At 46.2% G+C, this 288,358-nt stretch overlaps 1 protein-coding gene across 1 annotated transcript; it reads left to right on the top strand.

The window, feature by feature from the left end:
* Nucleotides 1-163,059: 163,059 nt before the first annotated feature.
* LOC138287482 (aldo-keto reductase family 1 member B1-like) lies at nucleotides 163,060-274,491 on the top strand. The gene is made up of 10 exons (XM_069227929.1): nucleotides 163,060-163,204; nucleotides 167,540-167,707; nucleotides 210,539-210,655; nucleotides 211,081-211,158; nucleotides 211,843-211,965; nucleotides 228,993-229,099; nucleotides 240,773-240,854; nucleotides 251,571-251,654; nucleotides 260,468-260,550; nucleotides 274,268-274,491. The coding sequence occupies exons 1-10, from the start codon at nucleotides 163,139-163,141 to the stop codon at nucleotides 274,308-274,310; spliced, it is 951 nt and encodes a 316-aa protein (XP_069084030.1). The 5' UTR covers nucleotides 163,060-163,138; the 3' UTR covers nucleotides 274,311-274,491.
* The last annotated feature ends 13,867 nt before the right edge of the window (nucleotides 274,492-288,358 follow it).

Raw genomic sequence — 288,358 nt, 5'->3', positions numbered from 1 at the left:
TGATCTTGTCAACAATTTGTTGTCATATTGCCTCTCTCCTACTAATTTGCAACTTTGAGGTGACAAACAGTTGGTGCTGGTGTTCCGTCACCTCTTCCACCAGAATTTCCTGCTCCTCTGCACTGAAGCGACACTTTCTTTTCTTCTTCTCTCTGTCCTGGGTCTTCTCTGGGTCCTCCTGGTTAGTTCCTGGTCTGTTGTCATCTTCCTGGGGTCTGTGCAAGCATCTGGGATCCATTTTGGCTCTCCTTAGCACATTTTGCTGTGTTTGTGCCGCTTTTTGACGCAGTTGCATCAAAAAACGGCGCATATCCGGTTTGCGACGTCTTAAACGGGCTCACAGTCATTTTCGCCGCGTTAACGTAGTTTTTCTTTACGACGTGATGCATTGGTTTGAGTAAAAAGAAATTAGTCACACCTGTGATGTGCGCCGCCGTGCATCAAAATATAAATTTGGCGCCCGCACGGCGCAAGGAAAGGGCGTTAGCCGGCGGTAAAAATATTGACGCAAAACTGCGTTGGTGCAGTTTTGCGTCAAAAAGTATAAATATAGCCCTCAGTGCATTACGCTGAGAAAACAAAATGGATGCTTGAACGTTCCAGAAGCGATGTTCTACTCATGCCCACAAGGCCAAGCAGCGATATCAGCTGAGGCAAATCGACACTAAACAAAGTTGATTGTCATCCAAATCTTCGTCAAAGAGTTCTTCAGCATCATTGTTAAGCGACCTCAGAGAAACGTGCGCATGTCAAAGTGGTCACATGCAAGGAAGAAGACAAGTCAAAGAGAAGTCAACAAGTGAAATCACACAAGTCATTCACACACTGTCCTAAAATGACACTGAATGACAATAAACATTATGCCTGAGGAGAAGTACCACAAACTGTCTCCAATGCCCCGTCTCACACCGTCAAAGACTAAAGCGTATACATGAGCTGCATCAACATCATTGAAAAGTCAAGTGTCATGGGGTCCTTTCCTCTGGATCTGCACGTTGCTGAACAAAAGGTCTACCTCCCGGCGTCACCAACTCAGAAAGCTATTATAGCACAGAGTTATGGTGAAGCCAGTCGGGGGAAGGGAATTTAGGGAAGGGAACAGCAGGGATAGAGATCCGAAAAGGAAAGGTTAGAACAATATGCATTTACTCATTCATAGAAAAACGTAAATCGTTTATAGACTCTCGACTAAATGTGTCTCCGAGATATCAGGTGGAGACCTGTTCTAAAATGGGGGCGAAGCCCCTTGTGAAAACACGACCTCAGATTCAAGAGATGGCAAGAACGTTGAACTATGATTTTACACTGAATATCAATCCTATAACATTTATGTATTCACATCATAAACCTTTGATCATGACTTAGAAAATCTCAAAGACTTAAATGTTTTTTCATATCTTAAGTTATTCAAAGATCAATGAAAACTTTGATTAGTTTTATCTCCAAAATACTTTCACATAATAATAACTGACAAAAGGTTTTACTAATCAAAACCTAAAGCGCCTTACTTAATAACACCAGGAAGCGCTTTATATCTAGGAACTGAAACACCTTGAATTACTTGTGCACATAACACGTTTTCTCTGTGAACTGAAACGCTTTGAATTACTAAGCCAAAAGAGCATTTTACATCTGTGAACAGAAAGCACCATGAATTACATGTGCACTAAGCACGTTATCTTTGTGAACTGAAACGCTTTGAATCACTGAGCCAAAAAAACGCTTTACACCTGTGAACGGAAGCACCATGAATTACATGTGCACTAAGTGCATTATCTCTGTGAACTGAATCGCTTTGAATCACTGAGCCAAAAGAGCGCTTTACATCTGTGAATGGAAACACCATGAATTACATGTTTACTATGCGCGTTATCTCTGTGAACTGAAACGCTTTGAATTCACTGAGCCAAAAGAGCGCTTTACATCTATGAATGGAAAAACCATGAATCACGTGCGCACAAAGCGCATTATCTCTTGGAAGTATTAACTTCCTCCAAACTTGGATTCAGCAAGGCCTTACCGCTACGAGTACGACCTACTCGTTTTGGATGCACCATGGACTCTGGTTAGACGATACTCTGCCATTCAAGAAACTCTGGACTTTTCCAGAGAAACCTCCACGAGGTCTGGCTGCATCAAAGTCTTCAAAATAGTGAGCAACATGCTTGGGTGTGGCTGGGCTTTATAGGCCTGCCACACCCCAAGATGGCCGCTGCCTCTAAAAAGATGGATAATGTAGTCCTTTCATAGGATAACACTGATAAGTGCATCTTGACCACCAATGCCCTGAACCTGCAGCTACGTGAGCTTTACCACAGGGCAGACAACGCTGATGGCCATTCTTGGAACAAGCGGGGATGACCAGTGGTGCGCATAAAGCGCCGCAGAGTTGCGCAGCGGAATTCTGGGCGAGACCTGGACCGCGCCTGGCCTTATTCCTGACATCAAGGTACATTCTTAGAAACCATGAAACACAAAAAGACAAAAGTACAAGCACACATTCATGTCCTTCAAGATACTGGGCCAAGTGCCTGTTCACTCAGCTTCAGTACTGCTGCTTAAATGGGACTGATATCTGTAAATTATAACATAAATACTCATCACAAAATAGTGAGTCAGTTTCCACTGTTGTTTCATGGATTAGGAAAACTTAAGACTATGAAAGTACAACTGCATATTAATGAGGACGTTCATCCTGTTGCTCAAAGACATTGTCAAATTGCATTTCATTTAAAGGAAGCTGTTGATGAAGAACTTGAGAACTTACTAAAGCATGATATCATTGAGCGATCAACCGGTCTGACAAATGGGTTTCAACCATAGTTGTAGTGCCCAAAAATGACTGTGTAGGAGATGTTTGCATCTGTGTCGACATGCATCAATTTAACAATTTAACAAGGCAATTGAAAGATAACGACTTCCAGGTCCACACATTGTTGACAAGATCACATAGCTAAATGGTGCCAAAGTATTCTCTTGCCTTGATCTGAACAAAAGGTATCATAAATTGGAACTTGAAGACAATTGCAAGTACCTAACTACCTTTTCTACATTGGTTTGTTCAGATATAAAACAATAGGTTTCAGTGTGTCATCAGCTATAGAACTTTTTCAAGATCTCATTCGATGTATAATACAGCTTGTCACAAATGCTTTCAATTACAGTGATGACATATTGGTCTTTGGGACTACACGAAAAGAACATGATAAAGGCTGTATACAATTTTGTCAATTTCTTGCTAATGCAGGTTTAACCTTGAATGCAGAGAAGTGTGTGTTCCACAAAACAAAACTCAAATTATTTGGCCCTATTTCCTCTGATGGGGGATGACTCCAGATCCAGCTAAAAAACAGGCATTGTCAGCCACCTGTCCCCCAGAAGATGTCACCATATTATGTTCATTTCTTGGCATGGCCAGTTACTTTTCTAGGTACATATGTGACTTTGCCACAATAAGTGCTCCCTTAAGAAACTTAACAAAACTAAATGCTTCACTTCACTGGTCATATGAGTGTGAACAAAGCTTCAAGAAAATCAAACATACAATAGAGAATGCCACTAAAATGGCCTACTTTGATCCAAAGCTTCATACAACGGTTACTGTTGATGCGAGCCCAGTCGGGGGCAGGTGCAATTCTTGCCCAACACAGTGGACACCCAAATGCTCAAAGGTATATTGTGGCATATGCTAGCAGAAGTTTGTCACTAACTGAACGTGCCTATTCACAACCTGAAAAAGAAAGTTTAGCAGTGAAATGGGCTTGTGAACATTTCCATGTAGTTTTTAGACTTTCACTCTTGTCACAGATTATCAAGCACTGCTTACCATCTTTGCCAATCATAAAGCAAAGATGCCTCCTCGCATTGAACTTTAGGGTTTGTGATTACAGGAATATGACTACACTATTGTGCACTGACCAGGGAAAAATCAAAACCCTGCTGATTATTTTTCATGAGTGTTAGTACAGCGACATTAGTATTGCTTCCAAAGCAGCTGAAGCATACATAAATTTTCATAGTAAAGTCCAGGATGCCTGCTGCTATTTTGTTGGAACAAATCATTACTGCCATGAATACATACAGTGACATGTTGATACTTAAAGATATTATTCTGCATCAATCCTGGAAACAGCACACTCGACCTCTTACAATTGACAGTGAATACCAGACATTCAAAAATTTGAAATCTGAACTGTCCTTTACTCGGGAAGGTATTGTCTTAAGAGGTTTGAGAATTGTCATACCGGAGGGTCTGCAACAACAGGTATTTGAAGTGGCACTCGAAGGACATCCTTGAATTGTCGCCATTAAACAAGCTTTCTGAGATCGAGTCTTCTTTCCTCATCTTGATGAAAGAGTTGAAAGAGAATTAAAGGCCTGTCATTTGTGCTATTGCTTGATTGCCACAACAACCCAGCATCTGTTGAACATGTCTGATCTGCCAAAGCATGTATGGTAGAGAATAACTGTTGACTTCTTTGGACACCTTGACATTAGACATTACCTGATTTTGGTCATTGATGAATACTTTCACTTTCCTTTGGTAGAAAACCTCTCATCGATCACTCAGGAAAAAGTAATTGAGAGGTGAGATGGAATTGTTGCAACATGGGGTGTTCTTCAATTCTATAGTCTGACAATGGTCACCCTTTCAACAGTCGAGAATTCAGAGACTTTCTTAATCATCTCAATGTTAAGCATTAAAAAAGCGCACCATTCTCGCCACAAGCTAATTACATTGTTGAGCGTTTTATGAGCACATTCAAGAAGAGAGTTCAGCAAGCTGCACTGGAGAAGCTTGATCTCAAAACAGCTGTTTATTCTACTCTTCATGTCTATCAGTCGACTCCTCATTCAATGACAGATGTAAGTCCTGCCACCCTGATGTTTAGGAGAGCCATGACAAACAAGTTGCCAAAATGGACCAATGAAAAATCAACAAACTATGATAAATAAACTTCATCATATTTAACAAGGGGGGGGAGTGAGTTAGAGATGATGGGACCTTTTTGGTTCCTGACAGACTCTGTAGAACTGTGTATAATAAGGTGTGGATAATAAAATTCAGGATTTAGAATGTTGAGTTTGCGGTTACATGCTGAGAAATAAAGGTGTGTAATAGCAAGCTCAGTGTTTGGCGTAATCATTTATAAGTACCAAGGCTGGGGAGGACACTACAATTTCTATTTTATTTTAAAACACCACTGATCCAGCTGAAGTGCGAGGGCGGGGCCATTCCAGCAGATTGACAGTAGGGATGATTCTCCTAAAGCTTAAAGTGAGCATGTCAGCTTGGCAGGCTGTCTTGCGACAGCCAAACATGCTCACTTCAGAATGCACCAATCCAAGCAGTTTTTAACAGCCGGGTGGACTGCAGACACAGACCACCAGTCTCAAAAGAAGCACTTGGCTAGCCTACTCCAACCAATCCTGGTGCTTCTCTCATGCTTCTCTCATGCTCATTACAATTATAAACAGCATGAGAGCAGCTCCAGGATTGGCTTGGTTAGTTGGATGTTGTAAGGAAAGTCAGCCCCATTCCCCGCCATTGGAATTGGATCAGGCTCTTGGCTGCGCTCAGAACACATGATCAAAATGTGACACTGGACTGGACAGCAGTATCAGTAACAAAATATGTAACAAAGTAAGAATTGCACAAGGGATCCTCTTTAGCAAAGAATGGTTATGTGGAAAAAGGGAGGACATTCCAGTGTTCCTTGTGCTGCTGTTATGCCTTAAGCTCTGATGCCACTCCCCCCCCCCAATTTCTAACATTACATTCCCATGCTGGATAAGCAGTGCTCTCACCCTTGGAAATTTAACCTCAGGCCTGAATTTACACTTCAGTCCATGAGGTTTCGATTCCTCACTGTGAGGAGGATGTGGTGTAACATCCACTCTTGAGCTGATGACTGTAGACCTGGGGAACCAGGTTAGAAGTTTGTTGTCCGCTAAACATCCTGGGCAAATCACATAATCTTCCCATGCATAAAAAACAAAAATGTGACCTTGAGTAATGTAACTGGTGCTCACGTAAAGCGCTTCAATAGTATGGCAAGATTAAAAGTGAAATGTGGCATAAAGCCACCTTATAGAGTCAGTTCACTCAAGATCACCGGCCACAACGCACCCGAGCAGTTTTTCATTCCTGATCACCCATAATTTGACCCAAGTCATGCCAGCAACACTACATGCTTATGCTGCAACTGAGAGCTCTAGAGCTGAGGCGGAAGGCACTGTGATTTTATCTCAGTGCCTGCCAGTCAGTCAAAAACATGTTCAGAATAGAGAGCCATCCAATCCTTGGCCTCTCTGCAGAGAGCACAAGGCAGCGGTCGCGTATTCCTGTTGCAATTGTGATTCTGTGCAAATGGGTGCAATGGGTCCCCATCACGTGGATATACAGGTCCATATTTATACTTTTTTAGCGCCGCATTTGCGTCGTTTTTGATGCAAAATCGGCGCAAACTTACAAAATTCAGTTGTATTTTGTAAGTTTGCGCCTATTTTGCGTCAAAAACGACGCACATGCGGCACTAAAAAAGAATAAATATGGGCCACAGTTTTCAAAATAATGACAAGGCGAAAGTAAAATAAAATACTGCGATCGCTACTTAAAAGTTATCAGTAACTTTGACGCCCCACTATGGGAAGCCGTTCATGTCAAAATTACAGCTCCCCATATTGGACACCTCCTGAAATGCATAGCGTGCTGCAAAATGAATATGACACACACCAGAATGAATGTACTATGTGTCAAAATAGTTATGATACCTGACAGAGTGAATCTGAACTGAACCAAAACAAATATGAAACCTGGCAGAATGAATATGCTACTTAGTGATTAATATGAATAACACACACACACCAAATTGAATAAGAAATATACTGAAATATATGGCCCTCACTGTAAACAATAAAGCAATCACTGAAACAAATACAATTCATAGAAAGGAACATGACACATGTTAAGATGAATATGAGCCACTTTGATATGACACCTGATGAAATCAATATGGCCCACATCAAAAGTTATATGACATTCTGTAACATTAATATCACACTTTTTTAAATGAAAATGAAACTGTGAGATAAATGTAACATGCCTTGAAATGAATTAGGCAAATATTGAAATCAACACAAGCCATGTTTAAATGAATATGACTGCTGTTTAAATGAATATGGCTTGCTCTGTACTTATGTGGATTTGCTTTAAAATTAATATTACATATTGGCAGTCAGACCACAGTAGGGAAAGGCTGCCGCAGTCCCGCCAGCACCACCAGGCAGCGCAGACCACCGCGGTGACGAGGCAGGCCAAAAAGGCCGACACAGCTGGTGTTTCAGATGGAAACATTATGATGTTGCCTACCGCCTGCGTGACTGTGGCAGTCCAACCACCACATCCCAGCAGGTGGAAAAGGAAAGATTAAAGGAAGCAACTCACCTGCAGGCAGTGTTACATGACCTTTGCCGCCATGGAGCCCATCACACACACGTCCTGCCGCAGGTGGTGCTCATTGATGGACCCACACAGCACCCACATTGCAACACAATGGAAGGTCAATGGGATGCACAATAGGTTGTGAAAGGAATATCCAAAGCTCACAATGCAAACAATACCTGCATAATAGTGATGGCAACATCAGGAGCATTCATGGACACATTTCACTTTGCACATGCCCCTAAAACAACATTTGCATAGGAACTGACCCTTCATGTATCTCAGGAACAAACAATATTTGAGCCAAGTAATATGCCCAGCTGCCAAATGTGTAAGTGCAAGTCAAGAAAGCACATACAACGGCAACAGCATGGTCCAGACATCTAGATGATATAGCCGTAAGGTACACATATCAAAGTGGACACATGGTCAGTCAAATCCAAAGGAAGCTACCACGATTTAACACCCTCCATGTGTGTGTAGGAAAGTACCATCTTGCCTGGCATGTTACCCCCATATTTCACTGTATATTTGTTGTTTTAGTCTATGTGTTTAAATTCGGCGCATGCATGTTGGCGTCAGAGGGGTGCTATGGGGCGCAAGAAAAGCGGTGCTGCACTGTGTGCAGCAACACATTTTTTAAATATGCCCTGTGTTGTCTTTCAACAATAATAATTCATGTGGAATTCGGTGCCTAAGCAACCCGTTGCACCCACTGTAGGAAAGGCATGGTAAGACTGGCTACATGGACAGGGTACACATTATTAAAATACCACATATGCAGATAGCACTTATAATTGCAGATTTAATTTCAGATATTCATAACCACAAATCAATCAGCTTCATAAATGGCATTCTTGCTGCGACTGTGAAACACCAAGCACTGCACTGTGGATTTTCAACATTCCATAAGATTAAAATCTGATAAGAGTTAATTCAGTTTCCCTATCTTGTCCCTCCTCTCCCCTTTCTAGGTATTCACTTCTTTTGTTAAGACGGTGACCTCCCGATCTACAGAGTAGGGAAATGAGTGAGCAGGGGACAGGAGGATGGCAGGGAGGTAAAGAGAGCAGTGTAGCCAGTGGCGGCTAGTGACATTTGAGAGTGGTGGGGTATGGGAAGCCGTTCATGTCAAAATTACAGCTCCCCATATTGGACACCTCCTGAAATGCATAGCGTGCTGCAAAATGAATATGACACACACCAGAATGAATGTACTATGTGTCAAAATAGTTATGTTACCTGACAGAGTGAATCTGAACTGAACCAAAACCAATATGAAACCTGGCAGAATGAATATGCTACTTAGTGATTATTATGAATAACACACACACCAAATTGAATAAGAAATATACTGAAATATATATTAATCATACTGAAATTAATATGGCCTTCACTGTAAACAATAAAGCAGTCACTGAAACAAATACAATATTCACCAAAAAGAATGGGGCATTTCTTGAAATGATTGACTTATGCCAAGAGAAATATGACATACATTGAAATTAATATGGCAGATTGAAAATAATTTAAAGTATTAAAACGAATATATTATATTCTGAAAAGAAAACAATGCACATTGAAACTAACACAATGTACATTGAAATAAACATTAAACATGTTGTAATGAATTTGAATTGTGTTGAAATAATTATTACCGAGATGGCAATGAATATGAGACACACAGAAATTAATAGGAGATGATTGAAAATGAATATGGCTTGTACTGAAATGAATGCAACCCCATTGAATTGAAGTTGACATGTCTTCAAATGAGTATGACTACAGCTGAAATTCACATGAGATTTGTTCAAATGAATATGGCATGCCTTGAAATTAAAATGACACATATTCAAACTAATATGATACATATTCAAATTAAGATGACATATGTTAAAATTGATAAGTTGCATCTTAAAATTAACATGACAAGTGTTAATATGAATATGACATCCATTGAAATTAACTTAACATTGATTGAAAAGAATATAACACATGTTAAAATGAATATGACCTACGTTGAAATGAATATGACCTTCATTGAAATGAATTTGATATGTTTTAAAATGAATACGAGTAACGTTAAAATGATCATGACATTTATCACAATGAATATGGCTTGCATTGAAAGTGATATGATACACATTGAGATGATTACAATATATGTTGCAATGGATATGATTCATGTTAAAATTAAGATGTGTTAATATGAATGAAGCATCCATTGAAAGAAATATGACACATGCTAAGATGAATATGACATGCATTGAAACAAATATGAGCTCCACCGAACTGAATTCAACATGTCTTAAACTGAATATGACCAATGCTGAAATTAAAATGAAACTTGTCAAAACGAATATGTTGTGCTTTGAAATTGATATGATACATAGCAAAGTAAATACTGCATATATTGAAATTAATATGACCTATGTTGAAATGGATATGACCTGTGTTAAAATTAATATGACAGGTGTTAAGGTGAATATGACAACCATTGAAATGAAGGACATTCGTAGAAAGGAACATGACACATGTTAAGATGAATATGAGCCACTTTGAAATGAATATGACACCTGATGAAATTAATATGGCCCACATCAAAAGTTATATGACATTCTGTAACATGAAAATCACACTTTTTGAAATGAAAATGAAACAGTGAGATAAATGTAACATGCTTTGAAATGAATTAGGCAAATATTGAAATGAACACAAGCCATGTTTAAATGAATATGACTGCTGTTTAAATGAAAATGGCTTGCTCTGTACTTATGTGGATTTGCTTTAAAATTAATATTACATATTGGCAGTCAGACCACAGTATTACAATGCTGGCAGTCCCATAGGGAAAGTCTGCTGCAGTCCCGCCAGCACCACCAGGCAGCGCAGACCACTGCGGTGGCGAGGCACGCAAAAAAGGCCGACAGAGCCGGTGTTTCAGATGGAAACATTATGATGTTGCCTACCGCCAGCGTGACCGTGGCAGTCCAACCACCACATCCTAACAGGTGGAAACGGAAAGCATAAAGGAAGCAACTCACCTGCAGGCAGTGTTCCCTGACCGGTGCCGCCATGGAGCCCATCACACACACGTCCTGCCGCTGGTGCTGCTCATCGATGGACCCACACAGCACCCACATTGCAACACAATGGAAGGTCAATGGGATGCACAATAGGTTGTGAAAGGAATATCCAAAGCTCACAATGCAAACAATACCTGCATAATAGTGATGGCGACATCAGGAGCATTCATGGACACATTTCACTTTGCACATGCCCCTAAAACAGCATTTGCATAGGAACTGACCCTTCATGTATCTCAAGGACAAACAATATTTGAGCCAAGTGATATGCCTAGCTGCCAAATGTGTAAGTGCAAGTCTAGAAAGCACATACAACGGCAACAGCATGGTCCAGACATCTAGATGATATAGCCGTAAGGTACACATATCAAAGTGGACACATGGTCAGTCAAATCCAAAGGAAGCTACCACGATTTAACACCCTCCATGTGTGTGTAGGAAAGTACCATCTTGCCTGGCATGTTACCCCCATATTTCACTGTATATTTGTTGTTTTAGTCTATGTGTCACTGGGTCCCTGCCAGGCAGGGCCCCAGTGCTCATAAGTATGTACCCTGTATGTGTTCCCTGTATGATGCCTAACTGTCTCACTGAGGCTCTGCTAACCAGAACCTCAGTGGTTATTCTCTCTCTGCTTTCCAAATTTGTCGCTAACAGGCTAGTGACTAAATTTACCAATTCACATTGGCATACTGGTACACCCATATAATTCCCTAGTATATGGTACTGAGGTACCCAGGGTATTGGGGTTCCAGGAGATCCCTATGGGCTGCAGCATTTCTTTTGCCACCCATAGGGAGCTCTGACAATTCTTACACAGGCCTGCCAGTGCAGCCTGTGTGAAATAACGTCCACGTTTTTTCACAGCCATTTACCACTGCACTTAAGTAACTTATAAGTCACCTATATGTCTTACCTTCACCTGGTGAAGGTTGGGTGCAAAGTTACTTAGTGTGTGGGCACCCTGGCACTAGCCAAGGTGCCCCAACATCGTTCAGGGCAAATTCCACGGACTTTGTGAGTGCGGGGACACCATTACACACGTGCACTGTACATAGGTCACTACCTATGTACAGCGTCACAATGGTAACTCCGAACATGGCCATGTAACATGTCTAAGATCATGGAATTGTTACCCCAATGCCATTCTGGCATTGGGGGGACAATTCCATGATCCCTCGGGTCTCTAGCATAGTACCCGGGTACTGCCAAACTGCCTTTCCGGGGTATCCACTGCAGCTGCTGCTGCTGCCAACCCCTCAGACAGGTTTCTGCCCTCCTGGGGTCCAGGCAGCCCTGGCCCAGGAAGGCAGAACAAAGGATTTCCTCTGAGAGAGGGTGTTACACCCTCTCCTTTTGGAAATAGGTGTCAGGGATGGGGAGGAGTAGCCTCTCCCAGCCTCTGGAAATGCTTTGATGGGCACAGATGGTGCCCATCTCTGCATAAGCCAGTCTACACCGGTTTAGGGATCCCCCAGCCCTGCTCTGGCGCGAAACTGGACAAAGGAAAGGGGAGTGACCACTCCCCTGACCTGCACCTCCCAGGGGAGGTGCCCAGAGCTCCTCCAGTGTGTCCCAGACCTCTGCCATCTTGGAAACAGAGGTGTTTGTGGCACACTGGACTGCTCAGAATGGCCAGTGCCAGCAGGTGACGTCAGAGGCTCCTTCTGATAGGCTCTTACCTCTCTTGGTAGCCAATCCTCCTTCCTTGGTAGCCAAACCTCCTTTTCTGGCTACTTAGGGTCTCTGCTTTGGGGAATTCTTCAGATAACGAATGCAAGAGCTCACCAGAGTTCCTCTGCATCTCCCTCTTCACCTTCTACCAAAGGATCAACCGCTGACTGCTCAGGACGCCTGCAAAACCGCAACAAAGTAGCAAGACGACTACTAGCAACCTTGTATCGCCTCATCCTGCCGGCTTCCTCGACTGTTTCCAGGTGGTGCATGCTCTGGGGGTAGCCTGCCTCCTCTCTGCACCAGGAGCTCTGAAGAAATCTCCCGTGGGTCGACGGAATCTTCCCCCTGCAACCGCAGGCACCAAAAGACTGCATCACAGGTCCCCTGGGTCCCCTCTCAGCACGACGAGCGTGGTCCCTGGAACTCAGCAACTCTGTCAAAGTGACTCCCACAGTCCAGTGACTCTTCAGTCCAAGTTTGGTGGAGGTAAGTCCTTGCCTCCCCACGCTAGACTGCATTGCTGGGTACCGCGTGATTTGCAGCTGCTCTGGCTCCTGTGCACTCTTCCAGGATTTCCATCGTGCACAGTCAAGCCTGGGTTCCCGACACTCCTTCCTGCAGTGCACAACCTTCTGAGTTGTCCTCTGGCGTCGTGGGACTCCCTTTTGTGACTTCAGGTGGACTGCGGTTCACTTTTCTTCCAAGTGCCTGTTCAGGTACTTCTGCAGGAGCTGCCTGCTTCCGTGAGGGCTCCCTGACTTGCTGAGCGCCCCCTCTGTTTCCTCCTCCAAGTGGCAACATCCTGGTCCCTCCTGGGCCACAGCAGCACCCAAACACCTGTACTGCAAACCTTGCAGCTAGCAAGGCTTGTTTGTGGTCTTTCTACGTGGGAATACCTCTGCAAGCTTCATCGCGATGTGGGACATCCATCCTCCAAAGGAGAAGTTCCTAGCTCTCTTCTTTCTTGCAGAACTCTAAGCTTCTTCCAACAGGTGGCAGCTTCCTTGCACCCTCAGCTGGCATTTCCTGGGCTCCTGCCCACTCTCGACACTGTCGCGACTATTGGACTTGGTCCCCTTGTCTTACAGGTACTCAGGTCCGGAAATCCACTGTTGTTGCATTGCTGGTGTTTGTTCTTCCTGCAGAATCCCTCTATCACGACTTCTGTGCTCTCTGGGGGTAGTAGGTGCAATTTACACCTACCTTTCAGGGTCTTGGGTTGGGCTATTTTTCTAACCCTCACTGTTTTCTTACAGTCCCAGCGACCCTCTATAAACTCACATAGGTTTGGGGTCCATTTGTGGTTCGCATTCCACTTTTGGAGTATATGGTTTGTGTTGCCCTTATACCTATGTGCTCCTATTGCAATCTATTTTAATTTTACACTGCTTGCATTACTTTTCTTGCTATTGCTTGCATAATTTTGGTTTGTGTACATATATCTTGTGTATATATCTTATCCTCAAACTGAGGGTACTCACTGAGATACTTTTGGCATATTCTCATAAAAATAAAGTACCTTTATTTTTAGTACTTCTGTGTATTGTGTTTTCTTATGATATTGTGCATATGACACCAGTGGTATGGTAGGACCTTTACATGTCTCCTAGTTCAGCCTAAGCTGCTTTGCCATAGCTACCTTCTATCAGCCTAAGCTGCTAGAAACACCTCTTCTACACTAATAAGGGATAACTGGACCTGGCACAAGGTGTAAGTACCTCTGGTACCCACTACAAGCCAGGCCAGCCTCCTACATTGGTTGTGCAGCGGTGGGATAAGTACTTGTAACTACTTACCACTTTGTCATTGTGTACTTTTCATCAGAGAATAGTATACAAAACAGTTCAGTGTATGTACACCTAACCAAAAAGTTTTGCTTTTCTCCTCTTAAACTTTTTACAAAGTGCTGAAAAGTATTCTAAAACTTTTAAAAGTTTGAAAACGTTTTTTTCTCTGTTCTTTAAAAAGTTCTAAACCTTTTTCTTCCTTCTCACTATTTCTAAACCTTTTGCTATCATGTCCGTGGTAGATTCTACTCTTAAAATGGTCAATACTACTTATGACAATTTGAATTATAAGAGCCTAAGGAGTCTCTGCTTAGATAGAGGTTTAGTGATAGGAAAGAACCCTACAAAAGAGTTTCTATATAACTTGCTTATTGTGAATGATGAGTCCCAAGCAGGCACATCAAATGAGAGGTTAATAGAAGGTTCCCATTCTGACTCAGGGGCTCTCCTTGAGGGAGGTGGGGAGGGTTCTGTACCAGATCTGCCCCCTAGCAGGACACCTAGCAATGTTGGTAGTAATGGAGGTTCCCATCACAGTAGGGGAGTCTTTATTCCTGGAGGCCAAGTTGCTAGGGTTCAGTCAGTTAGGGACAGATCCCCCTCTGTTGTTTCCAATTACTCTTCTGTGTCCAAGCATTCCCAACCCACCCACCCTGAAGACAACATGTTAGAAAGGGAACTCAAAAGGTTGAGGGTTGAAGAGACCAGACTGAAGCTTAAACAGCAACAGCTGGCCTTAGATAGGGAATCCCTATACCTGGAGGGAGAAGGAAAGACAGAGATTGGGGTTAGGACCCCATGGTGGCAGCAGCATTATTACTGATAGTAATCCTGTTAGAGAGCATGATTCCAGGAATCTGCACAAGATAGTCCCCCCTTACCGTGAGGGGGATGACATCAACAAGTGGTTTGCTGCACTTGAGAGGGCCTGTATGGTACAGGGGGTCCCTCAAAGGCAGTGGGCTGCTATATTGTGGCTATCTGTCAGGGAAAGGGTACAAATAGGCTCCTTACTGTTAGAGAAAGTGATGCTAATAATTTTACAGTTTTGAAGGATGCACTCTTGGATGGATTTGGCTTAACCACTGAACGATACAGGATTAAGTTCAGAGAAACCAGAAAAGAGTCCTCACAAGACTGGATAGACTTTGTTGACTATTCAGTGAAGGCCTTGGAAGGGTGGTTACATGGCAGTAACGTTTCTGATTATAAAAGCCTGTATAATCTTATTCTGAGAGAGCATATTCTGAATAACTGTGTGTCTGACTTGTTACACCAATATCTAGTGGACTCAGATCTGACCTCTCCCCAAGAATTGGGAAGGAAGGCAGACAAATGGGCCAGAACAAGAGTGAACAGAAAAGTTCATACAGGGGGTGACAAGGATGGCAAGAAGAAGGATGGTAAGTCTTCTGACAAGGGTGGGGACAAAAGTAAAACTGAGTCTTCATCAGGCCCACAAAAATCCTCTGGTGGGGGTGGTGGGTCCAAATCCTCTTTCAATAATCAACCTAAAAAGCCTTGGTGTTATTTGTGTAAAGTCAAAGGCCATTGGACAACTGATGCCAGTTGTCCAAAGAAAAACACCAAACCTCCCACTACCACAACCCCTACTGCAAATTCTAGTGTCCCTAGTAATAGCAGTGGTGGTGGGAGCAAACCTACTAATAGCCAATCCAAGGGAGTAGATGGGCTCACTTTTGGTAACTTAGTTGGGGTTGGTCTTGTTAGGGAGACCACAGAGGCTGTATTAGTCTCTGAAGGTGCCGATGATTTGGCCACCTTAGTTGCTTGTCCCCTTAATATGGATAAGTACAAGCAACTTCCCCTAATAAATGGTGTTGAGGTTCAGGCCTACAGGGACACAGGTGCCAGTGTTACCATGGTGATAGAGAAACTGGTGTACCCTGAACAACACCTACTTGGTCAGCAGTACCAAGTGACAGACGCTCATAACAACACTCTTAGCCACCCCATGGCTGTTGTGAATCTCAACTGGGGGGGTTACTGGTCCAAAGAAAGTTGTGGTTGCCTCAGATTTACCTGTAGACTGTCTACTACGGAACGATTTAGAGACATCAGCTTGGGAAGAAGTGGAGTTGGAGGCTCATGCAGCAATGCTGGACATTCCTGGGCATATTTATGCTTTGACAAGGGCTCAGGCCAAAAAGCAAAAATGACAGGGTAACTTGGATCCTGGAACAATGGACCAAATGCTCCCTAAAGCTAGGGGTAGCAAGGGTAAATCCCTACCCACTATCCCTCCCTCTACAGATGATTCTCCTTCTGAGGAAGAAGAATTTCCTCCCTGTGCAGAACCTTCACCAAATGAGCTGGAAGCAGACACTGCTGAGCTTATGGGTGGAGGGGGGCCTGCAAGGTGAGAGCTGAGTGTGGCACAGCAAACCTGTCCCACATTAGAGGGTCTCAGACAGCAAGCTGTCAAACAGCAAATTGGGGATGTCAGTGACTCACATAGAGTTTACTGGGAGGACAACCTCTTGTACACAGAGGCAAGGGACCTAAAACCTGGAGCAGCCAGGAGAATGGTCATTCCCCTGCAGTACAGAGAGTTCCTCCAAACTCTTGCACATGACATTCCTTTGGCTGGGCAGTTGGGTCAGATCAAAACATGGGAAAGGCTTGTCCCCCTGTTTCACTGGCCTAGGATGTCAGAGGACACTAAATATTTTTGCAAGTCTTGTGTGACCTGCTAAGCCAGTGGCAAGATTGGTGGCACTCCAAAGGCTCCCCTTATTCCACTACCTGTGGTTGGGGTCCCCTTTGAAAGGGTAGGGGTTGACATAGTTGGCCCCCTTGACTCTCCTACTGCTTCAGGCAATAGGTTTATCTTGGTGGTTGTGGACCATGCCACAAGATATCCTGAAGCAATTCCTCTAAGGACCACTACAGCTCCTGCAGTGGCAAAGGCCCTCCTGTGAATCTTTTCCAGGGTGGGTTTCCCTAAAGAGGTTGTATCAGACAGGGGTAGCAACTTTATGTCTGCATACTTGAAAGCTATGTGGAAGGAATGTGGTGTAACCTACAAATTCACCACTCCTTATCATCCACAGACTAATGGACTGGTAGAGAGGTTTAATAAAACTCTCAAAGGTATGATAATGGGACTCCCTGAAAAACTCAGAAGGAGATGGGATGTCATGTTACCTTGCCTCCTTTTTGCTTACAGGGAGGTACCCCAGAAAGGAGTGGGCTTCAGCCCCTCTGAACCCCTATTTGGACACCATGTAAGAGGTCCACTAACAATTGTGAAGGAGGGTTGGGAACAACCTTTAAAAGCTCCCAAACAGGACATAGTGGACTATGTACTTGGCCTAAGATCCAGAATGGCTGAGTACATGAAAAAGGCCAGTGAAAACCTTCAGGCCGGCCAAGAGCTCCAGAAGCAATGGCATGACCAGAAGGCTGTTCTGATCCACTACCAACCAGGACAGAAGGTGTGGGTATTGGAGCCTGTGGCCCCAAGAGCACTCCAGGACAAATGGAGTGGACCCCATCTGATTGTTGAGAAAAAGGGCGAAGTCACCTATTTGGTAGACCTGGGCACTGCCAGGAGTCCCCTTGGGTGATTCATGTCAACCGCCTAAAACCCTACTATGACAGGGCTGATCTCACCCTACTCATGGCAACAGATGAGGGACAGGAAGAAGAGAGTGACCCTCTCCCTGATCTCTTTTCCACCTCTGAAAATGATGCTTTAGTGGAGGGAGTAGTTTTGGCAGATTGTCTGACTGCAGAACAGAAAGACAACTGCATAAATCTCCTTGGAAAGTTTTCTGAACTCTTTTCAACTGTGCCAGGCACCACATCTTGGTGTGAACACACAATTGATACTGGAGACAGCTTGCCTGTCAAAAGTAAAATCTATAGGCAGCCTGACCATGTCAGGGACTGCATAAAACAAGAGGTTCAGAAAATGCTTGATCTAGGTGTGGTTGAACCTTCTGAAAGCCCATGGGCGAGTCCTGTGGTGCTTGTACCAAAGCCTCACTCAAAAGATGGAAAAAGGGAGATGAGGTTTTGTGTAGACTACAGAGGTCTCAATCAGCTAACAAAAACTGATGCTCACCCTATACCCAGGGCAGATGAGCTCATAGATACACTGGCATCTGCCAGGTATCTAAGCACCTTTGATTAGACTGCAGGGTATTGGCAGATCAAATTGGCTGAGGATGCTAAACCTAAAACTACATTTTCAACTATAGGAGGGCACTGCCAATTTACAGTGATGCCCTTTGGTTTGAAAAATGCACCTGCCACTTTTCAGAGGTTGGTGAACACAGTCCTGCAAGGGTTGGAGGCTTTTAGTGCAGCATATCTAGATGATATAGCTGTCTTTAGCTCCACCTGGGATGAGCACCTGGTCCACCTTTGGAAAGTTTTGGAGGCCCTGCAAAAGGCAGGCCTCACTATCAAGGCCTCAAAGTGCCAGATAAGGCAGGGAAAGGTGGTTTATCTGGGACACCTGGTAGGTGGAGAACAGATTGCACCACTGCAGGGGAAAATCCAGACAATCATGGATTGGATTCCCCCTACAACTCAGACCCAGGTGAGAGCCTTCCTAGGCCTCACTGGGTATTAAAGGAGAGTCATTAAAAACTATGGCTCCATAGCAGCCCCTCTTAATGATCTCACTAGTAAGAAGATGCCTAAAAAGGTATTATGGACAGCCAGCTGTCAGAAAGCTTTTGAGGAGCTCAAACAGGCCATGTGCTCTGCACCTGTCCTAAAAAGCCCATGTTACTCCAAGAAATGCATTGTTCAAACTGATGCATCTGAATTAGGGGTAGGGTCAGTCTTATCACAACTGAATTCTGAGGGCCAGGATCAACCAGTTGCTTTTATCAGCAGAAGGTTGACCCCTAGAGAAAAGAGTTGGTCTGCCATAGAGAGGGAGGCCTTTGCTGTGGTCTGGGCACTGAAAAAGTTGAGGCCATACCTGTTTGGCACTCACTTTATTGTTCAGACAGAGTACAAACCTCTACGTTGGCTAAAACAAATGAAAGGTGAAAATCCTAAATTGTTGCGGTGGTCCATAGCTCTACAGGGAATGGACTATACAGTGGAACATATACCTGGGAGTACCCACTCCAATGCAGATGGACTCTCCAGATATTTCCACTTAGACAATGAAGACTCATCAGGTCATGGTTAGTCTTATTGTCCTTCGTTTGGGGGGGTTGTGTAGGAAAGTACCATCTTGCCTGGCATGTTATCCCCATATTTCACTGTATATATGTTGTTTTAGTCTATGTGTCACTGAGACCCTCCCAGGCAGGGCCCCAGTGCTCATAAGTATGTGCCCTGTATGTGTTCCCTGTGTGATGCCTAACTGTCTCACTGAGGCTCTGCTAACCAGAACCTCAGTGGTTATGCTTTCTCTGCTTTCCAAATTTGTCACTAACAGGCTAGTGACTAAATTTAACAATTCACATTGGCATACTGGTACACCCATAAAATTCCCTAGTCTTTGGTACTGAGGTACCCAGGGTATTGGGGTTCCAGGAGATCGCTATGGGCTGCCGCATTTATTTTGCCACCCATAGGGAGCTCTGACAATTCTTACACAGGCCTGCCAGTGCAGCCTGCGTGAAATAACGTCCACGTTATTTCACAGCCATTTAAAACTGCACTTAAGTAACTTATAAGTCACCTATATGTCTAACCTTCACCTGGTGAAGGTTGGGTGCAAAGTTACTTAGTGTGTGGGCACCCTGGCACTAGCCAAGGTGCCCCCACATCTTTCAGGGCAAATTCCCCGGACTTTGTGAGTGCAGGGACACCATTACACGCGTGCACTATACATATGTATAGCGTCACAATGGTAACTCTGAACATGGCCATGTAACATGTCTAAGATCATGGAATTGTCACCCCAATGCCATTCTGGCATTGGGGTGACAATTCCATGATCCCCCGGGTCTCTAGCATAGTACCCGGGTACTGCCAAACTGCCTTTCCGGGGTCTCCACTGCAGCTGCTGCTGCTGCCAACCCCTCAGACAGGTTTCTGCCCTCCTGGAGTCCCGGCAGCCCTGGCCCAGGAAAGCAGAACAAAGGATTTCCTCTGAGAGAGGGTATTACACCCTCTCCCTTTGGAAATAGGTGTGATGGCTGGGGAGGAGTAGCCTCCCCCAGCCTCTGGAAATGCTTTGATGGGCACAGATGGTGCCCATCTCTGCAAAAGCCAGTCTACACCGGTTTAGGGATCCCCCAGCCCTGCTCTGGCGCGAAACTGGACAAAGGAAAGGGGAGTGACCACTCCCCTGACCTGCACCTCCCAGGGAAGGTACCCAGAGCTCCTCCAGTGTGTCCCAGACCTCTGCCATCTTGGAAACAGAGGTGTTTGTGGCACACTGGACTGCTCTGACTGGCCAGTGCCAGCAGGTGACGTCAGAGGCTCCTTCTGATAGGCTCTTACCTCTCTTGGTAGCCAATCCTCCATCCTTGGTAGCCAAACCTCCTTTTCTGGCTATTTAGGGTCTCTGCTGTGGGGAATTCTTCAGATAACGAATGCAAGAGCTCACCAGAGTTCCTCTGCATCTCCCTCTTCACCTTCTACAAAAGGATCGACCGCTGACTGCTCAGGACGCCTGCAAAACCGCAACAAAGTAGCAAGACGACTACTAGCAACCTTGCATCGCCTCATCCTGCCGGCTTTCTCGACTGTTTCCAGGTGGTGCATGCTCTGGGGGTAGCCTGCCTCCTCTCTGCACCAGGAGCTCTGAAGAAATCTCCTGTGGGTCGACGTAATCTTCCCCCTGCAACCACAGGCACCAAAAGACTGCATCACTGGTCCTCTGGGTCCCCTCTCAGCATGACAAGCGTGGTCCCTGGAACTCAGCAACTCTGTCCAAGTGACTCCCACAGTCCAGTGACTCTTCAGTCCAAGTTTGGTGGAGGTAAGTCCTTGCCTCCCCACGCTAGACTGCATTGCTGGGTACCACATTATTTGCAGCTGCTCCGGCTCCTGTGCACTCTTCCAGGATTTCCTTCGTGCACAGCCAAGCCTGGGTTCCTGACACTCCTTCTTGCAGTGCACAACCTTCTGAGTTGTCCTCCGGCATCGTGGGACTCCCTTTTATGACTTCGGGTGGACTCCAGTTCACTTTTCTTCCAAGTGCCTATTCAGGTACTTCTGCGGGTGCTGCCTGCTTCTGTGAGGGCTCCCTGACTTGCTGAGCGCCCCCTCTGTCTCCTCCTCCAAGTGGCGACATCCTGGTCCCTCCTGGGCCACAGCAGCACCCAAAAACCTCTACCGTGACCCTTGCAGCTAGCAAGGCTTATTTGCGGTCTTTCTGCGTGGGAACACCTCTGCAAGCTTCATTGCGACGTGGGAAATCCATCCTCCAAAGGAGAAGCTCCTAGCTCTCTTCTTTCTTGCAGAACTCAAAGCTTCTTCCAACAGGTGGCAGCTTCCTTGCAAACTCAGCTGGCATTTCCTGGGCTCCTGCCCACTCTCGACACTGTTGCGACTATTGGACTTGGTCCCCTTGTCTTACAGGTACTCAGGTCTGGAAATCCACTGTTGTTGGATTGCTGGTGTTTGTTCTTCCTGCAGAATCCCCCTATCACGACTTCTGTGCTCTCTGGGGGTAGTAGGTGCACTTTACACCTACCTTTCAGGGTCTTGGGTTGGGCTATTTTTCTAACCCTCACTGTTTTCTTACAGTCCCAGCGACCCTCTATAAGCCCACATTGGTTTGGGGTCCATTCGTGGTTCGCATTCCACTTTTGGAGTTTTGCACTATACCTATGTGCTCCTATTGCAATCTATTGTAATTTTACACTGCTTGCATTACTTTTCTTGCTATTACTTGCATAATTTTGGTTTGTGTACATATATCTTGTGTATATATCTTATCCTCATACTGAGGGTACTCACTGAGATACTTTTGGCATATTGTCATAATAATAAAGTACCTTTATTTTTAGTACTTCTGTGTATTGTGTTTTCTTATGATATTGTGCATATGCCACCGGTGGTATAGTAGGAGCTTTACATGTCTCCTAGTTCAGCCTAAGCTGCTTTGCCATAGCTACCTTATATCAGCTTAAGCTGCTAGAAACACCTCTTCTACAGTAATAAGGGATAACTGGACCTGGCACAAGGTGTAAGTACCTCTGGTACCCACTACAAGCCAGGCCAGCCTCCTACAGTGTGGACAAACAAAACTCTAGCTCCCGCACATGAAACAAAAGTACAATCTATATCAGGGGACAAAACTACACCATACATGCTGACATTGGCCAACACAAGATTAAATACTTACCCTAGCAAGCATAACACAATGCAATGACACCCCAATTGGATCAACACCCACATATCCATACAATGAACATCTACCCTTGTCTTGGTTGACCAACACTTCCCACAAAGTCAGATATAAAAAACAACAGCAAATGTGGTGGATGTGTCTGTGGGTGTTGTGGTGGTGTCTGGGGGTATGGTGACTGAGGTGTGAGGGGCTGTGGGTTGTGAGCTGTTGTAGTAGGCTGGCCTGGCTTGTAGTGGGTACCTTGGGTACTTACACCTTATACCAGGTCCAGTTATCCCTTATTAGTGAAATGTAGTAGTGTTCTAGCAGCTTAGGCTGATAGAGGTAGCTGTAGCAGAGCAGCTTAGCTGAACTAGGAGGCATGCAAAGCTCCTGCAATACCACTTATAGTTACACAGTACTTATACACAATAAAAGGCAATACTCTTATTTTAGTGACACAAGACCAAAATTATCTTAAAGGCAATACTCCTTCTGGAGGTAAGTATTATACACAATATATACACTAGGCACCAAAATCAGGTAAGCAAATAGTCATAGGATAGTGCAAACAATAGAAAATACCATAGAATGCAATAGGAAGAAATAGGCCTTGGGGCAACACAAACCATGTACTAAGAAAGTGGAATGCGAATCACGAATTCCCTCCTAGGCAAGTGTACTGTGTAGAGGGGCACTGGGAGTGTAAGAAAACCACAAAGGTTGGTAAAATACCCCACCTCAGAGCCCAGGAAAGTAGGAGTAAAGTACTGCAGGTTTCCTTAAGACACACTAAAAGTCGTGAATAGAGTTATTGCAAGAACCAAGCAAGACTGCAAGCAACAAATGGTGGATTCCTGGACCTGAAGACCTGTAAAGACAGGAGACCAAGTCCAGAAGTCGCAGAAGATTCCAGGAAGGACAGGAGCCCCTGCCAACCTAGAAGATGGTGCAAAAGAGGATTCTCCGGTTGGAAGAAGTCTGCAGAAGAGCATCACAGAAGATGGCTGTGGGTTCCTGCATGATGCAAAGTATGTCCCACATGGAGATGTTGGATGCAGGCCAGTTGTAACGCTGGATTAGTCCAACAAGCCTTGGTTCAAGCAATGTCGCGGATTGTGTCAAAATGGCGCTGCCTGGACCCAGGAGGGACCTGGGGGCTCCAACTCAGACTGAGGAGGCAGAGGGGGCTCCCAACACTGGAGGGAACCCACAGATGACCAGGCAGCACCCATAGAGGTTCCAGGACACGGGGACCAAGAAGGTGCAAATTCTGGTTGCTGCAGCACTACAAAAGAAGGTCCCACGCCGCTGGAGAACAACTCAGCGAGTTGAGCATAACAGGATAGAGTGCTGGGGAGCTGGTCCAGGCTGTGCATGAAGGATTCTTACAAATAGTGAACAGAGGCCTCAGGAGGTGAAGATGACGTGGTGCACAGGGGTACTGTCGCAAACTGGGAAGGCAAGCTCTTACCTCCTCTAAATTTGGACTGCTGGACCTTAGGACAGTCTGTGTCAAAGGGGTCCACCACCTGTGTTCCAAGGAGCACGCTCGTCATCAGGAGAGGAGTCCCAGAGAACCTGTCGTCGTCTTAGAAGGTGCCTGCTGGAGCAGGAAAGTGACTCTGTCACTCCAGAGGAGATTTCTTTGGTCCTTCTGGTGCAGGGTGAAGACAGGGAGTCCCCAGAGTGTGCACACCATGGAAACTGTTGCAGTTGCTGGCTGGAGCTGAAGTTGTAGAGTCGCAGTAGCCTTTCTGTATACTTTGTTGCAGTTACAGCGGTTTCTGGAGCAGTCTGTGGTTGATCCGAGGTCAGAGGATGAAGCAGGATTTGCACAGGATTCCTGGTGGAAACTTGCAAGCCACATCTGAAGAGGAACCCACAGGAGAGACCCTAAGTAGCCCTGAGAGGGGGATAGGCTACCTAACCAGGTATGCAATCATCAGGAGTGGTCTCTGACGGCACCTGTTGGCACTGGCCACTCAGAGATTTCCAGAGTGTCCCCACACCTTGGTAAACAAGATGGCTAATGCAAGGGACACAATGCAGGAGCTCTGGGCACCACCCCTGGAGTGGTGATTGACAGAGGAGTGGTCACTCCCCTTCCCATTGTCCAGTTTTGTGCCAGAGCAGGGACAGGGGGTCCCTGAACCGGTGTAGACTGGCTTATGCAAGGAGGGCACCATCTGTGCCCTGTAAAGCATTTCCAGAGGCTCTGGAAGGCTACCCCTCCCAAGCCTGTAACACCTATTTCCAAAGGAAGAGGGCGTAACACCCTCCTCCCAAGGGAAATGCTCTGTTCTGCCTTCCTGGGACTGGGCTTCTCAGACCCCAGGAGGGCAGAACCCTGTCTGTGAGGTGGCAGCAGATGTAGCTGAAGTGCAAGCCTGAGAGAGCTGGTTTGGCAGTACTAGGGGTCCATGGTGGAGCCCACAGGATGCATGGGATTGGCCCCCCAATACCAGATTTGGAATGGGGGGACAATTCCATGATCCTAGACACCTTACATGGCCATATTCGGAGTTACCATTGTGAAACTACATATAGGTATTGACCTATATGTAGTGCACATGTGTAATGGTGGCCCCACACTCACAAAGTCTGGGTATTTGGCCCTGGGCTGTGTGGGGGCACCTTTGCTAGTGCAAGGGTGCCCTCAGACTTAGTAACTTTACACCTAGCCTTCAGTAAATGAAGGTTAGACATATAGGTGACTTATAAGTTACTTAAGTGCAGTGAAAATGGCTGTGAAATAGTGTGTGCACTATTTCATTCAGGCTGCAGTGGCAGTCCTGTGCATTGGTTTGTCTGAGCTCCTTATGGGTGCCAAAAGAAATGCTGATGCCCATAAGGATTTCCTGGAACCCCAATGCCCTGGGGACCTAGGTACCATATACTAGGGACTTATAAGGGGGGGGGGGTCCAGTGTGCCAATTGGAATTGGCATATGAAGTCACTAAACTATAGTGACTAATTTGGAAGCAGAGAGAGCATAAGCACTGAAGTTCTGGTTAGCAGAACTTCAGTGACACAGTTAAGCACTACTGAAAACACACACAGTAGGCCACAAACTATGGGCACTGGGGTCCTGGATAGCAGGATCCCAGTGAGACAGTAAAAACACACTGACATACACTCACAAGCCAAAAGTGGGGGTAACCATGCTACAAAGAGGCTACTTTCTCACAGGTGTTGCCTGGGTGTATGGTGGGTGTGATGGATGTGTCACTGGGTGTTGTGGTGGTGTCTGGGGAATGGTGGAAGTGGTGTGTGGGTCAGTGGGAGTGTCTGTTGAAATGGTGGCTGATGTGGTGTCTGTGGATGAATGTTGAGTGCCTGCATGCTGGCGTGCCTGGTAGAGTTTGTGTTGCTGTGTGCTGCTTGTGTGTGTTGAGGTTGGTGCATGAAGATGTGTCTTTATGCTTAGGACAAGTAGGGGAATAGGGAATTTGGATAGGGAAGAGAGGGGATGTGGGAGGGAGGATTGGGGATAGATTGCTGTCATCATTGAGGAGGCCAGAGCCTGAAAAGATTTCTTTAGGCCAGACACCATCGAAATCATGAACATCATCCACTCTGGCTCTCCATATGACCCCTGCACTCACCACATCCTCAACAAAGCAAGATCCGTCATTGTACCCCAACTACGGAAGATCATCAACAGCTCCTTCAAATCTGCCACCTTCCCAGAGAGCTGGAAACACGCCGAGATCCACACCCTCCTCAAAAAATCCAGGGCGGACCGAAAAGACCTCAAGAACTTCCGGCCTATCGCCCTGCTCCCCTTCCCTGCAAAATTCATAGAGAAGGCTGTCTACACACAACTAAACCACTTCCTCGAGGAAAACTGCATTCTGGACCCTTCCCAATCCAGATTCCGCAGCAACCACAGTACCGAAATCGCCCTCATTGCCGCCACCGACGACATCAGAACCATACTGGACAAAGGCGATGCCGCGGCCCTCATCCTCCTGGACCTCTCGGCTGCGTTCAACACCATCTGCCACCACACCCTACGCTCACGCATCAGCAATGCAGGAATCCGCGACAGAGCCCTGGACCGGGTCACCGCCTTTCTCACCAGCAGAACCCAGACAGTCCGCCTCCCCCATTCCGCTCGGATGCCACCAAAATCATCTGCGCCGTACCCCAGGGTTCGTCCCTCAGCCCGACCCTCTTCACCGTCTACATGGCCCTTCTTGCTAACATCACCTGATCCCACAACCTCAACATCATCTCATACGCCAACGACACCCAGCTGATCCTATCCCTCACCAAGGACTCCACCAAGACCAACCTCCACGAAGGAATGAAGGCCATCGCCGAATGGATGCCTCAAACTCAATTCCGACAAGACGGAAGTCCTCATCTTTGGCTCCACCCCCTCTGCATGGGATGACTCCTGGCGCCCTGCCACACTCGGAGCCGCTCCGACTCCCACCAACAATGCACGCAACCCAGGATTCATCTTGGACTCCCCATTATCCATGACCCAACAAGTCAACGCCATCTCCTGTTTCAACACCCTCCGCATGCCCCGAAAGATCTACAAATGGATACCCACTGAAACCAGAAGAACAGCCACCCAAGCCGTTGTAAGCATCAAACTGGACTATGGCAATGCCCTCTACGCAGGAACCACGGCCAAACTCCAGAAGAGGCTGCACTGCATCCAGAACGCCTCTGCACGCCTCATCTTGGACATCCCCCACCACTGCCACATCACAGACCACCTGAAAAACCTGCACTGGCTCCCAGTCAACAAAAGAATCACCTTCAAACTCCTCACCCACGCTCACAAAGCACTGCACAACACCGGACCAGAATACCTCAACAGACGGCTCTACTTCTACACCCCGACCCCGCATCTCCGCTCCGCTCCACTGACCTCACCCTCACAAGCGTCCCACGCGTCCGGAGAACTACAACCAGCGGTAGATCATTCTCTCACCTCGCCACCAAAACGTGGAACACTCTTCCAACCCACCTGCGCCAGACCAAAGACCTCCTTACTTTCAGGAAACTTCTAAAGACCTGGCTGTTTGAGCAGTAGGAACACTCCCCCTTTCTCCCCCTCTCCTCAGCGCCTTGAGACCCTCATGGGTGAGTAGTGCGCTTTACAAATTCCTGATTGATTGATTGATTGACATGTCACTATGAATGTCTTCCAGGAAAGCATTTGTCTGAAGTTGGCTTACCAACCCCTGGATGGTATTCACAATGGCAGTCTGCCCCACAGAAGGCTATTGACCTCCTGATACTCCTCAGGAGGTCAATAGCCTTCTCACTCAGGGCAGCAGGATAACAGGGGCCGGCACTGAGGTACCTAGGGCAAAGGAGACGCCCACCCTTTTAGGCGAGTGGGCATGGCCAATTGGGTGGGGAGCAAAGAGGAAGGGTGGTGCTAGTACTGGGGGTGGCGGACAAGGATGGTACAGGAACAGGTCCTGATGGGTCCCCCACCACTAGGGAGTGGCCACTGGAGGTAGAATCTAAAGATGACGAGGTTGATCCTGTGTCCTTGGTGGCACTCCCCTCACCTTCCGGGTCACTGGGTCCCTCCGTGTCGGTGGTGTCATGAGTGGATGTACTGTGGCCAGATGCTTCCCCACTTGGTTTCGTCCTGTCTCCTTCACTTGCCTGGGATTATGCTCCAAATACAAAAGGGAAAGGGGTCTCCACATGTTCCTGATCACACCTGAACAAAAGCTGTGATTTACAAACAGAACCATGACGTCAAGTAGGCCCCAGCAACAAACTACTTCAAGGTGACTCCTACATGAATCATACATATGCATGTATGCCATATGAACTGTCAACAGTTGCCCACAGAAAAATCAGGTCTCAGATCTTCAATTGCACGGGTGAAGTTGTGCAATCATAATAACCATTGAACAAGTAGACCATATCACCTTCAATGCTTTGCCTCATGGACCATACCTGTTGTAATACAATAGAAGGCCAACGCCAAGTTCATTCCAACAGATCCCACAAGGTCATGCAGACATCTATTTGTCGCATACTCAATAACACAACAAGAAATAATGCTCCAAATCCTGCCATGTTGCTGACAGCAGTACAGTATCCTGAAGAAGGTGACATGGAAACATGTCAACAATGCACACTTCACCATGTGTAAATTGTCCTAATTGAGTCATGGAGGTAGTACTAATGTTGCTCAGATATACTATACTACATATTTGGCAAGGAAATGTACACTGTAGTCAAAATGTGCAAATTGACAGGGAGATATGTTGCTGAAATACATAACACAATGAAACAGCTAGGCCCCTGAAAATCACCACTACTATATGGCACCCCTTACAATGATTGCATCAGTAGAAGCCATTAGTTCTTTGTATATTGTAGAGGCCCGTGGATTTACAAGAACTTGTAGAAGGCCTTGGACATGTTGCCCAATGGGAAGCTACATCACTGTCTCCATTTTGGTCCTGCAAACCCAGATGTCCGTGGATGAATGGTTCTACCCAACCTCATGTGATTCCAACAAAACTGGAAGTCACTCCATGATGTGTGCCAACAGTCCGGCAACAAATCTTCCCATTTAACATGTGCAGTGCACTTTGCCACTTGATGCCACATCAATGGCATGGAAATGGACATTGTGTGTAAAAACTCTAGTCCTACATGTCATATCTCTCATTGCTACTGAAGTTGTACATACCAAATGACATGTAATGACGGGTGAAAGTATGTGTGAGCCAACAATCAATGGTGACACAATCCTGTCTGTGGCACCACATAAAATGTAGCCCCATTGCATATGTCCAATTCCAAAGACAGGTTGGCATGCAACTATATGTGAGGGAATACAGAAATATTCCTGTGAACACAGGTAGACGAAACATGAAACAGCACATTTTGTTAAAAGAGAATGGGACAAATGCTAACATGTCAGCACAAGGAATTTTGGCAACAGTGAAACAGGGACATAAATCATGTCAATGGGCATTCACCAATTACCAAGGGAAAGTTTTGATCTGTAGCTGCACCCAAAGAACAATGTATGCTCTGTCACATGTGTGATGCCACATTCACATGTCAGACAGTAGTGAGGCACCAGCACTCATCACACACTGAAAATAAGTGGCCTCTTGGAAGCAGATGCCAATTTACTCACTTAACCAGACACATGGCTGAGGACAATGATCCATCACTTCTTTTTCTTTGGACTGTAACACTGAGAAGTAGGGGTCTATTGCGTAGAATTTAGACCCACTACAACAACAAACCTTCCTTGATTGATCACTGTACAAAGCAATGTGTTGTCCTCTGAGAGCAATTGTTTTGTGGATTGTACTCAGTTGTGATCTAGGTCCCGGGGCTAAAAGGCAAAGCACATCAATATGCACCAAAATACATATCTGCACAAACAGTTACTCATCTTGTGTGTCGCACATGGTCCATCCCCAGTCATCAGGAGGAGATGTCAGAACCTAACACATTAACATGGCTGTGTGACAGGCAGTAATATGTTCTGTACTCATTGTGGCTGCTGTGCTCCCTGCAAATGCCCATCAAGGTCCGGGTATGCTACTGCCAGAATGCGGGCCCTTTTGGGGGGTCATGCTTCCAGGTGTGCCCGCCCACATTGGGAGGAAAGCCCTATCTGAATCTCTGAGATCTTCTGGCCCAGCACCTCAGGTCCTTCCACCTCTTGCAACAGTGGGCACTTTGCCGGCTATGGTACCCCAGGGTCTGCACCTCCTGGGTGATGGCTCTCCAAATCTCCTTCTTTTGATGGGTGTTTACCTATATGGATGCAGGAGACAAATCAAGCGATTACAAACACAAGTTTTTGCTGAAATGGTTGTGTCACACACGTCAGAAACACCAAGCATAAAATGGGCACTTTGTCAACACACCACAAGTGTGAAGCACATGCCAATAAGTACAGGGACATGACTACACACTTCTGGATTCATTTGCAGACTAACCCACTACACTGCTCAAGGCCTACTATGACTAAGCAAGCCTAATGACATCAGGTATTCGATGCTCCAGCAACATGTACTGTGATGTGAGCCACAATGAAACACCACACAGCAAAAGGGTAAACTTGTTAGGCCTGACTGGACAAACACATTTACACTCTGCAACACTGACTCAATGCATACATTCCCTACAGGCAACTATCATAGTACAGATTTCACCCTTACACTTGAGTGGCAATGAAAGGGCTGTCATGGTGGGCACGGAAAGAATCTTCCCTGTGCATGTGTGGACATGTGGCCTAGCAAATGCAGACTAATGTCACTTCAGAGTAGGTTTCAGTGGTATGTACCTGTACCACAAAACACTCCTTTAAACATATGTTTCTAACCTACAAACAGAACAACTCAGCAAGTTGAGCGTCACAGGATGGAGTGCTGGGGACCTGGGCCAGTCTGTGCACAAAGGAATTCTGCAAATAGTGCACAGAGGCCTCAGGAAGTGAAGAAGACGCAGTACACAGGGGTACCGTCACTGTTAGGGAAGGCAAGGTCCTACCTCCTCCAAATTGCGTCAGCAGGACCTCAGGATAGCCTATGTCGATGGGGTCCTCCATCTGTGTCCTTAGGAGCACGCTCGTCGCTGTGAGAGGAGTCCAAGGGTACCGGTCGTCGTCTTGGAAGGTGCCTGCGTGAGCAGGGAAGTGACTCTGTCATCCCATAGGAGATTTCTTTGGTACTTCTGGTGCAGGATGAAGACAGGAAGTCCCCAGAGCGTGCACACCGTGGAAACTGTTGCAGTTGCTGGCTGGAACTGAAGTTGCAGAAGAAAAGTATCCCTTGTGGATACTTTGTTGCTGTTACAGTGGTTCCAGGAGCAGGCTGCAGTTGATCCGAGGTCAGAGGGTGAAGTAGTAGTTGCATAGGATTGCTGAAGAAAACTTGCAAGCAGAATCTGAAGAGAACCCACAGGAGAGACCATAAATAGCCCTGAGAGGGGGATTGGCTACCTCATCAGGTAAGGACCTATCAGGAGGGGTCTCTGATGTCACCTGCTGGCACTGGATACTCAGAGCCCTCCAGAGTGCCCTCACACCTTGCAAAGCAAGATGGCTGAAGTCTGGGACACACTGGAGGAGCTCTGGGCACCACCCCTGGGCTGGTGATGGACAGGGGAGTGGTCACTCCCCTTTCCTTTGTCCAGTTTTGCGCCAGAGCAGGGCACAAAGGGTCCCTGATCCGGTGTAGACTGGTTTATGCAACGAGGGCACCATATGTGCCCTTCAAAGCATTTTCAAAGCCTGGGGGAGGCTACCCTCCCCAGCCTGTAACACCTATTTCCAAAGGGAGAGGGTGTAACACCATGCTGTCAGAGGAAATGCTTTGTTCTGTCTTCCTGGGACTGAGCTGCTCAGACTCCAGGAGGGCAGAACTCTGCCTGTGAGGTGGCAGCAGCTGTAGCTGCAGTGCAAGCCTCAGAGAGCTGGTTTGGCAGTACTGGGGGTCCATGCTGGAATCCCCAGGATGCATGGAATTGGCTCCCCAATACCAGATTTCGCAGTCGCAGTGCAATGCCAGATTGCTTTGTGACCGGGAACGCAGTCACAAAGCAATCGCAGTTTGCACCCATTTGAAATGGGTGGTAACGAATTTGCAAAAGGGAAGGGGTCCCCATAGGGCCCCTTCCCCTTTGTGAATGGAACTGCAAACATTTTTTCAGAGCAGGCAGTGGTCCTGTGGACCACTGCCTGCTCTGAAAAAATTAAACAAAAACGTTTCATTTTTTAGTTTTGTAATGCATCTCGTTTTCCTTTAATGAAACCAGGCTGCATTACAAAGAAAAAAAAACTGCTTTAATTAAAAGCAGTCACAGACATGGTGGACTGCTGTCTCCAGCAGGCCACCATCCCTGTGAGTGCCGCGAGTCTCAAGGGGGTCATGTTTCAGACCTGCTACTGCAGTGTCTGTGTCTGCAGTTTTAAACTGCCATTTCAACCTGGCAAGTGCACCCACTTGCCAGGCCCAAACCTTCCCTTTTTACTACATGTAAGGTACCCTTAAGGTAGGCCCAAGGCAGCCCTATGGGTAGGGTGCAGTATATTTAAAAGGTAGGACATATACTGGGGTATTTTACATGTTTACATGATAATGAAATACTGCTGTAGGAAAGTACCAAGGGCCAGATGTACGTATATTCCAATTTGCGCTTGCAAATTGCCAGTCGGAGCGACTCGCAATTTGCGAGTCGCAAAATTGGACTGTAGGATGGTGTCCCTGACACCATCTGCGACTCACAAGGGGGTCGCAAAGGCCCACCTCATTAATATTAATGAGGTGGGTCGCAATTTGCAACCCCCTTGAGACTTGCAGCACTCACAGGGGTGGTGGCCTGCTGGAGACAGCAGACCACCTTGGGGGTAATTGCAACATTGGCGGTAAAAGACGATTACCGCCGTGCAGAAGACCGCCAACACACCGCCGCGGCCGCGGAATTCCGCCACAGCTATTATGACCCACATCTCTGAATCCGCCAAAATTCAGACACCCACACAAGTCCGCCACACCAAAGGTCAGTGATAAACTGGCGATAACAAATCCTCCACCGTCACGCCAACAGAAATACGCCCACACTATCACGACACACGAATCCATGCGGCGGTCTTTCAACCCCGGTATTCCATTGGCGGTACATACAGCTGCGCTCAAAATACACACACTTCTACAAAACGTCCCCACATTGGACATTTCAAAATACACACACCTGAGACACATACACACACCACTCCCACACACCCATTACAATATAAAACACACACCCACATCACCCACAAACCCCCACGACAAAAAATTCAGAAAGAAGGCCAGAGAGAGACACCACCAGCAAGTACAACAGCATCCACAGGCACATAACACCATCACCCACACAGCTTCCACGCACCTCACACAACACACCACTACATATCACCACACTTATCACCACACACTCCACCCCACACATCACCTACACCACCGCATGGCACGGCAAAGCCACCCCAGGTTCTCGGAGGAGGAGCTCAGGGTCATGGTTGAGGAAATCGTCCTGGTAGAGCCACAGCTATTCGGAGCACAGGTGCAGCACACCTCAATTGCAAGGAAGATGGAGCTATGGCGAAGAATAGTGGACAGGGTCAACGCAGTGGGACAACACCCAAGAAATTGGGAGGACATCAGGAAAAGTTGGAACGACCTACGGGGGAAGGTGCGTTCCGTGGTCTCAAGACACCACCTGGCGGTTCAGCGGACTGGCGGCGGACCCCCACCTCCTCCCCCACAACTAACAACATGGGAGGAGCAGGTCTTGGCGATTCTGCATCCTGAGGGCCTCACAGGAGTAGGTGGAGGAATGGACTCTGGTAAGTTACATCTTAACTATTACATCCCCCACCCTACCTGCATGCCATCACATACCCCCACCCTCACCCTCACCCCCAGCACCCCAACTCCTCACAAATGTCCCAACATCACAAACCACACATCCCAACACCAAGCCCTGCATGCAACTACAAAGCATGGACACCCATCACCAAAGCATGCCCACTGCACATAGCCATACACCCCCCTAAACCACCATCACACAAGTTCCCACACAGGAATGCTAGCACTGGGGTACACGGTCACCCACCCATTGCACACCATTACACACACAGATTTAACAAACATCCTTTTATACCCCTGCAGGACCCCTACCCAACGTCACCGGACAGGAGGGTCCACACATGTCCACACCACCAACAGAAGAGGCCCACAGTGATGACAGCACCTCTGTCCAACTGGATCTAGATGACCAGCCCGGGCCATCGGGGACCTCTGGACAGTCGGTTCCCCTCACACAGGCACAGGCCACCACAGACCTTCCCCCCTCTGGAAACACCAGCACAGCACCCACCCAGCGGGCCCATACCTCCGTCCCCAGGACACGTTAATCAGGTGTGTGTCCACCACTACAGGGAACCCAGGATAACCCACCACCCCAACAACAACAGGGACCTGGGGGCAGTGGCAGTGGGCACACGGTCCAGGGGACGGAGGCCCAGGAACACAGGGGAACTGGGAGGGCTGCCGTGCGACAGGGGGCGGACAGGCCAAGGGAACCCACTCTCCACGAGGCCCTCTCCTCCATCATGGGAGCATACCACCACTCCCAGGAGACGATGGCAACGGTACTGGCCAAGTTTCAGGAGACCCAGCGCATGCAGGAGGAACAGTATATGGGCTTCAGGGAGGAACTCAGAACCATCAGCTCCACCCTGGGCACCATTGTAAGGGTGCTGAAGGAAGTACTCAGCACCAGGAGGGGCACTACAAGGGGCCCCTGACACTAGCATGGACGATGAACTGCCCACCACCTCCGCCGGTGCTAGTGGACAGGACGCCCCGCCACAGGACCACCACACCAGCACCCCACCCCCTGCAGAGGGAGAACCACCCCGCAAACGGTCCCTGAGATCCAGGAACAAGACAGAGAACGATGCCAAGACCCCTCCAAGAAATGAGACCACCCTGATTGTCATCCTACTGTCCCACTTTGTCACCCTGTCCATAATTAAACAGACCCAGCTCCACTTCCTATGCCCATATGGGCAATGCACCTGTGAGACTAATAGACTGGACTCTCCCATGGACACTCCTCCGCCATCACCCCTCACCATTTAACTTCTCCCTCCAATATTGTGCATTTAAATAAACACATCTAAAGCACAAAATGATCTGGAGTCTGTCTGTGATTTCGAAATAGTGTATTTGCAATTACAGTGACAAAATGTTTTTGAAATAGTAATGTCAACATACCTATGTCACACAGCTCTAGTCCATGAGGAATTTAAGCAGATGTCACACAGTGGGACCCACATCTGTGAAACCGTAAGGGAAAGTGACAACTCAGTGACCATACACTGGGTGAAAACGACAGACAGGAGAGAGGTAGTAGTGTAAAAGTACATGTAGTAGTCAGGATTGTATTCTTACCTGTGTTTCACTGGAAATATTGCTGGATCACTGAGTCCCTGTTCTGCATGTCTTCTTCCTCTGCTTCATCCTCATCACTGTCCACAGGCTCCACAGCTGCCACAACACCGCCATCTGGACCATCCTCCTGCAGAAACGGCAAGTTTTGAAGCATACAGCAGGCCACGATGATCTGGCACACCTTCTTTGGTGAGTAGAATAGGGATCCACCTGTCATGTGGAGGCACCTGAACCTGGCCTTCAGGAGGCCGAAGGTCCGCTCAATCACTCTCCTAGTTCACCCATGGGCCTCATTGTAGCGTTCCTCTGCCCTGGTCCTGGGATTCCTCACTGGGGTCAGTAGCCATGACAGGTTGGGGTAACCAGAGTCACCTGCAAATGGTGAGGGGCAACTGTTAGACACATACTAACCTGTAGGGATAACCCCAGACCCAGACAACCATTCCCACTGACTTGCTTCCAGGTGCTCACCTAATAGCCAGACACGGTGCCTCTGGAGTTGACCCATCACATAAGGGATGCTGCTATTCCGCAGGATGTAGGCGTCATGCACTGAGCCAGGGAACATGGCATTCACATGGGAGATGTACTGGTCTGCCAAACATATCATCTGTACATTCATAGAATGATAACTCTTCCGGTTTCTGTACACCTGTTCACTGTGGGGGGGGACCAAAGTCACATGGGTCCCATCAATGGCACCTATGATGTTGGGGATATGTCCCAGGGCATAGAAATCACCTTTCACTGTAGGCAAATCCTCCACCTGAGGGAAAACGATGAAGCTCTGCATGTGTTTCAGAAGGGCAGACAACACTCTGGACAATACGTTGGAAAACATAGGCTGGGACATCCCTGATGCCATGGCCACAGTTGTTTGAAAAGACCCACTTGGAAGGAAATGGAGCATTGACAGCACCTGCACTTGAGGGGGGATTCCTGTGGGATGGCGGATTGCTGACATGAGGACTGGCTCCAACTGGTTACACAGTTCCTGGATTGTGGCACGGTCAAAACTGTAGGTGCATATCAAATCTCGCTCCTCCATTGTCGACAGGTCCACCAACGGTTGGTACACCGGAGTATGCCGCCATCTCCTCATATGTCCCAGCGGACGGTGCCTATGAAGGACAACAGCGAGCACAGAGTCAAACAACTCAGAGGTACGTACCCACAGTTTACACAGAACACCAATCATACACAAAAGGTGGCCTTGTATGTGTGTTGAGACTAGGCCTAGGTATGTGTGACGCAGTTGAAAATGAAGCCATGTGGTCCCCTGAAATGGCGGCTGCCTGACCTGTAAAGTGGGACAATGGGATGTGAGGTAACTGCGCTGGCGTTGTACACCATCGCGGTAGGCGGTCGGAGACCGCGGCGCAATGCTGTATTGGTTAACATTGGACCCTATGGGTCCCAAGGAGCCAATGACGATGTACGCCGGCGGTGATGGTACGCACCGCCGCGGACGTGACCGCCATTTTCTATCTGTTCAATAACTCGATACCTTATCTTCGACAGGAGAGGACCTACACTGCAAGTGCTGCTGTGACCTCGGTCTGGAAGAGACAATGGCTCGTGCGTCTGGGGAAAGGTCCCCTGCCTTCACATCAGAGGAGTTGGAGAAGCTCGTAGATGGGGTCCTCCCCCAGTACACGCTACTCTACGGTCCTCCAGACAAACAGGTAAGTACACAGGGAGCATGTTGTATGGGCTATGCCTGTGTGGAGAGGGCTGGATGTAAGAAGGAAGGGGGCAGAGTGCTGCATGCATGAAAGATAGTGAATACATGTGCCACATGGCAAGGGTAGGGATGGGGGCCAATCACTTTGACGGTGCAGTTAGTAATGACTTCTCTTCTTCCCCTGTACATTTCATGTAGGTCAGCGCCCACCAGAAGAAAGGTATATGGCGTGCCATCGCCAAGGACGTCCGGACCCTTGGGGTCTACCACAGACGGAGCACCCACTGCCGGAAAAGATGGGAGGACATTCGCCGCTGGAGCAAGAAGACGGCAGAGGCTCAGCTGGGGATGGCCTCCCAACGTGGGAGGGGTGCCCATCGCACCATGACCCCCCTGATGTTCAGGATCCTGGCGGTGGCCTACCCGGAGTTGGATGGGCGCTTGAGGGCATCACAGCAGACACAAGGGGGTGAGTACACTCTCATTCTGCTGACTTTGCACGCAGTGGTGTTGTCTGGTTGGGGGAGGAGGGCTGTGGGTTTCCCTAGGCCAGGGCAAGTTCCGTAGGCAAGGCCCCTCCGTAAGGCAGGCCATGTGGCACCCCAGCCCACCTCTGTAGACTGCCAAGTACAGCTATTCATGCCCCTGTGTCATCTATGTGTGCAGATGTTGTCCATAGGCTTGTAGGCCATTTCCCAGTAATTGAACAGTGGAGCCCAAGAGCGCAGCGTAGTGCAGTGGGCTTCTGTGTCTATCTTGTCCGCCAACGGTAGCGGTAATCCATGCACTCAACATGTCTTTCTTCTCGTCCCCCCCCTTTTTGTGTTCTCCCTGTTCTTGTGTGCATTAGCATCATCGGGCGGAGGAGCAGTGGCACTGGAGCACGAGGGAGCTGCATGGCCCTGGAGGGAGAGACTACGGACTCGGAATTGACCAGTGGGACGGAGGGCGAGGGGAGCTTCACGGCGGGGTACAGGAGCTGACACCAGCGACACGGACACGTCCTCTGATGGGAGCTCCCTTGTGATGGTGGCAACATCTGTGCCCCCCGCATCTACAGGTACAGCCGCTATCCCCCTACCAGCACCGCCCTCCCAGCAGCCCCTCTGCCTTCGCCCTGTGCCCGCTCTCCCAGGAGGGTGGGCATCACCTTCACCCCAGGCACCTCAGCCCCTGCCCCAGTCACCTCTGCTGCCCTCAGTGAGGAGGCCATTGACCTCCTCAGGTCCCCCACTGTTGGGCAGTCTACCATTTTGAATGCCATCCAGGGTGTAGAAAGGCAGTTGCAACAAACTAATGCATTCCTGGAGTGCATTCATTCTGGTCAGGCGGCCCTTCACCGAGCTTTTCAAACTCTGGCATCAGCACTGATGGCAGCCATTGTCCCCGTCTCTAGCCTCCCCCCTCCAACTTCCTCCACCCAGACCCAATCACCTGTACCTCTGCCTATCCCAAGCACACCATCAGACCAGCCTGCACACACCTCACCACACAAGGGAAGCTCAGGCAAACATAAGCACCACACATCCCACAGGCACTCACGCAAGCAACACACACATGCAGACACACCAACATCCACTGCCTCCACTGTGTCCCCCTCCTCGTCGTCTCCCTCCTCCCTCCCAGTCTCGTCTACACTCACACCTGCATGCACTACCTCTACAGCCACTACGTCCCTCACCAGCACACCCACCAGCACACACCGCTCACGTGCAGTCACCACCCCCACTACCATTCACACGTCCCCTGTGTCCTCTCCCAGTGTGTCTGTGACGCCCCCTCCCAAGATACACAAACGCAGCCACACACCCACCCAACAGCCATCCACCTCACGACAGCCTCCAGCGCATGCACCTGCACCCAAAGTCACCAAACGTACACCTCCTACTACCACCACCTCTTCCTCCACTCCCAAACCCCCTCCAGCTACCTGTCCCAGTGTGTCCAAGAAACTTTTCCTGTCCACCCTTGACCTCTATCCCACACCTCCCCCACCCCATCCATCTCATAGGTCCCGAAGTAGCACCTCAGCCACAACATCTCTGGGACCAGTGGTGCCTGTAGTCACCGGTATGTGGAGTGCACCGGCCACCAGGACAGCCAGTGTGGCACGGAGCCACAGCACAGCCAGTCCCCCACCTGTGAAGCATCAGAAGTTGGCCAGTGCCCGGCGGGAGAGGGGGAAGACTCCAGCCACCAAAGCCGCTCCCAGGGGTCCCGGTGGGAGTGTGGAGTCAGCTGTGATACCTCCCAAGGTGGGGAAGGGCACAAGAAACCCGGCAAGTCTGTGAAGAGCTGCATGGCGGAGAAGACCGCCATCATCCCCGCTGTCCAGGAGGCCACCACCAGCCCCAGCCCCGCTGCCCAGGAGGCCACCGCCAGCCCAGCTGCCCAGGAGGCCACCGCCAGCCCCAGCCCAGCTGCCCAGGAGGCCACCGCCAGCCCCAGCCCAGCTGCCCAGGAGGCCACCGCCAGCCCCAGCCCAGCTGCCCAGGAGGCCACCGCCAGCCCCAGCCCAGCTGATCCGTGAAGGACCGCCAGCACAAGCCCCGTTGGGCCATGAAGGACCGCCAGCACAAGCCCCGCTGGGCCATGAAGGACCACCAACTCAAGCACCGCTGGGCCATGAAGGACCGCCAGCACAAGACCACTGAACAGGGCACCGCCAGCACAAGCCCCGCTGGGCCATGAAGGACCGCCAGCACAAGCCCCGCTGGGCCATGAAGGACCGCCAGCACAAGCACCGCTGGGCCATGAAGGACCGCCAGCACATGCACCGATGGGCCATGAAGGACCGCCAACTCAAGCACCGCTGTACAGGTCACCGCCAGCACAGGCACCGCTGGGCCATGAAGGACTGCCAACTCAAGCACCGCTGGGCCATGAAAGACCGCCAGCACAAGCCCCGCTGGGCCATGAAGGACCACCAGCACAAGCACCGCTGGGCCGTGAAGAACCGCCTGCACAAGCACCGCTGGGCCATGAAGGACCGCCAGCACAAGCCCCGCTGGGCCATGAAGGACCGCCAGCACAAGCACCGCTGGGCCATGAAGGACCGCCAGCACAAGCACCGCTGAACAGGGCACCGGCAAAACAAGCCCCGCGGAATAGGGCACCGCCAGCACAAGCACCGCTGGGCCATGAAGGACCGCCAACTCAAGCACCGCTAGCCCATGAGCGGCAGGGGCACTGACGCAACTTGGTCCGTCACAGGGTGAGTGATGCACTCTGGGCACCAGTCCCCCTCCAGAACTAGTGGAGAGATCCATCCACTACCTCTGTCCTTCAAAGGATGAAGCACTCTGGGCACCAGTCCCCCTCCAGAACCAGTAGAGACATCCATCCACTACCTCTGTCCTTCACAGGATGAAGCACTCTGGGCACCAGTCCCCCTCCAGAACCAGTGGAAACATCCATCCACTACCTCTGTCCTTCACAGGATCAAGCACTCTGGTCACCAGTCCCCCTCCAGAACCAGTGGAGACTGTTATCCACTTGAGAGACTGTGGCTTTGCACTCCCCAGGATTGAACAGTGGGCAAACCACCCACTGTAGAGACTTGAGAGACTGTGGCTTTGCACTCCCCAGGATTGAACAGTGGGCAACCCACCCACTGTAGAGACTTGAGAGACTGTGGCTTTGCACTCCCCAGGATTGAACAGTGGGCAAACCACCCACTGTAGAGACTTGAGAGACTGTGGCTTTGCACTCCCCAGGATACATCAGTGGGCATTGAGCCCCCTTGTGGATCTGGCGTCGTACACTAATCCGGCTGAGGTGCCCCCCCTTCCCTTCCCCCTGAGGTGCCTGTTGTATTTCTATCTGATGCCCCTGCAGTGTTCTCTCTGTTTTGATTGGGTATTGAGTGTGGGCCTCGCCCATGCATTTTGGGCCCAGTGGTCCACGGACTATAAATGGTGCAATACCTGGACTTGTATTATTGGTGTATATATTTGTTTATGGTGTATATATATTTTGGAGTACTGGATTTTAATAGATTACAATCGTTACAATCATTTCCTTTTGTCTTTGCATTCTTCCAGGGGGCTTGGGGGGTGTAACTGTAATGTATCAACATGTATTAGTGTGTGTTTTGTAGTGGGTGGGGGTGGGGATGTTGCGTGTCTGTGTCCCTGTTTTTTGCCTCCCCCCTCCCCTGTGTCGTAGGTGCAGTAGTCACTGTGGTCTTCACCGCGGGCGTTCGTGCTCCTGGTAGAGGAGCAGGAAGACTATCGCGGGTAGAATTTGGAGTTCCGGTTCCATGGTGTCCTCGTTCCTCGTGGGGTATGTAGAGGTGAGCGTTTTTCCTTCGGGATTCCTGTTTCCGTTGTGTTTTTATCCGCGGTGAATCCGCCCCGGAAAAGGTGGCGGATTGGCCTGTCATAATAGTGTGGGCGGTACATTGTCTCCGCCTGTCTGTTGGCGGTGACCGCCGCGTTGTTTGTTTGTACCGCCGTGGCGGTCTGAGTGTTAAAGTGGCTGTCTTTGTTGGCGGTTTCTGCCACAGTCGTAATTGCTATTTTTTTTACCACCGGCCTGTTGGTCGCTTTAACACCGTCCGCCAGGGTTGTAATGACCACCCATGTCTGTGACTGCTTTTAATTAAAGCAGTTTTTTTTTTGTTGTAATGCAGCCCGTTTTCCTTAAAGGAAAACGAGATGCATTACAAAACTAAAAAATGAAACGTTTTTGTTTAATTTTTTAAGAGCAGGCAGTGGTCCAGAGGTCCAAATGTTTGCAGTTCCATTCACAAAGGGGAAGGGGTCCTATGGGGACCCCTTCCCTTTTGCAAATTCGTTACCACCCATTTGAAATGGGTGCAAACTGCGATTGCTTTGTGACTGCGTTCCCGGTCACAAAGCAATCTGGCATTACACTGCCACTGCGAAATCTGGTATTGGGGAGCCAATTCCATGCATCCTGGGGATTCCAGCATGGACCCCCAATACTGCCAAACCAGCTCTTTGAAGCTTGCACTGCAGCTGCAGCTGCTGCCACCTCACAGGCAGGGTTCTGCCCTCCTGGAGTCTGAGCAGCTCAGTCCCAGGAAGGCAGAACAAAGCATTTCCTCTGAGAGCATGGTGTTACACCCTCTCCCTTTGGAAATAGGTGTTACAGGCTGGGGAGGGGTAGCCTCCCCGAGGCTCTGAAAATGCTTTGAAGGGCACATACGGTGCCCTTGTTGCATAAACCAGTGTACACCTGATCAGGGACCCCTTGTCCCCTGCTCTGGCGCAAAACTGGACAAAGGAAAGGGGAGTGACCACTCCCCTGTTCATCACCACCCCAGGGGTGGTGCCCAGAGCTCCTCCAGTGTGTCCCAGACTTCAGCCATCTTGCTTTGCAAGGTGTGAAGGCACTCTGGAGGGCTCTGAGTATCCAGTGCCAGCAGGTGACGTCAGAGACCCCTCCTGATAGGTCCTTACCTGATGATGTAGCCAATCCCCCTCTCAGGGCTATTTATGGTCTCTCCTGTGGGTTCTCTTCAGATTCTGCTTGCAAGTTTTCTTCAGCAATCCTATGCAACTACTACTTCACCCTCTGACCTCGGATCAACTGCAGCCTGCTCCCGGAACTGCTGCAACAGCAACAAAGTATCCACAAGGGATACTTTTCTTCTGCAACTTCAGCTCCAGCCAGCAACTGCAACAGTTTCCACTGTGTGCACGCTCTGAGGACTTCCTGTCTTCATCCTGCACCAGAAGTACCAAAGAAATCTCCTGTGGGATGACAGAGTCACTCCCCTGCTCACGCAGGCACCTTCCAAGACGATGACCGGTACCCTTGGACTCCTCTCACAGCGACGAGCGTGCTCCTAAGGACACAGAGGGTGGACCCCATCGACATAGGCTATCCTGAGGTCCTGCTGACGCAATTTGGAGGAGGTAGGACCTTGCCATCCCTGAGAGTGACGGTACCCCTGTGTACTGCGTCTTCTTCACCTCCTGAGGCCTCTGTGCACTATTTGCAGAATTCCTTCGTGCACAGACTGGCCCAGATCCCCAGCACTCCATCTTGTGACGCTCAACTTGCAGGTTAGAAACATATGTTTAAAGGAGTGTTTTGTGGTACAGGTACATACCACCGAAACCTACTCTGAAGTGACATTAGTCTGCATTTGCTAGACCACATGTCCACACATGCACAGGGAAGATACTTTCCGTGCCCACCATGACAGCCCTTTCATTGTCACTCAAGTGTAAGGGTGAAATCTGTACTATGATAGTTGCCTGTAGGGGCTGTATGCATTGAGTCCGTGTTGCAGAGTGTAAATGTGTTTGTCCAGTCAGGCCTAACAAGTTTACCCTTTTGCTGTGTGGTGTTTCATTGTGGCTCACATCACAGTACATGTTGCTGGAGCATCGAATACCTGATATCATTAGGCTTGCTTCGTCATTGTAGGCCTTGAGCAGGGTAGTGGGTTAGTCTGCAAATGAATCCAGAAGTGTGTAGTCATGTCCCTGTACTTATTGGCATGTGCTTCACACTTGTGGTGTGTTGACAAAGTGCCCATTTTATGCTTGGTGTTTCTGACGTGTGTGACACAACCATTTGAGCAAAAACTTGTGTTTGTAATCGCTTGATTTGGTAAACACCCATCAAAAGAAGGAGATTTGGAGAGCCATCACCCAGGAGGTGCAGACCCTGGGGTTCCATAGCCGGCAAAGTGCCCACTGTTGCAAGAGGTGGAAGGACCTGAGGTGCTGGGCTAGAAGATCTCAGAGATTCAGATAGGGCTTTCCTCCCAAAGTGGGCGGGCACACCTCGAAGCACGACCCCCCTAAGGGCCCGCATTCTGGCAGTAGCATACCCGGACCTTGATGGGCATTTGCAGGGAGCACAGCAGCCACGAGTACATGACATATTACTGCCTGTCACACAGCCATGTGACATCTCCTCCTGATGACTGGGGATGGACCATGTGCGACACATAAGATGAGTAACTGTTTGTGCAGATATGTAATTTGGTGCATATTGATGTGCCTTGCCTAGTAGCCCCGGGACCTGGATCACAACTGAGTACAATCCACAAAACAATTGCTCTCAGAGGACAACACATTGCTTTGTACAGTGATCAATCAAGGAAGGTTTGTTGTTGTAGTGGGTCTAAATTCTACGCAATAGACCACTACTTCTCAGTGTTACAGTCCAAAGAAAAAGAAGTGATGGATCATTGTCCTCAGCCATGTGTCTGGTTAAGTGAGTAAATTGGCATCTGCTCCCAAGAGGCCACTTATTTTCAGAGTGTGATGAGTGCTGGTGCCTCACTACTGTCTGACATGTGAAGGTGGCATCACACATGTGACAGAGCATACATTGTTCTTTGGGTGCAGCTACAGATCAAAACTTTCCCTTGGTAAGTGGTGAATGCCCATTGACATGATTTATGTCCCTGTTTCACTGTTGCCAAAATTCCTTGTGCTGACATGTTAGCATTTGTCCCATTCTCTTTTAACAAAATGTGCTGTTTCATGTTTCGTCTACCTGTGTTCACAGGAATATTTCTGTATTCCCTCACATATAGTTGCATGCCAACCTGTCTTTGGAATTGGACATAAGCAATGGGGCTACATTTTATGTGGTGCCACAGACAGGATTGTGTCACCATTGATTGTTGGCTCACACATACTTTCACCCGTCATTGCATGTCATTTGGCATGTACAACTTCAGTAGCAATGAGAGATATGACATGTAGGACTAGAGTTTTTACACACAATGTCCATTTCCATGCCATTGATGTGGCATCAAGTGGCAAAGTGCAATGCACATGTTAAATGGGGAAGATTTGTTGCCGGACTGTTGGCACACATCATGGAGTGACTTGCAGTTTTGTTGGAATCACATGAGGTTGGGTAGAACCATTCATCCACGGACATCTGGGTTTGCAGGACCAAAATGGAGACAGTGATGTAGCTTCCCATTGGGCAACATGTCCAGGGCCTTCTACAAGTTCTTGTAAATCCATGGGCCTCTACAATATACAAAGAGCTAATGGCTTCTACTGATGCAATCATTGTAAGGGGTGCCATATAGTAGTGGTGATTTTCAGGGGTCTAGCTGTTTCATTGTGTTATGTATTTCAGCAACATATCTCCCTGTCAATTTGCACATTTTGACTACAGTGTACATTTCCTTGCCAAATGTGTATCTGAGCAACATTAGTACTACCTCCATGACTCAATTAGGACAATTTACACATGGTGAAGTGTTTATTGTTGACATGTTTCCATGTCACCTTCTTCAGGATACTGTACTGCTGTCAGCAACATAGCAGGATTTGGAGCATTATTTCTTATTGTTGTGTTATTGAGTATGCGACAAATAGATGTCTGCATGACCTTGTGGGATCTGTTGGAATGAACTTGGCGTTGGTCTTCTATTGTATTACAACAGGTAACAGGTATGGTCCATGAGGCAAAGCATTGAAGGTGATATGGTCTTCTACTTGTTCAATAGTTATTATGATTGCACAACTTCACCCATGCAATTGGAAATCTGAGACCTGATTTTTCTGTGGGCAACTGTTTACAGTTCATATGACATACATGCAAATGTATGATTCATGTCGGAGTCACCTTGAAGTAGTTTGTTGCTGGGGCCTACTTGACGTCATGGTTCTGTTTGTAAATCACAGCTTTTGTTCAGGTGTGATCAGGAACATGTGGAGACCCTTTTCCCTTTTGTATTTGGAGCATAATCCCAGGCAAGTGAAGGAGACAGGACGAAACCAAGTGGGGAAGCATCTGGCCACAGTACATCCAGTCATGACACCACCGACACGGAGGGACCATGTGGCCCGGAAGGTAAGGGGAGTGCCACCAAGGACACAGGATCAACCTCGTCATCTTTAGATTCTACCTCCAGTGGCCACTCCCTAGTGGTGGGGGACCCATCAGGACCTGTTCCTGTACCATCCTTGTCCGCCACCCCCAGTACTAGCACCACCCTTCCTCTTTGCTCCCCACCCAATTGGCCATGCCCACTCACCTAAAAGGGTGGGCGTCTCCTTTGCCCTAGGTACCTCTGTGCCAGCCCCTGTTATCCTGCTGCCCTGAGTGAGAAGGCTATTGACCTCCTGAGGAGTATCAGGAGGTCAATAGCCTTCTGTGGGGCAGACTGCCATTGAGAATACCATCCAGGGTTTGGTAAGCCAACTTCAGACAAATGCTTTCCTGGAAGACATTTATAGTGATATGTCAATCAATCAATCAATCGGGAATTTGTAAAGCGCACTACTCACCCATGAGGGTCTCAAGGCGCTGAGGAGAGGGGGAGTAACGGGGATTGTTCCTACTGCTCAAACAGCCAGGTCTCTAGAAGTTTCCTGAAGGTAAGGAGGTCTTTGGTCTGGCGCATGTGGGTTGGAAGAGTGTTCCACGTTTTGGTGGCGAGGTGAGAGAATGATCTACCGCTGGTTGTAGTTCTGTGGAGGCGTGGGACGCTTGTGAGGGTGAGGTCAGTGGAGCGGAGCGAAGATGCCGGGTCGGGGTGTAGAAGGAGAGCCGTCTGTTGAGGTATTCTGGTCTGGTGTTGTGCAGTGCTTTTTGAGCGTGGGTGAGGAATTTCAAGGTGATTCTTTTGTTGACTGGGAGCCAGTGCAGGTTTTTCAGGTAGTCTGTGATGTGGCAGTGGTGGGGGATGTCCAAGATGAGGCGTGCAGAGGCGTTCTTAATGCAGTGCAGCCTCGTCTGGAGTTTGGCCGTGGTTCCTGCGTAGAGGGCATTGCGGTAGTCCAGTTTGCTGCTTACGAGGGCTTGGGTGGCTGTTCTTCTGGTTTCGGTGGGTATCCATTTGTAGATCTTTCAGAGCATGCAGAGGGTGTTGAAACAGGAGATGGCGTTGACTTGTTGGGTCATGGATAATGGGGAGTCCAAGATGAATCCTGGGTTGTGTGCGTTGTCGGTGGGAGTTGGAGCGGCTCCGAGAGTGGCAGGGCACCAGGAGTCATCCCATGCAGAGCAGGTGGAGCTGAAGATGAGGACTTCCGTCTTGTCGAAATTGAGTTTGAGGCATCCATTCGGTGATGGCCTTCATTCCTTCGTGGAGGTTGGTCTTGGTGGAGTCCTTGTTAAGGGATAGGATCAGCTGGGTGTCGTCGGCGTATGAGATGATGTTGAGGTTGTGGGATCAGGTGATGTTAGCAAGCAGGGCCGTGTAGACGTTGAAGAGGGTCGGGCTGAGGGACTAACCCTGGGGTACGGCGCAGATGATTTTGGTGACCTCCGAGCGTAATGGGGGAGGCGGACTGTCTGGGTTCTGCCGGTGAGAAAGGAGGTGACCCAGTCCAGGGCTCTGTCGCGGATTCCTGCATTGCTGAGGTGTGAGCGTAAGGTGTGGTGGCAGATGGTGTCGAACGCTGCTGAGACGTCCAGGAGGATGAGAGCCGCGGTTTCGCCTTTGTCCAGTATGGTTCTGATGTCGTCGGTGGCGGCAATGAGGGCAATTTCGGTACTGGGGTTGCTGCGGAATCCGGATTGGGAAGGGTCCAGAGTGCAGTTTTCCTCGAGGAAATGGTTTAGTTGTGTGTAGACAGCCTTCTCTATGAATTTTGCCGGGAAGGGGAGCAGGGCGATAGGCCGGGAGTTCTTGAGGTCTTTTCGGTCCGCCTTGGATTTTTTGAGGAGGGTGTTGACCTCAGCGTGTTTCCAGCTCTCTGGGAAGGTGGCAGATTCGAAGGAGCTGTTGATGATTTTCCGTAGTTGGGGTGCGATGACGGATCTTGCTTTGTTGAGGATGTGGTGAGTGCAGGGGTCATATGGAGAGCCGGAGTGGATGATGTTCATGATTTCGAATGGTGTCTGGCCTAAAGAAATCTTTTCAGGCTCTGGCCTCCTCAATGATGACAGCAATCTATCCCCAATCCTCCCTCCCACATCCTCTCTCTTCCCTATCCAAATTCCCTATTCCCCTACTTGTCCTAAGAATACAGACACATCTGCATGCACCAACCTCAACACACACAAGCAGCACACAGCAACACAAACTCTCCCAGGCACGCCGGCATGCAGGCACTCAACATTCATCCACAGTCACCACATCAGCCATCATTTCAACAGACACTCCCACTGACCTACACCCCACATCTACCATTCCCACAGACACCACCACAACACCCAGTGACACATCCATCACACCCACCATACACCCAGGCAACACCTGTGAGAACGTAGCCTCTTTGTAGCATGGTTACCCCCACTTTTGGCTTGTGAGTGTATGTCAGTGTGTTTTTACTGTCTCACTGGGATCCTGCTATCCAGGACCCCAGTGCCCATAGTTTGTGGCCTACTGTGTGTGTTTTCAGTAGTGCTTAACTGTGTCACTGAAATTCTGCTAACCAGAACTTCAGTGCTTATGCTCTCTCTGCTTCCAAATTAGTCACTATAGTTTAGTGACTTCATATGCCAATTCCAATTGGCACACTGGACCACCCCCTTATAAGACCCTAGTATATGGTACCTAGGTCCCCAGGGCATTGGGGTTCCAGGAGATCCTTATGGGCAGCAGACAAACCATTTCACAGGACTGCCACTGCAGCCTGAATGAAATAGTGCACACACTATTTCATAGCCATTTTCACTGCACTTAAGTAACTTATAAGTCACCTATACATCTAACCTTCATTTACTGAAGGCTAGGTGTAAAGTTACTAAGTGTGAGGGCACCCTTGCACTAGCAAAGGTGCCCCCACACAGCCCAGGGCCAAATACCCAGACTTCGTGAGTGCGGGGCCACCATTACACACGTGCACTACATATAGGTCAATACCTATATGTAGTTTCACAATGGTAACTCCGAATATGGCCATGTAAGGTGTCTAGGATCATGGAATTGTCCCCCCCATTCCAAATCTGGTATTGGGGGCCAATCCCATGAATCCTGTGGGCTCCACCATGGACCCCTAGTACTGCCAAACCAGCTCTCTGAGGCTTGCACTACAGCTACACCTGCTGCCACCTCACAGACAGGGTTCTGCCCTCCTGGGGTCTGAGAAGCCCAGTCCCAGGAAGGCAGAACAGAGCATTTCCCTTGGGAGGAGGGTGTTACGCCCTCTTCCTTTGGAAATAGGTGTTACAGGCTTGGGAGGGGTAGCCTTCCAGAGGCTCTGGAAATGCTTTACAGGGCACAGATGGTGCCCTCCTTGCATAAGCCAGTCTACACTGGTTCAGGGACCCCCTGTCCCTGCTCTGGCACAAAACTGGACAATGGGAAGGGGAGTGACCACTTCTCTGTCAATCACCACTCCAGGGGTGGTACCCAGAGCTCCTGCATTGTGTCCCTTGCGTTAGCCATCTTGTTTTCCAAGGTGTGGGGACACTCTGGAAATCTCTGAGTGGCCAGTGCCAACAGGTGCCGTCTGAGACCCCTACTGATAGGTGCATACCTGGGTAGGTAGCCTATCCCCCTCTCAGGGCTACTTAGGGTCTCTCCTGTGGGCTCCTCTTCAGATTTGGCTTGCAAGTTTCCACCAGGAATCCGCTGCAACTCCTGCTTCATCCTCTGACCTCGGATCAACCACAGACTGCTCCAGAAACTGCTGTAACTGCAACAAAGTATCCAGAAAGGCTACTGCGACTCTACAACTTCAGCTCCAGCCAGCAACTGCAACAGTTTCCATGGTGTGCACACTCTGGGGACTCCCTGTCTTCACCCTGCACCAGAAGGACCAAAGAAATCTCCAGTGGAATGACAGAGTCACTGCCCTGCTCCAGCAGGCACCTTCCAAGACGACGACAGGTTCTCTGGGACTCCTCTCCTGATGACGAATGTGCTCCTTGGAACACAGGTGGTGGACCCCTTTGACACAGACTGTCCTAAGGTCCAGCTGTCCAAATTTAGAGGAGGTAAGAGCTTGCCTTCCCAGTTTGCGACAGTACCCCTGTGCACCACGTCATCTTCACCTCCTGAGGCCTCTGTGCACTATTTGTAAGAATCCTTCATGCACAGCCTGGCCCAGCTCCCCAGCACTCTATCCTGTGACGCTCAACTTGCTGAGTTGTTCTCCAGCGGTGTGGGACATTCTTTTGTAGTGCTGCAGCAACCGGAATTTGCACCTTCTTTGTCCCCGTGTCCTGGAACCTCTGTGGGTGCTGCCTGGTTATCTGTGGGTTCCCTCCAGTGTTGGGAGCCCCCTCTGCCTCCTCAGTCTGAGTTGGAGCCCCCAGGTCCCTCCTGGGTCCAGGCAGCGCCATTTTGACACAATCCGCGACATTGCCAGAACTAAGGCTTGTTGGACTAATCCAGCTTTACAACTGGCCTACATCCAACATCTCCATGTGGGACATACTTTGCATCATGCAGGAACCCACAGCCATCTTCTTTTGATGCTCTTCTGCAGACTTCTTCCAACCGGAGAATCCTCTTTTGCACCATCTTCTAGGTTGGCAGGGGCTCCTGTCCTTCCTGGAATCTTCTGCGACTTCTGGACTTGGTCTCCTGTCTTTACAGGTCTTCAGGTCCAGGAATCCACCATTTGTTGCTTGCAGTCTTGCTTGGTTCTTGCAATAACTCTATTCACGACTTTTAGTGTGTCTTAAGGAAACCTGCAGTACTTTACTCCTACTTTCCTGGGCTCCTGAGGTGGGGTATTTTACCAACCTTTGTGGTTTTCTTACACTCCCAGTGCCCCTCTACACAGTACACTTGCCTAGGAGGGAATTTGTGATTCGCATTCCACTTTCTTAGTACATGGTTTGTGTTGCCCCAAGGCCTATTTCTTTCTATTGCATTCTATGGTATTTTCTATTGTTTGCACTATCCTATGACTATTTACTTACCTGATTTTGGTGCCTAGTGTATATATTGTGTATAATACTTACCTCCAGAAGGAGTATTACCTCTAAGATAATTTTGTTCTTGTGTCACTAAAATAAAGTACCTTTATTTTTGGTAACACTGAGTATTGTCTTTTATTGTGTATAAGTACTGTGTAACTATAAGTGGTATTGCAGGAGCTTTGCATGTCTCCTAGTTCAGCCTAAGCTGCTCTGCTACAGCTACCTCTATCAGCCTAAGCTGCTAGAACACTACTACATTTCACTAATAAGGGATAACTGGACCTGATATAAGGTGTAAGTACCCAAGGTACCCAATACAAGCCAGGCCAGCCTCCTACAACAGCTCACAACCCACAGCCCCACACACCTCAGTCACCATACCCCCAGACACCACCACAACACCCACAGACACATCCACCACATTTGCTGTTGTTTTTTATATCTGACTTTGTGGGAAGTGTTGGTCAACCAAGACAAGGGTAGATGTTCATTGTATGGATATGTGGGTGTTGATCCAATTGGGGTGTCAATGCATTGTGTTATGCTTGCTAGGGTAAGTATTTAATCTTGTGTTGGCCAATGTCAGCATGTATGGTGTAGATTTGTCCACTGATATAGGTTGTACTTTCGTTTCATGTGCAGGAGCTAGAGTTTTGTTTTTCCACACATGGAGGGTGTTAAATTGTGGTAGCTTCCTTTGGATTTGACAGACCATGTGTCCACTTTGATATGTGTACCTTACGGCTATATCATCTAGATGTCTGGACCATGCTGTTGCCGTTGTATGTGCTTTCTTGACTTGCACTTACACATTTGGCAGCTGGGCATATTACTTGGCTCAAATATTGTTTGTTCCTGAAATACATGAAGGGTCAGTTCCTATGCAAATGTTGTTTTAGGGGCATGTGCAAAGTGAAATGTGTCCATGAATGCTCCTGATGTTGCCATCACTATTATGCAGGTATTGTTTGCATTGTGAGCTTTGGATATTCCTTTCACAACCTATTGTGCATCCCATTGACCTTCCATTGTGTTGCAATGTGGGTGCTGTGTGGGTCCATCAATGAGCACCACCTGCGGCAGGACGTGTGTGTGATGGGCTCCATGGCGGCAAAGGTCATGTAACACTGCCTGCAGGTGAGTTGCTTCCTTTAATCTTTCCTTTTCCACCTGCTGGGATGTGGTGGTTGGACTGCCACAGTCACGCAGGCGGTAGGCAACATCATAATGTTTCCATCTGAAACACCAGCTGTGTCGGCCTTTTTGGCCTGCCTCGTCACCGCGGTGGTCTGCGCTGCCTGGTGGTGCTGGCGGGACTGCGGCAGCCTTTCCCTACTGTGGTCTGACTGCCAATATGTAATATTAATTTTAAAGCAAATCCACATAAGTACAGAGCAAGCCATATTCATTTAAACAGCAGTCATATTCATTTAAACATGGCTTGTGTTGATTTCAATATTTGCCTAATTCATTTCAAGGCATGTTACATTTATCTCACAGTTTCATTTTCATTTAAAAAAGTGTGATATTAATGTTACAGAATGTCATATAACTTTTGATGTGGGCCATATTGATTTCATCAGGTGTCATATCAAAGTGGCTCATATTCATCTTAACATGTGTCATGTTCCTTTCTATGAATGTCATTCATTTCAATGGATGTCATATTCACCTTAACACCTGTCATAATAATTTTAACACAGGTCATATCCATTTCAACATAGGTCATATTAATTTCAATATATGCAGTATTTACTTTGCTATGTATCATATCAATTTCAAGGCACAACATATTCGTTTTGACAAGTTTAATTTTAATTTCAGCATTGGTCATATTCAGTTTAAGACATGTTGAATTCAGTTCGGTGGAGCTCATATTTGTTTCAATGCATGTCATATTCATCTTAGCATGTGTCATATTTCTTTCAATGGATGCTTCATTCATATTAACACATCTTAATTTTAACATGAATCATATCCATTGCAACATATATTGTAATCATCTCAATGTGTATCATATCACTTTCAATGCAAGCCATATTCATTGTGATAAATGTCATGATCATTTTAACGTTACTCGTATTCATTTTAAAACATATCAAATTCATTTCAATGAAGGTCATATTCATTTCAACGTAGGTCATATTCATTTTAACATGTGTTATATTCTTTTCAATCAATGTTAAGTTAATTTCAATGGATGTCATATTCATATTAACACTTGTCATGTTAATTTTAAGATGCAACTTATCAATTTTAACATATGTCATCTTAATTTGAATATGTATCATATTAGTTTGAATATGTGTCATTTTAATTTCAAGGCATGCCATATTCATTTGAACAAATCTCATGTGAATTTCAGCTGTAGTCATACTCATTTGAAGACATGTCAACTTCAATTCAATGGGGTTGCATTCATTTCAGTACAAGCCATATTCATTTTCAATCATCTCCTATTAATTTCTGTGTGTCTCATATTCATTGCCATCTCGGTAATAATTATTTCAACACAATTCAAATTCATTACAACATGTTTAATGTTTATTTCAATGTACATTGTGTTAGTTTCAATGTGCATTGTTTTCTTTTCAGAATATAATATATTCGTTTTAATACTTTAAATTATTTTCAATCTGCCATATTAATTTCAATGTATGTCATATTTCTCTTGGCATAAGTCAATCATTTCAAGAAATGCCCCATTCTTTTTGGTGAATATTGTATTTGTTTCAGTGACTGCTTTATTGTTTACAGTGAAGGCCATATTAATTTCAGTATGATTTATATATATTTCAGTATATTTCTTATTCAATTTGGTGTGTGTGTTATTCATAATAATCACTAAGTAGCATATTCATTCTGCCAGGTTTCATATTGGTTTTGGTTCAGTTCAGATTCACTCTGTCAGGTAACATAACTATTTTGACACATAGTACATTCATTCTGGTGTGTGTCATATTCATTTTGCAGCACGCTATGCATTTCAGGAGGTGTCCAATATGGGGAGCTGTAATTTTGACATGAACGGCTTCCCATACCCCACCACTCTCAAATGTCACTAGCCGCCACTGGCTACACTGCTCTCTTTACCTCCCTGCCATCCTCCTGTCCCCTGCTCACTCATTTCCCTACTCTGTAGATCGGGAGGTCACCGTCTTAACAAAAGAAGTGAATACCTAGAAAGGGGAGAGGAGGGACAAGATAGGGAAACTGAATTAACTCTTATCAGATTTTAATCTTATGGAATGTTGAAAATCCACAGTGCAGTGCTTGGTGTTTCACAGTCGCAGCAAGAATGCCATTTATGAAGCTGATTGATTTGTGGTTATGAATATCTGAAATTAAATCTGCAATTATAAGTGCTATCTGCATATGTGGTATTTTAATAATGTGTACCCTGTCCATGTAGCCAGTCTTACCATGCCTTTCCTACAGTGGGTGCAACGGGTTGCTTAGGCACCGAATTCCACATGAATTATTATTGTTGAAAGACAACACAGGGCATATTTAAAAAATGTGTTGCTGCACACAGTGCAGCACCGCTTTTCTTGCGCCCCATAGCACCCCTCTGACGCCAACATGCATGCGCCGAATTTAAATATGGGTTATGGGACTAGCATCAGAATTTTTGAAGCAAGTCTGGAGCTTTGCAGGATTAGCGTGAAAAATGTTGACACTAATCCTTCAAAGCCCATTGAGGCCCATTGTAATCAATGGTGTGCCTCCTTTTAATGCCTGCTCTGAGCACGTGTTAAAAGTGCTGAAACAAATGACGCAAAAAAATCTTTTAGATTTCTTTGCGCCATTTTTTTGGCCCACTTAATGGGGGAATGCCCCCTTTGCATACATTATGGTTGGCGCAGGCATAACGTAGGGGAAAGGTTTACAAAGTGGCACAATGCATGCATTGTATCACTTTGTAAATATGGCGCAACAATTTTGTCCTCGTTGGGCCACATTAGCGTAAAAAAATGACACTAATGTGGCGCAAGGAGGTTCTAGGGGCTCTTAAATATGCCACCAAATCTGTAGTCAAGCACAGAAAATATATTGCTTTACAACTTGTTCAAGCTTTCTTTTGATATTTTGGGCTGTTAGAAGCCAGGTAGTGTGAGCTTTTTTGCCTCTGATTTAAGCTTATTTCAATTTTGTTTGGTATCATTTATGCTGAAATTAGCTTAAATGGGTAATAAATGAACAGTGGTTCTGAACCCCAGAAATCCTTAAGATGGCAATGTGTGAACATGTTCCCCTCCTATTGATGATTTTGCTCAACAGCTGCCTACCCCTTTACACTCCTAGGTGTGCTCTGCACCTTGAGATCAAGTTTTTTTTGTTGTTGTTAATTTGCTCTATCTCCTTTTCATACTTTTTCCAACAGCAATAGCCAGTCACACACACTCACTGCTGCACTCACTTTTTTGTGCTAGCATTATTGCTTTAGTCTCTCACTCACTGTTGCATGCACCCTTTCATGCAGACATTTGCTTACTAGTCAGTTCATTCATTAATCTATAATCACGTATGCATTGATGGCGCGTCCAGTCTTTATAAATTACCTGTACTTGGACACGCCGGAGGTCGGTGAACCTTTTAACCGAGTTGGGTTCTCCTCATCCAAGAATAGTCGGATCACTCAAATCAATAATCAATAACCATTTTAATCAGTATCCAATACTTAATCAATAGATCACGCGACACAACTGAAATCAATAACAATCAGTATTTTGACACACCATGACCTTTCAGTCATGAATAACCACACCAGTTTATTTGAAGTTAATGAATTTATTTCTCCATATTAACAAAGCTAGCATGATATAAGTGAATCTCAAAATCAAATGATGTATGTATACGAACATTACTAGCTGTCCATGGCGGCGGAAGAAACGCAGTCTACGCAAAATATGAATTATAATACACTCGGTTATAGCAATGTAAATCACTAATATAAGTAACTGAATTTGACTAATTGCATACATCGGTCAGCATTACAAGATTTCAATTTAGCATGGTGCATCAGATGAATACCTCGGCTAGCCTCTAATTAGCATTGGCATGTGGGGCTTCATGCAAAACGAATTTAGTCAACACAAATGTAGAAAACTTCTAGCTTGGGCCCTATCAAAATAAGCAGTTGGTACCTAGGAAGGAAAACACAATGCATTACACAATTATCCTTTCATATTTACCAAATACAATCAGCATACAAGGAAAAGTCTTCGTCCTTCAGGTACCGGTTCGATCGGCATGGGGCAGATTTCAAAGGGGGCAAAGTTTAGGGCAAGTTTCCTTGCGGCAGCAAGGAGAATGGGGCAAGAGTTACTGCATGGGCAATACGGGGCAAAGTTAAAGTTAAAGTCTCTAGGGTGAGAATTCTTTAAAGTCTCTTTCTCTGCGGCAGAGAAAAGGCATCAAGAGATAGCTCTAAAATGGCTTCTTGAATCTTGCTTCAAAATGGCATCGTAGAAAATGGCTGACTTCTCTTTGTCCGGTGGGTTTAAGTAAGAAACATTCCAAATTCTTCAGGGTCTTCCATTGGAGGGTTCATAAGGTGGCTTCAAATTGACCAATGAATAGTGTCTTTCTCCTAGTACCCATTTATGCATACATTGTCCTTGGAGCCTTGGAACACAAGTTGCAACAAAGTTTGCCAATTATTTCGGTATCAGTGCTTTTATTGTCCGCACCTGCAGGAGCTGACCTTGCATCAAAAGGGATGAAACCATCCTAGCACGAAACCTTGAGATAAGTGTATTAGTCATCTCTACTGGAAAAATACAGCAGTATAATAAAATAGTATGTCCTTGTTAAAGCAAGTGAAAACCACACAGTTAAATTTGAGACCAGGCAACTAGGCCAAAGCCTCTCCTAAATTTAAGCTAAGCATAAAACTGTTTCAACAAAAAATCATAGAACACATTTGCAATTATTACGGATTACTACATTTGCTGATTCTTCATGATTAATTTAAGCTCTTTTATAATGATGGCGAACTACCCTGTGGGCACAATTTCCCACGTACATTATTTTCTTTTGCTAAAATCACACTACCTTATACAATTTTGATTATATGACATATGAATATTTGCGAGACCTTCTTTTCTGCGTCATCAGCATTCATATAGTTCTCTACTCACTCATTTGTTGCGGCAGTCACTCACTTCTTTACATTCATGCCTCCAGTCCTGCATTCACTTCTACATTTGTTAACTCATTCACTTATCCATTCATTCACTCCTGGACAATCACACATGCATTGCTCTCTTCACTCAATCACTAATACATTCATTGAGTCCTTTACTCATGCATCCTTGCCGGTAATCACTCATTCACTGCCGCACTATTCACTGTGACCACTGAAGCATTAATTCCTGATCCTAGCGCCGCATTCAATAATTGTTACACACACTCACCTATATTCACATACTCATTCCTTCCTTCACTCATTCACTAACACCCATCCATACACACACTAAAATCACCAGTCAATGCAGAAGCACACAGAAAAATAAAAAGGCAGCTCCTATTGGGTTTGCCAATGCTTGTAATAAATGCACTTTTGTGAACCTTTACATTTTTTTTATTAAGCACCCCTAGAACTGCAAATTAAACAACACAAAATGGCTACTGCATGATGACACACGTGAATGGTGACGCATGCGTCATCAGGCTGGGGCGCTGTGGCATTATGACACATGCGTAAACAAAAAATGGGTTTTCTGCCAGTGCTGGACAGTAGTGGCAATAGCCATTTTTTTCCTTTATGGCAATGCTAACCAGCATCAGCAAAATCAGTGGCAAAGTCAATAGGTCTGTAATGGCAAGGCCAAAAGGCAAGAGCAAGGGCCTTTGCCAATGTTTCTTAAAGGAGCCTGTATTTTCTCAGAGGCATTTCGACATGCAACCTCTCTCGAAGTGAGCGATCAGCCAATTGAACGATATCGAAGAGGACCCAAAAAACACCTGAAATTGTTTGGTCACTGTTAACTCACTACTTTTAACTACAAACGCTGGTTAGAAATTGGAAGGAAATGACCCAGATCAGACGTATCAAATTATGTTTTTGATAGCTGTTACTATCATTGTTTCCCATGCTCTAGTTGTAAAGCAGGTATTAACGAGGAATCTTTGGTGCTGTGACAGCGCAAACATCTGTTTTGGCGTAGGTCACCTTCCCTATGCCAGCAGTGGACATACAGAGCTGTTGAATGAACTAAGGGCCAGATTTACAAGAAAGTGGTGCAGCACTGTGTTTCCCCTCGCACTGGTGCTAAATTTAGCTGCCTAGTGCCAACTCAGGCACCTTTGCACCATAGTGCAAGGGCGCCTGCGTTGCAGGGAATGATTGTTTATGTGCACATAAACAATCAGTAATGGTGATTTGTTACTTCTATGTGTGCTGCAGAATGGCGCGAGGGGCTTGTAAATATGCCCCTAACATTGGTAGATGCTATATGATGGAATAATGCAAAACCCGCTAGAGTAACTATCAGCATGGGCCACCACTATGCATGCTACAGTGAGAAGTGTCTTTCCCCTGAGCATCATTCATCATCCATTATTCACTGAATTTGCAGCCTATGAACAACAATAGGCTAGGTTTAATATTCCAATAAATAATACTGGTAATATGAATGAATCAAGGAGCAGTAAACTCCGCCACGCAGTGGATGGTGGAGTTTTTGCCGAACTCCATGCTCCAAGCAGAGTGCGTAGTGAGCAAAACTCTGTGAACTACGCCTATGGAGCAGAGCTTACTGCCCACCCCTAATTTATATATATATTTAGACACCAAGACCATTGATATTGGTCAAGTACTTTACACGTTATTAATTTTTGCAGGAGAAACAGTAAAAACTGTAAAAATAGCAAGCTGTCAGAAATGTGGCATGAGCCTCGAACGAGGTAATGTTATCTTATGATAGAAATATATACTGCATAGGTATACTTGCAAACAGTTGTAGAGGGTATCCTTTAGGACTTAAGGTTCTGGGCGGCAAGGTCCCAAGTAGCACCAGCAATTTGGGTTTACCTATCTTGGTGTGTCCAGGTGCAGAGGTGATGGTCACGTTGGTAGCCTCAAGTGCTACAGCCGTGAAAGTTTAAAGGGACCTGTTGATACAACAATCTGCCAGGGGGGACTTGGGAACAAGTCTGGCAGAACTCAATGTGGCACTCAGCTTGTGGGGACTCCTAGGCAAAGGGGATGCAGGCAGAATTCAGGTACCTGGGCTGGGGGGCTCGGGTGCAGAGGTGCTGGTTGGCTGGCCACTTGGTTCTCCATCAACCTGCAGAGGAGAGACAAACAAAACAGCACAGCCACTCTGGATGTGGGCTTACCTGCACTGAAGTCTCTTGATGTGCAGGTGTGTTTTGGCGGTGGTGGTGCCCAGGCTGGACACAACAAGCCTTGGTGGGGATAAGTGCCCTGGTAGTCTGGGTATTGGTGCAGAGGAGCTCCTGAAGGGTCTAACATCTCGAAACTCGGTAGAGAGACGGGGCTGACCTCCTGAAGACTCAAAAACCTACATGATGCTCCCTTGGTGTGCCCAATGGCCAGCAAAATGTTATATCAAACAGAGGCGGTCGGTGTCTGCAGATGTAGTGGGATGGCTCCTCCATCCCAAGGAAGATGCTGCCTGGTTGTTGAAGTGTTGGACCGTCCTCTATGGCTTTGGGAGGATGCACAGCTTTTGGACACGTCAAGTTGGTGCATTTGTTGAGGTCCTAGCAGCTGGACAATGTTTGGCGACAAGTGTTGGTTAAGTCCTCTGTTGTCATGGTGACTGCTCTTCTGTTGTCCCGCTTCGGTTCCCAGGAGACAAATCGGATATCCTGGTGTCAAAGTAACCCTAAATGCTGAACTTAGAGGAGTTTAGAGGAGTGTAGGGTTGTAGCCAATGGGCTACTTATCCCTGAGGTGACTAAACCTCCTTTATATGACCACTTCCTGTAGGGAGTGGGCATATTCCTGACCCAGAGTTCCTAGTTTCACCAAAAACAAGATGGTGGAACCCTTCCTCAAGTGTCCACTTAGGTGTGTGACTAGCCTAAAAGTGAAACACGTCTTCTAAATAACTAATTTTACGCCTGCTCTAGTGCCAAATGGGCTGCAGGGCAGGGGTGCCATTCTCTAGGACTCAGGGAAGCCAAGGTCACATATCAAAGGCGGCAGAGGTTTTGGGGCCCATGGCTTTGATATGCTAAAATGCTAGCCATCCTGCTGGAGGAGGTGTGATCACCTTCCTCCAGAGCAAGCCTTGTTTCTTGCCTCTGAGAGCACGGGTTCTCACCTGCAGGGGGTCTGAAAGTTATCTGCAGTTGCAGGCTGGTCAATACCAGTCAGGCAGCACACTAAGAGTCAAGTAGGCTTTCAGGGGGCACCTCTAAGGTGCCCTCTGGGTGCATGTCATAATAAATGTGATACTGGCATCAGTACAAATCTATTAAAATTAGCTGGTGGTTGGTACCAAACCCATTAGTTTCTGAGGAGTCATCATGTAGCTGGGTAACTCGTAGTGACCACTGACCAGTACATGTCCTTACGATGGCTGACTGATCACTTGCAACATCTAGCAATGGAACTAGTCATCACCGGGGTGCTACTACTCATGCAGATGTGCCCTCACATGTAATATAATGCACCGTGCATAAGGGCTCTAAGGACTGCTGTAGGGGTGACACATATGTTATATGCAGCGGGTATGGGTATTGCACACTGGGTGTATAGAATGTCATGTTTTCAAAATGGTCTGCAGCCCTTAGGGACCCTCCTTAGTATCCATGCCCTAGATACCAGTGGTATCATTTACTAGGGACTTACGGGGTGCTAAAGTCATTGTCAATTGGGTACAATTAGACATTTAATTGGGTACAATTAGACATTTACCTTTGTTATAAGGTAAAGAGCCCTGGCACTGGGGGCCTGGTTAGCAGGGACCCACTTCACTTTCAGTCAAAAAGCATCAGCACTAGGGCAAAAAGTGGGGGTGACCATCTAAAAAATGGCTCTTTCTGTCACTATACAGACCTGCTTTCTTTTTGTTCCTACCCTTATGCTCCTGGCTGATTAGATTAGGTTTGCGAAGGTCAGTCTCAGATGCACCAAATCACAAGCCACTAGAAACAGCTATGACTAATCAATGGCCATGCTTCGTTTAACATTTAATCAGAATGACAGGATAGAAATCTAGGGGTCAGCTGACTTTACTGGCCTGTTGAGAGCGGTTCATATACATGAAAATCAACTAACGCCATCTCCAGGAACATTGAGAACAGAGCGTTGATTCTGGGGCAGTGAAGAGTGTTGTTCATCTTCTCAATTTCACCAAACAGGAAGAAGATAGAGTCAAATGAGGCTACAGGGCTGTACTCTAATGGGCCATCCGGTGAAAGGTGGCACAGTAGATCTCAAAACCCAAGCTGACATCATTAAACAAAGCAACATTCTAGAATGCCTATTGGTGGTGATGTTTAGAGATACATGAGTGGTAGAAGATTTTTCCTGAATACTTAAGGATACAATCCATCCATGGTCAGTTCTGGAACAAAGCAGCGATAGGCAACTGGCTATTGTGCAGTGTGTATGGGGATTCCTGGCAGTAAACTCTGCCCCACTTACAGTACTTGTGCCACAAAATGTAACTTTGCCCAAGGCCGTACAAATCCTTACACCTCCATGGCTCCACCAGTTCATTGTGAGCATTTTATGTGGATGGCTAAAGGTGAGCAAATCATCACATCGAAAGATGTCTAAAGTTAAAGTAGGTTTCACAGGGCCAGTTTACAATCTGTAACTGGCCCCTCCTTGAAACAATTCAGTAACGTCCCTGGCTCCCTGCAGGGGCGCCAGAGTCACATAAGACCGTCCGCTAGCATTTTTCAATGTGTCTCCATCACAGTTATGCAAAAAATAAGAGTCCTTCACCTCACAGTAAAGGAACGCTCGATACTTAAGTCTTACAGAACACATTGTTGTGACATTTGTACATTGATAACCCATGATTGTTTTGCAAAAATGCAGCAACAAGAGGGAATCAGACATAGCCAAGACACGCCAAATCTCTTCAAGGCACGGCTCGCATCCTTTCATGAAACAAGATGTAGCATATTGATGTTATGCGGTCTAGGACCCTCATGGTTCTGGGCGGACTCTGAAGCGAAAACACGTAATGTGCAGGGAGGTGTTACGGTGTGGTTAACGTCAAGTATGATGTAATGCTCAGTGTGTGAGTGGATGCGGACAAATAAAGTAATGCTTCATAGCAGCTCCTGTGTGGCATAATTCATTGCATGCTCCTCAGCTGGGGAGAATGATACTGGAGCAAGTAGGGGATACATGCCTGAGAGGATGAGACTGCTCTCCCTGACAGTTTGTGATTTTACCGCAAAGTGCTTGTGCATGCCACGTGTGCCTAGAATCAATGCAGGGTGGTCTGCGACCGGCACATGTGGAGTCAAAGCCCTGCTCCAGCTCATACATGGCTGCAGAAGAAATCGAAGGCCCTACAGAGAAGCACATTCAAAACGCTTGCCAAAACCACCAATGAGGTGGTTGAGAGAGACGCTGCTCCATGCCCCAAATACAGAACAAATATTCAGACAAAGCAAGAAATAATGATCACGTAAGCAAGGAATGACAAACAGAGAACTTACTCACTGTTAAGGGAGATTGAAGCACACGGCGGCACATACACTGTTAGTGACCTCTTTTTTGCAGGAGTTTTTGGTGCCACCCTGCACAGCGAAAGCTGTCTGAACAGCATGTGCTCTCAATGGCGACAGAAGGGAATGCAAAACTACACTGCAGCTGTGTTCCTCAAGCAACCAAAGTCTTTCAACACTTCAAATAAACAGAACATTGGTACCACATGGGCTGCGTGGATCGAAACCTTCGATGACTTCATAGATGGACTAGAGAATGAAGAAGACAAGAAGGTCATCAAATATTTGAAAAACCTTGTGATGAAGTGAAAGAAGTGCTAAAGAAAGGTTCACAGACTGATGAAACATCGTATGGAAAAGTAAAAGAAGCACTCAAAGCCAAGTTCAATCCAATGCCGAATGTCGATTATGAAAGGTATATGTTCAAACAAGCACGACAACAGATTGGTGAAACTATGGACGAGTTTGTTGAAAGAGTTGATGCACTCACTAAACATTGCAAGTTCAGTGACTTCACCAATGAAGAAACCAGGCCCTTAAGAGTCATTGATGGCTGCCTTTAAGATTCATTTAGAAGGCACATGCTGAAAGAAACACACAGTCTAGAAAAAATGCTGCTGGAACGAGCAGATCGACAAGCTGTTGACATGGAAGCAAGAACAGCACACAATGAATCAGCACTGATTGTGAAAAGCAAGCACAAACAATGTTCACGTAAGTTGACGTCTTCAAGGAAAACAAAGCTATGCTTCCCATGTGAATTTTCGTTTCCCCATGAAGGTAAACGTCTGGTGATAGGACAAGTCTGCAAAGGTTGTAGGAAAGAGAACCATTTCATAATTATGTGCAGAGCAAAGGAAAAATCAAGTGTGTCACAATGGCAAGAAAAGATGGACGTGAGAATGTTCCAGAAGCATTCTTGCCATGCCCCTAAAAGCGAAAAGCAACATCAGCTATGACAAGCAGAAACCAGGCAAAATCAATCATCATCAAGCTCATCGCACAAAGGCTCTTTGACGCCTCTATTGAATGCCAGTGAAGAAAATGGGTGTGAGCTGATGATATCTACCAAAGAACGGCGTGCACAGGTGGGGTTATCTGCCTGTAAAGTAAATCACAGTTCAAAAACAGCTCATCAAATAAAGGGACAAACTTAATTTTGACACTGTCCCAAATTAACATTGAAAGTGAATGATCACCCAATAACTTTCATCATAGACAGTGGCACGTCGATTACCATCATGCCAGTAGAAAGGTTTAACAGCCTACCCCTGTGCATTGCCTCACTTTGTCAGACATGAAGGTGTATAACTGGGCTGCGTCTGAGCCAATACAAAGTCAATGGTCATTCACAGCGACAATGAGACACAAAAGACATTGGTGTGAGCCACCGTTCATGTTCTACAAGGAATTTTCTTGAGTAACTGTTTGCTCAGTTTGCCACCACTGCTGACATGAGGTTGATATCCCTCAACTACAAACTCTGTGCTCAGTCTGAAATCACGAGCTGATTCCCATCATTGTTCAATGACCTGGGAAAGCTCAAGAAAATGAAACTACAGCTTCATATCAATAAATACATTCACCCTGTTGCTCAGCCACACCGTGGAATTGCTTTTCATCTACAGGAAGCTGTAGAGAAAGAGTTAGAAGCACTCTGTAAGAACATGGGTATAATGGGAGCGTGTCCAAGCGAGCCATCATGGTGGTCGCAATCTGAGGGAGCTCCCGCTCCTCCTCAGCATTAAACGATCCTACCTGACAGAGGATCATCCCCACCAGGATCTAGGGGTGGGGGCGAACCCAGGGCGAATGTGAGGGGTCCGCTGGGGCCAGTGGCGGGCCGGAGTGGCGGCAGGGGCGCGCTCCTGGAGACGAGCACGGAGCGGGCCTGATGGGCCTTGATTGGAGGAGTGTGCGTCCCGGCCCTGAGGGCGGGCCTGTCCGACACGTGAGGCCGGCCGGCGGACTGGAGGTCCGGCCGGATGGGCGGTGGCGGGGCCTGAGTTGTGCGGTGGCCCGGTTCCGGCTGGTGTCCGTGCCCGAAGCCCAAAGGAAGACTCTTGAGGGGTGGGGCGCCGTCGCCGGACGAGTACAGGAGGAGGTGGCGTGCGGCCTGGTGGTGGCAGTTGGAGGCCCGGGCCGTCGCTGTTGGGTGCCACCTCGGTGGCACCTCCACCCCACCCCTTGCTGCGTGATCCTGAGTCTGGCCCGCCCTGGTGGGCCCCGTGCTGGATTTGGGGCGCGGCACGGTAGAGGTGAGTTGGCCATCCCCGGGACGCCTGTGGGGGGCCTGGACCCCGGTGGCCCGGAGGTGGCGATTGAGGTGAACTGCATGGGGGCCTAGGGGAGGACCTCGTCTCTGAGCGGCCCCACCTGCTGGCGACATCGCAGTGCGGAGGGCCGCTCACTGCCAAGGAGATGTTTGGGACACGGCCTTTGATGGGCCCGAAAGGAGGTGCTGGCTGAGTGGCTTCTGTTCTGGCTGGCCGCCGGGAGCTGTGTGGGGGCCAGAGAGCTGCCACCCACCACCTAACTCTTGCTGGGGACCTGGAGTGTATCATCGGATGCCCCGGGGTGGCGGTCTCTCCTCCTCTCCCCTCCCCCAGTGGATGTGAGCTGCTATGATACTGTCTGGGGTGACTGGACTGGGCGCGCTGCGTGGCCTAACTGGTGGTCTGGGGCCCCGAGGTTGGACTTGTCTCACGGCCCCGGCCTGCCTCGGAGTGGGGCCGCCTCTGCTCAGGGGGTGCTGCCGCAAGACTCGGGCTGCGGCCGGATTGGTCCTTGTAACGGGAGCGCGCAGCCCGGGTGCCTGCTACGGCCTGAAATACACCAATTCTGGGGTGAGACGGATCTGTTTGGTGCCCTCGGATCAGGGGGACATGTGCTGCGGACTGATGTGAGAGGGCTGCCGAATTGAGTGCTGACCCGGCCCTTTGCCTTCTGGTCCCTGGCCCTGGTTCTGTGAGATACTGACCACTTGGGGAGTGAGAGAAGGATCCTGGAAATGGGCCGAGACAAACTCCCCCAGACTAAGGTGGCCCAAACTAAAATGGATCAGTACACAGTGTCCAAGGACTCTAGCACTGGCTGGGTGCCGAGTGTGGCCAGGGAGACGGACGTAACCTGGGCTCCCCCCCCACGAGACATGGCCACGCTTCTGAAGGCAATTCAGGACTCCAGGGAGGCAGTGGAGTCCAAGGTGGACGGGGTCCTCTCCCTGGTGCGGCAAGATTTGGAGCGAGTGGCCGAGAAGGTGACTGAGGCTGAGACTAGAATTTCGACAGTGGAGGACATAGTCGCCGCTCTTCAGACACGGGTTACTCAGCTCACCTCGAAGGTGGCCGGTCTATAAGAGAGGGCCGAGGACGCAGGAAATAGGTCACGGAGGAACAATCTTTGCCTGGTGGGGTTGCCGGAGGAGCTAACCGAATGCAGACTGGAGGATCTCATGGAGACCTGGTTTCGGTCATGGGTCTCCGAGGGCGAGCTCTTGAGTTGCTTCGTAGTGGAGCGGGTGCATCGGGCGCTTGCCAAGCGGCCTCCACCAGGTGCCCCTCCCCGGCCGGTGGTGGTCCGGCTCCTCAACTACGGAGACCATGATACTATTCTGTGGGAGGCTCGCTCCCAAGGGGAGATACGCTATTCTAATTTCAAAATTTTGATATTCCCAGACTATACTCGTGCTGTGCAACAATGCAGGCGATCATATGAGGATGTTAAGCAGAAACGAAGGGCCCTGAACATACGCTATATGCTTCTCCTTCCGGCTAACTTGAAGGTGATCTACGGCAATTCCTCCCTGTTCTTTGATATGCCGCAGTAGGCATGGGAGTGGGCGATGGTGCAGCGGGAGCTGCATCCTAGGAGTGGTTTGGTAGCGGACCTCACAAACAGGGCAGAGGGTCGGCCGACGAGGCCTGGTGTCGAGGCGCACGCGCGGCGGCGGTGGTCCAAGCGGAGGCACCCCCGGCGTGGTGCCGGAAGAGACGCCTCGGCGAGCCTTGGCCCGGGAACAGATCAGCGGCGGGAGGAGATCTGTGACTCGTCTCTGTCTGACACTCCGGCTATCTTCAAGTCCAGTGGGGGTCCTCCTTGATGAGGATGGGACCCGGCCTCGAGCTGGGGCGCTTTGACTGTCAATGGCACCAGTACTGTGGTATGTTTGGATGGGTGTACTGTGGTCTTGAGCCATCCCCACCATGAGAGGGTTGAGGGATAAGTTTATGTTTCTGTTCAAGAGTGGGGCTTTAGGCACGGAGTAATTCCTCTCACTGAATGTTTAGTACTAACGTATTTAAGCTATCAGGCGGATTATTCGTACATGAGCATCCAGGGGTATCCAGATGTAGATCGCCAAACTTCTCCACGAGTTACCTTAGGTTAAGATGTTCGGGGCGACAGATGCTTCTTGGATGGAATGGTGGGGGGGGAGGGTATTGTTTTTGTTCTTGCAGTAGTTCAGATTACATGCTGTTTTCAAGTTTACAAGCAGGTTTTGTGCACCACAGCTGTTCCACACATTTACACTTTCCGACACAGTCACAGACTGGGCGACAAAGTATTAGTGTCTGGCTGCGTGGTCCACCACCCCCGCATGCTGTCCTTTGCCTGTCATGCTCCCCGATGGGTCAGATATCTATATTCTTATGCACAAGCTGATTTCGGTCATTTCATGGAACATTAATGGGCTCCTAAACTGCATTAAACGAACCGCGGTACTTAAATACCTCAAGAGACATGCCCCGGGGGTTGTCCTACTGCAGGAGACACACCTACTGGGAACTCGCTGCTCCTTTTTGGAGTGCTTCGGATACAATAGGGTCTACCACTCTGGGTTTATGCGAGGGCCCCCGGGAGTAGCCCTGCTGCTTCATAAGTCGCTACCATTGACCGTTACTAAGGTTCACGAGGACCCAGTGGGGAGATACATTGGAGTAGAGGGTCAGATGGAGGCCAAGCAATATAAATTGATATCCTGCTATATTTCCCTGCATCTATTGCAGGATACCTGTGCAGCGATTGGATCAATTTTTGCGTTGCTTCCGGACGGCTTTAAACTGCTAGGGGGTGACTTTAATGCGGTTCCGGATCCACTCTGGGATGTCTCTGCGGAGCCTACCCAATTGACGAGCCTTAAGACATGGGCGGATTCGTAGGGGCTTTCTGATGTTTGGAGGGTGTGGCACCAGCGCGCACGTGCCTACACCCATCGGTCCGCCGCCCATCACACTGAGGTCCGTATTGATCTTGTATAGGTTCCGGCCATGGATGTATTGAATTTGAGGTCAATCCGCATCCTTCCTAGGGGCATATCTGACCATGCCCCTCTGTTTGCGGATTGGGGTGTCAAGCATCAGACACATAGACCAACCTGGAGGCTCAATGCGTGACATCTGAAGTCCCCATTGGCAGGCGTCGACTAGGAGAGTATACGAGATGGGCGATAAGTCAGGTAAACGGCTCTATTGGTTTGCGACACATGGGCGGCAACTAGATTAGTGCCTGGCATACGCAATAGGAAGGCAAACACCCAAGTGTAATTGGAAGAGATTGCCCAGGCTTTTGCGTCCTATTATCAGGATTTGTATGCTGAAGACCCCCTCCCGCACCTGGTGGAGGAGGGTTCCCTGGTTTGGGACCTCCATGTCCCAGCTATCCCGCTCACTGTCGCCTAGGACTTAGACCAGCCGCTAACAGCGGAGGAGGTGCATGCCGCCATTTCGGAGCTTAGTGGAGGTTTAACTGCCAGACCGGACAGATATCCAACAGAGTACTACAACAGTTCCGCTCACTATTGGTACCTCATCTCTTGAATCTTTATGGTGAGGCCCTGTCGACTGGGACTTTTCCCCCTGAACTTGATTGTGCCACCATTGTGGTCCTGCCCAGGGGGGGGCAGGCTCCAGCCCAATGTGCATCATATCGGCCAATCTCCCTCATCAATGCTGATATCAAAATATACGCCAAAGTACTGTTGTTACGTCTCACGCGTACGCTGACCCACCTCATTCATCTGGATCGATGCGGCTTTATGTCCGTCAGAAGCATGCAACATTGTATCCAATGAGTTTAGGTGGCCCTATCTCATGGCGCTGGCTCCAATGGTCCCCTGGCCCTTCTCCTCATAGATTTTTGTAAGGCATTCAACACGATTTCATGGGAGTACATGGAAGTAATCCTGGCACGTATGGGGCTGGGGCCATTGCTCCGCCGAATGATCCGTCTCCTTCATCAACATCCCACTGCACAGTTTTGAGTAAATGGGGTGCTCTCCCAGACGTTTCCAATCCAACGGGGAACACGGCAGGGGTGCCCCCTATCCCCGCTGCTCTTCACCCTGGTGATTGAGCCTCTGGCATGCTTGTTGCGGAGCGATCCTCTGATGTGGGGCTGGAGGTGGGGGGATGGGGTGGAAGATAGAGTGGCGCTGTATGCAGATGACGTCTTGGTATTTCTTAGTGATCCGCCCGCGTCAGCGCCCAGATGCGTAGAACTACTGGAGCGGTTTGGGGAGGTGTCCAAAAGTCTACACTGGTGAAAGTCAGGGGGGATGCGGAGGGTCGACAGTGGTGTCCCCAGGTCCCAGTGAAGAGGAATGTGTTTAAATACTTGGGAGTCCACGTTTCCCTTCTGCCTGACTTAGCGTGGGTACTAAATTTTGGAGATTTGTCGGCGCGTCTGGACAGGGACCTGCAATGTAGGAGGGATCTCCCCCTAAAACCCTTTGGGCGCACTGCCCTCATCAAAATGATGAGGCTCCCCCGATACCTGTACGTCCTCACAAACTACCCGTCCCAAATACCAAGGGCGTGGTTCCGTACTCTCACTTCAAAATTTACTGCCTTCATTTGGAATGGAGGGCGGCACAAAGTGGCTTTTAATACCGCGTGTAAATCCCTGTATGAGGAGGGCATGTGAGTCCCAGATCTATATATTTACTATTTAGCCACCCAGGTGGTGCCCATAAATGACTGGTTTGCAGGAGGCTGGGACGACCTGGCATACATGATCCATGAAGCGGGCTTTGGAGGCCTACTGGGTATGCTCTATGGTAGCAGGATTCCTGTCCAGACTGCCTCTTGCACCCGGGTGGCGTAGGTTTCTGGAGGGCAGCCCTAAAACTCATAAAATGGGACTGGCGCCTTACTCGAATAACTCCACTGTGGCATAGAGACTGGCTGCACCAGCTCGCTACCTTAAAGGGCTTTCAACACTGGGACTTAACAGGGATGACCTACTTGGGGGACGTGTACAAAGGGGACAACCTTATGTCATTCCAGGACATGAGAGAGCACTATGGGCTACACCAGACACTATTCTTCCAATACCTGCAACTGCGCCAAGCCCTGGGTGCACACGTTTCAGTGAACACTCAGTTCCCCCAGTACAGCCCGCTCGAGGCGAAACTGTTAACTGGGAGCCTGGGGAAGAAAGCAGTGTCCAATGTTTATAAATCTCTACTCACGAACGCCCCAGATGGGTTTGACCGTCTGCGACAGAGGTGGACGCAATGGGTAGGGGAGCTGGATGATGTAGATTGGCGGGAGGCACTGTTGGCCCCCCAGGGTTTAGCCATCTCAGCTAGGCTGCGGATAGTGCAGTTCAACTACCTCCACATACTTAACCCCTGCAATAATGTCAAAGATGTCCGGCGGAGCGGGGTCCGCCTGTGCCAGTTGTGGCCTCCTGGGAGGGGACTTCCTCCACGTGACTTGGAGCTGTCCCCAAATATGACCCTTTTGGGAGGGAATTGGCAAGGAAATAGCGAAGGTCCTGGGGCGTCCTATAGCCTTAGGCACTAAGGTTGGGTTACTGTGGCTATTGGAGGAGCTGGGGGGGCCCTGTGCTGAACGGGCATTTGTGGGAGTTGCATGCCTTGTCACTAAGAGAGGTATTGCTTGGGGGTGGAGGCTTCTCGGGGCTCCTTCGTTGGCAGGATGGAGGGCGGGGTCGATTGGTGTGCACATTATGAAAAGCTGATCTATGCAGCGCGAGGGCGCCCTGAAAAACATGATAAAATATGGGGGAAATGGTGGGCCTTTCATGATGTTTTATTGCAATGTACTATTGAACACTGATTACCCAGCATTGGATCATGTCTTATGCTCCGTGCCTGTATTATTGATGTTGTCGGAACTCACTGTGTGTGTACTGTTCTTTAACTCAATGAAAACAAAACTAATAAATTTGGTTCTAAACAAAAAGAAAAGAAAATGGGTATACTACATGGTAAGGTTGGGGCATTATTGTGCAGTACACTCACATTTGTCTTCTTGGGTCCAGTCAGAGTTATTTACTTAGCCTTCAGCTCAACCCTTTGGTAGCTATGGCACAGATCAGCAAGGCTTAGTAGTGGAACAATGTGTAAAGCATTTAACAGCACCAAACAACAAAATACAAAAGTCACCAAACAAGAAAGAGACACAACATCAATTTATAAAACTAGAGCATAATGTTATGAATTTTTAGAGTCTTTGATTACTAAAATCCGCTGGAGGGTTCCGGGGATATGAATATGGATATGCCCTCCAGAAACCTACGCCACCCGGGTGCAAGAGGCAGTCTGGACAGGAATCCTGCTACCATAGAGCATACCCAGTAGGCCTCCAAAGCCCGCTTCATGGATCATGTATGCCAGGTCGTCCCAGCCTCCTGCAAACCAGTCATTTATGGGCACCACCTGGGTGGCTAAATAGTAAATATATAGATCTGGGACTCCCATGCCCTCCTCATACAGGGATTTACACGCGGTATTAAAAGCCACTTTGTGCCGCCCTCCATTCCAAATGAAGGCAGTAAATTTTGAAGTGAGAGTACGGAACCACGCCCTTGGTATTTGGGACGGGTAGTTTGTGAGGACGTACAGGTATCGGGGGAGCCTCATCATTTTGATGAGGGCAGTGCGCCCAAAGGGTTTTAGGGGGAGATCCCTCCTACATTGCAGGTCCCTGTCCAGACGCGCCGACAAATCTCCAAAATTTAGTACCCACGCTAAGTCAGGCAGAAGGGAAACGTGGACTCCCAAGTATTTAAACACATTCCTCTTCACTGGGACCTGGGGACACCACTGTCGACCCTCCGCATCCCCCCTGACTTTCACCAGTGTAGACTTTTGGACACCTCCCCAAACCGCTCCAGTAGTTCTACGCATCTGGGCGGTGACGCGGGCGGATCACTAAGAAATACCAAGACGTCATCTGCATACAGCGCCACTCTATCTTCCACCCCATCCCCCCACCTCCAGCCCCACATCAGAGGATCGCTCCGCAACAAGCATGCCAGAGGCTCAATCACCAGGGTGAAGAGCAGCGGGGATAGGGGGCACCCCTGCCGTGTTCCCCGTTGGATTGGAAACGTCTGGGAGAGCACCCCATTTACTCAAAACTGTGCAGTGGGATGTTGATGAAGGAGACGGATCATTCGGCGGAGCAATGGCCCCAGCCCCATACGTGCCAGGATTACTTCCATGTACTCCCATGAAATCGTGTTGAATGCCTTACAAAAATCTATGAGGAGAAGGGCCAGGGGACCATTGGAGCCAGCGCCATGAGATAGGGCCACCTAAACTCATTGGATACAATGTTGCATGCTTCTGACGGGCATAAAGCCGCATCGATCCAGATGAATGAGGTGGGTCAGCGTACGCGTGAGACGTAACAACAGTACTTTGGCGTATATTTTGATATCAGCATTGATGAGGGAGATTGGCCGATATGATGCACATTGGGCTGGAGCCTGCCCCCCCCTGGGCAGGACCACAATGGTGGCACAATCAAGTTCAGGGGGAAAAGTCCCAGTCGACAGGGCCTCACCATAAAGATTCAAGAGATGAGGTACCAATAGTGAGCGGAACTGTTGTAGTACTCTGTTGGATATCTGTCCGGTCTGGCAGTTAAACCTCCACTAAGCTCCGAAATGGCGGCATGCACCTCCTCCGCTGTTAGCGGCTGGTCTAAGTCCTAGGCGACAGTGAGCGGGATAGCTGGGACATGGAGGTCCCAAACCAGGGAACCCTCCTCCACCAGGTGCGGGAGGGGGTCTTCAGCATACAAATCCTGATAATAGGATGCAAAAGCCTGGGCAATCTCTTCCAATTCCACTTGGGTGTTTGCCTTCCTATTGCGTATGGCAGGCACTAATCTAGTTGCCGCCCATGTGTCGCAAACCAATAGAGCCGTTTACCTGACTTATCGCCCATCTCGTATACTCTCCTAGTCGACGCCTGCCAATGGGGACTTCAGATGTCACGCATTGAGCCTCCAGGTTGGTCTATGTGTCTGATGCTTGACACCCCAATCCGCAAACAGAGGGGCATGGTCAGATATGCCCCTAGGAAGGATGCGGATTGACCTCAAATTCAATACATCCATGGCCGGAACCTATACAAGATCAATACGGACCTCAGTGTGATGGGCGGCGGACCGATGGGTGTAGGCACGTGCGCGCTGGCGCCACACCCTCCAAACATCAGAAAGCCCCTACGAATCCGCCCATGTCTTAAGGCTCGTCAATTGGGTAGGCTCCGCAGAGACATCCCAGAGTGGATCCGGAACCGCATTAAAGTCACCCCCTAGCAGTTTAAAGCCGGCCGGAAGCAACGCAAAAATTGATCCAATCGCTGCACAGGTATCCTGCAATAGATGCAGGGAAATATAGCAGGATATCAATTTATATTGCTTGGCCTCCATCTGACCCTCTACTCCAATATATCTCCCCACTGGGTCCTCGTGAACCTTAGTAACGGTCAATGGTAGCGACTTATGAAGCACCATTTCTTTGTTAACATGTAGTCCAGCCCTTCTTTCTCAGCAGGCCTTAAGCACATAGGCCAGATTTAAGGAAAAATTATGGTGCGCGTCGCTGCGCCAAATATGGCAGCGTCATGTACCGTTATTTTCACAACACAGGGATGCACTGTATGTAATAGCATACAGCTGACCCCTGTTTTGCCCCCTACGCCAGAGCTGAATTTTCTTCAGTGTGCCAACGCAGCAACCCTTGCACCATTGTGCAAGGATGGCTGCATTGAAGGGGAGATTGTTTTTGTGCAGGAAGGAACACCTTCCTTCACAAAAACAATCATGAATGGCGATTTGCTCTTTCTATGTGTAATGCAGAATGTAGCACACATAGAAAGAGCAAAAATGAGGAGAAATGAAAGCATTTCTCCTCGTTGCACCCTGCTAACGCCACCCCTGGGGTGGTGTTAGATTTTGGCGCTGCCTCAGGTTTACGCAAACTTGTAAATCTGGGGCAGCGTCAAAATGCAATGGGTGTTGCTGTGGCACAGCAACACCCATTGCACGCCACTTCCATGCAAAGTGCTGCGTGTGAAGGGACCTTATTTACAAGGTGCTGTTAAGCCACAAAAAGTGTAAATATGTAAATATGGTGCAGTGCACAGCGCCACCAGAGTGTCACTAAAAGTGACTGTCCTGTGGCACTAGGGGCTCTTAAACATGCCACATAGTTTGTCAAATCCCTCTTGAAGTTCCCACAAATATCCTCCGGATGGACCCATAAATTCCTAACTATGTGTTCCAGGCCATGTAACTGTCACCTGATAAAACTTAGCCATGGAATTTTGTGGACACCGTCAATGCCAAAACAGTCCTTAATGATCAGTCTAATAAAATAGTCCACACCGATCTACACAATAAAAGGGATTTACTAGCTAAGATATCAGAAATAAAACTTAAACCCAGTTCCCAGTGAACAATAGCATCCAGGGTCGAGTGGGGTATAGCCAGCAGTCGCCTAAGAAATCTATTCTGCTGTAATTGTAGGACCCTATTATCACCCATGCCCCAAATCCCTGTGCCGTATGTGATTTCTGGTAAGGTTTTGGTATTATATAGGGTTAATAGTTCCCAAATTGGTTTCTTGCCTAGTCACACAAATTTCTTTATGGTGCTTCCACTCCAGATTTGAAGTCACCTGAATCCCCAGATAACTTAAACTTTTAATGATCTGTAACTTTTCCCCTTCATATAAAAGGAATTAGGGGTTCTCTTAGCCTGACCACAGCACATAGTGTATGTTTTAGCTATATAAATCTTTATGTCCCTCTTATCCATGAAGCCCAAGAAGGAGTTAATTAGCCCCGGTCGACTTTTGGGGGTAAGTGCTATTACCGCCACGCCATCAGCGTATAGTAAGATTGGAATTTTCCTCTGACAGACCCTTGGGGTCCGCCTGAACCGCCTGGAGTATTTAGTCCACTCTGTTGATTTACAACGAAAAAAGGAAAAGCGCCAACACACAACCCTCTCTAACTCCTCCTCCTATAGTAAATTGCATGGTTAGTCCACCCCGTGAACCATAGCAGACCCTAGCTGTCAAATTACTATATAAATGAGCCAGAAATGAGATGATTTCCTTGGGGGCTCCCATTTTATCCATACACTCCCACAGTTTAGCATGATTAACAAACTCAAAGGTACAGCTTGAGTCCACAAAGCATATGTATAGTGACCCTCACTTCGACTGTGTGCACTTCCCCATAAGCAAGTTCAAATTAAGTGATTGTTCCATGGTCCCCAGCCCTTTCCTAACCCTAAACTGTATGTCTGACAGGATCTTTCTATCTTCTGCCCTTCCTGTAGTCTTTCTAACAGGCCTCAACCCAACAATGTAGCGCAGGAGTCAAGTAGGGAGATGGAGCGATAGCATTTAGGGTAGTTCCAGGAGCCCTTTTAAAAATTGGTATTATAAGTGAGGAACACCAGCCTTTCATGCAGGGCTTTAACTGTTACCTCCCTCACTTCTTCTATTGTGAAGGTCATTGGGGTTACAATTTCCCCCATCGGGGGCCTACATATATCATTTGAAAAGGGGGAAAGAACACCGTCACTTAATTAGAAACAAGCAGCGAATAGTCCAAAATGGGGCAAAAAGATGGGGGGGAATCTGCAAAAAGCCTGTTTTCTTACACATACTCAAAACATGACATCATCAAGCGTTCCATAGCCATGCGTTTTTAAAATAGTCGTAGTACCAATAAAAGACAGTAGTGGAGCAGTGCACACTTCTGCTGATATGTGCCAAGCAAACAAAGCTATTGAGAGGGAGAGACACCCTGGTCCACACATAGTGGACATGATCGTGCAATTGAACGGAGCCAAAGTGTTTTCCCGTCTTGAATTGAACAAAGGATACCATCAACTCAAGCTGGAGGAGAACTGCAGGTACAGTATTACCTTTTCAACTAATGTTGGCTTGTTCAGATATAAGAGACACAGGGGGTTATTTACAAGACCCTTGCCGTTGCGTCACTTTTTATATGGGAAAAAGTGATGAACCGACAGCGCAAGGGGCTTGTAAATAAGCCCCTCAGTTTTGGAGTATCTACAGCTGCTGAGATATTTCAGGATGTTATTCAACAAGTAATCCAACCTGTTACTCATGCTTTCAATTACAGTGATAACATACTGATATTTGGAGAACACAAAAAGAACACAACAAAGCCCTTATCTAAGTATACCAGTTACACGCTGATGCAGGTCTCACTCTGAATGCTGCAAAGTGTGAGTTTCAGAAAACCAAACAAGTTTTTTGGGCACATATTCTCTGGTGGGGGAATGACTCTAGACTCAGACAAGATGTAAGCACTGTCATCCACTCACCCCCCAAGACATGTTTGTGGGTTTAGTCCATCATCAGTAGAGAGCAGAAGTAGTGGAGAGCAGGGAAAAGTCATCTGGGGTTGCTGAAATGCTGCCCAAGTCTTAACAGGTCACAGTACCACATCCCAGGTACACAGGTGCATCCCAGGTGAGCTGGTCAGCTTGTTGGCTCAAGGGAACCTTGTAAACGCAAGGGAGGAGGGAACACACTGCCTCTCATCCCAGCACAATTCACCGCACTGCATTCTGGTAAATGCTGTACGCTCACTTCAAAGTTACTGTAGTTTTTTACCGCTGTTGGTGCAGGTAGTGCTGTTATCTCTAGACATGTGTTTCTGGGTTTAGCCCTTCATCTGTAGAGAGCAGAAGTAGTAGAGAGCAGAGAAAAGACATTGGGGTTGCTGAAATGCTGCCCACGTCTTCACAGGTCACAGTACCACTCCACACCACTTCCACTGGGGAAGCTCTGGCAGTGAAAGTGTGCTGCGGAACGACCCACTGAGGGTTGTTGAGTAAACTGGAGCCAGTTGATTGAATGATAAAACTGCTGTCAGTGTTTGCGTGCTCAGGATGATGAAAAACTGGTTACTACAAATGGGTGGCACAAAAGAGTTCTTTACAAACTTCAAGAGCCTGTAGTTTGAAACTGGTAAGCCATGTTAAATATTATTTTTAGTGGCTCCCAGCGACCCAAGGGCACTTCTTGATGAGATGAACCTGATTGGGAGCAAGGGCGTCATAATTTAGAACTAGGGTGACAACAGGACATTCCTAATGTGTTATCTCTGGGACTGTAATTCATCGAGTGATGGCTCAACCAGTCCAGAATTCTGTTCCACTAGACTCTTTAAACCATGAAACACACCACAGGGTTCTGGTGCAAAAGATAAACTCTAGTGCTAGTTTCTGGTTCAGAAATGGTTAGTACTGGTGCCCTGGGAAATCAAGGGGAGTTCTCTCATTATCTGGGGATTGTTCCTGAATCACACACTCAGCAGATCCTGGTTCCTAGGCACAGCACTCTCCATCAGCCTCTATCAGCCTCAGAGCAGGGTGGTGGCTGAGGACCTGTGTGATGGAAGAAGAAGGTGGACAGACTCAGCAACATCCACTGTTTTTTCTGAAATTGTAGTCACGAGTTTTAACCAGTGTCTAATCCGCAGGAGTGTTGTCTTCAAATTCATTGTCGATAGCCAACCAGAGTAGGGAGCGCTTTCTCTGGTCCTGTCCAAGCTTCCTACACATGAAATAAGAGGGGAATGTCACAAAAATGTTTGGTGGGATGTTGATGGCACATCCTCACCCAGAAATCCCTTTCAGAGTTACACAGCACACATAGGACTGCTGAAATGCAGCTGCTGGGCCTGGCAAGATGAGGAGACAATAATTTGCCAGACAAGGTTTTCAAAGCAGCAATCTGTAGGTGCTTCTGTAATGACAAAGAAAGTAAGACAGGTTGTGATTCTTATATAGGAATCATCTATCTTCTCTTATAGTGAATGTGTCCTCACAGGAAATATTCATCCAAAATGTGGACACCTACAGACAACATAAGCACACATTATACAATCGGGAACAAATTAAGTGCTTGGAAAGTTGACCGGGGGCACATATAACGAACACCACATCCCGCAGGGCGGGTAACTTGGAAAGTTGACCGGGGATCGCACTACATCCCCCAGTAGTCCAGGTGGCAGGGGAAGCTGCACACTGACATTTCCGGCACCCAAAGGCGCATATAACGAACACCGCATCCCGCAGCGTGGGGAACTTGGAAAGTTGACCGGGGGGGCTGCACTACATCCCCCAGTAGTCCCGGCGGCAGTGGAAGTTGCAAACTGACATTCCCAGCGCCTGGAGGTGCATATAACGAACACCGCGACCCACAGCGCGGCACGTGCCCGGGCATGTGCCCGGGGGAAGACCGGGCCAAGACATGGCCCGTCTTCGCCCGTCATCACTCAGAAGAGGCCGGGCCTACTCTCTTGGTCTTTTATATGTAATTATTTGGGCAGAGGGAAGGTATACTATGAGATGAGGCTTGAGCCTCTGGCTAGTGTTTGTTGGAACTTTTATATTATTTTTGCAGTACGCCTAGAGTCAAGACATCTAGTCGTAAAACAACCAGCAAGGCAGCCCCAGGGCCTATGAGCCCTATAGGTCAAGCAGGCCCCTGCAAGTCGAGTATGGATCAATTTATAGTAAGGGCTGTGGGCATAATTGACAAAGAAATTGATCTGGCGGAACGTCAGCTCTCTGTATCCTCTCTATGCTCCCCTCCTCTGGGAATATCGGGGGCCCATTATCATGCACTACAAACGACGAAGAGTCGGTTGAGAGGGGAGGAAGTAGGGTTGAGATGCCCTTTGTTGACCTGGTGGTAGATGGGACCCAGGGGGGTGTGGACGAGTCCGAACAGGTCTTGACGCAGGCATATGTACCTTCAAAATCTAGAGTCGGAGTTATAGCTTCCCCACAAAGTTCAGGTGTAGATATGGCGACAGGTAGGTAGAGGAAATGACCTGACTCTGATAGGAATTATAAGTACCAAAGGAGTGGCAGTAGCCAGCTGGTACCTCAATGTTCCACTTAACCCAAAAAAAGGGGGCAGAAATTGGGGTGGGGCAGGGATCTGTGCAGGCCCAGGGGGTGACAATTGAACAGATAGAAGGAAAACTATGTTGTATTCGTGATTTAAAACTGCAGTCTCTAACTGAGTGTCTTAACTCGATCGAGGCAAAGTTCAAACAGTATGAGCTTATTCACGATAGTAGAGACTACTCTATTAATCCTAGGGTTGGGTGTAGTTACAGGTCCCTGGAGCCTTGTGCAATTCCCGATACCCAGAGAGTTAGCCTGAGAGGGAACGAAGAAGGATTGCTGACCCACCAAGTAATAAGTAGGGAAAGAGGACCACTAGTAATTAATGGACCTACAAAGGGAGCTTCCCAAAACCCATCTTGCGGGTGAACTGGAAGGGGCAGCGGACCCAGCTAGTGGTACAGAGGAAATAGGGACTTCGCGTTTACACCCAGATACCCCTGATATACGACCTAGTATTCCCCCGGAATGCACGCCATATATTATCATTCTAGAGAACGTTCCACGGCTATCAAGAGGAATAAGTGAGTTGCATAACTCATTACTAAATAAAATTGCATACTCTGTACGGAAACAGTCGGGCTGGCCACAGTATCTCTGTGGGGAAATTATTACTACCCAGGGTGACTGAATAATGGTGAACTTCAAGACACCAAGTTGTGTCCAATTTTTGTTAAATTTGATTAGCCCAAAAAGCCAAGAGAATGGGGGCATCAGAGCGCTACCCTGGGTTTTTTTAACCCCCAGTAGCAGGGGACATTGGGAAGATCCAGTCTGATGTACATTGACCACTACAAATTCGGGGTATACACCATACTACTTTTAGGGTACCAATTTGCAACAGATACGACCCATTGGCCTCGCAAGATCAGCTAGACTGACTAGGTTTGTCGGGGCTGCAATCTGACTGGAGAACTCTTATGCCTTCCCGGATCTGCTGTTAATGATCAACCTTGGAGGCTCCCTTTGGGGGGCATCCGGTATACTGGTGGACGGCGTTTATAGGGACGTTTCTCCTGAAACGTCATCTGAATGCAGGACAAATTTATCATTAATTTCCTGAAACGTAACGGGGTGAACCCTAAGGTGGTAGATAAAGAGTGGATCTCTCTTAAAGGGAAATATGATGTCTGTGTGTTTCAAGAAACATGGGCTGTTAATAAGGTCTTTGTCTGTGGATTTACCACATATTCTGTGGAGGCCCTGCCACGTAGGAAAATGGGCCGGGCAATGGGAGGACTCATGATCTTGGTAAGAAATTATCTAGCTTGCAGGCATGAATTACTAAGGATAGACTCCTCTGATTTAATGGGCATAAGATTACGATTACCTACGGGGTTGACTCTAGTGATATTAAATGTGTATGTGAGCTCAATGCCATCAAATAGGGAGTCCTCGGTTCTGGTCATGCTTGAAAAGTTAGTGGAGACTTATAAATGTAAATCAAGAATAATAGTGGCTGGTGATTTCAATAACTCATTTGAACCTTGTTTTACTCTAAACCTGGTAACTAAAGAAGAGGATGAACAATGGGGTGTTCCCCAGTTGGTTGGCAAGCCACTAAGCCATCTTTCTGACACAGCCCTACAGATAGTGGCAATGGCGGCGGCCCATGGGCTACACACCTGCAATGGGAGAACTAGTTAGGACCAACCACGAGTGCTTACATTCAGAAGGGGGCACCAGAGGAGTGATATCGATTACATTCTGATGGATGTGCGGTTATGGCCAGATCTGGTAGATATGGAGGTGCTGAGTACCACTGAGAGTGATCATTGCCCCCTAGGTATACTGCTAAATGGAGGGAACTACTTCAGGTCTTCCGTTGGCAATTTTCAGCCCCGCCAGAACCAAGTGTCACTAGCAACCAACAAAGAGTAATGTGGCCTAGAGTTTTGGCCGACCAGGACACGCACCCTGAGATTTACCAGTGGTTTGTACGGTATCTAGCTGAATTAGAAGGCCTGCTTGTTGACTCTAATCTCGTTTTACTAATCTATAGCTTATTCTTTGACAAACTTAAATCGATTTTTGTCACCATACACCATTGAATACCAAGGCAGCCAAAGCGAGAAGTGAAACTTCATCCAGTGCGTGATTTTTGCACGTGAGGATAAATAAGGCGCTAGGGCCTTTGAGTCATTTTTTGCCTTGGAACGCCTACCCTGCATCTCATTGACGCAAGGTAGTTTTCTGCAGGCAAAAAATTACTTTAACTCCAATATTTTGGCACTAGACTTGTCTAGAGTCAAAATATAAATATGGAGTTAAGTTTGCGCCGGATTTGCGTAAAACAAAATGACGCAAATCCGGTGAAAACAGAGTGTAAATATGGGCCTCAGTGTGCTCGAGCCTGGTACAAAAAGCCTCAAAGGGTGGCAAGGAAAGAAAGTGATGAAGAAAACTGGCAGAAGCTGCTTCAGGCCATGAAGCTAAGAGACAATCACGCCTTTCAGGCAATAATCCATGTTCATCTTTGGACGTGACAGATGCGGCAGATAGTCTTATAACCTTCTTTTGATTGGAAGACACGCTGTCAGCTATAGATAGTCTGAAACCCCGAAAAGCTCCCAGTTTGGACGGAATTCCTGGAGATCTGTATAAGTCTGAACCCCAAGTATGGGCTGGGTATATAAATCTTCTATCTAACGCAATAGCAAACGGGGGCAGAATGCCGGACACCTGGAAAGGGGCTGAAATGATTCCAGTGTTTAAAAAAGGTGACGCGAGCTGCCCTGCTAACTATCGCCCTATTAGCCTGTTGGATAACCTCCAAAAAATATTTGCTTGACAGGTACTCTATAAACTGATGGGTTGGGCAACTAGTGAAGAGGTATTCTCGCCCCTGCAGGCAGGATTCCGGCCAAAGACAAGTACCATTGATCAGGTATTTAGGTTTTCAGTATTGTACTGGAAGCATGTCCTCCTCCAACGTCAGAGGATATACGTAGCCTTTGTTGACCTTCGAGCTGCTTTTGATTTAATCCCACGAGACAATCTGTGGAAAGTCTTAAGGAAGATGGGAGCTTTTAGTAGTCTAGTTGACATCTTAATTAGATTAAATAGTGGGAACTATGCCCAGGTCCGTTGGGAAGAGCATGGAGAAGTGACATCTAGAATCCCAATCTTCCCCGGGGTACATCAAGGATGCGTGCTGGCCCCCACACTTTTTTTCTTTATATATGAATGACGTCACAAAATATCTTGACCAGTTTATAAATGATTCCCCCCTTATTAATGGTGGCCTTATTTTATTGTTTGAATCGGGTTTTAAGGATGATAGTTGATTATGTGGAGCTAATAAGCACTTCATGTAGATGGACTAAGTATTATATAAAGACATGTACTACAGGACTATCAAGAGATGGAGTATATTGTAGACTATTGATTGATCTACCCTTGTTGGTTTTTATCTGTATTGATTTTAAGTATTTATGTATTTATGCACTTTTATGGATTATACGAATCTGAATAAAGTTATTATTATTATTAAAAAGTGCTCCAGTTACAGGGAGGAGAATTGATTGTGAACAAAGGCTCTCAGAAGCAACCACCACTTAGTCTAGACTTCTCACAGTTGACATCCTTCACTATTTCTAGGAGTACCCTTTGGTAGTACTCCCAGTCCAGCAGTGTCCAGTCCTCTATGGAGGGGCAATAAGACATGCCACGTCCCTTCAGTGGGCTCATAAATGTCAAAACCACTAGGGAAAATCAGGCAGAGGGTGGTAGAAATAGCAAAAGCCAAAGGATGACGCAACTGTAGGGCACTTTTTCCCTACAACCAGCTTCTCGGCAGCACAGAAGTTCTCCTAATAGGGTAGGTTTAGCATTCCTAAGCAGTGTTTCTGCTTTGTTAATGGGACAATGCCAGCTTCTCCACAACTTGTAGAGCACTGTGCTGGTCTGATATAGTGTTAATGAGAGAATCACATTTTTTAAAGCACAACTGGGTTGCATTTGTTCTATTTTTAATATGTCTATACCAGCTTCTTGTACTGAGAATGGGCTGCTAATAGCCTTTCTCTCCTCCAGCTCTGACAGCAGTTCACTGTTATGGTTGCCTCACTCCTTGAGTGGCTGCCCATGACACATTGCCACAAGTGAAAGACAGAATACACACAGTAACACACATAGACACATGGTGTCAGCAGTACACCATGGGATTATCACTCTCGAATGCACAAACTGCTGTGCCTCTACTATGCTCTGAGTGACCCAGGAGTGGCCAAAAAATGTTTACATTTATTTTCGCAGTTTTATGTAGCTCAATTAAGGCCTAAGGGGTGTTGGTCGGTGCACTTTGCATACGAAAAGTTTCATACTGCAAAACAGCAGTTTACATAGTAACAGTATGCACAAAATTGCAAAGGCAACATTTTCATATTGTTTAATTGAGGTTTCCACAAGATAGAAACAAATGCGGGTTATGTTTTGCACTCGTGCACAAAATCATATTTCGTAACTGGAAGACTGGCACACAAGTCATCCAAGATGGAGCACCAGTTTGTGCTCTTTGCCAGCCCCACAACCCCATTCTCGTTCTCTCTCTTCGGTGTCCATGTCTCCCGCTTTGAGGCTGGCAGCCTCCTAGGCATTGTGCGACTATAACATTAATAATGTGTTTTCATATAGACCTTTATATCAGGCTTCTGCCATTTGTAAGCCTGTTAAATAACAGGTGTCACTATTACCTAAGTTAATTTTACTGAGTTTAAAGACCTCAGAAGGATGTTAGACTGGGTTGTTCTTGCTGAGTTTTAAATTGATGCCTGCAGATCAATGCAGATCAATGCATTTCTCAGCAGATGGCTTGTTTGGACTAAGCTTTACCATGGCATTGAATTGACAACACATCACCCAGCCCTAAGTGCAACCTCACAACTAAGTATCGTATACAAAGAGAATAAAATGATAACTAACTCGCTCCGTGCAACATCCAAAGTCTAGACAAAGCAGAAACAAAATGTAGAAACAAAGAACAATCCAGGAGAAACAAGGAGGAGGCAGAAAACGTTATGTAGGGAGTAGTGAACTTGTACGTCACACCACAGTCATCCCACTTGGCCTTCAGATAGGCAGACATACGGTTTGTGTCTCTTTCTGTAATCACTTCCTTAGGGAAACCATTCCTGTTGAAGATTTCAAGTATGGCTCTAGCCACTGCATCAGCAGTGACTGTCGTAACGGTAATATCCTCTAGATACCGTGGGGCATGGTCCTCTACCATCAGGATAAAGCTATTCACTGAGGCTGTTGGGGGTTTACAGGACTAACAATGTCAATCCTCACCCGTTAAAATGGAGTCCGAACACTGGAAGTGGTATCAGGGGAGCCTTTGGCTTACTCCTGCCTTGCCACTGTCCTGGGAGGTGACACAGAAACAACAAAACTCTTTGACCTTGTCAGGCATCTCGGGCCGGTAAAAGTGATTGGCCAACCTCTCCCAGGGTTTGGTCTGCCCCAGGTGTCCAGCTAAGGGAATATCATGGGCCAGGTGAAGGAGGGACTCCCTGTACTGCTGGGGGACCACCAATCCTCCAGTTGCCACTGGTGTGGGAGCCCCTTGTCTCGCTGTACAGAAGGCCCTCCTCCCAGTATACCTTATGGTTATCACTGGTATCCTTTCCCTCCTGTCTGACAGCTAACTGTCACAGGTCCTCTTGAGTGGGGCATGTCCTCTGTCATTGATTGAGGTCCTCTCTGGAGGGGCCTCTTGTTCCATAGAGTTATACCACATCTAGCAAGTCTCCTAGGGCAGCAGTGTCTTCTTCAGGTACCAGGCCTTCCCCCTGAGGGTTGGACTCCCTCTAACTCTGTGGATCTTTGGAAGGTGGATAGCTAACCTCCCAGCCCCTTTTCTTAGCTGTAGGGGGCCTGGGCCACTGAGTCAGGCTCCAAAACCCCTTTACGTTCTCTCTAGGCCTTCTATGCTGTGGTAGTTACTAAAACCCATTGAGGAAGACCCCATAATACTGCATGGGTTCTTCTGTCTACTTCTACCCAAGCAGAAGTTTACAGATCATTGCCCAGCAGCGCCTCTACTGGGATGGCAGAGGACACAGCTACAATCTTTGAGCCAACAACTCCTTCCCACTCAAGGTAACCACATGCCATGGGGTGTGACTTTGTGACATTGTCAGCATTCACAATCTTGTGCACTTCTTCTGGTAGGATTTGGTCAGGGGAAACCAGTTTGGCCATTACCATGGTTACACCGTCACCTGTATCCCTCAGAGTATTCATCTCCATCCCATTGATTTTTGGACACTGTTGGTATTTTTTTCATACTTGGAGGCCACTGAGTCAAAGGTTCAATGGTCTCCCCACCCATGGACACTAAGGCGGCCTGTGTGACCCTTTTGGGATTCCTGGGTCAATCTCCCACCCATCCCTACACTAGTCAACCCCTTAGACTGGACACCGGTGGGTGCCTTCTTTGTGCACAATGAGGCCCTCATTACAGCATTGGCGCTCTTTTTTCAAGACTGCCAAAGCCGCTGCAGCCAGCAGACTGCCAGTGCTGGGGGTATGCTGGCTGCCCTATTAGGAGTTTTCCACTGGGCCAGCGGGCGAAAACAGCATTTGCGACAGCACCCCTCGTGCATTTCACTGCCCGTAATTCGAGCAGTGAAATGCGCGACAGGGCTGTCCAGGGGGGCCCGCACTGCCGGCACCCCCAGGTTGCCGCCTGTCGACCACCTGGCGGTTTCGGCGGTCGCAATCCTCAAGCAGCGCTGCCCTGGGGATTACGAGCCCCCGATGCCCCTTTTACGCCAGCCTTTGCATGGCGCTGAGATTGCCATGCAAAGGCTGGTGGAAAGGGGGCTTGTAATCCCCAGGGCAGTGCTGCTTGTGGATTGCGACCGCCGAGACCACCAGGCGGTCGACAGGTGGCAACCTGGGGGTGCCGGCAGTCGGACCGTGGCCCATCTGCCATGGTCATAATAGGGCGGTCGGACCACCCTGTCTGCGGCGGTCCAACTGCCATCGTAAGTGTAGCAGTCTTGACACTGCCACAGTCCTAATGAGGGCCTGAATCTCCCTTCTTGTTTCCTGACAAATTGCACACCTCAGCCTTGAGGAGCCAAACTCTTTGGGGGCTATCCTTCTTTTAATCTTTACCCCATCTTTCCCCTCAAGAGGGGGCTGGATCACTTTTCTTCTGGTCACCACCCAGGGACTTCTTGGGGACCCTTTTATTTCCCTCATGTGCTGTTTTTTTCCCCAGATACCCATGTGAGCTCCATTTTGCTCTGTTCATCTCACCATCTCATCTGTTGCTTTCCCCATTCATTTCCCATGTTTTTTTCCATTTCCCTTTCTTTAGTTCCTCACCTTCCCTTCATGTTGCATTAATTTGTTTTTTAAATATCTGGTTTTACATTTTGGAGGGCCCAGCACCTGCTATTTTGCTGCCAGGTCACTCCTTTAATTTATTGCTGAAACCAATAAGTATGCTGAAGGCTTTGCCAGTGCTTGTTCTTGACTTCTAACATATTAAGGGGGTCATTCGGTGACCGCCAGGGCCAACGACCGCGGAAGCACCGCCAACAGGCTGGCGGTGCTTCCATGGGCATTCTGACCGCGGCGGTACAGCCGCGGTCAGAAACGGGAAACCGGCGGTGTTCCGCCGGTTTCCCGCTGCCCCAGGGAATCCTCCACGGCGGCGCTGCTTGCAGCGCTGCCATGGGGATTCCGACCCCCTTACCGCCATCCTGTTCCTGGCGGTTTTCACCGCCAGGAACAGGATGGCGGTAACGGGTGTCGTGGAAGAACTCACTGTCACATTGGGTTTCAGACATCTACCACAAGACTCCTTAAGGACATGATTTTTCTTTACCATTCTACCAAAGAGTGCACATGCATGCTGCAGAACATCTGTATATAATCTATTGATCAAGAGTGTTTCAGTAGCATATCTCAATGAGTTAATGTGCTTGCTGCTGAGATCTGTGTTTAATCTGCTCTCAGTAGGTTTCAACATTAGTAACATAGCTCAGGGGGATCTTTGTGTAGTCTAGTGTTCCTCTGTAAGGTGCCTCAGGGACTTAAAGCAGGTGTTGCATAGATTGTGTATTCTACAGGGTGCTGGCTCTTGTTTCTGCAGTACTGCCAAGTGGATTAGTGTGCCGAATGCAGATTTGTGTGTACCTTCACATTACAGGTTCCAATAATGACAAGCCTGTATGAGCCTTTCATCCTTATGAATTTGCTAAAACTGAGTTTTGAGTTGGCTAAAATGAAACTATTATGTAATCACCAAAATGCAACATAGTTTGATGTTTCTGGATTTTGTATGTCGGTTTCCTACTCATTTCAGCTAACCTGAGGTTTACACAGGGTCGTGTTTTGACATAGGCAGTGTGCCCCATTCCCTCACACACGGCCCACCAACAGAGTCCCCACGCCAGCACGTCACAGCCATGCCACGGTTTCCCACATTTATTCCTTCCCATCCATTTGAGAGCGACATGGGTCTTGTGGAAATTGGACCCATAGGAGGAGCCTTCCCTGGGCCTTGCAGCTGTAGTGTAGCAATACAATGCCTAGTGGAGGGCCCCCTCTTCCCTGGGACCAATTGCAACAAGACACATTGTGCAGGTTTGTCCTCCAATCAGGGCACCTGTTCCCTAGCTTTCCAGAAAGGCACTGTAGGACACCCATTATCCAGCATTTGTAAGATGAACTAGCCTTAAATGTGGGGGAAAAACACCATGCTGTGGAAATTGACCTGGGAATATGTCCTTGGTGTTCATTTCTTCTATTAAGCCTATTTCCAAGTGCTAACAAATTGTAAGATCAGTAGATAGACAAACAGGGAAAGATTGATCTGCCTAGGATCAAACAGTTTGTTAAATGAGTAGACCCGAGACTTCACCACACGTCTACTTGCTACAAAAGCTACAGATTTACTACTGTATTGCATTTTGGTGAACATAGCATATGACTGAGCACTTCTCCTTTCTCCCTTCCCCCGGGTAATATCCAGTCCATTTAATTTGTTTTAATAAATTGCTTACTACCAGCTTTAATGTTGCATTTAAATACTCACACTGTTGCCAAAAAGAGAGCAGAGGAACACGTTTAGAAAAGTGAGTAAGACCACACAATTTGGCCGAATGAGAAGAGAGGATAAAAAAATAGTTTTCAAATCGTCCACTAGACCATATGTGGGGTGGCAGTGATACTAATGGCAAGGCCAAGAGACTGCCCTTCCCAGGGAAATGTCACTGTTTAGGGGTTCCTGCCCCACTTTAGAAAACACTATTTATTTGCAGCATATTTTTGTGAAAGTACTAAAGCTGAGAATAGATGTCAAATATCCCTGTTCCATACCTAAAATGTACCCACTGGATCAATTCCTATGGCAGTGTGTAGTTAGTGGGCGGTAGACATGGTAGATACTGACATTTACCACTGGTGTTTCAAAGTTTAGATCCCCAAAGTATCCGAATTATGGCTGTATTTCAATGTGCAGCTAGTGCACAGGAGTCTGGGGGCGCTTTTACTTTGTACCAGGGCGCATGGCACCATTGCTACAACTCTCATTCAGTGCTGTAAGGCCAGGAAATGCCTTTCCTACCCTGGGCTTTGCTGCCATGGTTGGATGCCCAGGTGAGGGGCACCTCACCATTGCATTTTAGTACTGGACCATGGCTGAGAGGCCCATGGGATGGATTCTCTCTCAGGGTGTAGCCATCAACAGTGCATCAGGTGCAATGGCACTAGGGCTTAGGGATGCAACCAAATTATGCCTTTGTTTTACTGTCAAGAATAATTTGCTTGCATGAGGGGCTATGGCGCCATTACTATGCCACCCACCCACTTTCTATGTGCCTAGCAGTCATGATCTAGACCTGTGAGGCCCAGAAAAGGCCCACATTCCCCCGGGCCTTGCAGCCATGGTCCAATGCAGCAAGGCCTAAAGGAGGGAGTCTCCCAGCACCAGACCATGGCTGTGAGGCCCAGGATAAGACGCTCCTCTGAGGAGCATAGCTGTCAACAGTGTAGCAAGTGCCGTTGCACTGTGGCCCTGTAGGGTTATAGGCCCAATGCACACAAATTATAGCTCTATTTTGCTGTCCAGTCAATCACAGGGGCTGGGGAGGTCAGTAAACAACTTATCTTGCTTACACCAGTGGTCACGGCAAAACTGATATGCCCCCAGTTCCCCTCCACTAGGCTTCTCAGTCATGGTGCTCCACTGCAAGGCCCAAAGGAGTAGAGTGATTCCCTTGGCTTCACATAACATATTGCATGTGGATTTACTGGATGATTTTTCTTGGATCTTTTTCCTCAGGGGACATTACTTTGGATTAAGATATTTTGAATTGAAAAACAATTACTTTGGATGCCTTTCAATGGCATTCCTCATCCCTTAGTAACTCTATTTTACAACAAAACTCTACCCATCCCTGAACACTAAAAAACCTTCACCACCCTAAACTGATCTCTGACTAATAAAACCCCTAACTAGGTTGGGAAGTAGTTTCACCATCCCTGAACTCTTAAAACCCTCACCACCACCAATCCTTGACCCCCCTAAAAATATGCCACAGCCTCAAAACTCTACCCACCCTGACACATAATAAACATATCATCACCCATACACTCCACCCATCCCTGAACCCTGAAAAATACCCACCACCTCTTACTTCCATTCATCCCAGAACATTAAAAAACACTCACTCCTAAACGCTTCCCCTCCCTGAACCCTAAAGCCCCTCATCACACCTAAACTCCACCCAACTCTGACACCTAAAACCCACACTCCACCCCAAAACTCCAGCTATGCCGGACCATATATATGAGGCTGTAAGATTGTATGTACACTCATGAGGACTCTGAATTCAACTCTAGATCGAGTGGCACTCTGTGCAGGGTTCTCAAGAATGGTGGATGCATTTTGCATGAGTTGAAGTCAATGGAGGAATTTTTCAGCGATGGTTAAATAAGTGGTTTTATTCAATCCACATTAAATCAAGACTTTGACTATGGGCATGTGCCAGTGTTTGTTGATGCAAGGTAAACTTTTCTTCCGGATGCTGAGTTGGCCAAAGCACATACCAGATACCTTTGTCACTTGTGGTTCGAGTGATAGATGGGTGTTTGGATGGATGCCCAGATTGTGTGGGCCCTTAGGTGAGGATGGAGGAGATTGCATACATACAGACCAGAAGGCCATGAACTAGGAAGGAGATTCTTTGATCTTTAGCAGCTCCTTGGGTTTGGTAGAATTTATCTCAGGAAGTTAGATTTCCACTAGCGCCCCTCTCCCTGGGGGGTCTGAATCGTGAGCTCTGGTGGCTGAAGGACTGCAGACCACTCATAATCACTGCACACATTTTTACTGTCTCCCTGAGCTCAGGCACTGTATCATCGGAGAAGCATGCTTAGGAGAAGGGGGTGTGGGGGCCTGACAAATCTGCAGTGTTCCGAGTGCCAAAGGAAATAGAGATACACTTCCCTGGTCTTCAATGGGACCCTTGTTGGTCGGCACAGGCAATCCTGGTGCTGCTCTCATGCTTCTGTAATAGGGATGATGAGTGCTGCATTAGGATTGGCTTGGATCTGGGCTCAATACAGATAAGCATTCTCTGGAGGCCATGCATAAAATAGCTGGGGGGTAGGGGCAGAGGATTAAAACATGTCCAATCACTCTTTGGCTGCATTTTGGAGCCGAAGAGTGAATGGACATGTTTTTGACCATCCAGTTTGGCGGCGCATACACCTATTTCATCATTCTTCTGCCCACAGCATTGCCACCGATGGCACTGTGAGCCAGGCATAAGAAGGTGTCAGTGGACTATGTGAGACACTGCTTTGGCTCTTCCCCTGCAAACCACGTGTTCTGGTTCCACCAAAGGCCGGTCGCGCTCGGCAGCAGCCTCTATTGAAATAAAATGATGACATTTCATACAAATGAGATATTTTTGAAAAAGCTAAATCACTGTATAAAAGAGAGAGAGGTGATTATTCTCTGCTTCCCATGTTCAGTTATTAACAATTACCCCCTCCCATTCATCCAATGATGTTGTTTGGCCCAAAACATCCTTTTCTGTGTACAGCATATAATCAATCTGCGTGTAAACGGTGCTAATGGTTAGAGGTTCGAGAGCCAACAGGGCGAGCCAAAACAAGGGAGCGATCTGGCTCTAAGAGCCTGTTTGTGGGCTAAGCCCTGAAAATAACTGGCTTATAAATCATGGCAGTGTTTCACCTTGGCGCATCAGATAGACATATTAAAACTGAGAGTTTTTAAACACTGACTGAGAAAGATTACTGTTCCCGTCTTGATGAAAATGCTATTAATAATCTAAGACACAAGTCATTTGTTATGTGCACCCTAAATGTATTGTAGTGAATGGCAGGTTTTGTGGGGTCAGAAAAAGGAGGACATATAAAGATTGATTACAAATTTTAGTTTAAATATAAACCATTTTTTGATGATACCATACCAATTTTAGGAACTGTGGTGTGCTCTAAAGTGATTTTATCCAGCTGGGATTTCATGAATCATGTTTGAGAGAGAACTATTTTCTCATGATTTTCCCAAAGATTTTATGGAAGGTGCAGCTGAAACTAAAATGAGAGCATATTTTCTGTAAATTCACACTATCTTTCTCAGCCATATGGGAATGAAGTCTGACATTCTCAGTAAAACATGCACTTCCAACAGGAGCAGCTGGGAGTTGGTTCCTGTGCGTTCTACTACAGCCTCCCAGAGTGTTCTAAAGAACTAGAGCGCTAACAGTCTTACTTATGACAAAAGTGTGGCACACCTGAAGCCATCTTGATTGAATCAAACTGGTAAAACTTAAAACATTTAGATGGAACAAAATGAAGGGTTCATTTTGTCATTGAAATTATGGTTAGTGCTGTAGAAAGAAAAATTAGTGCATGTTTTAAGTGAGCTCTCAAATATCTTTCTCCTCTATTTCATTAAAACATTCTGACATGCGGATTAAAACATGCACTTTCAACACCAGCAGCAGACTGCCAGTTAACTCCCTGGTGATTAGCAGCTTACAGTATTCTAATGAACAACTAGAGTGCTAACATTCTGAATTTTATGGCAAGACCGGAGGCTCCTATTATGCTTTAGTCTTTTCTTTATTTCTAATAGCAGCTGCAGTCAAGAATAAAAACTACCGATCCCATAAGGTGAACAAAAGTAGCCAATGGGGATCAAAAGGCAGTTCAAAGTAATGCACCAATCTCTAACAATCCGCTCTAATAATATCTATCTTGACTGAGAACAGCCCTCTTTTCTTGCTGCTCGCAGTCAAGATAAGTATTATTTTTCTCTTCACATTCATTTTATAATATTGGTTTCATAACGCATTCGGTATTAGCGCTGTTATAATATTGTCATGCCTGTACGTTTCGTTTATTCTGCGTAGTCGGCTTGTAGCCGCATTCTATCTTTGGCCCTCGCGCTGCACGCCCGTTTTCCAACTGCTGTTTCAGGTCGTTTCTTTCCTCAGCGCGCGTCAGTCATTTTCGGTCGCTCGCTAAGGAGGAACCGTTCCAGTCAGACGCCTACCTTTCTCTTTAGCTGACGCTTCTGGAGACTGCTTTTTCCAACGCCGGACTCCTCGTTTCGGTTCACTGACTGCCTGCTTTCATCTGCAAGTATTTCTGTCCCGCCCATAGGCGGAGCCTGGCTGTTTGTTCTCACTCTGTGAGAAAGTTAACCCTTTCCTCCCTATCTTTTGTTTTCTAACCTTTTGTTGTCACAATGGACAGTTCTTCTGCTTCTCATTTATCTCAGGAGGAGGAGGAAGACGTCCTTAAAGAAAATGTAAATTACTTTATACAGTTGTCTGTTGACCAAGCTATTTCAGCTTTCTTGGCAAAAATTGTCAAATAAATTGGAAAATTCAGTCGTCAATTTGGTGTCTAAAACCATGCTGGCCCATTCTGCAGGGGAAAGCAGAAAGCGTCCTGCACCATCAAAAAATACTAAAACGACGCTGTTGGTTGGTGACAAAGTCTCACATCCTCAAAGGCCTCCTGTTAAGGAGGGGTTAATATCTAAATCCTCAAAGAAATGCATGGTTAAATCAAAACACTTATCTTCTCCTATCACTATATCTAAGATATTAGACACGGACGACGAGATGCATGACCCTAATACGGATTCAGATAATTCCGACAAGGACGTTGGAGAAAATCTCCCCCCTCCTCCTCACAAAAAAACCCAAATATGGGTTCCAGGATTTTTCAGGGTCTAGCACAGTATACGATGCACAAGGGGTTCCAATGTTTGACCCAAGCGACATCCAGCATCCAAATTCTACAGAGTGGGTTCCCACTGATCATGTAGCAGATTATGTAACAGCCAGGTTACGCACCCCCTTGGACAAACAGGTACGGGCGAAACTTAAATCTGAATGCCCCCGCCCTGCCCTTTCTTCCAAAATTACGGCAACTCCTACAATTGACTCTTCATTAATCACTTTCTTCACTAAATATGGGAAGGATCCACGCAAAGGGGTCGACAAAGCTTGGTCTACTTGCCAAGACAAACTTTTAGATATTGTGAGACCCCTAACCCGCATTTTTGATTTGGCCGAAACAGCCCGGCTAGAACATGCTTCCATTGATCCCGTGGAACTTTCCTTATGGGCCCAAAGCGCTGTTTGTTTACTTGGAAATGCAAATTCTTCGATTACACATGAACGCAGGAAAGGACTCCTGCTTAAACTTGACCCCAAATTGGTCAACTTAGCGGGTTCAGATCCCGGTGTAAAGGCAGAAGGCTTGCTGTTTGGGGACTCTTTTATAAAAGAGTTGAGCAAGTATGTGGCAACATTCTCCTCCCTGGATAAAGCACAACAATCCCTGAAAAAGATGTTTTCAGCTCGGGTTTTCGCCAGGGCCGGCAGAGGCAGAGGTCCTACGCCAACCAAGGTTCCCGCGGTTTCTACAATAATAACACATATCAGGACTACAGACCGCAGTTCTATCCCAAAAGAAACAGGGGCTTCAGAAACGAAGGAAACCGCAACTCCAGATTCTCTGCTCAATCCGGTAAGTCAACATTTCTGTTCACCAATTGTAGGGGGTCGTATTTCTCTGTGCCTGGCAAAATGGAGGGAACTCATGGTAGATCCCTGGGTGCTAAATACAGTTCAGGGTTATGTTATAGAGCTCTTTTCAGAGCCTTTTCAGGCAAATTTTCCTCCCCCCCCTCAGTTTTCTCTTCAAATGACAGAATTAATTTCTTTAAAATTCAATCTCTTCTACAAAAATAGGCAATAGCTCCTTGTTCTCTAGATCCTTCAGGTTTTCTCAGCTCAGTATTTCTAGTCCAGAAAAAGAACAAAAAGATGCGCCTGGTTATCAATCTAAAACAGTTCAATCAATTTGTATTATATCGTCACTTCAAAATGGAAACCATTCTACATCTCAGAGATACATTGCTCCAGGGAGATTGGATGGTAAGGCTAGATCTTCAAGACGCATATCTGGCAGTCCCCATACACCCGGACTCCCAGAAATGTCTTCAATTCCAATGGGCCGGTCAGACTTTCCATTTCACTTCCCTTCCTTTTGGCCTGTCATCCGCTCCATGGTGCTTCACAAAACTAATGAAACCAGTAGCGGCCTTTTTCAGAGCTCGAGGCACCAGATTAATTATCTACTTGGACGATGTTCTGATCATGAATCGAAATCGCACTTCCCTTCTGTCCCAAGTTCACCTTGCTTGCACTCTTCTTTCAGATCTAGGCTTTATTATAAATTACGAAAAATCTTCCTTGGATCCGATCCAAAAGATCGAGTTCCTAGGTTTCCTGGTAGACTCTGTTAAAACAACCCTAGAAATTCACTGAAAAAACAAAAGGTTACAGGGACGTTATAGTTAGGAAATAAAATTTAAAAACCTTAGCAATTCACTAAAAAAAACTGCTGTTACAGGGTCATTATAGTTAGGTTCAGATTTTACACGCACAAAACCATAGAAATTCAGCTGTTATAGTTAGAGTTATTTCAAGTAACTATAACTCATGCCCTAAGGTAACTATAACTCACACCTTGCCATGTACCGCTAATTACCCGAGATATTACATCAGTCATGACATCTTCTTTGACATCATTGATAATATCACTGTAACATTTGCAGTAAAATTATTGATGAGAAAATTGAGCATGGCGAGGGCGCGAGTTAAAGACTTTGTCACTATCTAGCTCGGCGTGGATAGCACTGTGCTGATCCTATGCTTAACATTTTTGGTAGATAAGCTGACATTTGAGGTGAGCAAATCTAGAGTGTCACTGGTGTTGCAGGGTGCTCCTTACTAGAGCTGGTCTCCACCTAAATTTGGGAACTTCCCAGAGTTCTCCTTTGTTTTTTGCGTAATTTATGCGTCACTCTAACCCTGAAAGGGCCTTGTTTTGATTTATACTGGGTGCTCCCTTGTGTCTGGACAAAGCTAAACCCCTCTGAAGAGGTCTAATGAGAGCGAAACACGTGTCAGGGGTTGCTTTACTCATTCCAGGTTGGCTTGGACGGTATTTGACCAGTCCAAAGCTGTAATACTGTGCCTGGAGTCGTAAATGGCTTTTGTCATTTTACAGCTTGGCGAGGATGATCCTATGCTTAAAGACGTAGCTAGATAAGCAGACATTTGAGGTGAGCAAATCTAGAGTGTCGCTGGTGTTGCAGGGTGCTCCTTACTAGAGCTGCTCTCCACCTAAATTTGAGAACTTCCCAGAGTTCTCCTTTGTTTTTTGCATACATATATATAGATATATATATATATATTATAAATATATATAAAATATATATCTATATATATGGTAAGAGGTTTCAGGGTTTAGGATTGGGTAGAGATTTTTTGGTAGCAAGGTGATGATATATATAACCATACCCACCCTAAACCCTAAAAATGCCCTTACCACCCAAAAGCAAATACCCACTCAAAAATCAAAAAATGCCCTTGCCAGCCAAAAACCTGTAACCACCTACACCCTAACAACCCCTTACCACCCAAAACCAGATAACCACCCTAAAACCTAAAAACACCGTTACCACCCATACCCAACCTAAAACCTAAAAATGCCCTTGCCATCCAAAAATCCATACCCACCTTAGACCCTAAAAACCCTTTAGCCGCCAAAAACCCATACCCACCCTAAACCCTAAAAATGCCCTTGACAACCAAAAACCGATTGTAGTGTTTACTGCATTACATTACTTGTCATTTATCAGTGCTTGTTTTGTCACTTGTATGATACTCTTTAATGGAACTGTGGCTTCATTGGCTGCTGTGTGGGTTCTGGAAACTTAGGGGGTCAGTTGCCTTCTTCTCCTGAGCCTGGTGGTGGTCGATGCTGTTGTAAGTCCTGTATATCCTAATAAAGGACATTTCCTATCCTGACTCTACGCCTCCTACTCCACTTTGGGAAATCTATTGGATGGACATCGTCATATGTAGTGTGGTGCTACATTTTGGTACCAGGAACGGGGCACTTGACAACGTTTGTCCTGGAGGACCCACTGACGGCGTTCAAAGGAAAACTGAAGTTCGAAATCCCGCAATTCATATCTACGGGCAGGTGTGTATATGATGTTGAATCTGTTTTGTGTTTTCCTCAATTTTGTTGTGTTGCACTACTGCAAGAATTTCCGTCAGCATGGATAAAAAAAGAGGTTGGTGGTATCTCTCACGTGTGTAATGGAACTCTTCCAATGCCTTGTATTGTTGCGTATCTCCTGCTGAGCTTGCGTCATAAGGACACTCTCCTGACAGAGGATATCATTGCGTCTTCATCTGCCTCTACTTCGTTGCTTAGCAGCGTTCAGCAAGTGCTTTGCCATCATAAAGTGTCATTGTGTTCATTTCATTTTCATAGTGTTGCTCTAATACAGCATGCCACATCATAGCATCATGTTGTGACTCATTACGTTGGGCGGACATTTTATTTTGCCAGAATCTGTACTCGGCACCTGGCATGATTTGAGGAAACTTCACGAGCACATATCCCGCACTACTCTCTCAGCGGCTTATTGAACCCTCAAACCCACAAAATAGAGGTATATACTGTTATATTCTTGTAAACATGTTTAGTTGTGATAAGTCTTTGAAAGTTCTTTCCTGGAATCATGCTGTCTCCTAGCAACTGGATGCTGCTGGTACAATGAGAAAGATGCAAGAGCAACAGCAGATGTTGTGGAGGACCGCTGAACCAGGGGTCGTTATCTGTTATCTTGAAGTCAATAAAGATCCTTAATGAGCCATGGCTCCTATCGTAAAAGTGGCAACGAGCGGGAGAAGGCAGGATACAACGAAGGCAAGTGACCCCTGGTTGATTTCATGGATATATGATTACCAAGGATTATACCAGGCAAGTAGAGAGCGTCTTTGCGAATGAAACAAAGAAACATGAGAGGAAACTTCAATGAAGTGAAACAGAAGGTGAATGTTTGAAGTAGTATGCGGAAGTCGCGCAGTTAACTCAGGCATGCAGTTAACTCAAGCACGCGCCGGCACGCAGTTAATTTGGACACGCGCGCTGAGAAGAGCTGCACGCACTCACTCTTGAGGAGTTGCACGCGCATAGACGCGCAATAACTCTATTACGAGCACAACATTCTAACAACAAGCGCACTGCAGGGATTCAATTTGCTGATGCGCACAGCAGTTAATACAACAAAGAGTGGAAACAAATGAACAGTGCGGATCGGCACTTACATATCAAATACGCTGATACGCACAGCTGAACTAAGGAATAGTTTTTTAAAAGTTTAATAGGAAAAATAAAATATATATAAAGAACATGGCTTCACAAATGATACCACCTCCTCCAATATATTTACAGGATCCAGGAGAGCCATGTATTATATGGGAGGATTGGAGATTTGAAACCTACTTGGATGCTATAGAAGGAGAAAAATGTGTTGAAAGAAGGAAATCAGCCATTCTCAAACACTGTTTAGGTGTAGAAGGCAGAAAAGTTTTAAAAACTCTACCGACATATAATATAAGAGAAGGAAGTGGAGATGGTGACCAAGTGGAAGAAGATGTTTATGAAGCTGCCATAGGAGCACTAACGGAACACTATGGAAAGAAGATCAATATTGTGGTGGAAAGACACACATTTTTTTCATGCATGCAAAAACAAGGAGAAACTGTAGATCAATATATAACCATGCTAAGACGTTTGGTGATAACTTGCAAGTTTAAAGATCTAAATGACGAGATTATAAGAGATCAATTTATAAACAGAGTAAGAGATACAAAAACACAGGAGAAATTACTAAGTTTAAGAAATCCTACATTGGATAAGACTATAGAAGTGGCAAAACACATGGAAAATACTTCTCAGTATGTTAAAGAACTGAAAAGCACAGATTTGGATAATAAAGAAAGTACTAAAGTAAATGAAGTGAAGATTAGCAAGAAATTTATGAATAAATTTGAGGAAGGAAACAGAAGAAAAGCAGGATTTGAGGAGGAGTATGGAAAAAGGAAAGAATGTTTTAGGTGTGGCAGCACTAAACACTTAGCTGAGACAAAGAATTGTCCGGCTTTTAACAGCAAATGTTTTAAATGTGGGAAACTTGGACACTTTGCAAGAGTATGCAGGACAATTAAGGGAAACAGATTTGGGAAATCGGTGAATATTGTGGAAGATGGGAATGTGAACTTTAAACCCAATGACTTACGTGAAAGTGAAGAAGATGAACTAGAAGTTCTAGCAATAGAGGATGAAAAGACACTCGTGTGTACTCAATATGATAAGAAGGATAATGAATACAATCCACCTAAGTGTACTGTTGAAATAAACGGGAAACATGTACAAGTGTGGGCAGATTCATGCTCACCTTTTTCCTTGATAGACAAGCAAGTATGGGAAACTTTGAAGAACAATATACTTACGAAACTGGATGTGGAACCGGAGGGTTATTGTGGTGGAAAACTGCCTATTTTGGGTTATTTTCACACAGACATTGGATTTAAAAACAGGAAGGCAATTGGAAAAATATATGTAGTCGAGCGAGGAAGGTTATTGCTGGGTTGGAAGGAACAACGTGCATTAGGGATGATGTTGAATCCTAATCATCCTGAACAAGTATTATTGACGGAGACAAGAAGTGATAATGAATGGGTCGCTAAGTTTCCTAATTTATTTAGTGGGAAATTAGGTTGTCTAAAGAGTTTTGAAAACCGCATTGTTTGAAAAGAAAATGTTACACCTAAGGTACACAAGGCACGCAGTGTACCATTGGCTCTCAAGAACAGTCTTAAAGAAGAGTTGCAGAGGCTGTGTACAGAAGATGTTATCAAACCTATAGAGGCGTCTGATTGGTTAAGTCCATTCGTGATTGCGAGGAAACCTGATGGGAAGATTCGGATGTGTATTGATTTAAGAGATCTGAATGACAATATATTAGTGGACCGACACACATCCTTTAGCGCGGATAAATGAGATGCTTGCTAGTGTAAGGGGTGGTACATGCTTCACTACTTTAGACCTATCCAATGCGTACCATCAAATAAGTTTGTTAAAAAGTTCTCGTAGTTTAACGTCCTTCATAACAACTGAGGGTGCTTTCCGATTTAAAAGAATGCCGTTTGGGCTGGCTTCAGCGGCCGCTGTATTTCAGAGGGTGATACAAAGAGTGTTGGGTGATGTCTCTGATACGTTAGTATTTCAGGATGATGTATTAATATGGGGAGAAAGCAATCAGATGCATGATGATGTGTTGTGTGAAGTGTTAAAGAGATTGGAAAAAGCAGGACTTACTATTAGTAAAAAAAAGTGTACGTTTTGTGTGAAGGAAGTGGAGTATTTGGGACATACATTGAACCAGGATGGGATTAAACCGAAGTTTAAACTATTGGATGCAATTGAAAAGGCTCCTTATCCACAAAATAAGAAGCAACTAAAATCGTTCCTGGGGTTGGCAGAGTATTATACTAAATTCATAGATCATTTTGCAGACAAAGTGCATGTTCTGAGGGAAGTGTTGAAAAAGGGAAGTACATTTGTGTGGACAGGGAGTTGTCAAGAAGCATTTGATTTGGTTGAACAGGCCATAGTAAAAGCAATAACCCTGAAACTGTACAATCCAGAAGACAATACCATAAAAGTAACTGATGCAAGTGATTATGGGCTAGGTGCAGCATTGTTGCAGCAATTTGATGGTAAGGAAAGAGTCGTACCTTTTGCGTCAAGAACATTAAAGGGAGCTGAAAAAATGTATTCCACAGTTGAAAAGGAAGCATTGGCATGTTGGTGGGGTGTGCAACATTTTGGCACATATGTTTGGGGGACAGAGTTTGAACTCCGTACCGATCACAAACCTCTGATAGATAGATTCAAGAGGCAGTCTGGACAGGAATCCTGCTACCATAGAGCATACCCAGTAGGCCTCCAAAGCCCGCTTCATGGATCATGTATGCCAGGTCGTCCCAGCCTCCTGCAAACCAGTCATTTATGGGCACCACCTGGGTGGCTAAATAGTAAATATATAGATCTGGGACTCCCATGCCCTCCTCATACAGGGATTTACACGCGGTATTAAAAGCCACTTTGTGCCGCCCTCCATTCCAAATGAAGGCAGTAAATTTTGAAGTGAGAGTACGGAACCACGCCCTTGGTATTTGGGACGGGTAGTTTGTGAGGACGTACAGGTATCGGGGGAGCCTCATCATTTTGATGAGGGCAGTGCGCCCAAAGGGTTTTAGGGGGAGATCCCTCCTACATTGCAGGTCCCTGTCCAGACGCGCCGACAAATCTCCAAAATTTAGTACCCACGCTAAGTCAGGCAGAAGGGAAACGTGGACTCCCAAGTATTTAAACACATTCCTCTTCACTGGGACCTGGGGACACCACTGTCGACCCTCCGCATCCCCCCTGACTTTCACCAGTGTAGACTTTTGGACACCTCCCCAAACCGCTCCAGTAGTTCTACGCATCTGGGCGGTGACGCGGGCGGATCACTAAGAAATACCAAGACGTCATCTGCATACAGCGCCACTCTATCTTCCACCCCATCCCCCCACCTCCAGCCCCACATCAGAGGATCGCTCCGCAACAAGCATGCCAGAGGCTCAATCACCAGGGTGAAGAGCAGCGGGGATAGGGGGCACCCCTGCCGTGTTCCCCGTTGGATTGGAAACGTCTGGGAGAGCACCCCATTTACTCAAAACTGTGCAGTGGGATGTTGATGAAGGAGACGGATCATTCGGCGGAGCAATGGCCCCAGCCCCATACGTGCCAGGATTACTTCCATGTACTCCCATGAAATCGTGTTGAATGCCTTACAAAAATCTATGAGGAGAAGGGCCAGGGGACCATTGGAGCCAGCGCCATGAGATAGGGCCACCTAAACTCATTGGATACAATGTTGCATGCTTCTGACGGGCATAAAGCCGCATCGATCCAGATGAATGAGGTGGGTCAGCGTACGCGTGAGACGTAACAACAGTACTTTGGCGTATATTTTGATATCAGCATTGATGAGGGAGATTGGCCGATATGATGCACATTGGGCTGGAGCCTGCCCCCCCCTGGGCAGGACCACAATGGTGGCACAATCAAGTTCAGGGGGAAAAGTCCCAGTCGACAGGGCCTCACCATAAAGATTCAAGAGATGAGGTACCAATAGTGAGCGGAACTGTTGTAGTACTCTGTTGGATATCTGTCCGGTCTGGCAGTTAAACCTCCACTAAGCTCCGAAATGGCGGCATGCACCTCCTCCGCTGTTAGCGGCTGGTCTAAGTCCTAGGCGACAGTGAGCGGGATAGCTGGGACATGGAGGTCCCAAACCAGGGAACCCTCCTCCACCAGGTGCGGGAGGGGGTCTTCAGCATACAAATCCTGATAATAGGATGCAAAAGCCTGGGCAATCTCTTCCAATTCCACTTGGGTGTTTGCCTTCCTATTGCGTATGGCAGGCACTAATCTAGTTGCCGCCCATGTGTCGCAAACCAATAGAGCCGTTTACCTGACTTATCGCCCATCTCGTATACTCTCCTAGTCGACGCCTGCCAATGGGGACTTCAGATGTCACGCATTGAGCCTCCAGGTTGGTCTATGTGTCTGATGCTTGACACCCCAATCCGCAAACAGAGGGGCATGGTCAGATATGCCCCTAGGAAGGATGCGGATTGACCTCAAATTCAATACATCCATGGCCGGAACCTATACAAGATCAATACGGACCTCAGTGTGATGGGCGGCGGACCGATGGGTGTAGGCACGTGCGCGCTGGCGCCACACCCTCTAAACATCAGAAAGCCCCTACGAATCCGCCCATGTCTTAAGGCTCGTCAATTGGGTAGGCTCCGCAGAGACATCCCAGAGTGGATCCGGAACCGCATTAAAGTCACCCCCTAGCAGTTTAAAGCCGGCCGGAAGCAACGCAAAAATTGATCCAATCGCTGCACAGGTATCCTGCAATAGATGCAGGGAAATATAGCAGGATATCAATTTATATTGCTTGGCCTCCATCTGACCCTCTACTCCAATATATCTCCCCACTGGGTCCTCGTGAACCTTAGTAACGGTCAATGGTAGCGACTTATGAAGCACCATTTCTTTGTTAACATGTAGTCCAGCCCTTCTTTCTCAGCAGGCCTTAAGCACATAGGCCAGATTTAAGGAAAAATTATGGTGCGCGTCGCTGCGCCAAATATGGCAGCGTCATGTACCGTTATTTTCACAACACAGGGATGCACTGTATGTAATAGCATACAGCTGACCCCTGTTTTGCCCCCTACGCCAGAGCTGAATTTTCTGCAGTGTGCCAACGCAGCAACCCTTGCACCATTGTGCAAGGATGGCTGCATTGAAGGGGAGATTGTTTTTGTGCAGGAAGGAACACCTTCCTTCACAAAAACAATCATGAATGGCGATTTGCTCTTTCTATGTGTAATGCAGAATGTAGCACACATAGAAAGAGCAAAAATGAGGAGAAATGAAAGCATTTCTCCTCGTTGCACCCTGCTAACGCCACCCCTGGGGTGGTGTTAGATTTTGGCGCTGCCTCAGGTTTACGCAAACTTGTAAATCTGGGGCAGCGTCAAAATGCAATGGGTGTTGCTGTGGCACAGCAACACCCATTGCACGCCACTTCCATGCAAAGTGCTGCGTGTGAAGGGACCTTATTTACAAGGTGCTGTTAAGCCACAAAAAGTGTAAATATGTAAATATGGTGCAGTGCACAGCGCCACCAGAGTGTCACTAAAAGTGACTGTCCTGTGGCACTAGGGGCTCTTAAACATGCCACATAGTTTGTCAAATCCCTCTTGAAGTTCCCACAAATATCCTCCGGATGGACCCATAAATTCCTAACTATGTGTTCCAGGCCATGTAACTGTCACCTGATAAAACTTAGCCATGGAATTTTGTGGACACCGTCAATGCCAAAACAGTCCTTAATGATCAGTCTAATAAAATAGTCCACACCGATCTACACAATAAAAGGGATTTACTAGCTAAGATATCAGAAATAAAACTTAAACCCAGTTCCCAGTGAACAATAGCATCCAGGGTCGAGTGGGGTATAGCCAGCAGTCGCCTAAGAAATCTATTCTGCTGTAATTGTAGGACCCTATTATCACCCATGCCCCAAATCCCTGTGCCGTATGTGATTTCTGGTAAGGTTTTGGTATTATATAGGGTTAATAGTTCCCAAATTGGTTTCTTGCCTAGTCACACAAATTTCTTTATGGTGCTTCCACTCCAGATTTGAAGTCACCTGAATCCCCAGATAACTTAAACTTTTAATGATCTGTAACTTTTCCCCTTCATATAAAAGGAATTAGGGGTTCTCTTAGCCTGACCACAGCACATAGTGTATGTTTTAGCTATATAAATCTTTATGTCCCTCTTATCCATGAAGCCCAAGAAGGAGTTAATTAGCCCCGGTCGACTTTTGGGGGTAAGTGCTATTACCGCCACGCCATCAGCGTATAGTAAGATTGGAATTTTCCTCTGACAGACCCTTGGGGTCCGCCTGAACCGCCTGGAGTATTTAGTCCACTCTGTTGATTTACAACGAAAAAAGGAAAAGCGCCAACACACAACCCTCTCTAACTCCTCCTCCTATAGTAAATTGCATGGTTAGTCCACCCCGTGAACCATAGCAGACCCTAGCTGTCAAATTACTATATAAATGAGCCAGAAATGAGATGATTTCCTTGGGGGCTCCCATTTTATCCATACACTCCCACAGTTTAGCATGATTAACAAACTCAAAGGTACAGCTTGAGTCCACAAAGCATATGTATAGTGACCCTCACTTCGACTGTGTGCACTTCCCCATAAGCAAGTTCAAATTAAGTGATTGTTCCATGGTCCCCAGCCCTTTCCTAACCCTAAACTGTATGTCTGACAGGATCTTTCTATCTTCTGCCCTTCCTGTAGTCTTTCTAACAGGCCTCAACCCAACAATGTAGCGCAGGAGTCAAGTAGGGAGATGGAGCGATAGCATTTAGGGTAGTTCCAGGAGCCCTTTTAAAAATTGGTATTATAAGTGAGGAACACCAGCCTTTCATGCAGGGCTTTAACTGTTACCTCCCTCACTTCTTCTATTGTGAAGGTCATTGGGGTTACAATTTCCCCAAGAATTTTACTCTAAACCTGGTAACTAAAGAAGAGGATGAACAATGGGGTGTTCCCCAGTTGGTTGGCAAGCCACTAAGCCATCTTTCTGACACAGCCCTACAGATAGTGGCAATGGCGGCGGCCCATGGGCTACACACCTGCAATGGGAGAACTAGTTAGGACCAACCACGAGTGCTTACATTCAGAAGGGGGCACCAGAGGAGTGATATCGATTACATTCTGATGGATGTGCGGTTATGGCCAGATCTGGTAGATATGGAGGTGCTGAGTACCACTGAGAGTGATCATTGCCCCCTAGGTATACTGCTAAATGGAGGGAACTACTTCAGGTCTTCCGTTGGCAATTTTCAGCCCCGCCAGAACCAAGTGTCACTAGCAACCAACAAAGAGTAATGTGGCCTAGAGTTTTGGCCGACCAGGACACGCACCCTGAGATTTACCAGTGGTTTGTACGGTATCTAGCTGAATTAGAAGGCCTGCTTGTTGACTCTAATCTCGTTTTACTAATCTATAGCTTATTCTTTGACAAACTTAAATCGATTTTTGTCACCATACACCATTGAATACCAAGGCAGCCAAAGCGAGAAGTGAAACTTCATCCAGTGCGTGATTTTTGCACGTGAGGATAAATAAGGCGCTAGGGCCTTTGAGTCATTTTTTGCCTTGGAACGCCTACCCTGCATCTCATTGACGCAAGGTAGTTTTCTGCAGGCAAAAAATTACTTTAACTCCAATATTTTGGCACTAGACTTGTCTAGAGTCAAAATATAAATATGGAGTTAAGTTTGCGCCGGATTTGCGTAAAACAAAATGACGCAAATCCGGTGAAAACAGAGTGTAAATATGGGCCTCAGTGTGCTCGAGCCTGGTACAAAAAGCCTCAAAGGGTGGCAAGGAAAGAAAGTGATGAAGAAAACTGGCAGAAGCTGCTTCAGGCCATGAAGCTAAGAGACAATCACGCCTTTCAGGCAATAATCCATGTTCATCTTTGGACGTGACAGATGCGGCAGATAGTCTTATAACCTTCTTTTGATTGGAAGACACGCTGTCAGCTATAGATAGTCTGAAACCCCGAAAAGCTCCCAGTTTGGACGGAATTCCTGGAGATCTGTATAAGTCTGAACCCCAAGTATGGGCTGGGTATATAAATCTTCTATCTAACGCAATAGCAAACGGGGGCAGAATGCCGGACACCTGGAAAGGGGCTGAAATGATTCCAGTGTTTAAAAAAGGTGACGCGAGCTGCCCTGCTAACTATCGCCCTATTAGCCTGTTGGATAACCTCCAAAAAATATTTGCTTGACAGGTACTCTATAAACTGATGGGTTGGGCAACTAGTGAAGAGGTATTCTCGCCCCTGCAGGCAGGATTCCGGCCAAAGACAAGTACCATTGATCAGGTATTTAGGTTTTCAGTATTGTACTGGAAGCATGTCCTCCTCCAACGTCAGAGGATATACGTAGCCTTTGTTGACCTTCGAGCTGCTTTTGATTTAATCCCACGAGACAATCTGTGGAAAGTCTTAAGGAAGATGGGAGCTTTTAGTAGTCTAGTTGACATCTTAATTAGATTAAATAGTGGGAACTATGCCCAGGTCCGTTGGGAAGAGCATGGAGAAGTGACATCTAGAATCCCAATCTTCCCCGGGGTACATCAAGGATGCGTGCTGGCCCCCACACTTTTTTTCTTTATATATGAATGACGTCACAAAATATCTTGACCAGTTTATAAATGATTCCCCCCTTATTAATGGTGGCCTTATTTTATTGTTTGAATCGGGTTTTAAGGATGATAGTTGATTATGTGGAGCTAATAAGCACTTCATGTAGATGGACTAAGTATTATATAAAGACATGTACTACAGGACTATCAAGAGATGGAGTATATTGTAGACTATTGATTGATCTACCCTTGTTGGTTTTTATCTGTATTGATTTTAAGTATTTATGTATTTATGCACTTTTATGGATTATACGAATCTGAATAAAGTTATTATTATTATTAAAAAGTGCTCCAGTTACAGGGAGGAGAATTGATTGTGAACAAAGGCTCTCAGAAGCAACCACCACTTAGTCTAGACTTCTCACAGTTGACATCCTTCACTATTTCTAGGAGTACCCTTTGGTAGTACTCCCAGTCCAGCAGTGTCCAGTCCTCTATGGAGGGGCAATAAGACATGCCACGTCCCTTCAGTGGGCTCATAAATGTCAAAACCACTAGGGAAAATCAGGCAGAGGGTGGTAGAAATAGCAAAAGCCAAAGGATGACGCAACTGTAGGGCACTTTTTCCCTACAACCAGCTTCTCGGCAGCACAGAAGTTCTCCTAATAGGGTAGGTTTAGCATTCCTAAGCAGTGTTTCTGCTTTGTTAATGGGACAATGCCAGCTTCTCCACAACTTGTAGAGCACTGTGCTGGTCTGATATAGTGTTAATGAGAGAATCACATTTTTTAAAGCACAACTGGGTTGCATTTGTTCTATTTTTAATATGTCTATACCAGCTTCTTGTACTGAGAATGGGCTGCTAATAGCCTTTCTCTCCTCCAGCTCTGACAGCAGTTCACTGTTATGGTTGCCTCACTCCTTGAGTGGCTGCCCATGACACATTGCCACAAGTGAAAGACAGAATACACACAGTAACACACATAGACACATGGTGTCAGCAGTACACCATGGGATTATCACTCTCGAATGCACAAACTGCTACTATGCTCTGAGTGACCCAGGAGTGGCCAAAAAATTTTTACATTTATTTTCGCAGTTTTATGTAGCTCAATTAAGGCCTAAGGGGTGTTGGTCGGTGCACTTTGCATACGAAAAGTTTCATACTGCAAAACAGCAGTTTACATAGTAACAGTATGCACAAAATTGCAAAGGCAACATTTTCATATTGTTTAATTGAGGTTTCCACAAGATAGAAACAAATGCGGGTTATGTTTTGCACTCGTGCACAAAATCATATTTCGTAACTGGAAGACTGGCACACAAGTCATCCAAGATGGAGCACCAGTTTGTGCTCTTTGCCAGCCCCACAACCCCATTCTCGTTCTCTCTCTTCGGTGTCCATGTCTCCCGCTTTGAGGCTGGCAGCCTCCTAGGCATTGTGCGACTATAACATTAATAATGTGTTTTCATATAGACCTTTATATCAGGCTTCTGCCATTTGTAAGCCTGTTAAATAACAGGTGTCACTATTACCTAAGTTAATTTTACTGAGTTTAAAGACCTCAGAAGGATGTTAGACTGGGTTGTTCTTGCTGAGTTTTAAATTGATGCCTGCAGATCAATGCAGATCAATGCATTTCTCAGCAGATGGCTTGTTTGGACTAAGCTTTACCATGGCATTGAATTGACAACACATCACCCAGCCCTAAGTGCAACCTCACAACTAAGTATCGTATACAAAGAGAATAAAATGATAACTAACTCGCTCCGTGCAACATCCAAAGTCTAGACAAAGCAGAAACAAAATGTAGAAACAAAGAACAATCCAGGAGAAACAAGGAGGAGGCAGAAAACGTTATGTAGGGAGTAGTGAACTTGTACGTCACACCACAGTCATCCCACTTGGCCTTCAGATAGGCAGACATACGGTTTGTGTCTCTTTCTGTAATCACTTCCTTAGGGAAACCATTCCTGTTGAAGATTTCAAGTATGGCTCTAGCCACTGCATCAGCAGTGACTGTCGTAACGGTAATATCCTCTAGATACCGTGGGGCATGGTCCTCTACCATCAGGATAAAGCTATTCACTGAGGCTGTTGGGGGTTTACAGGACTAACAATGTCAATCCTCACCCGTTAAAATGGAGTCCGAACACTGGAAGTGGTATCAGGGGAGCCTTTGGCTTACTCCTGCCTTGCCACTGTCCTGGGAGGTGACACAGAAACAACAAAACTCTTTGACCTTGTCAGGCATCTCGGGCCGGTAAAAGTGATTGGCCAACCTCTCCCAGGGTTTGGTCTGCCCCAGGTGTCCAGCTAAGGGAATATCATGGGCCAGGTGAAGGAGGGACTCCCTGTACTGCTGGGGGACCACCAATCCTCCAGTTGCCACTGGTGTGGGAGCCCCTTGTCTCGCTGTACAGAAGGCCCTCCTCCCAGTATACCTTATGGTTATCACTGGTATCCTTTCCCTCCTGTCTGACAGCTAACTGTCACAGGTCCTCTTGAGTGGGGCATGTCCTCTGTCATTGATTGAGGTCCTCTCTGGAGGGGCCTCTTGTTCCATAGAGTTATACCACATCTAGCAAGTCTCCTAGGGCAGCAGTGTCTTCTTCAGGTACCAGGCCTTCCCCCTGAGGGTTGGACTCCCTCTAACTCTGTGGATCTTTGGAAGGTGGATAGCTAACCTCCCAGCCCCTTTTCTTAGCTGTAGGGGGCCTGGGCCACTGAGTCAGGCTCCAAAACCCCTTTACGTTCTCTCTAGGCCTTCTATGCTGTGGTAGTTACTAAAACCCATTGAGGAAGACCCCATAATACTGCATGGGTTCTTCTGTCTACTTCTACCCAAGCAGAAGTTTACAGATCATTGCCCAGCAGCGCCTCTACTGGGATGGCAGAGGACACAGCTACAATCTTTGAGCCAACAACTCCTTCCCACTCAAGGTAACCACATGCCATGGGGTGTGACTTTGTGACATTGTCAGCATTCACAATCTTGTGCACTTCTTCTGGTAGGATTTGGTCAGGGGAAACCAGTTTGGCCATTACCATGGTTACACCGTCACCTGTATCCCTCAGAGTATTCATCTCCATCCCATTGATTTTTGGACACTGTTGGTATTTTTTTCATACTTGGAGGCCACTGAGTCAAAGGTTCAATGGTCTCCCCACCCATGGACACTAAGGCGGCCTGTGTGACCCTTTTGGGATTCCTGGGTCAATCTCCCACCCATCCCTACACTAGTCAACCCCTTAGACTGGACACCGGTGGGTGCCTTCTTTGTGCACAATGAGGCCCTCATTACAGCATTGGCGCTCTTTTTTCAAGACTGCCAAAGCCGCTGCAGCCAGCAGACTGCCAGTGCTGGGGGTATGCTGGCTGCCCTATTAGGAGTTTTCCACTGGGCCAGCGGGCGAAAACAGCATTTGCGACAGCACCCCTCGTGCATTTCACTGCCCGTAATTCGAGCAGTGAAATGCGCGACAGGGCTGTCCAGGGGGGCCCGCACTGCCGGCACCCCCAGGTTGCCGCCTGTCGACCACCTGGCGGTTTCGGCGGTCGCAATCCTCAAGCAGCGCTGCCCTGGGGATTACGAGCCCCCGATGCCCCTTTTACGCCAGCCTTTGCATGGCGCTGAGATTGCCATGCAAAGGCTGGTGGAAAGGGGGCTTGTAATCCCCAGGGCAGTGCTGCTTGTGGATTGCGACCGCCGAGACCACCAGGCGGTCGACAGGTGGCAACCTGGGGGTGCCGGCAGTCGGACCGTGGCCCATCTGCCATGGTCATAATAGGGCGGTCGGACCACCCTGTCTGCGGCGGTCCAACTGCCATCGTAAGTGTAGCAGTCTTGACACTGCCACAGTCCTAATGAGGGCCTGAATCTCCCTTCTTGTTTCCTGACAAATTGCACACCTCAGCCTTGAGGAGCCAAACTCTTTGGGGGCTATCCTTCTTTTAATCTTTACCCCATCTTTCCCCTCAAGAGGGGGCTGGATCACTTTTCTTCTGGTCACCACCCAGGGACTTCTTGGGGACCCTTTTATTTCCCTCATGTGCTGTTTTTTTCCCCAGATACCCATGTGAGCTCCATTTTGCTCTGTTCATCTCACCATCTCATCTGTTGCTTTCCCCATTCATTTCCCATGTTTTTTTCCATTTCCCTTTCTTTAGTTCCTCACCTTCCCTTCATGTTGCATTAATTTGTTTTTTAAATATCTGGTTTTACATTTTGGAGGGCCCAGCACCTGCTATTTTGCTGCCAGGTCACTCCTTTAATTTATTGCTGAAACCAATAAGTATGCTGAAGGCTTTGCCAGTGCTTGTTCTTGACTTCTAACATATTAAGGGGGTCATTCGGTGACCGCCAGGGCCAACGACCGCGGAAGCACCGCCAACAGGCTGGCGGTGCTTCCATGGGCATTCTGACCGCGGCGGTACAGCCGCGGTCAGAAACGGGAAACCGGCGGTGTTCCGCCGGTTTCCCGCTGCCCCAGGGAATCCTCCACGGCGGCGCTGCTTGCAGCGCTGCCATGGGGATTCCGACCCCCTTACCGCCATCCTGTTCCTGGCGGTTTTCACCGCCAGGAACAGGATGGCGGTAACGGGTGTCGTGGAAGAACTCACTGTCACATTGGGTTTCAGACATCTACCACAAGACTCCTTAAGGACATGATTTTTCTTTACCATTCTACCAAAGAGTGCACATGCATGCTGCAGAACATCTGTATATAATCTATTGATCAAGAGTGTTTCAGTAGCATATCTCAATGAGTTAATGTGCTTGCTGCTGAGATCTGTGTTTAATCTGCTCTCAGTAGGTTTCAACATTAGTAACATAGCTCAGGGGGATCTTTGTGTAGTCTAGTGTTCCTCTGTAAGGTGCCTCAGGGACTTAAAGCAGGTGTTGCATAGATTGTGTATTCTACAGGGTGCTGGCTCTTGTTTCTGCAGTACTGCCAAGTGGATTAGTGTGCCGAATGCAGATTTGTGTGTACCTTCACATTACAGGTTCCAATAATGACAAGCCTGTATGAGCCTTTCATCCTTATGAATTTGCTAAAACTGAGTTTTGAGTTGGCTAAAATGAAACTATTATGTAATCACCAAAATGCAACATAGTTTGATGTTTCTGGATTTTGTATGTCGGTTTCCTACTCATTTCAGCTAACCTGAGGTTTACACAGGGTCGTGTTTTGACATAGGCAGTGTGCCCCATTCCCTCACACACGGCCCACCAACAGAGTCCCCACGCCAGCACGTCACAGCCATGCCACGGTTTCCCACATTTATTCCTTCCCATCCATTTGAGAGCGACATGGGTCTTGTGGAAATTGGACCCATAGGAGGAGCCTTCCCTGGGCCTTGCAGCTGTAGTGTAGCAATACAATGCCTAGTGGAGGGCCCCCTCTTCCCTGGGACCAATTGCAACAAGACACATTGTGCAGGTTTGTCCTCCAATCAGGGCACCTGTTCCCTAGCTTTCCAGAAAGGCACTGTAGGACACCCATTATCCAGCATTTGTAAGATGAACTAGCCTTAAATGTGGGGGAAAAACACCATGCTGTGGAAATTGACCTGGGAATATGTCCTTGGTGTTCATTTCTTCTATTAAGCCTATTTCCAAGTGCTAACAAATTGTAAGATCAGTAGATAGACAAACAGGGAAAGATTGATCTGCCTAGGATCAAACAGTTTGTTAAATGAGTAGACCCGAGACTTCACCACACGTCTACTTGCTACAAAAGCTACAGATTTACTACTGTATTGCATTTTGGTGAACATAGCATATGACTGAGCACTTCTCCTTTCTCCCTTCCCCCGGGTAATATCCAGTCCATTTAATTTGTTTTAATAAATTGCTTACTACCAGCTTTAATGTTGCATTTAAATACTCACACTGTTGCCAAAAAGAGAGCAGAGGAACACGTTTAGAAAAGTGAGTAAGACCACACAATTTGGCCGAATGAGAAGAGAGGATAAAAAAATAGTTTTCAAATCGTCCACTAGACCATATGTGGGGTGGCAGTGATACTAATGGCAAGGCCAAGAGACTGCCCTTCCCAGGGAAATGTCACTGTTTAGGGGTTCCTGCCCCACTTTAGAAAACACTATTTATTTGCAGCATATTTTTGTGAAAGTACTAAAGCTGAGAATAGATGTCAAATATCCCTGTTCCATACCTAAAATGTACCCACTGGATCAATTCCTATGGCAGTGTGTAGTTAGTGGGCGGTAGACATGGTAGATACTGACATTTACCACTGGTGTTTCAAAGTTTAGATCCCCAAAGTATCCGAATTATGGCTGTATTTCAATGTGCAGCTAGTGCACAGGAGTCTGGGGGCGCTTTTACTTTGTACCAGGGCGCATGGCACCATTGCTACAACTCTCATTCAGTGCTGTAAGGCCAGGAAATGCCTTTCCTACCCTGGGCTTTGCTGCCATGGTTGGATGCCCAGGTGAGGGGCACCTCACCATTGCATTTTAGTACTGGACCATGGCTGAGAGGCCCATGGGATGGATTCTCTCTCAGGGTGTAGCCATCAACAGTGCATCAGGTGCAATGGCACTAGGGCTTAGGGATGCAACCAAATTATGCCTTTGTTTTACTGTCAAGAATAATTTGCTTGCATGAGGGGCTATGGCGCCATTACTATGCCACCCACCCACTTTCTATGTGCCTAGCAGTCATGATCTAGACCTGTGAGGCCCAGAAAAGGCCCACATTCCCCCGGGCCTTGCAGCCATGGTCCAATGCAGCAAGGCCTAAAGGAGGGAGTCTCCCAGCACCAGACCATGGCTGTGAGGCCCAGGATAAGACGCTCCTCTGAGGAGCATAGCTGTCAACAGTGTAGCAAGTGCCGTTGCACTGTGGCCCTGTAGGGTTATAGGCCCAATGCACACAAATTATAGCTCTATTTTGCTGTCCAGTCAATCACAGGGGCTGGGGAGGTCAGTAAACAACTTATCTTGCTTACACCAGTGGTCACGGCAAAACTGATATGCCCCCAGTTCCCCTCCACTAGGCTTCTCAGTCATGGTGCTCCACTGCAAGGCCCAAAGGAGTAGAGTGATTCCCTTGGCTTCACATAACATATTGCATGTGGATTTACTGGATGATTTTTCTTGGATCTTTTTCCTCAGGGGACATTACTTTGGATTAAGATATTTTGAATTGAAAAACAATTACTTTGGATGCCTTTCAATGGCATTCCTCATCCCTTAGTAACTCTATTTTACAACAAAACTCTACCCATCCCTGAACACTAAAAAACCTTCACCACCCTAAACTGATCTCTGACTAATAAAACCCCTAACTAGGTTGGGAAGTAGTTTCACCATCCCTGAACTCTTAAAACCCTCACCACCACCAATCCTTGACCCCCCTAAAAATATGCCACAGCCTCAAAACTCTACCCACCCTGACACATAATAAACATATCATCACCCATACACTCCACCCATCCCTGAACCCTGAAAAATACCCACCACCTCTTACTTCCATTCATCCCAGAACATTAAAAAACACTCACTCCTAAACGCTTCCCCTCCCTGAACCCTAAAGCCCCTCATCACACCTAAACTCCACCCAACTCTGACACCTAAAACCCACGCTCCACCCCAAAACTCCAGCTATGCCGGACCATATATATGAGGCTGTAAGATTGTATGTACACTCATGAGGACTCTGAATTCAACTCTAGATCGAGTGGCACTCTGTGCAGGGTTCTCAAGAATGGTGGATGCATTTTGCATGAGTTGAAGTCAATGGAGGAATTTTTCAGCGATGGTTAAATAAGTGGTTTTATTCAATCCACATTAAATCAAGACTTTGACTATGGGCATGTGCCAGTGTTTGTTGATGCAAGGTAAACTTTTCTTCCGGATGCTGAGTTGGCCAAAGCACATACCAGATACCTTTGTCACTTGTGGTTCGAGTGATAGATGGGTGTTTGGATGGATGCCCAGATTGTGTGGGCCCTTAGGTGAGGATGGAGGAGATTGCATACATACAGACCAGAAGGCCATGAACTAGGAAGGAGATTCTTTGATCTTTAGCAGCTCCTTGGGTTTGGTAGAATTTATCTCAGGAAGTTAGATTTCCACTAGCGCCCCTCTCCCTGGGGGGTCTGAATCGTGAGCTCTGGTGGCTGAAGGACTGCAGACCACTCATAATCACTGCACACATTTTTACTGTCTCCCTGAGCTCAGGCACTGTATCATCGGAGAAGCATGCTTAGGAGAAGGGGGTGTGGGGGCCTGACAAATCTGCAGTGTTCCGAGTGCCAAAGGAAATAGAGATACACTTCCCTGGTCTTCAATGGGACCCTTGTTGGTCGGCACAGGCAATCCTGGTGCTGCTCTCATGCTTCTGTAATAGGGATGATGAGTGCTGCATTAGGATTGGCTTGGATCTGGGCTCAATACAGATAAGCATTCTCTGGAGGCCATGCATAAAATAGCTGGGGGGTAGGGGCAGAGGATTAAAACATGTCCAATCACTCTTTGGCTGCATTTTGGAGCCGAAGAGTGAATGGACATGTTTTTGACCATCCAGTTTGGCGGCGCATACACCTATTTCATCATTCTTCTGCCCACAGCATTGCCACCGATGGCACTGTGAGCCAGGCATAAGAAGGTGTCAGTGGACTATGTGAGACACTGCTTTGGCTCTTCCCCTGCAAACCACGTGTTCTGGTTCCACCAAAGGCCGGTCGCGCTCGGCAGCAGCCTCTATTGAAATAAAATGATGACATTTCATACAAATGAGATATTTTTGAAAAAGCTAAATCACTGTATAAAAGAGAGAGAGGTGATTATTCTCTGCTTCCCATGTTCAGTTATTAACAATTACCCCCTCCCATTCATCCAATGATGTTGTTTGGCCCAAAACATCCTTTTCTGTGTACAGCATATAATCAATCTGCGTGTAAACGGTGCTAATGGTTAGAGGTTCGAGAGCCAACAGGGCGAGCCAAAACAAGGGAGCGATCTGGCTCTAAGAGCCTGTTTGTGGGCTAAGCCCTGAAAATAACTGGCTTATAAATCATGGCAGTGTTTCACCTTGGCGCATCAGATAGACATATTAAAACTGAGAGTTTTTAAACACTGACTGAGAAAGATTACTGTTCCCGTCTTGATGAAAATGCTATTAATAATCTAAGACACAAGTCATTTGTTATGTGCACCCTAAATGTATTGTAGTGAATGGCAGGTTTTGTGGGGTCAGAAAAAGGAGGACATATAAAGATTGATTACAAATTTTAGTTTAAATATAAACCATTTTTTGATGATACCATACCAATTTTAGGAACTGTGGTGTGCTCTAAAGTGATTTTATCCAGCTGGGATTTCATGAATCATGTTTGAGAGAGAACTATTTTCTCATGATTTTCCCAAAGATTTTATGGAAGGTGCAGCTGAAACTAAAATGAGAGCATATTTTCTGTAAATTCACACTATCTTTCTCAGCCATATGGGAATGAAGTCTGACATTCTCAGTAAAACATGCACTTCCAACAGGAGCAGCTGGGAGTTGGTTCCTGTGCGTTCTACTACAGCCTCCCAGAGTGTTCTAAAGAACTAGAGTGCTAACAGTCTTACTTATGACAAAAGTGTGGCACACCTGAAGCCATCTTGATTGAATCAAACTGGTAAAACTTAAAACATTTAGATGGAACAAAATGAAGGGTTCATTTTGTCATTGAAATTATGGTTAGTGCTGTAGAAAGAAAAATTAGTGCATGTTTTAAGTGAGCTCTCAAATATCTTTCTCCTCTATTTCATTAAAACATTCTGACATGCGGATTAAAACATGCACTTTCAACACCAGCAGCAGACTGCCAGTTAACTCCCTGGTGATTAGCAGCTTACAGTATTCTAATGAACAACTAGAGTGCTAACATTCTGAATTTTATGGCAAGACCGGAGGCTCCTATTATGCTTTAGTCTTTTCTTTATTTCTAATAGCAGCTGCAGTCAAGAATAAAAACTACCGATCCCATAAGGTGAACAAAAGTAGCCAATGGGGATCAAAAGGCAGTTCAAAGTAATGCACCAATCTCTAACAATCCGCTCTAATAATATCTATCTTGACTGAGAACAGCCCTCTTTTCTTGCTGCTCGCAGTCAAGATAAGTATTATTTTTCTCTTCACATTCATTTTATAATATTGGTTTCATAACGCATTCGGTATTAGCGCTGTTATAATATTGTCATGCCTGTACGTTTCGTTTATTCTGCGTAGTCGGCTTGTAGCCGCATTCTATCTTTGGCCCTCGCGCTGCACGCCCGTTTTCCAACTGCTGTTTCAGGTCGTTTCTTTCCTCAGCGCGCGTCAGTCATTTTCGGTCGCTCGCTAAGGAGGAACCGTTCCAGTCAGACGCCTACCTTTCTCTTTAGCTGACGCTTCTGGAGACTGCTTTTTCCAACGCCGGACTCCTCGTTTCGGTTCACTGACTGCCTGCTTTCATCTGCAAGTATTTCTGTCCCGCCCATAGGCGGAGCCTGGCTGTTTGTTCTCACTCTGTGAGAAAGTTAACCCTTTCCTCCCTATCTTTTGTTTTCTAACCTTTTGTTGTCACAATGGACAGTTCTTCTGCTTCTCATTTATCTCAGGAGGAGGAGGAAGACGTCCTTAAAGAAAATGTAAATTACTTTATACAGTTGTCTGTTGACCAAGCTATTTCAGCTTTCTTGGCAAAAATTGTCAAATAAATTGGAAAATTCAGTCGTCAATTTGGTGTCTAAAACCATGCTGGCCCATTCTGCAGGGGAAAGCAGAAAGCGTCCTGCACCATCAAAAAATACTAAAACGACGCTGTTGGTTGGTGACAAAGTCTCACATCCTCAAAGGCCTCCTGTTAAGGAGGGGTTAATATCTAAATCCTCAAAGAAATGCATGGTTAAATCAAAACACTTATCTTCTCCTATCACTATATCTAAGATATTAGACACGGACGACGAGATGCATGACCCTAATACGGATTCAGATAATTCCGACAAGGACGTTGGAGAAAATCTCCCCCCTCCTCCTCACAAAAAAACCCAAATATGGGTTCCAGGATTTTTCAGGGTCTAGCACAGTATACGATGCACAAGGGGTTCCAATGTTTGACCCAAGCGACATCCAGCATCCAAATTCTACAGAGTGGGTTCCCACTGATCATGTAGCAGATTATGTAACAGCCAGGTTACGCACCCCCTTGGACAAACAGGTACGGGCGAAACTTAAATCTGAATGCCCCCGCCCTGCCCTTTCTTCCAAAATTACGGCAACTCCTACAATTGACTCTTCATTAATCACTTTCTTCACTAAATATGGGAAGGATCCACGCAAAGGGGTCGACAAAGCTTGGTCTACTTGCCAAGACAAACTTTTAGATATTGTGAGACCCCTAACCCGCATTTTTGATTTGGCCGAAACAGCCCGGCTAGAACATGCTTCCATTGATCCCGTGGAACTTTCCTTATGGGCCCAAAGCGCTGTTTGTTTACTTGGAAATGCAAATTCTTCGATTACACATGAACGCAGGAAAGGACTCCTGCTTAAACTTGACCCCAAATTGGTCAACTTAGCGGGTTCAGATCCCGGTGTAAAGGCAGAAGGCTTGCTGTTTGGGGACTCTTTTATAAAAGAGTTGAGCAAGTATGTGGCAACATTCTCCTCCCTGGATAAAGCACAACAATCCCTGAAAAAGATGTTTTCAGCTCGGGTTTTCGCCAGGGCCGGCAGAGGCAGAGGTCCTACGCCAACCAAGGTTCCCGCGGTTTCTACAATAATAACACATATCAGGACTACAGACCGCAGTTCTATCCCAAAAGAAACAGGGGCTTCAGAAACGAAGGAAACCGCAACTCCAGATTCTCTGCTCAATCCGGTAAGTCAACATTTCTGTTCACCAATTGTAGGGGGTCGTATTTCTCTGTGCCTGGCAAAATGGAGGGAACTCATGGTAGATCCCTGGGTGCTAAATACAGTTCAGGGTTATGTTATAGAGCTCTTTTCAGAGCCTTTTCAGGCAAATTTTCCTCCCCCCCCTCAGTTTTCTCTTCAAATGACAGAATTAATTTCTTTAAAATTCAATCTCTTCTACAAAAATAGGCAATAGCTCCTTGTTCTCTAGATCCTTCAGGTTTTCTCAGCTCAGTATTTCTAGTCCAGAAAAAGAACAAAAAGATGCGCCTGGTTATCAATCTAAAACAGTTCAATCAATTTGTATTATATCGTCACTTCAAAATGGAAACCATTCTACATCTCAGAGATACATTGCTCCAGGGAGATTGGATGGTAAGGCTAGATCTTCAAGACGCATATCTGGCAGTCCCCATACACCCGGACTCCCAGAAATGTCTTCAATTCCAATGGGCCGGTCAGACTTTCCATTTCACTTCCCTTCCTTTTGGCCTGTCATCCGCTCCATGGTGCTTCACAAAACTAATGAAACCAGTAGCGGCCTTTTTCAGAGCTCGAGGCACCAGATTAATTATCTACTTGGACGATGTTCTGATCATGAATCGAAATCGCACTTCCCTTCTGTCCCAAGTTCACCTTGCTTGCACTCTTCTTTCAGATCTAGGCTTTATTATAAATTACGAAAAATCTTCCTTGGATCCGATCCAAAAGATCGAGTTCCTAGGTTTCCTGGTAGACTCTGTTAAAACAACCCTAGAAATTCACTGAAAAAACAAAAGGTTACAGGGACGTTATAGTTAGGAAATAAAATTTAAAAACCTTAGCAATTCACTAAAAAAAACTGCTGTTACAGGGTCATTATAGTTAGGTTCAGATTTTACACGCACAAAACCATAGAAATTCAGCTGTTATAGTTAGAGTTATTTCAAGTAACTATAACTCATGCCCTAAGGTAACTATAACTCACACCTTGCCATGTACCGCTAATTACCCGAGATATTACATCAGTCATGACATCTTCTTTGACATCATTGATAATATCACTGTAACATTTGCAGTAAAATTATTGATGAGAAAATTGAGCATGGCGACGGCGCGAGTTAAAGACTTTGTCACTATCTAGCTCGGCGTGGATAGCACTGTGCTGATCCTATGCTTAACATTTTTGGTAGATAAGCTGACATTTGAGGTGAGCAAATCTAGAGTGTCACTGGTGTTGCAGGGTGCTCCTTACTAGAGCTGGTCTCCACCTAAATTTGGGAACTTCCCAGAGTTCTCCTTTGTTTTTTGCGTAATTTATGCGTCACTCTAACCCTGAAAGGGCCTTGTTTTGATTTATACTGGGTGCTCCCTTGTGTCTGGACAAAGCTAAACCCCTCTGAAGAGGTCTAATGAGAGCGAAACACGTGTCAGGGGTTGCTTTACTCATTCCAGGTTGGCTTGGACGGTATTTGACCAGTCCAAAGCTGTAATACTGTGCCTGGAGTCGTAAATGGCTTTTGTCATTTTACAGCTTGGCGAGGATGATCCTATGCTTAAAGACGTAGCTAGATAAGCAGACATTTGAGGTGAGCAAATCTAGAGTGTCGCTGGTGTTGCAGGGTGCTCCTTACTAGAGCTGCTCTCCACCTAAATTTGAGAACTTCCCAGAGTTCTCCTTTGTTTTTTGCATACATATATATAGATATATATATATATATTATAAATATATATAAAATATATATCTATATATATGGTAAGAGGTTTCAGGGTTTAGGATTGGGTAGAGATTTTTTGGTAGCAAGGTGATGATATATATAACCATACCCACCCTAAACCCTAAAAATGCCCTTACCACCCAAAAGCAAATACCCACTCAAAAATCAAAAAATGCCCTTGCCAGCCAAAAACCTGTAACCACCTACACCCTAACAACCCCTTACCACCCAAAACCAGATAACCACCCTAAAACCTAAAAACACCGTTACCACCCATACCCAACCTAAAACCTAAAAATGCCCTTGCCATCCAAAAATCCATACCCACCTTAGACCCTAAAAACCCTTTAGCCGCCAAAAACCCATACCCACCCTAAACCCTAAAAATGCCCTTGACAACCAAAAACCGATTGTAGTGTTTACTGCATTACATTACTTGTCATTTATCAGTGCTTGTTTTGTCACTTGTATGATACTCTTTAATGGAACTGTGGCTTCATTGGCTGCTGTGTGGGTTCTGGAAACTTAGGGGGTCAGTTGCCTTCTTCTCCTGAGCCTGGTGGTGGTCGATGCTGTTGTAAGTCCTGTATATCCTAATAAAGGACATTTCCTATCCTGACTCTACGCCTCCTACTCCACTTTGGGAAATCTATTGGATGGACATCGTCATATGTAGTGTGGTGCTACATTTTGGTACCAGGAACGGGGCACTTGACAACGTTTGTCCTGGAGGACCCACTGACGGCGTTCAAAGGAAAACTGAAGTTCGAAATCCCGCAATTCATATCTACGGGCAGGTGTGTATATGATGTTGAATCTGTTTTGTGTTTTCCTCAATTTTGTTGTGTTGCACTACTGCAAGAATTTCCGTCAGCATGGATAAAAAAAGAGGTTGGTGGTATCTCTCACGTGTGTAATGGAACTCTTCCAATGCCTTGTATTGTTGCGTATCTCCTGCTGAGCTTGCGTCATAAGGACACTCTCCTGACAGAGGATATCATTGCGTCTTCATCTGCCTCTACTTCGTTGCTTAGCAGCGTTCAGCAAGTGCTTTGCCATCATAAAGTGTCATTGTGTTCATTTCATTTTCATAGTGTTGCTCTAATACAGCATGCCACATCATAGCATCATGTTGTGACTCATTACGTTGGGCGGACATTTTATTTTGCCAGAATCTGTACTCGGCACCTGGCATGATTTGAGGAAACTTCACGAGCACATATCCCGCACTACTCTCTCAGCGGCTTATTGAACCCTCAAACCCACAAAATAGAGGTATATACTGTTATATTCTTGTAAACATGTTTAGTTGTGATAAGTCTTTGAAAGTTCTTTCCTGGAATCATGCTGTCTCCTAGCAACTGGATGCTGCTGGTACAATGAGAAAGATGCAAGAGCAACAGCAGATGTTGTGGAGGACCGCTGAACCAGGGGTCGTTATCTGTTATCTTGAAGTCAATAAAGATCCTTAATGAGCCATGGCTCCTATCGTAAAAGTGGCAACGAGCGGGAGAAGGCAGGATACAACGAAGGCAAGTGACCCCTGGTTGATTTCATGGATATATGATTACCAAGGATTATACCAGGCAAGTAGAGAGCGTCTTTGCGAATGAAACAAAGAAACATGAGAGGAAACTTCAATGAAGTGAAACAGAAGGTGAATGTTTGAAGTAGTATGCGGAAGTCGCGCAGTTAACTCAGGCATGCAGTTAACTCAAGCACGCGCCGGCACGCAGTTAATTTGGACACGCGCGCTGAGAAGAGCTGCACGCACTCACTCTTGAGGAGTTGCACGCGCATAGACGCGCAATAACTCTATTACGAGCACAACATTCTAACAACAAGCGCACTGCAGGGATTCAATTTGCTGATGCGCACAGCAGTTAATACAACAAAGAGTGGAAACAAATGAACAGTGCGGATCGGCACTTACATATCAAATACGCTGATACGCACAGCTGAACTAAGGAATAGTTTTTTAAAAGTTTAATAGGAAAAATAAAATATATATAAAGAACATGGCTTCACAAATGATACCACCTCCTCCAATATATTTACAGGATCCAGGAGAGCCATGTATTATATGGGAGGATTGGAGATTTGAAACCTACTTGGATGCTATAGAAGGAGAAAAATGTGTTGAAAGAAGGAAATCAGCCATTCTCAAACACTGTTTAGGTGTAGAAGGCAGAAAAGTTTTAAAAACTCTACCGACATATAATATAAGAGAAGGAAGTGGAGATGGTGACCAAGTGGAAGAAGATGTTTATGAAGCTGCCATAGGAGCACTAACGGAACACTATGGAAAGAAGATCAATATTGTGGTGGAAAGACACACATTTTTTTCATGCATGCAAAAACAAGGAGAAACTGTAGATCAATATATAACCATGCTAAGACGTTTGGTGATAACTTGCAAGTTTAAAGATCTAAATGACGAGATTATAAGAGATCAATTTATAAACAGAGTAAGAGATACAAAAACACAGGAGAAATTACTAAGTTTAAGAAATCCTACATTGGATAAGACTATAGAAGTGGCAAAACACATGGAAAATACTTCTCAGTATGTTAAAGAACTGAAAAGCACAGATTTGGATAATAAAGAAAGTACTAAAGTAAATGAAGTGAAGATTAGCAAGAAATTTATGAATAAATTTGAGGAAGGAAACAGAAGAAAAGCAGGATTTGAGGAGGAGTATGGAAAAAGGAAAGAATGTTTTAGGTGTGGCAGCACTAAACACTTAGCTGAGACAAAGAATTGTCCGGCTTTTAACAGCAAATGTTTTAAATGTGGGAAACTTGGACACTTTGCAAGAGTATGCAGGACAATTAAGGGAAACAGATTTGGGAAATCGGTGAATATTGTGGAAGATGGGAATGTGAACTTTAAACCCAATGACTTACGTGAAAGTGAAGAAGATGAACTAGAAGTTCTAGCAATAGAGGATGAAAAGACACTCGTGTGTACTCAATATGATAAGAAGGATAATGAATACAATCCACCTAAGTGTACTGTTGAAATAAACGGGAAACATGTACAAGTGTGGGCAGATTCATGCTCACCTTTTTCCTTGATAGACAAGCAAGTATGGGAAACTTTGAAGAACAATATACTTACGAAACTGGATGTGGAACCGGAGGGTTATTGTGGTGGAAAACTGCCTATTTTGGGTTATTTTCACACAGACATTGGATTTAAAAACAGGAAGGCAATTGGAAAAATATATGTAGTCGAGCGAGGAAGGTTATTGCTGGGTTGGAAGGAACAACGTGCATTAGGGATGATGTTGAATCCTAATCATCCTGAACAAGTATTATTGACGGAGACAAGAAGTGATAATGAATGGGTCGCTAAGTTTCCTAATTTATTTAGTGGGAAATTAGGTTGTCTAAAGAGTTTTGAAAACCGCATTGTTTGAAAAGAAAATGTTACACCTAAGGTACACAAGGCACGCAGTGTACCATTGGCTCTCAAGAACAGTCTTAAAGAAGAGTTGCAGAGGCTGTGTACAGAAGATGTTATCAAACCTATAGAGGCGTCTGATTGGTTAAGTCCATTCGTGATTGCGAGGAAACCTGATGGGAAGATTCGGATGTGTATTGATTTAAGAGATCTGAATGACAATATATTAGTGGACCGACACACATCCTTTAGCGCGGATAAATGAGATGCTTGCTAGTGTAAGGGGTGGTACATGCTTCACTACTTTAGACCTATCCAATGCGTACCATCAAATAAGTTTGTTAAAAAGTTCTCGTAGTTTAACGTCCTTCATAACAACTGAGGGTGCTTTCCGATTTAAAAGAATGCCGTTTGGGCTGGCTTCAGCGGCCGCTGTATTTCAGAGGGTGATACAAAGAGTGTTGGGTGATGTCTCTGATACGTTAGTATTTCAGGATGATGTATTAATATGGGGAGAAAGCAATCAGATGCATGATGATGTGTTGTGTGAAGTGTTAAAGAGATTGGAAAAAGCAGGACTTACTATTAGTAAAAAAAAGTGTACGTTTTGTGTGAAGGAAGTGGAGTATTTGGGACATACATTGAACCAGGATGGGATTAAACCGAAGTTTAAACTATTGGATGCAATTGAAAAGGCTCCTTATCCACAAAATAAGAAGCAACTAAAATCGTTCCTGGGGTTGGCAGAGTATTATACTAAATTCATAGATCATTTTGCAGACAAAGTGCATGTTCTGAGGGAAGTGTTGAAAAAGGGAAGTACATTTGTGTGGACAGGGAGTTGTCAAGAAGCATTTGATTTGGTTGAACAGGCCATAGTAAAAGCAATAACCCTGAAACTGTACAATCCAGAAGACAATACCATAAAAGTAACTGATGCAAGTGATTATGGGCTAGGTGCAGCATTGTTGCAGCAATTTGATGGTAAGGAAAGAGTCGTACCTTTTGCGTCAAGAACATTAAAGGGAGCTGAAAAAATGTATTCCACAGTTGAAAAGGAAGCATTGGCATGTTGGTGGGGTGTGCAACATTTTGGCACATATGTTTGGGGGACAGAGTTTGAACTCCGTACCGATCACAAACCTCTGATAGATAGATTCACTACTAAAGGGGCCAGCAAAGCCACGCCACGTATTGCTAAATGGCTATATAGACTTCAAGAATAAACTTTTAGAATGAGATATGTGCCCGGAGTTAAGAATATAAATGCTGATTGCATGTCAAGGCTTCTGTTAGATGGTGTAGATGGTGTTAATGAAAATGAATGGATGGTAGCAGAGATATCGGAGATGTGTGAGGCAGTAAGTGTAGAGGAATGGAGAGGTGCGGTAAAATCAGATTTAGTGTTGGGGAAAGTTAATAAAGTCATTACTGGATGTAAGGAGGTGGACTTCAGATGTTGACTTAGAAACATTCAAGAATGTGTGGGAAGAGTTGTCAGATGAAGATGGTAAAGTGAGACAGGGTGGCAAATTGGTTGTACCAGAAAGTTTGAAGGGAAGGTTGTTGGGTTTACTTCATGAAGGTCACAGAGGTATGTCTGCTATGAAGAGGAAGACACGTGAACATTTTTGGTGGCCAGGGATGGATAGAGACATAGAAAGATGTGTAAGGGAATGCATTACGTGTACATGCAGTGACAAATCGCATATTTCCTGTGAATCACCTATTAAACCAATGATGTTTCCTAAGAAAGCGTGGGAAAGAATTGCCATTGATGTTTGTGGTCCTTTTGGTTGTTTGGGTTCAGACAAGTTTGCCATTGTCATGATGGATTACTACTCGAAATGGCCGGAAGTAGCGTTTGTGAAAGAGGTGAAAACTGGGAATGTGACAACATTCTGTGAAGAATTTTTTAGGAGAGAGGGTTGCCCCAGGGAGATTTTGACAGACAATGGCCCTCAGTTTACGTCTATGGAATTTGAAAAGTTCCTCAAGAAATGGGGAATAGAGCATTGTAGAACACCTGTGTACCATCCAAGGGGTAATGGCATGATTGAACGCTTTAATCGTGTTTTGGGAGATAGCATACAATTAGCGCTATTCAACAACTTCTAATGGAGAAATCAAATCAGACATATGTTGTGGAGTTATAGAACTACTCCGCATAGTGCAACAGGGGAAACACCTTTCGTGCTTTTGAGAGGAAGAGCACCAAGTACAGTGGCGGTGCCAGCTTGGATGTCCAGTGGGAAAAATCACAACATTAGTGATGAGGAAGTGAGAGAAAGGGTATTAAAGTATCAGGAGTATCTAGACATAATAGCAAAATCAATAGAAAACATACGGAATATGAAAAGAGCATGTGTGTAAGAATAATTGTGGGAACCAGTGTAAGGAAGGGTGAGTCTAAACTATCAGAACCAAGAAAGGTGACAGAGGTGCAGGGCAATAATGTGAAATTATCGGATGGAAATTGGTGGAATGTGAGGAGGGTGACTAAGTGCACTGATGTGGAAAAGGAAGAGTGGAAGAAGAGAAGGGAAGAAGGCAGTGAGTTGGTTGCCGGGAATAAATTAATAAGTAGGAGCAGAGGTGATGAATCAAGACAAAGACCAAGAGGACCTAGCATGCGTATAAAGGAAAGAACAAGGTATTTGCGAGATTATGTGAGTTATTGATATAACAGTGAAATAGTATGGATATAGGAAGTTTCTGTTAGGAAGGTTTAGTATTGCTAATTCTTGTTATTACATATTGTTTCTATTGTATAATGTGTGTTAAGTTTCACATAGGAAGGGAGATGTGTTATATTCTTGTAAACATGTTTAGTTGTGATAAGTCTTTAAAAGTTCTTTCCTGGAATCATGCTGTCTCCTAGCAACTGGACGCTGCTGGTAGAATGAGAAAGATTCGGGAGCAGCGGCAGTTGTTGTGGAGGATGGCTGAACCAGGGGTCGTTATCTGTTATCTTGAAGTCAATAAAGATCCTTAATGAACCACGGCTCCTATCGTAAAATACACCTCTTGCATTTAGATAACGCTTCACGTTGAAATAACTTATTTTTCATCTTTCACGGTCAACCTCCCTAAAGGAAGCAGTGAATACCCAAATATTTAAGTCCAGCCTCACTTATTAAAGTATTTTGGGCCGTTTGCATATAATTTGTGCTTTGAGTAGATTTAACTGTTTCCTCTTCATCATTTTGTGCGTGAATTTCACAAAGTAAGCCTGCTTTAACAATGACTTTGTTTGCCCAGGCATCTAAGTACACTTTTTATATTTACCGTTTTCAATTTTAATTTTACAATGACGAGTCCAGGGGTAGTGCAACCCCCACCTTTCCTTCAGAAACCATAAAAGCCCGAAAATAAATGGTGTGACTAGTTATGGAACTTTGAGAATTACTTAACGGCAGTTGATGCTAATGAGTATCAACTTAACAGGAAATTGGTGCTTTTCTTCAATTACTTGGGAGCAGATGGTCAACGTGTTTTTGATAGTTTACCTCCCATTCTTGCACCTCCGGGTAATGATGCACCATGGAATGTATTCAATGTGTGTAGAGGTGCTTCGAATGTTGAGAGTCCCAGCAGTGTCAAAATCAGTAATGTGTACCCCAATGATTCGCGTGATAAGACACAGGAGTGTGTTGATAGATTCTCTAATGTTTTATTAACAGTGGATATGCCTGCCATATTTTCTGGTAAGTCTGTGCATTGTATTAAGGGGCCATTGTGTGAGAGACGGATTAAAAGACCATTATGTGAAGTTATTATTGATGCCAACCTGTTGGAAATTGGCACTTGTTGCAGTTACCCCCCCATACTTTTTGCCTGATTGATGCTAACTTGACTGAGAGTGTGCTGGGATCCTGCTAACCAGGCCCCAGCACCAGTCTTCTTTCCCTAAAAATGTACCATTTTTCCATAATTGGCACACCTCTGGCACACAGATAAGTCCCTTGTAAAAGCAACTAGTAGTACCAAGGGCCCTGTGAACAGGGAAAGTCCCTAAGGGCTGCAGCATGTTTTGTGCCACCCTAAGGGACCCCTCACCAAACACATGCACACTGCCATTGTAGATTGTGTGTGTTGGTGGGGAGGCAAAGTTGACATGGCATTCCTCTCAGGGTGCCATGCCCACAAAATGCTGCCTATGGCATAGGTAAGTCATCCCTCTAGCAGGCCTTAGAGCCCTAACGCAGGGTGCACTATACCACAGGTGAGGGCATAGCTGCATGAAAAATATGCCCCTACAGTGTTTAAGTCCATTCTTAGACATTGTAAGTACAGTGTGGCTATATTAAGTATATGGTCTGGGAGTTTTTCAAAACGAACTCCACAGTTTCATAATAGCTACACTTAATACTGGGAACTTTTGTATCAAACTTCTCAGCACAATAAACCCACACTGATGTCAGTGTTGGATTTATTAAAAAATGCACACAGAGGGCATCTTAGAGATGCCCCCTGTATTTTACCCAATTCTCTAGGGTAGGACTGACTGTTCTGTGCCAGCCTGCCACTGAGAGACGAGTTTCTGACCCTAAGAGGTGATGGCCTTTGTGTCTTCTGAGGCCAGAAACAAAACCTGCTCTGGGTGGAGGTGCTTCACACCTCCCCCTGCAGGAACTGTAACACCTGGCTGTGAGCCTCAAAGGCTCAGGCCTCATGTTACAGTGCCCCAGGGTGTCGCGTAGGCTCTCATTATTCTAATAAGACTACTGGATTTTGAGCAGCAAGATCGTCCACGGTGTGGGAGACTGAGTCTGACCCACTGTGGGTGACACCTGTCGCTCTAAATCCCGGTTTTGCTCCGGCTAACTAGCAGTGCCTCGTCTCTCCCGAAAGGTAGAGATGATTGGGCAGCCGAGCGCATGACATATCATACTTCTCAGGGAAGTCGTGGTCACTCAGGTCGCATCCGGTTCTCTCATTCACAATTCGGTCTCATATATAAATGACAATGAAAGAAGTATAAGTTTTAAAGACTGGTTTAATAAAACGACTGCATTTTAGATAGCAAAGCGTGAGCTGCAATAACCAGAACGACACAACCTGACAATATTAAAATGGTGACGATGAGAGTGAAGCATAAGAATAACGCTATCATATTGCCACTAGAATCAACAGACTATTTTCTATCTAAATCATAATTTGAGCACAGCATGTTAAGCTCTAATCCTGCCTTTCAGGTTCCCCCGGGAGGACATCGACCCTCATACCTGAGCAAAGGCCTGTAGTCTGCGTTAGCATCTGCAGCGAAGCATTCAGCAATCAGTATACAGTCGTGGTTCCCTGGCTGGAATCTCCCTCTTGACGTGTAATGGGACTAGGAAGTGTTTTTATATTAGCACAGCTAATGTTCTGAGAAAATGTCCCTAAGTAAAGATGTGTATTTTCTACGAATGTTGGAGACTAAACTTCTACCACGTTCACCGGCAATGTACCAAACTGTAGCCTTGACTGAAGCACAAAGTGATCAAGAATGTGTTGTTTGAGAACACAGTGCTGGGCTAAGCAAAACAGTTAGATAGAAGAAATTAAAACAAGACCGTAAAACTGGTTATTGTAAAAATAACAATGTGAAGCCAAATAAAATATGTCTAGGTCCAAGTGCACAGCGGCCTAGAGTATTAAACTAACGTGCATGGAGCTATAGCTAAAATGGCTACACAACACCCTCCCCTTGTCGGTTGAAAGTGGTTCAAGCAAAACTAAAATTTCTCAACCTAAGCTATATTTAAAATCCTAGTCAATTTTGACAAGTTAAAAGGACACACAAGCACACTACTTGACAATTTAAAACATGAGCATGTGGCTTATAACCGAATTCTATAATAATGTTAATTTAGAAAAGTTCCAAATTAAGTACGAGTCATGGAAAGCAGGAGATCTTCCACTTCGGCAGGTGACAAAACCGGAAAGTCTGCGCCAAAAATGATCGAGGAGCAAGTGTGTTCCATAGCCCCAGTGTCAACCAAGACAGCATCCCGTGGAGTGCCCATTGATGAGTTGGTGGAAACTTCCTCCAGGAATGGTAACTCATAATTAGCTTCACGTAGCAAACGCAGCCTCAGCGCGCATGTCTGGTAATGAACCCTCAGCGAGAACATCAACAGATCAGCATCTATTGCTGGGGGGCGCTGCTGTGAAAAACAAACTTCCAGTGCATGTTCGAAAGAGCACCAGAGGCACCGGAACAGGGGCTGCACACAATACAAAACCGGTCTGAATGACAAAGACCAGTCACACTCCAAATGCTCCAGGAGTGTTGCTCCAAAACGCTGCATCATACGTTTACAACACAGCTGCGCTGATGGGAGCGCCATCATTTGTCCTCGTTGCAGCGGGACAGCCATTGTGCATAAACAACAGCAACAGCAGGATGCCAGCTAATAAAGCCAAAGTTATCAGAAATCCCCCAAAAATGCTACCGAAAATTGAGTGGATAGCTGAAGGTATCAAACCGAATATGGAGGAAAAGGTGTGAACAAAACCAGAACCAACAGCTTTGAAAGAATTTGCTATTCCAGTCATGCTGGATCCATTAAATATTCATCCCACGAGTTCACCAAGTGTCTCGGAAAGTTTGTATTTAACAGGGACTGTATTTCTGCTGATACCTCCTCCAAAGTTGTAATCAGGCCCTATCTGTTGTAATGATATCTGCATGTTCTGGAGATATATAGCGAGGGTCTGGCCTACTCGTCCTAAAACCCCCTGAGGAGTTAATAAAACGTTGATGACACCCATTGGTACCTATTGGCCACAATAACCACCCGCCTGGACGTATCAGTGAAGCATTAAATGTACCATTCTGGACCCACTCATCGAGCTCATCTTGAGTTGCATTCGTGTATTTTTGCCATTTGTAAAATTTTGCAGGAGCAGATATACTGGGCATGTTTAATTCCCTGATTGTTGCTAAGCCTAAACAACTCGTTTGTTGCACTGTTTCATTTAAGAAGATCAGTTGAACAGGAATAAGACATGCTCTAAACAATGTCTCTTTTCCCTTAATTTGCCAATTTTTTGTTCCCCAGACACTTTTCAGATCAATTGATTTGGACCAATATTCATAGCCTTCTATTGATAGCCGGGAAACAAAAGATTCAGAATATATACATTTCGTATTAGTCAATAACATGCGTATATCCTTAGTAGGTGGTACCTTAAAATAATATGACTCAGCATTCTTTTGGTTGTACCCAGAAAAATATGCAAACTCTTCAGAATATGTTTTAGAACTCCCTTGCGGTGGAGTTGGACAATGTTCCCATTGCGTGTAATTAAATACCATTTTGGGACTGCTCGCTCTATGTATGAAGTGGTGCCCATAATAATTATATCAAAACATATCACCATAATTTTCTTTGAAATGGTAAACATCTTTGTTTTCAAAGACAGTATAATATTGCAATTCTGTCCTCATGGAATCAACTGTTTTCACATCCCAATCATCAGATACGATGCCTGGTATCACTATATCATTCATTGATAATTTGAACACATACGGTATTTGAATAATTTCCGTGGGACCATATATATAAAACATTACTTTGTCCCAAACAATCCCATCAAGAATTGGCACTGCGGAAATGTTCACAAAGGATAAGTCTCTTCCGACTTTGTGTGACGAAAAATGTGGTTTCAAAACCTCCTCCACCTGTTCAACTGTTGATCTTTCAGGAAGAAAATGACCATGTATTAATAAGAAAAAGGTAATAACAAAAACAATCCAAAGTAGAAAGGCTAGGACAGTCAGAAAAAGCCATAAATAGTTCCATGGAAAAATGAAATACGTTTCTTTAAGCCAGTTTGTTAGCTTACTTGTACTTGACAAATCAGCTGTCGAAGAGGCGAATGAGTCTGAGAAATCATGGTTGAAGTCGGTAAAATAACCAGAGGCAGTTTGTGCAAATGGCGTAGCCTTTGTCAGTGGTGGAGTTGGTGTTTCCTGTGGTGGCACACTATAGACAGCACCATCCGTTTGGCTTGTAGTCGAATTGACTTGGTCGAATGTTTCTAAGTTAGTTGACGTTAGTGGAACTAATGCAAGATCATCTTTCACCCTCCCCAAGCTCGGAGAGGTATCAGTTTTGGTATAAACAACTTGTAGTGGAACTTCTTCGCCAGTAGTGAGAGGGATTCAGGAACTACTGGATGTTCCTCTTGGTCGGCTCTGCAGGATCGGCCACATGGTGTAATTTGACATTGTCAATAGAGACAAAACTATTTTCTTTGGCACCTGTCAACGGTGGTAGAATAACAGTTCTGGTACCGTGTATCCCTAGTACAGGGACTGGTGCTCGATAAGAAGGGCCAAATTCCTTTTTCACTGTGACTTTTTCACGTACAAGATCCCCAACTCTGGGAATCCAGCCGTTACTGGCACATCCTTAATTCCTGTGGAGGCGGCACTTTTGGAAGAATTATCATCACTGAACTGTTGCAATTCCTGTAAGACAGTGACACGTTCATTTATGTCAAGAGGTGTTTCTGCTGCCTCCACGCCAGGACCATCAAGATCCGGAACAAAAATTTGAGTTCTGAACAGGCACTCATATGAAGTACGACCCCCCTGGGACCTTCTAGGCAGGTTATTTAGTACTCTCTGGACTCCATACAGGTGATTAAGCCAACTACGACCCGTACCTAAGACTCTGGCTGTTAAGGATTGCTTTAAATCGCGGTTTAATCACTCCACAACACTATTTCCCTCGGGATGAAATGGAGACGAGTACTGGAGTTGGACCCCCAATGAAGCCATGATGTCCCTGAATGCCTTTGAGGCGAAAGCAGGGCCCTGGTCCGAATGGAAGGCCGCAACTGCATATGTACCGCTAAAGACTCGCAAATCTTTAATAACAGTCCGAGCGTCAGCCGAGCGTTGTGGCCATATCCATACAAATCTGGAGCATGAATCAACAGCGACTAGTATATATTTGTAAGCACTATCAGGTGTTAGAGGACCGCAGTGGTCCAAGTACACACACTCTAATGGTTTGTTTGAAATTAAGAGGGGTGTCTGCGGCGAGCGCTTGGCAGTGGAAACTTTGATTTGTTGACAGATGTCACAACAAAGGACATACTGCTTAGTTTCTTTATAGAGACCTGGCCACCGATAACAGACCTGTAAGATTGAAATTGTAGCCGCCACACCAGCATGTGCAGACGCTACCCCCTCATGCGCTGCTTTAATCAATTGTGGTCTTACATCTTTGTTAGGGATGTCTCGTACGCCTACGCCTGGTATCTTAACTTCCGCGTTCAGCATACTTCCCATATGATAATGATATTTGTTAGGAAATCCTTTAGGATGGGGCGTACCATCAGCCGTAGCTTTCAAGGCAGCCCAAATGTCTGCGTCTGGTTTGGAACTCGAGCGAGTCACTGCAGCTACAGTGGCTACTGCCACCGCTGACTTTGCGGCTTCATCAGCCAATGTGTTTCCAGCAACATGTATTCCAACGTGCTGGTGTCCAAGTGTATGTACAACATGGACATTCCGTAGCGTCTCCTTCAGGTCAGCTACTTTCCCCCACACTAGTCTGTGTTTAATGGTGTTGCCTTTGGAGTCTCTGAACCCATTCTGGCGCCAACAATGCAGGTATTCATTAAAGGACTGGACACAGTAATATGAATCACAAACAATCAGCGTAGGCTGTGCCGGATCCATGTGTTCCAGAGCCATCAGCAGAGCTTTTAGCTCAGCCAAAGAGCTGTACAATCCACTAGGGTCTGTGTAAAGGTATGTAGAGGACAAAATTTGTCCCCTTCCATATAGCCACTTACGACTGCGCAAGCAGCAGAATATTGATGCTTAGTTACAATTGCAGGTTGTGCAGAGCCATCGGTGTACATGACTCTATGATACTGATCAATATCAAGGTATTTGCTGGAACTGTGTATTCTACTTCATATTGTAGGAATTGCTGAGTTTGTAACTTTGGGTCGAAAATGTAGTCTACATCAGTGGCTGTCATAGACGTAGCCCATTGTATCCAACGTGGATGTAGTGCTTTTGCGTTCGGAAAGCTAGCTTTTGTAACAGCCACTATGGCTGGGATTGGAGAAACAACAATAATGCGTTTTCCTTGGGCAAGAGGTCTTTCTTTAATGACAGCCATCTGTACAGCAGTGAGAATTTTCTCTGTGGGAGCGAAGCGTTGTTCAGTTGCTGAATATAAATGTAATTTGTATGCAATCGGGACTGTCTCACCTTCATTGAATGTCACATCGGTGAAACCGATGGCCCCAGCTATTACCCTGATGACCAAATGTGTTTTGTTGTCCCTTGTGTGTAAATGTTGTGCTGCAAGCATGTCTGTCTGCAATTCTCTAAGAATGCGTGTATGTTCAGTTGTCCATAATTTACCTGAAATGTCGGGACGTATAAGGTCATATAAAGGTTTTATGCATGTAGCATAATCTGGAATGTAGGTTCTGCCAAAATTTAAGAAACCCAATAATGATTGGAGTTTTTTAATCGTATTCGGTGGTTGTAACTGTGCGCATTTTTCTAAGAATTGTGGCACTAGGCTCTTCCCTTCACTTGACAGCTCATATCCTAGAAACAGGACGCTGAGGAAGGCTATTTTTGTTTTTTTTTTATTAAATTTGTAGCCAAATTCGGCAAACCCTACAACAATGCGGGCTACCCGTCTTAAATGTTGTAGTAATTCATCATCCGTGAGATATATATATTCTACATAGGAAAATGCATCACGGTCGACCTCGCGTAAAATGGCGGTGACACGAGCCGCAAACAGTACTGGGCTGTTCTTATACCCCTGAGGTAAACAACAGAATTTTTCTGAGAGCCTAGTGCGCTAAAGCTCGTTAAGTCTCTGTTTTCAGGTGCTATATTCTGGCAGAAAAACCCATTGGAAATGTCTAGTGTTGTTTTGCATTTTTTACGCACTATGTTGCTCATTAGTGCAGTGCTATGTGAGTTTTGTATTGCATAGGTGCGTGTATGACTATTTAGATGTCTGTAGTCTAAGACTATTCTGTATGAATGGTCTGGTTTAGCTACGGGGAATAAAGGGTTATTCATTGGTGAGACACAGGGTTCAATCACACCCTGGTACTCTAATTCTGTCACTGGTGCTTTTGCTTCATGTTTTATAGGATATTGCAGTTATGGCTGAGGTTCACCTTTAATGGGAATTACATGGTAGGGGGAATCCTTATCACATCCTCTGTGATTTCTGTATAATGCAGGTGCTTGTGCTAGAGCCCATTCAATGGAATAGGATTCAGCTAGTTCCTCCGAAACCAGGGGCGAGAAGGAAGACTTAATGACATCTTCTCCATATGGGCAGGTACGGACAAAGTCAGGTGGCCAATCTTGTTCGGCCAACAAGACATCATACACTTTTACTATGCGATCCCAAAAGATTGCATCTATTGTGCGTTCAATATCTCCTTCTAATTGTAGCGTTACTTTGTACACCCTATTAGGCTTGGAGACACGCATGTCCGCTGTTTCTACTTGTATAAAGTCATCAGTTGCTTTCACCTCTAGATGCTCTAGAAGATTCTGGCGAACTATTGTGACCTCTGCCACGCTGTCTAGCAATGCTAGAGCCCAATTCTGGTTCTTCCTGTGGAGCATGTCGGACTGCGACTGCTGACACTTTTTTCTTTTTAAATTGTTGTTTTTGTTGGGTGGGCTTCTCTTCCTTTTTAACAGAAACCTCAGAAGAGCGTTGTGATTCCTGTCTCGGTTTCACGTACTCGGTTCTTCGCTCTGATCGCCCACCTCTCTCATTTCTCTTTTCCGATGAGTCCTGAAAGGAACGAGATTGGCGTGTATCAGTAGATTGATATCTATCAGGCGTTTTGATATTATCTCTATTTCTGAGATTATACCTATTCTGTGGGGTCTCCGTACGCGGAGATTCTCCCCTTTCTTTTTTAGGCGTTTGTTGCTTTTTATCCCAGCGTTTCTTATTACACTCAGGTGTTTGTTTGGGGTTATCTTTATTTGATTTACCCTGAAATTTGGGTTTTGGTGGTCTGGCCCCTAGGCTATCTCAACCGATACTTGAATAGGTCTCTGCTATTATTTTAGGCAGCTCTCGTTCTTGATCTTGTTACGGTACATCACGAAACCGCATGCGCATTGCAAGTGCGACTGCTTCCCCTTTAAGGTTACTTAAAATTATTGAGGACACTGTGGCAAAATTGCCCATCAATTGCATCCCCAAATCTAGGGCCGGGGCAGCCCCATAATCATCTTGAATTTGTTTCAGCACTTCCGGTAAATTGGCAAGTGCCGGTGTACCATGTGCAGTTGTGTAGAGCGCAGCAAATACCGTACCCCAGGTATTACAGTTTTCTACTGTAGGGACCATCCCGAAAGGCAAGCACATCGTTAATATTCTATGTTTATCCTTCTATCTATGTTTCCCGTATGGGGAAATACTGCCTCCAGCTTATTAACTTTCTCTGCTAACCAAAACGGAGTTTCTTCTCGTTTGGCGGTTACTTTACCCATAATCGAATGTACAGTCGCAGGATTTACACCTGGCGTTACTGCGTGTGGATGTGCTGGAGCAGCACGTGCTGGGTTGTATTTAATGTTTGCATCACGAATTGTACTAATCGTCTATATATTGCTCTTAATTCAATGTATAAGCGACGAACCTCAACTACTGCTAAATTTCCAACCGCAGGATGTGGTGTATAGGTGGCCAATAAAGGCCAGGTAGGACCGTCATTGCTTAGTGGACCTAACCTTACTGGTAATATTGTATGGGGTAGGGCGCCATCAAGCCAATTATTATGTTCTTGATAAGCTAGAGGTATCTCTAAATATGCGTACGCTCCGTATTGTCCAGGTGCGTTCGCAGGTGTATATTGATGAAATGTATTAGTGTTCCCATCAACGGCTGGAAATGTGACCCAAGAGTAAAAACGTTCTGTTCTATAAGCTGCATGGGCGTCCACCACAAATGTGACTGGACCTCCCTGGGCCGTTAGGCCATTTGCTAGTAATTGTGCTGTAAGAGGTTGTCTCATGTTAACAGCTATTTGTAAATGTTGGAGATTCGCCATGATAGTAACACTATTAGTTCAGAGAAGGCACACCAAAATGGGGTTTCCTTTTAAAGTTCAAGCTTGAATAACCGCCAGTTGTAGTAGGATTACCTACACAGCTGTGGTGGAATCCTCAATACCACGGACATCTCCGCATATGGCATTGAGGTGTCATTATATATAATGAGACAGAGATACTCCGGAGGACCCAAAAATTAGAGGCTGACCAAACATTGGCGGCGCCATGTCGCGTGGGCTCTCATTATTCTAATGAGACTACTGGATTTCGAGCAGCAAGATCGTCCACGGTGTGGGAGACTGAGTCTGACCCACTGTTGGTGACACCTGTCGCTCTAAATCCGGGTTTTGCTCCGGCTAACTAGCAGTGCCTCGTCTCTCCCGAAAGGTAGAGATGATTGGGCAGCCGAGAGCATGACATATCATACTTCTCAGGGAAGCCGTGGTCACTCAGGTCACATCCTGTTCTCTCATTCACAATTCGGTCTCACATATAAATGACAATGAAAGCAGTATAAGTTTTAAAGACTGGTTTAATAAAACGACTGCATTTTAGATAGCAAAGCGTGAGCTGCAATAACCAGAATGACACAACATGACAATATTAAAATGGTGACTATGAGAGTGAAGCATAAGAATAACACTATCATATTGCCACTAGAATCAACGGACTATTTTCTATCTAAATCATAATTTGAGCACAGCATGTTAAGCTCTAATCCTGCCTTTCAGATTCCCCCGGGAGGACATCGACCCTCATACCTGAGCAAAGGCCTGGAGTCTGCGTTAGCATCTGCAGCGAAGCATTTAGCAATCAGTATACAGTCGTGGTTCCCTGGCTGGAATCTCCCTCTTGACGTGTAATGGGACTAGGAAGTGTTTTTATAATAGCACAGCTAATGTTCTGAGACAATGTCCCTACATAAAGATGTGTATTTTCTACGAATGTTGGAGACTAAACTTCTATCACGTTCACCGGCAATGTACCAAACTGTAGCCTTGACTGTAGCACAAAGTGATCAAGAATGTGTTGTTTGAGAACACAGTGCTGGGCTAAGCAAAACAGTTAGATAGAAGAAATTAAAACAAGACCGTAAAACTGGTTATTGTAAAAATAGCAATGCGAAGCCGAATAAAATATATCTAGGTCCAAGTGCACAGCGGCCTAGTGTATTAAACTAACGTGCATGGAGCTATAGCTAAAATGGCTACACAACAAGGGCACTCCAGCTAGTGGAGATGCCCGCCCCCGGACAAAGCACCACTTTGGGTGGCCAGTTCGGCGGGAAACCTGAGAAAAATAAGGAGGAGTGACCACTTCAGCTGGGACCACCCCTAGGGTGTCCAGAGCTGAAGTGACCCCCTCTCTGCAGAATCCTCCATCTTAGTTTGGATAGGGATAGGAATGTGCCCCGTCCCTAAAGGACACAAGGAGGGTGTAGCCACCCTCAGGGAAAGTAGCCACTGGCTACTGCCCTCTGACCCCTAAAATGCCCCTATATCTTGCATTTAAGGGCACCCTGACCCAAGCTTGTCAGATTTCTAGCGACCTATAAGAAGAAGAAGGACTGCTAAGCTGAAACCCCAGCAGAGAAAAAAGGAGACGAAAACTGCTTTGGCCCCAGCCCTACCGGCCTGTCTCCTGCTTCAGAGAACCTGCAAAACAACAGCGACGCATCCAGCAGATAACCCCCCCGTCCGAATACAGAGGACTGCCCTGCACCCAGAAGGACCAAGAACTCCCGAAGACAGTGGCACTGTCTACAAAAGAAGAGCAGAAGACTCTGCTTCTAAGGACTTCAATCTTACTCCAAATGCGTGAGTCCTAACCACTCTGCACCCGACGCCCACGGCCATTGCCCAGGTGGCCCAACTATCCAGAGAGGATCGCCAGGTGATTCCGACCGAGTGTCCCCCCTGTGCTGACCTTTCCACCCCTCCACGACAACGCCTGCAGAGGGAATCCCGAGGACTCCCCTGACTGCGACTGCCCGAGACTAAGATATCCGACGCCTGGAGAAGCACTGCACCCGCAGCCCCCAGACTCGAGAGAAACCGACCACCGGTGCAGCAACGACCAGCAGGTGGCCCTCTTCACTATCAAGTCGGTGGCTTGCCCAAGGAGCCCCCCCTGTGCCTTGCCTGCAGCGCATAAGTGACCCAGGCAATCCACTCATAGAGTTTCATCGGAAACCCGATACCCTGTTTGCACCCTGCACCCGGCCGACCCTGTGCCACTGAGGATGTGGGATTGGTGCCTACTTGGGGCCCCTCCAGTGCTCCTCTGAACCCCCCTGGTCTGTCCTCCGACAACGCGGGTACTTACCTGCAAGCAGACCGGAACCGGAGTACCCCCTGTCTCAATAGGGGCCCACGTTATTTTGGCTCCTGTTTGACCTCTGCACCTAACCGGCCCGTGTTGCTGGTGCTGGGTGATTGGGGTTATCGTGAACCCCCAATGAAGGGCTACCCATGCCCCAGAGACTAAACCTGTATGTTTGTTACTTACCTGAAAAACTGTACTTTATTTTCTCCCCCCAGGGACTATTTTGAAAAATGCACTGTGTCCACTTTTGAAATATATATTCTCTGTTTACCTAAAAACAGTTTTCTTTGCTAAAATGAAACAAAGTTATGTTGATATCTATGTTGAGTACTTACCTGCAACAGTAATTATTTCTGAACTGAGGGCCTGATTCTAACTTTGGAGGACGGTGTTAAACCGTCCCAAAAGTGGCGGGTATACCACCTACCGTATTACGAGTTCCATAGGATATAATGGACTCGTAATACGGTAGGTGGTATATCTGCCACTTTTGGGACGGTTTAACACCGTCCTCCAAAGTTAGAATCAGGCCCTGAATCTTTTGGTTTTCGTAATAAAGTAGCAAAAGAATATTTTTCTATATAAAATCCTATTGGTCTGGAATTAACTCATTGAGTGTGCGTTTCTTCTATTGCTTGTGTGTGTACAACAAATGCTTAACACTACTCTCTGATAAGCCTAACTGCTCGACCACACTACCACAAATAGAGCATTAGTATTATCTATATTGCCTCTGTCAAGCCTCTGGGGAACCCCTGGACTCTGTGCACCCTATATCTCACTTTGATATAGTATATACAGAGACAGCTTCCTACACAAACATATTACTGTATTGGCAGATTATGGAGCACCAGTCACAGTTCTAGCTGATCGTACTTATTTTGTATTTTAAGTTGTGGCCTGGATCTATAGCACTTGCTCATCCTGATATTAGTCCCAAAGCATTTGGTGATCAAGATATTGATCTACTAGGTTTCTTCTGGTCTACCTTGGAGAGTCTGGAAAGGTCCACTGTTACAAAAGTGTAAGTTGCAATCAAGGGCAGGGACAATGCGGGCTGGAGGGACCTGGACAAGTTAGGTATTATTTTACGTCCTGGACATGATATTCCCTAGTTTTGGGGGAAATGCCACATTTGAAAGATATTGAGCCCATGTTGAATGTTAATGTGGCTAATGATGTTATGAATCGTATGATTGTCTCATTTCCTGATGTATTCAAGGACCAGGTTGGTACGGTTCAAGGTTGTGAACATAACATTAAACTAAAGAAAGGTGCAGTCCCAGTAGTGCATAAGGTCAGGTCTGTACTTTTGAGTATTAGACAAGGTTTGAAAGATTTATTGATCAAATTGGAGCTAGAATGCATCATTGCTCCAACTGACTCCTCAGAATAGGTATCTCCTATTGTTCTTACAAAGAAAAGGTCTGGAGATCTCAGGTTGTGTGGACTTGAGAGCTCTAAATCAGAACATCTTAGTGGATTGTCATCCCCTTCCACATATACAGGAGATGATTGCAAATGTGGGGTGCGCTAAGTTTTTCTCTATCATAGACCTTCACTCAGCGTGACATCAAATTTCTTTGAGTGAAGATTCCCAAATGCTCACCACATTTGTCACTCCATTTGCAGTATTCAAGTATTTACGCTTGCCGTTTGGACTTGCGTCCTCGGCAACCGTTTTTAAAAAAATGATGGATGCACTATTTGGAGATTTGCCCAGTGTCCAAGCTTTCCAAAATGATATTTTGATTTTTACGGAGGCTCAAGAAGAACATTTGCATGTTTTGGAAAGAGTACTAGATGTTTTGCAGACAAAAGGTATGACGGTCAAACCAAACAAATGTAAATCAATGGTACAGGAGGTGGAATATTTAGGTCACACGATTTCAGAGCAGGGTATTCGACCTAAATACTGCATTCTAGAAGCTATCAAGAATGCACCTCCACCTGATGATAAGGATTCCCTGTGCTCCTTTTTTGGGACTCTGTGAGTATTATGCCAGATTTGTACCTGGTTATGCTTTAGCTGTGCAGCCATTAAGATCTTTACTCAAGAAAGGTAGCAAGTATGAATGGAACAATCAAATGAATAATGCTTTTGAAGACATAAAAATCATAGTGTTCACAGCTCCAGCCTTACAAGCATTTGATCCTGCAGGCAAATCTTAAATTGCTGTTGACGCCAGTCTGAAAGGGGCAAAATTTGGGCAGTGAGATCACTTAATGAAACACTTGATACTTATCTGTACTTACCTGTAAACCTTTACAAAGCATATGCCTTTAACATTCATGCTTTTACAAAAATAAAAAAATGATACTTACCTTTAAAACCTTTACCACGCATATGCCTTTCCCATTCATGATTTTACAACAATTTAAAAAATGCAGTTAGAATAAAATTCAGGGTAAAGGCATTTGTGATAAATGCATTTTTGTGGTAAAGGCATGTGTGGTGAAGGCATATGAGTGGTAATAGTGTTGTGGTAGCAGTCATGTGTGCTTATGACCGCGTTGTAATGGCTGTTCCCCAAAAATACCAGCTTGTGTTCCTTTATTCAATGTTTCTTCCATTTGGGAATGATAATACCGGCCAAACTGGTAAAATACTAGCCAGGTGGCACCTCTAGAGGTCTGGCATCTCTCCGCTTTCAATGATGGTGCAGCACTGTGAGGCCCCAGGAAATTAGCCTTTTAGTGAGCAAGGCTTGAAACATTTGTTAATTGCATTTGGGCATGTGCCTTCCAGGTGTGATGCAAAACATGGTAAGCAGGATAAAGGAGATATATCTGAAGACTGTTAATTGAATCTGCATAATTAAACTTTACAAAAGAAAATACAGTTTAGATTCACCTACCTGTACACTAAATATCAGAATCATATCTTTTAAAGGCTGCAGAGGGTGTTAATAGGTGTCTTGTAGCCATGGTGGGTCAAGGCACATTCCACTAAACACTTTTAGTGTACATATCATTGTATTCTGTAATTTCTGGTATTTTACAATGATTTGACCTGAAAGCACTGAATAGCATTTTAAAAATGCTGTAGTTGACATCCGTCTAGCTCATAGGTCTTCACACTGGGCTGACGCACTCCTTGGCGGTCCATGACTGTGTCCCGAGGGGAGTGCAAACGCCTCATTAAGTACTTGTAAATGAAGTCAGCCTGTAAGCCCGACTTTGTTTATTTGTCGTGTTAACAGGATGTCTTGATTTACGTCTTACGTGCAGCATTTGAAGTGCTAAAAAAGTATCGCAACTTTGATCCTGAGCCCTGTGGTGGCGGAGTCAAAGAGGTGGCTAAAAATGAATAAAATATTCTAGAAGCATTTTGTTTTTGTTTTTTTCACCTTTAGGCAACTGTATATAAAATACTGCATACATGTTAAATGAAAATGAATGCACATGTTTTCCATTATGAAACTTCAATTGGTTAATGCGATCACTCTAAATGTCTGTTTCTGAGACCGAAGAGTCACAGAATTGAAACATGGTTGTCACAGTTTGGAAAGTGACTTGTGTATTTGTAGTGTTATGAGGTCCCAGTCTGCAACAGAAAGCCAGTATATATGTCATTTTTTTTTAAATTGTATTATACACATAAGCAGGACCACTGGATTATGTGGTGGGGGAACGAAATTATGTAGCAGGGTTCATTAAATAATGCGGAAAAAAAGTTAAATTGTGCGTCGTAAGGCAGCACAATCTGTGACAGTATTACTTCATTTTTATGTCAGTTTTGTACCTGATAACTCTGTTTGGGCAAAGATATCACCTTATTAGTACCAGTTAAACACCCAAATACATCAATGAGTAATTGAAAGATCACCGGTCAACCTTTGTGAAGGCTTTTCATTGTGCGGGGACACTTCACCAAGTTTTTAGTAATATTTTGATCCATTAAAGTTTGAAACACTTTTTTTGTTAAAATCTGCAGATTATGCAGCTGACAATAGATTATGTGGCAAATGCAGTAAATCCATGTAATGCAGAAAACGCTGCAGCCGCAGAATCGCATATTTCAAGTTTCCCTGAGAATAAGACAGGCTGCCACAATATGATTGTATTTGACATAAAACTAGTGCTTTCAAAGAATACACTTTAGTGCTAGGCAATCAGACTGTTCCAACTGCAAACATTCTATAAGAACATTGAAAAGACAGCTTCTGATTAGTGAAGCAGGTGCAGTGGCACTGGAGCCCAGAACCGTGAGGGGCCCACTGCATCACAACTAGGACTATCTTACTTTACAAAATAGACATGGGAGGACTCATTATCCCTGCTAGCATATAGGCAAACGTTTTTTTTTTTCCAAAAGTGACAGGCGGCCTGATTACCAGTTGGGCGGTTGAACCGCTACAACTCTAATATGGTGGTGGTGAGGTGGCCGTCAAGGCGGCAGCCTCACCACCGTCGTCTTATGACGTTTCTGCCAGTCAGCCCAGTGGAAACAGTGTGGTGGCATTGATCTCGGCTCCCTGAGGGAGCCGGGGCCAATGCCGTCGCACACAGCACCCTCAGAATGCTCCTCTGTCTGCCATAGCAGACAGTGCATCTTCTGAGGGTGCTGGCAGGGGGGGGCCCTGCACTGCCCACAACATAGTCATGGGCAGTGCAGGGGCCCCCATTTTGCCCCCAACTCTGCCTTTGCGCCAGCCTTTTCATGATGGGGACCCGGCCATGGAAAAGCTGGCGGAAAGTAAATTCGTGATCAGCACGGCAGTGCTGAACTCAGCACCGCAGTGGCTGAACACATGACTTTTACGGCCGCCAACCTATCCTGATGGAGGCGGTGGTCTCCTGGTCATCCGACCGCCAGGATCGTAATATGGCGGTCGGACCGCCAGGATTGCGGCGGTCCAACCGCCACCGCGAGTTTGGCGGTCTGAGGACCACCAAACTCGTTTTGAGGCCCAGAGTCTTTGTCAAGGTTGGCGTGATGGTCAGGCATGGTGGGGAAGGGGTGAAAGAGACAGAGAAGACAGCCTGCTACTCAAGGCAGTAGCTATAACATAGTGCAGAAAGCGCAGTTGCATTGGAACCCAGAAGTGTGAGGGGCTCACAAAGCCTAGTTGTGGAGTGGATTGTTCTCCAGGTTATTATATATTTTTTTTATTCATCCATTCTTAAATCTTTTATTTAATGTGCGGTGTGAGCTAAAAAAGTTATCCTGAAATGATCTCAAAAGCCCTGCCCCGTGCAATCAGCCCTTCCCTCATGCCAACCCTCCAGATTCAGGGGGGGAGACTACCGATTTCAAGGCTAGTCTCCCACCTCCCAATTACTGCATGGAGAAACCCAGTTTGGATTGCTGAGTCATGATCTGCTGGAAACAAGGCAAAAGTAAAATGTTGATGCCTGTCACACACGCTCCCATCACCCCCTCCTAGAATAGTCTCTGGCATCAAAGGTTAACGTTTTGTCCATAATTCTTGAAGGGGGGAAATTAGAGCATGTGAGAGGCCTCAACATTTTTTTTGGCAGTTTTACATAGCATAAACAAAAACACAGTTTAGACTCTACTTTTGTTTGTCAGAGTTTAGAACTCTATTTTTGTTGGCACTATCTTATCAAACTGCCAACAATGAAATGCTGATTGTCTGTCACCATACATACTAATTGACCCGATTCATGCAGATTTCCTTTCTTTCAATATAAGTCAGTAAAGAAGACACATTCTCCGGACCTTTTCTTTCAGTCTCGCACTAGACTGCTCCAAATGTTGGGATGTGTTCCAAGTGCCACGCATTATGGGTTAGATTAATGCAAATCATTCCCGCATTCCTGCACCAGCACGGATTGTCACACAATTCTGAGAGCTCTGCACAGTCTAAAAAGTGATTTACCCTCTGAAATCCTGACAGGCAGCATTTAGCTAGTGCCTTCGCCTGCAGACTGACTGGATAATCAGGGGTTAAGGAGAGGTTGGTGTTGTCATGGGTACTTGGCAAACTTGTGCACTTGCTGACAGATGGGCACTCCTTGCCCTCTGTTGATGCCAGAAAGTTTAAATTCAGGAACACCACTAGCAAGCAGCACTGCCTTGGGGTAGGACACACACAGCCAGATGCTGGAACCCACCTTAAAGCGAACACTGAGGCAGGCCTATGTTGAGCGGCATTTGTAATATCCTGCAGAGTATCTCAGCACTAGCTTTCATGCTTTGGAGGAGTTGAGAGGGGTGAGCGAACCAATTAACAGGAGAGTCTAAAAACCTGTGCACAAGCCGAGCCAAGAAGATATTTGCCATGTAAATCATACAACAGACATCATCTAAAAATATGATAAACTCTATTCAAAATAGTGGAGCTCTTTAACAAGCACTTCACCTTAGAATATGAGATTATATTTTTGTATTGAGAGGCATTTATTAAAAGTGAACTTAGTAACATTCCTGTCCCTTCCCCTTGCCAATTCCACCAGTGAACAAAGAAGCAAGTCTGTTGTTGTCTGTAATAAAAGTGGCTAGATTCTTAGTATACGTGGAGCAACATTATAATCTATTAAAATAAATGCAGGAGATGTTGTTATACAGCACATAGCCTGAACTCACTCATTTGAAGGTGCTTACATAGGGCATAGAGAAAAAAAGGAGTCTCTGTGAAATAAAATATGTGCAACATCACAAAATAAAATGTTGGACGGAGTGTTGAAACTTTTTAAACACTCATCCCCAGTCACAGATCTGGGTTTAATCCATCATTATTTTGCTTGCCACGTCACCCCAGTTTGGATCCAGCCATATGCAAATCTGTCTTGAAAATGCTCCCCATGGGAACAGTCCAGCCCAAACTGCCAAGCCAGGTCCTTCCTGGACCGGAAACAAGCAGGTTTTAGGTGTATCACCCCTCATCAGCCAGGCTAGCTTGAATCCATAGGTGCAGCGAGCAAGGGACCCATGTCTGGGCATACCCTAGCCACTTAGGGCGCACATAGCAACTTCACAAACTAAAATGATGGACGGAGTGTTGAAACTTTTCAAACACTCATCCCCAGTCACAGATCTTGGTTTAATCCATTGTTATCTAGCTCGCCAAATCACTCGAGTTCAGACCCAGCCATATGCAAATCAGTGTTGACCCTGCTCCCCGTGGGAAGACTAAGTAAAATATTTTACCAGGATCACAGTTTGGTCAAGTGGGAAAGCTGTAATTGATACAAGGTTTTCTGTTTTAAAATTATGTATTTCAGCTACTAGTTGAGTGTCTCTTTCTTTCTCCTGTTTACTATCATAGTTCAGTGTTTTGTCTTAATTTTTTGGCACATGAGGTTAGTGTGTGGGTGGAAGGGAGATGACGCATGAAAGTTAATTTTGGGATCTGGGGTCCAAGAGGACCATGAGCAGAGCTTTGAGTTTTCAGAGGCTTGCCCACTATGGAGCAGGATCTCATAAGGCCCCAAGACAGCTCATACAGTTTCTAGCTTGCCATTACCTCTGGTCGAATGGAGGCTTAGTTGTATGTAAACGCTAATAGCATGTAGGCTTCTATTTGTGTGCACCATAAGTATTCTCACGTGTGTTTGTGTTGTATATTGTTATCATATGTGTGTGTAGTATAGCTAGAGTAATGTCTCCTTTCTGGAATCTTGGGTTGGAATGTGGAATGCAGGATGGAAGGTTTGAGGGATTGAACTGGAAGGAGACAAACATGGAGGAGCACTGTGCTGTTGCTAAATAAAGCTCTACTAATTTTCTTATTGGTGTGGACTTGGAATCATTACAAATTGGCGATGAGCTTGCTACAAAAGTTTAAGGAACAGCACAGGAGTGGTGTTACTTTCTTCGAGAACCCAAAGATTGAAGCTGCGTTGATTAATTAACCACAAATTTCCATTGGATCAGCGCTGGTAAAGTGATAGTTGTGCCTTATTGGATATGGGATAGTGTATATATTTCAACTTTTAAGATTAAGGTCATTGTTCAAAAGATGCGATCCCCAAACACGCGTCGTTACAGCACATTGCATCGCGTGGCTTCCTTTATTTTAAAAGACACGGAGTCACGTTGTGCATTGTTTGCGTGGCTCTGTTTGTTTTGAGAGTGACATCAAGGATTGGTTGTGTGCTTAAGTTTTAACGTGTTGTCTGGAGACGCGAGGTCGCGCTATTGTGCACAAGAATGACATCAAGGATTGAGCGTGTTCTCAAGTTTTAACGTGTTGTTTGGAGACATGAGGTCGCGCTATTGTGCACTACTATATAAAGGAGAAAAATAATTTTTCCATCACATGTACCGTACATATTGTCTTGCCTCTATTTTCAGCAAGTACAACCCGGATATAGTCATTACTGTCAAAGTACTTCCTGGATGAAAGGGAAGAAAGACTAACATGGAAAAAATAAACAGAGGAGTTAAATAAGACACGAATAGAGGATTTTAAAGGGCAGTTGTCACAATATTGGAATTTTATACACAGTCAAAAAGACTGTCATAAAGGAAACAAACAAAGGCAGTTGTTATAAAACACACAATACTAAAATAAATCTAATATCTTTTTTTTTTCTTTCTTTCTTTTTATTGAACTAAACGTTCCTATAAATATGCAGTTTGAACCTCCTGCTAAATTCCTCCAAAACAGAGGAGATCCGCCCATTCCATGGGCCAGGTGGAAAGAAAAGTTTTTGACATATATGAAAGCAATTGATGAGGCAGGAATGTCATTGAAAAGAAAGAAGAATATTTTGCTACATTGTCTAGGTTCAGAAGGTCAAATGATTTTTAGAACTTTACCACAAGTGACTATACAAGAATTACAAGATGAAGAATTTGATGTATTTAAAGAGGCACTGTTGCGGTTAGAGAATAGATTCAAACCCACTGTGAGTATAGCCTTGAACAGATTCAAATTTTATACCAGATCTCAACAACTGGAAGAGACTTTCGACGAATTTGTCACAGCTTTACGTGGGTTATCTATGCATTGCAACTTTGGACCGATTACTGATGAGATGATTCGAGATCAGATTTTGTTCATGTCAAAAGTAGGAGGATCCAGGAACAATTGTGGGTAATGGGTGATCCCAAATTGCAGGATGTGATCAATAAGGCAAAGGCATTGGAACAGTCAGAGAAATGGATAAAATCAGTGCAAGAAGCTAATAAACTCAAAAATGCTGAATTTGATGTTGCAGAAGCTGTGGGAGGGACTGTTTCTGGGAATAATTCAAATACTAAAAACGTTATGTTTAGCAAGAAATGGGACAAGTATGATAAAAATGTACGTATGTCTTGTTATCGTTGCGGGAATGTGAACCACATTGTCAGTTCACCGTAGTGTCCGGCCACTGGCAAAGTGTGCAAAAAATACAGTAGAATGGGGCATTTTTCTCCAGTTTGTAGAGATGCTAAAAGGAATAATACTAATATCAGAGGGAAAGTTGCGTACACGAACAGGGGACGGAGTGACAAAGATTACTACAAATGCGATTTCAAGGAGGATGAGGAGAAGGGGTGGTATTGTCTCTTAAAGACAGTGATAAAGATAATTGTGGTGGTGTGGTAGGTCAACCTAAATGTAAAGTACATATTGAAGGAGTAGAACTTGAGGTCATGGCTGACTCAGGGTCGCCCTGGACCATTATCATGCATGAATATTTATCCAGAGGTTCAGGGGTGTGAGGGAAATAGCTGACTTGGTAACTCCAGACATTGTTGCAAAGGGGTTTGATGGAACAACAATCGATATTATAGGATATGTTGAAACTGGGATTTGTTTTTAAGGTAGATCTGCTAGCATTAAGTTATATGTCACTGAAAAAGGAGTCAATGTCCTAAGCTGGAGAGATCAAGGCAAATTGGGAATAATCTTGAACCCCAGAAGTCGTGAACCGGTCTTAGTGGTTGAAGGTTGTGATGAGATGGTATGGGTCACGTTCAAATTTCCACAAGTGTTCATGAATGAGTTGGGTAGATTAAGAAACTACAGTCACAAAATCAGAGTAAAAGAAAATGCTAAACCGGTAGTACAGAAACTGAGGAATATTCCTATCAGTGTGAGAGAAGAGTTGAAGGATATCCTGATGGAAATGGTGAAGTCATCTGAGTGTGTATCTCCGATTGTTTTAGCTCGTAAAGCGGATAAATCTTTAAGGCTGCGTGAAGACTTGAGAGCTGTTAATGCAAACATTATTGTTAACTGTCATCCTTTACTACCCAACATAAATTAAGTTGTCAGTATGTTGGAGGGGGCTAAGATTTTTTCCACATTAGATTTAAGATCTGCGTATCACCAGATTGAACTTACTGAGGACTCTAGACATCTCACAGCTTTTATCACACCTCAGGGGCTGTTTCAATTTAAACGTGTGCCTTTTGGTCTAGCCTCTACGGTGTCAGTTTTTCAAAGAGCAATGTTTCAATTGTTTAAAGAAATGGATACGTTTGTAAAATGTTTCCAAGATAATGTGTTAATTTATTCAAAGGATGAGAAGGAACACAAGGATCATATAGTAAAAGGGTGTGATGTTTTCAGTAAGAGTGGTTTTACTTTAAAGGAGAAGAAATGTAATTTGTTTGCTAAGTCTGTGGATTATTTAGGGCATACAGTGTCAGGACAAGGAGTAATACCAAAGCAATCTTTGGTAGATGCTATTGCTAATGCTCCAGCTCCTGATAATAGGGAGAAATTGTTGTCATTTGGTGGGTTGTGTGAATATTACAGCAAATTCATAGCACATTTTGCTACAAAAATTGAACCACTGAAGGAACTGGCAAGAAAAGGAGTAGAATATGTGTGGACAGAGACACAGAGGGATGCATTTGAAATGATCAAGCAAGAGATTGTTGAAGCTCCTACTCTTAAGCCATTTAGTGTGAAGGCACAGTGTATACTGACGGTTGATGCTAGCATGTATGGTATAGGAGGAGTGTTGCCACCAAGATGTGGGAAAGAAGTTTGGAATGTTACTTTTGCCTCCCATACTTTATCGGATGCTGAGAGAAGGTATGCGGTCATAGAGAAGGAGTTGTTGGCATTCATCTGGGCAATTGAACATTTCAGGAATTACATTTGGGGTTCGCGTTTTATTCTCCAGACAGATCACAAGCCTTTAGTAGGTATTCTTTTGCCAGGAGAAGGATGGAATGCTACTGCTTGCATTGTGAGGTTGGTTTCCAGAGTGCAAGAATATTGTTTCCAGGTTGAGTATGTACCTGGGAGGAATAATGCTGTAGCTGATTGTTTATTGCGCCTTCCTCAAATTGAGACAAAGGATGTTGATATGCATAGCAGTGGTTTGGGATTGGATGTTGTGTCAGTTGTGTCTGAGTATATGTATGGTGAGCTCAGTACTATAGAAAAAAGGAAGTGGATGGAATGTGATGAGGAAGATGTGATATTACAAGAAGTCAGGGAGCATGTGAGGTGTGGCTGTCCCTGGAAGAGTAGGATTCTGGAGGAAATAGCACCCTTCCATAAAGTGTTCAAGAGGGGAAAGTGTATTCCACCTAGAGGTATGCAAGCAACTATTTTGAAACTTGCGCATGAAGGTCATCCTGGTATGTCCTCAATGAAAAGGTTGATATGGACGTGTTTTTGGTGGCCAGGTGTAGGAAGGTACCATCTTGCCTGGCATGTTACCCCCATATTTTCACTGTATGTATGTTGTTTTAGTCCTTGTGTCACTGGGACCCTGCCAGGCAGGGCCCCAGTGCTCATAGTATGTGCCCTATATGTGTTCCCCGTGTGGTGCCTAACTATATCACTGAGGCTCTGCTAACCAGAACCTCAGTGTTTATGCTCTCTCTGCTTTCTAAATTTGTCACTGCAGGCTAGTGACTAAATTTACCAATTCTCATTGGCACACTGGTACACCCATATAATTCCCTTGTATATGGTACTGAGGTACCCAGGGTATTAGGGTTCCAGGAGATCCCTATGGGCTGCAGCATTTCTTTTGCAACCATAGGGAGCTCAGACAATTCCTACACAGGACTGCCACTGCAGCCTGAGTGAAATAATGCCCACATTATTTCACAGCCATTTTTCACTGCACATAAGTAACTTATAAGTCACCTATATGTCTAACCTTCACTTAGTGAAGGTTGGGTGCCAAGTTACTTAGTGTGTGGGCACCCTGGCACTAGCCAAGGTGCCCCCACATCGTTCAGGGCAATTTCCCCGGACTTTGTGAGTGCGGGGACACCATTACACGCGTGCACTATACATAGGTCACTACCTATGTATAGCGTCACAATGGTAACTCCGAACATGGCCATGTAACATGTCTAAGATCATGGAATTGTCCCCCCAATACACAATTCCAGGATCCCCCGGGTCTCTAGCACAGAACCCGGGTGCTGCCAAACTGCCTTTTCAGGGTTTCCACTGCAGCTGCTGCCAACCCCTCAGACAGGTTTCTGCCCCCCTGGGGTCCAGGCAGCCCTGGCCCAGGAAGGCAGAACAAAGGATTTCCTCTGAGAGAGGGTGTTACACCCTCTCCCTTTGGAAATAGGTGTTAAGGGCTGGGGAGGAGTAGCCTCCCCCAGCCTCTGGAAATGCTTTGATGGGCACAGATGGCGCCCATCTCTGCATAAGCCAGTCTACACCAGTTCAGGGATCCCCCAGCCCTGCTCTGGCATGAAACTGGACAAAGGAAAGGGGAGTGACCACTCCCCTGACCAGTACCTCCCAGGGGAGGTGCCCAGAGCTCCTCCATTGTGTCCCAGACCTCTGCCATCTTGGAAACAGAGGTGTTGGGGGCACACTGGACTGCTCTGAGTGGCCAGTGCCAGAAGGTGACGTCAGAGACCCCCTCTGATAGGCTCTTACCTTTCTTGGTAGCCAATCCTCCTTCCTTGGTAGCCAAACCTCCTTTTCTGGCTATTTAGGGTCTCTGCTTTGGGGAATTCTTCAGATAACGAATGCAAGAGCTCACCAGAGTTCCTCTGCATCTCCCTCTTCGACTTCTACCAAGGATTGACCGCTGACTGCTCCAGGACGCCTGCAAAACCGCAACAAAGCAGCAAGACGACTACCAGCAACATTGTAGTGCCTAATCCTGCCGGCTTTCTCGACTATTTCCAGGTGGTGCATGCTCTGGAGGTAGCCTGCCTTCACCCTGCACCAGAAGATCCGAAGAAATCTCCCATGGGTCGACAGAATCTTCCCCCTGCTAACGCAGGCACCAAAAGACTGCATCACCGGTCCTTTGGGTCCCCTCTCATCCTGACGAGCGTGGTCCCTGGAACACAGCAACTCTGTCCAAGTGACTCCCACAGTCCAGTGACTCTTCAGTCCAAGTTTGGTGGAGGTAAGTCCTTGCCTCCCCACGCTGGGCTGCAAACATGTGTACTGCGTGATTTGCAGCTGCTCCGGCTCCTGTGCACTCTTCCAGGATTTCCTCCGTGCACAGCCTAGCCTGGGTCCCCAGCACTCCGTCCTGCAGTGCACAACCCGCGGAGTTGGCCTCCGATGTCGTGGGACCCTCCTTTGTAACTTTGCGTGGACTCCGGTTCACTAATCTTCCAAGTGCCTGTTCAGGTACTTCTGCGGGTGCTGCCTGCTTCTGTGAGGGCTCTCTGAGTTGCTGAGCGCCCCCTCTGTCTCCTCCTCCAAAAGGCGACATCCTGGTCCTTCCTGGTCCTCAGCAGCACCCGAAAACCTCTACCGTGACCCTTGCAGCTAGCAAGGCTTGTTTGTGGTATTTCTGTGTGGGAACACCTCTGCAAGCTTCATCGTGACATGGGACATCTTCCTTCCAAAGGAGAAGTTCCTAGTCCTCTTCTTTCTTGCAGAGCTCCAAGCTTCTTCCATCTGGAGGCAGCTTCCTTGCACCTTTATCCAGGGTTTTCTGGGCTCCTGCCCCCCCCGGACACAGTCGCGACTATTGGACTTGGTCCCCTTGCTTTGCAGGTCCTCAGGTCCAGGAATCAGTTTTCAGTGCACTGCTGGTGTTTGTTGTTCTTGCAGAATCCCCCTATCACGACTATTGTGCTCTTTTGGGGTAGTAGGTGTACTTTACTCCTACTTTTCAGGGTCTTGGGGTGGGGTATCTTGGACACCCTGACTGTTTTCTTACAGTCCCAGCGACCCTCTACAAGCTCCCATAGGTCTGGGGTCCATTCGTAGTTCGCATTCCACTTTTGGAGTATATGGTTTGTGTTGCCCCTATACCTATGTGTGCCTATTGCAACCTATTGTAATTCTACACTGTTTGCATTACTTTTTTTACTCTTACTTACCTGTTTTGGGTTTGTGTACAAATAACATGTGTATATTACTTACCTTCTTACTGAGGGTACTCACTGAGATACTTTTGGCATATTGTCATAAAAATAAAGTAGCTTTATTTTTAGTAACTCTGTGTATTGTGTTTTCTTATGATATTGTGCATATGATATAAGTGGTATAGTAAGGAACTTTGCATGTCTCCTAGTTCAGCCTGAGCTGCTTTGCCATAGCTACCTTCTATCAGCCTAAGCTGCTAGAAACACCTCTACAGTATTCTACTAATAAGGGATAACTGGACCTGGCACAAGGTGTAAGTACTTTTGGTACCCACTACTAGCCAGGCCAGCCTCCTACATTGGTGGTGCAGTGGTGGGATAAGTACTTATAACTGCTTTACCACTTTGTCATTTTGTACTTTTCATAAGAGAATCATATACCAAACAGTTCAGTGTATGTACACTTAAACCAGAAAGTTTGCTTTTCTATTCTAAAACTTTTTACAAAGTTCTGAAAAGTTTCTTAAAACTTCTAAAAGTTTTCTAAAAGTTAGAAAAAGTTTTTTCTCTGTACTTTCAAAAGTTCTAAAACTTTTCTCTCTTCTCCCTATCTCTAAACCTTTTACTATCATGTCTGTGGTAGATTCCACTCTCAGAACTGTCAATGCTACTTATGACATTTTGAACTACAAGAGCCTAAGGAGTCTCTGCCTAGATAGAGGTTTAGTTATAGGAAAGAACCCTACAAAAGAGTTTCTGTTTAACATGCTTGTTGTAGATGACCAGAACCAAGCTGGCCCATCACATGAGAGGTTAGAACATGTAGAAACTTCCCAGTCTGACTCAGGAGAGTTCCCTGAGAAGGGTGGGGAGGGTTCTGAACAGGGTCTGCCCCCAAGCAGGGCACCTAGTAATGCTGGTAGAGATAGAGGTTCCCATCACAGTAGGGCATCCTTTATTCCTAGAGGCCAGGTTACCAGGGTCCAGACAGTTAGGGACAGGTCCCCCTCTGAAGTTTCCAATTTGTCATCTGTGTCAAAGCATTCCAACCCACCCACCCTGAGGATAACTTGTTAGAAAGGGAACTCAAAAAGTTGAGACCAGACTGAAGCTTAAACAGCAACAGCTGGCCTTAGATAGGGAATCCCTAGACATTGAGAAGGAAAGACAGAGGTTGGGGTTAGTACCCCATGGTGGCAGTAACAGTATTCCCGATAGCAATCCTGTTAGAGAGCAAGATTCCAGGAATCTGCACAAGATAGTCCCCCCTTACAAGGAGGGGGATGACATCAACAAGTGGTTTGCTGCACTTGAGAAGGCCTGTATGGTACAGTTGGTCCCTCAAAGGCAGTGGGTTGCTATTTTGTGGCTATCTTTCACTGGAAAGGGTAGGGATACGCTCCTTACTGTTAGAGAAAGTGAAGCTAACAACTCAACTACACAGTATTGAAGGATGCGCTCTTGGATGGATTTGGCTTAACCACTGAACAATACAGGATTAAGTTCAGAGACACCAGAAAAGAGTCTTCTCAAGACTGGACAGATTTTGTGGACTGTTCAGTGAAGGCCTTGGCAGGGTGGTTACATGGCAGTAAGGTATCTGACTATGAAAGCCTGTATAATCTTATTCTGAGAGACCATATTCTGAACAACTGTGTGTCTGACTTGTTACACCAATACCTAGTGGACTCGGATCTGACCTCTCCCCAAGAATTGGGAAAGAAGGCAGACAAGTGGGTCAGAACAAGGGTGAACAGAAAAGTTCATACAGGGGGTGACAAGGATGGAAAGAAGAAGGATGGTACGTCTTCTGACAAGGGTGGGGACAAAAGTAAACATACTGAGTGTTCATCAGGCCCACAAAAATACTCTGGGGGTGGTGGGTCCAAATCCTCTTCCAATAATTAACCTAAAAAGCCTTGGTGTTATTTGTGTAAAGTCAAAGGCCATTGGGCAACTGATTCCAGCTGCCCTAAGAAAAACACCAAACCTCCCACCACCACAACCCCTGCTGCAAATTCTAGTGCCCCTAGTAATAGCAGTGGTGGTGGGAAATCTACTACTAATAGCCAATCCAAGGGTGTAGCTGGGCTCACTATTGGCAATGTAGTTGGGGTTGGTCTTGTTAGGGAGACCACAGAGGCTGTTTTAGTCTCTGAAGGTGCCATTGATTTGGCCACCTTAGTTGCTTGTCCCCTTAATATGGATAAGTACAAGCAACTTCCCCTAATAAATGGTGTTGGGGTTCAGGCCTACAGGGACACAGGAGCCAGTGTAACTATGGTGATAGAAAAACTGGTCCACCCTGAACAACACCTACTTGTTCAGCAGTACCAAGTGACAGACGCTCATAACAACACTCTTACCCACCCCATGGCTGTTGTGAATCTCAACTGGGGGGGGGGGGTTACTGGTCCAAAGAAAGTTGTGGTTGCCTCAGATTTACCTGTAGACTGTCTACTAGGGAATGATTTAGAGACATCGGCTTGGGCAGAAGTGGAGTTGGAGGCTCATGCAGCAATGCTGGGCATTCCTGGGCATATTTTTGCTTTAACCAGGGCTCAGGCCAAAAAGCAAAAAAGACAGGGTATCTTGGATCCTGGAACAATGGACCAAGTGCTCCCTAAAGCTAGGGGTAGCAGGGGTAAATCCCTACCCACTATCCCTCCCTCTACAGATGATTCCCCTTCTGGGGAAGAGGAATTTCCTCCCTTTGCAGAACCTTCACCAGATGAGCTGGCAGCAGACACTGCTGAGCTTTTGGGTGGAGGGGGGCCTGCCAGGGAAGAGCTGAGTGTGGCACAGCAAACCTGTCCCACATTAGAGGGTCTCAGACAGCAAGCTGTCAAACAGCAAAATGGGGATGTCAGTGACAGCCATAGAGTTTACTGGGAAGATAACCTCCTGTACACAGAGGCAAGGGACCCAAAACCTGGAGCAGCCAGGAGATTGGTCATTCCCCTGCAGTACAGAGAGTTTCTGCTAACTCTAGCACATGACATTGCTTTGGCTGGGCATTTGGGCCAGATCAAAACTTGGGAAAGACGTGTCCCCTTGTTTCACTGGCCACGTATGTCAGAGGACACAAAAGATTTTTGCACGTCTTGTGTGACCTGCCAAGCCAGTGGCAAGACTGGTGGCACTCCAAAGGCCCCTCTAATTCCCCTTCCTGTGGTTGGGGTGCCCTTTGAAAGGGTAGCGGTTGACATAGTTGGCCCCCTTGACCCTCCTACTGCTTCAGGCAATAGGATTATCTTGGTGGTTGTGGACCATGCCACAAGATATCCTGAAACAATTCCTCTAAGGACCACTACAGCTCCTGCAGTGGCAAAGGCCCTCCTGGGAATCTTTTCCAGGGTGGGTTTTCCTAAAGAGGTAGTATCAGACAGCGGTAGCAACTTCATGTCTGCATACTTGAAAGCAATGTGGAAGGAGTGTGGTGTTACCTACAAGTTCACCACCCCTTACCATCCACAGACAAATGGACTGGTAGAGAGGTGTAATAAAACTCTCAAAGGTATGATAATGGGACTCCCTGAAAAACTCAGAAGGAGATGGGATGTCCTGTTACCTTGCCTCCTTTTTGCTTACAGGGAGGTACCCTCAGAAAGGAGTGGGCTTCAGCCCCTTTGAACTTCTCTTTGGACACCCTGTAAGAGGTCCACTCACTCTTGTGAAGGAGGGTTGGGAACAACCTTTAAAAGCTCCTAAACAGGACATAGTGGATTATGTACTTGGCCTAAGATCCAGAATGGCTGAGTACATGAAAAAGGCCAGTGAAAACCTTCAGGCCAGCCAGGAGCTGCAAAAGCAATGGCATGACCAGAAGGCTGTTCTGATCCAGTACCAACCAGGACAGAAGGTGTGGGTATTGGAGCCTGTGGCCCCAAGAGCACTCCAAGACAAATGGAGTGGACCCCATCTAATTGTTGAGAAGAAGGGTAGGTTACCTGTTTGGTAGACCTAGGCACTGCCAGGAGTCCCCTTAGGGTGATTCATGTCAACCCCCTGAAACCCTACTATGGCAGGGCTGATCTCACCCTGCTCATGGCAACAGATGAGGGACAGGAAGAAGAGAGTGACCCTCTCCCTGATCTCTTCTCCACCACTGAAGCAGATGCCTTAGTGGAGGGAGTAGTTTTAGCAGATTGTCTGACTGCAGAACAGAAAGACAACTGCATCAGTCTCCTAGGCCAATTTTCAGACCTCTTTTCAATTGTACCAGGTACAACATCCTGGTGTGGACACACAATTGACACTGGAGACAGCCTGCCTGTCAAAAGTAAAATTTATAGGCAGCCTGACCATGTCAGAGACTGCATTAAACAAGAGGTGCAGAAAATGTTGGATCTGGGAGTGATTGAACCTTCTGAAAGCCCATGGGCTAGCCCACTGGTGCTTGTACCAAAACCTCACACCAAAGATGGAAAGAAAGAGATGAGGTTTTGTGTAGACTACAGAGGGCTCAATCAGGTAACAAAAACTGATGCTCACCCTATATCCAGGGCAGATGAGCTCATTGATACACTGGCTTCTGCCAAGTATCTTAGCACTTTTGATCTGACTGCAGGGTATTGGCAGATAAGACTGGCAGAAGATGCTAAACGAAAGACTGCATTTTCTACTATAGGAGGGCACTACCAATTCACAGTAATGCCCTTTGGTTTGAAAAATGCACCTGCCACTTTTCAGAGGTTGGTGAACACAGTCCTGCAAGGGTTGGAGACTTTCAGTGCAGCATGTCTTGATGATATTGCTGTCTTTAGCTCAACCTGGGATGATCACCTGGTCCACCTTTGGAAAGTTTTGGAGGCCCTGCAAAAGGCAGGCCTCACTATCAAGGCCTCAAAGTGCCAGATAGGGCAGGGGAAAGTGGTTTATCTGAGCCACCTGGTAGCTGGAGAACAGATTGCACCACTACAGGGGAAAATCCAGACAATCATGGATTGGGTTCCCCCTACAACTCAGACCCAGGTGAGAGCCGTTTTAGGCCTCACAGGGTACTACAGGAGATTCATTAAAAATTATGGCTCCATAGCAGCCCCTCTTAATGATCTCACAAGCAAGAAAATGCCTAAGAAGGTGCTATGGACAGCTAGCTGTCAGAAAGCTTTTGAGGAGCTCAAACAGGCCATGTGCTCTGCACCTGTCCTAAAAAACCCATGTTACTCCAAGAAATGTATTGTTCAAACTGATGCAGCTGAATTAGGGGTAGGGGCAGTCTTATCACAACTGAATTCTGAGGGCCAGGATCAACCACTTGCTTTTATCTGCAGAAGGTTGACCCCTAGAGAAAAGCGTTGGTCTGCCATAGAGAGGGAGGCCTTTGCTGTGGTCTGGGCACTGAAAAGGTTGAGGCCATACCTGTTTGGCACTCACTTTATTGTTCAGACAGACCACAAACCTCTACTTTGGCTAAAACAAATGAAAGGTGAAAACCCTAAATTGTTGAGGTGGTCCATATCTCTACAGGGAATGGACTATACAGTGGAACATAGACCTGGGAGTACCCACTACAATGCAGATGGACTCTCCAGATATTTCCACTTAGACAATGAAGTCTCATCAGGTCATGGCTAGTCTTATTCTCCTTCGTTTGGGGGGGTTGTGTAGGAAAGTACCATCTTGCCTGGCATGTTTCCCCCATATTTTCACTGTATGTATGTTGTTTTAGTCCTTGTGTCACTGGGACCCTGCCAGGCAGGGCCCCAGTGCTCATAGTGTGTGCCCTGTATGTGTTCCCTGTGTGGTGCCCAACTGTATCACTGAGGCTCTGCTAACCAGAACCTCGGTGTTTATGCTCTCTCTGCTTTCTAAATTTGTCACTGCAGGCTAGTGACTAAATTTACCAATTCTCATTGGAACACTGGTACACCCATATAATTCCCTTGTATATGGTACTGAGGTACCCAGGGTATTGGGGTTCCAGGAGATCCCTATGGGCTGCAGCATTTCTTTTGCCACCCATAGGGAGCTCAGACAATTATTACACAGGACTGCCACTGCAGCCTGAGTGAAATAATGTCCACATTATTTCACAGCCATTTTTCACTGCACATAAGTAACTTATAAGTCACCTATATGTCTAACCTTCACTTAGTGAAGGTTGGGTGCCAAGTTACTTAGTGTGTGGGCACCCTGGCACTAGCCAAGGTGCCCCACATCGTTCAGGGCAATTTACCCATAGGTAACTACCTATGTATAGCGTCACAATGGTAACTCCGAACATGGCCATGTAACATGTCTCTAGCACAGAACCCGGGTGCTGCCAAACTGCCTTTTCAGGGTTTCCACTGCAGCTGCTGCTGCTGCCAACCCTCAGACAGGTTTCTGCCCCCCTGGGGTCCAGGCAGCCCTGGCCCAGGAAGGCAGAACAAAGGATTTCCTCTGAGAGAGGGTGTTACACCCTCTCCCTTTGGAAATAGGTGTGAAGGGCTGGGGAGGAGTAGCCTCCCCCAGCCTCTGGAAATGCTTTGGTGGGCACAGATGGTGCCCATCTCTGCATAAGCCAATCTACACCGGTTCAGGGATACCCCAGCCCTGCTCTGGCACGAAACTGGACAAAGGAAAGGGGAGTGACCACTCCCCTGACCAGTACCTCCCAGGGGAGGTGCCCAGAGCTCCTCCATTGTGTCCCAGACCTCTGCCATCTTGGAAACAGAGGTGTTGGGGGCACACTGGACTGCTCTGAGTGGCCAGTGCCAGCAGGTGACGTCAGAGACACCCTCTGATAGGCTCTTACCTTTCTTGGTAGCCAATCCTCCTTCCTTGGTAGCCAAACCTCCTTTTCTGGCTATTTAGGGCCTCTGCTTTGGGGAATTCTTCAGATAACGAATGCAAGAGCTCACCAAAGTTCCTCTGCATCTCCCTCTTCGACTTCTACCAAGGATCGACCGCTGACTGCTCCAGGACGCCTGCAAAACCGCAACAAAGTAGCAAGACGACAACCAGAAACATTGTAGCGCCTAATCCTGCTGGCTTTCTCGACTGTTTCCAGGTGGTGCATGCTCTGGGGGTAGCCTGCCTTCACCCTGCACCAGAAGCTCCGAAGAAATCTCCTGTGGGTCGACTGAATCTTACCCCTGCTTACGCAGGCACCAAAAGACTGCATCACCGGTCCTCTGGGTCCCCTCTCATCCTGACGAGCGTGGTCCCTGGAACACAGCAACTCTGTCCAAGTGACTCCCACAGTCCAGTGACTCTTCAGTCCAAGTTTGGTGGACGTAAGTCCTTGCCTCCCCACGCTGGGCTGCAAACCTGTGTACTGCGTGATTTGCAGCTGCTCCGGCTCCTCTGCACTTTTCCAGGATTTCCTTCGTGCACAGCCTAGCCTTGGTCCCCAGCAGTCCATCCTGCTGTGCACAACCCGCTGAGTTGGCCTCCGACATCGTGGGACCCTCCTTTGTAACTTCGCTGTCTCCTCCTCCAAAAGACGACATCCTGGTCCTTCCTGGTCCTCAGCAGCACCCAAAAACCTCTACAGTGACCCTTGCAGCTAGCAAGGCTTGTTTGCGGTATTTCTGCGTGGGAACACCTCTGCAAGCTTCATCGCGACGTGGGACATCTTCCATCCAAAGGAGAAGTTCCTAGTCCTCTTCTTTCTTGCAGAACTCCAAGCTTCTTCCATCCAGAGGCAGCTTCCTTGTACCTTCATCCGGGGTTTTCTGGGCTCCTGCCCCCCCATGGACACTGTCGCGACTATTGGACTTGGTCCCCTTGCTTTGCAGGTCCTCAGGTCCAGGAATCCGTTTTCAGTGCACTGCTGGTGTTTGTTGTTCTTGCAGAATCCCCCTATCACGACTATTGTGCTCTTTTGGGGTAGTAGGTGTACTTTACTCCTACTTTTCAGGGTCTTGGGGTGGGGTATCTTGAACACACTGACTGTTTTCTTACAGTCCCAGCGACCCTCTACAAGCTCCCATAGGTCTGGGGTCCATTCGTGGTTCACATTCCACTTTTGGAGTATATGGTTTGTGTTGCCCCTATACCTATGTGTGCCTATTGCAACCTAATTCTACACTGTTTGCATTACTTTTTTTACTCTTACTTACCTGTTTTGGGTTTGTGTACATATAACTTGTGTATATTACTTACCTTCTTACTGAAGGTACTCACTGAGATAATTTTGGCATATTGTCATAAAAATAAAGTACCTTTATTTTTAGTAACTCTGTGTATTGTGTTTTCTTATGATATTGTGCATATGATATAAGTGGTATAGTAAGGAACTTTGCATGTCTCCTAGTTCAGCCTAAGCTGCTTTGCCATAGCTACCTTCTATCAGCCTAAGCTGCTAGAAACACCTCTATTCTACTAATAAGGGATAACTGGACCTGGCACAAGGTGTAAGTACTTTTGGTACCCACTACAAGCCAGGCCAGCCTCCTACACCAGGTCTGGATAAAATGGTGGATAGAGTTGTGAGGGAATGCTGTGTGTGTGTTAATGCTGAGAAATTGTTGAAGACTGTGCCGGCCCCTTTGCGTCCTGTGCCGTGGCCAGAATCACCATGGCAGAACCCAGGATTTGACATTTCTGGCCTTTTTTATTCTTTGCCTGTTGAAGCTCATTATGCTTTAGTATTGGTGGACTATCACTCTAAATGGCCTGAGGTGAAATTAGTACCTCAGGTGTCTTCGAGTACTATTATTGAGTTCTTCAAAGAAGTGTTTGCAAGAGAAGGGTATCCTGAAATGTTAATATCAGATAATGGTGTCCAATTAGTAGCCAAAGAGATGCAAGGATTTTTCAGCTATAGCAATATTAAGCATGTTACCACTCCTTTATACAAACCCCAAGGGAATGGGCAAGTTGAGCGATTCAACCGAGTTCTGAAGGAAAGTATTAGCTGGGCACGAGGTTTTGGAGGACAGTGGAAGGAAAAGTTGAGAGAAAAACTATGGCATTACCGTATTATTCCTCAGAGTACTACTGAAGTGAGTCCTTTCAAATTGCTACGAGGAAGACATCCTGTCTCTAAACGCTGTCCATGGTGGTTTAAAAAGAAACAAGGGAAGGATTGGGAAAAAGTGTGTATGGAGGAAATTAAGGATAGGGTGAGAGTGAAGCAGGAGAAGTATAAAGAAGTGTATGACAACAGATGGAAAGCAAAGGAACCGTCATTTGTAGTAGGAGATTGGGTCAAGGTATGCAAACCAGGATTTGTGCAGAAAGGTATGTCTAAGTTTGGCAGAGCTATGAAAGCGATGAAGGTGTTTAATAAGAGTGTGGTTACACATAATGGAAAAGTTTGGAGTGTGAGAAGGTTGGCAAAGTATAAGGCTGGGCTAGAACGTGCACCTAGCGTGAGTACTGCAGGCTCTTTGGTTAAAGTATGAATGAATGGTGAGATGGTGCCAGTTTTGGGGAATGTGAGTGTCGGTAGTAGTCTAGGTGAGGTTGTGTTAGAAGAGAATCCATCATGTGAGAGGGAGATTCATAATGCTACCACATGTAGTGATGATGTGATTATGGAAGAGGGTTCTATAGCTTCAAGAATCAAATCTGACGCTCATACAAGATATGTGTCTTCCAAACTGGTAGACTTTGTGTAGTTTTGTGGAAGTTTATTATTTTATCTTTAGGTAAAAAAATGTAAATACTGTACAGTTTTATCGTATTATTCTTGTATGTTGTTTCTCTAAAGGGGGAAATGTGTTGTGTATTTTTATCATATGTGTGTGTAGTATAGCTAGAGTAATGTCTCCGTTATGGTATCTTGGGATGGAGTGTGGAATGTAAGATGGAAGGTGTGAGGGATTGAGCTGGAAGGAGACAAGCAGGGAGGAGTACTGTGCTGTTGCTAAATAAAGCTCTACTAATGTTCTTATGGGCGTGGACTTGGAATCATTACAAATTGCCTTAGATTATCAATATCAACTTTTGTACTGCCTGTTATAATGATAAATTGTTGCCTATCCCACAGCACAATTATGTTTTAACCCAACAGCTGTGTTAATGGCCTTCTATAGTCACTCCTGGGGTGGTGCAGCTGTTTCATTGCAACTGTCTGAACTTCTCATTGCACAAAAGATAGTGCTTTTTGACATTTTTCTCATGTTAGAGATTTCACTGCTTGTTTTTAGTCGTGATAAAGTGTCACTTAAGATGTCACACATAGTAATGGAATGTCACACATAAGCAGGCTGAGACCAAGGGAATGTCACATAGAATGACTCTGAAAAAGTGGCAGCTACTTGTATAATTTCCTTAAGACTTGCCATAAAGTTTCGAAACAGGGCCTAACTTAAAATCATTTTCATAGAGGAGATCAGAGCAAAACAGTTTGAGGACCTCAGGTCTAGCTCCTCAGTTTATATGGCCAACCTGAAAATCTGGTTCATCCTTGTTCAACCAGATCACCAAACACACGCGCCTCACTCGAAATTAGTTAAAATAAAGATATCGGCACTAACTCTCTGAGTTAAGTCTCGACACCCATTGGCGTGTGAAAACGTGTCCATCCTTTTTAATATTGGCTGTGAATAGCCGACAGGCATCATGAGCAATCCTGCTCTGCCTTTCTTTCGCTCGCTCCACCCACAACGACTTGGCCAATCAGGCGTCTCCTGGCACCTCGCCATCCAATGCCAAGAGGCGGGAGGGGACAGCGCCCGCCCGCCTGAGAACTAGAAGGCTTTGCGCGTCGCGTGCACCTCTGCTTCTTGTGCACCCTTCCGCAGAAAGAAGTTCATCCCCAGAACAGCAGTCATGGCCACCAGCGTGAAGCTGAACACCGGGGCTCTCATGCCAGCGCTGGGGCTGGGTACATGGCAGGTAAGGAGGGCACAACATGCATAATGGAACATATATATTTATACATAGATGTGTGTAGATGCAAAGGGCAAACTTTGCCCTGGATCTGGGAGTGCCCATCCCTGCTTTATACTTTTAATGTATGTTCTGGTATGTTTACATTTGCATGTTCTCCTCTGTGAGTGCAGGACTTTAAAGGTATGAGGATACACGCTAGCAAGAAGAGGGCTCTGTGATTTTACATCATAGCTGCAAAGTTTTCAGATGGCTTATGGATGTCAGTTCTATGATTTCAGAGTTGTCATGTGTGATATTCTACTGCCAAATATGTGACACTTTCTAGTCAGTAAATTATAACAATCACTAGTAGTTGGGTGCTAAAACCAGAGGGGAATACACGGGTATACTTTCTTTACTGTACTGTGGCTAAGGTCAAGGAAATATTAAGCATTGCTTCTAGAAGTCCGCATATTCTCCACTAAAGCCCATCCCGAAATCATGCCCCGTAGACTTCTGTATTGCATCTGTGATTTACTGCTGCAGTCTCAATATCCACATTTTACTTATTGTTACATACCAGGGTGATGTCTGAAAGAAATCCGAATCTCGTGGCTGAACTGCGCAGTGTGTGTTCCTAGGCAAACACTTTATTTCACCAAGCCTATGCTTTGTACATTAGCACATATAAGAACCTTCAAACACATCGGTTCGGGGTAGGTGCTGTACAGAAAAATCGATCTTGTTTAATAGACTAAAATGTTGCTCCTTGTATAATAAATAACCAGCCCACACACAGGGTACGAATGACCGACTCCTGACTTGCCTCTTTGTTGACTAATCGCATTGTCTTCAGAGCGAGGCAGGAATATTTCTCAGTTCTCTATGAGAAGGGAGTGAGTATGGTAGGGGCTGAATGAATTCTCTCTCTGAGGGCCAACGGGAATGAAAAGAAGGGCCGTGTTCGAGCTGTTTTCAGTTCTGCCTGCTAGTGTTTGATGAGTTCTGGGAATAGTCCGCTGCATCGATGACGTTACAGCTTGTAATGGTAGCTCAGTTTCTAGCCTTCCACTGCTGCAAAGACAGCACTGAACTCCCAGCGAGGCCTCCTTCGAGGTAATGGTGCTGAGATCTGTTAACTCTTGGATAGTGCAGAACCACTCCAGGGTCTCGTCACTAGACTCCGAACTGTCCATGATGCTGCCATCAGTGGCCTAAATAGCACTTTGTTGACCACCAGTTCAGGACGGAAAAGTCACACATTACACGCTTCGAAACCTTCAGAAACAAAACGTTGCTTTAACAGCATTGACCTTTTTTCCTTCTGTGTTTAAGCTATTCATTTCTTTTATGCTCCTTCCATATAGCTTTCATCCCTAATTATTTCTTCCTTTTTGTTTTAATCTTTCTCTTCCTTCTATAACTCCGCATCCACCTTCCAGTACTTTCTGCCCATCTTTCCCTTCTTTTCCTTAATTTCTTAGTCATTTTCTTTATTTATGCGTTTTTTCCACAATGATATGTCCTTCTGGCACAATCTCAATAATTGTTTATTAGTTTAATATAGTGTCACACCTTATGCATACTCGCACTTGTTGAAAGACAGTCCTGTGCGGCCAGTCCCAGGGTTTGTTAATTGCTCACTGTTGCACGATTTACTTGGCAAATATTTTAAATGTTCTGCTTGTGCACAGGCTCAGCTCTCCCTGTTATTTTGATGCCTCGCCCATCTGGCAAGCGCCACTTGTGCGAAGGAGCTGTCCAAGTTTCAGTCTCTCTCGCTCACTCACTCCCCCCCTCCCTTCCCGGTAGTGGGGAGACCATGGATTAACAAACTGAAATAAATACAGCAGCTCGCCTCATGCACAAAGCCAGGACAACTATCAGCACACTGCCAAAGTGGCAGAAAGCAGGAGGGATGCTGCCCAGGGCACCGCTGGCCGCTCGAACACCACCGAGTTACAGAGCGGGTCACGATGTCACCTGGTCTGGACGTGGAACAGGAAACAATCAGAGCTGCCGCCGCTGACCCAATACACTGCTGTGCCAAGCAGAAAGCAGGTGTCAGTCAGATCCACATGAGCAGTTGGTCCTGCTGCGTACTGTTTATCTTTTAAGTTACTCACTCTCCTATGACTTATGCAGCAAGTTCAGGCTCGGTTGGCAGAGACTAAACGTAAACTTCCGGTGACTGCCAGCAGCACATAGCGGCTTTAGCCGAATTGCTTGGGCTGCGGTTTAATTATATTTCCCACCCTTGTAATTTTGCACACAAGTACGTCGCAGTTGTATTGTGTGACTATTACATTTTGGTGCAGTGATGCGGACACCAGCGTTCAAATGCATTAGTCTAACCCCTGATGCGTGGTACTAGGCAGGCCTGTTACATAGGACAGGTCAAATGTTGTAATTCTCTGCAAGTCAGCAATGATAGTTAAGTGACAATGTGCCTGCAACAGAATAGATATTCTTTTGGGTAAAGCGAGGTCTGGGGTAGGCGTGGTTATGTGACAAAATGCCCCCAAATGTGCAGCGTTTTTGTCAGTCAGGAGTTAAGAGGAGCCTCTTCCACAGTCTTATTTTTGTTGAGTGATTGGGTCTTGCTGATGTTTTTGGATAATTCTCACCGCTCAAGCTGCCATAATGGCCGGAACAGTCGCCCCTTCCTCTAAAGATGCGCTACTGACCTCAGCTGAGGAGTTTGGATGATCCAGGGACAATGGCCCCATTGCTGCTTGCGCCTCTGCTCTCAGACGGCCGCACCTGTACAAAGGTCTAGTTCACATCATGCTGCTCAATGATTTTAGTCCCAAAAGTGCTCTAACCTCTACCGTGTGCTATGTAGATCCACCTTTCTGTGTCTCCTCGCTTTCATTCATTGTGATCGCCCCGTTCTTCTGTGGTGGCTCAGATTGGATTTTGGGTGGCTCATATGTTTGCATGTCCATGTGTTTTATATAGTGTTAACGCGCCACCCTCTGGGCTGTTCACAACCACACATCACGTAAAATATGATAGGGTTTATAAAATACTTGAAGAGGGTCATTTTTTAACATGTAGAAACTTTGATATTAATACAGCACATAATGGCACAGCACTGAGAGGTACTTGCTCAAAGTTTTGAAATGTTTTTAAAAAAGTGCGAAGAACCCTTGCAGTCGGAGGTTCAGTACAAGAGAAGAGGATGTGGCGTTACAGCCAAAGCTGCCAACTATGGCTCTGTGAAACCAGGTTTGAGTCCGGGCACAGCATCCTGTGTTTCTGGTCATATCACTTAATCTCCCTGTTCCTACAAAAATGAATGTGTCTTTGTGTAAAGTAACTGGTGCTCATATAAAACGCTGTAATAATACATTCGGGTGGTGTTCACGCTGTATAAAACTGCATTTAAAAAAAAAACAGGAGACGGAGAACGGAGCGAGTGAACTGAAACTACAAGCACTTTGTATGGAGTTCTCCAAGACAAAGAAAAAAGTAGATTCCAAAATGGGAGCAGTGGATGTTTACAAGTACTTGCTCCATGCTCTGGGGGAGGGCTAAACATAGGAGAGGCATGACTCCTTCATGCCATGGAGAAGTGGGGACAAAGGGGTTTGAGAGCAACGATGAAGCAAGCAAATGGAAAGCCTATGGGCGGGCTGAGACAGCACGTGCTCTGTCTAGCCGAGACCTTAAAATTGCTAAGGCAGAAATTGACTGAGCCCAGAGCGATTGCAGCTTCTGCTACTGGGCTCCACAGTCATACTATGCTATGCTGTTGGTATTTGTATTTTAATTATTTTTGCCATTTATTTGGTTTCATACTTCTTTCCATGTAGGATTTCCCGCCGACTGGTATCTGAAAACTTTATACAATTGAAAGTTTTTATACCATTTGGTCAGTATATCATACTGCATGGTGTGACTTACTTTGTTTGGGGCTGAAGAATATAACACCTGTATTGCTTTAGTCTGCTTAAGCTGCAGGAGGCGAAGTAATCTGAAATTTGACCGCCCAGTTACGTTATAACCAGTCATCTAAAGCAGTGCTATTGAATCAAATACTTTAGATGTTTTAGGCAGGAAATGCCTCTTCGCTGATTGGTGAGTTTGTGTGTGTGTGTTTGGTATGGATAAACGGGAGAGTGCAGGAATGAGGCAGAGTGTAGATAAATGGATGTATGAGTGATGGAGTGCACGGATGGTGAGTGATTCAGGTGCACAGACAATTGGATAAGTGAACATGATGAAGAGGCAGGCCTGACTTGTTGAGTTTACCAATGGGTGTTTTTTATTCGTCTTATTGCCGCTTTCTGCTCTGTTTGAGACACCACTGAATTGCAATAATATTTTTCTTTTGTCTTTTTTTTGTTACTTCAGTCTTCTCCAGGAAAAGTAACGGAGGCTGTGAAAGCTGCTATTGATGTAGGATATCGCCTTATTGATGCTGCCTACGTGTACGAGAATGAGAACGAAGTAGGGGAAGGAGTTCGTCAGAAAATCCAGGAGGGTGTCGTTAAACGAGAGGACTTGTTTATCGTCAGCAAGGTACTGTTCTGAGGGAGATGGTGGTGCTCCTGCTGGGCAGACGCAGGGCCTCATTTACAAGGCCTTTGCGTCACCGTTGCATAATTTTTTTTGACGCAGCGGTGTCACAAGCAGTGCTTTACACTGCTCCACATTAACAGACTGCATTCGGCCCAGTGCGTCACTTTGTACAAAGCGTCAATTTGTAAAGCCATGCATGCACCAGGTATAATGTATGCATGGTAGACGTTCCCTCGGGAAAAGCCACGCAGAACTGGCACACGGAAATTTACAACATTTCGCTGCGTCATTCTGCGACTGCAATGTGTCAGAATTTGACTGCCTGCTCAGAGCAAGTGTAAAACTGACACAGGGCTTTTCTTTATGGGAGTCTTCCTCGCATTGCTAGAGTAGCATCATTCTTTTGATGCTAGTCCAGCAATGCGTGAGTTTAGCGCCACAGCTGTGACAGAATTTCTGATGCATCTGTGAAAACGTGTGCCATTGAGCTCTGCATTGTAAACACAGCACGTCCATGGCGTCTCTAAGGGGTCGTAGGGCTGCGCAAGAAATCTGACGCATCGTTGCATCAGATTCTTGTAAATGAGACCCTTAGTTCTTTGCAAAAATCAAAATGTTTACAATGTGGTTTATAGTTTAGTAGATAATCAAATCAAATCAAAAACATTTATAAAGCGCGCTACTCACCCGTGAGGGTCTCAAGGCGCTAGGGGAAGGGGGTTACGGCTGCTCGAAGAGCCAGGTTTTGAGCTGCCTCCGGAATGCAGGGTGGTCATGGGTGGTCCTGAGGTTGGCGGGGAGGGAGTTCCATGTCTTGGCCGCCAGGTAGGAGAAGGATTTTCCACCTGCCGTGGTGCGGCGGATGCGAGGGACGGCGGCGAGTGCGAGGTTGGTGGAGCGAAGTTGACGGGTGGGCGTGTAGAAACTGAGGCGACAGTTGAGGTATTCGGGTCCCTTGTTGTGGAGGGCTTTGTCTGCGTGGGTGAGGAGCTGGAAGGTGATTCTTTTGCTGACAGGAAGCCAGTGCAGGTGTCTCAGGTGGGCGGAGATGTGGCTGTTGCGGGGTATGTCGAGGACGAGGCGGGCGGAGGCGTTTTGTATTCGCTGGAGACGTTTCTGGAGTTTAGCGGTGGTTCCTGCGTATAGGGTGTTTCCGTAGTCCAGGCGGCTTGTGACGAGGGCGTGGGTCACAGTTTTTCTGGTGTCGACGGGGATCCAGCGGAAGATCTTTCGGAGCATGCGGAGAGTGAGGAAGCAGGAGGATGATACGGCGTTGACTTGTTTGGTCATGGTGAGAAGCGGGTCCAGGATGAATCCGAGGTTGCATGCGTGGTCTGAGGGGGTTTGGGCGGTGCCTAGGGCCGTGGGCCACCAAGAGTCGTCCCAGGCGGACGGGGTGTTTCCGAGGATGAGGACTTCAGTTTTTTCTGAGTTCAGTTTCAGACGGCTGAGTTTCATCCATTCTGCGACGTCTTTCATTCCATCTTGCAGGTTGGTCTTGGCGCCAGTGGGGTCCTTGGTGAGGGAAAGTATCAGCTGATTGTCGTCGGCGTATGAGGTGATGTTGATGTTGTGTTTGCGTACAATGTCGGCGAGGGGGCTCATGTAGACATTGAAGAGAGAATGTTTGAATATGAAGGATGTTTTTCCCGTGCAGATACCTTCTTTGCAAATATCCAAATATAAATGTTTGCAGTGTGGTTTATGCTTTTGTAGATGATATGAAGGATGTTTTTGGGACACGAGCGCTCTAACAACTGATGGGAATGTTCGTGACTGTAGATTGTATTGGAGCTCCCTCCACAGATAAAGGTTAACTGTACTTATGCCTAAATTATCTGGAAAACTCTCCTTTAACCATAACTATTTCAAAGATTCAGAACACATAAAAAAACAAACCTAATTAAGAAAGCTTCGGGCAGGCAATTTTTACCTCAATATTTTCAGGGAGAGGGAGATGGATGGATGGACGGATGGACGGCTGGACGGACGGCTGGACGGATGGCTAGACGGATAGATAGATGGATGGCTGGATGGCTAGATGGATAGCTAGATGGATGGATGCATAGACAGATAGAAAGACGGATGGATGGCTAGATGGATGGCTAGATGGGTGGCTGGATAGATGTCTGGATAGATGGCTAGATAGATGGATGGCTAGATGGGTGGATAGATAGACGGATGGATGGCTAGATGGATGGCTGGGTAGATGGCTGGATAGATTGCTGGATAGATGGATACATAGATGGCTGGATAGATGGCTAGATGGATGGCTAGATGGATGGCTAGATGGATGGCTAGATAGATGGATGGATGGCTTGATGGATAGATAGATGAATAGATAGGTGGATGGATTGATAGATGGATGGATTGATTGATAGATGGATAGATAGATGGATGGATAGATGGCTAAATGGATAGATAGATGGGCGGATGGATAGATGGCTAGATAAATGGCTAGATAGATGGATAGATGGATGGATAGATGGATGGATAGATAGATGGATAGATAGATAGATAGATAGATAGATAGATAGATAGATAGATAGATAGATAGATAGATAGATAGATAGATAGATAGATAGATGGATATATGGATAAATGGATGGATGGATAGATAGATAGATAGATGGATAGATAGATGGATGGATAGATGGATAGATAGATGGATAGATAGATAGATAGATAGATAGATAGATAGATAGATAGATAGATAGATAGATAGATAGATAGATAGATAGATAGATAGATAGATGGATGGATGGATGGATGGATGGATGGATAGATAGATAGATGGATAGATGGATAGATGGATAGATAGATGGATAGATAGATAGATAGATAGATAGATGGATTGATGGATGGATGGATGGATGGATGGATGGATGGATAGATAGATAGATAGATAGATAGATAGATGGATAGATAGATAGATAGATAGATAGATAGATAGATAGATAGATAGATAGATAGATAGATAGATAGATAGATAGATAGATAGATAGATGGATAGATAAATGGCTAGATAGATGGATGGATAGATGGATGGATGGATGGATAGATGGATGGATAGATAGATGGATAGATAGATGGATAGATGGCTAGATAAATGGCTAGATAGATAGATGGATAGATGGCTAGATAAATGGCTAGATAGATGGATGGATGGATGGATAGATAGATAGATAGATGGATAGATGGCTAGATAAATGGCTAGATAGATGGATAGATAGATAGATGGATGGATGGATAGATAGATAGACGGATAGATGGCTAGATAGATGGATAGATAGATAGATAGATAGATAGATAGATAGATAGATAGATAGATAGATAGATAGATAGATGAATGGATAGATGGATAGTTGGATAGTTGGATGATAGATGGCTAGATAGATGGCTAAATGGCTAGATAGATGGCTAGATGGATTGGTAGATGGATGGCTAGCTAGATGGATAGATGGATGGCTAGTTGGATGGATGGATGGCTAGTTAGATGGATGGATGGATGGATAGATAGATGGATGGCTAGTTGAATGGATGGATAGATAGATAGATGGATGAATAGATAGACGGGCTGCTGGACAGACGGCTGGACGGATAGATAGATGTCTAGATGTATGGCTGGATGGCTAGATGGATGGATGAATAGATTGATGGATACATAGACGCATAGATACATGGATGGATGGCTAGATGGCTAGATAGATGGCTAGATGAATGGATGGCTAGATGGATGATGGATGGATGGCTAGGTGGATGGCTAGATGGATAGATAGATAGATGCATAGATGGATGGATGGATAGATGGATGGCTAGATAGATGGCTGGATAGATGGATGGGTAGATAGATGGATAGATGGCTGGCTAGATGGCTCGATAGATAGATAGATAGATAGATAGATAGATAGATAGATAGATAGATAGATAGATAGATAGATAGATAGATAGATAGATAGATAGATAGATAGATAGATAGATGGATGGCTAGATGGATGGCTAGATAGATGGATAGATAGATGGATATTTGGCTATATGGATGAATAGATAGGTGGATGGATGGATGGATAGATGGCTAGATAAATGGCTAGATAGATGGATGGCTAGATGGATAGCTTTATAGATGGATATATAGATGGATGTCTAGTTGGGTGGCTAGATGGCTGGATAGATAGATGGCTGGATAGATGGCTAGATGGATGGATGGATAGATGGATGGATGGGTGGATGGATAGATGATGGATGTATAGATAGGTGGATGGATGGATAGATAGATAGATAGATGGATTGATAGATGGCTAGATAGATGGATGGATTGATAGATGGACAGATAGATAGATAGATGGACGGATAGGTAGATTGAGAGATGGACGATAGATAGTTAGATTGATAAATGGACGGATAGATAGTTAGATAGATTGATAGATGGATGGATAGATAGCTGGATGGATACATAGATAGATGGATACATAGATAGATAGACGGTTAGATAGATGGATGATGCGTCTAGTGCATTATATTGACAGCCACAAATGAAATTATGTAAATGTATTTCTTGTATAGCGCAGCTCAACCCGGTGTAGGGTGTCGGGGTGCTTACATTTTGCTCTGGACGAGCATGGTAAATAAAGGAGGTGAGGAAATTATAGCCCATGTAAACATTATAAAACACCTGAGAAATATCATTGATGCAGACACAGTTCCTACTATCATCATGAATCACAGCATTTCAAAAAACCTCATTCATTTAGTCAAAAAATTCTCGGAAACTGAGGGATTAACCATATGCAACAAACGTAGGCTGCACTTTTAGAAGTCTCTGTACAACTTACGTGTGCTCCCCTAGGCTGGACAGAGCAGGCACAGTCCTTCTCCTTTGCTAGCCACCAGGTTCAGCAGGGACAATCCACGCCGGTGCAGTATCTCTTTGCTGAATCCATGGTGCAGCAGACAGTCCTTCTTCGGTCCTTCTTCCAGTCAAGATCTGAGTTCTGGGTGCTCTACTTATGCTCAGAAAATGCCATCTCGGCAGGATGCAGTTGGTAGGCAATGGGCTCCCACGTTCCCTCCCACCTTATGACCATTTCCTGCGAAATGTGGTGGCAGTTAGGAGTCCCAGGATGCATTATTTTGCTAATTTTCAGTATGACAGGACCACTCTCCCGGCGTGTGGAGCTGCCTAGTCAAACCCAGAGGTTTGGCTACCAAGTGAGCTACACACCCTTGGGAGACCGGTTTGGCAACTAGTTTCCCCTCTCCTGTCCCAAGTGCCAGCCTGTCTGCTTGAACAATGGAGCAGCCCCTCTCCCAAGTGTTACCCATTTCCCCTTCAAAGGCGGCTTCTCCTTTGAAGCTCGCCTTTTGGGCAGCACCCTCGTGGCTTCCTGCAAGAGGGAGGTGACACCTCCTTCCAGAGCAGGAACCTATTGTATCCTTTCCTGGGGGTCATTAGCACGTATCCCCAGGATGGCAGAAAGCTGTCTAGGTGAAAGGGCCACTTGTGTAACCAGAATGGGCATAGGGGATTAAAGGCAACAAAATGGCAACTTTGTTAAAGTAGCATACAGCAGCTTGTTACATTAATTTCGACCCGAGAATCAAGTCTGGTTTAATGTAATGAGTTGTTTGATACCTTGAATGACCCCTTTTGGTCACACCATTCCAGAGTTATTACAGCTTAGGGGTCAGAGTGTAGCTTTGCACTTGCCATTTGGGCAACCAAGCTTTTCCACAGAAAAAAATGATGGCTACATGCTTCCCCTGTCAAAGCATCTAAAGTTACATGTTCTGCCCGTGGAATGTTTTGCACCCTGCCTTAGGACTCAATAGGCCTGTTGACTTACACCTATGCTGGGGAATTCTGGCTTTGCCATAGCTTTAAATGGCAAAGTTGGGCCAGCTGTTAAAACTGCTTTTTCAGCCTACAAATGGCAGGCTTGGATTCTTGGTTTACTCGTGTCCTACTGTCCCACCCAGGGTGGCATGACCAGTGCTACAAACCCTCAGGTGGAAGGGGGCTCTAACTTGCCTGTCCTGAGTACTCTGGGGACCATTTACTAGGGGCTTACAGATAAGTTAGCTCAGCCAATTGGGTAAAAATCCAGTTTGACATAAGGGTAAATACACAGCCACTGATGTCAGGTTATCAGGCCTCAGTGCACTGTCAGCTTAAAAACAAGCAGCATCAGTTAAAAAATTAGGGGCTGACCATACAAAGAAGCATTGCATGACATATATTTGTATATTTATCATATAGCAACAGGAAGATATGGAAGACAGTTATAAGGCAGGCTAAAGACTGTAGAGTGCAGTGTCTAGATTAGGTAAATAGATGTCAGAAAAGCACATAGCCCGGTGAGGGTATACCACAGATCTAGGCCATGGTGTCCATCTATTTTAAAAAGTCTTGAAGGAATCTTTTCAATCAATTTCTGAACTGAGAGAATGTTGGGGCTTTCCGTAGGCCAGCAGGGTGCAAGTTTCAAATTTTGGGGCAGTGCCACAGAAAGTGTGTCTCAGTGTGGTAGACTTATTGAACTTAGTTAAGTTAGCTTTGTCCCTCCTTCAACGGTAATTTTTAAGTTGTGATATATGGGGTGCTTAGTTCAAGGCGCTTATCAATGCAGACAGTTTTATGTATATATTGAGCCTTAAGAGGTAGCCAGTCCATTAAATATAGCATTGGGGGTGATGTAATCTAAAGTTTTAGGCATGTGTGGCTGTAGATACACATGCTGTGCATACTCTTGGCATCTAGTGTGCATGTTGTTTTTCTTAGAATAATTTTTCTTGAGTCACAGGGCACTGTGACTCTACCTCTTGCTTGCAAATCGCATGGCCACCAGCTCCATTGTTAGATTGTTTTCTTTTCACCATTCGGTTCAGACGTGTGCTCCGCATTGATGCTGTCACAGTGTTTTTTTTCACAGTTCCTCTCCATCTGTCAGTGTTATATTCTAGTGCGGTCCCCTTCTCTCTGATCGGGTCAACGCCTGCAGTTTCGTCCAGAGTAAATCTCTGGTGGACCTCAGCGAGTGAAGCCTCGCCCATCTGGGCCCTTTTCCTTTCCACTTGGTCCACTCTTTCCATGCCTTACCTGTGATGGAACGGATGCCTTTTTGATATTGCTCTGTGTCACGCAAAAAATCCCTGGGCTGACCTCCACTAGGTCTGTGATCTTTGCCTCTTATCCGAGCACAATGAGACCACTTGCATCGCATGCCGGTCCTTCAGGTCAAAAAAGACTCTTATCATCCTGAGGCATCGGCTGCCGACAAGGAGACCTCCAGCACCGACCTCGAGATCTAAGACCTACTGGATCAACAGCTTGTGAGTAAAGCCCCACCCCCACCCACTCTCCCTCGACACCACCTATAAAGCTTCCACCCCAAAAGGGGCGTTCAGCCACTCTGGACTCACAGACACAGGCTTCTGGGCCGCCACTGCCTTTGGGCCATGGTCGGCACCGACCCTTGACCTCAGACCCTATGCGCAGCATCAGCTCATCGGCGAAGAAAGGCCTGCTTTGGGAAAAGGTTCAAGCGCTCCTTCTTTAAAAGGGGTATAAAGCACAACATCTACAGGGTTTGAAGTTGTATTCCCTCTTCTTCCTCATTCCCAAGGAGGACAGGCCCCTCAGGCCCATTCTGGACCTCAGTCCCCTGAACAAGTATACCCTATCAGAACATTTCCACATGGTCACTCTTCAGGATACCATTCCACTTCTACATCCCAGTTCGTTCAGCGCCACCTCCGGTTTGTGGTGCATGGCAAACACTATCAGTTCAAAGTGCTGCCCTTTGGGGTCACCACCACACCTCTGGTTTATACAAAATGCCTTGCAATAATCACTGCGCACCTACAAAGACCGGGCATCCATATATTTCCATACCTGGATGATTGGATGATAAAGAGTGTAACGCAGCAGCCGTGTCCTGTACATCCCCAAGCCATTATAAACCTGCTTCACGAACAGGGCTTTACAATCAACACTGTAAAGTCCCATCTCCAACCCCTTCAAAGCCAGCCCTATCTGGGAGCCATCCTCATTGTAGAGGTCGGCAAAGGATATCCTAGCCACAAAAATGCAGTTTGTTTAACTGACCCTGTGGCAGCAGGTTTACTTCATCTCGGACTGCAACAAAGACCTCTCGATAGAACAGGAACCTCTTCATGAAGTCGACGTGGCAGTCCTGTGCAGTGGCAGTTATGTTCAGCAATGGTACCCTTCCCAGCCGGGTGCAAACAGGAGCTCAGGTTCAGGTTGTGGCCTTTGGGCGGACTCATCCGGAATGTTGTGTCTTCTGCAGTTGCAACCTCCGGGCCGGAACATATTCTGGCCACCTATTACAAAGGACAGGCCTATGCCTTGGTGTACACACTAGATTAGTGTGACTGTAGGACCAAACAAAAGTCATGACACCTATTTCACATGTGGGTGGGCACTCATGGCAAGAGTATTTGCACCTTTACCATGCAAGGGACATTCCCATCCCCAGAGGTTTAATATATATATATGTTCGATGGCATGTGTAGCTGCAGATACACATCCTGTGCACATCCCGCCATCTGGTGTTGGGCTCGGAGTGTTACAAGTTGTTTTTCTTCGAAGAAGTCTTTTTTTCGAGTCACGAGACCGAGGGACTCCTCCCATTTCGACTCCATTGCGCATGGGCGTCGACTCCATCTTAGATTGTTTTTTATCCGCCATCGGGTTCGGGCGTGTTCCTTTTCGCTCCGTGTTTCGGGTCGGAAAGTTAGTTAGAATCGCGGGAAAAATCGTCGGTATTGTTTGCGTTCGGTATCGGGTTAGTTACAACAGATCGACACCGAATTAGGAAAAGAGCTCCGGTGGCCCTTCGGGGTTTTTCTTCCATCCCTGTCGGGGCCTGGTCGGCCCGGCCACGTGTCTCTTCAAGGCTGATGGAACGGACCCCATTCCGCTTCTGTCCAAAATGCCATAACAAGTATCCATATACAGATCAACATCTGGTCTGTAACTTGTGTTTGTCACCAGAACACAAGGAGGATACTTGTGAGGCCTGTCGAGCATTTCGGTCCAAGAAGACACTCAGGGACCGAAGAGCAAGAAGACTGCAAATGGCGTCGGCGCCGACAGGACAAGAGCGTTTCGAGGAGGAGGAAGAAACATTCTCCACCCAGGAGTCGGACTCTGAGGAGATCGATCCTGAGGAAACGCCGAAAACCGTGAGTAAGACGGCGAAACCAAAAACTCACGAGAAAAGCACTAAAGCCCAGGGGACGCCACCGCCAACAGGCCATGGCTTAACCCGAAAAGTAGGTGACCGTTCATCGGCACCGAAAAAGGGCGAGCTGGTGTCGAAGTCATCCGACTCCGGTCGAGATACCGGCACACAGCAATCTCGGGCCCGAGATAGTGGCTCAGAGAAGATTCGGCACCGAGACAGCGGCACCGAAACGGGTCGGCACCGAGAGAGCACGACACCGAAAGTAAAAAAGGTTTCGTCGGAGCCGAAAAAAGCAGCCGAAAAGGTTTCGGTACCGAAATATCCGGCCTCGGAACCGAAAACAAGTTCCTACACTGAGGAACAAGGACTGTCCACACAAATGAAGACACATAGATTTGGACAGGAATTACAGGCAATAGAGCCAGATCACACACAAAGACGGCTCTTTATTAAAAAAGATACAGGGAAGATCAGCACTCTTCCTCCAGTCAAAATGAAACGCAAGCTTGCCTTCCAAGACAAAGACAAACAGCCACACGCAAAGGTGGCTAAAGAAGTAACACCGCCACCATCCCCACATCACTCTCCGCAACCATCACCGGTAGCCACTCTACCAATGATGCAATCCCCAACTCATACAGGAATGAGTCAAGATGACCCTGACGCATGGGACCTTTATGACGCACCAGTGTCAGATAACAGTCCAGAATGCTATCCAGCTAAACCATCGCCACCAGAGGATAGTACAGGCTACGCACAGGTGGTGTCAAGAGCAGCTGCATTTCATAATGTCAGCCTTCATTCAGAGCCCATTGAAGACGACTTTCTTTTTAATACACTGTCGTCCACACACAGCCAATATCAGAGTCTTCCTATGCTACCCGGAATGCTAAAACACTCCAAACAAGTGTTTGAGGAGCCTGTTAAAGGGAGAGCCATTACTCCAAGGGTAGATAAAAAATATAAACCGCCACCAACAGACCCAGTGTACATTACACAACAGCTAACACCAGACTCTGTTGTAGTGGGAGCAGCGCGCAAAAGAGCCAACTCTCATACTTCGGAGATGCACCACCTCCAGATAAAGAGAGTCGAAAATTCGATGCTACAGGCAAAAGGGTGGCGGCACAGGCAGCAAACCAGTGGCGTATTGCAAATTCGCAAGCTTTGCTAGCCAGATATGATAGGGCCCATTGGGATGAGATGCAACACCTTATTGAACATTTACCCAAGGAGTTCCAAAAAAGAGCGCAGCAAGTAGTAGAAGAAGGACAGGGTATCTCCAATAATCAGATACGGTCAGCAAAGGATGCTGCAGACACAGCTGCTAGAACTGTCAACACAGCAGTAACAATAAGGAGACATGCATGGCTGCGTACATCAGGATTTAAACCAGAGATACAGGAAACTGTGCTGAATATGCCATTCAACGGACAGCAGTTGTTTGGGCCGGAGGTGGACACTGCGATCGAAAAACTTAAGAAAGACACTGACACGGCCAAAGCCATGGGCGCACTCTACTCCCCACAGAGCAGAGGCACATTTCGAAAGACACAATTTCGAGGGGGGTTTCGAGGGCAAACCACAGAAACCACAACCTCACAAACAAAGCCCACTTACCAGAGCCAGTATCAGCGGGGAAGTTTTTGGGGACAATATAGAGGGGGACAATTTCAAAGGAATAGAGGAAAATTCCAAAGTCCCAAAACTCCTCCAAACAAGCAGTGACTTCAAGGTCACAAATCCTCAACACATAATACCTGTGGGGGGGAGACTAACCAAGTGTTACAAACATTGGGAGGAAATAACAACAGACACTTGGGTCTTAGCAATTATCCAGCATGGTTATTGCATAGAATTTCTCAAATTCCCTCCAAACATCCCACCGAAAACACACAATATGTCAAAACAACATATAGATCTTCTAGGACTAGAAGTTCAGGCATTGCTACAAAAAGAAGCAATAGAGTTAGTACCAAAACAACAAATAAACACAGGAGTTTACTCCCTGTACTTTCTGATACCCAAAAAAGACAAGAGTCTGAGACCTATACTAGATCTCAGAACATTAAATACCTACATCAAATCAGATCACTTTCACATGGTTACATTACAAGACGTAATCCCACTGCTCAAACAAGACTACATGACAACACTAGACCTAAAGGATGCATATTTCCATATACCAATACATCCTTCACACAGAAAGTACCTAAGGTTTGTATTCCAAGGGATACATTACCAATTCAAAGTGTTGCCATTCGGAATAACAACTGCACCAAGAGTTTTTACAAAATGCCTAGCAGTAGTAGCTGCACATATCAGAAGGCAGCAAATACATATGTTCCCGTACCTAGACGATTGGTTAATCAAAACCAACACGCTAAGACGGTGTTCACAACACACAAAATATGTCATAGAAATCCTCCACAAACTAGGTTTCTCAATCAACTACACAAAGTCACACCTTCTGCCGTGTCAAACACAGCAATACTTAGGAGCAACAATAAACACAGCAAAAGGGATTGCCACTCCAAGTCCACAAAGAGTTCACACATTTCACAATGTGATACAGACCATGTATCCAAATCAAAAGATACAAGTCAAACTGGTGATGAAACTACTCGGCATGATGTCTTCATGCATAGCCATTGTCCCAAACGCAAGGTTGCACATGCGGCCCTTACAACAGTGCCTAGCATCACAATGGTCACAAGCACAGGGTCTCAAGCTTCTAGATCTGGTGTTGATAGACCGCCAAACATACATCTCGCTTCAATGGTGGAACAGTATAAATTTAAACCAAGGGCGGCCTTTCCAAGACCCAGTGCCACAATACGTAATAACAACAGATGCTTCCATGATAGGGTGGGGAGCACACCTCAATCAACACAGCATCCAAGGACAATGGGACAGTCAGCAAAAACAGTTTCACATAAATCACTTAGAACTGTTAGCGGTATTTCTAGCGCTCAAAGCATTTCAACCCATAATAAGACACAAACACATTCTTGTCAAAACAGACAACATGACAACAATGTATTACCTAAACAAACAGGGAGGCACACACTCGACACAGTTGTGTCTCCTAACACAGAAAATATGGCATTGGGCGATTCACAACCACATTCGCCTAATAGCACAATTTATTCCAGGAATTCAGAATCAGTTAGCAGACAATCTCTCTCGGGATCACCAACAGATCCACGAATGGGAGATTCACCCCCAAATACTAAACACTTACTTCCAAATGTGGGGAACACCACAAATAGATCTATTTGCAACAAAAGAAAACTCAAAATGCCAAAACTTCGCATCCAGGTACCCACAAGATCAGTCTCAGGGCAATGCGTTATGGATGAGCTGGTCAGGGATATTTGCTTACGCTTTTCCCCCTCTCCCACTCCTTCCATATTTAGTAAACAAACTGAGTCAAAACAAACTCAAACTCATACTAATAGCACCGACATGGGCAAGACAACCTTGGTACACGACACTACTAGACCTCTCAGTAGTACCTCATGTCAAACTACCAAACAGACCAGATCTGTTAACACAACACAAACAACAGATCAGACATCCAAATCCAGCATCGCTGAATCTAGCAATTTGGCTCCTGAAATCCTAGAATTCGGACACTTAGACCTCACACAAGAATGTATGGAGGTCATAAAGCAAGCTAGGAAACCTACCACTAGACACTGCTATGCAAATAAGTGGAAAAGATTTGTTTATTACTGCCATAATAAACAAATTCAACCCTTACACGCATCTGCCAAAGATATAGTAGGATACTTACTACAATTGCAAAAGTCAAAGCTAGCTTTCTCTTCAATAAAGATACATCTGACCGCAATTTCAGCCTACCTGCAAATTACGCACTCAAATTCATTATTTAGGATACCAGTCATAAAAGCATTTATGGAAGGCCTAAAGAGAATTATACCACCACGAACACCACCAGTTCCTTCAGTGAAGTGACATTTTCCATATATATATATATTTATTTATATACATATATATATAGTTTTGTAGCTCATCATTGTCTATTCACTTTACACCTAAGCCATTAATATCTATTTAGCACATTATGAACTGTTTCCATTATGCCCGGTTAGCATCTCAAGACCAGTTTCCATTATGCCACATATATGGATTGACTCGCACAAATACAGGCATACAGAAGTGACAAAGGCCCATATTTATGATAAATGACGCACAACTGCGCGGGCGCAGTTGTGTGTCATTTTTATTAACACGAGCTAACGCCATCCATGCGCCATATTTGAAAAAAGGCGGTTAGCGTCTCAAAAAAAGACACTAGCAGGTGATGGTTGGTGTTAGGGGAAATGGCGCTAGTGGATCCAAAATGACGGTAGGCTGATTAGCGGCAAAATATGTGCCGCTAGTCAGCCTAGCGTCATTTTTTCACACACTAGCAGCCAAAAATGTACTCTTGTCTAAGTATAGACAGGAGTCATTACACAACCCCAGTGCCCACCACAGGGGACCAGTGTCCCCAGAACAAGCCAAACATACCCAGTGCCAGGTAGGGGGCCCATGTAAGGGGCCCCCAGTGCCACACCACACACATACACTTACCTGTGATGGGCTCCCCCCTCCAGTAGTGTCCCTGTGGTGTGGGTGATGGCGATGCTGGAGGTTTGGGGTGGCATCTCTGTGCTCATTCCATGGTGCTTCCCAATGAAAATGGGCCTACCAGCACTTTAACACCTGGTCTGACTAGGCGTTAAATAATGACACTAATCGAGCTTAGCGCCATTATTTAGGTTCCCCTCCTAGGTGAGTGTCGTTTCAGGGTCGGGAGGCAAATATGGCGCTAGGGGGGCTAGCGTTATTTTTTGGAAGGGAAAGCCTACCTTGCATTTCACTGTCGCAATGAGACGCAAGGTGGGTTGGCGCTTCCTAAAAATGGCGCTAACTCCAATATTTTGATATGGAGTTAAGTTAGCGCTGCTTTAGGGTCAAAATAAATGATGCTAAGGTGCCGCTAACTTTCCATAAATATGGGACAAAGTATTTAGAATTTAGACATGTACATTACTTATGCATTGTTATTTGACAAAAAGATGTGTAGAAGTAGCCATTCTCTGCTGTCAGAGCAGTTGTTAGGGAAATGCATTGCAAATTACATGAACATGCACAGACTCATAAAATTGTGTCAGTTTACAATAATTTGTAATGCATATTCCACACATGCATACCCATCCAGTCTCAAGGATCTAGGAATAAGTGTTGTAGGTCTTTCCTTGTTTTCAACAAATGGTGCATTTTCATACAATTATTTTACATCAAAGATAAATAATTGAAAATATTGTTTTCAAATTATCCTAAATTCCTAGATTCACTCTGAATTGCAACTAGGAAATCGGTATTCCTAACGTATGAAACTCCTTTGACTTTCAATAGCCATTCCTAGTGGGTCGCAAATAGACCTACCTTATGAATATTAATGAGGTAGGTCACAATGTGCGACCCATTAGGAATCACAGCCATCACAGGGATGGTGGCCTGCTGGGCTCAGCAGACCACCATGTGTGATCATTTTTTTAAAATCAGCCCTTTATCCTTAAAGGAAAAGGGAATGCGTTTAAAAACAAAAATTAAACTTTGCAGTTTAAACTTTGCAGCTTCATTTTTTAAGAGTAGTCAGTAGTCCGTGGGACAACTGCCTGCTCTTAAGAAATATTATTTACATTCTCAAAGTTTGAAACTCGTGGTAAAGTATTACTGTTTTGCGACCGGAATTTGGTCGCAAAACAGTAATACATACAATGCTGATTCGGTATTTGGAAGGGACGCCCTAATCTTGCCCCTTCCAAATACAGAATCTCAAAGCAAAATGTGGTTCGGTAACAAGTTATCGCATTGCATTTTGGCTTTTGTACATTGGATAAAGCATTTTGCTTTGTACATCTGACCCCTATATCTTTGAATACAGAACAGTATAATGGCATGTAAGGATCAATGGAATGTGAATGCTTAACACAAGTTTCAGTGGAAAACCATCTAAAAGTATTCCATATCCTTGTGTTCAGTGACCCTGCATCACCACCTTGTGCAGGAACTGGGCCCCTGAGTCCCAGAGCACCTTATCCCCAGCACCAGTATGGGGTGGGCAAGTATGCCCTCTCTCTTGCTCTTCGGCCATTAACTCCACCTCTTCCTCCCCACCTTCTGATTTGCAGGACGAGGCACAGCCTCATTCATCTGTGATGTTTATGTGCACGGTGCTGCAGTTGTGTGGGGGGTTTAGGGACCTTCAGAATATTCACAGCTGTTTTCTAGAGACCATTACCAATCGATCATGTTATTAGGTTATTAGGTAGGGAAAAAGCATTGTTTTCACTTGGATAGATTATTTCTCTGAAAATGTATTCTGTTATGCCACACAAATATATTGATTAGGAATGTATTGACTCAATATTAATTGTTGAATTTATGGATGGCGAACAGGTGTAATGTGTTACTTTTTTCTTCCTTTTAAATCTGGGTGTCAATGTAAAATTTCCTACCTTTCGTGATACAACATTTCAATTCTAGTAAGGTCACAGAGGCGTGGGTAGCAGATTCCTTTCCTTTATTCCTACTTCTGCACTTCAACCACGGGTCATAAAAGAAACACTTATCAATTGAAAATACAAAACACTACATTTCCTATGGAACTAGGAAATGATGTCATCAACATTCCCAAATTGATGAATCAGCATAGTTCACCATAATAGGTTTATTTCATGATTCTTCCTCCTCTATTCTGACTGCCATCTTCACAAACTTATCCTCTCAACCAAACATCACCCTTGCTTCTGATCCTCAACTATGATAAAAGAACCGAGAAACCCAAAGAAATATAAAAAATTCAAGGCAGTGTCAACACATGTGAACAGTGAAAATCATAACAATTGCCCATCTGCTAGTATGACATCAAATCATAATAAATTTGACATCAGGCTATGCGAACAGCCATCAAGTAGAGCAGTAAAGGAAGTACACTTATACCTTATGTGATAAAGATGTTTATAGAGTGGGAAAGAAGCAAACCTCACACACTCACTATGGGTTACAATGTGGGGGATTATCCACACCTTTGTGTCCTTAATAGAATTGAAACTTCCTGAAAGGTGGGAAAATGTACATTTTATGTCCGGATAGGAGGCAAGGATTATGCATGTTCAAAGTGTGCCTTTTACCAAGGAAGCCATCCCAGACACTGGTTTGATATAAAAATGTTTGAAAGTTGATTTGGAAGGCCAGACGGTAGAGTTCATGATATCCTCTAGCCTCCCTCTCAAGGAGAAGGCTTAGATATCAAAGACCCTCCTGCTGAATGGGCTCCAAAATAGCAACATACTTGTCACTGATATGGCCAAATGGGCCCATCTAGCAATAGTGGCTGAAGACACTGTCCTGTAGGTGTGTGTTTTTTTTTTTTTTTGGCTGGAAATCTTTCATGAACAGGAAATCATCCAAAGACCAAATAATTAACCCAAAGATGGGAATATTTAAGTTTTTGAGGTCCTATATAGTCTGATACCTGAAATCACTGTACAGGTGCAGGAATGCTGTCCTGCCGGGGAGCATGCTATTGGGAAGGTGGCACACTCAAATTGCTGAACAGAACGCGTGGATGGTCCTGTAGACTAACCCCCATCTCAGCAAGTCATGTCAGAACATTTGCTTTGTGGGTAAGGGTTGCCCTCAAGGGATCCAAATCCCATTCCAGACACCTTCTGTACTGCCTTCTCCAAGCTGATTTGTAGGTCTTGGTTATGCTGTCTGCCTATTCTGTGTTCATGAAGGCAACACCTTGTCTCTAAAGTCTTGGGACTAACTATTTATCTTGCTACTCCTCCAGGACATAAACCCCAGGGAGCTGTTGCACCTGGCCTTTTTTTGCAGGGTCATCCCCAAACATTTTGCCTCCTTCCTCCTATTTTTCTGACCTGTTTTTGTTGGCTTTAGGACTCTGGGCACTTTACCATTGCTAACTAGTGCTAAAGTGCATATGCTGTCTGTCTAAATTGTATTGGTGATTGGTTTATCCATGTTTGGCATATTTGATTTACCAGTTAGTCCCTACTAAAATGTACTAGAGGTGCCCAGAGCCTGTAACTCAAATGCTACTAGTGGGCCTGTAGCACTGATTGTGCCACCCACATGAGTAACCCTGTAAACAAGTCTCAGACCTGCCATTGCAGTGTCTGTGTGTGCAGTTTTGCACTGCCAATTCGACCTGGCAAGTGTGCCCACTTGCCAGGCCCAAACCTTCCCTTTCACTACATGTAAGTCACCCCTAAGGTAGGGCCAAGGCAGCCCCATGGGCAGGGTGCAGTGCATTTTAAAGGTAGGGCATGTGTTAGTGGGTTATACATTTCCTGATAGTGATATAGTGCCAAATTTGTTTTTCACTATTGCAAGGCCTATCTCTCCCATAGGTTAACATGGGGATTGCATTTAAATTCCTCTTAAGTGTAATTTCCCATTGGGAGCAGATAGAGGTTTGGAGTTTGGAGTCTCTGAACTCACAATTTAAAAGTACATCTTTTAGTGAAGTTGGTTTTAGAAAGTAGGAATTTTCTTGGTTAACCATTCTGTACCTCTTCTTGGCTGCTGAATCCAAGTCTGGGTCAGACTGAGAGTTATGCTTGTTGTGAATTCACTCTAGACAGTGACACAAATGGAGCTGAGATGTGTTCTGCATATCTAGTCTTCTTGGGCTAGAGTGGGAGGAAGGAGCTCACACCTGCACCTGAAAGGACTATAGGGGTCATTATGACCGCCAGGGCCAAAACGACGGGAGCACCGCCAACAGGCTGGGAGTGCCTTCTGGCGTATTTGGACCGCGGTGGTAGCGCCGCGGTCGCACCGCCGGGGCCGGCGGTATACTGCCATTTTAGCCCCGGCGGTGATAATCCACCAGGGCAGCGCTGCCCTGGGGATTATGACTCCCCTACCGCCCGCCTGTTCCTGGCGGTTTGCACCACCAGGAAGAGGCTGGCGGTAAGGGGACTCAGGGGGCCTCTGCACTGCCCATGCACTTGGCATGGGCAGTGCAGGGGCCCCCAGGCAGATCCCCGTCGTGCATTTCACTGCCCGAATTGCGGGCAGTGAAATGTGTGACGGGTGCTACTGCACCCGCTGCACATCAGCATTGCCGCCGGCTCAATTATGAGCCGGCGGCAATGTTGATGTGACTTTTCCGCTGGGCCAGCGGACGGTAACTCTGTTACCGTCCGCTGGCCCAGCGGAAATGTCAAAATAGGGAGCCAGCCAAACCGCCAGCAATGGCGGTATTCTGGCACCCGCAACCTCGTCGGTCTGCCATGCAGACCGCCGAGGTAGTAATGACCCCCTATGTCTGTCCTTACACAGTGCAGTCTCCGACCCACTGGAGTTCATCTGGAGCCAAGCCTGGGCAAGGCAGGATCTTGTGAACAACAGAAACTTTCCTTTGAAGTTTGCCTGCTTCAAAGGCAGAAATGAGTATGAATAGTGGACCAACAACCCCAGACTTTTAGAACACTTCTGGATCAAGAGGAACCTCTGCCAAGGAGAAGAGCTGAAGAGCTCTATGGAGGAGTAGTGCCCTTTTGCTGTGTGTGTTTTGCTGGGTTGGCTTGCAGTTGCTGCTTCTGCTGTGGAGAGGACATAGACTGGACGGTGTATCCTGCTTGTGAAGTTTCTTCTGAGGCTTGAAGTAGAGCTTGCCTCCTGTTGGAAGTCTCACGGATATCAAAGATGTCAAATTAATCTGCCTACAGCACTGGGAACTGTGCGTTTTGTTCTGCGACAGAAGAAAAACCACCACAAAGCTGCCAACAATGCCGCTGCCTGCACTGTGACCTGACAGCGCCGCATGGAGCCGTGTGCCACTTTGCATCACCACCCTGGTCTCACTGGCGCCTGACGCTGTCACCAAGCCACTGCTTGCACCGTGACCTGTGGGCCCCGCACGTTGCATCGCCTTGCTTCACACCGCAGCCTTGGTATCCCCGATGACGACGCTCTACGCTGACACCGACACCTGCACAGTGGCCTGAGAACACTGTTCGTAAGGTACATGAAGCACTGTCCCGTTCCGCACTGCAGCCCTGGTCCACCGACGCTATCGACTTCAGCATCTTCAACAGACGCCCCTGCCTGCATCATGACCTGTGGGCGCCACACGGATCCCGTCCAGTGTCATACCACAGCCTTGAGCCTAACGACGGCACAGCTTCAGCGACAACACTGCCTGCACTGTAACCTGGAGACACCACAAGTCGCACCGCCCTGCCTCACACCGCAGCCCTGGTCTCGCATACACCTCAGGACACCATCACCAAGCCGCTGCCTGCACTGTGACCTGTGGCACCTCACACAACATCGTCCTGCTTTGCACTGCAGCCCGACTCCAGCACTCCTGACTTCGTCATCTGCGCGGAGTTTGATGTGCAACACGTGTGACTTCAAGGGCCCAACGACCCCTACACCACCTTCTGGAACTGATGCCTGCTGACGTCAGTGACACCGCATTCCGGATCTCATTGCAAGGACCACAACACCCTGCATTTCCAAGGTACTGTTCGCGGGTCTTCCCGACACCATAGCTGGCCCGCGATCTCGCAGTCAGCCTTAACTGTTGGATTTGTTGTTCACGATGCCACGATAGCCCCAGACGGAGCTATCAACTTCAAGGAACTGTATTTTTAAGTAATTTTCTTTTTTAAAACAGGTGTGGTGTCTGTTAGAAATGGGGTTTTTGGTTGGCAGTCAGGTTGTCCTCTGTCCAAGCAAGAACCCTCACTCTAGTCAGGGTAAGTCACACACATTCCAAAATCAGCCTGTGCCCACCCTCTGGTAGCTTGGCACGAGCAGTCAGGCTTAACTTAGAAGGCAATGTGTAAAGCATTTGTGCAATAAATCATACAACACCATAGTATAACACCACAAAAATACACCACACAGTGTTTAGAAAAATATATAATATTTATCAGGGTATTTTCAGGTCAAAACGATCAAAGTTGCAATATGAATTTGTAAAGATATCACTGAAAAATGATATAAAGTGTCTTAAGTCTTTAGAAAGCAAACAAAGTCTCTTTCAAACACAAAGTACCTGGTTTCTGGTGGAAAATCTCCTCAGAGGGCCACAGGAGAAGAGATACTTGGAAAACTGATGTGTGCGTCGATTTCTCCTCAGCACACACGGACTTGCGTCGTTATTTTCCACGCGGGGAGTCGTGCGTCGTTTTCCGGCGCACGAACAGTCTCTTTCTGTGGATCGCGGGGAGTACCAGATGTCCTGGGCCTGTGTGTAGATTTTCCTGCTTGTTTTCCGGCTGCGCGTCGTTCTGCGGGGCTGCGCGTCGAAGTTTCGATCTCACGGCAGGCGTCGCGTCGATTTCTCCTGGGGAGTCGGGCGGCGTTGTCCTTGCGAGGCTGTGCGTGCGTCAAAGTTTTGATCTCACGGCAGGCGTTGCGTCGATTTCTCCTTGGAAGTCGGGCGGCGTTGTCCTTGCGAGGCCGTGCGTCAAAGTTTTGATCTCACGGCAGGTGTCGCGTCGATTTCTCCTGGGAAGTCGGGCGGCGTTGTCCTTGCGAGGCTGTGCGTCAAAGTTTCGGTCGTCCCGAAGGCGTAGCGTCAATCAGCGTCGGTGTGCGGCGTTTTTCTTGCCGCGGAACAAGCTGTGCGTCGAAAATTTCGGCGCACGGAGCGTCCCAGTGGAAGAGAGAAGTCTTTTTGGTCCTGAGACTTCAGGGAACAGGAGGCAAGCTCTTTCCAAGCCCTTGGAGAGCACTTTTACAGCCAGACAAGAGTTCAGCAAGGCAGCAGGCCAACAGCAAGGCAGCAGTCCTTTGTAGAAAAGTAGACAGGTGAGTCCTTTGAGCAGCCAGGCAGTTCTTCTTGGCAGGATGTAGTTTCTGGTTCAGGTTTCTTCTCCAGCAAGTGTCTGATGAGGTAGGGCAGAGGCCCTGTTTTATACTAAGTTGTGCCTTTGAAGTGGGGGTGACTTCAAAGAGTGTCTAAGAAATGCACCAAGCCCCCTTTCAGTTCAATCCTGTCTGCCAGAGTCCCAGTAGGGGGTGTGGCAGTCCTTTGTGTGAGGGCAGGCCCTCCACCCTCCCAGCCCAGGAAGACCCATTCAAAATGCAGATGTATGCAAGTGAGGCTGAGTACCCTGTGTTTGGGGTGTGTCTGAGTGACTGCACAAGGAGCTGTCAACTAAACCTAGCCAGACGTGGATTGAAGGGCACAACAAGATTTTAGTGCAAAGAAATGCTCACTTTCTAAAAGTGGCATTTCTAGAATAGTAATATTAAATCCGACTTCACCAGTCAGCAGGACTGTATATTACCATTCTGGCCATACTAAATATGACCTTCCTGCTCCTTTCAGATCAGCAGCTGCCACTTCAACAGTGTATGAGGGCAGCCCCAATGTTAGCCTATGAAGGGAGCAGGCCTCACAGTAGTGTAAAAACGAATTTAGGAGTTTTACACTACCAGGACATATAACTACACAGGTACATGTCCTGCCTTTTACCTACACAGCACCCTGCTCTAGGGGTTACCTAGGGCACACATTAGGGATGACTTATATGTAGAAAAAGGGGAGTTCTAGGCTTGGCAAGTACTTTTAAATGCCAAGTCGAAGTGGCAGTGAAACTGCACACACAGGCCTTGCAATGGCAGGCCTGAGACAAGGTTAAGGGGCTACTGAAGTGGGTGGCACAACCAGTGCTGCAGGCCCACTAGCAGCATTTAATCTACAGGCCCTAGGCACATATAGTGCACTCTACTAGGGACTTATAAGTAAATTAAATAGCCAATCATGGATAAACCAATCAATAGTATCATTTACACAGAGAGCATATGCACTTTAGCACTGGTTAGCAGTGGTAAGGTGCCCAGAGGTCAAAAGCCAACAACAACAGGTCAGAAAAAAATAGGAGGAAGGAGGCAAAAAGTTTGGGGATGACCCTGTCAAAAAGCCAGGTCCAACAGTGTCCTTTTGTAGTGTTTTCACTATATTACTGTGTATTATGGGCAAATGCTTTACACATTGCCTGTGAGATAAGCCTGACTGCTTGTACCAAGCTACCAAGGGGTTGAGCAGGGGTTATTTTAGGTATGACTCCCTTATCCTGACTAGAAAGAAGAGTCCCTACATGGACAGGGTGCAAGCCACTGCCAACCAGAGACTCCCCTTTCTAACAGGAGCCCTTGAAAATTGATGGGTTAGACATTCCTGCTGTATTGGTTGGAGTTCTACAAAAAGTGATGGATGGAATGCTTACATTAATTTCAGCCACTGTTAATTGCTCAGGGATGCATCCCAATCTATTTTTATTGTGCACATCATGCCACCTCAGTTTGGACCCAGCCATATGCACATCAGTCTTGACCCTGCTCCAGCTGGAACATTCTAGCCTGAATTGCCAAGCCAGGTCCTCCCTGAACCAGAACACAAGCAACCAAGGACTGGTTTAGCTGGGTATAGCTTGGTTCCAGTGACAGTGTGCACGGGACCCACGTCTGGGCGTGCCTGTCCCTCTTAGGATGAACCATTCCATGTCTATGGAAACCTCTCCACAGCAGGATCTTCAACATTTCCAGGTGACATGATTGGATCCAGACTTGAGCCCAAAATAGCCATTCCAGGCGTCCATATTATTGAGCCACCACCAAAAACCGTCCTGGCCTCTTTCAAGGTTGGAACTAGTTCCAAGTTTGTGAGACCTCTCAGTTGATATTCAATTGATTGAGTTGGACTCAATTCATATTTCTCTGCATTGATCACGAATCCCCAGATCCCCCTCCCCCCAATTCCCCAAAACCTTCTGGCCAATGCCTTTACGAATCGATGTTGGGGCCATTATCAAAGGAAGAGAAGGCAGTGGAGATTTACTCAGCTCCTTCAACAGTGATTTCCCAAAAAGACTGTTTTCTGCAATAGACCGAGCCTCTGAGGTGGCAAATAGCCCAAACCTCTCTGACTGCATCAATGATCTCCTCTTCCTGAACCTCTTCAAAGTTGTTCTAGTATGATTGCTCCATCATGGATTTCTTTGCTGATTAGTAATGAACTGGACAGATAATTGAGGTCTGCACAAAAGGCACCCTAACACCCTTTTTTATCTGGGCAGGCTTTCCCTACGATGCAGAGAGAAAAAACCCTGTCTTATTGTAAAGGCCTTGTGCCTAGGTGTGCGCATCCTAACGGTGTGTCGCTCCCTAGATGACTACGCACTCTGGCCCACTGTTGGAGATCCATGATCCCAGTTAAAGTCTCCTGCCTTGAGGTGCAGAATGCCACCAGACTATGCAGTAACGGTAGAAAGATGTAAGAAAAAGAAGAATACGGTGGACAGGCTGCTTGTCTACAATCAAGGAGGCGGAGTTCACAAGGTCACAACTATGAAACCCACCCAGGTCAGTAGAATGAATACAATTCACCCCAAAGTAATTGAAATTTACAGTCGATAAGTCAAAATATGCACAGCACCCTTGAGTAGAGTGAGAAAGGCCTGCCACTCATCTGTGGAAGAATTGTGGGATTGAGTTGTTATGATGAACTGAGCTACATTGTTTGATCTATTTATTTTAATGGTGTCATTTCTTGCTTCCATTAGAAATGTAGTTTTTTTGTGTTTTGTTCACCATAATTTATACTTTGTTTGCTTTTTTGGGGTTTTATGATCCTTCTTTGAAATGTTAGATTCGGATTAAAGGGAATGAGATTGCATTACCCTCTCCTCCATTCCTAACATGGAATTGAATACCCCTCACTACCATGTAGTTTCCCTTCCAGTAAAGCAAGTACAGGGAGCAGTTTGCCATATCTTTGTGGATCCATCCCTCAACTCACCTCCTCAAAATTGTTCTCAGGACTGTTTCTCAGGATTTCTGCATCTATGTCTGACCCCCTATATTTACGAGATACTATTGCTGCTTGATTTGCCGCATTTGCCACACACTCCCATCATCTGCTGCATAAATTGCAGCTATCAACAGAAACAAATGTGTTAAAAGTTGCTAAAAATCACCACACCGTTCATGGTGCTGCACTGTAGCAACCCCACCATTAAGAGTAATTTGTCACCTTTCAATTGCTAAATACTGTATTCTGGTTATTAAACTGGTAGTAATAAGGCTGAGACAGAATTAATGTGTGTTAAAATGGCAAAATATAAAAATAATATTGGCAGAGAATATGCACATAATTTGTCTTTTGTCTTTTTTTTTTGTGGCCAAATTACTTATCCCAGCCGCATAATTTGGTCTTCAAGTGCTGCATAATTCCAGATTTCCTCATCTAGGTATACTTTTGTGTAGTAGCAGCTCTTAATTCCTATCCTACTGCAGAGGCAGGTTGTGTCAGTAATTTGTTTTTTGTTAGCAATCTGGTGGCACTTTTGTTCACTATCTAAAGCTAGTCATTCTTTGCAGTACATAATGTTGCAGGGTAATTCAACAACTTAGAAAGTGGAAAAAAGACAGACTCCTCTTTGGCAATTTAAAGACAGTTCATTTAATGTCGCAACAGAGAGATCTACCGTCCTCACACCGGCAGGCAGCCGGCCTCAATCTGCTGTTTCATAGACACGTCTCATATACAAAACCACACAATGCTTTATTGCAAAACAGTAAATAATATTCGACTTGTCAGTTGCAGAATATCACTAGAACACCTGTGACCCCGTAACCCTAAACTTTAGCAATGCTTGGCAAACTAACTATACTTTATTCTTGAATGTATGCATATTAGCAGTAAGTACAGCTTTAATAATGTGCACTTTATCATTGTGATCCTAAGACCTCCGTATAGTTTGAACTGATTAGACTTCCTACACCCATTGTCTAATCACTTTATAATCTGTTTGAAAACACAAAGTACGTGACAGAGAGCCTCTGTGTTAAGATCGTAAATTCCTTCATGCTTACTAAACACAAGTTGGTCTTGAACTGCAATCCTTTCAAGTTACCTATTCCATTATGTTCTCAAGTGAACTCTTCATCTTATTCCAATCAGTACTAGATTTGCGCCTGTTATGTTCTTTTACTACATACAGCTGTGTAGCACTTTCTGCCAGTGTATGTTGTTGCATTATGTTTTTACATTCATATTCCACATTTTCTATAACATTTCCCGTCGAGTTGATATTTCAGCTATTGAATCTAAACCTTTGTCTACCCTTGGCACTAGATGATATTCATTACCCTGCAAATCTACTACACATGTTAGTGTCCTAACTGGAAACATCCCTCCAGCCTTAGTACCCACTCTTCTACAACATGCTAGGCTCAACTTTATGACCCAATATATTAATAAAAAGGCTACAATTGCTGGCAACACGGCTCTCAAGAGTCCCGACATCCAGGATGGCAGTAATGACAACCATCCACTAAACCAATTATCTGGGGCACCTCCTTCAGCTACCATTTTCTTTTGTAGATTTTGCAGTGTCTCTATGGCTTCTGATAAAGTTCCATTATCCGCATCATTCGTTGGAATAAAAGTACAGCACCCAGTTCCAATCTTCTTGCATAACCCTCCTTGCATGGCCATCATAAGGTCAAGTACATAGCGGTGCTGCATTACCATCATTCCCATTGCACGCAGCTCTTCCTTAACTACGTTAAACCTATCTTATGTAATGTTAAGTCTTAAGAAGTTCCCATCAGGTTATCTACTACCCTCAAGCTGTTGCCTTAGCCTGAACAAATGGCAGAATACTCCCAAAAAATAGCTGTGCATCACTGAACAAACCGTACTTTTGAGGAATGTCACTCCAAGTGCTTGTACATTATACTCTGCAATTCTCTTCCTTCAATTATGATGTAGCAAGGTTGTTGGATGACTCATATGGTGTTCATGCAACTGTTGGATTAATTCCAGTTACCAAAACCAGAGTGTGCAAGGTCACAATGGAGCAAGTTCCACCCCAGTTTGGTGGCAGCTGGGCTTACAGTAGTTCTCCACATTGCCAATAATAGTCTGTGAGGCTGGAGGTGCCCCCCTGCATGTCGGTGTTATCTGTTGTTGTCTTATAACCAACATGTTGGCCTACATCAACAGTGCCATTTCCACTGAAACATAAAGAAACCAAAGGTAGGGCCTGATTTAGATCTCACGCAGGGGTTACTCCATCACAACAGTGACAGATACCCCGTGTGCCAAAATCTAAATACCATTGTTTTCTATGGTATTTAGATTTCGGCAGACGGGATCTCTGTCACCATTGTGACAGAGTATCCCCTCTGCCGAGATCTAAATCAGGTCTTTAGTCTCATGACAGTCTGAGGAATCACTGTGCTATCTATAAAGTTTTCATCCCAGATATGTGTATACGTCCCTATTGCATCCTTACCAACATCAATACCTTTCCATAAAGATATAACCCTACAGGAAAATTCAATATCAGAATGCCATCGCACATGGGCAAAGACTGATCCAGTGACTGTAAATCCTGGCCTACAGACACAATCAGGGGTAAAGGATTTACTAAATAGCTGTTACACTCAGTGGGCGGACATGTTATTCCTAAAACTCCTAGATTGCATTAACAAAATGGGTGCCATTGTCAGATCTTAGTCCCTCTGGAATTCCTCATTGTGGAATTATTTCACAAATTCAAAATGTAGATGCCGATTTAGCATCACAATGGACGCATAGTTCTGCTTCAATCCTTCGGGCAAAAGGGCTGACCACAACTATGAGATACTTGTAGTCATGAAATGGTGGACTTTGACAGTGCAGTTATGAAAGTACATGGTAAGTATGTTGTGCAAATTAGGAATAAACCAGTCTTGTTTTATTTCCATAGACAAGTGATCTCTTTAAGTATGAGCTGGCAAATGCAACTAACCGAGAGCTATCATAAGTAAGGCCTGTGTCATCACTGGTTTACCTGTAGATAAATGTCATCCCGTGTCTGAGTCCATCCTCTATCCTCCCATAGCTGTTTTTCATGTGGAGGATCAGCTTCCTGCAATTCTCGCTGATGTAAATAGGCTGCCTCAGCAGAACGAGTCATGTCATTGTCTGTGGTGGGATTGGATTCAGACTCAGGCAGTGAGGCAGTCTGAGCTGCTAGCACAAGTGTGGGTGTGCACCTTGCAGCAGCTTTAGCTGCTGAAACTTCTAGTACATTACCCTGAGACTTGTATGTGCTGTGCATTTCACAACTGCCACTGCCTGAGGTAGTGCAAGTGCCTCTGTTAGAGCCTCTAGGAGGTTTCTATGCATAACAGGATTTCCATCTGACTTAAGAAAACCTCTTCTGCTCCATCTCATAATGCTGGAATGTACAGTAGTTGTCACATAAGCTGAATCTGAATAAATTGTAACAACTCTGTGCTCCTTGCTTAAGAGCTGCTATTAATGCTATTACTTCTGCTGCTTGTGCACTAAATGGAGTGTATCAGAAGAGTCATGTTGTTGTGCTCTGACTACTGCTGCACCTGTGCCTAATTCCTGTATCTTGGTCAAGAGTAGAAGAACCATCAACAAAATAGACAATGCTATCCGGTATAGGATCCTCTGTTGCTTGACCAGATTCATTTGGAATGTAAGCTGCACAGTGATGCACATTATCCTCAGAGTCCAATTCTGGATGGGCAAATAATATTTATTGCAGGATTCACCGTATGACACTTCACAACCTTCAGAGATGGTAGGGCAGTATCACCGCATATCCTGACACTCTCTGTGTAATCAGAGTAGTCTAAGCCTTCTTGCAAATATCGCATGCTTTGCATAGAGCGTCAAGGATGCCCTCATAACAGTGGCAGTGCTCTTCTGCACTGCAAAGGCTACAGTGGCGAGAGCTGGTTCACAGGGATAATATCCTCTCATCACTGGATCCAGCAGTCCACTGAAATATGCAGTGGGTTCCTAAAGGATATTTCTGCGTAAGGACAGTTGTCATCTCCTGACCATTGCATTGGCAAAGTAAATAAAATTCCTTGGTATAATCAGGAGTCCCCAAGACTGGAAAATTTGTTATTTTGGTCTTCAATTTCTGAAAAGTCTCCCTCATCTCTGCTGTCCATGTTATCCTGTCATTTCTGTCTTTAGCTTGTTTGATAGAAGCTAACAATGGTGCGATCAAAGTACTATAATCAAAAACCCATTGTCTCACATAGTTACAAAGACCAGAGAACTTCTGCATTCCTTAAACAGTTTCTGGCTGTGTCATCTGACAGATGGATGCTGCTCTTTCAGGGGTTACTCGCCGACCAGAAGCTAAGGCCCTCATTATGACCCTGGCGGTGTTGCACCGCCAGGGCCAACGGGGGCGGGAGCACCGCCGACAGGCCGGCGGTGCTCCCTTGGGCATTCTGACCGCGGCGCTTTGGCCGCGGTCAGAAATGGAAAACCGGCGGTCTCCCGCCGGTTTTCCGTTGCCCATTTGAATCCCCCATGGCGGCGCAGCTCGCTGCGCCGCCATGGGGGATTCTGACACCCCCTACCGCCATCCTGTTCCTGGCGGTTCGCCCGCCAGGAACAGGATGGCGGTAGGGGGTGTCGCGGGGCCCCTGGGGGCCCCTGCAGTGCCCATGCCAATGGCATGGGCACTGCAGGGGCCCCCGTAAGAGGGCCCCGCTAGTATTTCACTGTCTGCATAGCAGACAGTGAAATACGCGACGGGTGCAGTAGCACCCGTCGCACCTTCCCACTCCGCCGGCTCGATTACGAGCCGGCTTCATGGTGGGAAGGTCGTTTTCCCCTGGGCTGGCGGGCGGCCTTTCGGCGGCCGCCCGTCAGCCCAGGGGAAAAGTCAAAATACCCGCCGCGGTCTTGCGACCGCGGTACGGTATTTTGACGGCGGGACTTTGGCGGGCGGCCTCCGCCGCCCGCCAAGGTCCGAATGAGGGCCTAATTGTCTTAAATAATGGACATCCTCCTGACAGTACTGTACTTTGTCTTTCTCTATTTTATATACTCTTTGTGCGAGAGTAACTGGGAGAGACATAGGCCCTCATTATGACATTGGTGGTAAATTCCGGATACCCCCGTGGTGAAGGCTGCCAACATACCGCCACGGAGGCGAACATCCGTCTGCCAGATTATGACATATACACACATAAAACCGACAGAAACCAGCCACAACCACAAATATGCCAGACCCAACTAACGCAATAACCCATCGGAACTAGCACCCATACCGTTACGCCAGCAAAACAACACCCTCCAAATAATGACCCACTCATCACCATAGCGGACATTCAACGGCGGTAAACTATTGGCGGTGCACACCGCCGCGGCAGAACTGGCCACCCAAAAACAAAACAAGACAACATTGGCCAGTCCAAAAAACCCACACCTGACACAAATATACACACCCGACACACCCACCAACAGCACCATAAACCCCCCCACATCACCCACAATACTTTTCAAACATGAGAAGCTTGCTACACCTTGCCATGCCAATCACAGAGATAACTGCACACAGACACCACAACTACCCATTCATCTGTCACGCACCACACACCCCACTACATCACTCAACACCCTCTACACAACACACACACCACACAACACCGATGTCCCCACAAAGGCACCCCCGTTTCACTGCGGTGATGGTGGAGGAAATAGTCAGGGTAGAGCCACAGCTGTTTGGAGCACAGGTATAGCAGATCTCCATTGCAAGGAAGATGGAGCTATGGCGAAGGATCATGGACAGGGTGAACGCCGTGGGAACAAACCCACTTACAAGGGACAACATAAGGAAGAGGTGGAATGACCTACGGGGGAAGTTGCGTTCCATTGCAGCAAGGCACCAGCTCGCCATCAGGAGGACTGGCGGTGGACCTCCACCTCCTCCCCCACAGTTGACAGCATGGGAGGAGAAGGTTTTGGTAATACTGCATCCTGAGGGCCTCACTGGAGTAGCCGGAGGACTGGACACTGGTGAGTCACCATTACCAACCTACCACCACCCATGCCTGCATGCCATGTCACCCACTCAGTCCCACACAGTGCACCACCCCAATGACCACACCTAAATGTCTAACCCTGCATGCCATACCCACTGCAAGCACATCCCTCCCAGCTCTGCATGTACACCCACCAGCAATGCATGGACAGCATGTTGAATTACTAATCACACAATCCATCACCATACACTACCAAAGGTGGGAGGACAACACAAATATCATTGGGAAAGGTAGAAATGCAGAATATGTGACAGACAATCACCCTAACAAATCACTTACATCCCCACAGGTGCACCAGCCAATGTCAGTGGTGAGGAGGTTCCACAGCAACCCAGTTCACCACCAGAAGATGCCCTCAGTCATGACAGCAACTCTGGAGGACTGATCTGAATGAACTCCCTGGCATATCTTGGACCACAGGTCAGTCGGCTGCCACATCCCACAGCCAGTCAACCACAGGACCAACCCTCTTCAGACTCAAACAGCACAGCAGCCAGCCAACGCCCCCAAACCTCTGTCCCCAGGATACATCAATCAGTAGTGTGCCCACCTGTACAGGGACCAGAGTTGACACCACACAGGCAAGATGATGAGGGTCCAGGTGTAAGTGGTAGTGGGCACACCATTCAGGGAGCACAGGCACTGGGGGCCAGGGACAGTCGGAGGACAGCTGTGCGCCAGAGGGAGGCCAGGCCCAGGAAACAGACTGCCCGGGAGGCACTCACCAGTATCCTGGGGGCATACCAACAATCCCAGGACAGGATGGGTCATGTGATCAAAATCATGCATGAGAACCAGCGGCTGCAGGGGGAACACCACCAGGAGGTCATGCAACAACTGCAGGCCTTGAATACCACCATGGCCTCCATTGCAGGGGTGCTGAGTGACATGGCGAACATCATGCGTGAGTACACAACTCACCAGTGGGCCCCTTCGACTAGCCAGTGTACTGACCAGGCCTCCACATCTGCTGCAGCTAGTGGACAGGAGGCCCTGTCACAGGACTCACAGGCCACTAGCACCCCTCCCCTTGCAGAGGGTGAACCACCCCGCAAACGTTCCCTGCGATCCAGACAGACACCAGAGACAGTTGCCAAGACCAAGTTCACTGCCAGGAAATGAGCCCCCCAGAATATCCTCCTAGTGTTCCACTGATTCACCTTATTCACTTTGGACTGCCATTGCTCCTCTCCCTATCGCCCCATGGACACTGGACGTGTGCTACAAACAGACTGGGCCACTACACTGGACTTTTCCCACCCATCACCCCACTCAATTGCAGTTTCCATTGTTTATGTAAATGTCAAATAAACACTCTTGAATACAACTAGAGTAATAGTGCTTTATCAGTAAGAAATGTGCAATGTATAGAACTGTATTGAACTGCATAATCCTGTGCAAATGTCCGTAATGTGTGAATCCATCCAACAAATGTGTTCCAGGAGTCTGTAGACATCACATCAGTGCACTGTTGTGACCACACCAACATCTGCAATAAGGGAAGGCACAGGTGACAGTCAATTGGGATGCAAAGGTAGTGACTGGCACAACACAACAGCCACACAGCACTGTACTAAAATGGAGACATGCATAGATCAGCAGTCTTACCTGAGTGTCATTGGAAGTACTGCTGAATGATGTGTCCTGGTGTCCACATCCTCCTCCTCTTCTTCCTCCTCCTCACTGTCCTTAGTGTCCACTGCTTCCCCATGTGCATTGTTCCCCCCCCCCCCTTCTCCTGCAGATAGGGCACATGGCGTCTGAGGGCCAAATTGTGGAGCATGCAGTGTACCACCACAATCTGGCACACCTTCTCAGAGGAGTAGCATAGGGATTCACCTGTCAAATGGAGGCACCTGAACCTGGCTTTCAGGAGACCGAAAGTGCGTTCCACAATCCTCCTGGTATGGCCATGTCCCTCATTGTACAGATTTTCAGCCCTGTTATCGTATTCCTAACAGGGGTTAACAGCTAGGACAGGTTTGGGTAGCCGGAGTCACCCGGAAGAAGGGAGGGACACACATTAGCCATGCACAATGTCATGGGGTATGACTCCAGTAGGCATACACTGACATACATTGGGTGGGGACTCAAGCTCACTTATGAGCCACACTCTGTGTCTCTGTAGTCGTGCCATCACCTGTGGGACGCTGCTATTCCTCAAGACATAGGCATCATGCACAGATCCAGGATACTTGGCAGTGACGTGGGAGATGTACCGGTCAGCAAAGCACACCATCTGGACATTGAAAGAGTGGAAACATTTCCTATTCCTGTACACCTGTTCAGTAGCCCTGGGAGTGACTAAGGCAATATGGGTTTCGTTAATGGCCCCAATCACATGCGGTATGCACCCCATGGCGTAGAATCCAGCCTTCACAGTGGGCAAATCATCAACCTGGGGGAATTCAATGTAGCTGCTCATGTGTTTGAGCAAGGCAGCCAAATCCCTTCCAAGCACAATCAAGAATATTGGCTGTGACATTCCTGTAGCCAAGCCCACAGTCACCCGGAAAGAACCAGTTGCCAGGAAATGGAGCACTGACAGTACCTGCACAAGAGGGGGAATAGCTGTGGTGCTACGGATAGCAGGTATCAGATCAACCTCCAATTGGGCACTCAGCTCTGTGATTGTGGCCCTGTCCAAACGATAGGTGAGTATGATGTGCCGGTCCTCCAGTGTAGCCAAGTCCACAAGGGGTCTGTACATGGGTGCCTCCCTCCTCCTCCTATTTCTCCGCAGTGGTTGGTATCTAAGTAAGCCAAACGTAAATGGGTGTGACTACAGGACCTAAGGAGACACAACAACATAGTACACAGTGCATGTATGTATGTTGGACATCACATTTGTCTAGGTGTGTACAGTCGACTCCAATGACGCACATATATTTTCCAAACATGAGTACCAGCAGTAGGAAACGGCAACCACCTGTCCTGTATGCAGAGACAGGTGGAAGTGACCTCACTCCTCCGGTGTGAGGCGTCATGGCGGAAGGCAGTCTGAACCGCCGTGCAATTCCTCATTGGCTAACATGGGGCTCTGTGGAGTACCGGAACCAGTGATGATCAACGCCGGTGGTGACGATGTTCACCGCTGCGGACGTGACCGCCATTTTCTTTCTACAACTTCACTTGATTCCTGACTTTACACGGTGATACATCTCCACTGCGTGTGCTGTTGTGACCTGTGTCTAGAACCTGCCATGGCCCATGCCACAGGGGAAGGGGCCCCAGCCTTCACATCAAAGGAGTTGGAGAAGCTTAAAGATGGGGTCCTACCCCTGTATGGGCAGTTGTATGGGCCTTAGACCACCAGGTGAGTACATCATGGGTACGTTGTATGAGACATGGATGCATGTAGATGTCTGTGTGTGCTAGCAGTGTGTCATTTGGGGGGTATGGCTGCAGGCAGTTTGAATGCAGAGGAACGGGTCATGATGCTTGATGAGGGGCAAATGCAGTATGTAAGCCATTTGTGTGACAGGCTGGATTGTCTAGTTTATGGTGTCCTTCTGTCTGTGTTTCCTCTGCAGGTCATTGCCTATCAGAAGAAGGGGTCGTGGTGTGCCATCGCCAAGGATGTGCGGACCCTGGGGGTCCATAGCCGGCAGAGTGCCCACTACAGGAAACGGTGGGAGGACCTGAGATGCTGGGCCCGGAAGACCCCAGAGGCCCAGTGTGGATGGCCTCCCAACAAGGGAGGGGTGCCTGTCAGAGCCTGACCCCCCTAATGGCCCTCATACTGGCAGTGGCCAATCTTGAGTTGGATGGGTGCTTGAGGGCAGCACAGCAGCCACAAGGGGTGAGAACAAACTGTGTGGTGTGTACTTTTTATCACTGTCATGGTGTCTAAGTCCAAGGTCCAGGTCAGTGGATGGCCCAGTATGACGGTTTAGCTTTTTCTGTGTGGTCCTGCTTTACTTTGTAGGGTGGTATGTAAAATTGGTACTGGTAAGTAGCTAGTATACCATGGCTGACAGGGCTTAGTGAGTCTCAGTAGGTGTGCAGATTGTAGTGTTTTTTTTTTTTTACTGCTGTTGCTTCCAGGTATTGGTTTGTCATTGTGGTCCATACTTCAGTGTTAGTCCCAGTGAGTGATAGTGATGTAAATGCCATATGTGCTGTTGGTGCTGTGATTGACCCTGTGCTCCCTTTCTTCCCCGCCCTCTTTTGTTTTCTCATCCTGTCCTTGTGTGCATTAGCATCATCTGGCGTAGGTGCAGGGGCACCGGTGAGTGGGGGAGCTGCAACCCACGGGACCTAAGAGGTGAAGAGCACAGATGCCGAGGGTACCAGTGGACGGAGGGCGAGGCGAGCACCACGGGGGAGACAGGGGCGACAACTACATGGAAGCTCCCTGGAGGGTGGGCGTCTCCTTCACCCCAGGCACCTCAGGCCCTGCCCCAGTCAGCCCTGCTGCCCTCAGTGAGAAGGCTATTGACCTCCTGAGATCCATCTCTGTAGGGCAGTCAACTATTGTGAATGCCATCCAGGGGCTGGCATCCCAGATGAAGCAATGCAATGCAATGCCTTCCTGGACGGCATTCACAGTGGCTTGGCAGCCCTACAGAGATCGTTTGAGGCTCTGGCCTCCTCTCTGACAGCAGCCAGTGTCCCTGTTTCTTCCGTCCCCCCTCCAACTACCTCTTCCCAGTCCCTGTCTCCTCTCCCCCAACCCATCCCACGCACACATTCTGACAAGCATGCACCCAAAACAACAGACTGGACTTGCACAGACAAGCACAGGCACCACAGATCACACCACAAGCACACACACAGCCAGCACACAGATGCACAGACACCAACAGCCACTGCCTCCCCCTCCTCTTCCGCCCTCACAGTCACATCAGCACTCATACCTGCATGCACTGCATCAAGAGTCCCAGATCCTGCCATCTGTACAGCCTTGCCCACAGTCACCCCAACAGTAGACATGCAAACATGCACCCCACACACCACATGCGCAATCACCACCATCAGCACCTCATGCAGCACACCCACCTCACTTGCAGACACCACCACAACATACATCCACACTTCCTGTTGGTCCTCCCCCACTATGTTTCCCCCCTCCAAAGACACATAAACGCTACCACACAGACATCCAACAGCCATCCACCTCACACACACACACACACTGTCCATGCACCTGCACCCAAGTCCGGCACACCTCACCCTCCTACAACAATTTCCTCTACCTCCACTCCCTTTTCTCCTCCCACACCCAGCCCCACTGGTCCTAAGAAGCTTTTCCTTTCCTGCCTTGACCTCTTCCCTGCCTCCCCCCACCCTGCCCGTTAGAGGATAGTCCCCTCCCCAAGCCCAGTCCCTCCACCTCTCATTCCACTCCTGTTCCTCCCCCTAAGAGTTCCCCCGCCATTAAGGGGAATGAGAGTGGCACTCCGGCCCCCCGTCTCAAGGCCACTCCTCCGCCCCCTACCCAGAAGGGCAAGGATCCACCCCCTCCCAAGTCCAAGGACCCCCTTCCCCCTGAGGTGCCTGCCTGCCATCTCCATGATGCCCCTGCCCAGTGGAGTGCTGAGGTTGTCAGGAGTCAAGTTGGGCCTTGGACGTTGCCCAGTTGCCCTTTGCAGAGTTTGGACTGGGCAATGGCCCTGCCTGTAAATATGTATATAGTATGAGCTCCTTATCCAACATGATTACAGTGGTTGGACCAGAGGTTTGTGTCCTAGCATTCTTTGCTCCTGGGTTCTGTTGCTGTCGATTTACTCTGCAGATTGTTCTGGTTGTGTGGTGTGTGTGTATGGTGTGTGTGTTGTGCGTGTGTGTGTGTCACTCTCCCCTCCCTCCCTTGTGTGCTAGGCAGCTGTACTCACTGTTGTCATCATCGTCGGTGCTCCTGGACGACCATCACGTGGTACAGCATCGGGATGACTTCAAGTTCTGGTTCCACGGTGGCTGCGTAGTCCTCTGTGTCCCTGGAGGTGAGTGTCTCCTTTTATATGATGTGTTTCCGCCAGGCTTTTGGTGGCGGTGCTAATGCCCCGGAAATCCTGGCAGTCTGCTATGTCATAATATGGTGGGTGGATACTTGTCTTCTGCCTGCCTGTAGGTGGCTACCGACGTGGTCAGTGGTCTTACGGTACTGGAGGTTGGGATGGCACATTGGCTATATATGGGAGGGATCACCGCCATGGTCATTATTTGGCATTCATTACCGCCAGCCTGGCGACAGTAATGCTGCCATCGCCGGTGTGGTGGTAACCTGACCGCCAATGTCATAATGAGGGCCAAAATGTCTTTTCTAAACTGCTGCTTGGTAGGACTACAAATCAGTATGTCATTGACATATTCCAACAATGTGCTGTCACACTGAAAATTTGACAAATCATTTCTTACCACTCTGTTACCTTGGGGCAAACAAGAGTACAAATATACTGACTCCCGCGATAAGAGAACGCAGTCAAATAGTGGCTGTCTGGATGAAGAGGGATGCTAAAGAAGGCATTCTTCAAATCGATAACGGAAAAATACTTAGGATCCTAAGGAATATTTGTCAGAATGATAAACGAGCCAGAAACAATCGGAAATTCTGGTGCCACTACATCGTTCAAGGGGCACAGGTCTTGAAACTTGCACCAAGTGTTACTGTTAGACTTCGTAATCGGGTGTATCGGGTGTTACAATGAGACATTAGAGGGTAAATTACTCCTTGCTCTAACAATGCCTGTATGGTAGGGACAATGCCCTCATCTGCTTCCTTAGAAAGAGGATACTGTCTTACCCTAGGTAAGATAGCACCTTCCTTTAATGTCATTCAGAATGGTGTAGCAGTACGAATAAGGCCTACGTCATGAGGACCTTTAGTCCATAAAATGTCTGGTACTTGGGACAGATCTCCTTCCCTAACATAATCAAAAGCTCTACCTGGTGTGGGCGTCCTTACTTCCAACACTGTCATCAATGGTATGTCATTCTAAAAAACTACGACAGTTTTCTTAGAATTGTTATCACAAAACAGTTGGTCATCCAATATTTGTCTAACCATTTTTCCTGGTTCAAAGGAGACAATACGTGACCATAAGACATTATAATGGTCACTGGTATCATAGCGCCATAGGTTGGTTTCACCTCTAAAGCCTCTATTGCAATATCAGTTCACCATTAGGCATCCAAGAGTACTGCCCTTGTTGCAGAAAAAGGAATTATTTAGGTAATTTAACCTCCTTTCCCAATAACTGAGTTGTCTCTGCTATATTTGTATACACCTCTGTTATAAATGCCTCAGTATCCATTGGTCATGCTCTACTTTGATCTCCAGTAGAGTAATCTACTGTTACTACCATCACTCTGGAAGGTGAAACTCCAGGGGTAGAAAAAAACATGGTACCATCAGATTCAAAATGGATAGTCACATTTAATTTGACCATAAGATCTCTTCCTAATTAGTTACCTGATCCAATCTTTGAGGACAAATCCTACCTCTTTCTACTCCGCCTTGACTAATTCCCAGTGCCTTTATGTAGGAAAGTAGCCTCTTTCTAGCTTGGTTACCCCCACTTTTTGCCTGTTTGTCAGTGTGTTTGACTGTTCACTGGGATCCTGCTAACCATGAACCCAGTGACTGTGCTCTCTCCTCTAAATTTGGTTGCTGGTAACTTTTTATCCCCACAGTTGGCATACTTGTCCCCCATGTAAGTCCCTAGTAAATGGTACCTACGTACCCAGGGCATTGGGGTTCCAGGGGATCCCTATGGGCTGCAGCAGTTATTCTACCACCCATAGGGAGCCCATGCAGTGTTCTTCAGGCCTGCCATTGCATCATTGGTATCAAACATATCGGAATCATACCCCAGTACTTTTGCAAGTATTGGTTGTATGATTCCATGCACTCTGGGGGCTCCTTAGAGGACCCCCAGCATTGCTACCACCAGTCTTCCAGGGTTTTCCAGGCAGTCCCAGCTGCTGCCACCCCTCAGACAGGTTTCTTCCCTCCTGCTGCTTGATCTGCTGAAGCCCAGGAAGGCAGAACAAAGGATTTCCTTTGGGAGAGGTGTGTTACACACTCTCCCTTTGGAAATAGGTGTGACTGGCTTGGGAGGGGTAGCCTCTCCAAGCCACTGGTTTTGCTTTGAAGGGCACATTTGGTGCCCTCTGTGCATAGACCAGTCCACACCGGTTCAGGGACCCCCCAGTCCCTGCTCTGGCACGAAACTGGACAATGGAAAGGTGAGGGACCACTCCCCTGTCCATCACCACCCCAGGGGTGGGGCTCAGAGCTCCACCAGAGGGTCCCTGGGTTCTGCAATCTTGTTTCCAAGGTTGTCAGGGAACTCTGGGAGCATCTGAGTGGCAAGGCCAGGCAGGTGACGTCAGAGCCCCCTCCTGATAGGTGCTTACCCGGTTAGGTGACCAGTCCCCCTTTCAGGGCTATTTAGGGTCTCTCTCTTGGGTGTGGCTTCAGGTTCAGCTTGCAAGATCCCAGCAGGACTCCTCTGCAACCTTCACTTTGAATTCTGGCCACCGGAACCGCGACTGGACCCTCCAGGAACTGACAAGCTGCAGATTTACGAGGAAGACCCTTCTGCAACATTGTATCCAGGGCTCCTTGCAACATTTCCCTGGCCGTGCATCCTCAGAAGACAGTAACTCTTCAGCCTGCACCAGAAGGAAGAAGGAATCTCCCTTAGAGTGAAGGAGTCACTCCCCTGCACCAGGAGCCACCTACAGCAACAACGACCGGCTGAGTGGATCCCCTCTCCTGCTGAACTGTGTAGATCCTACATCACGGGTGGTGGTCTGGAGTGGCCCCCTCGGTCCTCTCTACCAGCTGTCCAACTTGGGTGAGGTAAGCCTTTGCCTTCCCATGCAGGACAGTACCCCCTTGCACTGCGTCTCTTGCAGCTGCCAAGGCTTGTTTGCATCTCCTCCAAGGGATCTTCAGGCGACGTGCAGCTCCAGCCCCCAGCACTACTTCCTGAAAATCCCAGCCTCCTGTGTGGTTCTCCTGCGGTGTGGGATCCTCTTTTGTAGTGCTGCTTGGGCTCCTTCCTGCACCTTCTATGTCCTCATCCTGTGGGACTCTTGTGGGTGCTGCCTCTGCTCCCGTGGACTCTCTGCGACGCTGACGGTCCCCTGTGACTCCCACTCCTGGGTTTAGTCCTCCTGGGCCTTACTGGTCCCTGGCAGCACCTCTTCTCCGCCAACCGCGAGTTTGCCTTTGCCAAGGCTTATTTGTGGAAATCCTCCAATGACTCCCGCCTGCAACCTTCCTTCCAGCGTGGGACATCTTCTGCATCCATCAGGAACTCTCCTCCAGCTTCTGGGCTGCAGTGCTGACCTGTTCTTCTTCACAGGCGACCAACTCCTGCATCGTCAGTGTGGTGGGTAGGGGCTCCCGCCCCTACTGAACTCTGTTGTGCCATCTGGACTTTGTCCACTCTCTCCACAGGTCTTCTCCTCCAGGAATCCACTGATGGTTTCTTGCAGTCTTGTTGGGTGTCTTCTTTTCTTCCTTTTCTTCTTTGTGGGTGGCTTGGGGAAAACCCTCTGATTTACTCCTTCCTTCCTGGTCGCTGGGGGGGGGGGGAGTGTTGTGTCTGTGGTTTTCTGGTACCCCCAGCTCCCCTCTATATTATCCACTTACCTGGGTGGGAGTTCCATTTTTTTAGTATATGGTTTGGGCTCCCCCTAGGGTCACTGTTGCCCATTGTGTTTTACACTGTTTCTAACCATTTCTTATGCCAGTCTCTAGTTGCCGGTGTGTATATATTGTGTTTATTTACCTTCTAAGGTAGTATTGCCTCTACAGTATTTTTTGAGTGTGTTACTGTAATAAAGTTCCTTTATTTTTGTAACACGGAGTGTTGTCTTTCATGTGTGTAAGTGCTTTATTTGACAACAGTGATATTGCATAAGCTTGTCATGTCTCCTAGATAAGCCTTGGCTCCTCATCCACAGCTACCTCTAGAGAGCCTGGCTTCTAGACACCGCCTACACTACACTAATAGGGGATACTTGGACCTGGTGTAAGGTATAAGCACCTTTGGTCCCCACCACACACCAGGCCAGCTTCCTACACCTTACATTGTCCTATTGTTGTGGGTACTGTTGTTGAGTGGTCCCTGGAACCGATCCCACAGACATTGCAGTCATTTGAGTGGTGGCTGCCACTACAGTTCCTTTTACCGCTCCTTTCTTTGCCAACTTCTGCTGTACTAACTTAGCTGCTGCTTTTCTATCACCTCCTGTTTGTTCCTTTCTTTCTCCTGCTTTTTCTTGCAGAAATGGACTATCTGCACTTGTATCTCTGTGAAGGGCTTGGTGTCTTGTGGAATCGCATTCTTAAGCTTCTACAGTCTAATGCCACTATATTATCTAGGCTATTCTGTACATTAGAGGGTAACCCTTTTTTCACCACGTTATAAAATAATAGCAGCATTTCCTCTTGTTACTTCCCAACCCTGACCTACTTCTTGGGTCCATTTCTCTTTCATCCTATTTAGGAACTGAGTGGGATCCTCATTTGGCTTCATTGACTGAGTGACGAATCTGACCTAACAGGATACATTTTGCTTAGCTGATCCCAAACCAGTGTCCTTACTAAATTAAATGGAGACCCATCATATCTAGCTTCAGTGGCAGTCCTGTTTCTCACTCCAGCCTTTTGAAAAACATTGTTTGTTAAATCTCCTATAAGAGAACTAAACTGAATTTTTATGTCCCCTACTGCTAAGGTAATACCTGCAGTTTATTTTTCAAAAGCTCTAATCCATTCCCCTGCTCCCTCTGTAGGCAACAGCAACAATTTTCCAAGATTTTACTTGTCCATTTGTGGCCGTGGAACATAAAGAGGTGCCTCCGGTTCCTTGCGTGTCAGGGGCATCTGATGTAAAGGGAGTGGTAGAACCCTGGGGATTATGCTGCCTAGCATATTTCTGCCATATGTGCAAGACCTTTCTTGTGGCCATCGACATCTGTGAAGCTAATCGTTCAGTCCAGCCTCCTAAATTGTTTACATATGGCACAACACTGTACAATCTGTTCTCTCCTTTAGAAACTTTCTCATTAGGGGTGAGAGCTGGGCGGCACAAAACTGATTGAACACTCATTTGCTGCACTGGTCGATCACGTAGTGTCAATGCTCCCATAGCCTCACAAGATCTTATCCCTGGGTCTTGTTGGCCATGTGTTCCCTGGAACCGCAATCGCTCAAGCTCTGTCGCTCAGGTTTTCCTAACGCTGTAAAACATCTCCTGTTCTGCCTCTCTGATATCACTACAATCAGATAATCGTCTTGTACTTTTTGTGTGATCCAAATCAATAAGGGATCTTTCTTGAATACCAGCATCATAGGTAGGATGCATAGCTTTGGGGGTTGAAGCGGTTCACCCATGCTATCCACACGCTTATGCATAGGTTATATCCTATTTTTTATTCTCCCAAAACCTCCTTGAATCTGTCCTGAAAAGTTATTGTGATATCCCTTTCTCCTCACTTCCTTTGCATCTCCCCTACTCTAACTTCGCGATAACCACTCTTAAACACTTTCTGGTAAAACTAATACATTCCTCTTCCCTTTCTGCCAAGGTGGTAGACTACCTTTAGTCTTCTCTTTCTTAGGAAGCTGGCAATCGCGCCATACTAGCAGTCTTGTCCACTTAATCACTCCATCTAACATCATCTGCATCTCTTCGCTGTGAGGTAGACATTTGTTCCTTAACTACCTTTCCTGTTGTATCTCTTCTCTGCAACAAATATGATGTTGCTGATGAAATGTGACTGGTCGTCACTATCTCCTGGACTTTGTTCTTCACTTCTATCCTCCTCTGGAGAGGCTATGTCTAAATGTAGGGTGAACTGTGCTTCTAGTTGTCCTAAAAGCTGGGAGTCACTTATCTTTACTTGCCGCTTAGGTGTGCTTACATGTTTTGACTTTAGTATTTGTGGGGCAAAATTAGAGGTTACCTTTGGAGATGGTGAAGGGGTCTTAATTTCAGGGTTCGCAAATCCCACTGTGGTTTCTTGTAGCTGCACCAGTGGATAAGTTCCTTGGTACCTTGGGAGAGGTTTTCATAGAATCATATGGGATTGGGGAAACAGATGGAGTATTAGGGGTATCAGTTTTTGAGGAGTCCTTAGATTTTTCACAAAACACTTGCCATGAAGCTAGAATAGTTTCTCCCTTCTGTAATTTGGCTCCTATATATTTACTCCTAAGGTATGTAACAATATGGTAAATTATTCTATCATCGAATATACCTTCTTTTGGCCAGGGATACGTATGTTTTTGGGTGGCTTTAAACCATTCTAAATAATTTTGTAAAGATAAGTAACATTACTTCAATTGTGCATCTTTTTTGCTAGTGAAAGATGTCCTCCACAGTGCACTGAAAACCAAAGTCTTCTAAGTAAGTTTGTGCTTATTTCAGAACTTCCTGCATCAACCCTGTGATGGAGGGAGAGAATAAAAGTAGTACAGTACTCTTTGCCTCTGGAAACAGAATACACCCAATCTGAGCTTGCTTGAACCCTAAAGTCAAACTTTCAGCAGACATACTGAATGCACGCCAGAGGGTAATGAATTTCAAATACCATCCACTTGGGTTAGAATTGAACTGTGATGGAGTCTGACTTTTGTCTAACCTTGCAGAGATCTTGACTGGACACATGAGCTACAGGCATCCAATAACACACCTAGTTTCTCTTGTAGCTGTGGTGCACGTTTCATGGGAAGTCATTGGTGAAGACTGGATGTAAGAAAACCCTGGATGCCCTGAAGATGGACTATATTGATATGTACCTGATGCACTGGCCGATGGGGTTCAAGGTGAGGCCTTTATGTCAATGTTACTGTTATTAATGGATTATGTACTGTGTGACTCGGTTGAAATAAACCTACTGTCTCAGTATGAGTCCTGCCCTAATTACACAATATTGGTGCTCCAGCTTAGGTGAGGTCAATCCCTTGCCTGCAGAAAGATTGACAGGAAGTGTGTATTAATATCCTGGCCGGACTGGAAGCCGAGAGCAGTCTAGGCAAAAATAAAAAACAGCCCGCACTTCAGGTACCTTTGACTAGAATGGAGCAGTAATGGCATGCTTGAGTCATGGAAGCCCATCCTGCTCTAAAAGCAGTACCTTAACCTACAGCACACAGAAAAAAATTCCATAGGGGACAAGTGGTCCAGAACTGATGTGCACCATGTGCCAAAAAAGGACCTTGTGCGTAATGTCTTCATTTTCCTTTGACAGGCTGGCGACGAACTGTTCCCCAGTGATGAAAGTGGGGGTGCAATTCCGAGCAACACTAATTTTTTGGAGACCTGGGAGGTAAGATTGGGGAGTCTGTGCTGCACCTGGAGGCCTATAGTCGGTGAAGAATAAATGGTGGAAGCATAGAGTGATCTGCGCCTTGTTGAGACTTATTCTTTTTCTACATTTTGTCACCATTGTTTAGTTTCATGTGAACTGCATTAGTTGGACTATGTTTGTCAATTCAACAGAATGCATACTTTGGTGATTTCTGCTGTTTAATAACTTTGCTAAACATAGCATGCTGTAATCAGAGTATGTACTGAAAACAAATCTAAAAAGTTATATTTTTCATTTTGCTTTGAATGAAAAACTAAGCATGCTGAAATTTCTGGAATTCTTTCAGATCATCTTGAACAGTGTGTGATTGTGATGTTTTCTTGGGTGTAGGATAATGAGTGCCCTGTGAGATTGAAGGTCTTTTGGGCGGGGAAGAATTGTAGCAAGTTGTGAATCCTTTCTTCTAAATAAAGTTGTGCATCTGTTGTGCTGCACTAGATAGTGTGACTTTATGTGCTATGTTGGCCTTTGTTATTGGGGCTCTCTAGTGGACTGTGTGAAGTAGATCTTTTGTGCTTAGTGGGCCTTTTGTTCTGGGTGTATTCTTCTAGCACAGTAGAGTTGGTTATCCTCTTATGTGTTGTGTATAGGATTGTGGGCATTTCTGTCTGTGTGGTCTCAAGACCTTTTTTAAATTTGAAGGCCATGGAAGAGTTGGTGGATGCAGGTATGGTGAAGGGCATTGGAGTTTCCAATTTCAACCACTATCAAATAGAAGCCATCTTGAACAAGCCAGGACTTAAATACAAGCCAGCAACCATTCAGGTAAACTTTACTTTGTTTTGTGCTGGATGGAGTGGGTATTGGAGTGGAGGGGGGAGAGTGCACTAAAACAGACTGGTAAGTGTCACGCATGCCGGAGATGGTTTGCTAGCGTGCTTTGGGGAACTATAATCACTCAAAACAAATTGGCATTGTATTGAGTCATTCTCCTTCTAAGAACAATGGTTTCATACCAACTGCTGTTGACTCCTTTGTGTGTTGAGGAAAGTGGAGTTTTGTGTGGTGTGTTCGTGAGACTTCATCATGTAATAATGTCACAATCTCTAACAGGTCCAGTTAGGTTTCTTCTTTTAAAAAAAAAAGTTTTTATTGGCCTTTTCAGTTTTAGCAAATACAGCAGAATGTTTTGATCCAGCTGAAACGCCAGCATTATTGACAGCGTATTTCCCCAGACATTGAGTTCCGCCTTCCACAGCCCCCTCCCCTTGTCACCGCCTTCCTCCCCTCCTCAGCTATTCAGACCTTCTCACACCGTCCCCTCAGGCACAGGTTCCAAGACCCTCCCAAGTAATCTTCCCCACCTTTTTGTCTCTTTGGGTGCACTTTATGTGCTCCTCATCAGCCAACGCCCATTCCAGCAGATCCGCCCACCAAGCCTTCACTGCTGGGGCTTTGACTGCCTTCCAGTGAAAGCAATGCACCTTCTGGCCAGCACTGTCCCCAGCTCCAGCATTCTCATTTGCTTTTCACAACAGTCTTTTCTAGGTACCACTCTAAGCAGGCACAATTCTATAGATCCCTCCACCTCTTGACCCACACTGTATGAAAGCGCCTTCAACACCTTCCTCCAGCACTTCATCAGCGAGGGACATGCCAAAGTCATGTGCAAAAAGTCAGCTGATGGCTCCAGTCACCAGGCTAGCATAGTGCTTTGTCAGCCTTCAAGTCAGCAAACGGTCTTATCTCCCACAGAGGCAGGGTATCATCAAAGGGGGCTCGCCTCAGTGCCCTGCACACCACACTGTGCCACGTCTCTGTCGTTGGGTGTATTAGGTATGGAAGGTCTTTTGAGACTGCTTACCGATCAGAAATAACTCCCGGAGAGTGTAGGGAGCATGCGTTCCTGAAGTAGGGTCTTCTACCAACTTGGCTCCTCGTCAAACCAGCTTACACCATGTTGATGCTGGGTGGCTGCATAGTACAAGAACAGGTCTGGCAATCCCAGCCTCCCGCCACCCAGGAGAGTTTCAGGATATCCATTTTCACTCAACTTCTTTTACTCGCCCACAGTAGCACACACAGCAGCTTGTCCAATTGATCGAACATACCCTGCAGGAATAGACACAGCACATTCTGCAGCACGTACATACAATGCAGCAAGAACGCCATTTTTGCCAGGGATACTCTCCCCATAACTGATTGAAGAATAATGTTCCAGAACTCCACTGATCTCTCCACGCCATTCAACAATCACCCTGTATTTAACTCGTAATAGTCCTGCAGACCATTTGTCACCAAGTTTTCAAGGTAGTGCATCTTTTCTGTTTCACACTGCAGCCCAATACCTGGAGAAGGTCGGTGTCACCCGCCACAAGGGGAATAGCCAAGATTTAGATCTGTTTGTCCGTAGGCCAGAGACACCAACAAAGGATCCCATTTCCTGCAATAGGTGGGGCACCGAGTATCTAAGATATTTCATAGTGTCATCTGCATACACTGACACTACATGGCAGGAGCCACCAGGCAGACTCCCCAGAACTCCAACCTCTACCATAAACGACAGGCATGGGACTCTACTGCCAGCACAAATAGCACTGGTCACAGGGGAACACCTTCCTAGTACCTCTGCCCATTGTCCATTGCACTGAAACAGTCCCCCCCTGTATGCACCCTAGTGGTTGGGCTGTGTACAACAGTAGCACCCACTAAATAAACTTGGGGCCATATGTCATGTTCCTCAGGATCACCCACATATACTGACAACCCATGGTGTCAAACCCGCACTCAAAATCTAGTGCGGCCAAGGCATATTCGCCCACCGCATGAATTACATGATTTAACCAGCGAATATTGAACATGGTGCTTCATCTGGGATTGAATCCTGTTTGGTCCAGGTAAAGAAGCCCACCAGCTACTTGCAGCAGTCTACAGGCCAGGACCATGCACAAGAATTTCACATCTGCATTAAGCATGGAAAAAGGACCATACAAGGAAAACTCTTGTGGGTCTGTGCCTTCCTTTGGGACCAGCACCATCACTGCCTCTCTCATGGAGGCCGGCAGGACCCCTCAGCCCTTGGCCTCAGTAAAAACCTCCAACAGTCTCTCCAGGATTGTTGAGAGCAAAGCTTGATATAGCTCCACCAGAAACACATCAGTACCCGATGTCTTGCCTCCGGGCGCCTCTGCAAGCACCTCCTTCAGCTCCTCCAACTTGATTGGCCTGTCTAGGGTCCACCTCTGTTCTTTCAAGAGGTTGAGTAACTCACCCTCTATAGTGTACCATTCCAGGGCACCCTGCAGAACACAAGGAACTGGGGCGAACCCCCTCTGCAGGTACTCCGAGCAGGCATCATTTATTCGATCCCTAGCCACTGTGTCTGAACCGTCGCTGCAGCGCTAAGATAAGAGAATGTGGTCTGTCCCTCTTTAATAGCCATGCTAACACTTTACCGGACTTAACCACCTCTCGAAACATGTGTTGCCTATATTGCGTATGTGTATATTTCTCCAATCATTCCCATGTATCTACCATTTGCCTCCTGACCTCGAGCTCTGCCTGCGCTTTACCTGGACCCACGTGCTCCTGGAGGCATGCCTGTTTGCGATCCAGATCTGTAAGGCTTCGCTCTAGCTCCATTCGCTCTGCACACACCTGCGCTATGCACTCCCCCTCAGCGCCACTTTGTAAGCCTCCCTTTCCATCCTTCTACTACCTTCCGTACCGACATTACTCTGGAAAAAGAAATCCATATAGTCCCGGACGTGGGCTCGAAAACCTCAACCGTCAAGGCCGCTATAGGCAATGGTAGGAAAGTGCCCCTTTTGACATGGTTACCCCCCCTACATTTGCCTGATATTGATGCTGACTTGACCGAGAGTGTGCTGGGATCCTGCTAACCAGGCCCTAGCACCAGTGTTCTTTCCCAAAACTGTAATATTGTTTCCCCAATTGGCACACCCCTAGCACACAGATAAGTCCCTTGTAAAAGGTACCAGTGGTGCCAAGGGCTCTGTGGCCAGGAAGGGTCCCTAAGGGCTGCAGCATGTATTGTGCCACCCTAAGGGACCCCACGCCAGCCATATGCACACTGCCATTGCAGCTTGTGTGTGCTGGGGGGTAGAAAAAGGTAAAGTCGACATGGCATCCCTCTCAGGGTGCCATGCCCACAAACTACTGCCTTTGTCACAGGTAAGTCATCCCTCCAGCAGGGTGCACTATACCACAGGTGAGGGCTTAGCTGCATGAGCAATATGCCCCTACAGTGTCTAAGTCCATTCTTAGACATTGTAAGTGCAGTGTGACCATACTGAGTACATGGGCTGGGAGTCTGTCATTACGAACTCCACAGCTCCATGATGGCTTCACTGAATTCTGAGAAGTTTGGTATCAAACTTCCCAGCACAATAAACTCACACTGATGCCAGTGTTGGATTTTTTTGTAAAATGCACACATAGGGCATCTTAGAGATGCCCCCTGTATTTTACCCAACCCTTCAGTGCAGGGCTGACTAGTCTGTGCCAGCCTGCCACTAACAGCCAGGTTTCTGACCCCATGGGTTGAGGGACTTTGTGCTCTCTGGGGTCAGAAACAAAGTCTACTCTGGGTGAAGGTGCTTCACACATCCCCCCTGCAGGAACTGTAACACTTGGTGGTAAGCCTCAAAGGCTCAGGCCTCCTCTTACAGTGCCCCAGAGCTAGTGGAGATGCCAGCTGCCCAAACCAAGCCCCACCTTTTGGCGGCAGGTCCAGCGCGAAACTTTGGTAAAACAGAGAGGAGTGACCACTGCAGGTAGGACCACCCCTAGTCCAGAGCTGAAGTGACCCCCTCCTTGCAGAATCCTCCATCTTGTTTTGTAGGATAGGGACCAATAGGGTTAGGAATGTGTCCCCTTCCCAAAGGTAGTGGGCACAGGAACGGTGTAGCCACCCTCAAGGACAGTAGCCATTGGCTACTGCCCTGTGACCCTTGTAACGCCCCTAAATCTAGTATTTAGGGGCTCCCCTGAACCTTACTCACCAGATTCCTGGCGACCTCTGAAGAAAGGAGAGAGTAGAAGGACTGCTAAGCCGACCCCAGCACTTAAGACTCCAGATGACAACTGACTTGGACCCAGCCCTACCGGCCTGTCTGCAGCTTCAAAGACGCCTGCTCCAAGAAGGCAACGCATCCTGCAGGACCAGCGACCTCTACAAATCCCCAGAGGACTGCCTGCCCAGTAGAGGACCAAGAACTCCTGAGGACAGTGGCTCTGTCCAGAAAAAATCACCAAGGGGACTCCAGAACGCCCGGATCCTTGAGCCCTGTCCACTCTGCACTCGATGCCCATGGCCCGAGTCTAGGTGCCCACTGGTCCAGAGACGGTCCCTAGGCAATTCTGACCTCGAGTCCATCCTGGGTTGACCCCTCCTGGCCAACACGACGACTCCTGCAGCCTGAATCCAGAGGACCCCCCCTGACTGAGACCGGATCTGACAAAGATTCCAGATGCCTAAAGGTATCCCTGCATCTGCAGCCCCCTGGCCTTGGGGAATCCCACCCATGGTCCAGCAACGTCCAGCGGGTGCCTCTCCTTCCTGTCCAGCCTTTGGTTTTCCGGAACCGGCCCCCTGGACCCAGCCTGTAGCATCTTTGTGACCCCCGGGGTTCCCTCATTTGAAAAGCATTGGGTACCAGACGTGTTTGCACCCAGCCGCGTCTGTCACGCTGAGGGTATGTGTTTGGTGCTGACCTGCGGCACCCCCCCCGCTCCAGTGCTGACCTAAACCCCCCCAGGCCTGTGTCCTGAAACTGTGGGTACTTACCTGCAATCTATTTTTTACTAAGTGCCCCCAGTCCTCATAGGATTCCGTTGCTAACCCGACACCAACTTTATCCCCTGCATCCAGCCGGCCCCGTGTTGCTGGTGGTGCACTTTTGAGGTCAACTTGAACTTTGACTTGTGGACATCCTAACCCCTGAAGACTAGAATCGTAAGTTGTGTACTTACCTGTTTTCTGTGCTACCACTCCCCCCACACCCCCCCAGGGACTCTATTGACTCCTATGAAAAATTGCACTGTCAACTTTTGAAATTGAAATGTGTGACTTACTTGTAAACTGCTTTACCTGCGAAACTCAAAGTACAATTGATACATATGCTTGATACTTGCTTACAACTGTACTTACCTGCAACAAAGATCATTTGGTTCTAGTAATAAAGTAATAAAATATATATTTGCAATACAAAAAACCAATTGGCCTGGAGTTAGTCATTGTGTGCCTCATTTCTTGACTGTGTGGGTACAACAAATGCTTTGCACTACTCTCTGATAAGCCTAACTGCTCGGCCACACTACCACAAAAGAGAGCATTCGTATTATCTACTTTAGCCTCTGTTAAATCTCTGGGGAACCCCTGGACTCTGTACACACCATACCTCATTGTGGTATAATATATACAGAGCCAGCTATCTCCACAGCAAGATCCTGGGTCTCTGCTATCTGGGCACTATTGATACCAGTAGCGGCAAGCGGTCCAAGAAGTAGCAACTAAGTTATGCTGAATATTTGTACATGCCTACTACGTTGCACTACCCAGCAAGTAGTCTGTGCAGCTATAGCCCCATGCCGCCAGATGGGAGGGGTGATAGTACCTCCTTATATTCACCAGGTGGAGATTTTCTGTCACCTCCCCTAAGGTCCTCTGCATGTGGGGCTTGCGCCCTAGTGTCAGGTGATGTGTATCCAACTGCCAATTCAGGACACAATTGAAATCACTGTCCCATAAAAGTCACATGCCCATACAAGGGGCAACAACCCTCAGCGCCCCTATGTGCTTTTTCACTGCAAACATTCCTGTCAGCCCCTTAGGCCATAGGACATCCTGGATCCCAGTCTCCAAAACCAACTCTGCATTTCTTCCCTCTGCCTGCTCTCGGAACCCCAACAAAATGCAAAACATTATGGCGTGATCTGTACCTTGTGTCCTCTGCCCTGTCTTCAAGAACCTGTGTGGCCGTAGTCAGTTGTGCCAATTGTGCCTTGACGTTAGCCAGCGCTGCGGACTGGTCTGAGTAAAAACAAATGGCTCAAACCAGGCAGTGCCGGCGTAGGGGAAAATGGGGGTTGTGCGTCAAAAAATGGTGCATGTCATGCACCATTTTTTGACGCCGGCGCTGCCTGGTTTGAGCCATTTGTTTTTACTCAGACCAGTCCGCAGCGCTGGCTAATGTCATTCCTTAAATAAGGCGCCTGCATGGCACGTAGAAATGGTGTTAGCCGGCGGTAAAAGTTTTGACGCAAACCAGCGCCGGCGCTGGTTTGTGTCAAAAAGTATAAATATGGGCCTTAGTCCTCCATTATCATCCCAGCACAACGGACGTCTGCAGTTGTATCTGGCTTCATGTGATTGTCCACTCTGGCAGGCTCTCACTCCTCTACCATACCACCAACGGGGCAGATTCGGTCTCCACGCGCCGCAGGGGCTCTGTATCAGTGGGGCCCGCCTACAGGGCCTCATCGAGCAGCCCAGGCAGTCCACCACCACAGCCTCTGCCTGGGTGTGTGGCTCCTCTCCACCTCCTGGTGCCTTGTCCCAGAGTCTCAGGAGCCAGCAGGTCAGTGGTTCACCTATCCTGCAGCTTCATTCATCCCGTGGAGGCCCCCTCCTCTCCTGTATATCCAGGGGCCTTCCATCAACAGCACTTCTGCAGCAGCTCACAGCCTTCCGTTTCCAGCCCTCCTCAAGGCCGGGACGCCACAGGCACCTCTCTCTGCTTCGCATCCTGGGGGGCCCCAGCCACTCAACAAGGCATCCAGCCAGGTGAGGGACTTCTCCAGGGATAGAAAAGACTGATTGTTGTCCAGGATACATCAGGTATCATCAGGGGCCGCTGGAGCTCTTTAGCCTACGTCCTGTTGACCATCTTGCGTGGCCCCGCTCCCAGGTACAGTTAGGTTTCTTTAACAAAACCTTCAGCTCAGTCCTAGGTAGGTGTGGCACAGAACAGTCAGGGTTAGTCAAAAAAACAAATGTAAAGCATTTAGAAGTACCAAAAAACTTAATAAGTAAGAAACACACCACAATAAAAAAATCCGAAACCAATTTAAAACAATAGAGAGTATTTTTATTGGACACCAAAACAACAGAAATGTATAGATGGGAACTAGAGTTATGATTTTGCAAAGGTAAGTAAAATATTCTTTGATGCAATAAATCGTTGCAAGTGGTTAGTAGCCAATGTGCTAGGAACGCCTGTTAGAGTTTTCCTGGTCTAGCCACAGCAGGCTGGACCCAGTCACAGGGACTACTCAGGTCCAGAGGGACAGTTTATCTGTCGCAGTCTGCAACCTTAGGTTCCTTTCCTCCTTAAAGCGGTCTAATCAAGAAGTGGTCCTGATGCTGGGGATGAAGGATGCTGAGGATGCCGAACATGCTTAAGAGATGCAATGAGTTTTCCTCTTCAGGAAGTTCTGGACTCGGTCGGCCATCAGGCACCTAGTCTAGCAGCGGACCACTGTTCTGGGTATCTGATTGAGACTTCTAGCCACAGATGCCTTACCTTAAAATATTCCTCAGATGTCAGACAGGATCTGGAAGATTTTCAAGCAGTACCTCTGTTTGCTGGTAGGTGTCATTGTTCAGCTCTACAATGGCATCGTCCATGCAGGAAGAGACGTGCGCGCTACCTATGTAGGCGCCACACCTGAGCACTGACATCAGTTCTTTCCTTTCTGAGCTCGATAGCGCTGTTCTGAGCTACCTATCAGTCACTTTTTGACTGGCTTTTTTTGACATTTTTTTGAGAAATGTTCTCCTGGTGTGAGGTATGTCACCCAAGAAACCAGCTGGTTTCAAACCATGTGGGGCCTGTTACAGGCAGATGTTGGTGATGGACCCTACTCTTGGTGTGTTTGTGGAGCCTGGTGTGGGACTATGACTCCAAGACCTGTGGGATTGCCGCACTCCCTCAAGCTCCTCGCCGCCCAACATCAGTTGACTCTGCGACGCTCAAGGTCCCAATCATCCAGAAAGTCAAATGACCTTTCGTGAAGCCCTTCTTGATGGTAGACATCTCACTCCAAATCGGTGCGGAGTCTGGTAAGTTCCACAATCTTTAAAAAAAATCCCAAAATTCAAAGAGGTCTTCAACTCTGTCAAAGTCTTCTAATGCGAAACAGAGCACCAGCACTGCAGGCCCTATGTGTCAGTGGAACCTGGACCTAGGTCCTCTCCGCGCTTTCCCCGATTTTCCCGGAGCGACCCTCACCCATTTGAAAGAGTAATCAGAGGCCATGTGCCTTATATTTGGATGGCCCAGCCCCTCTGTAGCGCCTTCAGGCCTCATGGGCTTGGGAGGGACCCCTACTGGACCCACGTCAGTAGGTTTGCCCTCTGTGCCAGTTGGGCCCCATGGATCCCATGCTGGATCTGGAGTGGAGCCACTGGCGAGACCAAGGCCTAACTCGGCGCCCAGTCCAGTGCCGACGCCGTCCCCATCGTTATTTCTGACTACACAGTGTCGACCATTGTAGGAGGCTGGCCTGGTTTGTAGTGGGTACCTAAGGTACTTACACCTTATACCAGGTCCAGTTAGCCCTTATTAGTGAAATATAGGCAGTGTCTAGAAGCCAGGCTCTCTAGGGCTACGAGACATGCAAACCTCATGCAGTATCACTACAGTCACACAGTACTCATACACATGAAAGAAAATACTCAGTGTTACAAAAATAAAGGTACTTTATTTAGGTGACACAAATACCAAAAATATCATAGAGACTACACTCCCTTAGGAGGTAAGTAATACACAAATTATATACACTCGTATGCAGAAATGTGCAAGAAAACAGTCAGAAAACAGTGCAATTAGTGAAAATCACAATAGTTAGAAATGGGCCTAGGGGGAACACAAACCATATACTAAGAAAGTGGAGTGCGAATGTCGGTTTCCCACCTAGGCAAGTGTAGTGTGTAGAGGGGCGCTGGGAGTATTAGAAAACACCAAAGGTAGGTAATAGAACCCACCCCAGAGCCCAGGAAAGCATGAGTAAATCACAGTAACTTTCCTAGAACACACAAGAACACGAGAAAGAAGATTATGCAAGAACCAGAAGGGACTGCAAGACACGTACGATGGATTCCTGGACCTGAAGACCTTTGAAAGAAGGGGGCCAATCCAAGAAGCACAGAAGAGTCCAGGAAGAAGATGAGCCCCTGCTAACCAGGATGAAGGTGCAAAAGGAGAACCCCCGGTGAGGAACAACAGTCAGTACTGCACCGAAGAAGATGGATGTGGGTTCCTGGTTGGTGAGGATGATGTCCCACGCTGGATGGATGATTGCAGTCTGGTCTGCGTCACTGGATTCCGCCAACAAGCCTTGGCACATGCAAAGCTCACGGTTAGAGGAAAATGGCGCTGCCCGTGACCAGGAGGGGCCTGGTGGACTCTACCCAGGAGGGGGAGTCGAAGGGGGCTCTCAGAAACTCAGAGAGCCCACAGAAGACCAGGCAGCACGCACAGGAGTCCCATTGCATGGGGACAAGGGAGGTGCAAAAGGAGCCCCACGCAGCTCTACACAAAGGGATCCCACGCCGCCAGAGAACCACGCAGGAAGCTGTGCATCGCAGGATAGATTCGCTGGGGGCCAGAGCTGCATGGTGCATGAAGGATTTCGTGGAATGATGCCAACAAGCCTTGGCAGCTGTAAAACACGCGGTGCACGGGGGTTCTTTCTTGCTTGGATAGGCAAGCTCTTACCTCCACCAAAGTTGGACAGTAGGACGTCGGAGCCACTTCAGTCCACCACCCGTGTTGCAGGATCCATGCAGCACATCAGGAGAGGGGATCCACACCACCGGTCATTGTCGCAGTAGGTGCCTGCTGAAGTAGGGAAGTGACTCCTTCGCTCTTCTGGTGCAGGCTGAAGACTGGCTGTCCTCTGAGGATGCACGACCGGAAAACAGTTGCAGTTGCTGGCAGGAGCTGAAGATACAGTGTTGCAGAAGTCGTCTTGCTTCTTTGTTGCAGTTTGTAGAGTTCCTGGAGGGTCCAGATGCAGTTTCTTTGGTAAGAAGTTGAAGTGGAGGATGCAGAGGATTCCTGCTGGAGTCTTGCAATCCAAAGAACCACCCAAAAGAGTGACCCTAAATAGCCCTGAAAGGGGGATTGGTCACCTAACCAGGTAAGCACCTATCAGGGGAGGGCTCTGTTGTCACCTGCTGGCACTGGCCACTCAGATGCTCCCAGAGTTCCCTGCCAACCTTGAATTCAAGATGGCAAAATCCACTGACCCTCTGGAGGAGCCCTGAGCACCACCCCTGGGGTGGTGATGGACAGGGGAGTGGTCACTCCCCTTTCCTTTGTCCAGTTTCGTGCCAGAGCAGGGACTGGGGGTCCCTGAACCGGTGTAGACTGGATTATGCCCTTCAAAGCATTTCCAGAGGCTCGGAGAGGCTAGCCCTTTCATGCTTGTAACACCTATTTCCAAAGGGAGAGGGTGTAACACCCCTCTCCCAAAGGAAATGCTTTGTTCTGCCTTCCTGGGCTCGAGCTGCTTGAGCAACAGGAGGGCAGAAACCTGTCTGAGAGGTGGCAGCAGCTGGGGCAGCCTGGAAGACCTCAGAATGCTGTTATGGCAGTACTGTGGGGTCCTCTAAGGAGCCCCCAGAGTGCATGGGATCATACAACCAATGCTTGCAAAAGCCTTGGGGTATGATTCCAACATGTTTGATACCAAACATGGCCATATTCAGAGTTACCATTGTGAAGATGGACATAGGTCGTGACCTATGTCCAGTGCACACGTAAAATGGCGGCCCCGCACTCACGAGGTCTGGGAAAATGGTCCTGGAGTTCGTGGGGGCACCTCTTCTAGTGCAGGGGTGCCCTCATACACAGGTACTTTGCATCCAGCCTTCAGAGCTAGAAGGCTTGCAATATGGGTGACTTATAAATGACCTGGTGTAGTGTTAATGGCAGTGAAAGGGTGCATGCACCATTTCACACAGGCTGCAATGGCAGTCCTATAGAAGCCTTTGCACGGGCTCCCTATGTGTGCAAAAGAAATGCTGCAGCCTATAGGGATCCCCTGGAACCCCAATGCCCTGGGTACCTAGGTACCATATACTAGGGACTTATAAGGGGTGACCCGTATGCCAGTTTTGGGTGAAATACTGGGTTACCAGTATGCAGTGACAAAATGTAGAGGAGAGAGAGCATAATCACTGGGGTCCTGTTTAGCAGGATCCCAGTGAACACAGTCGAACACACTGACATCAGGCAGAAAATGGAGGTAACATGCCAAAAAGAGGGTACTTTCCTACAACCGGGCCTATGCTTCCCAGGGTGGAGCCAGTGCCTTGCTTGTTTGATAGGCCTGGAGGGGGAGACGGATGGGAAGAGTCTATTGATGGGTTACCATTTCCCTAATGAAGAACCGGATAGCTGGAATGAGGAACTGGCGGAGGTCATTGGATTGGACACCTCACCCAGCAGTAGAGCCTCTTTTGCAGTGGTTGTGTGTAGGGCGGATGAGGACTTGAACTTTCAGTTACCAATCGTGGCAGTCGAGACTAAGGTCTTGACAGAGGTGCTTCAGCCGGGAGTAACTCCTTCAATGAAGTCCATACTCAGGACCTGGCCCAAGCCTTGCAGAGGGGCTCCTGTGCATAGGATGACTACTTGCTGCCATTGCTATGCTCCTGGGGATCCCAGTTTCCTTACCCAGAATTCCAACCTGGAGAGCTTGGTGATTCAAGCATCCACATCCAGAATTAACCCAGTCGTTCCCTACCACTCTACAGGATAGGGAATCAAGAGCCTGGAAACCTTTGGTAAGAGAATGTTCTCTTCCACCAGCCTACCACTGCAGTGCCTATTAGGCCGTTACTCCTAAATGATATGGGACCCAGTTGCACAAGTGCTGCCTATAATCTTGGAGGAGGCCTGAGCCATACTCACCCAGGCGATTGCTGATGGGAGAGATGCAGGTAAGTTCACTATAAGGTGATGGCGTGACACAACAGACTCACTGGGCAGATCGATTTTTCTTGCCTGTGGCAATGTGGCGCCACGTCTGGCTGAGAACAACTGGCTTTTCAGGGGATGTCCAGGCTTCCCTCATGGACATGACCTTTGATGGTGCTTAGTTTTTTTGGAGAGAACAGGAGAGCTTTAAGGACAGCAGAGCTACAGCCAGGTCCTTGGCTTTTCTTCCTAGCCAACCCTAGTCTGCCTTTCGGCACTATTGTGGCTACAAAAGGGGCCTCCAACCAAACCCATTAACAGTCACCCAGACCACCAGGCTTCCCAACCTTTTTGTGGCCTAGGCAACATGGGACATGCTCCAGATCCCGGAGGGAACTGCAAACGATCTGCAGTAGTAGCTATTGAACCGCTTTGGGTGTTTTGCTTGGCATTAATAGCCTTTCTTCCTTTGATCAGGGGAAGGCTGGTGCATGTTTTCACAGACAACACTACTGCCATGTGGTACGGCAACAAACATGGCGGGATGGGGTCATGGACCCTCTGACCAGAGGCTCTCTCGTCTCTAGACATGGCTGGAATGTCAGGGTATTTCCCTAGTTGTTTAACCCCTGGCGGGGTCTTAAAACACAGGATATGGCTGGAATATCAGGGTATTTCTCCAGTTGTTCAACACCCGGCGGGCTCTTAGAAAGCCAGAGCAGACAAACTCCGCCCAAGAAGCCTAGCGGATTACAAATGGCGTCTCCATCCGGAGGTGGTGCAAGGTCTCTTTCAACATAAGGAAGAGCCTTGGTTAGATCTGTTTGCCACCACAGAGAACGCGCAAGGTCAACAGTTTTGAACGCTAGAGTTCCCAAGACGACTCTCGTTTTGAGACTCTTTTCGTCTTGAGTGGAGCTCCGGCCTGCTATATGCCTTTTAGCTGAGTTCTCAAGAAGGCTAGGCACAGCCGGGGCCAAGTCATTCTTGTGACTCCGGATTGGGCACAGAGAGTCTGGTGTCCCGGGCTGTTGAGCAGGAGCTTATGTCGCAGTAACAAGGAAGGGACCTGTACCCAAACCTGCACACTCTCCACTTTCATGCGTAGCGATTGACTGGCAACAGGTGACAGCATTCAACCTTCTTCCCGATGTGTGTACTGTTACGATGGCAGCCAGGTGTTCTCCACCAAGTTGGTGGACGCCTGCCTCTGGGATAAGCTTGTGTCATGGTGTGCTTCCTATGATGTTTGGCCACACCTTTCTCCAAAGTTATTTTGTTTGCTTTCTCTTTGGCCAAGCAGACCTCTGCTCTGGGCACAGTTAAAGTTTATCTCTCCCATTTTGGCATTTTTGCGGTTACTGGACCAACCTTCTCTTCTTAAGTTACCTGTTGTGACTAGATTCCTTAAAGTCCTGCAGCATATGTTTTACCCTCCCCCCAAGCTATTCATCCTGCCTCAATGGGACCTCAACCTTGTCCTCACCTTTCGAATGTGTGCGCCATATGAGTTCCTGCACAATTACCCTCTTAGGCTAGTAGCCATCAAAACTGCCTTTTTAGTTGCCATAACATCATCCAGGAGGGTCCTCAAATTGCAGGCCCACTCTGAGCACCCTTCATACATCACAACCTTTCCAGATAAACAGGTTCAGAAAACAAATATCTCTTTCCTGCCAAACGTGGTGACACTCTTCCATGTCGGCCAGACCATCACACTGTTGGCCAAGGCTGTGACCACTGTGTTAGCGCGTAGTGTCCCTCTCCTGGACATCTGTCTGGCAGAAGCCTGGGCATCCCTGCACATGTTCATAAAGCACCACTGCCTAGACAGTCTGGTCCCCCATGAAGGGTACTTTGCCTGTTCGGTCGTGCAGGACTTTCTGATTTTAATTGGCTCTGCAGACCCACCTCCTGGAAGGTATGGTTTGGCTATCTATTCTAAGGTAAGGAATCTGCAGCAAAAAGTCTCTATCTGATGAAAAATGTACTTACTTTTGGCAACGCCTCTTCTGGTAGAGTCTCTATTTAGCTGCAGATTGCTTATCGGCCCTCTCATCATCACCAGTTTGCAAACTGATTACGGTGTAAGGGACATCCTTCTCAGGGCCTTAGATTGTCACAGAGTGGTCAATTCTCATTGTGGCTCCTGGTGTTGAAAGTCGTGAAAGTAACGGAGGTCAGCATGCCGTGGTAGTGCCTATATATGTAATACACATGTCACTCCCGGCACGGCCGATGTGGAGCTGAAAGACTCCACCTACTGGCTTATAGGGGTGCTGCTCAAAAATCTTCTGGATCCAGTCTGACGCTTGGGGAATATTCTAAAGTAAGGAATCTATGGCTAGATGTAGTCTCTACCAGAAAAGGTGTTACTAAAGGTAAGTAGCTTGTTCATCTGGACTTTTGACGGATGCAGGGTCCTTTAGCTTGTGTTTGTCCGGAAGCTTAACAGGAGGCTAGCCACCCAGCCCTTAGAGACTCTTCTTCCATCCTAGCACACATAGAGTTTTTTGCCACTAGTGGGCACAGCAGGCACAGTCCTCGTAGCAGGTCCTTTGGGTGCAGAAGGTGCAGTTCAGTCTTAGGTGTAGCCTCTCTTTGCTGGGTCCAGGGAGATGCAGGGCAGTCTTTCTTCTGTCTTCTTCCAATCCAGTAGTGCTCTGAGGACTGTGGGTCTGAGGTGCCACTTTTATGCCAATTTCTCGTTTGTGGGAAGAGAGGACGTACTAGCCAGTGGAGCAGTAGTTCCCACGAGGCTGTTCTTCCTACTTTACATCACTTCCTGGGGGTTTGGCCATCAAACAATCCCTGGATACCCCTCTCTACCCTAAACAGAGATGGTGCAAGCCTTCCTCCTCTGTGATGAGCCCTAGGCACACCCATAGGGTTTACCCAGCATAAGAAGCCACTTCTCCTGTAAAACTGGTTCTGCAACGGGCATCCACCCCTCTGTAGAAGATGCCAGCCTGTCTCCTTACTCAAAGAAGGGGGCAGGCAAAGGTGCGATTGCCATTTCCTTCACTGATGCAGTAGTCTCTTTGAAGCTAGGCCCTCTGTAATTTGCTAGCTATGGTTATCTCTTGTACTATATACTAAGGACTTAAAGCATAGTTAATTAAGCCAATTGGTTATTAGCCAATTGTACACAACTAAGAGAGGTCAGAGCACATGTGCTGGGGCCAGGACAGCAGGGCTCGGTGCACTAGACAGTCAAAAAAGCAGCAGCATCAGTCCAGATTTGGGAGGGGGTGGCCATACAAAATAAGGCACTTTCCTATATAGACAGAAAAAAAATCTATTTCCCTGTCTGTGTACATTTTTAAAAACTGAAAATGCAGAAACTGGATCTTCTTTTAAATATATCTCCATGCTTTCAATTATGATGACCAGGGAGATGAAAAGGATTTTTCTAATGAATTTTAAATCGCTTCAGATGTTCAAATGCACTATTACCGTAACACTGTTTTCAGGTGATTTTATTGATTTATTGTATATAGCAACCTATTGCATTAAAACCCTATAGACATGAAAGTGTGAGTGTTCATTTGTCATTTAAAAATAATTTGGAAATACACTAGTTGCAAGTTAATTTTTTTCACTGATAAATACATATGAATAAATACCAGTATGCTGCCTAAAATATATAGATATAGACAGAAGGATATTTCCCATATATTAAAAGGACCTCCAAAGATGGCTATTGCAGACTATCCAATATCTGTGCCAGAAGTTTAAGCAGTGCTTGAAGGGCATAGACTGAATCATCTAGTACGTGAAGTGACTCAATTAACACTCCTGATGCCTTGGAGCGTTTTTTGGGGGGATAGAGAGAGTGTCTTTGCCTGTCAAGATTTAGGCCCTGATTATAACATTGGCAGTAAAAACCTCCTACTGCTGCAGCGACGGCCTCCAAAAGACCGTCGCCGCGTTTACCAGCCGTCCGCCGGATTATGACCACAGCGGGATTTCCGCCAGAAGGATGGTGGAAATCCGGCTGTGGCCATGCCGGCGGATGGCGGATGGCGGTAAGGTGGCTCTGCTGCTAGCAGCTGCGCCATGTCAGTAGACCGCCGCCGGCCGTATTATGAGAATAATACGGCCTGGCGGTGTTCTGCTGGCGGACGCTGCTGCTAGCAGCAGCGCCCCATCCCGTCTCTTGCCGGAGGACCCCCTGACTACAGGTAAGTCGGGTGCTCCGACAGGGGAGAGGGGTGGGGGGTGTTGTGTGTGTGTGGGGGTGTGTGTGTGTATATCTGTGCGTGCATGTATGCGGGTGTGTGTTGCCTGTTGTGTGTGTGTGCATGTATGGATGTGTGAGTGCGTGTATGTTGGGTTGTGTGAATGCATGTCTGCGTGTATGTATGTAAGTGTGTGTGGATGTGTGTGTGAATGGATGTATGCATGCGTGGATGAATGTGTGTGTGTATGCGTGTGTGCGTGTGTGAATGAAGGGGCGTGTATGAAGGTGGGGTCTGGGGAGGAGGGGGGGGAATCTGTGGAGCGGGAGGGGGGCGGGGAAGACCCCTATCAGTGACAGGGAAGGGATTCCCTGCCACTGATAGTGCCAATCGCCATGGTTTTCATGGCGGTAAGGATGCCACAAAAACCATAGCGGTAGGTGGGGTCATAATCCCGCAGGAGGGCAAGTGACGGCCACCAGGCTGGAGAGTGAAGTCTCCAGCCTAGCTGTTGTTATCGCCGTAGTGGTCGGTGTGGTACATTGGCGGTTTGGCTTTAGCCAAACCGCCAATGTCATAATGTGACAGTAAGTACCGCCAGCCTGTTGGCGGTACTACCGCCACATTACCTCCGACCGCTGGGGTCATAATGACCCCCTTAGTTTTCTTCTTGTCTTCACTTTATATTGTAACACTTGTCTTGACATCTCTTTGCTTGCAGATTGAGTGTCACCCATACCTAACCCAGGTCAAGCTTGTGGAGTACTGCCAGTCGAAAGGAATTGCTGTGATGGCCTACAGCCCCTTCGGCTCCCCTGACAGGCCATGGTGAGTGTTTGTGCTTTTTTTATTGCAATTTAAAGTAATTAAACAAACATTATTGTGGGAGTTTTGGTGAGAAAAGAAAACCTTTCAGTAACCAGTTCCTTAGTAAAGAAAGAAGAACAGCTGGCAAATGTGCCAGTGAGTTAATGACTACACTGCCAACTCCAGTGATCTAAAAGTTACAAATTTGATTCCTGGCAAGGCAGACTCACCCCTTCATGCTTTCAAGGTTAAATTTAGTAATTGTAACTTTTTAGTATAATATCTGTTCCCATCACAGATACTGAACGACAGCAGCCTTCTCGTGTGCCGGCTTTAAATAATTTGACAGATATGTTGAAGCAAATAGGCATGTGCAGCCTATTTCACTTACCTGTTAATTGTTACCTGTTAATTAGATTTGTAAAGCACACTCTCACCCGAGAAGCTATGACACTTACATGCTATTTTAGAGTTTACGTGGCCCTATATATATATATATATATATATATGTATATATATATATATATATTATACTGCCGTAATGGCATATGCACCATGCTGGAACGAAAGGAGTGGATTTGATGGGTGTGTTGAAGGATTTGCTTTAAAATCTCAGACTGAGAAATCGAACTAACAACTAAAGCATCCAAGAAAGAGGTTTTCTGATAGATACTTGTAAAGGCATATTCCTCAGTTTGTGAATACCTCCTTGTACCAGAGTGGATCCAGAGAATTTCTGATTGCAATTCTCTTGCGCACCAGTAGGTGGCATCGTCTGGTTCAGTGGTGAATTCGTCCTGCACTGGATGTTGCATCAGGCCACTATTTCTGCCGTCTACCTCCTCACACTGACGTCAGTCCCATTCTTTCCACTCCTTCTGGAGTTCCTTTGAATTCTGTCACTTGACGAAACTTCCTTCCTCCAAAATATTTCCAGTGTTCAAGGGACATGTGCCCTCTAAAAACTGCAGGACTTAAGCTGTGTAGAGACTGCCACCGCCAGATGGCAGACCGCCAGTCTCTGGGTTGTGTGACTGCTGCGCAAAGATGAACCGCAAGCCCACCTGTGACCGTGAAGCCAAAGTTTCAGTTGCGGAATACAGAAGGAAGCTGAAGATGTCTCAGGTGAGGGCTCGGGCATGCGCCAGTGGCCAGACTCATAACCAATAATCATAAAAGTTGTAAAGTTTGAGTAAGTAAAAAAAAAGTCAAAAAAGCAAAATAAGTCTAAGCATGGCTCCTGTTTGTCCCTCTGCTCCTCGGGCACGGACCATCCTTTAGGGCAGACCCACCTTTTGCACCTCTGAATATGGTCAGCCTGACAGACACTCTTCATGTTCAGGTCAGGCAGCCAGGAGCAGACATGCGCGATTTGCGCAGACTCCTGGCTGCCTGAGCTGAACTTTTCTAGGCTGAAGAGGTCACAGCTCCTGTGGGCGTGACCTCCTAGGCTCAGCAAAGGAGCCTCGAGGCCCTCCCCCGGGTGACGAGGGAAGCGTCATCCATTGACTTCGACCTGGGCGCTTCAGGTTTAAGCCCTGAAGCGCCCAAGGCGAGTGTCAATCAGTGACACCTCGTCACAGAGTGGGGTGGGGTCAGCAGTCTCACTGACCCCATCCCACTCTGTGACGAAGTTGGGACTGCTGCTTTCCCTCATTGGCTGACGTAAGGTCAGCCAATGAGGGAAGGCAGCAGTCCCAAACCTCCTGTGACCTCCGAGGCTGAAGGTAAGTGTGCGTGTGTGTGATCTTTTTAAATAAATGTTTAGTGCGTGCGTGTATGTTTGAATGTTGATGAGTGTTGTTAATGGATGTGTGTGTGTGTGAAAGAATGTGTGTGTGTGCTTCCCACCCGCCCACATCCCCCTAAAACTGCCGACCGCCACTGCTACTCCTACCATTCAGAGTTGCGCTACACCCTTAGTAGCTCCAGGCTGCGAGTTATTCCCCGATTTCAGAACAGATTCTAACATTCTACTGGCGCACTTCGTCTGCTCCAGGCCATTGGTGACACCACAACAGCCCAAAGAACTGAAAACTAGCCCTTGACAAAATATTTGATACTCCTCCGGATCCTTGTTGCATGCCTTCTGGCTCCAAGGATCCGAGCAGACCTCCAGGCTGGTTACTCTGGCGGATTTATCCCAGACGCAGACTGTGCTGCTCGTTATTGAGGCTGGCCCCTTGTTTGAGCTCAGCTTCACGACCTCCAGCGCAAAGTTCGGCAACCAACGCCGTTAGCCTGAGTCTCTGCTCTGGCACAGATGCCCGAAGCAGAGCTGGTAGATTTATTGGATTCCGAAAAACATCAGTGACCTCTCCAGATGTCGCAAAAGGCTCGGCATTTTTATTATTCGAATCCTAAAACCCAACACTACAGTGATGACGATGGAAGCTTTTATGATGATGAAAACTTATTTAAGGACTTGCAAGATGCGATTGGCCTGAATGGTATGCCCCCTGAACATCGAAGCTAGAATATCAAGGTTTACAGTAATAGAGGACAAAATATTGAATACAATATATCAAAAGGTAAGTATTGATTTTCTATACCTAACTCCACCTATGTACCTTGATGTTATAGATTTACTTATCTTTTGATAATTTGGTTATCAATATTTTTTCCACAATATTTTTGTATCTCTATAATAAACACTTCTCCGGACATTGACCTTTCCGCACCCAATGTTGCCAGGGCAACTAAGGAGTCTGCTTCCTTTGCACAGTGATCAGGTTATCATTTGAAGTGTTGGACCTCTCTCCGCCAACTACAGAGAGGTCCTCCACCCAGGACAGACTAACCAGTAACCTTTTCTCCCATTTAATGAGGCACTTTTGATGTACTGATGGGCATTTGGGCATAATCTGAATCTTGCCCTCCTGTCAAGACAGCAACGCAGCACAGGTCTGCCCCGGGGACCCGGATTTCTCCAACCCAACATCCCACCCCGTAGAGCCTTGTGGTGCAGGCATCTACGAGTGGACTAAGTCAAAGTGCATTCCCAGTCACACTGCCAGATAGGAAATCCAGGCGCATGGAGCTTTTTGCCAATCGCATGTTCTCGTCAGCCAGCCTTGCCCTCAAATCTGTCAACACCCGCTGCCTCCTGGGAAGGTACTTGCATGCATTGTGAAACAGAGTGGCAGAAATCTTGCCACCTATCCCAGCTGATAATATGCCAACCTGGCAACCTCTCAATAAAAACGGCCAGGACTCAGCAAAGTACTCCATCTGCTCGAGCCTGGACACAACCTACAGTCTGAGTAGGGACAGCTGTCACCAGCGTTGAAATTTGGGGCCACGTCTAGATTTGTTCCATGGGGTTCTCGAAAAACATCTAGCAGTCTTTGTTCAGCATGCCATTTGATGGCTCTAGACTCCTTGGAGTGAAGGCAGTCTTTAACCTGTGAAAGAGTTAAAGCTACTCTACACCTAGCTCCTCCTGTTCAGTTTCTCCCCTTTCAAGGTCTCGGCAACATAAGAATCTACCTCCAACAGCAGTTTTCTAGCGCAGAAGATCAGGCCGACAGCGTCCAGGCCCCCGGTGGCAACATACTACCCAATCTCTCCCCTGCCCAACCCCCCTCCCCCCTCCTATTGCAGCTCCCAAAAAATACTTCAGTCAACCTTCAGCAACTCACAATTGCCAGCTGGGAGGCTGCATCACTTTTCACCTCCCTAGTTGGAGGAGCATCACATCAGACCAATGGGTGCTCCAGATTGTGGAATACGGTTACTCCCTACCCTTCCTGTTACATCCCCCAAATATGCCACCAACACCGCAACACTTCCAGAAGGACCACTTGTCCATACTCCGAGGATAAGTTGAAGCTCTCCTGGCTAAGAGAGCAATAGAGAAGGTGACTAGATGTTATTCCCTTTATTTCCTGGTGCCGAAAAAGGATGTAAGCCTTTGTCCTATCTTTGATCTGCACCGTTCGAACTTCTTTCTCAGGAAGGACAAGTTCAAAATGGTCAGTCTGGCACAAGTTTGTCCATTACCTCAGGATGGAGTAGAGAGCAGGGATCCAGGACAGTGGATGGTGGCTTGGGATCTGCAGGACACCTATTGTCATTCGCCTGCCCTTCAAGCCTGCAAACATTACCTGTGGTTTCAAGTAAATCAAGAGCACTTTCAGTACTCAGTGCATCACCTTCGGGTGTTCACAAAGGGGATGGTGGTGGTTGCAGCTCATCTGCAGAGTTTGGGAATATAAGACTGGGTGCTGAAGGCGGATTCGCATCCAACAGTCATGAACCACCATCAAACGACGACTTGTTGACATAGTTTGGCTTTCCTTCAATGTGCCAAAGTCACACAGGAGTCCTTCCTAATGGCTACCATTCATCTGAGCCATCCTGAGTACAGTGCTTTTCCAAGCCTTTTTCCCACCTTAATGAGTCCTGGATATTCGGGATACGATCCCAGAGTAGACAAGCACACACCAGTCTTCAGGACAGATCACAACCTCATGGGTTCAGCATCGAGTAGTCTCACTAGGCCCTAGGTTTGGGTAGACTCACATCTGCTCAGCGCCAGAACTATCTCCCAGGTGATAGTACGCTCAACAAATCTTCATAACAGCCCAATGTTTCAACCCTTAACCTGGGTCTTGGTGAGAATGGCTATGAGACTTCTTGGCATCCTGCGTCTGGCTGTGCGGTGGGATCTGAAGTCTCAATGGACTTGGCACAAGAGGAACTTGTCAGATTTTCTACAGGTATCGGAGGAGATTGCGAAAGACCTGCAGTGTAGGCTGATTGACTGCAGTTGGACCAGCAGCAGATCCCTCTCTGTACCCTATCCAAAACTAACAGCTGTGACGGATGCATAGTTGCTGGTTTGGTGAGGTCAACTGGAGAAGGTGGAGATCAGAGGACTCAGGTCTCCGGCAGAGACTCACCTCCATATCAATTTGCTGGAGTTGCGAGCAACTTGCTTGCCACTAAATGCATTCCTTCCGTCCATCAGGAGAGACGTGTACATGTTCTCATGGGCATCACAACCTCCATGTGGTACTGCAACAAACAGAGCGGAGTTGGATCGTATGTCCTGTTCTAGGAGACACTGCATCTCTGAAAGTGGCTGAGCGGTCAGTGCATCTCGGCGATTAGGCAGCACCAGGTAGGTTCTTTAAATGGCTGGTGGGATGAGCTCAGCCAGAGTTGCCTGGTGGATAACAAATGCCCATTACACTTGGAGCTGGCACAGGCCCTCTTCCAACAATTGAGCGAGCCCTAGCTTGATCTCTTTGTCACTATAAAGAACATGCGGTGTCCAAACTGTTTCATGTTGGAGTTCCCAAGGCAATTTTCCCTTGGAAAGGTTTTCCGCCTTAACTGGTATTCAAACTCCTACACACCCTTTCTACTTCTACTGCCCAGAGTGCTGAAAAAGATCAAAAAAGACTGAGCCCAAGTCACTATAATGGCACCATACTGGGCAAGGAGAGTGTGGTACCCAGAATCTTCTGGCCTTAAGCATTTGTACTTCAGTGAGCCTTCCCTCTCAGGAAGACCTCCTGTCGCAGCAGCAGGCCAGTTTCTACACCCAAGCCTGCACAACTTAAACAAATCTCCATGGCGACAGATAATGGCTTTCTGTTTTCCTCTCGAAGTGCTTGGTGTTGTTCTGGCAGCCAGATGTCACTCCACCAAAACTTAAATGCCCGATGCGTGGAGAAGTTTGTTGTCTGGTGTTCCACCCAGGACATTCAACCCTTACAAGCCACGCAATCCGACGTCCCAATATTTTGTTTTTCTCTAGCCCTACAGGGCCTTGCTGTGGCAACAGTTGAGGGTTATCGTTCAGCCTTACGTTTGCCACATCAGCCATCCCTCTTCAAATCGCCTGTTTTTGCTGCATTTCTTGAAAGGGATGATCCATATGTTCCCGCCAACAACTTTTGTAATGCCGCAGTGGGACCTGATTTTTGTTCTCATATATCTGATGCTCACACTCTTTGAACCAATGTATAGCTGCTCTCTTCTCCTGCTGATCATAAAAACAGGGTTACTCTTCACTATAACCTGCTCAGTAATTGAGCATACTCCAAGTTTTGTCAGTACAACTACCATGCACATCTCTTTTCCTGGAAAAGATGGTTCTCCGGACAAAAGCAGCTTTCCTTCCAAAGGTAGTCATGTCTTTCCACATAAGGTAATCCATCACCTTCATGGCATTTTAACTATTGTTGATAACTTGAATTTGAAATGAAGTCCATACTGAACTAGAAATATAGGTCTGCATGTTTTCAAGAGTTTACTGATTTTAAACTTGCATTGTGAATTTACCTGTATATGACTTGTGTTTCTGGGGACATTTGTTTTGTGAACCTTAGGGTGGACAGTGTGGACTCTTTTGTCCAGACTTCTTCCTGGTCGCCGCTGAACGATGCCATTTTTAAAGGGACTCTAGCGGTCTGAAGCAGGCTGCATGTGCAGGCGCTCACACTTGATGAGCCCTGCACTTTAAAACACGGCCGCAGCTCGGATGCGCAATTCTAGATGCTAACGTTGTAATGGGGCTATTGAGATCGTTTTTAGGTCTGAAAACACTTGACACTTTATAGCGAAAAACTATTGTTGATAACTTGAATTTTAAATGAAGTAGACACTGAACTAGAAATATAGATTTGCATGTTTTTAAGATTTTAAACTTGCACAGTGAATTTACCGATCTGTGTTTCTGGGGACATTAGTTTTGAGGACCTGAGGGCGGACGCTGTGGACTTTTTACTGGTGTCTGTTTAGAGATGCTATTTTTACAGGGACCAACATACGTTCTGCCTCCAAAAAGAACATTAATCGCCAGAGTTATTTTGACATTTTTACATTATATGCCCTCTGATCTGCTTAGTACACATTCTTTGCAGCACACATATTCATTCTGGGACTTGTAGTTTTATTTTTATAATGTGATACAAGCTGGAAACGATCCCTTGGAGTAATATTTGTAAAGTTGTCCAGCTCCCGTGACTCGCTCATTTAGATTCTGTTTCTGTTTTGCATTCTGGGACTTGTAGTTTTATTTTTGCACCTGGGAGTAGTTTGTGTTTTAAGGGCCTTGTTTAAAAGAATATTCCAGTAGGCCTAGTAGCCCTTTAGTTATATGCATGGCCCCTGGAATTATGTGGCAGAAAGGACCAAAATATATGGCAGGGTCGACCAATTAATGTGGCAAAAAAATCCAGTTATGCATTTACAATGCCAGTAGCTTCAGCTTAAGTAAATGCGAAACCTATTGCATTGCAAATGTTTGTTTAGATAGTACTGCCTCCCTTAACCTTGCCTTGATTCCATCAGGTCCCACGCAAAGGGTCGGGCATGCCATCGACCTAATTCTTTCTAACGCGCCGATGGTCTTAAAGACACCGTTTGAAATAACTTGGTCTGGCCATTTTCTATTGAAGTTTACCTGGGATTTTCCTAGGACTAACAGCGATACACATAACAACTCCTTTGACTCTCTGGCAAGGCCATGAATAAAGCAAGTATGTCTAAACTACAGGAAACTCTAACTCTCTATACACCCACGCTATCGGGAAATGTCATCAAGGATGCTTCTTTAATTAATCAATGGCTCATTGATGCGTCTCACAGCATTGCCCCTAAACATGTTTTTACCACTAGGAAGCTGAGATCCACTCCTACTGCCCTTTGGTTCTCCTCTGAACTAGGTTCCAGGAGGAAAATTGAAAAAAACCTTCGAGAACTTGGAGAAGACAACATCTGGAAGCAGATAAAACTGTGCACAAACAGGCTCTTAGAAAATACCATAATAACATTAAGTCAGACCGATCTAATTTCTATACTCTGAAAATCACTGAAGCCGAGAAGAGGTCAAAAGACATTTTTAAAATTGCATCAGGCTTTATGGATGCCAAAGCTTGTGCTCCTCCAGGTGAATTGATACTACTTTGAAAACAAAGTTACTAAGATACAAACTAGCTTCTGTGTGCCTTTGTCTTCTCTCTCCTTGCCCATACTTCTGTGCCTCTTGTAGCCACTCAAGCCAACATATCGATGTCTCTTACACCACCTGAGGAAGATCTAAAACGTATCTTCCTGTCCTGTAAGTCTGGCTCTCCCTTACACCTTTGTCCGCCCCAAATTTAGAGACAAATTGCAGATGTCATTGGTCCAGTACATGTGGAAGTGTTTAACACCTCCCTTCAGATGGGTGCGGGTCCACTGATACGGGAACAAGCTGGTGTTATCCTGTTACTGAAGAAGCCTACTGCGGACAGCAAGATTTTGTCTAATTTTAGATCTATCTCCCTTCTCCTGCTAACATTTTGGAATTTGTGGTAAACAAGCAGCGCTCAGATCTTGCAGAATCTAATCACCTTCTTCATTTATCTGCATTGGGTTTTCGCACATGGCAAAGCACCGCAACGGGCCTGCTAGAAATTTCAGAAACTTTAATAAGTGTCCTTGGACAAAGGCCACAATGCCGCCCTCATTCTGTTAGATTTGTCAGCAGCATGCGACACCGTCTCCCATGACATTCTTTAACAGCGCCTGTCTAGTATCAGAATAAGGGGGCTGGCCTTAAAATGGCTGACCTCTTCTAGTGGCAAGACAACAATCCATTTGGACAAAGCCACATTTCTTAGCGGCTAAGCCACTTAAATGTGTAGTACCGCAGGGCTCAGCAGTGAGCGCTCCATTATTCAATATTTACATGTCTCCGCTCGCAGCCCTGGTGGAATATCTTAGCATTACTAATCATCTCTTATGCCGATGATACACAGTTAGTATTTTGGGTGACTCAGATATCACGAGACATTCTCTGACTATATGAGAGCAGTCTTAGGTTGGCTCAGGGAAAATGACTTACAAACCCAGACAAAACTGAAATCCTACTTTTTGGCATAATCATTATCCAGGCTGTTCCAGCTCTTGGCCCAGTAATGGCATTGAATAACACTGGCGCCCACTACCTGAATAAAAGAGTTAAGGAGTACCAGCCTGTGGTCTGGCAAAGCTCATTTGATACTGACCCCTCATTTAAAACAAATCGAGACACAGTGGTGCTTCTTTCCTGGTGCTTGCAGCCAAAATATGGAATTTTCCAGTGCAGCTCAGGAGCTTAGAAAGTGAAACTGCTTTTTGTAAAACCTTGAAAACTTCTCTGTTCATTCGGTGACTCCCTCATTTTTTCATGTTGTAGCGCCGGGACATTCTTTTGAGTAGCTGTTAGCTCTCTACAAGTAAGTCATTCATTCAGTTTTCAGTACACCTCAACCTTACGCAGGAAGAATAGCTCCAGCAACCTTGACCTCAAGAAGGCTTTCAGCTTTTACATCAGTCATACCAGAGACCATCGACTAGATCATCTTTTTGAGTGCTTCCCTTGAGCAAAAAAGAGTAAAATGATGCAAATGAGAACCATCTCCACATCAGTAGTTTTATGCATTGAGATCTGCTAGGGGCTATCCAGGAAGAAACCCCCAGAAGGCTTGGGCGCTCCTCTCAGACCAAAGGCTGCTACTACTCTGCTGTCATGCGGTGTTCTGCCATGTTCACAAAGCGTTACTGCCTGGAGGGCCCTGTCTGGCAGTACGGGGGGGGAGGAATCTGTGGTTAGAAGCCTCTATCAGAAGAACAAGTTACTTACCTTGGGTAACAACCTTTTCTGGTCAAAACTATTTCTAATAGGGATCCCTCCCTGACCCGTCCTCCACCCCGTTCTGTGGTATGGACTCTAGAGATCTGCATATAGGCGGGAAAGATTTGATGCAGATGCGCACAAAGTAATTGCCACCGAAAGTTCTTCAGATCTAGTCTGGTGCCTGGGTATTCACAAGGTGAGGAATGTGCGATCAGATAGGTACTCTACCAGAAAAGGTGTTAGCAAAGGTATGTCACTTGTTTGTTTAGTTCTTTGGTAAACCCGGTTTTATCAATTATGGTGCAGTTTAGTGGCCGAGCGACTGATGGTCTCTAGTTAGCCTAGAATGACAAGCTTCCTTCCAACATCCTTTGAGTGGGAGTGGATGGCTAACCATGTCAAAGGAGGATAAGTGGTAATACTACAGAGTCATCACTGATACGTACCACTTCTATCCACATATCATCCAGCATGGCTGGTGCTACCACTTCAGTACTCATGACAAGTTGAAAACGTGACCACGAGCCCTGGGAACATGTCTGTAGAATCCTGCGTGGTGTCTATTTGCTTGTTTGTTTCTTTCCATGGCAGTGCCGCCTCTGGTGACCTTGTATGTGACTCAGCTCGTTCTAGAGAGGATGCTGGCTTGCAGGGAAGGGCTTTTGTAGTTCTTTCCCGGCTGGGATGATTGGGTGTAACTTATGGCTTAGACGTATACCTTTTGTGGACCTGCATCAGGAAGGCCATACCCCAGAGGCGGATTTTTATTCTGAAGTCAGTTGCAGGGACGATAGGTTGCACTTTCTTGAGGAGCTGCACTAAGTTTTCTTGATGTGTCCTTTAAAGAAGAGGTCCATGTGGAATGAAACTTAGAATTTGCGCTGCACGTCACTAAAATAGTGAGGCTCTCCAGTTTCACTTTGGAGAGCCAGGCTTGTATTTGTTTGTAGTTGTTTGTTGCTGTTGGTGCACAGAAGGAATTCTGTTTTTCCTGATTTGCTTTTAAATACATGCTAGGTATCCTCTAATGACTGTAATCGAGGAGGGTTTCTCGTCACCAGATGCTGTGGGTACAGATTTTGCAATGGACCATGTCCTCAGCATATTGATGGATTTTGAATCAGTTGTCCATAACTAATCTTATGAAGTGAAAGCCCGCAGATGATGCGGGCCGAATGGAGCCCTGCAGAAGCCACTGGAGACTGGAAGCTCATGGCCTTTATTTTGGTGGAATCACCATGACTTAGGAATTCAGATACAACTAAACCAAGGTGGAGTGAAGGCACAGATGGGAGGGGAGTGGGTTGTTCAACGGCACTGTAACCTGATACATTGTAGAAATTGCAATCCTGGGTGACATATTAGAACCGCATGGACTAAGTACGAGATTACTGTGGTTTGTGACAGAAAGGCCACGCCCTAGAGTACTGAATCCGCTCTGGCACTGTAAGCTGGTCAGCCTGTGGTGTGAAATCCTTCAACACTTTAATAAGCACAATGCATCATAAGGGGAAAACTTTGATAGCCACCTCTTCTCATTTTGCTCTCCATCTGTAGCTCTTTGCTGCTGCTGCCTTAAAGTCTATCCTTGCTTTGCCAATAACATTAGTGATGTACCTTATAATAAATCCGCTCTGCACTTCTCCCCCGCAAAAGTCAAACGCTCACAGAGGAAAATGCATGCAGTGTGCAGACTGAGAGATGTGCGCATGTCCACATGGGGGGGAGCGTTCGGTGCATGCGGACTGAACACTGCCAGTCCCTCTCCTCCATTCTACCATCAGCTAGTACAGGGCTCAGCACTGGCCACTGCCTTCTGCAGTGCCATTGAGGGTATCACTGGGGGATTTGTGACACTGAACAGCACAGTTTGTTGAGCCTCACTGAATGTTGTGTACACAATTCTCCTTCTACAAACGTGTACCCAGCTTCTCCTTCCCTTTTCTGTACTACTTTTCTTTACTTCTTACCATATAGATTTAAATATTTGTAACAAAGGTATACTTTGATGTGGGCCTATAACATCTACATAACCTGCATTACCTAAATTCTTTTACCTTCTACACTGTTCTTACTAGGGCCAAGCCTGAAGACCCTTCCCTTCTGGATGACCCTAGGATTAGGGAGATTGCAGCAAAGCACAAGAAATCGTCTGCTCAGGTACGTGGCGAAAGTGAAGTCTGCTTAGATCAATGCTATGGAAGTATTACCTGTTTCCTCAATCGTTACCTTTCTGGCACTGGTTCCTTTGTACTGTCTCTTGCCATTCATATAATGTCTTTCTGTCTCCCGCCTTCATGTTACTTATTCTTCTGCCAGTACCTTCTAATAGCCTCTCATGAAAGACCAAAAATTTGTGTCATTAAAGTATATGAAATAATACATAGACTGCTTGCAGCATGCTATCTGTCAATTCATTTTGAGCTATTTTTACATGTATGTGAACACCCCAAACCATGGAAGGCATCTAAATTCTGTCCAGTTTTACAAGTTTTAGATAGGAAGGGTACAAATCCCAAAGGGCCTCCGCACTCATGGTGGAGGCCCCCAATTGTGGTAGGGTACCGCACTCGTGGCGGGATGTCCCCAAAGAGAAACTGCGATGCAGAGGTTCCACCACAAGTACTGGTCCCCTGTTACAACTGGGGGGCTTCCGCCACAACTGGAGAGCCTCTGCCACAAGTGCGGAGGCCATTTGTGAATCAGGCCCTAAGCCACTCTTCGAAAACGGTACATATTTCCATCATTAAACGTTTTTCGGTATCTGTAAGGTTGCTCTAACTTTGGTGCTCAGAACCCTGTGGGAGCAATGTTGTTTTCAGTCTCTCGTGGTTCAGTGACCACATACGTAGGCATAGGAAGGGCAGCCAGTGACCGCACATATAGGAATATGAGGGTCAGTGTAGCAGAGGTAAAAGGGAATTGGGTCAGAGAGAAAATGGAGACATGGACCTTCCCATTCTGACTCGTCGCCTTGGTTGGTCAAGGATCCCAGGAGAAGGTAGTGGATATCTACAAGATGAAAAGGTATCTTAAGGAACATACCGTTTAACTGTGAATGGATATACCCCAGCAATATATGTGTGTAACCAGCTGTCAGTAATTTGACGTGGAACTGGTAATTCATGAAACTAAATGCAGTCAGGATGATTACCTCAAATATATACAAACACTCGCACTTCTCTCTATGACATGAATATTTACCTACAGCTTTGTCACTATACACTCTCTTGAGATGAGTTACACTGTCTTCTGTAGAAATGCAGGATAACCAGCTGCGTTAAAAATGTGTTCCCTGTTTCTAGCAATTCGTATGTGCATGCTAGAATTCTAATACCTTGTGCATGGCATTCATATAGACATGCAACCTAGCTCAATTTAGGAATCCTCCATGTTTCAAGACTGGGTCACCCTTAGTATAATAAAACAACCAGGGGCAGCTTCTCTGTTAGGGCGGGGAGCATCACCCCCTTTACCCCCCACCCCTGCACAGAAGCTGCAAACCTTTCAGAACAAAACAGAACAGGTTTATTATCCTTTTGTTATGAAAGGGACGGGCCATGGGGTTGACTAGCAGTGAGGGAGAGTGCACAGCACTACCCCCTCAGAGCGTATGTGTGTTTGGCTGGCCGTCTTGGTCTGGCCAAACACACATGCGCAGTAGGCTCTCTTCAGCCTGACACTGTGTTGCCGGGCTGGAGAGAGCCTGCACAGGCTCCCAGTCTGCTTGGGGGCGCTCTGGGCAGCGACAGGATTAGTTGCAAGGCAGGCTGGGAGCCTTTGCCCGCAGCGACATGGAAAGGAGAATGGCGTAGCAGCGGATCAGGTAAGTTTAAAAAAAATATGTTTTTATTAGATGTAGCCCCGCCCCTCGCGCTGCGCCCGCCCCTTTTTGGCGCTCCAAGCTGCTACTGAAAACAACTCCAGTCTTAAAAGATTCAGCTAAATGTTCAATGAATAGTTTAGAGGTCACTTTAATCAACAACACAATTTTTCTAAATAATTATTTGAATCGCCAAAGTCCGTTGATATAAATCATTAGGAAGCAATTGGTCTTGCCAAGGGCAATCCGTGTGACAAGGTTTTGACTGCAGCAACATTGTATTGTGACTGCCTACCAAAGACGTTGTGAAACACAAGGGAAGTTATAACCTGTAAGCTTAAATGGCTGCTGTCTCTCTAGAATAAGCAGGAGTTCATGGCACGTGTAGAACCTCGATCCTGAAAACGCAGACATTTGATAATGGCCACCAGCCTTCCCTTCGCTGAAAGAAACTCAGCACAAGTGGGTTTGGAGTACTTGACCCTCTGCGTGTGTGCCATTCTCTGTATCCAGCCCCACAGTGTCTTCACCCATTGGGTACCCGATCTTCTCAATGTATGAAAATGTCTCTTTAATATAATAAAGGGTCCAAAGAATGTTCTACAGCAGGCTCAGACCCATCCTGGATCCTTTGCGACTGTAATGTACTGTCTGATTGCCACCAGTGCAGCCTGTAGTGCTTAGATTTGCCAGCGATAGGAAAACCTTTGGCTAAATCTCTCATTTTAGCAGTTGAGATTTTACAGCATCCCATCACAAAACACCAGTATTTATGGTACTGGGATCGCCACATCCTTCCCTTGCTCTGCTAAAAGTGCACTTCAAAATGAAACTACAAGGCTTGTTTTATCCCAGGTGGTACCAGAGCTTGTTTGATAGATTCTTATACTTTCTTAGTTTCTTTACAAGAAATAAGAAGGTCTGTGTATTCTGATCACCTTTTTGACACCAGTGGTGGTGATGTTGATATTTCCCGATCTGGGTAGAAACTGTTTTAGTTTTGTGCCGGTGCTCGTCTACAGATGCTATAGGGACAATACAGAGTTTTTTTTTTCCTTCATTTGCATGGTTGTTTTCAATCCCTTATTGACTGACATAAAAAGTAGTACATCTCTGCCCCACAGAGTCTGGCCCGATCTGCTTCCTCCCTGAAAAAATTGACTACTGCCATCTGTGATCCTCTCCAAATCTTTTCCGTCACCACCTTCTTTCCACAAAATAGGAAATGGAGAACTTTAGAGTGCAGATGATGTATGCACAGAGATGAAGCTGACCTTGTTTTCCATGGAGTGGCTGCTTTTCTGCAGAATTATTAACGAGAAGTACGTAAACACACACAGACACTGCCATTAATTGCCAAATCAAGTGATTTTCATAGTGTGCTGTTTGTTTCTTGAGATTGTGTGTCAACATTATTATCAAGGCTTTGCGTCAAATTGTGGTGGACTGTAAGTAATGGAACATGTCCTCTGATGCCAGTAAACTGGGTGCAGGAAGACTTCTTTGTATGGATGGAGCATTTGTATAGCATGAACCTAGCCAAAGACAATGGAGCTCTGTACAGGATCAAAGGCAGTACAATCAACAATGGATTTGAGAGGTAGCTAGTTTGTGAACTGTTACTGCCTCATTATGTTGTGCTCTTTAATACTTTTGCTGCTAGGCCTTTTCCCCTCCGGTGCCAAGCCTTTTTGGACTGTTTGGGATAGTTTGCGTTTAGGCATCCATAACTTTTTTCCACATAGGTTAACCATGCCACATTTGCGTCTTTTTTTTTGGGGGGGGGGCAACATCCTGGAGATTCTGAAGGTACCCAGGGTTTGTGTGGATTCCCATGCAGGGGACTGGGAAATTAGCCAAAATACTGCAGACTTTTAGTTGTGCTGCAGAAGAAAGTGTCTGTTTTTTGATAGATTTTTCTTCTTCACATTTCTTTTCCTGCAATCTGAGGGTGTCCTGGCTACTGGTGCAGAGAGCAATCCGAAATGGTGAGCTTTACAGTCAGACATGTGGGGGTCTTGATGGCTTTCTAAATGATGCAGCAGAGTTTGTAGTTGCTCCGGGCTGGCAAGAGGAGCCTCTTAAGTTCCATCAGAATTATTTAAATTGGAAACATGTTTTGTTATGTATATTTTATTTTTGTGCGGGCAAGGGGCAGACTTTACCACACCTATCTTGCCTTTCAAAAAATAGAGCTGACAACACTTCTATATAACATACGTTACAAGCCATATCTGTTGGCTTTGCCATTGCTTGTCCTTCAGATGATTTTGCGTCCTCTATTTTATGACAGGGTGCAAGATAGTTCCAGCAGATTCGTCCTCAACTTCATCTTTCTTCTTCTTCTTCCCTGATCAGTTCTCTTCAGTCTTCATGCCCAAAAAACGTGGCCATGATTACAATTTTTAATGTAATTCCATAATATACTAAACACAAGACCTGCTTTGCTGCCCCTGATTTCAGTACTTTCAGTTGCCAGTTTCTTACAAGAGTATGTAAGCAGTCTGCCTTGCTGGGACCAGATAATATCACAGAGTCTGCTGTGTGAAAGCATTTTCTGGGTGATCTGGCACATCATATCAAGGATAAAATTAACTTTAAAGATACTTGTGCACATATCCCATCTGAAAGATGGCAATCCTGCATTAGGACCTGCTCTTTAGGCAAGTGAGAATGAATCATCCAGTCCAACACTGCAGAAGGAAACCAAGCGAGACACTGATAAGGCATTGAATGGTGAAAACCCTTACATCTAATTAAGGGATTTACTTGTTTGACAACCAATGTTATGAGGGCTGTAGCCTCCTGTTTCCAGTTTTTCCTTGGGACATGCAACGTTCTTGCCATGCAAATTCTTGATAGGCATGGACACCTTGCTAACTCATCAATCCTTGCTTACATATATAAAGCTTTAGATGCCATGTATAAGGTATTCAAGTAAGAAACCTTCATTATTATGGGACGTTTCAGCTGCTATGAGAAAAGACAAAATTTGGGTAACTCTCTGCTCTTCATTCTGCTGCCACACATAATGCAGCAAAGAACAGAAACGTGAATGCAAGAAGTGCCTCTAGAATATCTATTTTCCTGTGAACAGAGGCATCTATCTCATGCTAAATAGGGCCACCAGGTACAGCAGAGAATTTTTTTTTTTTTTTATCTGAATAAAAATAGGCTACAGGGCCATTACCTCAAATTAACAGGTAAAAGGCGATACAAGAACAGAGACAGTGGTTCTGTGTGAAACTGCACCCATGGCTTGGACTTAGTCACCACACAGTGATTGTTGGGGAGGGAATGACCCCCGCACCGTAAAATACCATGTGCCCAACTGTATGTGAAACTGGTATCCTTCCTTTTATTTTGGGCCTAGCATCCAACATATACACAGAGGCCAAGGACTGTCTCTGACATTTCAAGTCCAGAACCTATTCTGTGACCTGGAGCAGCACTCCAGGTATCCCCTTGCACGCGGCAGTGGACTGCTGTCCTTGCTCTGAGTGTTTCACACAAAGTGATGTTTCTTTTAATCTATAGTGTGACCCCCTGTTTTTCCTGTGCCGGAGAGGGTCCTGTCTACTCAGCACTTTCGTGTAAATGTCCACCGTGATGTGAAGCCCAGAACCAGGTGCTGACATCCTATATGTATGTCAAGTGCATGTGTATCCACTGTGCATGTGTAGCACATGTATGGTAGTAGGACTACCCCATGTGTGTTTGTGAGCACTGTGTGAGCCAGTGGGATCTATTTTGCATGCCCCAAGTTGGAGGGTGAGGATACCTTCCTCAGATGGTGGGCGTGTATTGCATACATTCCTGTGGCTGAAGGGTAAAGATCAAGACACTGAAGTGAGGGGGTGGAGATAGCTTCAAAGGTTTCTATGAAGTTCTTGTTAGCAAAGGGCTCCTGATTAGTTCTTCCTTGACAAGCCATTTGATAGATGGCAGGGGTGCAGGTATTACTGCAATTCATGTTCAACGTGAAGAAGTTTCTTGGCAGGGTCTGTCTTTTTTCTGTCTATGATTACTGCTTCATTAAAACTGACGACAATAAGGTGCAGAGGTCTCACAATTTATGTTGCCTCTGTTTTGGGTCCTTCTGCTTGGAGCCAGCATCTTTGCTACCTGCTTTGAGAAACATCACTTTGCACAATGGCTGTGTCTGGAGTGCAGTCTGGAAATGACATTTGAAAGTGACCAACCCCAAACTGGTTTTGAAATCTTAGACAATGAATCCACATCCCATTCCACATCCCATTCCACACCCCATTCCACACCCCACATCACATTTCAGGAAGAAATTGAACAATCACATCCCTGGTCTACAAAATGTGTATGAAAAAGCCAAACAACCCACATTGTTCCAGACCCACATTCTTCTTCTGCAAGGAAAGGAGTGTTACATCGAGTATTTGAAGAGCTGTTGTGTAGCCAGGGGTGGTGTCTGTTTGACAGCCAGTATCCCAATTCACCTGGGGTCTGCACTATATGGTGGCCGGGCGAAGGATCTGTTGACGTAGCCTAGCAGTCTGCCTGCTGAAGGAGAAAAGCAGTGTGTCTGACCCTGCAGATTGAACAGCTGTCCAAGAGAAGAGGCAGAGTTGTTCCTGGTGAGTAGAGCATCCAGAGGAAGTTGGCAAAAAAAAGAGAGCGAGTCAGGAGTGAGCCGTGTTGCATGGGTGTCTCTGTTGATTGGCTGTTGTGATCTAAGTTCTTGCCCCAACACTACTTTCCTGAGAAGTCTGTAACTGCTTGTCTTCTCTACCCTGATAGTCAATTGCAGAAAGGGTTGTACTTTCTCCAGTTTGCGGAACCATAGTAAGACTTGACCCACGACACCAATGGCAGACTACCCCAGCCACCACGGTTGAGGCCCAATAGCTGCTGTCTGCCCTGTGGCCACCAACGGGGTTTGACTGTGATCCCTTGAACACAGTTATGGGTTTACTATCTGATGGTTTTATTTTCCGATTTACCCATAGCCTAAAAGCACTCAGAAACAATGTCCTCAGCAGCCATTTTGGGCCTGTAAAGAAGCATCAAATAAGAAGTGCAGATTTTGATCTAAATTAGATGGAACTGCTACTCCTGCACAAGGCAACAAAGACTCGTTTACTGTCTCCCAGGGAAAGGATGTAAGAATCTCAAATCTTGAGTATGCAAACCATGTTGGACACTGGACATACTTCCTTTAAAAAAAAAAAAAAAAATCAGTGGGTTCGAGCACTTACCATCACTGGCTGTTCTATTCCTTCCATCTGCCCCTTCCACTTTTCCTCCAAGAAATAAAGAGTGATCTTCACAGTTTCAGGAAGAAAGTGTACAATACGTTTAAGGGACAGTTAAATGAGAAAGCTCGGTCTACTACAGATACTTTCTTGCATTAAAGAATACTAGAGGCATCAGTCTGATTCTTCAAGTTGACTTTCTGAAACAGGTCCAACTTGTGGAATCGTTTCTTTAGGACATTTGGTCACATAGTGAAGACCATCGAGATGGCCTGGATGGTACCACTGGATAAAAGTGTCATCAGCACTATTCTTGCATAATCCCTCCCCTGTCCTTACAGTCTGGCAACATAGTAGGACAATGTTTTTCTTTGTCTATCCATCCTTTTGGAAAACGTACTCCTTTTAGACAATTGCTTTGTAAAAAGCTTGTTCACCAGAGATTCCGATGGGTAGTTTGCATCACACATCATAACCTCTGCTCTTCTAGGCATCTACAGGAATTCCTTCTCTTTGACCTCCTTCTACAAGAGTGGTGACATAGTGTGTCCACATTTTTAAGAGAGAGCTCAGGCCCTTGCTGCTCAGACAGTTCAGTAATTTGCCTCCTGACTTACACCATTGGTGTGGTAGTTATAGCGATTCCTGGGACAGGTGGCTTTGCGCTCCCATTTGTGCCACCGGTCTGTAGGAAAGGGGACTGTGCAGTACTATCAAGATCTTAACTGTGTTTAGTCATTAAAGTCGCACTAAAAAGCACAACCCTGTTAGTGAATCACTCAAAAGATTATTCCTCCTTGTAGCACTCTGATTGATTAAAAAATGAATTTGAGAGTTAGTTGCAAGTAATTAGGAGGCGAAATTATTAAAAGGAGATTTGGGCAGATTTAAATAGTTCTGTCTTTGAGAAAGACACGGTGAGAGAGGAAATAGAGACATTTGGAAAGAGATAGAGAAATCTAAGTAGTGTTTTTAAGTATACATAATATAGGTCCGTTCAGGACGAACCGGGTTTGAATTTAAAATGCAGATACAAACATACAATATTTACACAAATTGTCTTGAAATATCACCAAAGTAAACAGTGTGATTTGGCACAGATACTGGAATTGTGATCATAGCCAAATTGTATGCAGTATAACCATAGAAATGTTAAACCGTTTTAAGGATGTAGGGTGAGGATACGCATGTGCAACATGGAGATCATTGCAGGGAGCAATTACCAAAGTATTGGGGCTTCCAAACAAGAGCAGAACGTTATTTTGTGTTTCTTCCCCCACAAATGCCCTTTTTTAGGGTCAAGCGCACAATCGCTCCATCCCTGTTGTAATCTCTCTTTGGGCTTTTAACCACGCCCATATCACGCCTGTCACTTTCATTGGTTCGTGGGCTTGCCCTTTAAAATCCACTTGATTTCATTAGTGAAAGGCATGCATACGTCATGACTTTTCCGGTGTTTAGCCCTCCTCGAAAGCACCGGCCAACTACTGAAAACATATGAGGCTCCATGTCTTCAGCATGATTTCCAGACTACTTTATCTTTTTATTTTCCACGGAGCGCGATCACACTAGTTTTTTTTTGTTTTCAATTTCAGCGCGATCACGCTGCATTTTACATAGCATGATTGCGCTTGTTTCTTTTCGAATTGGAGAGCTTTTTCCAACTATGTTTTCTCAGAAGCACCGGAACGCTACTTTCACAATACCTGTTTGCGCTCAACAAATGGTTAAAAAAAATAATGACTCACTCATGAGTAGGTGAGTACATACGTAGGTCAGTGTTTTAGACTTTATAAATCAGTGCTAAAAATGGGCGTAGTCTTTTACTTTTCTTATTGATTACTTATTATTTATGACACACTCGCTGAGAACTCACTCGTTTCCACATCGAATGTAAATACACAGCTGAAACAATTCTTGTCTTCCCTGATTTTTCACAATTTTATGCCTAGACTTCCACCAAGGTATGACACCAATTTTCTGTTTTTCAATCCAAGAAATGTATGCAATGTGAATGTGGCATTGTGCGTGAACTTTTTTATAAATATCCACACAGCCCATCTGCCCCTTATGAACCCTTTCCGTGATGACACGTGATTGCCCCTGAAAAACTAATGAGGAAGCAATTGTACAGTGCAATGTCTTCAAACTGTCCGCATGACAGAAATCAGCATTTATTGTAGTGCAGATTCTTAATCTAAAAATTAAAAAAAATGCTGTAGTGCACCTGGCAAGCAGTCAGTGCGGGCCATCACGACCCTTCCAGTTGCAGAACACCTGGCTGGGAAAGCCTTATCACTGTATCATAATTCGCACAGCTTTTGAGTGTGTTAATTGCTTTGAACTTTTATTTGAAAGCATCTGGACCCCAAAAAACAGCCGAAACACCGTCGAAACTGGAACACATCACTCTTGAATAAATGTTACGATACTTTACGATGAATATTTATTCCTTGTTTATGAATAGTATTAATTTTTGTCAAAAGCGACAGATTACATACAAATGTACTCTCGTTTGCCTATGCTGGATAAGGTGGCCTTTGCTACTGATTTCAGTGGCTGAAATGCAGTTACCAGACGGTAAAGAACAAACTCATTTACATATTCAAGACCTTTCTCTTTTAAACAAAGGTCGGATTCTGTAAACGGTTGTAGTGGTAAATCTTGATGCACCAAACTATTACATACTAAGTCAGATTTAGTGAATTCTTACGCATCTGTCTCTGTCCATTTCACTGAGATAAATCTTGGCTTTCATCTGATACTTCCCTCATATATAATATATCTAAGACGATTGAACCACTGGGACAAAAATGTCCTGCTTTCATATATCATGCATCCCTGTGGGGTAGTTTTGCATTCATCTAGGAACAAAAGAAAACACATCCGAAAATTCGTACATGAAAACGTATGTGTAATCATCCACTGACTATTGGGTTTGTAGAACAAATATATCATCCTTTAAGGTTGAGCTCACCTTAACTTTAGTGTGATTACCTATTAACTAAATTAAAGATTATTACCTAGATACTGTTGGACTACTTTATTGGGTATAGAAAGGAAATGTACCCTTTGCTGCATTCTGATTTGCTGATTGGAAGAATTGACCAGTACCCATACCTTTTTTCTCTAAAGTAGTCCCAGAAGCTGAAGAAATTGGTGACCTATGTTTGGGTGAAAACTAGCTAGCTAGTAGGCAAACAGACGTTATGGTGCTGTAAAATAACTTTTTGAGACCAAGAGTGCATTTTTAGGTTGAGCATAGCAGCGCAGAAGCGCTGCTTTTCCGACGTATTGTTATCTATTTCGGCTTTTAACCACGCCCACCTCACGCCCATCACTATCACTCGTTCATGGGCTTTCCCTTCAAAAATTATTTGTTATCATTGGTAAATGGTTTACGTTTGTCCCTCCTTGGGGAGGTTTTGTTAACTCCTTGGTCATCGACCCTGTTACATGGCTAATTGCACTTTTGCCGATACGTTTGACTGCGAGCGAACTTCTTTTTCCTTTGTGTGTCTCCTTGACGCTCATGGTGTGGTGCTTTGAATCGGCTCGCTTATGCAAAACAGTTTTACTTTTCATTTTCAATTTATGTCACAAGAAACGTCCGATTACGAGTTTACACGGCTAATAGCGCTAACACGAGCAAATGTGAGACCCATTGCATTGCAAATGCGTGTTTTCATTTGCTCATTTTGAGGAGTACTTTCCGTGGTAGATCATTGCAGAGCTTCATAGGTTGGAAAATAATCTAAGTAACCTATATTTTTGGAAGACTTGTTTATTTATGTCTATTTAAAAGTTTCCTTGCATTTTTTCCAGATTATACTCCGGTTCCTAATCCAGAGGAATTTGATTGTAATTCCAAAATCAGTCACTCCAGGGCGCATCCGGGAAAACTTTCAGGTGAGGTTAAGCTTTTGGGCTACAAAGAATCAAGTTAGGAGGGGGTTGGGTGGATTAGGGGCATAGGGGATTTGTAAACAATGCTATGCAGTTTGAGTATAGCATTTTATAGGAGGGTAAAAGCATAATTAGGCTAACCTTCTCTGACATATTGCAATTTTAATTGGTGCACACAGATGCACCGCCTATTTGCAAGACTTAGGGGGTCATTCCGACCCTGGCGGTCATTCTGACTTTCCCGCTGGGCCGGCGGGCGATCTCCAAAAGATCGCCCGCCGGCCTAGCGGGAAAGCCCCTGCAAAGAGGAAGCCGGCTCCGAATGGAGCCTGCGGATTTGCAGGGGTGCGACGGGTACAGTGGCACCCGTCGCGATTTTCAGTGTCTGCAAAGCAGACACTGAAAATCTTTGTGGGGCCCTGTTAGGGGGCCCCTGCACTGCCCATGCCAGTGGCATGGGCAGTGCAGGGGCCCCCAGGGGCCCCACGACACCCGTTCCCGCCATCCTGTTCCTGGCGGTAAAAACCGCCAGAAACAGGATGGCGGGAAGGGGGTCGGAATCCCCATGGCGGCGCTGCAAGCAGCGCCGCCATGGAGGATTCCCTGGGCCAGGGGTAAACCGGCGGGAAACCGCTGGTTCCCCTTTTCTGACCGCGGCTTTACCGCCGCGGTCAGAATGGCCCAGGAAGCACCGCCAGCCTGTTGGCGGTGCTTCCGCGGTCGTTGGCCCTGGCGGTCGGTGACCGCCAGGGTCAGAATGACCCCCTTAGTCAAAATTGCATAAAATCACATTTCTTGTATCTATTGCTCTAAGTGAAAATGGCTTACTTCGTAAAAATCGTATGAGCTGTACGTGTGAGAAAATGTGAGTTGCCACTGCAGACTTGTTCAGGCAAAACAATTCTGCCACTTTCACTTGGTTTTCAGCCTGTCCTGACAGGGCACACAGTGCTGTCTGGACGCTGGGCCATGTTAGAGGCTCTCTCTTTTATTTTTAATGGATTTTTGTTCCTCTAGGTTTCCTTTGGTCTACAGTTTTACCTTCCCAAAGTGACGGAGGGAGTTGGCGCTATATCATTTATTATCTCGACTGGAAATATAGGCCAACATTTTTTATTCTCCCCTGCATACTCTCTCAACTAAATTTCTAAGTGTAAGGAAGGCAGTTTTTATTCTCCACTGACTTCATGACAGAAACACATATGCACACCCACCATACATTCTCTTGTTCTTGATTTCATTCCATCTATCTCTCGCTCTCTCTCCCTCTCTCCTCCCGTCCCTCCTGATGACACTTAATTATCTCCATGATGCAGAAAATTCAGATGGTGAATTCTTTTTTTTCTTTCAAAAAATTGTGTGTTGGGTTCTACGGTATGGTATTCAGCAAGTAATCAGAAATATGATTAATTATATCTCAGTTCGAGGAACAGAGACAGCCTAAAATACTGTAGTAACCCTGACAGCTTTGTTCGGATCAGGCCCCAATAGTTTGTTAATACTGAGAGAGAATGTAAAGAGGTCAGATCTGGGCACAGGAGTATGGGCCTTGCTCAGAGTTCGGTGGCTGGATACCCTGTCTCAAATGTGGCTGATATTCTGTCCGCCATATTACAAGTGCATGATATCCTGTGGCACTGGTAATATGGTGGATGGGATAGCCGCCGAGTTTTGAGAGAATACCCCATCTGCCACATTCTAAATAAGGGTCTAATTCGAACTAGGAACAGATGGTTAGATCCAGTAGCACAATTACTTAAACTAGAAGGGTGATTTTTTTTTCATATTGTGGCAGAGTAAACAAATGGGTAAACATGTAGACTCAGAAATACGGTAAGTGAAAGCAAAGAGGCAGAAAACGAAAAAGGGCAAGTAAAAAAGTTAAGGTTCAGGAGTTAAAGGAAACCACAGCTCTTGTCAGGCCCATGTATTTGATCATTGAGATTGTAAATCGGCCTGGCCTGCCCTGGCATGCCATGGTCACCTTTTCCTTGACCTGATCTGCATGTGATGGTGTATCCTAAGACGAAGAGTTTCAAAAATGGGGTTGCAGACTACCATCTTCAATGGATATTCACTCCAGCAATATTCAACATGTTGTGCAGTAAAGGCAAAGAGGTTGACGTCTGGAAAAGCAGCCCACAACCCCCCTGAATCGATGACCAGTAGGGCATCGTGTTGGGATCTCTCAAAAAATATGTAAGATGGCATCTGTTCTGTCCACTTCACTAGCAGTCTGGTTTAGGGCTTAAATGAGTGGGTTTGATCATTTAGGGTGACCGGTGTCAGTTGTGCAGGATATTATAGTAATAAAATATCTGATAGAGACTTCTAGTTGCAGATTCCTTACCTTACAAATTCCCCTCTGCGTCAGACTGGATCTGGAGATTTTTCTTCGAGCAGTACCCTTGCGTGCCGTCAGGTGGCGACGGTCAACTCTGCATCCGTTTTTGGCGTTGTGGTGTCGTGGTCACTGTGATGACGTTAAGTCTCATGTAGGTGCCACGCCGGCGCACTGACATCAGTTCCATTCTTTCCACGCCAGTCTACGTGCAGATCTGTGGAGAGCTACCCTCAGTCGTTTTGTGACTGATTTCTACTGTTTTGTTGACTTTATTTACATTTTTCATGCATTGGAAGACCAGTTTTAAGCTGTGTGACTCCTGTCACCACTTGATGTCTGTGATGGATCTGCACCTTGTGTGTGTGTGGTGTCTGGAGCACTACCACGACTCAAAGTTGTGCTCCAAGTGCCGGGCCATGAACCTGAAGGCTTTGAGGAGGTGGTTCCTAAAGCTCATAGCGGCCCGGCACTCGAATCCGCGCCGCTTCCCATTCTCGCTTGTGAGGACGGTCTAGAGACAGCTCTCTGAGTCACCACTACTCTTCTTCGTCCCATTCGAAGTCCTCTGGACACTGTCACATAAAGAAGTTGAAGAAAGCCAACCATTCTTCAACTTCACCCCGTAGCTCGGCAGATGCAACGCAGGAAGAGCTTCAACGCTCTAGGCCTCTATCCTCAGAGCCTGCTTCTGGGTTGGCTCTGCACTTCCCTGAGTTTCCAGGAGCCGGAGCCACCCCTGCCCAACTTAGAGAATTTTATGAGGCCATGCCCCTAATTTTTGTGCAGACCGATCCCCTGCGGTGCCTTCGGAGCCAGTGGGGTCAGTTGGGGGCCCCTTGGGTTCCGCGCTGGCGTCTTTGGCCCCGACTCCAGAGGGCCCCTCTGGATTCATTATTGGATCTGTGCCAATGCCGGTCGTGCCAACGTGACCTTCCCCGGCACTGGTGAACACATCAACAATCCTGATGCTGGTTGGTCCCACAATCTACGTCGTTCCGGATCCGTCTTTGATGGGGCCTTCTCAACCCAGGATGGATCCTGACCCTTTTTCTTATGGGCACGGGGAAAGTTTGGAGGGGTGGCTGGACCCTTTGGAATGCCAGCTAGACTACCATGAGATCGACTGGGCACAGGAATTGGGCGTGGCTATCGGTCTGGATACTTAACCAGACTCTGGCATGCTTTCTCCCCCTACCGTGGCAACAGAGGAGGGAACATCGTATTCTATGGTGGCAGGAAGGGCGGCTGAGGATCTCGGCCTCGAGATACCTTCTGTGGCAGTCAGGACTAACCTCCTGACTGAGGTGCTTCAGGCTGGGGCATCCACTTCAGAACCCCGTTTTACCTATTAATGAAGCCCTCACTGATGTCCTGCTGGGTACCTGGTCCAGACCCAGCACAGGGGCTCCTGTGAATAGGACAATCGCCTGCCGCCATAAGCCTGCGCCAAACGACTATAAATTCCTGACTCAACACCCTACGCCTGAGGGCCTTGTCATCCAGGCTTCTTCTTCATCTGGCGCATTCCCATCCACACCTCCGGATAGGGAATCAAAGAGACTGGATCAGCTTGGGAAGAAAATATTCTCTTCCTCCAGTATGGCATAGAGGTCCATGAACACTGCATGCCTTTTGGGTCGCTACTCCCATACCTTGTGGGACATGGTTGCACAGGTGCTGCTGCAGGTGTCACGTTCCGCCTTTCTCTTACCGCCCTTGTCGGATGGCACTGGAGTGCGACTTCAAATCTTGCACATTCTGGTCTGGCCGAGATAGGGGCGATCCTTTCCGGTAGCCACGGTGCTGCTGATAAGGTAGATGCCAAGGCAGTCCCTGCCCTCCAGAAGGAGTCCCAGAGGAAAAACCCCAAAGGTTAAAAACCTCTTGTGCAGGAACTCCAAGAAACAGGTTGTAGAGAGTGTCAGGATACGAGGACTTCAAGGACTGGAACAACTGGAAAACCTCAGAAGAAGAACAGGAAATACACCACAGTAATAGCTACCAGGAGAGAGAACCACCACCAAACAGGAAGTGTTGCAGCGCAAGGAAGAAAAGAACCCGGGCTCCTTATATACGGATGAACAGGAAGTGACAAACAGGAAAAAGGAAAAACGCCATCTTGTATTAGGAGCATATCATAGAAAAAACTGGAAAGGGCACCATCTTGGAAAAGGACAAAGAAAAGATACCAATGAATGCTGGGAGATAATCAGTATTATGGGCAGAAGGACTGTGGCCCCAATGCCCAGGAAGAAGAAAAAGAAATCAAGGACTATGAAAAGAGATAAAAAAATTATATGAGCATTGCACGGGGCACCCGCGACGCAACACCATACCAGTGTGCAATGTCAGCTGTTTTGCGTGTTGGAGTTTCCAAGGCAGCACTCGCTCGTCAACGCTTTTCATCTCGAGGGGAACTCAGGCCTCCTTGACGACTTCCCACCAATAGCACTTCTGCCCAGAGTTCTGAAGAAGCTCAAGAGTGACCGGGCCCAAGTAATCCTTGTGGCTCCATACTAGGCACGAAGAGTATGGTATTCTCAGCTCCTGAGAATGGCCATCGATCCTCCAATCAGACTGCCCCTTCGGGAGGATCTTCTGTTGCAGCAGGGGACGGTTCTCCACCCGAACCTGTCCAATGTTATCTTGGCAGCCAGGCGTCCGTCCACCAAAACGGCACACGCCTGTCATTGGAACAAATTTGTGGCATGGTGTACCAACAAGTCTGCTGATCCCCTCTCTACACCTCTGTCTGAGGTTCTCCTGTTTATCCTTTCCCTTGCCCAGCAGGGCTCTGCTTTGGGCATCCTCAAAGGCTACCTGTCTGCCATTTCGGCCTTCCTGAGGATGCCAGAGCAACCCTCCTTGTTCAACTCTCCCATTGTTAGGAGGTTTCTTAAGGGACTCATTCACCTGTTCCTTCCGACCCCATTCATAATGCCCCTGTGTGATTTGAACCTGGTACTTACATATCTTATGTGTGCTCCTTTTGAGCCACTACAAAATTGTTCCTTGCAGCTCCTCACACTGAAAAGCGCTTTCCTTATTGCCATCACCTCTGCTCACAGAGTGAGTGAGCGAGCTTCAAGCTCTTTCTTCAAAACCACCATTTCTGTGGGTCCATCCTGACAAAGTGGTGCTTTGTACCAGGGCCTCCTTCCTCCCTAAAGTGGTCACGCGCTTTCATGTAGGCCAATCCATCACCTTGCCTACTTTTTATGCACCTCCACATCCTTCCCATGAAGAGGAGAAGCTCCACTGTCTAGGTCCAAAAAGAGCGCTGGCGTTCTACCTCAATCCTACCATTGAACTCTGTTGGTTATGTGGGTGTGAGAAAAGGACGGGCGGTGCAGAAGCAGACCATCTTGCGAGGGGTTGTCCTCTGCATCAAGATGTGCTACGCTTTGGCAACTAAGCAACCCCCGGAGGGTTTGTGTGCTCATTCCACCAGAGCAACTGTTGCAACTACAGCGTTGGTACGTGGAGTTCCAGTCCTGGACATCTGCCAGACAGCAACGTGGGCACTCCTGCACACGTTCACAAAGCATTACTGCGTAGACAGTCAGGTCCGCAGAGACAGCTACTTTGGCCATTCCGTCCGGCAGGACTTTTTAGTATGATCTTGGTTCACAGCCCACCACCGAGGATGGTATTGCTTAGGTATCTATTCTGAGGTAAGGAATCTGCAACTAGCAGTCAGATGATCAAGTTACTTACCTTCGGTAACAAATTATCTGGTAGAGACATTCTAGTTGCATTCTCCTTACCGATCCGCCTATCCTCCCCGCACTGCAAACTGATTTCTAGGGTTGAAGATTCCCTTCTCAGGGCCCTGCAGTTCTGGCCATCATTCTCAGTGTTCTTCATGGCTTGCGGTACTGGCGAGGAAAGTCCTGAAAAGAAACTGACATCAGCATGCTGGGGTGGTGCCTATATACGACCGCAACATCATCACTGCGGCCATGAAGCCAACGACGTACGTGGAGTCGTCCGACGGCACCTTATGGCGCTCAAGGGTACTGCTTGAAGAAAAATCTCCAGATCCAGTCTGACGCCTAGGGGAAATTCGAAGGTAAGGAATCTGCAACTAGAATACGTCTCTGCCAGATAATTCGTTACCCAAGGTAAGTAACTTGTTCGTCAACATGTCTTCCCCAAGTCCTGTCATGCATATTCAGCAGAACTGACCAATTCAGTGTTGATGAGTGATTCTTCCAGACCAGGCATTAAGGGACCTGTGGACCCATTTCCATGGTTAAACACCATGGAATGGATCCACAGGTGCTTTCCTCAAATCCCAGGAACACCCCCACCCACACCAGAGGGACGCCGGAGGATAGGGGACCCCATCCCAGGTAAGTAGGGTAAGTATTGGTAAGTCATTAAAAAAAAAAAAAAAAGTGCCATTGGGGGCCCAACTTGGGGCCCCCTTCATGGCACAGGGTGCAGTGGCTATGCCCAGGGGACACTGGTCCCCTGTGTTGGTCATTGGGGTGGTGGGCATGACTCCTGTCTTTTCTAAGACAGGAGTCATGTGGTATGGATGGTTTTGCACCAAAAAATGACGCTAGGCTGGTTAGAGTCACCTTTTCTTGAGTCTAACCAGCCTAATGTCATTTTTTGGTGCAAAACCCCCTTCTCCCATACCGCCAGCCCCACCCGGCTAATGTAATTTTTTTTGCGCTAGCCCACCCTTTGCACCGGCTTGCGCCATTCCATAAATATGGCGCCCGGCTGGTGCTCCGGAATGGCGCAAGCTGGTGCTAAACATTTTGGTGCAAAACTGCGTTAGTGCAGTTATGCACCAAAAAGTATAAATATTCCCCTAAATGTTTCCTCCAGAAATTAGACGATTTTCAGTTACTACAAAAAATGACTAGGCTCTGAGTTTAAGGAGATACTGGAACCTATGAGATTCCTAGAATGTTGTACTCCTTATGCTGAATGCATTTTAGACCTCTTTTGCATTCTTTTTTTTCTTGATTCTTAGGTACAGCTTTTACTACCTTTTGCAGATTTATCGGCGAGTACAAAGTAACGTCAATACATTAAATGTTCTTCATACATTTTTAGGAAATAATCCATGGGTGTGTTTTTTTTAATTGCTTTGTTGGTGCTGCTATTTTAATAACAAATTACTGCATAATGTGCAGCTTTCGTGGCAAAGGATTTTGTGTGACATTTTTTCTCCGTCATACAACCTTAATTGGTATTTTTTAGTATTAGAAAAACATTTTTTTTGTAACGGAAAGTTTTTGTTGTAATTCAGATGCCTATCGATAGGCATCATATTCATGAGATTTATTTGTAACTCAAGCTGTACTTACAAAAAGAATTGAACATATCGTACTAAAGCCATATTTAAGCCTTCCATGGAAAAGGACACAACATGGCGAATGGTGTCATAGAAACGGCGTTCTCATTGAATAGGAATTTGCCACTGTTTCTGTATGGCTGCAGCCATCTCCAGTGTCCCAGATTGTAGTGTTAGTTAATTGGTTTCAACGTACATTGTTCTCCATTTGCCTTCATAATCTACTTCAGTGTGTGAATCTGTAAAGGATCCAATGCAAAGACAGATGTTACTATAGATTCATAGGTGAGTCTCCCTCCTTCCACGCGGCTGTACTTTGGTTCCACACTTGCTCTGTGAAAGTCTGAAGATGAGCACATTGGGAGGTGGAGTGAAAGACTATCCGCTTCAGTGCTGTTTACAGACACACAGTGAGGTGCTTCTGCTATGCACAAGTGCGCTGTAATTGCATTTTCTAAGTGCTGATCTATTAAATACAAATAGAATTCCCATCCTAGCAACGGGTAATAATGGAAAGCGTGAGAACCTAGCAAAGATAGTAACACCGGGCAACTCTAGTCACAGGTAAGTAACTTTCATGCAAGGGGTCAACATTTGAGTATTTGGAAAAGTAAGAACTGTCTGTATGTCATAGACTGGGGCAATTTGAGCAAACGATGGGTAAATTGATGGTAAGAGGGAGAGGATTGGGGACATGCCCACATATTCCGCTCGTGCACAGAAACCTCTTCCCTTGGCTCTATTCCACTCTCCTTTTTTCTAAATATTTTTTCAAAGCTTGTATGCTCTTAATGTGGAAGAGTGACTTGTCCGGTTGTCCCTTCCTATTCATGAACCAGTAGAACAGATCTTCCTTTATGCTGATTGTGACTTTGCGGCAGGTGACCACTATTTTCATTCCACCACAAGGTATAGTGAAGTATCTTTCTGAGATATACAATATGAATTGCCAGACCTGCTGGATGCCCAGTAATAAAATATCTCACAATACAGACAACATTCAAACATGACACAAACTCAGTCTGTGGAGACTGTAGTGATGTAGCGCCTTAACAACACATTGCCTTGATCCTTCTGTGATTGGCAGATAAAACCTTCATTGATCATTTGATCTTTGTCGCTGATTGGAGCCAACTGATTTTTTTCTCTCACTCCCAGATATTTGATTTTGAACTTACACAAGAAGAGATGGACACTATGCTGAGCTTCAACAAGGGATGGCGAGTGTGTGCCATGAGCATGTGAGTATCCTTGTTTAATGTTTACTGGCCAAAGTTGGAGTTGATGTGTTTCCAGTTATAATAATGTTTTATTTGTATAGCACTTGTCACAAATGTGTAGCTTTTCACAACTAGGGGTACTTGTGAGATGGACAACAGGGTGATGAGCTCTCGGTGATTCAGTCCTGTGACTTGCATGGTGCACACAGTTCATAAGCGTGTGGTCCACATCCTGACTCTTTTGCCCTATGAATGTTCATCAGTGTAATAAGGAACGGACACATTAGTTAAGCATGATTTCATGGCCTGGATGTAAATTGCAGGAGTGCGACCGTATGACACCATTAACCCCTCTTGACTGCTTTTAGCTGCTCTTGTAATTTCAATAGGTGTCAAGGGACAATTTGTTTTTAATAATGAAGTGTACATAAATAGCGACCCCAGGACTTAGCACAGGTTATGGGCAAAGGTTGTGACCAGTGTCTTCTGTATGTAAACAAAGATTATGCTCAGAAGGTGGGACGGCAAGGCGCAGGGTGTGGCCACAGGCCAGAATCTTTGCCCGCTGAGCATGTCTGCAACAGGTCTGTTGCATAGGAGGTGGGTTCACATCACTACCAAAGGCCATGGTGGCAGGAGCCAAAGTATATAATTGGGAAAAAATGAATAACTTAACTGAAAATAGCATTCTTTAAGGGATGCTCTGGTTGAACACAGAGATCACAGACTTAACATTCTGTTAAAAATAAAAACCCTTAAACTTCAGAGACATCAGGTCCACTGATAGGACAGTTATGGTCTGCTACACAGTCAAGAACCATTCTTGCTGTGCTGCTTACTACTGCACACATTATTGACAAATGACATTGATGATGATGTGATGTCACCAGTGATGACATGTCTAAAGTGACACGTCGGGGGCGTGGCCTGGGACCGATGGAGCTGCACGCATAGTGCGACGCTCCCGGGCCCCAAACCAGGCTCGAAGCATCAATCCTGCCATAATAACGACCGGAGGTCCTGAAAATTGAAGAGAAGTGATCGGAGAGCATGCGGCACGAGTGGGAACCGCGGCGCCCCTACTTTGAAGTAGATTTGCCCAAAAAATCGCCCGACAACTCCACAGCTGCCGTGATCCAAAATGGCGGCCACGGCGGAGCAGTTAGCCCGTCGCGGCCGCGGCCCTTGGCTGGGGGAGTGCAGCGGACCCGTGGAGGTGAGGACCCCCACGCCATCCATCGAGGAGCACCAGGGGTACAAGCACCTTTGCCCCTAGCGGCAAGAGTAAAGATACGAAGCGGAGCACCAGCGGACCTTGGGGAGCGTGGAGGGGAGCGAATGAGGTGCGGAGTCCCTGGGAGATCGGATCGGAGAGAGGCGGCTTCGACGGACCGGGTCACCGGCTACCGCAAGGCCAGAGAGAGTGCGAAGGCCGCCTGCTGAAACGGGAGCTGATACTGGCACATTGAGGGGAGTTGGAGATCGTGTCCTCATGCGCCCCAGAAATCCATGATATCTTGCATAACGGATGCTCAGTTGGAGGGAGAGATCGGAGACATCAGTGCGGCACTCCCTCCTGCTGCCGGAACATTAAGCTGATGCCGTCGGCCGATGCCCAACCGGAGGTGAGATTTTAGCAATGCCTTTCTACACTCTCGGGCTGCCCTAACCGGCGGCCAGCACGTGCACTGTGGGAGAACCCCCTTGTGGACAAGCTGCCTAAAACAGAGAACATCTCACAGTGCTTTCCATATGAGAATACCGGGACTGGGGACAGGAGACACCCAGGTTGGACGATATTGACGAACGGTACCACCTTTTGCAAATTTGAACGGCCATCGCCTACCTGAGGCCTATTACAATGGTAAAACCCAAAAAACACGACAAGCCATCAGCGGGGGATTCCTCGCCCACTGGGAATCCGCCCCCGACACCCACCAGGGAATCACAAGCTGGACACGAGCAACAAGAAACAACTCTGGACACTGTGCTGCTGGCCATTAAAGATTCCCGCGAAGCACTTGAACGCAAGATTGATAACCTTACCACAGACCTTTCCCTATTACGAGATGATCACGGTAAACTAAAGGAAATGGTGGGTTCGCACGAGAGTACACTGACGGGGGTTTTAGCGGCACACAAAACCTCATCCTCAGAAGTTAAAGACCTGGCCGCCCGGCTGAAAACATTGGAAGCAAGGGCAGAAGATGCCGAGAAGCGAGCCTGACGGAATAACATCAGACTGGTAGGGGCTCCGGAGGGAGCAGAGTCCGTCGCAGCTAATATAGAAACGTTCTTGGAACAGTGGCTTAGAGACACGATGGCCCCAGAGGGCTTCTCACTGTTTTTCGCAGTGGAAAGAGCCGACAGAGTCCCTGGAGGACCCCCTCCACTGGGAGTTAGGCCACGCCCGATAATCGCCAGATTACTCCACCACAAGGATAGGGACTATGTACTGTCACAATCACGCCAGCAAGGAGAGATACAATTGGACAGTCAAAAAGTCATGATATTCCCTGATTTTACAAGAGAGATGCAATCACAGAGGGCATCCTACATTGCAGTAAAACATACCATGCGCAAGCATGGTATAAAGTATGCCATGCTCTTTCCGGCTAAACTCCGTGTGGAATACGATAATAAGACCCATTTTTTTCTCACCCCTCAATTGGCGACGGATTGGCTTGAATCACTGAACATCCACTGCAGACCAGCCCGCGATCGACCATCTCGAAACCCCGGGAAGAAACGTAGTAGATCTCGGAAGAAGACCACAGAGGCGGCCCCATCGAAACATCAGTCACTTCAGGAGATGCGTGATGCGGTGGAAACAGCAGCAGCGCTGAGCGGAGGAGACTTCCACACACGTCGGACCCCGGATGCTACATCGGATGTCGACTCAAGCTGCGAACACTCCTCAGCATCCTCCAGAGACACTCTTATTGGCTTGCCACCAATCACCCCAAGAACGGCAGACGAGCTTATATGACCTCACTGAAGGAACAAGCTAGCAAGTGAGCTGGCGCCTGTGGGAGAACCTCACTTTGCTTGGGGGCCCTGCTGGGTCCCACCCGTGAATATTTGACGATATGACCCTGGATAACACTCCCTAACCGGCACATTCCATGTGGTTGGGCCTGGGGAATGGTCCGGAGAGCTACCTCTTGCTCTCTGGCGCACCTCCTTCCAATAGGTTGATAATTAAGATTATAATAGTTGTAATGGTTTGGACGGGGAGAGTTGTAGGTACCGGTCCTGGGGAGAGGGAGTTGCAAAGGGGTTTTGATTTTGTTTTTGTTGTTTTAAGGGTACATCATGCACATCCACTTCACGGCACAGACAGTTCACACCTTAGGTTACTGATCTCGATAGGTACATCCATTAGTAGTAACAGAGCGTCGTTGGCAGACCGCCTTTACGTTCCTCCTTAAATTATGGCCACAGAATACAAGATAATCACATGGAATGTTAGGGGCCTAAATAACATGTCCAAAAGGTACAAAGTTCACAATTTCCTTAAACGAACGGGAGTGCACATAGCTATCTTGCAAGAAACCCATTTGCTAGAGCAGGAGGTTAAAGCCCTGAAAAAGCGCTGGAGGGGACAAATCTTCGCCACTGTCCACTCAGCGTTTGCGAGGGGAGTGTTGATATGGATCCGACCAGGTGTTCCACTGCAGGTTCCCCATACCTTGATTGACACGGAGGGGAGATATGTAGTGATTTCTGGTAGATTGGACGGGAGGGAGGTAACCATTGCGGGACTATACGCCCCAAATCACGACCAGGGGAGATTTCTAGATCAACTATCGCTGATCATAAGCACGCTCCTCACCAGCACCACACTAATAGGAGGGGACTTTAATTGTGTAACAGATGCCACAATGGATAGATCGCACCCACCGTTGTTGCAATCTGCAATCCATAAAACAGCACTGCACTTTCGGCAGAGGCAGAGACACTGGCAACTGACGGATTGTTGGCACAAACTTAATCCCCTCAACAGAGAATATTCTTTTTACTCAGCAGTCCACGACCTGCACGTACGACTGGACACCTTTTTGGCATCTCCGGAGATGCAATCTGTGGTGGCGAAGGCCGAGTAGCTTCGCCGCACCATCTCAGATTATAATCCCTTACTAATTTCTTTGACCTGGTGCGGCGAGAGACCTTTGATTCCCACTTGGCGCCTAAGAGCAGAGTCACTTGAGGACGAGGCTTTTAAGGCTCTACTGAGTACGCAGGTCACTGAATTCTTTAGGAACAATGCTGAAACTGCCTCATCCAGATCCATCGAATGGGAATCCTTTAAAACAGTGGTCAGGGGATATTGTATTAGCACGACTGTAGGAGTACGCAAGGTGTTGGAGACTGAACTAGGTGATCTCGAGAATTCCCTTAGAGATCTCGAACGCAAACACCCGGCACAGCCCGACATCTCAGCACAACTAGAAGAGACAAGGGCTGGAATAGCGGAAGCTAACATTAGACTGTCTCGTTTCGATTACAAGCAATTTTTGCAGAGGCAACACGCGGAGGGTGACAGGGCGGGTGCCCTCCTGGCCTGGTTGGCTAAACCACCTCAGCATCAAACCATAGTGGTAGAGCTGGAGGCTACCCTGGGTACTAAAGTGTATGGGCAGAAAGAGATCAATGCTACCTTTCTTGAATACTACTCTGAGTTATATGCCCCCGCCGAAATACTTAGCGACACTCAATTACAAGAACTGGGAAACCTCAACCTCCCAACACTGGGAGGGGAGGATAGAATAGCCCTGGCAGCTCCCATATCACTTACAGAAATAAAGACTGCAATTCAAAGTATGGCCAGGGGCAAAGTCCCGGGAGCGGATGGTCTCCCCCTGGAGTTTTACCTTACGTACCAGGATGCATTGGCTCCCCAGCTCAGCATATTATATGCGGAGGCATGGAATAACAATAGCTTGCCTCCTTCCACTACGGAAGCTATAATGATTCCTCTTTTGAAACCCACCAAATCCCCCACGGACGTTCGATCATACCGCCCGCTATCAATGTTGAACTTAGATTATAAAATACTAAGCAGGGTGCTAGCTAATAGACTTCTACCGCACATGTCCTCGTTAATCCATCAGGACCAATCGGGATTTATCCCACAGCGTAGCACTGCCCAAAATATTAGACGATTGGTTTCACTCCTTCATGCCCTGCCTTCTGATGCATCTAGAGCAGTGATCATCTCGATTGATGTCGAGAAGGCTTTTGATAGCCTGCGATGGGACTACTTAGAACGAGTCATGCTGCAGCTGGGACTGGGGGAAGGTTTTGTCAAATGGACAAGGCTTCTTTATACAAATCCCACGGCGCGTGTGCGCACAGGCCGTACAATATCCCCTTCTTTTGTCATAGGTAGGGGCACCAGACAGGGTTGCCCGCTGTCACCTTTACTTTTTGCATTGGCGGTTGAACCTCTCGCCCAGTCAGCTAGATCCCAGAGGTTTTATAAAGGCATTACAATCAATGCCCGGACACATCATATTGCCCTATATGCGGACGACATGTTACTTTTTCTCCAGAACGTAGAGGCCGACCTGCCGGGAGCAATGACAATGTTAGACAACTTTGGTGCGGCCTCCGGATTAATTGGGGGAAGTCGTCCATTTTTCCGGCTACCAGGGGCATCAGAAAATCAACAGATAATCGGGGCCTCCTGTGGTCCCCGTCCACATTCAAATACCTAGGGGTTAATATCTATCATTCTGCTGAAGAACTACTGGAGGGGAACATACAGAGCACGATTAGGAATATTAAAAACAGCATGGTATTCTGACACTTCCATTGGCGGTCACTGGGAGAGTTGCGCTGATTAAGATGATAGTGCTGCCTAGAGTATTATACTACTTCGCAACCATTCCACTCATTATTCCGAGGGTAGTATTTAAAACAATCACGTCCTTGATTACAGGATTTATATGGGGAACCGGCAGACATAGGATTGCGTTGCGCACCCTCCAAAGATCAACAGCGGAGGGTGGTATAGCCGTTCCCGACTTCGAATTATATTATTGGGCGAGCCAACTCCAGTGGCTGGCGCGATTTCTCAGGGCATCCCCAGTGGGAGAGGCCCTGAGAGCCCCTCTCCACTGCTCTCGAGATAGAATTTTGGGCATATTACTAAACCCCAAGAAACAGAATAGACCGCTGCCGGTAGAATGGGAGGCATCACGTTACTGCTGGGAACAATACCTAAAGCGAACACACACCAGAGCTCCATACTCACCAGAAGCCCCCCTGACTTGCGTGAGATCTATTGCAGAAAATCATGTGATAGGGGGTATCACCCGATTCATGTCATTTCAGATCGACACCATAGGGGCCCTATATAATAATGGGAAACTATGTACTTATGCAGAACTGCAAGAAAGATTCCGGCTCCCACCAGGGCTGTTCCTAACCTATAACGCGATTGCCAGAACTCTTCGTAGACAGTGGGGTACAGGGCTGGAGGAACCCCCCAGACATCCTACCTGTGACCAAATATGCACTATAGGAGACCAAGGGAGGATGATATCAGGGATATATACTTCCTTGCTAGCCAGCACATGTCTCCCCTTAAATAAACTTAAGACCAAATGGCAGGGGGGAGCTGGGTGTTACAATAGACGATGCACAGTGGTCCAGAATAACCTCACACATATATACAGTTTCAAGAAATGCCAGGTTTAAATTAATAAATGTATATGTCTTTCATAGAGCCTACTTAACCCCCTATATGATATCAAAGATTTATGGTGTAGAGAATGCCAGCTGCCCTCGCTGTGCAGAACTGGCAGCGGAATTGTTGCACATGCTCTGGAGTTGCCCACTAATCGGGGATTACTGGACGGGGATATTTGAGGCGCTCTCCACCTGCACGGGTAGAACATTACCCCGAACAGCCATGGTGGTGGTCTTGGGAGATTTCCCACGCCCCAGCAAGCATAAAATCACAAACCGGTTCATAGACCTGGCCCTGATATTAGCAAGTAGAGAAATAACCTCACACTGGAAAGATCCGAAGGGTCCACAGATAAATCGTTGGAGAAATGCATTAATTAAATGGGCAGAAACCGAAGGGGCAGTACTACTGAGGGAAGCTCTCAAGGGCATAGGAACTAGTGACAATGCTCAGCATTGGAATACGATACTGGACAATTTTAGAGCACCCGACACTTCTAATTCTGACACACTGGCTAATTTATCAGAATCAGACCCTGCATAACTAACCAAGATACTCATACAGGAGATTGTACAAGAGGTCAAATTAGTTATCCATTTGTGAACTGATCAAATATATCTAATGCAATTGATAGAATGTGAAGAAGGGAAAAGGGAGGGGGTGGGGGGATCAAAATTAGGAAGTTATTTTGTTATGTATGCGTTGTCATGCAAATATAAAGCAATAAAAGAGATTTAAAAAAAAAAAAGTCTAAAGTGACACATGCAAGTGGAAGTTGTTTTTCCTGTGGGATCCCTGCCACATCATCTGGTTGCTAACAGAGGAAAAAAGTTGTTGATATTTATTTATTGTCTGTGAGGGTGTGTTTTATTTCTGAGTGGAAACCATGATGATATTACCGGATAGGAGGATACTTTTCCAAATGCCTTCCAGGATGTTAGAAGAAGTGCTCTGGAGTCCCAGCACATGGGCGGGACTATTGAGAGCTTATTATCAATGTCGATCCCCTGAGAGAGTAATACTGTGTTTCACCCAGAAAACAAATTATTGCAGGAAAATGAATTGCTAAATTCATCAGTGGAGCACTAATGATCCTGGGCAATGTACTAATTTTTTTCTTTCAAACCCAAACTTAAGGTGAGATAGTATTAATGTGCTTGTACCTTCAAACCTAAAAACAAAGTGTGTATGCTTAATGCATGGACTATGCTGCAAAAACAATGGAACCCATAAATAACCAGGGACCTTGGGTAAGGTAACTCTAAAGCAGTGATACTCATAGTATGACCCGGGAGCAGGATGCAGTCCTCCTGACATTTGCACACAGCCCCCAGGTCAACAGCAGCACTGTGCTGCTGTTTACTCGACTCAGCACTAGCTTTGGCAAAGAAGCAACATCCTGAGGGCTTGCGCGCTCACTCCACCAGAGCAACTGCTGCTACCACAGCGTTAGCATGCAGAGTTCCTGTCCTGTATATCTGCCAGACAGCAACGTGGTCATCCCTGCACACCTTTACAAAGCATTACTGCCTGGACAGTCAGGTCTGCAGAGACAGCTACTTTGGTTGTTCGGCCCTGCAGGACTTCCTAATATGATCTTGGTTCGCAGCCCACCATGAGGATGGTTTTGCTTGGGTATCTATTCTAAGTTAAGGAATCTGCAACTAGAAGTCTCTATCAGATGAATAAGTTACTTACCTTCAGTAACGATTTATCTGGTAGAGACATATTCTAGTTGCAGGTTCCTTACCGACCCACCCATCCTCCCTGCTTGCAAACTGATTTCTAGGGACAGGGATTCCCTTTTCAGGGCCTTAGGCCTGGCGCACCATTTTCAGTGTTCTTCATGGCTCCGTGGTTTGGTGTGGAAACTCGTGAAAAAGAAACTGACGTCACTGCACCGAGGCGGCGCCTATGTACAACCCTGACGTCATCACGGCGACCACGATGCCAACAACGGGCTGCAGAGTCAACCGACGCCACCTGACGGTCCGCAAGGGTACTGCTCGAAGAAAAATCTCCAGATCCAGTCTGACGCCTTGGGGAAATTCTGAGGTAAGGAATCTCCAACTAGAATATGTCTACCAGATAAATCGTTACCAAAGGTAAGTAACTTGTTCAATAATGTGGGAAACCAAAAGCATGAAAAGCAACCATTGTCAGACATGTTCATTGTGACATGACAGAAATACAGAATAAGTCACATACATATGTTGCCCATGCTCGTACACATTAACTTAGTTACAGCACTGTGAGTCAGAGAACTTTAGTTGACAATGTTTCGATCTCACAATTAGTACCAGGATCATCATCAGGACATGAGGTGTGCCTGAGAGACTGAGGAATGCTGCACAAGCAGCCAAGACCAAGCCAGAAGAAGAGGTCTGCTGCATCCACGTGGGACCAGAACTTGTTGCTCCGGTGCTTATACAAGGCCCCAGCCTGTCTGCCGCTGAGATCCACTCCGATTCGAGGGTGATTCTACGCCGGCACTCCACATGGGGGATAGGACGCACAAATGGCTTGGCCTCTATACTGACCTATTCTTCTGCGAGGTCCATTCCCATCCCTCACCTAATTCTATGTGGATTCTATCACAAGTTGGTTTACTTCTTCTCATAGATGAACTGTACTCGCAGCTCTTACCCACCGCCCCTCGGATGGCTCACCTACTTTTCAACTTCCTCGAGCCATACTGGCCTGGTCTTGGCTGCTTGTCTAGCATTCCTCGGTCTCTCAGGGACATCCGATGTCCTGATGATGATTCCGGTACTAATTGTAGGATCGAACGTTGTCGATTAAAATTCTCTGACTCACTGTGGTGTAACTAAGTTAATGTGTACGAGCATGGACAACATACGTATGTGACTTATTCTGTATTTCTGTCATGTCACAATGAACATGTCTGACAATGGTTGCTTTTCATGCTTTTGGTTTCCCACATTATTGAACAAGTTACTTACCTTTGGTAACGATTTATCTGGTAGACATATTCTAGTTGGAGATTCCTTGCAGGGATAACCTCACTGACGATTAGCATGCTATGAAAACACTGATAACATAACCTATTGATCAATGAGAAGAATGCTATTTGGGATCCCAAAACGTGTATTTTTGTTTCAAATTTCTAAAATTAATTTTTGGTGTGCGAGAAAGCAAAACCTGCTTCTTAGGAACCATACCTATTCAGCATTCATCTACAGCAACTGGCAGCAGGATGTAGCCGAAACCCATATCCTGAGCCCAGTGCGTACACCAGTGCAGGTACGGGTCATCCCAAAAGGTGCTGTCCAGTGTCCTGCTACTGCTGTGCAGAGCTTCAAGTTCTCTCTCGTTGATACTGTTCCCAATGATAGCGTATGCTCAACATGTATTAGGGTTTGGGAAAGTAGGATTAGGGTCCAAACTCTAACTTACACTGGAATTACCCAGTCTTGGTGAGTTCTTTAATCATAACTACTCCTTCAATTATTTGGTTATGGCCACAAATAAGACCATACGTGGTATTATTAGTGATATCAACGCTGATGTCACGTATACAATTTACCAGTAGCAGTATACATAACATTACTGATTTCCCATTCTATATGACACAGAGTTTAAAGCCGTAGTACTATTGATTGCTGGTAGGCATTCTCACTAGCATTTTATGTAGAGATCAAAGGGTACTGTACTTTCCATGTGTCAGTTGTGTAGGAAGAAGGCTGTGTCTTAAATAATTATCAGTGTATTCAGCATTATCACTGACTGGAATGGGATGAGGATTACTATTTAAAATCGGTTGACACTTGATCGGTGCTCAGTGGAGTTTAAGGGTTATTCATTGGCAGTATTTGAAGATATTGTGTCACTTTTAAGAGAATGACAGTACATCTAGGGACTACAACAGCACAGTTTGAGGAATTAAGCAACTTTTGGAGACAATAACCACATTTGATACTTGTAATGCCATTTAAATTAATTGTAATTATATTTATATAGCACTTATTACCCCAGACTAGTCGTTGAAGTGCATTTTGGTGAGTAGCACTCAAAGGATTAGTGGTGGATTAGAATAGAGAATATAAATTGTTAATTTGAGCAGTAGACATGTTAGTCTATTAGTGTGATTGAATATGGTAAAGAAGGGGTAGAGGAGGGAGAAGTCTAGATAGTGTTATTTGGGAGTTCATATTAGATGAGGTTTGGGATGAGTCAAAGGAGGGATAGAGGAGGGAAGAGTCTAGAAAGGGTTATTAGGTAGATCATAATAGTCAAATGAGGTTTGGGGTGAGTCAAGGAGGGATAGAGGAGGGAATATTCAAGAAAGAATCTTAATGGAGATCATAGTAGTAGAATGAGGTTTGGGATGAGTCTAAGAGTATAGGTAATGATGTAATACTCCTTTTGTTACCTATTAACATCTGCTGCAATGTCTGATATGCCCTTATTTAACAAAATTGCAGTGAGAACTAGTAGTGGGCAGTTACCCTACAATTTTTCTTAGCTGGAATAAACATCTGTTTATCCTCAACTTGTTGTTTTTCCAGTAGACACTCCAAGTGTGATGGGTATGCCCAGGCGAGGGTTCTGTGCTCACTGTGCCATTGGACTCCTGCTATACCCATGGCCACTGGAGTTATGCAGCAAGAGAGGGACAAATTATGCGGCAGGGCTGGCTAAATTATGCAGCAACAAAAGGCAAATTATGCGGCGCAATGTAGCACATTTTGGGAGAGTATTACTTCATTATTTTGTCATTTTACATTTGTTAACACTATCCGAGCATAGATTGCACCTCATAAGCACCAGTCTAGCTCCCAAATATAGCAATAGGCAACAGAAAGGTGGCCAGTCAGCCTTTGCAAAGGGCCTATCACTGTGCGGCAACACCTGTTGCTGCACTTTTAGTAACTTTTGAACAGTTCGGTTTTTAGCTGCCAGGTCTTACGTCTGAGTAGTTTGAAAATGGATCATAATGACATTTTTGGTGCTCTGTTTATTTTGTTCTTCATGTGTTATTTTGTGAGAAGTCTGGTCCAGTGTTTTGGGGGTGTGACATAATGGTCAAGTTGCTCATCATGAAGCTGGTGCCAGGCTGTTCATCCAGCTCGAAGCACAAAGCGGATGATTCACATCCCTTCCTGAAAGTGGGTGGGTGGATGCAGATTGGAAGTTTTCCTTTATCTCCCTGTGTTTTAACCTCTTACTGCCAGCTTTTCTAGATCCCTTGGGCCTCGCTATTCACCTATGGATTCCAGAATCCCCTATAGCCTTTCGCCGACCCACATGAACCAATGTCTGTCCACGCTTGGCTGGCCTCGCTGTCACTCATTAACCAATGTCTGTCCACGCTTGGCTGGCCTCGCTGTCACTCATTAACCAATGTCTGTTCAGGCTTGGCTGGCCTCGCCATCCTTCATTAACCAATGTCTGTCCACGCTCGGCTGGCCTTGCCGTCCATCATTAACGAATATCTGTCCACGCTTGGCTGGCCTTGCTGTCCCTCATTACCCAATGTCTGTCCAGGCTTGGCTGGCCTCGCTGTCCCTCATTAACCAATGTCTGTCCAGGCTTGGCTGGCCTCGCCGTCCTTCATTAACCAATCTCTGTCCACGCTTGGCTGGCCTCGCTGTCACTCATTAACCAATGTCTGTTCAGGCTTGGCTGGCCTCGCGTCCTTCATTAACCAATATCTGTCCACGCTTGGCTGGCCTTGCTGTCCCTCATTACCCAATGTCTGTCCAGGCTTGGCTGGCCTCGCTGTCCCTCATTAACCAATGTCTGTCCACGCTTGGCTGGCCTTGCTGTCCCTCATTACCCAATGTCTGTCCAGGCTTGGCTGGCCTCGCCGTCCCTCATTACCCAATGTCTGTCCAGGCTTGTCTGGCCTCGCTCACCCTCATTAACCAATGTCTGTCAAGGCTAGGCTGCCCTCGCTGTCCCTCATTAACCAATGTCTGTCCACGCTTGGCTGGCCTCGCTGTCCCTCATTAACCAATGTCTGTCCAGGCTTGTCTGGCCTCGCTGTCCCTCATTAACCAATGTCTGTCCATGCTTGGCTGGCCTCGCTCTCCCTCATTAACCAATGTCTGTCCACGCTTGGCTGGCCTCGCTCACCCTCATTAACCAATGTCTGTCAAGGCTAGGCTGCCCTCGCTGTCCCTCATTAACCAATGTCTGTCCACGCTTGGCTGGCCTCGCTGTCCCTCATTAACCAATGTCTGTCCACGTTTGGCTGGCCTCGCTCTCCCTCATTAACCAATGTCAGTCAAGGCTTGGCTGCCCTCGCTGTTCCTCATTAACCAATGTCTGTCCAGGCTTGGCTGCCCTCGCTGTCCCTCATTAACCAATGTCTGTCCAGGCTTGGCTGGCGTCGCCGTCCCTAATTAACCAATGTCTCTTCAGGCTTGGCTGGCGTCGCAGTCCCTCATTAACTAATGTCTGTCCACGTTTGGCTGCCCTCGCTGTCCCTCAGTAACCAATGTCTGTCCACGCTTGGCTGCCCTCTCACCACCATCTGTAGGCTTCAGAATCGTCAGCATGAAAGGATGCTGCTGCCATGTGCTCTTGTCAGTAAATGGAGGGTGCTTTACTGAGAGAGTGTCTGCAGCCTCAGGCATCCTTGATGAGTGCTTATTGGAGGAAGGAGGCTCGGATACTTGCTGCATGCTTACAGTGCCTGAGAGAAAGAAACCACCAGTGCAGGACTTCCGGACTTCATCCCACATTCCCTGACCCTCCTGATAAAGATGCTCCTTCAGTCTGCAGTCTGTCTTCTATGCCAGCTCCTAACATTGATTTTCCCCTTTCCTGCACATACCTAGAATTCGTTACCACCACCCTGCACTCATTTCCACAAACCATTTTGCATCACCACACAATTGCACCATTTGGCCACCTGCCAAAGTACTTGATTTTGTTTTTTTTTCGATAAACACCCGTATTTTACAACTGCCTGTGAACCTCACTGTTCAGACATTGTTGCTGAACTACTGCTCCTGGTATAACTTGGAATGCTGTGATTTATGTCACTTCATAGTTGTTCTGTTTTATTTACAGATGGAGAAATCACAAGGACTACCCTTTCACAGCAGAGTTTTAACAGTTGAAATAAAGAACTTGCCAGGATTCAGAGAAAGTTGATGTGCCAAAAAAGCGGAATGGAGAAACTGAACATTCTCTTCTCAGTGCTCTGCCAAGAGATTGATGAATCATAAAGACTAGCGCCTAGTGACATTTTCCTCGTGCCTCAGACCATGTGAATAATCAAACCTTTAAAAGTATTTCTTAAGAAGTGAATAATCATGGGATGGGAGGAACAAAGATGAAAATCAACACTCCTCACCTCTAAAGTACCTACGATATAAATTAAAGTTGGTAGTGTCCTGAATAATCATATGATGGGAGGACGAAGAGGTTAAACAAGCGCTCCTTGCATTTAAAGAGCACGTGATATAAATTAGAATTCGTAGTACCCTTGTAGAGTGTCAGATCAGAAGGGATTGATATGGTTGGATCTCACATGAATTGAACTGCAACCTTAGGGGCTTATTTGCAAGCCCTTTGCACCGCCGGTGCGTCACTTTTTCCCCATATAAAAAGTGACGCACAAGCGGTGCAAGGGGCTTGCAAATGAGCCCCTTAGGGCCTGATTTAAGAAAAGTGGTGCCGCATCAAATGCTTCACTACTTTTCTTGTGCCCCTTAACGCCTGCCTACCGCCACCATGTGTGTGACGTATTTAATATATGGTCCATCATGGCGCAGGGTAGGAGCAATAACATTGAAACTTTTAACGCTATTGATGTACTGTGTAGGATTAGTGACAACCTTTTGGTGCTAATTCTGCACAGTACATAGGGGCTCATTGAAAGCAATGGTGTCCCCCCATTTTAACACCTGCTTTGAGCAGGAGTTAAAAGTAGCAGCAAAAAATTACGCAGTGGAATCTTAGATTCTACTGCACCATTTTTGTAATCCCTAACAGGAGAACGCTCCCCTTGCATACATTATGCCTGTCACAGGCACAATTTGGCGCAAGGGGTTACAAAGTGGCGCAATGCATGCATTGTAAATATGGCTCAGTGATATTTGCCTGGTTGGGCCACATTAACGTAAAAAAATTATGCTAATGTACCGCAAGGAGGCGAAAGGCCCTCTTTAATCTGTGCCTTAGTGTTTTGACACACAAGCCAGAGAGTACCATGTGAGAAAAATGCCATTGTAGTAGTGGTTCACATGGCATGCACAAATAAGTTGTCATGGTGAATAGCAGACTCACAAGCATAAAATACGCACTCTTATTCACTTGCAGTCTCACACTCATACTCACTCCCTCCCTCTTTTCACTCACTCACACTCACTTTTGCACATTCATACTCACTCTCTCACACACATACTTGCACTCTCTAGTTCTCACTCTCACATCTTGAAAACACACTCAGAAGCTCCATGGGAGGAGCAGACCAGAAACCCGGTGCTAGGGATTAGAACCAGCAGGCCATGATTCCAATCAAGGATCCATACAGAGCAGCAGGGCCAGGTTTGAAAAGGAAAAGACCCCTCTCCCAGCTCCTTGACAGCACTAGAAGCACAGAGGAGGCTTGAATAGTTCTGGGGATCCTGCTTCTGCTGTTCTGTGTTACTCCTCACTTGCCTCAGGTACGCACTGATGTGTTCCTTGTCAGCCCCATTTAGAACATATAGAGGGTCATTCTGACCCTGGCGGCCACCGACCACGGGAGCACCGCCAACAGGCTGGCGGTGCTCCAATGAGCATTCTGACCGCGGCGGTTCAGCCGCGGTCAGAAGCGGAAAGTCAGCGGTCTCCCGCTGACTTTCCGCTGCTCTTTGGAATCCTCCATGGCTGCGGAGCGCGCTCCGCAGCCATGAGGATTCTGACCCCCCCTACCGCCATCCAGTTCATGGCGGGAAAGCCGCCATGAACAGGATGGCGGTAGGGGGGGGGTCGCGGGGCCCCTGGGGGCCCCTGCCGTGCCCATGCCAATGGCATGGGCACGGCAGGGGCCCCCGTAAGAGGGCCCCGAAAAGTATTTCAGTGTCTGCCTTGCAGACACTGAAATACGCGACGGGTGCCACTGCACCCGTCGCACCTTTCCACTCCGCCGGCTCGATTACGAGCCGGCATCCTCGTGGGAAGGTCGTTTTCCCCTGGGCTGGCGGGCGGTTTTACTGGAACCGCCCGCCAGCCCAGGGGAAAACTCGTAATACCCGCCGCGGTCTTTTGACCGCGGCGCGGTAATTTGGAGGGCGGGATCCTGGCGGCCGGCCTCCGCCGCCCGCCAGGGTCATAATGAGGCCCATACTGTTCTGCCTGATACACGTGCAGTATGTCTGCAAAATAAAATGGATTGTGTCTATGTGAGGGCACCGTAGTTGAGCTGTGCCCCTCACATGCGCAATCCAGACATCCATCTACAAAGTGCTGTGTTATCATACAACACTCTGTAGGTGGATCGTGCCTCAGTCACCCCCTCCTCCTGTCACCAGGAGCCTGAACACAAGACTGAGATGGTGGACCTGCGCAATAGCAGTTTTCATGAAAACACAAAAGTTGTGATTTTATGAATACTGCTCAGTTAAATAATCCGCATTTATGGGCGGAGGCAAGAGACAGAAAGTGGTGCCTCACTGAAGGCACAACTGCGCTGGGAAGCCCTTGTTAAGCCACCCCTGCTCTTCATCTCACTGAGGCACAAAGCAAAGCATACATCATTCAGGATGATGTCTCAGTAAAGGGAATCAAAGCTTGGTAGGAATTTCGTTGGCAGTGAAAACTTTCCTGTCATAAATTAAAACCTAGGTTGCATTTTTGTAATGCCAGATTGTAATTTAAATGGGCCTGAGAGGTAATGAATGTAGCATTAAGATTGCTTTTGTTCATGTTGCGAGATGTATGAATACTGTTGTTTGCTTGGGCACTCCATGTTTTTAGAAAAGGAAGTGGTAACTTTGAGGAGTCTTGTAAGAGTGATTGGACTTTTGTCATCTTCTATTCATGCCGTCTCTCCAGGACCACTGGGCTACAGGGCTCTTCAGAGAGTGAAATCCATGGGTTTGAGGAAAGGTCTTTTGTATGCAGATGCAATTTGCCTGACCCAGGAGGCTCGAGGGGACCTTCGATGGTGGTTGAACAATCTGGACAGCTGGAACAGCAAAGCAATATTTCGGAATGTTCTGAAATTTACCGTAGAGCCGGATGCAAGCAACATTGGTTGGGGTGCAAGGTTAAGAGAGATAGAAACTGGAAGTGGTCCAGGGATGAACGTTCCCTACACATAAATTGTTTGGAGATGTTAGCAGGCCTGAATGCTTCGATGAGCTTCAGGTCCATTCTAACAAACAATGTGGTATTGATCCGAATGGATAATTGCACTGCAGAATCCTATATCAGTCGTCTAGGGGGAGCAAGATCAAAACAACTTGCAGATATAGCCAGGGAAATGTAGTACTTTTGTTGGAATCAGAAAATTATTTTGAAAGCAGAGTTTATCCCATGTCATCAGAACTAGAGAGCAGACTGGAATTCGAGATTTTTTAGGCAAACCAGCAATAGGAAGCTGAACCCAGTGTATTTCCAAAAGATTCCGAATCTGTGGGGCCCTTTTCAGATAGATCTATTTGCCAGCACACTGGTGTTTCAGGTAGATTGGTATTACAGCTGGAGGCCAGATCCCAAGGCATTGGCAGTGGATGCCTTGCTACAGACTTAGAAGGGAGAGAATTGTAATCCATTCCCTCCTTTCTCACTGATCCAGAGGGTGTTACTAAAAGTCCGGAAAGAAGAATGCAGCATTGTTCTAGTAACTTCGTTCTGGAACTTGCAGGTCTGGTTCCCTGGAGTAATGGAGCTAGCTGTGGATGTTCCCCGTATTATTCCAGGTAGTCCAGCCTTTTAGAAGGGCAGGAAGGAGAGGAGCATCCTTTAGTACCAGAAGGAAACTTGAACCTTCTTGTCCGGAGGATATCAGGAGATCTGGTAGATACTCTAGCTTTCGCATGCTGAAATCATTAAAGGATCCTCCACCACTAACTCCATCACTGAAGGATACCTTACTTGTGTTGTCCAAAACAGTATCACTAGTACTAACTTGCATTCCTGCCTCCTCACCTGCATTACAACTCTTTAAATCATAAAAAAAAGGTGGAAAAGCATAACCTCTCATGTTCCTCCAGTCTAGACTGAATGCATCCACTGCCGTGGGCCCCGATTCTGGACGCCAACTCACATACTTCTCCAACTGATTAGTTAATCATGAAGCAAACAAATCTATTTCTAACTGACCCAGTTAATTTTCAATTTTCTGAAATATTCCCAGCATTAGTTTCCAGTCGCTGTGATCCTGCAGATTGCGGGAATTCCTGTCTGCCCGAGTATTCGCACTCCCTGGCAAGTACTGTGCTGTTATCTCTGTTTTGTTCTAAACAAAAATTCCAGCACTCCTTTGCCAACTGTGAAAGCCTTTTTGACCTGCTGCCCCCTAATTAGATTATGTAGGTTACAGCTCAAATACTGTCCATCCTCAACGGAACACAACATCCCTGTAACTGCCTCCTGAAACTGGGAATTTCTCATTCTCCTGCTTTTAATTCAAAACAATTGATATGGTCCTGCCTTTCTTCCAGGCTCCACTTTCCTGCTGCCAACTGAGAATCCAACACTGCTCCCCAACCTAAAATGCTTGCATCTGTCTCCAACACATAATCAGGTGCGGATCCAAAAGTTGCACGGCCATTCCAAGCTTGAAGATTCTCCAACCACCATTTCAATTCTTCCAGTGCATGTATTGAAACTTTGATCTTGTCTCCATACCACAAACCCTTTGCCAAACCTAAACTCTTGAGACGTTGTAGAGCCCTGTAGTTTAACAGTCCTGGAGAAATCACCTGAATCTGGAAAAACAAAAGCAGACCAATCACATTTTCCTTCTGTATTACACTTTTTATCTCTCTTGATCAAAGATATCGTTCTCTCTGGGAACTGCATTTGCAGTTTTACTGTCTACTATAAAGCCTAAAAGGCTGAAGAATAGATTTCTCCTGATTGATTACAAAACCTATCCTTTGCAAAATTTCTCTTGCTATCTGTATATGTAAGGTTAGTTCTAACACATTCGGATTCATTATCAATAAATTGTGTAAGTAAATAATCAACCTTATTCCTCTCTCTCTGAGATAGCCAACTACTGGTCTCATGACTTTTGAAAAACACTACGGGGCTGACGATAGACCAAAAGGCAGACATTTGAATTGGAATACTTGCACAGAAGTAGTGAATAAAAGGAATATGCATAATACTAGCCTCCTGTCTTGACATAAAATTGTATAGATATCAGACTGTATGAATTCATTGTTGGTAAAGAGATCTCCCCTTAAGTCAAAGACTGAGTTTTTATATATGAGGTCTTTGCAATTCTGATTAAACTTAATTTTGGCATGTATCAGACACATTTCTATGTGTTGTGTTAAATCAAAACTTTTCTGTTTGACTTCCCTTTTCATGTGCATTGTAGCAAACAAATGTCAGATTCACTGTGGGTAATAAATCTTTGCAATATCCACTGAGAAGTGACTTTGGCAGGACCAGAACAAGTTTCTAAAAAGAGGATGCTGACACTTTGAAAGAATGTTGGAACCCTGCAAGTATGCTAACTTGTACATAAATGCCAGGCTGGACACTGGAATTGGCTTCTCCGTTGCATCTCCTTTTTCAGCTATACTATTTTTTGATATTTTAGTTGCTTTAAAAGCAGTGGCCTCCCTCTGCCACAGATGCTGTTTATTTCTGATAGATAATTATATCCACAGATTCTTCACCTTTTGAATTCCCTCCCAGATGCCAGACTAGATCCACAAGCTTTTTGCTCCTGTCTGACAGTGGGTGGTGCCATCAGACTCTGTGTTGGCTTCTTCCGCTGCCAGAAGTGACGGCGCAGAGCAATACATAGGCATCATCTTTGAGTGCAGATGTCTATTTCTTTTTTACTGTGCCCTTTAAAGCAGATCCAGAGCTCTTCCCCTGAACTTTGTCAGTACTTTACTGGCTTCCAAAATTACATTTTTGAGACACGTGTAGCTGTATATACAAAGGCTTTGCATACTCCTGCCATCTAGTGTTGGGCTCAGACGTGTGCAAGCTGTTTTTCTTCAAAGAAGTCTTTCGAGTCATGAGGTATAGTGACACCATCTAGTGTTGATAATATTATGCATGGGCATCAGCTCCATTGTTTGATTGTTTTTATGCATAAAGGCTGAGGATGTAGATGATGTACAGAGATACAGAATAAGATGACAATGCAAAGGAAGATCAGTTATGAAAGAAGGAGATCTGCAATACGATTTATGGGGAGGAGGGTAGGTGCATGTGAATCTAAGGTACTACAAGCCACGAACAGATGCTTACAGGAAAAGTAACATTTTCTGTTCCTGTGCATAGACTGTATAGCAGTCCTCCCTAAAAGCAGTGGCTAGCCTGAGGATGTTGCAGAAGGTTGAAAGTGTGTGTGAAGGACAGCCTGTCTAATGTTAGCTTGTTGGCGAGCTAGGACAAGCTACACATTGAAAATGAGTATGGAAAAAAAACAGCCATTTGTGGAAACATTTTCATCAGTAACTTTTTGTTATAATGGTCGATTTACAGAAGCAATATAACATTACGGGGCATATTTATGAAAAGTGGCGCTGCACCTAATGCAGTGCCACTTTTCTTGCGCTCCCTAGCGCCCCCCTAACGCCACCATGGTAGCACCGAATTTATAATACGGCGCACCATGGCAGTAGATAGGGTGATTAGCATCATAATTATTTACGCTACTCCAGCGCTTTGCAGGATTAGCGTAACAAATTATGACGCTAATCCTGCAAAGCACCCAGAGGCCCATTGTAATCAATGAGAGCCTCTTTTTAATGCCTGCACTTAGCAAGCATTAAAAAATGCCAATAAAAATGGCTCAAAGATTCCTTTGCGCCATTGTTTCGCCCCCCCCTAGCGCTGGCACGCCCCCCTTGCATACATTTTGCCTGGTGCAGGCATACTGTGGCACAAGGGGTTACAAAGTGGCGTAATGCATACATTGCTTCAATTTGTAAATATGGCGTGGCGTTTTTCCCCTTCCAACACCACATTAGCTTAAATAAAAATTATGCTAATGTTGCGTTGGAACAGCGCAAGGGCTCCAAAAACCTGTCCCTACATCTGTTAGACCCTTCTGGTTGCGGGGATATACAGTGTTTATAGGTTCTTCAAGAACCAAAGGTAACCAGTGGCAACAACTGAGCTGCACAGTTCAATTATTTTTCTTTGAGTACCATGTATAGAACAATTTATATAGTGAAACAGAGTGAAAAATGGGTGTCAAGGAGACCTATGCATTTCTGAAATGGGCACACGATTTGGAGTTCAGGAGCAGTGATTATTTGTACATCTCTGAATTTGTGGGTACCCATACTAGCGTATGATTTAGAGAGTGTTTTTTTAAATGTCTTCTTTGTTATACATTGGCTTACATTTGAAAGGCAAAAATTCAGGAAATGGGCCAAAACACAACATGAACGTGTCACATTTCTCAATGGAAAACTGGCCCTTTGTTTCAATGTGGGTAGTTCTAGATTTTCCGTCCTGCTAAGTCGGCACCTAGGGACACCTAGCAAACCTGTACATGTTTTAAAACTAGACGCGTACAGGTATCCAGATGGGGTGACTTGCATGGCTCTCACCAGGTTTTTCTACCCAGATTCCATCACTTCTGTGATGGAAAGTTCTGGAATCTCAGGGGAACACCAAACTTCTTTCCACCTGGCATTCCCATACTTCTGCAGATAAAAATGGTACCTTACTTGAGTGGGTAGGCCTAGTACCCGTGACAGGAAATAAAGCAAAACCCAACATGGACACATCACATTTTCCACTGAAAACAGACCCTTTTTTCCCCAATGTGTGTAGCTGTAGATTTTGGACCCTAGCTCAGCTGGCACCTAGAGAAACCTAGCAAACCTGTAAAAAAAAATTAAAGAAGACACGCCAGGTTATCTAGGGTAGGGTGACTTGTATGGCTTTCATTAGGTTTTTTACCCAGGATTCCTTGCGCGACCTCAACCTTTGAGTAAAAAAATCACATTTTCCTCACATTTCTGCGATGGAAAGTTCTGGAATCTGTAGGGAGCCTCAAACGTCCTATCTGGTATTTCCCCTAGTCTCCCAATAAAAACAGTTCCTCACTTGTGAGGGTAGGCCTAGTGCCCACAACAGGAAACTGCCCAAAATGCAACATGAATGCATCACATTTGTCCACTCGAAACTGACCATTTTTTTCCAGTGTGGGTAGCTGTAGATTTTGAACCGTAGCTCAGCCAGCACCTAGAGAAACCTAGCAAACCTATACATTTTTGAAAACTAGACACCTAGGGGTATCCTTTGTGGGGTGACTTGCTTGGCTATTATCTTGTTGTTTTACTCAGAATACCTTGCAATCCTCAAACATTGACTAAAAAACACATTTTTCTCACATTTCTATAACAGTAAGTTCTGGAATCTATGAGGAGCCATAAACGTCCTTCCACTCAGCACTCCCCCAAGTCTCCCAATAAAAATGGTACGTCACTTGAGTGGCTAGACCTAGTGTCCTTGACAGAAACAGATCAAACCAAGGTCAATGGGAGTCCCTTGGTAAGGGCTCACATTGACCTTGGTTTGAGCGTTCCTGCAGGGGGCACTAGGCCCAGCCACACAAGTGGGGCTGTGCTTTTATTGACAAAGTAAGTTGTAGGAATTTTGTCGATTCCTGTGGATTCTGGAAGTTTCCATCACAGAAATGAAAGGAAAATGTGTGATTTCAAGCAGAGTTTGAGGTTTAAAGGGCATTGTAGGTAAGAGAACCTTGTGGGATCCACATTTCACACCACCCTGGACTCCGCTCGTTGTCTAGTGTCCAAAAATGTCTGTGGTTCATAGGTTTGCATGGCTGGCTCTACAGCACAGCCCCAAATACAGCAACTACCCCTATTGCGTATCTCGCAACATGGCAATTTAGGGCCTTTTGTGTTGTTTTCACTTGGCCCACCCGACACAAGTGGGGTTCCGTTTTTATCGAGAGAAGTGTGAAAACTCAGCTTGATAGGAAACCTGTGGCTCCCCGCAGATTCCAGGTCTTTCTGTGACAGAAGTGTGAGGAAAATGTGTGTTTCTTACCAAAGTTTGACGTTTGCAAGGGCTTTTGGGTAAAATTTAGTGGTGAAAACCACACGTCATGCACCCCTGCATCACTGGTCGTGTAGTTTTCAAAACTGTGCATTTGTGCCTAGGTGCTAGCTGAGCTAGGGCTCAAAATCCACAGCTACTGAAATTGCAAATCATCCCCCCCCCAAAAAAAAACGAGGTGTGCTTAGTAAGGGCCATATTTACATTTTGGCTGACAAGGAAGATTCTGTTGCCCTGGTGGAGGACTTAACGTCTGCCATGCTGAGACTACTCCACCCATCAAATTTAGAAATGACCGCCAAGCTACATATACCATAACAGACAGGACCTCAGCTTATGTTTGATATAAAATCATGTACAACCTTGGAATCTGCTCACTGTCTTGTTTGATCCCGCTGGAGTCCCATGAGACTGCGGACATTTATATATATATATTTTAATATTTTGGCCCCTTGGGGCCTAGAGTGGCAAAGTATCCTTACTGTAACCCTTATCTTTTTTTTTTTTTTTTACTTCAGATAAGGGGATTAAGTCCCCAAGTCCAGTAATGGTTGCCAGCAACATTTTTCTCATGTTGCTGGTAGTCAATCAGAGCACTCGCTCCCGCAGGAGTCTGACTCCAGTGAGAGCAAATTCGCCCAAGGGAAATAAAGCTACCTGGTCCACTCAGAACATTTGGGCCCATATTTAAGAGGGTCTAGCTCCATATATCGCCACATTAGCATAATTTTGTTTACGCTGTGGCGATATTATGGCAAAAACGCTGCGCCATATTAACAAAGTGGCGCAATGCATGCATTGTGCCACTTTATAACCTCTTGCGCAACATTATACCTGCGCCAAGCATAATGTATGTAAGGGGGGAATTCCCCCATTTGGGGGGGGGACAACAAAATGGTGCAATGAAATCTCAAAGATTTCTTTGCGTCATTTTTTAACAGCATTTTTAACGCCTGCACAGAGCAGGCGTTAAAAGGAGGCACACCATTGTTTAACCAATGGGCCTCAATGTGCTTTGCAGGATTAGCGTACATTTTTTGGGCGTTAATCTTGCAAAGCACCAAACTAGCGTCAACATTTTTGATGCTAGTTCCCTAACTACCTCCATAGTGTGCTGTATGTTAAATACAGCGCACACATGGTGGTGTTAGTGGGGCGTTGGGGGGGGAGCAAGAAAATTGCCACTGCATTGAATGCAGTGCACTTTTCTTAAATCAGTCCTCTATTTTTAAACTGGCACTCCTGTGAGTTTCTCAAGCCTCTCGTGGACCCAACCATCAAGATATACAAAAATTCCTGACCCTTAGGGGCTTATTTAAAAGTCCCCGATGCCGCTGGTACATCCCTTTTTGTGACACACCAGTGGCACATTGTGCAGGACCATATCTTCACGGCCACGCACAGGCCACTTTGCATTGCCTTTCATGGCCTTTTAGATATAGTGTATGGCAACGTAGCTTTCTTTGTGTGCTGCATTCTAAACCTCCATGAATTATTTTTCTGCAAGAGGCTGTTCCTTCCTGCACAGAAAGAATCTTGTCTGTGACGCAGGCATTGTTTCACCATATTGCATGGGTGCCTGATCGGAGCTAGGCAGCCCATTGGGTGCCAGCACAGGGGGAGAGGACAGAAATGCTCCATATCTTGTAGATATGGTGCATTTCTGCCCTTTCCCTATGGTGCAGGGCAGCGCTGCTTGAAGGGGCTTGTAAATAAGCCCCACAATTTCTAAAAAAAAAAATAAAAAATAAAAAAAAAAACTACTACTAAACGGATTTACACCAAATTACAAAAAGCACTGTCTGTGGACCAAGATCTAGCTTACTGCCAAATTTACTGTAATTCCATTTAACAGTTTTTGCCATAGCGCTTATTTAAGAAGTCTATGGAAAATGCATAGGGATTTAGCATTTTGCCCCTCTCCCCCCCCCCCTTTTTTTCTCACACACTGCGTGGCAGATCACCCCAAAACTTTCCATGCACAAACTAGTCAGAAAGTTTTAGGAAGATTCGTCAAACAGGGCCAAAGTTATTAGCAACACAAGAAAATGCTTTTTGTATGGAACAGCTGACCTAACTATAACAAGCCAGTGGCAACTGCCAATGGGGGAGATATTCATTCTCATTCATTCTTTTTTTTCTCTCTTTCACACCCTCCCAGAGAAAAAGCGCTGGGCACCTTACAGAGAACTAATGTCCTGTAGACGGTTCAGTAACAGAATAGGCCTCATCCATTATCCATTATTGAGCTATTGGGTGCAGTGTCCCAGGGACCCCATCACTTGGGCCACTGGTATACTAATTTTTTTATTCACTGATCTGTGCAAGGAGCGCCCCATAGTGCCTTGTGAGGGCTTGGTAATAATATTTTTAGATCTTGGTTGGGCATGGGTGCCACCAAGCATTTTTTGATTTTCTGGAGGGCTGTTGGGAGAGCAGCAGCCCCTCATGCCATGGAAAAAACACAGCACAGTAAGGCCCTGATTTATACTTTTTGGGGCAAAACTGCACTAAGGCGGTTTTGCACCAAAAAGTTTAGCACCGGCTTGCACCATTTCTGTGCACCACCTGGGCACCATATTTATGGAATGGTGCAAGCCAGTGCAAAGGGTAGGCTAGTGTAAAAAAAAATAATGTAAGTCGGTGGGGCTGGTGGTATGGAAGAAGGGGGTTTTGCACCAAAAAATGATTTTAGGCAGGTTAGAGTCAAAAAATGACTTTAACCTGCTTAGAGTCATTTTCTGAAGCAAAACCATCCATGCCACGTCTTCTGTCTTAGAAAAGGCAGACGAGGAATTTAAGAACCTCTCTAGTGACCAACACGAATTAAACCTGGACCATAACATCAAAAGAAAATCTTCATCTGCATCTACAACGCTGTGAGTGATATCCTGTTAAACCTTTTATTATTTTCAACTGGGAAAGAAAATTAATCTCGCTTGTACCTCGGTAACAGTCCTTTTTCTCCTCGCGCTCACATTTCAAAGTGAGAAGCAGCACGATGTAGTAATTGAAGGTTAATAAAACTTCAAAGAAGACTGTAATCCAGTTGACAGGCGATGTGTTTATTCAAGATAAAATCGACACAAGACCCCAGCCACCGGTGCTCACAGCAACGTCGTTCTCCTCTCTCAACTCCCTGTCTTTCACCTCGCATTCCTTCATGGAATCTCTCCAAGATTCCAATAGAATACCACACCACCTCCCTACCTTCACAATAACATAACTTGAATTTACATTTTTTTTTTTAAAGGTTTTTACACTTCCAATCAAACCTGTAAAACTTGTAAAATAACAAAACTCGGAAAAGGAAGGAAACACAGAAAGGGAGACAGTTTCACATTATAGATTAAACCTTACAAAACATAATCCTTCATGTAAGAAGGTCTTTTGCGAACACATTGAGGTCTGCACACCGGAATAGAGTTGTCTTCCAAACGCTTACTGCTTGGCATTCTTCTTTCCAAATTACTCTCATCCATTGAAATAAGTTTTGCCACTCTATTCAGGTTCCACACCTTGTGATTGTCCAATTTCACAGCATTCTTAAAAACCTTGACTACCTTAAATGGTTGACTAAATTTGGACGGACCAAGCTTCTTAGGTGATTTTATCTTCACCCAGTCTCCCACCCTCACTATTGTCTCTTTGACAGCATTTCTCTTATCAAACAACATCTTCCTGTGTGTCATCCTCTCTTTTTCTCTCTCTTTCCATTCCCCAGTATCATCAACCCGTTTGTCGACTACCAATCTTTTCTCAATAACCCATGAGGGCATAACATGGGTATTGGGTCTCCTACCCCTAAACAATTGAAATGGAGAAACTCCAGTAGACGAATGTGGAGTGAAGCGATATTCTCTCACCTTTCTAGTTATGCTAATTTCCCAATCAGCACCTGAAGACACTGCCAACTGTATACTTTCCTTCAAGACCTTAATGAATCTCTCCACAACACCATTACTCTCAGGATGGTATAAAGCAGCTCTTTTATGTCTAATCCCCCTGTCTTGAATTTTTTTTCCCATTTCCCTTGAAACGAATTGCACTCCATTGTCTGATAAAATTGAGGTGGGAAAGCCTTCCTTCTCAAACAGACCTTCCAAAAAGTACTACTCTTGATTCCACTGAATTAACTATTTTTACTTCTGGCCACCTTGAGTACATGTCTACACAAACTAACACATATTTGTCAAGGGAATTAATTTTTATGGGTCCCAAGATGTCAACCGCTACATCAGACCACGGACCAATAGCTTGCTCTCTTAAGACCATCGGTTGAATTCTACACTTCAAAGACTTATCACTCTGTGAGCATTCGAAACAGTTCCTGACCAACCTTTCAATTTCTATGTCCATAGCAGGCCACCAATAACCATCTCTCACTCTCTCCTTAGTTTTTGCTATGCCCATATGACTAGCATGAGCATGCTTCATTAAAGTGTCCCTTACACCAACAGGAGGAACCAATTTCGTGCCTCGCATGAGTACTCCGTCTATCACTGATAATTCATCTCTGACTTGCCAAAATCCTTTCATTCCATCTTCGTGCTTGCTTTTCTCACACCACACATTTCCTACATTGTGAATGACTTTCATCAACACCTCATCTTTTTTTACTTCATCTTTCCACCGTTCTTCGGAAACAATTCCATCCAAAATTTCACACACTTTAATCTCATCTTCAGAGTCCTCACCATCCTCTCCCAATTTGCTATCGAACTCCACCATCCTCGAAAGACAATCAGCCAAAATATTATTAACACCTGGAATGTACACCACCTCGAAATTGTATTCCTGTAATGCCACCACCCACTTTCGTATTCTATGTGATACTAAATCAATCCCTTTCTTTCCGAACACTTCTTTCAGTGGTTTGTGATCTGTCTTAACTAAAAATTGTCTTCCCCACAAAAAATTTCTCAATTTGCGTAC

Source organism: Pleurodeles waltl, chromosome 4_1 (genome assembly GCF_031143425.1).
Source record: "Pleurodeles waltl isolate 20211129_DDA chromosome 4_1, aPleWal1.hap1.20221129, whole genome shotgun sequence".
Lineage (NCBI taxonomy): Eukaryota > Metazoa > Chordata > Amphibia > Caudata > Salamandridae > Pleurodeles > Pleurodeles waltl.
Note: the sequence above shows the minus strand (reverse complement) of the source record. Positions and strands in the feature narration are given on the sequence as shown.

Bases quoted from the DNA above. Each gene is read 5' to 3' on its own strand.
- LOC138287482 (XM_069227929.1), top strand. From the start codon at position 163,139: ATGGCCACCAGCGTGAAGCTGAACACCGGGGCTCTCATGCCAGCGCTG. The intron at 163,205-167,539 runs GTAAGGAGGGCA...TTGTTACTTCAG, and splicing joins TGGGGCTGGGTACATGGCAG to TCTTCTCCAGGAAAAGTAAC. The intron at 210,656-211,080 runs GTGAGGCCTTTA...TTCCTTTGACAG, and splicing joins ACTGGCCGATGGGGTTCAAG to GCTGGCGACGAACTGTTCCC.